The sequence below is a fragment of the Apteryx mantelli genome, chromosome Z (assembly GCF_036417845.1).
Source record: "Apteryx mantelli isolate bAptMan1 chromosome Z, bAptMan1.hap1, whole genome shotgun sequence".
NCBI lineage: Eukaryota > Metazoa > Chordata > Aves > Apterygiformes > Apterygidae > Apteryx > Apteryx mantelli.
The window spans coordinates 7,013,441-7,301,798 of record NC_090020.1 but is presented as its reverse complement, the minus strand read 5'-3'; the positions used below and the strand labels follow the sequence as shown (position 1 = coordinate 7,301,798).

At 38.1% G+C, this 288,358-nt stretch overlaps 4 protein-coding genes across 6 annotated transcripts; 1 reads left to right on the top strand and 3 right to left on the bottom strand.

Moving 5' to 3' along the window:
• The first annotated feature begins 14,793 nt into the window (after positions 1-14,793).
• Positions 14,794-20,615, top strand: KCNV2 (potassium voltage-gated channel modifier subfamily V member 2). The gene is made up of 2 exons (XM_013945587.2): positions 14,794-16,230; positions 20,322-20,615. The coding sequence occupies exons 1-2, from the start codon at positions 14,794-14,796 to the stop codon at positions 20,613-20,615; spliced, it is 1,731 nt and encodes a 576-aa protein (XP_013801041.2).
• A 15,532-nt stretch (positions 20,616-36,147) lies between these two features.
• PUM3 (pumilio RNA binding family member 3) lies at positions 36,148-64,775 on the bottom strand. Of its 2 annotated transcripts, XM_067315867.1 has the most exons (18): positions 64,731-64,775; positions 64,149-64,255; positions 63,275-63,457; positions 60,925-61,060; positions 60,062-60,137; positions 59,467-59,560; positions 59,168-59,234; positions 57,954-58,128; positions 56,982-57,085; positions 56,367-56,445; positions 54,650-54,748; positions 53,462-53,515; positions 51,882-51,962; positions 45,619-45,761; positions 44,450-44,672; positions 43,048-43,135; positions 41,020-41,110; positions 36,148-36,401 (listed from the first exon to the last, which is right to left on the bottom strand). In XM_067315867.1, exons 2-18 carry the CDS (start codon positions 64,243-64,245, stop codon positions 36,272-36,274), a joined length of 1,920 nt encoding a protein of 639 aa, XP_067171968.1. In that variant the 5' UTR covers positions 64,246-64,255; positions 64,731-64,775; the 3' UTR covers positions 36,148-36,271. The 2 variants fall into 2 exon arrangements, with proteins under 2 accessions (XP_067171968.1, XP_067171969.1); XM_067315868.1 differs by lacking the exon at positions 43,048-43,135 and having other exon boundaries at positions 36,317-36,401.
• Positions 64,776-75,556: 10,781 nt separating this feature from the next.
• On the bottom strand, positions 75,557-151,893 carry LOC106486914 (histone-arginine methyltransferase CARM1-like). Of its 2 annotated transcripts, XM_067315603.1 has the most exons (13): positions 151,686-151,893; positions 125,414-125,539; positions 111,801-111,907; positions 111,506-111,610; positions 102,855-102,965; positions 92,969-93,146; positions 90,619-90,709; positions 86,124-86,205; positions 84,403-84,488; positions 82,845-82,934; positions 81,301-81,438; positions 78,212-78,301; positions 75,557-75,736 (listed from the first exon to the last, which is right to left on the bottom strand). In XM_067315603.1, exons 1-13 carry the CDS (start codon positions 151,855-151,857, stop codon positions 75,727-75,729), a joined length of 1,386 nt encoding a protein of 461 aa, XP_067171704.1. In that variant the 5' UTR covers positions 151,858-151,893; the 3' UTR covers positions 75,557-75,726. The 2 variants fall into 2 exon arrangements, with proteins under 2 accessions (XP_067171704.1, XP_067171705.1); XM_067315604.1 differs by lacking the exon at positions 81,301-81,438.
• An 11,529-nt stretch (positions 151,894-163,422) lies between these two features.
• Positions 163,423-288,111, bottom strand: RFX3 (regulatory factor X3). Its single transcript, XM_067315223.1, has 17 exons — positions 288,037-288,111; positions 223,011-223,135; positions 214,351-214,448; positions 201,119-201,377; positions 190,377-190,451; positions 185,620-185,801; positions 184,954-185,073; positions 177,663-177,784; positions 176,283-176,395; positions 175,382-175,497; positions 174,744-174,898; positions 170,287-170,384; positions 169,832-169,981; positions 168,256-168,464; positions 167,130-167,283; positions 164,612-164,654; positions 163,423-163,693 (listed from the first exon to the last, which is right to left on the bottom strand). The coding sequence occupies exons 2-17, from the start codon at positions 223,125-223,127 to the stop codon at positions 163,455-163,457; spliced, it is 2,250 nt and encodes a 749-aa protein (XP_067171324.1). The 5' UTR covers positions 223,128-223,135; positions 288,037-288,111; the 3' UTR covers positions 163,423-163,454.
• Positions 288,112-288,358: the final 247 nt, after the last annotated feature.

Sequence of the window (288,358 nt, the reverse complement as noted above, 5' to 3'; positions counted from 1 at the left end):
CTGTCAACAAATCCCTAAACCTTGCAGCTCCAAGCTACTCTGAGGGAGATTTTCATTTCCAGGTCTCTTTTTCGGAGCAACTTCCCACCTGAAATACATTGGAATTCTGTCATCGTGGATTTGTCCCTGGAAATGCTCTGAAAACCCCAAGGTATGTCTCCTTGTCAGGAGACTAAGTCTACTTTATTAAAAATAGAACTTTGATCTAGCAGGTGGATAAATGTGCTGTGCAAGCAGTATACTGAAGGGTAGGGAATTCTTTAGCTGAACTGACATTTTATGCCATAAAGAGCCAGTGTTTCTATCCGTCTAACCAATCTATTTATTAATGCATCCTCTCACCATGGCATCCAGTCACAACAACAGAAAAAAAAAATCCTCATGGTTTGTCAGTCATCATTATCAGCAGGTATGAGCCATCAGATCCTATTTATACTGCTCATGCAAGTAGTTGCCGTAGCTCTCAGGGTGCTGCATCTGCAGCCTAAATGTATAGTATTTGCTTCAAACTAGTGACTGCATGCAATTCTGAATCCTTAAATCCTTTCTCCTTTGGGTGTTTTTGTTGTTGCCATTGTTTTTTAAGGTAGAAACCTCTAGGGAGTTTGCATAGACAAAAGCCTAAAAAAAGGGATTTGTCTCACAATGACATATTAGTATCTATTAATATCTATTAATATCTTTTACTGTCTGAGCATCAAGGCATCAATTCAGCTTAAATAAATTAAAAATATATCAGTCCAGATCCTCCATCAGTATGAGTTGTTACAGCTACAAAAAAGGCTGCATTTCCTTCTAGTAAGCACAATGTCACGCTGATTTACACTATTTTATTTGGACAGAGGACCAAGCCTGCAAAAGATTTGTACTGCTATCACAGGTGAGTAGGGGTAGGCTTTAGCTTGACTAAGTCCAATCCAAGCCAGGCTCTACCCACTTAAAATTCACCCAAGTCTCAGAGAGCACTCTAACCCAACTGTTTTCCATTACCACCTAAAAAAGCACCTAAATCCATTGGGACGTTCCTCATGCATTGAACTGGCAAGTGTAGCTCATCCTCCCCTTGTGCCCTGGAGCTCTGGGACAGATCTACTTGGGGTTAAATGGGCAGCTGCCCAGACTGCCTTGGTCTCCCAGAGACACCTGAGGGCCTGAGCAGCATTGGCCTTGGCCTTAGCATTGGCCTTGGTGTTGGCCTTGGCATTGGTGTTGGCTTTGGTGTTGGCCTTGACATTGGCCTTGGCATTGGCGTTGGCCTTGGTATTGGCATTGGCGTTGGCTTTGGCTTTGGCCTTGGTGTTGACATTGATGCAATAACGGTTCCCCCGCCTCTTCTTTCTTTCCCCTGTTACTGTAGCACTGGCAGTCAGGTTCTCAGGAGACAATATTGTGGGTGCTCTTCCCTGGGACATGAAGCAGGGCAGGGGCCTCCCCAGCCTGAGACAGCCCTGCTGCAAGGGAGCGATGAAGGCTGGAGGACCCCAAAATCACCAGCAGTTTTCTTGGCTCTTGAAGGAGGAGGCAAGGCTACTGCAGAGTTGGCAAAACTCCTCCCACAGCCACGAAGGAGAGGGGACTGCTCAAGTGAGAGCAGATCTCCCTCCTTCCACTGAGAATTTGGCCTATCATTTCAAACTCCTTCCCCAAGAAGCAGTGCCTGATAACTTGGATACTTAAATTAAGTGTACTGATTTTGCTATCTGTTGTTAAATACACTCTGAGTGTGTGCGTGCACGCGTGCATATGTGTGTGTGTGTGTGTGTGTGTGTGTGTGTGTGTGTGTTGCTCTCCTTTATAAATTAGATTGCAGACAAGTAAATGGTATTCATTGTATACTGCTTCAGTTACCAAATTGGCTATAATGTCTCTTTAGCAATCACAGCAATTTAGTCTCTCTGAATTTATGCTAGTCTAGGATGGATATTCATTAGCATATTTGCTCACACTTGAGCAGAAAAGGCCAGAGAAAAGAACAAAAAAAGAAAGTGAAAGCAAACCCTGAGCTAAGTGGGTATTGCAGGGTTAAGTTAAGATCAAGATTCAGCTTAAAGCATAGTTCATAACAAAACAAACTACAATTCATGGCTCTGTAAGTACAAGGAAAACGGCAAGCCAGGGCACTCTCGCCAGGGCTCAGCTCCCCTCCCATTCTCCAGCATAAGCAAGGGGTGATGTGTGTCTCCACTCAAGCTATGCAGATTTGTGTGTGTAAGTCATATCACAGGCTTTGGGGGAGGTCGTGACCACCAGTGACAGGGCAGGACACGAAGGCCTGTTCAGCATGCAGCAGAGATGAGGGAGCATCTGAACTGCAAGAGCCCCGAGGGACAGTGCCAGACAGTGACTGAATTCTAAGAAAAATACTTTATTTGAAGTCATGTATGTCCCTCCAGTGCGTGTGTGACAAGTTTAGAGCTGCCTTGTGATTTTTCATACATTGGGCTGCCTCCAGTGCACACTCTGTGTGAACACGTTGGTTTAGCTCAATGGGAAGATATGGAGAAAATGCCAGGACAGAGAGGAAAACCACTCTGAAAACCACTTCTGAGGAGCCGTTCAGGAACTTTTAAAAGAAAATACCAGAAATGCCAGCTGTGACGAGATTTCCTTTGCCTCCAGCCCAATGATGAAATTAGGAAGACTAGGAAAAAAGCAGAGTGTTCAGAGAGCAACCCTCTCCTTAAACATCACCGTTTCTCCTTAAAATAAAACTCTCTTCCTGAGGCCCACAAAACCACCACAGTCCCAGTAGAAGGGAGATGACTCGTGAGCTGTGGCTCCTGTTTATCTCAGTCACGTGCTTTAGCATGCGTTTCACCATCACTGTAAGCTTTCTCACAGGTGTGTAGCACTTACATCATCTCTTGCCATAATCACTGATCTTAATTCATTTTGGATGAACTACACTGCTTTTTGTACCTCCTGTTGTTCTTTGTCAAGGATGGATTTTGGTGCATCTTCATCACCTTCCCTTATTCGTCAGTTTTCAGTCCGTCGGTACCTCTTTCCTGCAATCTATCATTTGTGCGCTGTAATTTTGCCCTCCATAATTGCACCACCAGTAACACAGAGTCTGGGTAGCCTGTTGTCACCAGGTCTAGGCTTTCTTACTTTTTTTAACCAGAAAAGAGAGCAATCCAGAAAGATTTCTTCTCCTGCTTTTTTTTTCTACTTCAGAGATAATAAAGCTGTCACTTCTGGTGATGTGTTTGCATTAGTGGTGATATGTTTGCTCGCGCTACCCATGGCAATAGCTAAAATCCTGTGTGCAGCACATTACCTTTATACTATAGGGTGGTAAATAATCAGAAAATGGATCATTTCTTCTTGCAGTGAGCAAGGACATTTATTAGTATAAGGGAAAGAGTGTTGTGCTTAAACATGCTCTTTGTCACTCTCCTGTGTCTCAGACCAATTCAGTATAATCTGTCCCTGTTGCCTGGCCTGCCTTGCTCCCGACTGGGCAATTAAAGGTGGGTGCACATGTGTGACAGCACGTGCTGGCTCACCACAGGTCTCCTTCTTCCCCTGCTTCCTCCAGTCCTTCCAATCTGCAGCCAAGGCTCCCTATCATTTCTCCTTCACGTCTGGTTCCCTCTGCAATTGCCTAAAGCATGCCATCCCACACCTTTCACAGTTATAGTAGGCCTGGCGGATTAGTGAATGTCTTGACCCCACGGTGCCACGTTTTGTGGTGATGAGCCATGTGCACACACAGGAACAACCCTGACGAGCCAGTGGAGAACAAAATAAGCTGGTAACAAAATACAATGTGGTAAAGAAAGAGGACCATTAATGAAGTAAGACATAACAGGTAGAGAAGCAGAATGGTGACAGAGAACTGTCCTTCAGGACCCTCCGGTCCTAGCAGGGGATTTTAGCTAGCTACTGAGAAAGCTGTTTTGTATGTATGTGTTATGGAAATTACAGAGAGAAGGGACATGAAAATGTATATTGGACCTTTTGGTCTTTGAGGCCATATTGAAAATTATAGCATGCAAAGAGACTTTTTCTTTTTTTTCCAGCTCCTTAAGTAGTTTTCAAGCATGGGTGCTGACAGCTTAGGCAAATCACTCTGCTATTCTGTCAAGAACCCACAGTAGTTATTATCAGTTAGTTATGTTTGGCTTGTTTCTCCCAAATCCCTCTCATTTTTGAGTATGATGTATTTCCAGCTGCATTTCTCATCCTCTTTTTTGCTGCTTCTGAACAACTCCACCCCTGCTCCATCTTCCTACAGGCCACCCCGTGCCAGCCTGTTCTGCGAAGCTTCTCCCTTCCTCCCAGCCCAGTTTTGAGCCTTCTTAACACATTTGCAGCTTGAACCCTGGCTGAGCACCTGCCTGAGGGCAGACCATCCGATCCAGACAACCATGCCTCACTGCTCAGCGCGGGAAGCACCGCTCCCCACGCTGTCTGCACCCAAACCGCTGGCTCCCCTACGTTGCCTATGCACTTGCACTGGCACCAGGGAAAAGCTCACCAGTGCTTGTATTATCTTCGCTTTTCTTGCATCTTCCTGAAGTCACCCTCTGATCATACAGATTTTATATTGGATTGTCTTTCTTTGGTATCTTTTCCTTTTCTAAGGCTACTTACGGAGGCAAAATTTAGGTCTGCTGGTTGATACTCTTTAGGCTATCTAGATCCTTGATTTTTGCAAACCCACATCTCTGTGTAGCAGTACATATTAGGCTATTGTGGTACCTCTGAAGAACTCTCACAGGACTCTACTTTCGCTGGTAACAGCTGTAGCTCTAGGATATTATGCCATCCTGATTTCAGTACAAACAAATAGTGCTTAGCAAAAACAAACGAGGAGTAAAATCGTAGTGAAGGATAAAAAATCCTGAGGATCTCTTCGGTCTCCTTTGCATGAGCCCTGACGTTAACATCTTGTTTGGGTTAGTTCACTGCCTTGTGGGAGAGAGAGAAGAGACTTCAGTGCTTCAAAAGCGCTAGGCACGTTCCTTGGCTGATGTAAACTGTTGAGTGCCATTGCAACACCATCGCCTCACCTGACATACACGGTCCTCAGGGGTATATAGGAAACCGAGCAGGGACAAGGTGGAGAAGTCAGGCCCACCGTTTCGGTACAACGAGGCACTACGTGGACATTCGTATGCGGCTGTTGGAGGAGTCCTTCGGGGACTCTGCCCATGGGAGCAGCAGGGAAACCACGGCAGCACAGGTCTAATAGAGGCTTCTGCCTCTAAATGGGGGGTGAAGAACCGGGAGGGCAAACATCAGTCTTTGGTGAAAAAGGCTCGGGAACTCTGCTTGGAGAGCTGCACCAAATTTTCTTTCCCCTCCACCTGTGAAATCGCTGCTCTAGCCCACAATTATCCGTGACAGCAGCAACGGCTTGTTCCTACAGAGCAGCTGCTAAATACTGTCTTCCAGGCAAATCTGACAATAGCTATCTTGTGGTACAGAGGTCTTTCTTAGATGATGTGGCAACTCCAGGTTGACATAAAGCATCATGCAATTAACCTGTCATTATGTCTCCATCCAAAATTAGCATTCATAGCTGCTAAATGGGGATTCGTGACCTGTTTTTAAAACAGAAGAGCAGAGTGTATTTTCTAAAAGAACCAATTTGCAGTATGATTTTCTAAACAGTATTTGACAAAAGCAGTAATTAGGTTAAACAGGAATTTGATACTCTGACCCATTCAAAAACCTTCTGCAGTCATTCAGCTCTACCTGTTTTTTTCTCTCGCTAACCTTCGGGGAGCAGAAGGGAGGCACTGCTTTCTTCCCAAAAGTGAAAACCAAATGAAGATTTTCAAAGGTATATTCATCATTTCTTCAGAGACAATATCAGCAAAAGATCGTTTTCCTGTCTCTTTAACCCTACAAACAGTGGAGGGAATGACAATTTCTGACAACAACAGAGGAAAAAGAAGTTTGGGGCGATTGCACTGCCCTGAGAATTCAGAGAAGTACAGAATTCTTCTCCTATAGAAAAAGTTTAGCCTGTAAATCAAATCAGCTCTATGCAGTGCGTGGGGAGAGCGCAAGAATAAAAGATAATGCAAATAACCTGTTAAAACCACTCATCTCTAACTTCACGAAATGCCTGACAAGCTCACCCTATTAAAGTGATTTACAAATGACACATGGTTGCGATAAGGATAGCAGTTCTGCAGACAGATTTTTACACATATGCATACATGTGTGTGTGTACAAACACACAAAAAAATCTGGCTAAAATCCAGGCTGCAAAAGCTTTCTCTGCCCTTACACTGATGAGTGCTCTGGTAGGCAATAGCGTAGACTGAGCGCTTTATTACAAAGTTCTGTTTGTGTTAGGAAAAATTGCTCCTGGAATTTAAAAATCGCAGGTCAGTACTGCCTGAAGTCGCTGTTTCTGTGGAAAGGGCTGCTGCAGCAGAGCAGAGGACTGAGGGAGCTCAACTCAGGCACGATGGGGGCAGAGGAGGGAGCAGGGACAGCTTTCGAAGGAGGTGACAGAAAAGCAGAGGGAGTGCAGCTGCGCCCCCAAAGCGGCAGGCAGGGGTGTGACGTGCATATGGATGGAGCAAACAAAACTCCGCGGCAGTACGGCCTGAGAAAATCCACTATGGATTGGAAAATTGGCTATTTTGGGAAACTGGAAAATTGGGAAATCCACTATTGGCTTGGAAATGTGGGCTTAGAAAATCCACTTCAAGGAGGGCGGCACTGCCCCCCCCACACACACACAGAGGTCATGCTCAGGCTGTGGCATGGGGCTGGATGCGACCACGAGTATGCTGAGGAAGAGGAAGAGGTGCATCTTCATCCTGTTTGGACCTGGCAGCTGCCAGTCAGTTATTTGAGATTTGGGCTGTAGCATTGCACAAGACCTGCACATGAGGGTAGTTCAGCTGCAAAGCAGCCAGCCAAGGTTCATAAGGCAGGTGACTCATGGTAATTCACTGTCGCTTGGAGCGCTGGGAGAGGAAAGGCTCAGGAGGGGCAAAGAAGAAAATGCCAAGCCCGAGGAAATGAGAACGGACTACGCAGAACGTTACCAGGATGCACGTGCTTGCCAAAGGAAGAAACTTGGAGAGGTCTGTCAGCGGGCTTGCAAAATGTTCCTGGATCCAAGCCTTGCACTGGGCCCTCTCCAAGCCTGCAGGGTGCTCTTGCATGCAACGTGCAAGAGTGAGCTGTCTTTCTTCCTCTTGCCAGCCAATCTATTTCAGTAAATTCTCACATGCAGCATCAGCAGTTCTCACCATACTGTCTGAGGGCATGCATAAATCTTGGGGAACGGCTATCCAGGGGCTGTGACACGTGTATCTATAACATCAGCCTGTAATTGAGTCCAGCATAACTCACTGTTATCCCACCACAAGGAATCTAAGGTGGGCTGTAACTGTTTACTTTGTCATTATTATTTTTTTGCAGGATCATGGCAAGATGGATCGTCATAAACTGTGTCAGGCTGGGATTTATGACTGCAGCCTGGGTGACTGGTTCTTACTAGGGGACGGGAGGCAAACAAGAAAAAGTGAGGAAGCAGGGCGGTTGACTGAAATAGCACCAGGATAATACAACTTACAAATTCAGGGGATCCTTTGTGTTTCACGGGACAGGTGACTGTCCAGCCCAACGCAGCATCCTGAAGTCTTAAACAGGAATGCGTGCCATGCTGCTAGACAGGCCAGGAATGGCTGTGTGAGCTGATGCACCGCTATTTCTCATTACGTACTTTCATCTATAATTTCTGTTCTGTGACTCTGTCACTGATGAGGTTTAGATGGCTTTCAATAGCAGTACTATTGATTGTGCAAATTATTTCCACATAAAAAAAGGAGCAGTGGATGCTGCCAGTCAGAAGTGTCTTTTTCATATATCAGGAAAACAGCAAAACGTGAAAAATTTGATATAAATTTCTGGGAAAGAGAGAGAAAAAGAAGGAGTGCAAAAACTTTGTATATGCATGCCCGCACTTTCTCCCTTTTGGCAATCTGAACAAAATTCTCAGTGCAAAACTAGCAGCTGAACTCTGTCAGCAAGGAAAATGCTTATTTCTGTAAAGGTGCAAAGCTCAGAAAACATAAAGCTTGTCACCTGCACAGGCCACCCTTCCCATACCCATTTAGTGGTCTGTTGGTGTCACGGTTTGGTCGCTACTGTTTGCTTCCAGCTTCCCTACCTGCTGTTGATAATCATTCCCACTCATTAACTCAGATCTGTTCTGGCTGCTGCTGTTGTGTGCTTTTTAATGTATGTTTGTGTTCACTGCAGGGCTGGGACCAGCTGCCTGGGTCTGAAGTGCTGTTAATGTTTATGAATGAGCCACTGCATACGATCAGCAAGGCTTGGCGGAAAGTACAGCAATAGGCAATACGGAAGATATTGGTTCATTCCTCTGTGCTGCTCTTTTACTGGTTAATTCATTTTTCTCCTGAGCTTCCCAGCTGTAAAAATTGGCTGTGAACTCTTTAAGCTAGAGGAACATGGTGGTGTTCATTTTTTTAAAATTTTTTTCACTTTTTATGTGCATGTTTACTGCTGTGATGCATCGACTTGCCGCAGTGTGTGCTACATAGATATTTCCCTACTGTTTTTCTGCTCACATGGGCTACCTGACATGCAGCTGTTTCTGGATATGTGGCCTGCTGAACATCACAGGTATCACTGCTGAGCACGTTAGGGCTCAGTCTCACGGGCAGATCCTCCCATCTTAGAAAGTCACTCCACATAAGCAGAGCTGTGGTGTCTTTGTGCATGCCCTTAGCCTGCAGCAAATGCCAGGCATTCAATTTATCTCAGCTCACAACGGAAGAGGGCTAAGTGAAAGTTGCATTATTTTGCATTTCCCATGGGCTCAGCTCTTGCATACAAACTGCCTCCGTGGCTCAGCTGGTGCATATTGATCTGTTATTGCTCTACCTTGGTAACTTCGGCTGTGCCTGCATCCTCAGACCCAGGTGCGTTCAGATCATAAAAAGTGCACCCAGGGCTATTTGGGGAGTCTTTCTGCAGTACAGTTTCATCCTGATTAATAGGCATGCTATCCTGTTTTCTGTAGTAGCTCTGTCCTGCTCACTGTGAGGCTAGCTAGCTCTCATGTAGCTTCAGAGATATGTAGTACGTAGGGATATGACTTATGTTTTCTTTTCTTCATGGTAAGAGTGTTTTATGCCCATATGCCCTGTCCCTGGCAGTCTCTGATTTGCTGTGATATATGTCCCCAATCATGTGGGTGTCTGCAGGTGTGTGTAAGATGTCCCACTGCCTGCATAGATGGTAGTGCAGCTCCCTCCCGGCTGTCCACATCCGTGCAAAGGCTGGCTTGCATCTTGCTGGGCTGCCAGGGAAGTGCTAGTGTGCGGGTGCCTATTTCCTTCTGAAGACCCGTCTCTTTTACCTTTCGTGTAGCTGCTGCTGTACAGCAGCTCCCTGAAGAAGACCTAGACTAGGATACAGCAATCCAGCTTGGAACTGGGTCTTGGTATTTGCTTCATCTCTGAGGACAGAGTTGGCCCTTCGCCTCCCAGCATGAGCAGAGCTCCTTGTATTGCAGGTTTAGCCAAAACGCAGGGAAAGCTCCCCCCCTCAGAGTTCACTGCAAGACCTTAGCCAGACTATATCCCTCAAACAAGACACGGTTTGGCTCACGGTTCAGCAGCACAAGCACCAATCCATCATAATATCATCCGCTCTTCCTGCCCAGAGATTTGGGCTCTTCCTGCCCCCTGCTAGTTACGGTCCTCTCATATTTCCTGAAAGAACTGTTTTATTCTGTCATTCTTTAATACCATCTGCTTAACAATACTCCTTGTAGTACTCCTTGTAGCCTTCTGACACTTTCAACATCCTGTTCTGGGCAGAGTTCAGACAATTGTCGGCTTTGTAGCCAGAGTCATATGTCGAATATGCCTGGGGCCTAACAAGAAGAAATAGCACACAGATGCTGAGGTACCTCACGTTATCCAGGCTTAAGAGCTGGGATAAGTTGTTCCTGGCTTTGGCCAACTAGCTCACGCTTTGTTTCTTGCGGAAAACTTTCTGCTTGTGTTTTCCGGGGATATCACAGCAGTCTCCCCCTCACCCTTCCTCTCCGCCGGCTCAATCTGCCCTTCCCAAGCCCCCGCCGGGAGGCTGCGGCGCCGGGGCTGGCAGGCGGGAAAGCACGGGGGGCGGAAAAGGCGTCGAGCAGGGAAGCACGCGTCCCTCGGCAGGAGGGCTGGGAAGGTCTGCCGGGGCGGCGAGGCGCGAGGACAGCCGGAATCACGGAGCGGCGAGGGCGCCCCAGCTCACTGCAGCTTGCATCGGATCCCGGCAGAGCCGCGCGGAGAGCAAGGGCAGAGCGAAGCTCGTTTCACCTCTGAGCAGAGCTGTTATCTCGGCAATGCCCTAGCTCAGCTGGTTTTTTCTTTCTTTTCTTTTTTTTTCCCCGACAATCACTCTTTATGACGAACCGGCGCGCAGAGGAGCAGAAGGGAAGAGCAGAATCCTAATCCTCCTCCTCCCGGAGTCACCCCTCACGGTTTTAACAGCCAGCCAGCCTGCCTTCAGCCCTGCTACGCTTTATGAGTGCCCTGATATTATTAGTAGGACAGGGGTAATTATTAAGACATTAATAGTCTCCCTTAGCAGCATTTTCCTCATTGTCAACATAGCTTGAGAAGTCACCGGAGGTTAATGAAAAAGCCCGGCTGGACCCTTTGAAATAACCCCCCCCCCCCCAAGTAACTTTTCAGTGTGTTCCCTCGGGATAGCTGAGCATGTCCTTTAAGTCTCCAAGTTGCTAAACTTAATCTGAACCACGCGTTTTAGCGCAATGACAGAATTACTGAGCGAGCTCTAGGGTCACTGTTCAAGTGGGTCAGAACAGATGATCTTAAAGGCCCTTCCTGGCCTTAAAACCTATTAATCTACAAACAGTGCCTCCAGCGAGGCAGGAACTAATCCATTTAGGCCTTACAGAGCTATATGAGCTCTTTAAGGTAATTTTAATTAAAAATTGCTCTTTTTTTTAACCATGACAAAGCAAGCATATTCGACTCTGACCTGATTTGCTCAGTGAAAAAGCATTGTAGCTGTACCATGCCCATCCTGCGAAAAGTCAGTGTTCCCTAAGATGAAGACTTAAAAAGACCCACCTTCTTGTGACCCTCTTGAATTTCAATTGTAGTTTTCTGTTGTGAAAATGGTGTTCTCAGGAAGCCTTTTTGCAGCACAGTCTGGGTCATTAGACAGCATTTGCCTCTGTTAGTGATTGCCTAACCTTCGCTTTTCTTCTTCAATCCATAAAAGAAAAGGTTATGCAATTCTTATTACTGACACTTAACTTTTCACTCGATCCATGAATGAATTATTGCAAAAGTTTATAATGAAGATAAGCAGCATGTTGAATAAGGTTGCTAAGGAAAAAATTGAGAGAACTTATCTGTTCATTTCATTATTCCATCTAGGTTAAAAGTCTTTAGCGTCTGAGAATCAGATCGCCCTCTAGAAGCTCCTGCTGCTGCTGTGTGGCTTGAGAAATGATCGCACGGGTAGTGAGCAGCAAGTCTTACTGGGCCCTCCTCAGAAGGGAGAGCAGGGAGTCCGACAAAAAGCACACAAAATGCTACCATCAAGGCCAGCAAGAGCAATGTGGCTATACTCTAAACTGAACCTGGATTAAGAATCATTCAAGAGTTTTAAAAAGTAAAATGGTGATATTGCAGACTCATTTTATCTGCTGAGTTAGTTTGCTTAAGAAGAAGAAACAGCCTTGAAACTGGACATTAATTTGTATTGTTAAGGTTGCTCACAAAGTAGTCACCGCAGCATGCTTTAAAGTTCAAAGCAGGCTTGTATCATAAAAAAAGGCACTGATAATCCCTAATAATAGGGACCTCACCTTTTGCATCAAGAAAGAGAATGGGCAGTGGAGAAGAATTTGCACAGCAAAACATTTTCAAACACATCTAAATATGAGTTGCTAATAATCCAGGACTTTTACAGCATGACCTGAAGAAATCTTAAACTATCCAGTGTGATGCATCCATTAGGATGTAGACTGACAACAGAAATATTGTATAATGGTCTGCTCTAATATTTACCTGTTTGGTGGTATCGTCTCCAACAGAGCCAAGCTATGCTTGAACAATGAAGGAGAGCTGACCGTTGTGTTGCACAAAGGATATTGGGACAAGCTCACATGCAAAAACCTTTATTCACAGGGTCCATCACTGAAGGAATACATTGAATCTAAGGGTAGAAGCTATTTGGGGGGGAAAAGGGGAAAAAAGGAGGTGGAGAGAAAAGAAAAAGCTCTCCCCCATGGTCACTCCCCCATAAAACTTTTCCCACAGTAACTACACAGTTTTTCCGTCCAGACCTTCTTGAACCCCCCCAGGCTGTTCCTGTGTATGAAGCCGCTGGTGCTGTCAGGAGCACGTCTTGACCTGGCAGGAGCTGCGAGGGACGGCAGGCTGCAGGACCACGGGGACGGCCCTTAGCAATACAAAAGGTTAAGGCTCTTTGCAACACTTGTTTTTTTCACAGAGGCTGTGCTATGTGCAGACTGTGTTTCCCAGGAGTAGACTTTCATGGCTACAATACCACTAAAGGATATTAGTAAGGCAAGGTATGAAGGCAGAAGTAATATTTTCTATTAGATCAACTGACAGAAATCAGACCCTGAAGAAGCACTTGTCCAACAAAAGCACATCTATCTTTTTCCTAGTTATGTCAGCCAATCTAATAAACCCCCAAATTTTCCTTCTCTTACATAGCTTATTTCACAGCATCACTTGGCACTGCACACAAGGACCCAGACTTGGGCAGAACTCAGACCCATCAATCTAAGACAGCTTCTCAGAGCACCTACTATCCAGGTCTGAGAGGCCTCTGAATCATTGCAGCTGGCCCATTTCCAGGTCACAGACTTCTCCCAGGGCCTGAGGATCCAAATTTGGTCAGATTATGCCCTGCTCCCTAGGCACATGGGCTCTGCCTTGCTCAGAGCCAGGCTGAAGGGCCAGGCTGTTGACCATGGTCCGACCACAGCCAGCACTGAGGCCACACCAAGACACTCCTGGTGGTGCAATCCAGGCCCACATATTTGGTAAAAGTCCACTAATGCAGGAAGCCTGATTTGTAGGCCTGTCTCTGGCTGAAGAAATGAAATTAATCATTCACAGGCCACTAGTTGACAGGCAAGTCCAGGGCAAGTCTCCTTGTCTGCAGGTTGAAATTGGGTCACTGAGCAGAAAGGAAAGCAAAGGTAACGCTGCCAAAGATGGGAGGAGGGGGGAAAACAAAACAAAACAAAAAAAAACCAGAAAGCTTGGCTGCTCCTCAAGGCCGGGAGAGGTCTGTGTTTTAGGGACTGGTTATGCATTGAGTTACTCGATAAAAGACATTAACGTTTGAGGAACAAGGGCAAGAACCAGAACACCTTCCCTCATCCTCCATGCTTCAGGGTGCTTCGCAATTTATGTCAACGCTTTAATAAAATTGCTGTTGCAAGACTGCTAGGATGGCTAATGCAGTCACACTGATAGCTCCAGGCTCCAGGTCTCCAACTGGAATTTCTTCTGACTGGGAAACAGCAAAAAAACAAAACAGGGTTGCAACTGCCCCCAGGTGTTCCAGCTGGGCGAGGGTGCCCCCACCACTAGCAGGTTCCCCGTGCCTTGCCCGTTCCTACCCCAGCCTGGATATACCTGGAATAAGGAGCTGGTGTTAAGCACCTGTCACGCGGGGGCTAGGAGCATGTCTAGGAATCTGTGCCTTGGCTGTGCACAGCCTCTGCTTTGCAAGCTGAGGTGCTCCCAGGGTCAAGGAGAAGCAACCTGGCTCTCAGGACGTTCAGCGTCACTGGAGGTGCTTGAGCCGGCTCAGTCAAGGCCAGGGTGAAACCTCGATGGAGACAGACAGGATCTTTCCTGTCCTGCTCGGTAACACGCGTGGCTTGGTGCTACTCAAGGTGTCCAGCAAGAGAAACAGGAGAGGCGTTGCCCCCTGTTCGGTTTCTCGGCAGCTCATGAAGAGTCTGAAATTAAGCAGCGTGTTAGAAACCCCTTCGCCCCCTCCCCTTCCCTTTAGCTACTCCAGACTGGTGGTCCCACCGCCCGGCAGGTGATTCGGGCAGAGCCTGCTGGTCTCCCCAGCCCTCAGCCTGATGGAGTGCTGATATATTTCCTCCAGCCGGGGGGAAAAGGGGATGAATTATATTTGCTCACCTTTGTAAAGTGTTTTAAGTGCTACTGTCTTGAATGAATAAATCCCTACTCAATATCTGCATATTAATTATTCATTATTTTTATTAGGGAAAACTGAGGCATATTAAGGCTGTGTAGATGAAAGAAATCAGTACTGTTCAGTCACTCCCCCCCTTCCTCACACCTTTTCATTTTGAGCTTGCTCTAAATGTATATACACTTGAATTAGAGAAATGTCTGGGTTTTATTAGCAATAAAACTTTACATTTTTTTCCTACTGATTATTCATAGATTTATGGATCCATAATCATTCACGTCACAGACGGAGGGAGCTGAGGCTGGAACAGGATAATAGCCTCTAAATCCCCTTCTCTAAGCACTCAGATCTTCCCTGTCAGCAAGATTAAAACAGTCAACAGCAGTCTTTGTGTGTCTCTATCTCACACCGAGCTTTCACAACTGGAGTGGTGGCTGGCGGGGAGAAAAATGCGGAACTGCTGTTGTGCTTGATGCTACTGAGATAGAGGGAGAGAGAAGAAAGCAGAACTGTCGGCCGTTGTGGTTTTACAAAGGGTTGGTGCTAATTTCTCAGTCAGGTGAATGCAAAGAAAGGAGAAGAGTAAGGAAAAATATTATGTTGCAGTTTAACCAGAGGGGGCAGTTTCTATTCCCAAAACATGAAGTAAGAGAGAGAGAAGCGTCAAATGTTCTCCCACCATCCGAAAAGGGGAAGGAAAATGAAAGCATGCATTTAGACAAGCAGAGTGGCTTTTCTGTTGCTACTCCGTTGAGCTCCCAGCCCCTACTGCTCCTGGGACCTGAGGAGAATTACAACTATTATGTGGATGACGAAGACGAGGAAGAAGAAGAAGAAGAAGGAAAGTGGCCAAATGGAGATTCATTTGAGGGAGAAAATAAGCTCTCTTCTTCCATTCCTTGCTCCCCTTCCCTTTCCGCTGGAGCCACGGCCACGGCTTCCGCCTCATCAGTGCTGAACATCAATGTTGGCGGCCAAAGCTACCGCCTCACCTACCAGGCGGTGGCCATCTACCCCAAGACCCGCCTGGGCCGTCTGGTGACTTCCACCGACCGTCGCTGCCAGCTGGGCCTGTGCGATGACTACGCCGCGCACGTAGATGAGTATTTCTTTGACCGGGACCCGGCTGTCTTCCAGCTGGTGTACAACTTCTACGCCTCGGGGGTGCTGCGTGTGCGGGATGAGCTGTGCCCCTGCAACTTCCTGGAGGAGCTGAGCTACTGGGGCGTACGGCTCAAATACACACCGCGCTGCTGCCGCATCTGCTTTGAGGAGCGCCGCGACGAGCTTAACGAGCAGCTCAAGGTGCAGCGCGAGCTGCGCTCCCAGGCTGAGGCCCAGGAGAACGAGCAGCTCTTCCACCACATGCGCTACTATGGTCCCCAGCGCTGGCGCCTCTGGAACCTCATGGAGAAGCCCTTCTCCTCCGTCACCGCCAAGGTGATAGCCGTGGCCTCCAGCTTCTTCGTGCTCATCTCCGTGGTGGCCCTGGCGCTCAACACCGTGGAGGAGATGCAGCAGGTGGACAGGAAGAGTGGGGAGAGACGGCCTGTCCTGGAGTATGTCGAGACGCTGTGCATCGCCTTCTTCACGCTGGAGTATTTGCTGCGCCTGGTGTCTACCCCCGACCTGCGCCGCTTTGCCAGCAGCGCGCTCAATGCCGTAGACCTCATCGCCATCCTGCCCCTCTACCTCCAGATGCTGCTGGAGTGCTTCGCTGATGATGACCAGCCCCGAGGCCGGGGGTCTCAGCACGAGCACGACATCGAGAAGGTGGGACGGGTGGGCAAGGTGGGACAGGTGCTTCGCATCATGCGCCTCATGCGCATCTTCCGCATCCTCAAGCTGGCCCGGCACTCCACGGGGCTGCGTGCCTTCGGCTTTACCTTGCGCCAGTGCTACCAGCAGGTGGGCTGCCTTTTTCTCTTCATTGCCATGGGCATCTTCGCCTTCTCCGCCATGGTCTACACAGTGGAGCACGACGTCTCCAGCACCAACTTCACCAGCATCCCCCATTCATGGTGGTGGGCTGCCGTAAGTAAAAATATCTCACCTTGCTGGGTAGCCAGAGGCAGCTCCCTCCCCTCTCCTTCATTGCTAGAGTTGCTGTCAGTCTCAAAAACAGCAGGCTCAGATCAGTGAACATCTGTTCTGAATTCTGAGTTTACGGGACATATGCACTCACTCATGCATGCACATGCACTCACTCACCTCTGCCGTGAGCTTAAATCAAGGCTTAATCAGGCAGACAGTGTTGAAATTCCCATCCCACCACAAGCAGACGGTGCTTGCCCTTTAAAGAAGAAGTGGGCAAACAGACAACAAAGCAAAGCATTTCCTCATTTAATCAAATTGTCAGCATTAAAAAAAAAAAAAAATGCATCATGCTAGCTGGTTGCAGAAGGACATGGAGTTTTCATTTCTGCTGGTATTTTTGAATACCTACTCTGACCCATCAAACAACTACAAGATGCTAACACATGGTTTAGGTACTGTTCAGTAGGCTCTAGACAGTCAAACTTGCAAATCCAAATCTGTCCCAGAGCTCTGGCCATTAAAAATGCATATAGGGCCAACAATTGTTCTACATAAGGAACTGTATATCCTGTTCTTTAGGTGGCACCCCTAAGACACGTGCACATAAATGAAACATCAGTGGTATTTGTACTGTGCCAGACTTGCACAGAAGTACATCGGAAAAGGAGCAGAATGGCTCAAGGGGCAGATAATGGGATGAACTGCCTGCCTCATCTAGGTCACTGGTTTGAATCCCACACCAGTCAGTAGCGACGGCAGGATAGTGTCACCTTGCATCTTTTTTTTGCAGCATCTGCAGGGAATAGTGTGATTTTAGTCCTGTCCCAAGCAGGGAAAATCTCACACTGCAAAAATGGCAATTGGAGTGAGGGCAACTGGCTGAATTTCAGCTGATGTGCCTCAGAAATGGAGACAGGATGACCTCATTTTTAGAGGCTGCCGAGGAGGGCAGTGCTCCAGGGCGTGTGGGCACATCTCCTTGGGAGGTCTGAACTGTCACTGACCCATGCTGTACTGTGTGATGTGGAGGCATGTGTGAGGCAGCATTTTCCAAGCTGTTGGTTTCACACCTTTCCAGGGCACGAAGATTTAGCCAGGGACATTGAGCTACGGCCGTTCTGATTTCTCCACCTGCTCTGGCAGAACAGCTTTAGCAGCCCAAACTCAAGAGGCGCTTTTGCAGTGTTTGGGAACCAGTTCCACCCCAGACACATCAGCAGCCAAGGACATCCATGCACTCACTTCCAAAAGGCTAACACGTCTTTCCTCAGACTATTGTAGTGTATCAGCGTGGTGGTGATGCCCTTCAAGGCGAGCTGTGAAGACGAAAGAAACACCACTGATTTTACCGGGACTTGCAGACACTGGGGAGAGGGAGCCACAAGAATTTGCCCAGGACTGGAAGTCCCCAGGTTATCATCCATAAGCCCACGCTTTGGCGGGGAGAGGGGGGTCGTTTGGCCATGGGCATCGATGCAGAAGGTGCTGCAGAAGGTGGGAGCAGGAAAACGGGGCAGAGGCCACGGAGGCCACCACACGTTGCAGCCGTCTGGCTTGGCCTGGGTGACAACACGCCGCAGGCTCCGAGCAGGCACCATTGCACCCACCTCGGTGCCGCTTGCACCCCTCAGGCTTATCCGAGCCTGCCATCACCCTGCAGACGTGTATGTGCACACGCTTGCACAAATGTGCTGAGTATCCCCCAAACTGGGGTGTGGGAAGGAGGGAAAATCAGTGTATGTGGGAAAGGCTCCTGTAATACGGCCTTTACGTGTCGTCTTTAAGAGATATGCAAAGGATATAGAAAAAAAAAATCACACCTCACACATAACTGGAATAAGGCCGTTGCCTTATGTTTTGTTTTCTGAACATGCAGGATACATGTAAAATCTTTAGGGCTCGCTCCTGCAAGCTGACGGGCCCATCGTTATTCTGATATTCCTATGAAACCCATGCAGTTATGTACATGATAAAGGCCTATTTACCTCAGCAAGGGGCTCCAGAAGAGGTTGCACATTGCAATTCTATGGCATAACCCTTTTTTAAGCCTATTTATTCTTTAAGGATAAAAATTAAGATATTCAGATCACTGAAATTTCAGTAAAATCCAACAATGTGCACAGGCTCACACACTAAAAACAAGTTATCGCTCCCACACTGCCACAGGTGATGTAGAAGAGGATGGCAGTGGAACAGGACCTTATCACAGGATAATGATATTGTCCTGGCTGGTAGAGATAAACATCTTGCCTTCATCTCAGTATTTATTTTTGGAGATATTTATCCTGTATTATCATTCAAATCCAGTGACTTAATTTCCATTAAACCAAATGACTAATCCCTTTTATTCCACAGGAAGCACCAGGTGCGTCCTACAAATATGCTTATCCCGTGCTGTCTCATGCACCCTAATGCTTTCTTCATTTGAAACAACATTTTATTTAGCATGTTAGAGGATGGCAGGCTGCACACTGTGACCTTCCAAAGACTTATTTTGGTGCTAAAGCTGCAAGGGCATTGCAATGAAACTCTTACTGCCTGCACTTTAGCTATTTCTGAAAGAGTTTCACATTACCTCTTCACAGATGCGTACAGTGTCTTCAGATACTGCGAAAAATATTAAATAAGATTCCTTGGCTGAAAAATATTCCTTGCTTAGGAGTCAGATTAGGAAGTGCCGAATTGCAGAAGCCTGAAAGTCATGCTTAACAGAGGAAAAATAAGTTATATTTGCTAAATGTAAAGATTATAAACAATCAAGACGTGTGCATTGGAAGAATATAATTTAGGAGTTATTTATGCCAGTTGTTTGGGAGTACATCATCCATGTGCAATGTCCCCATAAGCAAACACCTAGTGGACGTGAGTTCAGCCCAAACCCAATTTTACAAAGACAGTGTCACAGAACTCAGTGCAGCACCCAGCTTGTAAAACACAGCTCCTTTATACATCATGCATAGACTCAAAGGAGAAAATAATGATGGCTAAAAAAAAAAAAGTCTATGAAGCCATACAGTTAATGTGATGGCAAAATTTGCAGGCTCATTTAACATGGAGATACTAAATACCATCACTCCCACAAAAAAACCCAACATTTTCAGCAATCCCTGAACCCTTCTTCAAGGCAGAATTCAGCCAAGGTTTCCGTGTACCTGTCAGCTAAAACAAACAGGAATGTTCCCGTTTGAAGGCACACATAAAACATGCTTCTGTAACCTCTGACATATAGCTGAGCAGGAAGAACAAACAATTTGTCGCTGTAAATACATATTGCAAGCATACACCGCAAGCAAAGAGTCCTGGGCACCTGAATAAGATCTTTGTTTATACCACAGCTTTTTACGGTGATGTAACCATTAAAGGGAACCTTATTTAGAAACTTCAAACAAAAGAGCTCTGCTGGGCCTCTTCTTCCTATAGTGCAAACATTATCGAAATAATACATTTTGCATTTAGCTGAATCTTTTCATGTGCTTTTCATTACTAGCTGTATGATATATATATGTGTATGTGTGTGTGTGTATACATATATATATATGTGGCATATATGGTATATATAGAATATATATAATATATGACAAACAAAGTTGACACTCAAAACGTAACCCATACCTCCATAAATTCCCAAATGCTAGCTTTTACCAGTGCATTTGATTCAGACGCGGAGGGGGTCTGTTCCCACTGAGGGGCTGCAGAAGCAGGGCGGCAGCAGCTGCTGGATTTGTGCTGTCAGGAAGCACCTCGAGCCGCTCGCCGTGGCCAGGAAAACCCCCCTGCTGGGCAGGATGGCTGGGAATTTGTATGGAAACTTCCTCTGCAGGACAAAGCTTTCAAAAACCTTCCTTATTGCCCAGCCACACTGTTTTTGCTCATTATTGTAAGAGAGGGTGATTTTCTTTTTAATTGGGGAAGATGGACAGTGCAGAAGAAAACCGTTAGACGGTGTTTCAGGTTCACGATAAAAAGTACAACAGCGTTAACTTTAAAATTTTCCCTGTTCCTTAAATATGTCTAGGCAGGTGGCAAGGAGGTGTGTCTGCTTGTGTTGCTCTTCTCGGTTAATGAGCCAAACGCTGGTTTGCTTGCAGGTCAGCATCTCCACGGTGGGATATGGCGACATGTGCCCAGAAACTCACCTCGGCCGCCTGTTCGCTTTCCTCTGCATCGCTTTCGGCATAATCCTGAACGGGATGCCCATCTCCATCCTCTACAACAAGTTCTCGGACTACTACAGCAAGCTGAAGGCCTACGAGTACACGGCCCTCCAGAAGGAAAGGGGGAAGGTGCACTTCACCCGGAGAGCGGCGAAGAAGATATCCGAGTGCTGCGGGGACGGCGCGACCCAGCGCTCGCCGCGGCGCTGGGACCCGCGGCCCGTGTGACGCGCAGCCCCCCGCTGCCGCTGGGACCCGCGGCGGGCGCCGCGCGCTCGGTCCCCAAGAGCAAGCGGGCGTGGAGCACCCCGTGTGCTGGCCGCGCGGCTGAAACTGGCTTTCCACCAGCTTCCGAGCCCGGGAACGCGGCATTCGCCTGCATGTTAGCGGCGTCCGCGCTCCTTGAGCTTTCTGCCCCTATTGCCGCTGCCGCAGAGCTATGGCTCCGCGTGCCGATTTCACTCGTCAAGGGCAGCGTTGCAAATTGTCGTACTTAGGTGAGTAACACGTTGGTTTGGCTATTTCCACCCCAACCCACACCCCCCCCAATGACCTTTCATAAAGGTGAGAACTAATGAAGAAATCGGGAGTCTGAGCTGATAAACCGCATTGATCAATTTCCAAAGCATTTCCAGACCGCAAGCTCTTTCGGATTTAGGATTAAGTGACAAAATAAATTTATGTTACAATGTTTAGCGCATCTTCTTATCGAGTTGTTAGAATAATAATGGGTCTGTCATGGGGCATAAATGTTAGAGCAACGTTCTGAAAAAAATATTGGAATTAAACATGTAACGGATAATAGCTCATAAAGATTTTTTCCTAAAAAGGATCTTATTAGTATTTATTTGTAACAGTTTTTAAATACAATTTTAACACAAGTTACTTTGAACTTATTTCAGTTACTGGTAAAATTGTAATGAACAGGAAGTGGGTATCCGTTTTTCTGGTACAAACAGTCATTAAGGACACATTTCTGACACCTTGGCTCGCATCCAGTAGTAGCTTATTCCCTGAGATTACTCAGCCTTCTTGCGCAGCTGCATGTGGCTTCCCACATGTAAGAACTTCAGAAACTCACCCCCAAAAGTATGCAACAAATGACAACAACAACAAAAAAAGAAATAAGCTCAAAATTCAATTTATTAGTTTGTAGCAGACTAGAAACTTTTTTTTTTTTTTACACAAAAGGAGTTCTGGCAGTCTAGAAATAGGAACATGAACAACCAGTCTGAAAGATGAGCCTTTTTATTGATACTCAGACCCAAGCGGTGTGAAAAACAGGGTAACGAAAAGAAGCAATGATAATAGTGACCGATATGACCCATGGCTGTTTTTGAGCATTACTCCCCCTGCAAAACAGCCTGACGGCAGAGAAGCATTTTTAAATCACCGAACTCGCCCCGTGCCTGCGCTGTCCTGCTGAGTGCAAGTGGCCGCGTTCAGATCTGAGCCACGGTGGAGACCACGCTGCGAAGCTCGCTCTTGGGACCGCTGAGGGTGAAAAAGTGCATTAATTTCACCACGTCCATGCAAATTGTGTCAAGCAGGGGGGCGTTTTCCCTATGAATGGTGAGAAGGTAATTAGCAACCGAGTTGCTCCTCTCATTCCCTACCTCCAGGCAGACCCATCATCAGCCCATCTGTCATTTTGCTCTTTAGGAACGACGGTCAGCACACTGGGTGCTGATCGGCTCTGTTAAAAGCCAACCCGGGTCTTCAAGGCGCAGCTGAGCCCCGGGCCCCGGATGTGATGGATGTTTGAGGTTTGGGGCTGCACACAACGCAGCAGGAGCGACCCTGGTGCTCGCTGAGAAGGACAGCGACTTTGGTGGCAGGGCCACGCAAAGTTGCATGGCCCCGCTGCAGAGCGGCAACGGGAGCAGGAGCTCCCTGGCGCCGCAGCCCGGCCAAGGTCTTCGACCGCCGCCGCAAATCCAGAAGTGAGGTGGCGGGTGAAATGCATGAGAGAACTCAACATTTACGTTGGGATTACCCAAAGATATGGGACACCCTGATTTAATGTCCTTGCTTGACGGAGTCAGCAGCTGTGCGTACCATGCAGATGGGAGGCAGGGGTTCAGCCTTGCACGGCCAAGCTCGTCAGCGTCTGGCCACCTAGAGCAATCCAGAGCCTGAGCACTGACCCTGCTGAGGCTGGTCTCCCTGGTGGCCCCAGGCCTGAGACAGAGACCACCAGCCTTATTTTCCCCCACTTGCCTCTCATGCAGGACCCTTTCCTGCAGATGTTCTTCAAGACACCTACAGGAACAGGCTTCCCATATAAAACATGAGCAGGAGAAAACAATTATTCTCTCCCTTTTAATCAGGAGTCACAACCGGATGCTCTCAGCAGGTGCTCTCTTACTTGACCAAAGGGATTTTTATGTGCAGGTCCCATATCGCTGCTCTGACTGCTCAAATATAACTTGGAGTGGGTTTCTCTGAACCTCTAGCAGAAGCTGTTCCCTTTGTGTTGAGTAAATAATGACTCATCAGGCGGCAGTAAAAGAAAGACTGTGAAGTTTCATGTTTATGGCACTCAACTGGGTGGAAAGCTCTGGGTCACAGGCCATTGAGGAGACCTTTAACTATCCTGGCCAAGCAGCAAACCCCCTCCCAAAGCCGTGCTCTCCCCTGGCCCAAGGGGTCTTTGGCCCTTGGGTGGTTCAACTCACCTCGCACTCACCACAAAATACAAAATGTAAGTGAACAGGCATGGGCCAAGATACTCACTCCAGATGTGCAGGAGACTAATTTCAGCCCCCATGGGGAGAGGAAGAAATTCCCCTCTCCTTTCTCTGCACGCTTTCCTCACTCCTCTCTCTGCCATTCAACCCCACCGCCTCACTGATGGCAGCTCTGCTACCTTTTCGATACCTCTGTGAGCTGACTGAACACACAAATGCGACAATTTTGGGGTGCAGGGTTAGATTCTTGACTGTTCATGACCTAAATCCATTTAGAGAGACCTGAGCAATGTTAGAGGTGATGCAAGGTACACGGTAGAAGTGTGCAGTCGGGAGAACAGACCTCTGGCAACAGTTAAATGACATATGAAGCAGAAGGTAGTCATTTTTCTATCATCTTGTGAGTGATAACTGGCTCAATTTCCTTGCTCCATGCAGCAGGGGAGCAGGTTCCCAGCAGAGTAAAGCAGCAGACCAGAATTTAGTGTTCATTTTTTTATCAAAGACCTGACATTTTTCTCCTCTGGATTATCTCATATAGCTTTCTGTCCAGAGCATTTTGCTTTCTGTGACTTAACCGATGTTATTTTGAGGGTGACCAGCGTAAACTGGTGGATTTCAATAGGGAAGAGCACAGCTCAAAATCAGGTATCACAATACCAACCGGCTGTTGCCCTGAATGCCTAAGTCCTGTCCAGAGCAAACTCCTGCTCACCTGCAGCAGGCTGTGCACTCCCTGCCAGCTGGGTTTGAAGCAGGACCCGGCATTTTTGCCAGCATTAGCTAATGCAATCATTCCTTTCAAGAAGGACCCGCACTTCATTTACTCTGCCACATCCACTAAGACTTTCAACAGCATCTTCGGTGTCCCGAGATTATTTGGATGAAATAGCCAAGTGCTTTGCATGATGACATTAAAAAGTAATGCAGGATAGCCTTGATTATCTTGATTACTTGAATGCCACAGGGCTTAGACAACCAAAAAAATTCAAAGCAGCAAACAACATCAAAGGAAATCATGCGTACATACAACAAAGACGGGCAATGCCGTTCAAGCTAAAGTAGAAAGGCCCTGTTTTATGAGGTGGCAATTTCATATAGTTAAGGTCTGGGTGAAACGGGGCATGGGGGCAGTTCTCAAACCAGTGAGAAATTAGACTATTTTCTGAATGCGACCATGTTCAAGTCTTTCACTTTAACTAATTGCAGATATTAACGAGCCCCAGAGGGAGAAGGAATATATATCCTATCCTTATGTTTCAGTACAGACTTAGCAAACTTCTTCTCTCTAGTAGACAAAGAAACAGTCCCTTTATCTGGATGGCCTAGCTTTATTTTTGCATAACTAAGTATTACTTGTCCTACTCATTTTAGGCCTGGCAATTACCTAAAAAGAAAGTGAGTGTGTGTTTGGGGGGGATCCTTAAAGATTTTGTCCCTATATTAGGTAGGAAGTAGTAATTCCAGTTAGAATATGCTTTTTCACAGATCCTCACCTTAGAGCATCATTTTTTCAATACAATTAAGCAGCTGTTTGCTTTTCCCATTCAGAAAGATAGTGCTTAAAGGGGTAGCTACCATACAACCCTAGTTTAAAGGGCATCTGTTGCTGTTCCCAGGCCTCTAAGGCAAATAGTTATATTCAGTCTTTAAATATGTACAGTTTTAAAAACTATAAAGTAGCCATGCTTTAAAGTTTTTGGAGAAAATAATAACCGTCAATAAACCTAGGAGAGAAAAAATGTTGCTTACTTATTTGCTTAAAAATAGCTTTAACTGTTTAGAATGCTCTGGTTTTATGTCATGTAAAAATATTTGATTCATGCTTATCTGCTGTTTACAAAACCTTCATTAACCTATTTAAGTAGTAGAGAAATTGCATGGCAATCTACTGCAATCCAGCTCTTTATCTTGGATTAAAAAAAAGGAAAGGTCAGAGGCACTAGCTTTTTATGTACTTGGGTAATTTAATGGAATTATGCTGAGAAAAATTAAAGCATTCCGCAGGTAGTTCCTGAGATAGAGATTATCAAAAAAAAATTTTTTTTTTAAATAAAGCACGTCAGAGTTCAATTCTGCTCTCTAAAATGACTCTGTATTTCTGAATCGGATTTGCTCCATTTATAAGCAAAAGCATATTTCCCCCCTGTTAATAACCAGGCAAACTAGTGCATCGTGCCTAGAAGTCCCTCCATCAGCACCACCGATAGCACCACCTGGGCTGCCACCCAGCCAAGGCAATGCAGAACCTGCATCCACGGCAGCGCTGATGTAACCGGCCATGGCTGGAAAGAGCCAGCACGGTCACCAAAAGCTTGTACGCGGATGAACTTCTCAACGCCCGGGTAGGAACTGCTGTGCTCTGCGGGGAAGTTGCACTGTTTGTCTCACCACGTGTCCAGGGAAAGGTGTGGACCAGGAAGGGGATGAAACCCAGCCCACCCCTCACCAAAGATTGGGCTCCGATGTGAAATCTCCATAATTTTAACCCTGTGATAAGCTGGAGCCGCAGTGAAATCGAAGGGACTTCCCACACCTCAGTCTATGCCAGTCAGACCTTCAAGGTCAGATTCTGGTATTTAAGCCATCACATCCAAATATGTCATTTTGAGTAAAAAATAATGATAAGGGGGGGAAAAAAAAGTTCTAGAAATTCAGGAAATTTTCCTGAGCCCACACATGCTGCGCTAGTCTGTTTTACAGTGATGGGGGCAGCTGGGTTTCCTTGCGGGAAGCACAGTCTCTGCGTGGAAAATTGTTCGCTGCTGACACCCAGAGGCAGCAGCGCCACCAGTGCCGCCGCAGGGCCACCGCGGGGGTGACCCCGTCTGCCAGGCCCCCCCTTTCCTCGGAAATGCCGCCTAATGCGCCGTACTCGTAACGCAAGCGTGCTCTGCTGTACCTTCAGGCGCTGAGCGCGCGAAAAGCCGGGCAGCAACGTCTCAATCGGCAGCAACGTCTTCAAGAAAGAGGAAGTTTCCCATCTGTCCTACGAAATCCACGCTACCATCGTATGGGACTAAAGGAATCTTCAGCCTAACGTCCCATCAGTTACGGGGGAGGAGAATTTCCTCACCCTTTTCACCTCTAAAAGGCAATCCCTATGCCTACAGTTTTCCCCCCAAAGTCACCACGCACCAAGTTAACTGATTGCACGCAGACATCCGGAGGATGGCAGAAATGCATTTAATACTCGGTCTGCATATTTCTAAAACAGCATGACAAAACAAAAATACCATTACTTACACCAGAAAATTAGTCAGGGAATATAAAAGTTCAATCTAAAGCTACCTTAACCGTAGATTGAGTGGATTTTTCTAGATGACAGTGAACATCCCCAGTGTTTTATGGACAGGATAAAATGGAAGCAATCAAAACACGGCCTCAAATAAGCGTCGCTCCACTTCAAGCACGGTGCACTTGAAACAGTGGTAATTTTCTGGGTGCATTTTTCCATGCAGCACGATGCACATCTCTGTGTATGTCCATGCACAGAAGAGAGAGAGCTGTGCCATTTTATAAACACATTTCTTGCAGCTGAGCTAACCCAGAAGGCCAGTCAGCCTCGCCGTAGAGGGAAAGCGGCTGCCGTTGCCACCGCACCTCTTGCTCCCTTCCCTTCTTTATTCAAGTTCCACCACAAAATCCATCTTCTAAACAACATCCACCCACTCCAGCCTTATCCACTAGCTGTGGTAATGGTCACTGTTAAAGATCCAAATTCACTATGTGAGCACCGTATCCTAGGACACTTCACATTCTTGTGTGAAAAAGAACGATCGTATATAAATACGGTTTCCAGTTATAGTTAACCATAGTGAATCTACAGTAAAACAGTGGCCAGTCCAGTGTTTTCTAACACAACTCTTTTCCTTTGAAAGACAAAACGCTTGGGCTTCATTCATACCCTTTCATCTCTACTCACAGCCTCTTCTTCAGAGTAAGGGTGCTTGGTTACACAAATGAGCAACAAACTTAACAATATAATCAGAAAATAAACTTAATTTAATGAGACATTTAATTGCTAATCTCCTCTCATTTTCATTAGACATGTTTAAAAAGGAAACCAGTAAAAAAAAAGAAGTTACTATGACCCAATGCAAGTTACTAGCCAGACAGCAGTGGCCTGCACCTGGCAGCAAGAGCTGCCTGAGCAGCACCACGCTGCCCGGGAGCAGATTACATGCACAGATATCCTAATTTCGTGCACTGCACAAAGGCTTAAAGCACAGTTCAGGATGAATGGCAAATAACTACCCTACATGCATTGGAAGCAGACGAAAACAAGTAATTTGAGATGCTGCTGCGCATATTCCTTTTACACTGTGAGTAACTTTTTGTCCATCTCAAGTGCTTGTACCAACATCTGCTTTGTCAGTGATCCCCGAGCAGCAAACTGAAGAGGCAAATGCTCAGACAGTATGAAACTAAATCTTCATCCATCAAAGCAAAGGTCCTTCAAATAGGGCATGACACTGCGTAAAATATGAAACTTATCATTATGCTTGGCACCTGTCATCAGTGAGGATGTTTTCAAATGGAAACCACTGGAGCGGCATGGATCCCGGTGGGCAGGCTCTGCTAATTCCCCTGTGCCTGTGCCTTGGCTAATTAAACATCAAGCAATTTGACATGTAAAATTGCAAGTTCAAAAATTCTGTTTTTTTGAAGTGACAAATCATTCAGACATTTCTCAAAGATGTCTTTATATTGGAACTGCTTGATCTTTTCACCACCCACTGCTGAAAGACTTTGAATTTGAAACAGGTTCCAAATATTTTATCTCTTCAGGTGGAACATAACCAAGAAAAACTGGAAATTAACACCTAAGCAGAGGTAGCAGTGGCAACAGTTTGTAAAACAGTCTCTGAAAGGACTTCAACCATAGGAAAAATGACTTTGACAGGCATGAAAACTGATGCTATCACCACTCAGTGAAAATGACTAAACAGCAGGTACTGTGGCACCCACACACAGAATCACAGAATCGCTGAGGTTGGAAGGGACCTCTGGAGATCATCTAGTCCAACCCCCCTGCTCAAGCAGGGTCACCTAGAGCACATTGCACAGGACCACGTCCAGGCGGGTTTTGAATATCTCCAGAGAAGGAGACTCCACCACCTCTCTGGGCAACCTGTTCCAGTGCGCTGTCACCCTCACAGTGAAGACGTTTTTCCTCATGTTCAGATGGAATTGTCTGTGTTTCAGTTTGTGCCCGTTGCCTCGTGTCCTGTCACTGGGCACCACTGAAAAGAGTCTGGTCCCATCCTCTTGACACCCTCCCTTAAGATACTTGTACACGTTGATAAGATCTCCTCTCAGCCTTCTCTTCTCCAAGCTAAACAGGCCAAGCTCTCTGAGTCTTTCCTCATGGGAGAGATGCTCCAGTCCCCTGATCATCTTGGTAGCCCTCTGCTGCACTCACTCCATGTCTCTCTTGTACTGGGGAGCCCAGAACTGGACACAGTACTCCAGACATGGCCTCACCAGGGCTGGGTAGAGGGGGGGGATCATCTCCCTCCACTTGCTGGCAAAGCTCTTCCTGATGCAACCCAGGATGTCATTGGTCTTCTTGGCCACAAGGGCACATTACTGCCTCATGGTCAGCCTGTAGTCCCCTCAGGTCCTTCTCTGCAGAGCTGCTTTCCAGCAGGTCAACCCCCAACCTGTACTGGTGCAGGGGGTTATTCCTCCCTAGGTGCAGGACCCTGCACTTGCCTTTGTTGAACTTCATGAGGTTCCTCTCTGCCCATCTCTCCAGCCTGTTGATGTCCCTCTGAATGGCAGCACAGCCCTCTGGTGCATCGGCCACTCCTCCCAGTTTTGTATCATCAGCAAACTTGCTGAGGGTGGACTCTGTGCCTTCATCCAGGTCATGGATGAAGAAGTTGAACAAGACTGGACCCAGGACTGACCCCGGGGGGACACCGCTAGCTACAGGCCTCCAACTAGACTCTGCACTGCTGATCACAACCCTCTGAGCTCTGCCATTCAGCCAGTTCTCAATCCACCTCACTGTCCACTCATCTAGCCCACACTTCCTGAGCTTGTCTATGAGGATGTTCTGGGAGACAGTGTTGAAAGCCTCACTGAAGTCTAGGTAGACAACATCCACTGCTCTCCCCTCATCTACCCAGCTAGTCATCCCATCATAGAAGGTGAGCAGGTTGGTTAGGCATGATTTCCCCTTGGTGAAGCCATGCTGACTGCTCCTCATCACCTTCTTATCCTCCACATGCTTGGAGATGGCCTCCAGGATGAGCTGCTCCATCACCTTTCCAGGGATGCAGGTGAGGCTGACTGGCCTGGAGTTCCCTGGGTCCTCCTTCTTGCCCTTTTGGAAGACTGGGGTAACATTGGCTTTCTTCCAGTCTTCAGGCACCTCTCCTGGTCTCCATGACCTTTCAAAGATGATGGAGAGTGGCCTAGCAATGATGTCCGCCAGCTCCCTCAGCATTCGTGGGTGCATCCCATCAGGGTCCATGGACTTGTGGGTGACAAATTTGCCTAAATGATCTCTAATCCAATCCTCCTTGACCAAGGGAAAGTCTTCCTTTCTCCAGTCTTTCTCTCTTGCCTCCAGGATCTGGGGTTCCTGAGGGCTGGTCTGAGCAGTAGAGACTGAAGCAAAGGCGGCATTCAGTAACTCTGCCTTCTCTGCATCCTTCGTCACCAGGGCACCCACCCCATTCAGCAGGGGGCCCACATTCCTCCTAGCCTTCCTTTTGTTACTAATGCATTTAAAGCCCTCCTTGCTGTCCTTCACATCCCTTGCCAGATTCAACTCCAAAAGGGTTTTGGCCTTCCTAGTCACATCCCTGCATACTCCGACAACTTTCCTATCATGCTCCCAAGTGGTCTGTCCCTGCTTCCATCTTCTGTACACTTCCTTCTGAGTTTTTCCAGGAGCTCCTTGTTCATCCATGCAGGTTTCCTGCCCCATTTGCTTGAATTCCTGCTCATTGGGATGTATCGCTCTTGAGCTTGGAGGAAGCGATCCTTGAAGATTAACCAGCTCTCTTGGATCCCTCTTCCCTCTAGAGCCCTATCCCATGGGATTCTTCCAAGAACGTCCCTGAAGAGGCCAAAGTTTGCTCTCGTGGAGTCCAGGGTTGTGATAATACTTTTTGCCCTGCTTCCTCCTTGCAGGATCCTGAACTCCACCATCTCATAGTCACTACAGCCAAGGCTGCCCCCAACCTTCACATCTCCAACCAGTCCTTGTTTGTTTGTTAGTACAAGGTCCAACGGCTCATCTCTCCTTGTTGGCTCCTCCACCAGCTGTCAGGAAGTTATCACCAAAGCTCTCCAGGAACCTCCCGGATTGTTTGTGCCTTGCTGTGTTGTTCCTCCAGCAGATATCAGGGTGGTTAAAGTCCCCCATGAGAACCAGGGCCTGTGATCGTGAGGCTGCTATCTGTAGAAGGCCTCACTGACTTCCTCTTCCTGATCAGGTGGCCAGTAGCAAACACCCACAACAGTGTCACCCATGCTAGTCTGTCCTTTAATCCCTACCCATAAGCACTCAACCTGCTCATCACCCACCCCTAGGCAGAACTCCATACATTTCACCTGAACTTCATCTAACCACTCATTAGGGGCAGAAACTTTAACCAATACAATATATTGCACAATTACCATATTGCGTCATTATTTTTTTCTACAAATAAGTTTTTTTTTTCTTTCTTTTTTTAAATCAGGGAGATGCTTATACACCAGTAAATCTTTAAAGTGAAATCCCTAGGGTTTTTTTTGCTATAAAAGTATGTCATCTCCTTTGCATCTGTTCTTCAAACACAGAAACTGCTTCTGATGACTTCTTAATTCAGTGCCTCTAGCACCAATATACCCAGTAGACCCAGGGCTCCTGTTGGTTCCCTCTGTTATGCTTTTTATGACTATTCCACTGTTGCAATAAAAGGTCCAATCCATATGGGCACACTTTAGCTACTGTAGCTGACAAGCTACAGCAATGAAAGGTAAAGGGAGATGTGGGGAAGATGGTGCAAATTAGAGAAGCAGTAAAATATCACATTTTGCAAGTCATCAGCATACTTGTAAGACACATTTTTATCAAATGCAGCATAGATATTCAGGACTTAAAAATATCTTCCATGACAGCAGATGATAAGATAACCAAATCTACTTCAATACTACGACCTTTGACAAAGCTTTAAGTACACAACTGACACAAGAGGAAAATCATACAGATTTATAATGTTAAATCAGGCACATCTCAGGAATTATGGCTAATAACTAAGTATTCCTTGCATATTTTCCAGTTTTCCTGCTGTCAGTGTTTTTTCCTCTCTTTAGTCCTTCCCTCTAGTAGCACTGCTTGTAAATGACACTATACTTGCTATTTTGGATGCGACAGCAAAGTGGGTTAGGGCCTGTGCATACACTTAAAGGAAGAAAATTCATGTCAAGGAAAGCTTGCACTACACAAGTTTGCTGTACAGGCATTGGAGAAGAGGTGGAGAACACACTACAGTATGTGTATTTCTCAAATAACAATCCTTCCCAGTAATCCCTGTTGCTGCTTATTAGATAGTTAGTATTATGGTATATACCATTAACAGGTCTTGTAACAGGTTATGTACCCTGAAAGCCTAGGGTCTCAAAGCATTTTAGAAACAGAAAATAAAAATAGGGTGCTTTAAACAAAACAATTGCAACAGTGAAAGGGAGCACCACTCACAGAATGGAAGCATGTAAGGGAGCAGCTCAGTACTTTAAACCTCAAGGAGAAAAAGAGGAAAAATGCTGGAAGAACGATATGCCCAAAATGACCTTTTGTATTTCCGCAAAGCAGATGGGGAATGCTGTGCACAGTAATGAGGCTAAAGGGACTTTTTTTGACAATGATCTCAAAGCTGATAATGCAAACTGTCTAACGCACACCATGGATTTCCTGCAAGAAGTGGCGAGTGTGTCCTGATTAGTGCAATTAATGAAAAGTCTGCATTAAACATGTAACAAGCCTCGGCAGAAAAATGTCTCTGTTAATGTTTGATTAGCAGTACTTTTTTTCCAGACACACCATAGGAACTGTCAGAAGTACTTTATGCAGAAAAGGTGCCCGGTGCTAAGTGGTGTGCACACACTCGGAGGTCTCTACATCCACGCTAAGGAGTCTACAACCCAACCAGACAGAAGTTTACCCACAAGACATATATTGTCCCAAATCATTCCCCCTTCTTTCCAGCTACTCCAGCTATTCTGCAGTCTCTGCTGATCCCAATTTGTCCTCAGTTCTGCACTCAAATACAGAGTAACTGTGCACATTTTCTACTTTTAAATAAAAGGTAAATTGCTGGAAAGCCATTGGAAATATGAAAAACTTTTTTCTTGGTAGCTCCTGCTGCCAGCAAGAAAGGGGAAAGCTGGTCCTTTTGTACCTTATACCAGCAGGTATAGTACCTATCTGTATACACCTCTTTCCAAAGAATAGACACCCAGAGTCTGTTACCAAGGTTATGGGTCCTCTGTCTCCTAGGAACCAAAATAATAGAAATCATCATCTTTTCTGTTCTAAACTAATCATGTAACGAGTTTAGCATTCACAATGTTTTAGCACTGGCTGTTCACTCTCCAACTTCTGTCACATAAAGTGAAAGTTACAAAAGATGCTGGCTCTGGAGTACAGACAGGGGAGTCACTTCATCTCCTATAATTCCTGAAATATTCTTACTTCTCAGGGAGTACAAGAGACGCAGTCACTTCCCTGCTGCATGTGCACTTTCACTTTCTTCTTGGCAATAAAAAAATAATAATACTGCTACCTGTATGAAGATGCTCACAACAATTTTAGGAATTTAAATAACTAAGGTATGCAGAGGTCCTTGCTAAGTCCATTTCAGACACAGAAGAACAAAGAAACACTGAAAATTATTTTGTTTCAGAGTCTTTCAAACACAGATTCTGCCCTCAGTCTTCACACTGCAGTAGAGACACCCACACCACACCGGGAAAGAAATGGTACTGTACCCAATAAAGTTCACAGTGGGAAAAACAAGTCCACTGTGTCAAGTAACTCAAGCCAATAACATAGTCTTTAGTCCTCCATCCTCCCCCCCCCCCCTTATGTTAGCCTATCCCAGAATTTGATTCAACTAACTTTAAAGATGTACCGTGACAGTAGAATTTATTTAAGCTCTATCCCTGCTGGGAAAATAATGGCATCTTTAGCATAACCTTAACTAATGTCCATTTAAAGTGGTACTTCTTTAACTGTGGTCCATAGGAGAAAAATGCTGCTCAGCTACTCCAAGTTATAAGTAATTTAAAAGAAGTCATATACACATTCTCAAAAATGCAAATAAACTATTGGAAGACATTCAGTTAAAGCAACTGGAATATGGAATTAAAGCACATAGTTAAAACATCAAATCAGATTCACATAGGCACACTTTCTTATACAGCTTTTTGATAGTGAGTTTACTGAGGACTGACTGTCCTTAGCTATGACTTACTTTTTCTGCTGCCTTTAACTTCCTGGATTGGAAACACCTGTCTGTGCCTGATTTAAACCACTAGTTTAATCCCCTCAATAACCTCAAAATTATAAAGGACTATATCAGGTTTTTCACCTTTTATTTTACTCTGCCATTAAGTATTCAGTTACAAATGCTGTTACATATTTCTATCACGTTGTTATTTTAGGCAGTAACTAAGACTTTAGAAACAGTACACTAGCGTTTAAATTCATTATCTGATGCTAATTAAAATTATCTGTTTCACTGTCACATGAGAAAATCCTGTTAAAGAAGCTAACGAGCTGCAACCTTCAGTAACTGATCCTAGAGAGGATATGCATTTACAAGCATGATCATTTCATATCAGTGCCAATCAGGTCTAATTATTATTAATAATTATTAACCTTTAAGTATTTACTAGTATTCATAAGCTTAGGTGGAATTAGAATGAAGCACAGTCAGCAAAGTATCAGCAAATCAACAGATACAGACAGAAACAAGCAATGCTGGAATCACTTGTAACTGTAATGTTCATGTACTGCTTAAATTAACCTAACAGAATATCTTATATTAAAAAGTGTTTCCTCTAGACAGGACAGGTGAGATGCAAGACATTACTTCTTATGAAGGTGAAACAGTATATTTCATTGTTTTGGATAACAATAAACATTTAATCATATGCACCTAGAAAATATACTTATCAATTCCAGCACCTGTAAATAGCATCTGCAACTTCAATTTTTGCTCCCAAGGGAAGTAGGATATTTTACCCTGCATGCTAAGCAGGCAAGTCTGTTTCAGCATCTAAGTAATCTGATTTTCAGGGGCGCTGAGCACTGCAGTTCCTGAAGGACTGTAGAATTAGTTGTGGATCATCACTACCTCTGATAACAGAGCCACTGATATAGGAGACAGATGTGAAGTATACAAAATAAGAAATTCATGCCAGAACTACAGGTAATACGTAATATAGTCTTGAATGTCTCCAGGAATGTTCTTCATAAAATACAACATTACAAACACTGCAATGTTCCACTACCATCTACAAGCAAGATTTGGAGTCCAGGACACATTAAATTGCTGTTAAACTGTACGGATACATAAGTCTTTCAAGTACAAGAACATGTAACATGATTAAATTTATACTGATTATTATCTGTGCATTTTAGCTGAGCAGTGTGTTCTTAAATATCAAGAGTGAGTTTTGTCCAAGAGTAAAAATGCTTGGAATCTTTCAAGTCCTTAGTCATAAAAACACCCAGTACTTTAAACTTGTGATATTACATTTTCCCCCATTTTTCTGATGCTGTTTTTGGTATCAAGGAAATAATCTTAAATCCAATATGTTTGTAAATAGAGTCAGTGCAATAACCACCTAGAAACTTACAATTAGTTGAACTGTATCTCATATTAAGGATGCTGTATCTCACCAGAAATAATGGCTAACTATCCACTATTAAAAATAAAACATTGTCCATGAAGGTACATCTTTTGTCAGGGAAAAAAACAGCAGAGAGTAGCTCCTATAATCAAGGATTTAATTAATTTGGTCCTTTGTCTGGATCAGTTTTCCAGCATGGCAGTAGATAACAGGAGAGCATTACATGAAAGTCTTACCAAGAAAAAGTTTTTCTCATTGTTTAAGACTTCAAACAGTGCCAGAATCACCCTATTTAAACAAAAGTTTCTGAAAAATGCATACTTTCAACTTCTAATGGGCATGGGCACATGTCATCCCTCATAACCTATGTAAGAAAAGAATATATTGCAAATAGAGCAGGCAAACAGTTCTCACACAAATATTGATTCAAATTCCTTTTTTCAATAGGTTCATACCAAAAGCAGGACTATATTAGATCAGGGCCTGATTCTGGTGTTAACTCATTTGTAAGAGGAAAAAAAGTAGGGCTGCTCATGCTCTCAAATAGTAGTAATGGTAAAAGACTATTTGATGAGATAATAAAATATCAATTTGCTTCTTCTGGATCAAAATAAGACACCAACAGAAATCAACAGGACACGTAATTTTTATCATGGGAAAGTAAATTTGTCTCTCCCCCCTGCTACAAGGAAGATACCAAAAACCCCATAAACCCTCAGGTTTGTTAAGTCTTATTAAAAGTCTGTACTCTCTGGAAGACTGAAGGAAAAAAAAAAAAAGTGATCCATCGAAACAGTCAGCCTCTCCTTCTGGACCTAGTTTGAAAAAAGTCAGAGACTTTTCTTCATTCTATTCTCATTAGTTCTTAAAAGATGAGAATCTCCATCAGTCCTTCACGGATGTGAATAGGGCTTCAGTTGTTTCTCCGCTTTCTTTTTGAGGAAACCAGGGGGAAAGGGGATTAAGAAAAGGCATATTTACCCAGTAAATAGGAATTTCTTCAGAACAGACATCTTGATTTCTACAGCAACTATGACATAACTTTAAAATGCCCCCACAGTTACTTTTGTACAAGTTATCAGGAAAGATTTAAATTTTTGATTGTATGTTCAGAAGTTTCAACAAGCTCTTAAATCTCCTTGAAATTTCAGTCTCTGAGAGCACCCATTTAGAATGGCACTGCAGGCCACAGAATGAGTACAACAGACAAATCATTTTAGAAATGGTTTATTTTACAAATGCTTATACTGCTTCTTAAAATATAGCACTGTGCAAAATCTTACCAACTCTCAGTTGGTTGCACTGATGTAATTGGTCTCTTCAGCTTCATTTACACTAGGAAGTCAGTTTCTCTAGTAACGCTTCTATGCCTTTTGCGTTTTTATTTTGCTTCAACTTTGGGACAAGACTTTTCAGTCCTTTTCTGACTGTATTTGCCACTTTTTGGTCAATGCTCCGGAGAAGGCTACAAGAAAGGGAAACAGGAAAAAACACAAAGACATCAAAGATCAGCATATAGGTCGTACGGAAAGAAGACGTCCATATAAAGGAAAACAGTAACTATTGAGGAAGAAATTGGTCTTCTGGAAGAATTGTCTTCTTTAAGCAAAGGATGTAAAACTTTCCATAAAGCAGGAGACATCAAGGGAGGATACAACCAACATAATGTATTTCCAGTTGGAAGGAACCTCAGGAGGTCTCTAGTGCAGCCTCCTCCTCTAGAGAGGCATCAGCCATGGGGCAGATGGGGTTGCTCAGGGCTCTGCCCCATCGGCTGTGTCTCCCCGACCCCCTCCCCATCGGTGCTGGGGCTGCTGCGAGGTGCCCCGAGGTCACCACTGCTCCCGGTGAGCCGGCCCACACCCTGCAGCCTCTCCTCGCAGCGCCGGGCTCCCACCCCAGCTGCCTTGGTCACCCTCCACTGAACTTGCTCCAGTTTGTTGGTATCTTTCTTTCAATCCAGGGCCTAAAACTGGATGCAGTAAAATACATCTGATACACATCAAGTACCTCTGATATTCTACTTCTGTGCTACCTTTCTTGCAAGGCTACCAGTGCAACCAGTGCCAGTGCACCTTACTAGTGCTGTGGTATTTTAGGTATTACTTTTGGTAGACAATCTGTCTTTCCCAGGTAAATCTCCCTCCTCCCCCCCCCCCCCCCCCCCCCAATAACAAGGAAACTCATTGTAAGCTAAGAACGCTATCAGGAAAGAAAAAGCTTCTCCACCATCCAGATCAACCTAGAAAACAATTGTTCTTCTCCCCTTCTTTTAGGAAAGTACAAATGAAATGTTCTTGTATTACAACACAAAGACAGTAAAGGTAATGGTATGCCTAATTTGCTAATTCAAAATGATGAATGAATTCTGCCTAAAAAGCTAAATGTCTTTTCCATCAAGCATGTGCAATCCCGTACAGAACTACATGTTGCAATGGCATCCAGATTAAGTTTGGGAACATAAACTATAATGCACACGTACTGGTAACAAGTGGGCCAAATGATACCACAGCTCCTTATAATCCCCAGGGATCTCCAACCTAACTCCCAATTTGCAGCTATCTAAAAGCTTGGTTCTCTGTCTACTTTTATAGTAAGGATTTAGCCATGGCAAGTTGAACTGAGTAAGACAGGAGAGGAATTAACGTAGTTTGAGATGCTATTTAAATTTTGTACCCTTATGAGTTCAGATCCTGTGCAGGATGACAATACTAGAGGCAGGAAAACATGTGATATCCATCTGACAACAGTACTTTTTTCAGCTACTTCTTTCCTAGATTTAATTCTGTAATTATAACCAACAATTTCTAGTGGCAATTTCTCTTATACTTTTAGCTGTAACAGCTGTTTAAATGAAGAGGCCTTCTTTAAGATTGTATTCAGCACAGGTGAGGGTCATAATTTTTCAGCTTTTCTATAAGCCATGCAGAAAAGGACAAGGAAGTCAGGAGTACTGAGAGAGAATGTGCTAAATACATTTGTAGGTAACATGGAAACTCATACAGTTTACCACCTGGAACAAAAATCATAGACACTAGGAAACTACTGTAGACAACTTTTATAGAAGTTTCTAATTAGGAATTTTGTCAAATGTTAGAAGTGTAAAGCTGCTTTCAAATTGTTGGCATCCATATATATATATTCTGAGACACCGTATTTTTAACGGACAAAATCTATATGTCTGATAATGCAGCCAGAAGATCAACAGTAATCTGTTCACCAGAACTAACAAGAAATTTCAAAAGAATAAAAAAACCTATAAAAAAACATATTTTCTGGACATAAAATACAACACCTATTGGTTACAAAAATGACATGTGAGAATAAATAAATCATTTGAAAATGTATGTTTTTGGCCAGCTTCTACATTGATAAAAGCACATCATTTGATGAACTCAAAACCACTGAGGAGAGGTCAGATGTAGAAATCTATACAGAACAGCATCTGTGACATCCAAGCTCTTAGAAGACTTTATTTACAGTAAACTGGACTGTAACATCTGCAAAGAGCTCTCTCTTAGGGCTTTGGACTCTTGCAATATTTCAGGCCTCAGATTCTTTTATAAAAGTCATATTAAAAGTATGAAGGGCAATAGAAGGAGAAGGTCCACAGGATACCAGAACATTAAGCACTCAAGTGCACACATGAACTGCAAATAACTGATATATGAGCTTAAACAACTAGAAAGCCACAATGTTCAAGTGGACTAGCTGGGTAATTCTGAGTTTCAGATCTGCACGTAAGTGACAGATGGCTTCCAAGAGCCAACAGCAAAACAAAACAATTAATCATAGCTTCAGGGAGAACCAGCAGTGTCTGAAAGTTACCTCTGTAAGAGGGATCTGAGTTCCTTTATGACAAAAGAGCAGCCTGAATATATTTTTTAATGAGAAGGTTTTTGAAAAACTCAACAATTATTTTACATTAAAAAAAATTGCAGTTATTATCCATACCCAATTAAAATAAATTTAAATTTTGCATTGCTGTGTAATCTATGTAACCTCAAATGCATGCAGTTAAGCAAGGATGAGATTATTTCCTATGTGTTACTGAGTTAAACAAGGGTCACATGAAAAACAGCTGGTTAAATTTTGTCTTCCCAGCTGCCTAAACAAATAAGCATCATGACCAAAGAGAGCTTCAAACTATAAAAGATTTAGATTTAATTAAAATAAATCCCCCAAATTCCAGCACAAAAATGAAACACTCTTCTTCAAATACTTTAATCTTTGTTTCCACTTAGGTGAATTCCAGTATTGGTGAAAAATTTTCGACTAATGTTCTGAGAAATAAGCTCTCCTACTTTGTAACAATGCAAATTTATCAAAATCACCACCCTGTAGTGTCCTGAATAGCAGCATTTATATACAAAGATTCACATTCTTTACAGACGTTTCTGCAAACTGCAAAGCTTTTTAAGTGATTCAATGCCTGGCTGATATCCAAGTTAACTGAGACAAACTATTAGACAACTGTTGGTCACCACTTGTTAGACAAGCATATTTTAGTAATTATTTTAGTAATTAGTCTGCACTGGTAATCCAAAAACTAACAGGCCTCCAATTCAAAAAAGATACCATTACTGTGCTAGTTTTTTCTAATATGTGATTATTATCTTACTGTTTTTTCTAGAAGTCTTCAAAAGATTAGAGAGACTGCAGTCACAATGACAGCTGAACAGCTATTAAAATGTTATGCATGAATAAAATTCCACTTATTTACTTTACAAATTTTGAAGGATCAAAATAATTTAGTTCATAAAGCAAACCAGTAACACCAAGTAAAAAATGAATCTCTTCAGTCAAGTTAGGGGGAAAAAAATCCAAATGCATTAGTATACTGTCGTGCACTGGCCTTTGAAAATAAATCTCTACAGAACATCTGTGTGCAGGCTTAGATAATTTCAAGGCATTAGATGCATTTATTGAACTTCAGAGGCCTGTTACAAAAGGCAAAGAAAAAGTGTTACCATTTTGTAAGTCAAACAATCTTAACAGCCAGATCTATATGACTATTACTATGTTATATCTCACTGGCGATCTGAATGAAAAGACTAATCAAAAATACAACTAAACTCATATTTTAGTAAAATTTCAGTACTTAAACATCTCATAATTCACTTTGAAAAAGAGGATGAACATCAGAGTAGACACAGACAGAAAAAACAGCAGGGAGCCTAAAGTAATTTTATTGGGGAAGGGATTGCGGGGGGGGAGAGAGTGACAGAGGGTGAAAAGGGAGAGGCTGTTCTTATTTTACAGAAATATGTTTTCTGTTTGAACCGTTTGCTTATGTTGGCTCAGTGCAAGTCTTTATGAAGAAGCAGTAAGGCGATGCTGACCCAGCAGTTTGGAACACAGGCTACTAGGGCTTAAGATACAACCTTCAGTTTCCACGACCTGACACTGACGTTTACGGTTATAGAATGAAAATGGCAATGATTAATACAGCTGTTGGCATTCGATAAAACAAAATGTGATTGTTAGATTGAATATTAGTCTGATTCCTATGGACTCCCTTTGATCTCATTAGTTACACGGTTCACTACTTCCAAATTGTGAGCAAGCTGGCACATCCTAAACCTTTTCATGGTCCACTCCAAACACACTTCTACTTCAGTATGAGACATACCCAGGCTCCATAATTAAGGCATCAAGACAAAATAACAAGTTACAGAAAAAAATCTGCATTCCTATATGCTGCCCACAGTCACAGGTACTTCAGAGTTAATTATTTTAATGCAATTATTAGTTGAGTGTTCTTTTAGGAATTTTGCACTTGTAGAACAAGATAGGGTAGGCACAATTTTATAAATGAATTTGGTATTTAACCTTTTAAGATTTTCAAAGATACAGCTACCTCTTAGTGCTACATAAGCCTGAGCTCAAAGAACACCCTGTGGAAATTCAGGTTTGTATTTTTCCAGTACCATGTTGCATTGCAGACTTACAGCAGCATGAAAGAGAGTGCACAGTAAGTAAAAAATGGCATTTTGCGAGTAGAAATTACAACTGATGTTCTCTTAGGTGTTCAGGAAATTAACAATCAAACCCAGTTATGAACAGTCATGTGTGTTACATACCAACAAAGAACAATGGCACCTCGATTCACTTCAGCCCATGATTTCATATTCTCAATACCAACACGTTCCACCAATGTTCTTCCAAAACAAACTATATGATGACATAAGGAGGTAGAGCAAGAAAAAGAACAAATAAAACAGCAGCATTAAACACAAAACCCTGTTAAAAATTCTCTGCAATAGTGATTTAATCAAATAATTTTTAGCCACTCAGTACTTACAAAGTTTTGCTCACTCAAAATAATTGACTATTCAATGCACTGAATACTTTTGTAGATGTGAGAGTAATTTCAAGCATTGCTTAAAATTAATTAGACAATAGCAGCATTGAGTAGTGTGAAAACTTACTAGTATAAAACAGACATATTTGCTGCTTCTTTTTTAAAAGGGTGTCAAAGGTATTTATGTCTTAAAGAAAGCATTCATAGCAAAGAAAGAACTTGGTAAAAATGACACAAAGTGAAAAGATAATTATATGCAATTAACCAATACACACACACACCTCTGCATAAGTGTTAAATTTTTAAGCATTTGACTCTACCACTGAAGAAACAGAATTCATGACTGAATAGATGAAACTGTATTTAAAACTTCAGAGCTAATCCTTTGTTTATGTATGAAAACCACTAGGTACCTTATTTCGTTCAGCTGTACTGATACTACAGGGCTCTATTTCTTCAGTAACTCTGAAGATTAACTGGACTTGCAGAACCATTGAACTAATGGCGTACGTGAAAGAAAGGACCTAGGCAGACTGCAAGTCCCCAGATGGATTTGAAGAACTGACCTTCTGGAAGACAGCCTTAACAACTTGTATATAGAGCAAACTTATCTGGAAGCAAACAAACAAACAAAAAAAACCCCAAACACCCAATCAAACACTGAAACTACTTTTCACTGTAACTTTAGCATACAACTCCATCTGAAGAACAGGTCAACTTTTACTGAACTTGTTCCTAATGTGATACTGATTTGTTCCTTTCCTATTGCCAATGCTATAAACTCATGTTGACAATTCTGAAAGCATACTTAGGAGAAAAATGAAGAAACTAAAAAGGGAATTACATACTGTTAGCAGAAATAAATCCAGATAACCATCCTCTTAATTAAGCTAGTCTGTGAAAGACACACAGATAAAACTTCACCCTTTGACAACTTTTTATTACCCATTTTTAAAGAGAAGTAGGAAAAGTCTCCTTTCAGAACCATTAAGTAAATCTACATTAACTCTCATCTTTAAAAGGAGGAGTGGATATCTGAACATAGCAAGAAAGAAAAAAAGTGCTTAACAACATAATTCTATAAAGAAAGTATTCCCCTCTGCAAGAAGTTCCCTCTGGACTATACTATGCTGCCCCTCTTTTTCTCCCCACTTTATTCTTTTCAAACAAAACCCTCAAAAAATAATCTCCATTAGGATATGGCAAAAAAAAAGCCCAGAGATTTAAGAGTCTTCACACAAGATTTTACAGTTACATAACAAAGTAAAAGTTAAAAAAGCTAAATTAATATGAGAACATCTGTGCCCAATCTCTGCCTTCTGGGATATAAAATAACAAAGATGTCCTATTTTTGTGACTGAATTTTTATAACAAGTTATAAAGCAGTAACCCAGCAGCACTAATGAACATGCTTCCATAATTAAAATTCTGCCTATAAGCAGTAATGAAACAAGTCTTCCTATTAGAAAGTCTTTACCTTTGCTATTACTATAAATTGCTGTATAGCTTTTTGAGGCTATTAAGACATTTTAAGCACAGAAACAACACTGTCCTAAATACATGGAAAACCCCTGCAAAAAACATACCAATATTTACCATGTAGAAAAAGCAACTTATTTTCAGCATTCTGTTCATGTAACAGTTCACAACAGCAAAAAGATAAAAGCATTCATCTTAGAGACTCTCTTACATCTTCCATATATTAGTATGTTTAAAAAAACCCCAACACATCAATCTTATTTTAGACCAGATATCTAATTATTCTGAAGTCATAATTTGATCAAATAAAGCTGAATTTCAAACATACCTTCTTTTCCACTCTCTCTCATTTTTTCATCTTGCTCTATTAACCATTTCAAAACTAGATGGCCTGCTGGATGCTCTGCAATGTGAAGCTTTAAGCCAAAAACACCCCCAAACAAAACAAAAACCGAAATTATTAAATGACAGTGTTTCAAAATGCATTTTCTTCTCTGCTCATAAATATTACTGCTTGCTTTATCCACCTTTCCCTCTGCCCTCAGCCCCAACACCACACTGATCCATTTAGTCATTACCTATGACCATACAGCAACAAGTCAGAATGTAATATACTTATTCAAAATAACCAGTTTATTTTTTTACTACCTTCCCTGTAGTATCTGACATTCAGTACTATAAGCTGTGGCCGCCACTCTGTATTATCTAACGTTCTATCCACCCCAACTCTTCATACTGAGTAGAATCTCCAGGTCTAGCTGCCTGCGTGCAAACCTCCAGACTTCTCACATTTTCACAAATTCCAATATTCAGTGCAGTATGGCTGTCACAGAACTTCACAGAAAATATGAGTGGTTCATGTAAAATTACCCTAAATGCTTATCATAGAAAAGCAGGGATAAGCTTCAGAAACAATGACTAGAAATAGTATGTCACTGGAATGCCTGGTGGAAGCATGCCTTTCATGGGGTGGCAGAGAACCATGAACTCCAGTTCTTTTTTTAGGAATAGAAGATATTTTCAACATTCTTCCTCCATCTGTAAACTTCTTCTATCTATAAACTGGCTTGTTTTCATCTGAATTATGTTTGTTGTCACATTCCACAAGCACTCCAGAAGGAGAGGCACTGAAGAACTGAGGAAGATAGAGCCAATTCAGCAAAACTATGAAAACCTGGAGGACATTAAATTTAGTCTATGCAGCATTTTTCATTTTCTAGTCTACAAAGACAAATCTGACTGAAGCGTAACTCAACAAAATAGGGGAGGGTTTTCCAAGCACATTTTGAAGAAGGTCATATTATAAAGACACACAGCTAATACCTAAGATCTTTCCTTGTGTGGAGACACGCTTACTGAAAACTATGGGAATCTATCATTCTCAGTGTAAACAGTTAAGTGATACTATAAAAAGTTTGTTTGATTTGTTAGTGATAATACTAAAACAGAGATTGCAATATGATTGCCAGCTACCTTCCCACAAAACACTTAAGTTAGTTTTGGAAGATTCAAGATCATGAAGTATTGCTGGCTTCAAGCCCTCATTACTCCAGATGCAATACTAACAAACTATGAAAGGAAAATGTCAGAAAACACAAGAGACTGCTTTTAATGTACAAGTACAGTCAGGGAAGTACATTAACCTCCTAAGGGAAAAGCAGACCTCATTTCACTAATATAATATATGCAAATTTACTGCAAGATCTCAACATCTTGTCCTGTTACATTACCTGCCCATCACAGCCACCTGGAACCAGCTCTTCTGCTGCCAAATTTGCAATTGCATCTAGTGCGGGCTGTATGTCTCCAAGAGCCGCTCCTAAGATGTCAGCAACTAAGACAAAGGTACTTTTGTCCATCACTACTTCTTGAGTGTGTTCTTGCAAATACTCTAGCAAAGGTGAGGAAATGGCTTCCAGGAGTTCATGGCGGCGAAGTTCTACATTTTTCTTACTGATGAAAAAAGACAGCACATTACTGCAGAGAACTTACTTTGTACGCCCATCAAATAAGAATTTGAGACAGCTATATGTAACTGAAAGGTCAAAATGAATCATCAACCATCCTCTTCTCTATTTTGCATACAATCAGGTACATGCTGCACACACAACGTCCTTTAAGAACAATTGGAACGAGAAATTATAATGCCTGCAGTACTATGTCTTTTGTTTAAAGCTGACTGCCAGTAAACCTAACATAGTTAGTTTTTTGTTAACAATGGTAATTTAGCCTGTTTATTTTCTATTTATTCTATTATCTCAAGTACTGGGAGATATTGCTTAAACTGTTCATTACTTCCCTAACTTGCTGCATCTTCAGAAGCTGGTAAGCATCACTGTCAGTATCAGGAACTGAATTAAAATTAACATTTTCCATTTTTATTGCTAGATTTTGAACACACTTCTATGCAACTCAGAACACCAATAATGTATGTTAAAAATTTCTTCCTATGTCAAAATTGATATACTGGTTTAAACAAATAATACATCACAGTTTGTCCTTTACAACCTAGAAATATTATCACAATTTAAATGAACAAAAACCATAATATGCACAGATAGTATTTGCTGAAGTCACATAAACACTGTTTATCATTTCTATTTGATAACTTACATCTACTTGTTTCACGTTTTTGTTTTTTTAAAGGAGTATTCTAATTTATATGCACATACAAGAACACTTACAGAAATTACTAGACTGATCACTCATCAACTTCAAACCAAAGTACAAATACGGTCTACAGATTAATATAGCTAATAACACTTATGTATTATTTAGCTATCTTATTTACATAGGTTTACTATGAAGAAAAGTTGAAATTAAATCACCCATGAGAGAAAGCTGCATTAGCTGTTCTGGAAGGCTAACTCTAACAACTTAACCTTCATATCTCAGTTACCTATACGCATTTCCATCTCCTTGTTGCAGAAGTGTGATGATTTCTGGCACAAAATGTGCAGGGTCTCTAGGACTTAGCAAGTACAACAAGACCTTCTTTCCATGTTTGTTGTTTATTATACTAGGCAAGGAAGCATTTATTTCCTGTAAAAGCAAACAAACAACAACAAAACATTAATGAAAGAATAGTTCTGAGCCACTGATAGTGACTGATTACCTTTCAAACTCAAAACTTAAGAAAGTAAAGCTACAAACTATGAGTAAGATTCGTGATTTGCTTGTGGAATAAAATCCAAAACTCTAAACAGAATGAAAGTTGGCAGAAGTGAAATTAATGAAAAAGAAAGTATTAATGTTAAAAATGTGTTTACGAGATGCATCAATATCATTGATTAGAAGCTACTGTAAAAGTATCACAGAATCACAGAATGGTTGAGGTTGGAAGGGACCTCTGGAGATCGTCTAGTCCAACCCCCCTGCTCAAGCAGGGTCACCTAGAGCACATTGCACAGGATCGCATCCAGGCGCATTTTGAATATCTCCAGAGAAGGAGACTCCACCACCTCTCGGGGCAACCTGTTCCAGTGCTCTGTCACCCTCACAGTGAAGACGTTTTTCCTCATGTTCAGATGGAATTGTCTGTGTTTCAGTTTGTGCCCGTTGCCTCGTGTCCTGTCACTGGGCACCACTGAAAAGAGTCTGGTCCCATCCTCTCGACACCCTCCCTTCAGATACTTGTACACATTGATAAGATCTCCTCTCAGCCTTCTCTTCTCCAAGCTAAACAGGCCCAGCTCTCTCAGCCTTTCCTCATAAGAGAGATGCTCCAGTCCCCTAATCATCTTTGTAGCCCTTCGCTGGACTTGCTCCAGTAGTGCCACATCCCTCTTGTACTGGGGAGCCCAGAACTGGACGCAGTACTCCAGATGTGGCCTCACCAGGGCTGAGGAGAGGGGGAGAATCACCTCCCTCGACCTGCTGGCAACACTCTTCCTGATGCAGCCCAGGATACCATTGGCCTTCTTGGCCACAAGGGCACATTGCTGCCTCATGCTTAACTTGGTGTCCACCAGCACTCCCAGGTCCTTCTCCACGGAGCTGCTTTCCAGCACGTCAACCCCCAACCTGTACTGGTGCATGGGACAGGACTTGTTTTCCCTGATATATGAAAGTACTAAGAACAGCAACATATATCCTGGTATGTTAGGTTCTGTGCAACCAAACTCCGTAAAAGTCATAAATTCAATGGACATACAAAGGATCATCTACTACAATGCCAAAGAGTAATCACCAATACAGTGCTGACTCTCAAATAACCATATGTAAGTAAAAAGGCAGTGACAATGGTCCAGAGGAAGGAAAGTCTTATCTTAAATTGATCACTGAAAATCCAACAGTAATCACTAAGTTTCACTAACAGAGTAAAATTGACTTCTGCTGGGAGGACAATCAGCACTACTTCCAGTTTATTTGCACATTAGCAGAAACACTGGGCATTTCCCAGAGATTAGGAGCTGGCTAGAAATAATCACTTTGTAAACTACAGAGTTTACAGAGGGCACCTCATACCCTGATGCATTAACACAGCTAAGGCAGAAAGTCATTAATGTGCAAAAGTTATCTTGTTTATAAAAGCATGCCTTTACATTCAGAAGGAAGCATCTGTAAGACCTCACGTTCTTCCAAACTTCTACATACAGGTTCCATTTCATACAGCAACATGTATTTAACTACCAAGCACCACTGGAGAACCCTGAATACCATCCAGATATTATTGACTATTATGACAATCCATTTCTGATAATTTCTAATATACATGTAAATTTTGATTTTTAAATCAAAGGAGGGCTGTACTCTGGGCACTTTTAACACATTTTACAGGCCACAGCCCTTGAAAACCCTTTTTTCAACCATGAACGTCCTTCCAGCAACAGCTAGTAAAAGATAAAGGGAACAATTTACATCATGTCACCCTTCATTAACATGCAGTTAGGTTGGCTGGTTTTGAGGGAAAGAGAAATATAAAGAGGGGGCTGGAAGTCGGCGGGAAATGGTAAGTCACCTTTCTTATTTCAAAAAGGTTGCTTAAACCTAGATGAAAATGGGTTTTAGTGGACTGAGACAAACATTGGTTTAATACATATCATAACCCAGTGCATCTATGAATTAAGAAGATATTACTGTAACCTTCACACTCCAGGCATAAAAAAATCTGTTCTGATGAAGAAAAACAAGACAAAAGACACATTGTCTCTTGTTTTTGGGATGTACATTCAGATTCTGCGGTTATGTGAAGTTCATTTATCACTTAAATGGCTGAACACAGTGCTGAAATATTTCTGAACTGGTAACAATTAAAGGAAACTTTTAATTTAGTATAATTAAATACAATAATCATCTGCACTTTGAAATCAACCTATGAAGCAGACATTTTGCATAACAGATAATGCATTTTTGTTTAAATCCTCCAAACGTGTTACCTCCACTCACCCCTTTCCAAAATACTGAATCTGAACTACAGAATTTAGTCACGTTCAATGTCCCAACTATGAGAAAATATCAGTGGAAGCTTAATAATACAACTATGCTCTCTCTCTCTCATTGGTAACATCCTTCTAGCACTGTGTGTACTTAGAATTATCATGAAAGAGGTTTTTCACTCAAATCTTCCTAAACCCCAATAGATGCTTAAGCAACCAATGTGCAGTTGCAACCAAATATGAAGGTTTAAAGCAACACACGTACTCTTTGGTCCAGGATTAAGTCTCTGTGGAGCTCAGAGATGAGAAGACTTTCCTCTGAGGCTTTTAAGACCTCACAATCACAAGACCTGCAAATTCCCAACCTTTCTGCCAAGCCATATAAGCAGTTAGTTTTAAAATACTACAAAAAAGGAAAGTCTTGCCCAAATACTGTAAGCTTTCTGTGCCTACAAAGATCTTTATTACTTTTTTTCCATTGCGTAAACTTTTAGTACAAACAGACTGATAATCTGAATGAGGTCTTTTAGAATTTGAGCTATTCTTTATAGAACTTTAAGTTTTTGATCCTTCTATAGAGCATGCTTCAAAACCTGCTTTCACAGAATCACAGAATTGTTGAGGCTGGCAGGCACTTTTGGAGGTCATCTAGTTGTGTCCCTTTGCTCTTTCCAGTCAGGGTCAACCAGAACTAGGAGAATGTCTAGTCAGGTTTTGAGCAACTCCAAGGATATAGACTCTGGGCAACCTGTTTCAGTTTTTGGCCACCCTCACAGTAAAGTTTTTTCCTATGTTCAGATGGATTTTCCTATGTTTCAAATTCTGCTTATTGCCTCTTGTCCTGTCACTGGGCACCACTGAAAAAAAAGTCTTGCTCCATCTTCTTTATACTCTCCCATCAGATATTTATAAGCACTGATAGATCCTCCCTGAGCCTTCTTTTCCCCAGGCTGAACAGTTCCAGCTCTCTCAGCCTCTCCTTCTATGACACATGCTCCAGTCCCTACATTGTCTTCATGGCCCAGTGCTGAAGCCACTCCAGTAGCTCCATGCCTCTCTTGCACTGGGGAGCCCAGAACTGGACACAGTACTCCAGATGGGTCTCACCAGTGTAGAGTAAAGGGGAAGGATCACCTTCCTCCACCTGCTGGCAATGCTTTATCTAATGCGGCCCAGGACACCACTGGCCTTCTTTGTCACTAGGGCACTCTGCTAGCTCATGGTCAACTTGGTGTTCACCAGGAACCCAAGGCCTTCTCTGCAAAGCTGTTTTCCAGCTGGTCAGCCTCCAGCGTGTACTGGTGCATGTGATCATTCTCTCTCAGGTGCAGGACTTGACATTTTCCCTCTGTTGAACTTCATGAGGTTCATGTTGGTCCATTTCTTCAGCCTGTCAAGGTCCTTCTGAATGGCAGCACAACCAGCTGGTGTATCAACATCTCCTCCCAGGTTTGTATCATCTGCAAACTTGCTGAGGGTGCCCAGGTCATGAAAATGTTAAACAGTACTGTACCAAGTATTGACCCTTGGGGTACACCACTAGTGGCTGGCCTTCAGTTGGACGTTATGCTGCTGATCACAACCCTCTGAACCTGGCAGTTGAGCCAGTTTTCAGTCCAACTCACTGTCCACTGATCTAAGCCTTCAGGTTGTTGGATGTTATAGGAGATAGTGTCAAAAGCTTTGCTAAAGTAAATACAACATCTATTGCTCTCCCCTCATCCACCAAACCAGTCATCTTATTTCCCCTTCATAAATCCATGCAGACTACTCCCAAACACCTTCTTGTCCTTGATGTGTCTGGAAATGGTTTCCAGGATTATTTGGCTCCATCACCTTCCCAGGGATCAAGGACATGCTTCCATCTCATCCTCGGCTACTAGTTTTCATTCTGCATTTGAAGTGCTGGCTTTTGATCTCATATGATAATTCTCCTTTTCTCTGACATTCTTTCCCTATTCCTGGACTCATATAAACCCAGATGGCCTAATGCTGTATGTGTGAAGGCCATTCCTTCTTATTCTCATTTTCTCCTCTGTATAGATTAATGCAGTAGCGTGGCCAAATAGTAAACACTCCATTATCTGGAACATCAGGAGTTCTCAGATGGTGGAAAAATACCAATGATTCAGATATCATATGTCATGCTGGAAGCCCCAACTAAAATCAAGCATTGTATCTCAACTCCAGAAAGCAAAGGGCTTGTAAAAGAGTACAGAAATGCATCATTTGTGTTGTACCAAGATAGCCCAGACCTGCCAGGGCCTGTTTGCTTGAAACTTGCCCAAAAGTTGTTACATTGCTCAGTAGATTCTGGAAACAAAAAAAAGCTATGATCACAGCTAATACACCCAAGAAACATAAACTAACTCCACACGGGGATGCTTTCATCTCTCCAAACCCACCAGAGAAGGAAAAGACTTGACTGAATTTCCAGGCTGGGCTAGGCAAACCCAACTCCCCCTACACAAAGTTGCTCAAAGAGCAACTGCTCATATTTTTGAGAGCAAACCTCACTGTGACTACTTTCTCTTCATATTTTCTCCACTTGCAAACTATTGCCTTGTCTTTACCTCCCTGCTACTGCCTCTCAACTCAGTGATACAAGTTATAAGCACTTTACAACATGTATGTCAATACATTAATTATCCTGTTCGCATGAAAATAAATTGTGCCATACAAAGTCTCTTGTATCAGTGTGAAAACATTACAGTAATCTACAGATCAAAGCAGTTTAAAAATTATAAAATTTGTGTTAAAACAAGACCCAAGTGTAAACACTTTATGAAACCCTGTTAAATCATATTTGGATGAAGGTGGGGAAATGGATCATTCCAAAAGGGAGCAGATGCAGACTGGCTCATAATATCCACCTTACTGTTCATTCTCCAATTCCATCTAGGTCCAGCAAAATGACTAGACTGCTTTCATGTTTCAGACATCTATCTGTACCCATTTTGAAGTCAGATTAAAAATATTGCATGGATTTTATTCATACTGTCAGCTGCCAACATACTAAGTAAAAAATTCAAGCTTTGAGAATTAGAGCTAATGGCTTCAGCATACTCAGAGACTTTTGATTGGATTTGTTTCCGTTTCAAATCATGCTGTTCAGATATGCTTTATTAAATCATGCTATATTCAGGTAAGTTGCCCTGTTCCTCTAAGTCTGCCACAGTTTATCTTAAAGTGTTACTTTGATGACTTCCTGCTACTTCTTCAAAGAAAAACAGCTAAATGTAATAAATAGCTTTCTCTAGAACATTAAGTTTGCAGAATAAGGACACTCTAGGTTTGTCAGTAAAATGGGTAAGATGACATCATCATTCTGAAGTTTTCCACAGTTTTAGTCTCCTGAAAAACTAGCAGAGCTCAAACTTTTAGGACAAAGACATTTTACTTTATGGAGATTCCAGTCATTCACTAGTGAGACTATAGAAAGACATGTACAGAAAGGGTAAGTTTCAGCAAGCGCTGAATCTAGTTTAAAAATTAAATAAATAAGAGAATAGACAAAAGTGCTAAGGTCACCTGTAAGTCAGCAGGACTCTTATATAAAAGCGAGGCTAGACCTAAGTAGCTCTTCTGTACCAAGAAAAAGATACATAATCATAAGACACAATCATTTGTATCACAAGGTACAAATATAATGAAATAGAAAAGGCGGAAAGGACTTAATTTGGGGGGAAAAAAAAAGATGGATTCCAATTTTCACCCTTCTACACACTGTCAAACACACTGACAGTATTTAGCATAATATTTTAAGAAAAATTCAATTACTTACAGATACAATTAACTGTTTCACAAGTTTAGTATCATCGATGCAATCAAATGCTGCCAGCAAGACCAAATGAGAGAATTCACCCTGCAAAGGTGGGACAGCAGAAAGGCTCAAAGACATGCAGGCAAGTTTTACATATATACTAACTAATTCATTTAGAATCAGCATTTGTAACAGTTTGTCTCAAACATGACACAACCCTTAACCAAATTCTGTCTATTGTCTGCTTTCTCTCATTCTGTTCTTCTCTCTAAAAGCAGTTTGTTATGAGAAGCATGTTGTTAAAATAGAGGTAGATCAAATTAATCCGCTATTATAAACTCATGAATTGCTTTGTCATATGCAAGCTATTAATATAATCCCATTTTGTAATCACCATTTCAAATCACAGATTTGCTTTACAGGAATAATATATAGAGATTTTTATTTCTATGGTGGATTTGCCTACAGCTGAGATGAATTACATACTGTATTTTCAGAGAGCATGTCTCTAGCATGTTCAGATCTACAGATCAAGGGTATAATCCAATTCACCTTTAAATCACTGAAACTCTACATGAAAGTTAGGTCAGACCTTAACTAGCTCCAATATTGTTTTAGTTATTCAGCCACTGCCTCATATGAAAGCAGTGTATGTGTTCTAGATTTTTATTATTTAAAAGTATAAGAGATTTTATACTAAAAAAAGAAAAAGAGCAGCAAGTCATTCATTCTGGTATTATAAAATTATGAAGGGAAATGTTATTTCGATCATGTCAACTACTAATAAATAGAGCAAAACAACAACAGTGAAGAAGTTCAAAAAGTATGTCTTCATGGTTCCAATTTTGCCTAGCACCATGAAATGTGGTTGCAACTGTTACTCTATTGGTACCGCAGTCTCCACTCATCTTATTCAGAAAAGTAACAGATTCAGATTTTGTCCATTGCCTGTTTTAATATCAATTTTTTTTTAACATTTTGAGGCTTCCTGACTTAAAACTTCATTGAGCATTTTCCTAATCTTTTATAAGAAATACAGATATTCAGATGAACTGTCCAACAACATCTCTACTACTTCATTTTTGTTCCTTTTCTGTATGCAAGTTATTTTACTCCTAACAAGTTAACCAAGGAGTAAGATGAAGACACAATATGAAGAGGTACTCTAAGCTATCATACTGCTCTCTTTCTGCCTCAACTGGCAAATAACTTTCCCATTCATTAGCTGAAGAAAAAATTAGAATTGAAAAAAATAATTAGGACATATAATTAATTACTATAGCAACAACAAGTTAGAAATCAAGCGTAAATATAAAGCAGAAATTAAACAAAGCAATTTCTTCCACCCAAACATTTCAGCTATTTTACTTCATGATATTACTGCATATAGTGCTTACAATGAAGCTTCTCATTATGACCCTGTAAATATTCCAAAAATTTTATATATTTCATATGATCTGTTACACTATCACTAGTTTAAACTTAGTTTTATTAAGATCTCACAGTTGTTTCTAGCATCAGAATACATACAAATTAGTCTCTTAACTACCAAATCAGTGCCGTTTCACAGACTACAAAATAAATGGCTACTGAACACTCACCGTTGCTATTTTTTCAATATATGTCTTCATGGTTTTCACAATGACTTTTCTGTCCTATGGAAAAGGAAAGGAGAAACTCCAGTGAGCCTTTAACACTGATTTTGAAAAACTAAACTGTTACAGCTTCAAAAATATGACCTTCTGTCTGTTTCCTAAAGCACACACTATGACTAAAGTTTAAAATCTATAATATTAGTGAAGACTTTAGAAACAATGTGGTGTTAGGAACACCTAAATTGTGAGAAAAGCCTCAATTCCAGGGAGGTTCTGTGAGGTGTCCACAAGTCCAGTCCAGCACTGGCAGACCCTCTAAAATGGCAAATTAACCCCCCCACCCCCACCCACATAGATATTCACCTATATCCTGACCATTACTCACAAAAGAATGCAATTCAGCTCTTCATTTGGAAAGAAACCTACCCAACAGTATAAGGAGCAAGGACTCCAGTGTCTTGCAAAATCCTTTACTAGCAAAATTTTTTGCAGACAATTTCTTCAGTGCTTGTACTTTTGGCTCCTACAAGCACTGCTCAGCCTCCTTGTGACCCATTACTAATCCACAGTCTTTAGTAACTTTTTTTTTTTAAATACTCTTTAAAAAGGACACTATTTTTATAGGTCTTTATTTTCAAAAGAATGTTTTTCTTTTTGCTTACACAAAAAGATGAGGCATTATTTTACTTCCAAAAGAGCTGATGGCATCCCTTACACCTAAGGTATTTCACGAGACAGCATCAGCAGTTCTTGAAGAAGAAACTCTAAAACACAGTTCTTATAAAATTTTATAAAGTCTTGGAATTTCAAAGCCAAATGTAAATCCACATTATGACTTCTACAGCTGCCCTCTCCCTACTGCCAATTTGACCTACATTAAGAAATCTATAGAAAGAACAAATGACCCATAATCTTAAAACGTAAAAGCTTTATGTGTTAACCCCAAGAACTCTGCTAAAAGCAAAATGAGATGCTTCCACTATAAAAGATCTCATGTAAGCATTGATCCACAAAAATCTACAACCTACATTTGCCAATAGGTAAAGTGGGTCCACTTTTTAAGCTTGCTCTGAAAAAGCGTAATGGCATCAGATATCTGCACTGACAGAAGGACCCTTGTGAGCAATCAGATTCATGTAGTCTCAGATGTGACTATCATTAAACAGGGCTAAGTAGACAGAAACTGAACAATACCTTGGGAGTACCATGCCATAAACAGTGCATAGCTACTCGGGCTCCATCATGAGTGTGTGCCAGGTAGATGACAGCTTCCCTGATAGCTTCTATCATTTCCTGAGGAAGAAAAGACTACATAATCTGAGGAATTTCTTGGGGGGGGGGGGGGGGTAGGAAGAAGCATGAAAGGAATTTATTCCACTCATATCACTGGGTCTACAGTACCACTCTCATTCACCTTGACCTATGAAAACTGGCCTCAAAAGAGTGCAAAAGGCTGTAAATGACATAGGCTTTCCCCCTTCAGAACTACACTATACATTGTCTTGCGGCAAATCAGAACTGTACTGAAGCCTGTCAGTTGTCCTAGTGCAGAAAATTCAACAAAAGGTGTTTAGAATCATCATATAAATTAAAGGAGACAAAGAAAACCCGTATACTTAGGAAGAAAAACTGTGAAGGGATACAACTTACCTATAAACACATACACGTGTCAGCCAGAGAGAAAGGAGAACTTAAGCACCAGAAAAAACAGGTTATAAATCAGCTATAACAAGATCCAGTCAAAAGTTAGGTGTCTTATCAGAGGAGTAAGGGTCTAAAATCATCTGACAAGTAACACCAACCAATATAAAAACTGATTTCTAGATACAATTTCTTTTCTGACATGGGGCTTCCATCCATCTCCTTTTCTAACCCTAGTTTCTTTCAGGTCCCCAATCAAAGGTTCCAAGCATTTTACCATTTATTCTGGAACTGCTCAATCACAACATGATGCTACCATGCGTGCACAAAAAGCCTAGCAAGAAGTAAGAGATATGCCCTTACTCCCCTTGTCTTGGAGCGGAAGAACACTGTGAATTCAGGGGCATTCTTTAACAAAGTAGTACAGCAAACCATGCACAAGAACCCTGAAATAAGATAAAATCTGGATTCAGAATAGGACATGAATAGGCCACTTGTTAACAGCAACAAAGAAGAGCTGGAGTTCAAACTAGCAGAAATAGGAAAGACACAGCAAGTCCAGAAGGGACTACCTGACTGCCTTTAGGTCTGGAGTGTATAGGATGGTGTATAGTCAGGATCAGAATGAGGCTGACAGACAGGGCTTTACAACAGATGAAACCAATGGGATACCAGCTTACACGGACATCACTTTACTTGGATAAATTTAGGTCTAGTTTTTGCAAGAGTGAATGGAGAAAGCTTATAACTGGAATTTAATATACAAGTGATGAGACAAGCTGTATGCTTGTTTTAGGAGGAGACAGAAAACAAAGCTTAAGGATGCTGAGGAAAGGGGCCAAATTGATTATCCTTTGGTCAAAGGGTTTTTGGGCAATGGGTAGAAGACACTGAGAAATTATATATTGGAAAGTTAAATTGCTGGAAGCAATGCCTGTAGCTTTACATACACCTTATTTTCCAGCTATTGAGAAGGACCATTTATCAAATACAGAGAAAACACTGAAGTCAATGCATTAGAAGTTAAAAAAAAAAAAAAAAGCAAGAAAAAACAACCCCACTCACCACAATCACTATTGTTTTAGTGTGAAAGTTCACTGTAACTCTAGATCTCCATATAACACCATGTCTCAGTCATCTATCTGGAGTCACCAGTTGTATAAAACTCCTAAGCATTCCAGTATACTATTTTTTCTTTTATTTATCTTACAACACTTGCACGACAGAATTCAAAACATTCCATTGAAATGCAAAAACAAAGCACACTTACAGATCTTTGCTTTGGAAGAGCATGAGTGAAAAAGTCCAAAAACACTTTATGTACCAGTGAGTGTTTTATCACAGCCTCTCTGTATTTTGGGAAGAAGAAAAAAAGGAAAAAATACTAACATAAACAATGATTTTAACATAAGTTGACACTACTTCATATTAAAAAAAATCTGTCACAGTCTTAATGTGGTATGCAGTTATTCCTCTAACAAACCTGAAAAAAAAAAAAATACACCTTCTTCCCTGAAAGTCAAGTCAGCATAGAAATTCCACACAACTTATTGAGAAGAACACAAAGTCATTCTGAATGAGATGTTTAGCATTTACAATATGTGGAAAATTCTACCAGAAGTGATAAATTATAAAGCCTGGCACAGTATTTTCTCCCAAAAGACCACTGGGGAAGCTTATCTAATCATGCATTACAAAAAAATACCACACTGTTGGAGTTCTAGAAAAAAACTTTAGTTTATAAAACCGGAGTTCAAAACAGTGTAAAATATTCACGATGTTTTGGAAAGAATCATAGTTAGTCACTATATAATCCAGCAATTTTACAGCTGAAAAGAAATAACAGTATCACTGTCATACCACAGGCTCAGAAACGCACACTTACTTTTGTGCCATTGGTGTAAGAATTTGTTTCATTTCATCCAGAATGGCCTCTCTCTTTTCAGGCTGAGCTTCTAACACTTTATCCAGTGTTGGGTCAACTGGTGTCTGAAATGAGTGTCCAGCCAGAAGTTTAATGATTTCCAGTGGGTATCAGATTTCACAGAAAATGGTTTTCTTTAGTTCACAGATTTTGACTGAAAAGGGACAGTACCTCAAACACTTTATATCTTGTACAGAAAGAACTTTCTGCAAAAAGAACATTTTTTACAACTTAAAAAATAAACTGTTTATCTACTGTGAATATGTCAGAAGCTATATACCTAAAACAAGTTTCTACAAACTGTATTAATGATTAGCAAACAAAAGCTACTTTTAGGCTCTGAACTGGTTTCTGTCAAAACATAGTTAGCTCTTCATGACACTATCATATACAAGGCAAAATGGACTAAAATGGCAGTGCAGTAAGGGACTTCTGAGCTAAGGCAGAAATCTTGCAGGACAGCATAAATGTCAGGGGTAGGACTCACACCACCTCAATGAACTGGGAAGCTAGCGGAGGCCCAGGAAATTCCAGTCCAAGGATGGCAGAGAGGAAAAAGACTATATATTTTAAATATAGAAGTATCTTCTGGTATCTAGTCTAAACATTTACAATGGTAACTCTTCTAAGAGAATCTGCTCTTAGCAGAGCTGTCTGAGCAGACACAAAGTGAGAAGAAAAATATCTGTTAAATACAGGGGCTAGGGGGGGAACAGATGACAGAAACCTGTAAAGAAACAGTAACAGTATGGTTCAATAAAGCCTGAACCTTATCTCAGAAAGGATGACAACTTCAGACTAAGCACTAGGATAACTGCAACTACATGAAAAGGAATTTTATCAGAAGAAATAGTAGGTAAGACAGGCAAGATATTGTTAACATAATACTTTAGATACTAAAATACCTTAGACTAGAAAGTGTTAAAACATCACCTTATAAACCTGGAAAGTGTTTCCATACAGTTCTTCTGTTAGCATATTCCTTTGCTCCAAAATGGCTTTGTCATTATATGCATATTCCACTACAGCAGATGCTTCAGCATGACGGAGCATTTTTCTTACATGGCCTTTAAAACTTTTTATTATTTCTGCAACTTGAGGTTTTGTCCTGTTTCACAGGAAAGATTGATAGCAGAAGTTAAAACATCAAGAGCGAGCTGACCTATTAATAGTTATACTTCTGGAAGCATATTTAGGTGATCAAATATTAGTATAATAACACAGGAAATACATGCACTTAGATCAGCTTTATGGCATTTATCAAAAGATGGTGAAAAAGCTAGCATTCTGGAGAAGTCAGGAGGGATGACAAAGCGGACATTTTCAGGGAAAGAAAAGAAACCTCCAGAAAAATCACAATAAAGCCTGTATCTAGTTTTATGACACTAAGGATAACACTGCTATTAGCTCAATCCCAGCAGATTCCCATAGGAAGATTATCAGTCAACATTACTTCAAGATGAGTAACTGCAGGGTAAGTCACTGTCAGCAAAAAACATGCACAGGACAGGCTTGCAAAAGGTATAACAGTTAGATCCCTCTGTACTTAGAAGAGTCTAAAGACTAGCTCATTTGGGCATAATGCTGTCATGTTACAAAGATGGCTGAAGAAGCAAAGAAGAAAGATTATGGTGGCGAGCCTGGGTAGCTAACTTCCATAAATCCAGCAAATATAGGTGTAGGAAGATGAAAAAGGAGAAACATCAAGCAGCTAGAGGGTAGACCAGGCAAGAACAAAAGTCTGCTTCTGCACTACAAAGTACAGAAACCAATTTTAGAAAGCAGAGGGTAAATTCTGCAGAACAAAGGATGCTTTTCTGAACACTACAGCTTCAAAAGTGATTGAGCAGAGAAAGTCTTTACAAACCAATTTCTATTTTTCAGGCAAAGACTGACTTTGAGCATGCTTTTGTGCATTTTCAGTGTATTTTCCTCAATGCTGTGCACAGCTTTAGCATTACTTTTTGCAATAGGAAAACTGCTGCCAGCAGTATCAGCTAGTCTCCTGCCTCATTACTACTATAGAGACATATCCAGAAACTTATTTTTTCATTAATAATCAATGCATTATAGATTAAGAGGAACATTCACACCAGAAATGAAACAATGCAAGTGAGACCTAAGCAAATTCACTTTTTCATACTCACCCATACATAAGAAACTTCTTCACAATATTTCTGGAATATTTTGACTTGCTCAACTCTACAAGGCTATCTAGAAGAAGGGAAAAAGTGTTCAGCTGGCTTTTATTTTTCTTTAAATTATCTCTACAAAAACAAGATGACATTATTCAAATAAGTTTTCATAGCTAGCTAGGAATGACATGTAATTTCAATAGAAAATTGAAAATATTCAAAAGAAAACAACTGTGGAATCATCACTTCTCTTAATGCATACTGACAACAGTAAAGAAGGTTGCAAGTACAACGTTAATGGGAAAAAGTACCTTTTAGTTCTTCAAACGTCTCTTGCCTTTGCTTGTCGTTACCATACTGAATAAAGCACTGGATCACTCTAGTTGAATCATGGGCAAACGCCAGCTGCAGGACACAAATATTTTATTTATCCTAGGCCTTTCATATGGCATTATGATCCAAATTTGTTTTAATGCATTTGATCTCTGATACAGTTTTATGCCACATACAGCATGTAATACTAACTATAAAATAGTCAACTGCTTACAACAAATTCATTTCTAAGTATTTTTACTGTCGTAAGAGTACTCTACCAACATAATACAAATAGTACTTGTAGTTGCTGGCAATGAAGGGCAACTGTAATATGCCTCAGATATTTAATACTGACAAAGTGAGAATGAGTAGGAGTGATCGTATGTTCCACTTTGGCATAGGACAGCAAGAATCACTTTAGAATCCGGTGACATATATCTCACTGCAAACTTACACATTTCAAGAGTTAAGCAGAAACAGAAAGACTACTTAGCATAGCAAGTATCAGGACATTTCAACATTCTTAAAAGGAGCTTTTGTGAACTTGAGTAGTCTAATTTCATTTGTTACAGTGGCATTTCTTTTTCTTACACTTTTAATTTTTCCATGAAGTAGCTTTTGTAGCTCATTCATTAGCTTTTCTCGCTTCTCCTTATCACATTTCTTCCTAAAAGCAAACAAGTAAAAGAATTTTAACTGAGGAAGTGGCTTTTTGATAGTATGATTCAGTTATATCTATAAATTAAAAAGTGAGACCATAAAAACTAAAATGAAATTAGCTCCTGCTAATTCATTAAAGCTGTGGCTAGATATAATTAAACATGTTTCAGTTTCTAGGAACTAAACCAGTTTTTCACATTTTAAAATGATCTTCTAAAGTAACAATAGCACTAAAAAAAAATTTTTAGCTCAAATCTACAGTCACAGTTACTAATGTCAGCAAGACACTGAAGATCTGTATGTATCTTATAGCCAAAACTGGGCAGTAGAGACACTTGGAACATCACAAAATAACTCCTCCTTCTGATGTGGGGCCCCAGTCCTAGAATTACACCAGCCCAGACTGAATACGTAAACCCTCACAAAAAAAGAAAACATGTCGTGATCAGACTGTCAATCAATTGTATTGCTCACACTTCATGATTCAAAGAATAAGACAACTTGAGACCCAAAAGAACTCCTGTTTTTATATCAGTTTGCACTTACTTAAACATTTCTGCATAAAATAAAAGTGATATCAATACTGACATTATAGAAAAAGTGATTTCTAGCATTATGGGTCATCATACTTTACTTCAGTGCTCTACAGAAATGCATCTAATGTAATCACTCACCCATGGAGTTCCACTATAGATATATGCTTTCATAAGATTATAAGAGAAAAAAGTATCTCTTTGCTACCACAAGACTTATGACTAGAAGCCAACTGAATGAAAGAAAGAAACCATTATTACCTTCTCACAGTTTCCCATATTTGCTTTGATTTTACAATTATGTCATAATTGCTTTTGTCATTGAGTTGTCTGCTTTGCTTTAATTCCTTCCTTTTCTTTTTGAATTCATTCCATTTAGGCTTCTTAGAATCTGGCCCTGAAGATAAAAATAAATACATTTTTATAATAGGAGAGATACAAGGGAATCCTCTATTGGTGTCAATTGTAGTAGCTCTGTGACTTAAATTGCTACCAATTTAGGATCTTTGCCTATAGCTACCCAGCTAGCTAATATGAGTGTGCAAATACGTAATAGGTACGCTAAGCTAGCAATTTCCACTTCCAGAATACTGGAAGCACAAGGCAAACACACAATTTTTCTCAACGCTCTATCAAAGGATGCATCTCAATTAAACATCGTAATGGCCTAAACATTGACCCAGGATGCACCTGCTACTCAATGACTGTGCAGCCCCAGGTGATTCTCCCTTTTTTCTTCATTCTGTTCACCTATGTAATTTTCCTCTCTCAAAAGCACCCTGATTTAGAGATATATAGCTGAAATCTCAAAGAAAGGAAAGATTATAAACTAAAACCTATTGTAGTTCCTCCTTTTGAGGTCTCTGATAACATCAAGACAAGTATTAAAAAGTAATGCTAGTAAGAGTTTAAACACACAGGCCACAAATATTCCATGTCTCTGATCTCACTATTACCATCCATCTTTTAAGATAACATAACAGAAAAAGCCCCAAAATACTTAACAGGATGAAAATAATGAAAATAAAGGCCACAGTTTACAATCCATTGCCCTGCAATGACAGACTATACACACAATTTACAGTTTTATCCAATACCTTTCTCAACAACGCATTCATGAAGTTTGCCAAGATTATCATATTAGTTCATTCACAGGTTTGAATACAACCTCATAATACAAATATGCTGCTAACAATCATCCCATACTCCTTTCTTATGTAAAGCCTTATATGTTAGTCCTTGCACACCTATCTTTTCAGTCAATTTGATACATTAAGTAGTAGATTTTATTATACAATAGTTAGCTATACAGTGCTACACAAGCTTAAGTAACTTTATACAAAATGTCACAAATGAGTTAAAAAAAAACTTCAGACATTTGATTTTAGTTTTATTCATACCTTGACAAAAATTATCACCTTATATTACATGATTTCACAGAAGCAAGTCATGCTACCTAGTACTTCTAGATAGAACAACATTAAGCTCCATAAATTCAAGACAGGATCTTTAAAGCACTGTTTGCTGGTATTCAACAGCACGTATTTATTTCCCTTGCCCATTCAAAAACCACGCTCTCTTTTAACAAAGTGTATTTTAGAACTTCTCTATCACTTGTCCTACAGAAATAGTGACAAGTGAAAAACAGTAACATCTTGTTTTGAGAGCAACACCATTGTACAATACATGGCAGCTTTCACTTATACATAACTGTTTACTTTTTTTTTTTTTAAAAAACAGATTAATATAAATTTCCAGACAACTAGCAAATTCCATACATAAAGCCATTCTTAAAAAACCCCACAGATACACTAAAATAAACAATTTCTTTCCCTCTCTTCCCAAACAACTAACATGTCTGTACAAAACTTCAGAATCCCACACACAACAATCTAGTTTTCATTTTATGCTGTTTATGGTCAAGCCTCCTCATAGGACTTGGTTTCACAGCAGAGAATGAACAACATAGAAGTGATAAAAACAGATATTTAACTTTTAAGTGCTTTGTTTTTTTAATTTAGCCTCTCCACATAAACACAAAAGTAAAATGTAAAAGCCAGTTATAACATCGATGATGCTTTTTTTTCTTCTTTTATACACACGACTAAGTAGCTTGGACTGGAGAGAAATACTATAAAGAAGGATAACAACTTTGTTTCACAGATTTGTATTTATGTTCCAGGTAATTTCATTAGACAGTTCTTTTAGACTAGAGAATTTCTGCTCTAAGACAATCCCTCATCAACTTTGTATTTTCCAGATTTGTGTAAAAACAGTCAGGTTCAAGTTAGCCACTCAATACTACCATTAAAATAACCAGAGCTTTATGATAGCATACCAACAATTTAAATTTGCCACTGCATCTTTACTTTTGACTTCCAAGAATATTCATAAATGTGACTTATGGATTCTCATGACTTTGGCCTCAAGCTTAATTAGATTAAGTACAACTTTCCACAGGAAAAGATTAAATGAGTAAAAACTAAACTTGGAGCCATTCAGCCGAATTGAAAGGCAAGACCAAGGTAAGAAGAGAGAGGAAGTTCTAGATGAACAGTGTGTTTACCAGAATCTAGTGTCCATGGGTATCCAGGCTTAAAAATCCACTCACCTTTCTCTTCACCATCCTGGAGTTTTCTCTTCTTCGCAAATTTTTCTGATTGCTGTTTATTCTTGAATTGTTTGACACTAGCTTTTCCAGGTCTTAAGTTTCCTTTCACGAATTTCTTGGAAATGGATTTAGGCTTTCCCTCCTCATCTCCTTTGTTATGAAATTTCTTTGGAGGACCAGAATCTAGTCACCGACAAACAGAGTATGTTATCCTAGAGCTAATGTGGTTTCAAAGCAATACACTGTTATTATCACAACAACTATGACAGACTACTATGCAATATATAGCAAGAATGTTAAATCCCATGTTTGCGGACAACATGCCATAAGCACTCTTATGTGCTTCTCAAAACCAGTCTTTTTCATCACAATCCCTGTGTCTTCCAGTTTTCCAAATAATTCTTCGAGGCAGAAGTATAATGGCATACAATAATAATTCTAAACTAAGAATTTCACTATTCTCGGCATATCTTTGAAGTAAGCAAACCTGCAAACACCTATTAATAGCTTATGATCACAGCTGTTTTGAAATCTCCAGCTTAAAACAGAACAGAACAAGTACTAAATGACATTTCCTCATTCCTAATCCACAGCACTTTTTCCATCCTAGCTTCAAATCTCAAACAAACTTTTAGGAATGCAAAAACTAGAAACAAGAAATTATGAATTTCCAATTTTGATCTAAACCAGTACTTTATGTCAACCAAATGGAGTTGAAGGGTTGCAAACCAATCTATTTCAGCTGTTTATTTTCAGGTTGATTCTTCTTAGTCAGCATAGCTTTAAATACAAGACAGAAAACACAAATGTTTGCTATGCACTACATTAATCATTCAGCCAGCTCACTTCCATAAAGAAATCTTTGTCTTCTTACCATTATCTTTCTTAAATTTTCTTTTTCCATGCAGTGCTTTCCCACGAGGCACTTTTCCACCTTTCCCTACAAATTTCTTTTTATTTTTGGCTTCCATTGTGACAACACTGCAAAAATGGAATAAAAACCAGCATCACTGAAACACCCATTCTTCATCGCTGATAACGTGAAGAAAAAACAACCCACCACTCCCTGAAGATCAGTTAACAGAGTTAATGGAGTTGAACTCTCCTTCCTGGTGGTCAGTGATGGAACGCGGGGCAGCAACCACGAACTGCGGCTTGGGAGGCTCAGACTCAGGGCACCCAGCGGCTGCGGGATCTCACCCTCGGCCGCTTTCAGAGCTCATCGAGACAAGGACAAGGGAGCCCGAGCCGGTGGCGGTGACAGCCCTGCTTTCAAAGGCTGGTTGTTTTATTCTACCGGCTGACGGCCGCTTCCTGCTTTTTACTTTCCCGGTATTTCGGCGAGCGCCGCGGGCCCCCGGGCCGGGCGCCCGCCGCGGAGAGCCGCCCGGCCGACCGTTGCCCGTAACGGCCGCCCCCGCCCGTTCCCCCCTCGCCCGGTGCCGCCGCCACTCACCCCACACGTGCCCGCCCCGCCGCCGCCGCCGCTCGTCCGCGCTTTGCGGCGCCTCCCGTGGGGGACGCGGGCGCCGCTCCCATTGGCTAGCCGTCGGCTCCCGCGCGACGTTGCCGAAACACACTGCCGTAAAACGCCGCGCGGAACCGCCGGGTCGCGCCGAGGGAGCCGAGTGACGCGCGCTCGCCCCCACCAATCGGCGGCCGCCGCGGGAGGGGGCGGGCGCGCCCGTTGCCAGGAGACGCCGCAGCCCAACGGCCGTGTCCGGCAGCGGCCGGTGTAACGGCTGCGCGTGAGGTGCTTGCAGGGACCGAGAATTTGAACGATTTGGCCGTGACGGTCTTTGAGTTTAGAGAGAGAAACGAAGATTTTTTCCTTGCTGACGTAATTACGGTTATTATTTGGGTAATGCCAAGCTGAATATTCTGTGACTAAATCGTGCGGGCTCCCTCAGCAGAGCCTTAGCGCATATACACCTCATGGTCTTTAATCCAGGGCTTCGCCCCACTGCTGCAACGTTTATTTCTGGGCTTGGCAAGTACATTTCTCTCTGCTATATCCAGGGCGTGAACCCGCTGTTCTGAAGTCGTCGCACCACTTTTTGGAGCACATTGATCACTTAGTCTATGTGCTCTGTCACTGAAACTCCTTAGTGTCACACTCAAGGAGCTGTGTGGCCCTTTCCTTCCTTGCCGGTTCTTACCAGCTGCCAGGATGGCAGTTCCTGCTCCCCACTCAGCTGGTCTGAGTCGTCAGATTACGATAGTGCCCTCCAGCACCTTCCAGCCATCCATCATCCTACCCTTCAGGCTCAACAGAAGTTCTGGGAGGCATGAGACAGCTACCTCATTATCATACCTCAAACTCTTCCTTAAAAAAGCCCTTTTTTGTAGCACTTCGAAGAAGCCTCGGAAAGAGTAGGAAATTGGTAGGAAGCAGTCCTGTCTTCTGACTGGTACTGCCTCATTCTTCATATTTCTGTCTGCATCTTTTGCTTTCTCATCCACTGACTCTTTTCTCATAGCTAGGCCAGTAGACCTGTAACCGTCTTTTTGATTTGAGTTTGCTCAATGCGCAGCATAAATAAGATCCTGGCTTAAAAATAAGGTAACGAACTGCAATACAAATTAAGTAACAGTACTGCTGCAGAACACCAGATGGAGTCATTACTTCAAAATGATGCAAATATGTTTGGTTGTGTGAAATGTCAGTGTCACCTGTTTTCTCATATTCAGCTGTTCAATGAAGTCGTCACTTCCAAATGGAAAGGGAATCCCTGTTCATAAATGTGTCTATTATTACACTTGTGCCATTACAGTAGCTATGAAAGGAAGTCAGACCTTAACAAATACTTCTGTAGTACTGCCTATAATATATTTGGCTAAAGAAGTGATGCAGAGAGAAATTACTTGATGGAGTAAAGCTTTTTTTTTCAGTACAGTTGGTGATAGTATTATTTTTCTTTTATTCCTCTTCTGGGAAACACTCAGTAGTAACTTGCAAAATAGAAAAGAACGGTCACAGGCAGAATTAGGGTATTAAGTTTTCCCACTCCTTGAAACATTAACATAGCATCTATCATAATTACATCAAAATTGTGGGTTTAAAAGAATGAGAGAAAGAGTAGTTTGAAGCTTGGTTTAAACCAAGGGTGTAATTTCACAGGGTTCCATACTCCCAGTCCAAATGCTTTGCATCATTTTTTGAAACAATTTCTTTAGGTATTTTAGATGTCTTTTCTCCACCTATAGTTATTTTCCCTTTTTTTTTTTTGTTGGTTTATTTTCAAGAAGAAAGACAATTGGAAAATATATTGCTATCTTCAGCTTATTTGCTATAATACTCAGTAAAAGAATATCTCCCACAGAAGAAATTGGTGAAAATTTTGAATGTCAGCCAGAGATTTCAAGTGAATCATCTTACAAGTTTTATCATTTATCTTTTAAAAAAGTAATTACAGATATTTTAAAAATAGATAAAACAGGCTATAGTTGTAGAAGATAGCTCTTGACCTGCTCAGGTCTCCAGGGTATTCCTATATGTGTTGAAAGTCCTTTTATAGCACAGATGTTTTTATGTGTGTTTTTATGTCTATTTTCATCTTTTTCTGGATACTGTTTTAATTCCATGGAGATAAAAATAATTGAAATCAAGAGATTAAAATTCAGAAAAGTGAATTTGTAATTTGCTTACAAGATATGTAATGGTGAAATTCATTTTCATCAGTTTGTCTCTCTACTAAGAGTCTGATCTCAAGATGCAGATTTATATCCAGATTCTTCTAAAATTGTGCCTTTCTTGCATAACTATGTATCACTGCTCAAACACATGATTTTCAACTTTGTATTACAAACATGTTTTGGACTCCTTTAAGAATGTGGTCCTGTCGCTAGATTTTTTAAAACCAAAAGAAGGAACCAGCTCTTCATCAGCAAAAATAAGCAGTATGAATCCCAAGAGCACGAACATGTTTCACAGAATAGTCACAGTCTGGACAAGATCATCACAAAATGTCTAAAACATTTCACACAGTGCATCCACATCCATACAGATTTGTCAGTGCAATAAAATTGCTGTGGCAGTAGCATAAACAGTACTAGCATACTTACAATTGGAGCTACTCCCTGGCATGACACTATACTATTCTGTCATTGGCTTCCAGTTCAGAGAGATCTATGGTAACTTCAGTTGTGCTGAAGTTCATACCACTTTCTTTCTTAGCAGACTGTGAAGAAATAAGAACTGTGATAAAGATAACAAGAAGTTTTAAAATAGCATATACCTCATGTTACATAAGGATTCACAGAATTACAGTATTTCTGCTATCTAGTTCTAGCCAAAGCAGAATTCTGTATTGTCTGTAGTAAAGATATCAAGAAAACAGTAACAGAGAGATGTTTATTCATGCATTTGTTAACATGACATTTATCTGAATGTTTTCACCATCTATAAATATTCTGGTGCCATGACACAATGGATTTAGCCTTCCTATTAAGGCAGCTGCAGTGAAGAGTGCAACAGTGGTGTGCTCTCTGGTGCCTTGTGTCAGGTCTGCTCTCTTCAGTGAGTCTCCTTGGACAAGGCCTCTCAAGGTGACCTGAAAAGCTGTAAGGGAAATGGAGTGAAACCACATCCATAACCTGACTTTCCCTACTGCCAAAGCAGCACGAGAATAACTACCATAGAAGACAGCTAAAACTGCCTCATTTCATTTTTATTTTTAAATGGTACTGATGGTACTCAGTTTCTGAAGACAGCTAAGTGCACCTTGACTAAGTTTATATATTATAATTTACATTATTTCTGAGGAAACAGACTGTTCTGCTGTCCTCCTGAATGGATTAATTACCATGGCTTTCAGCTGCTCCTTTCCTGTCATTCTTCAGGATCCTTTCTGGAGGGAGCATCACACTAGCTCAGCCTTTCAAATCATCTCCCTCTTTCCAGAGAACGTGACACAGACCTCTGAGCTACAGACACAGCCAAAGCCATTTGTGCCTGTGCTGATCCAGCTGCATTGTGCCAAGGACTTCTTCTCAGTATCACTTTTTAGGGACTGTAGGAGAGATGATCATTAAGCAAGTCAGCCACACTGGGCACATACTGCTCTGCCTAATTAAATCCATCCCTTTCCCTATGCAAAAACCTCCTGTTCTGTACTGCCTGTTGATGTATAACTGAATTCTGCTGCCCCAAAGGATCCCTAAGGATGGGGAGCTAGAGATAATCTGGAACTGGTATCTCCTGAGTGAGGTGCACTGGAGAGGCCACTTATTCCTGCTGCCAAACAGCAGTAGGAAACGGTGGTGACAGCACATAATTTTTTTATCAGTGACCATTCCTTCCCCTGACAACAGGAGTTGCCAGCTTCCACATTTGAATTCTTTTCCCTGATGGTGAAAAGGGCAAGCCTGGCTTTTCAAGACTACACCATAAACAAGCAGGCAATGGGGTCATGGATATTTCACTGCTCCCCAGCTGTCTACACCCTATTTTGCTTTTGCCCATAGGTGACCCCAGCTTTTGTTCATCATAAGCATCCTGTGATGTCCTAGCAATGCATGCATGCTCGGATTTTTAACTTCTCAACTCACTTAGAATTCAGTGCAAGGATTTTGTAAGTCATCTGTGCTCAAAAAGATAATGAGAAGCATTTTTAAAGGAATGGTAAATTCTCAGTAGCAATTAGTGCTTCTTACCCTGGGATATCTGGTTACCTTGAGTACCACAAACTAATTTGCATTCATGGTGTTTGATTTCCTTACTTAGTGTGTGTTAGTGAGGGAGGATTCAGTTTCTGATAATTTTCTGTAGTATAAACACTTGGTAGAAGTAGTAAAACTAATGCATCAGTCACCTCTGAAGAAAAATAACAGGAGGGCTTCCCAGGCATCTTGATACTGCTCATTTGCCATTGTTTCTGGTTAAATGAACTGACAAAGTGTTTCTTCTACATGACAAACTTCAGTGAATTATATTTCTCTTTTTCTGAAGTAGACCCAAAACACTCAACTGCAGTCATTCATTCTTGTTTCTGAAGCCACTGTTTTGAGGGTGGATGGAGTGTGCCAAAGAACAAGACTCTTATGGTGTATGTCCTACCATTAGTGTTCCTGGGAGAACTTCTGAGAATTTCTGAAGTCCAGCATTATAGATGAATATTGTGAGTGAAGGCTAGCACATTTTGCTGCCTTTTCTTCTTGTACTATTTTCCATTAAAAGATTATGACTGCTCCCTGATCTACAGGTTCGCCATGCCAGAGCCTACTTTACTACTATATATTGGGAAAGCACTGTTCACTTCAAATTCTTTGAAAATTCCACCTAAATTGTGGCAAAACCAGATCCTTCTTCCTGCTCTCAACAGGCACATACCAGTTATCTGATATATTAGCAAAGGAAGACCCTTGTTCTGTTTCGGTGTTTTTTCAAAGAATGTACCAGGTTGAGTACTGTGCTGTTTCCTGAACTCAAGCTTGTTTTATAAGCTATGGTACTATCATCTTTTATTACTGCTTATATCAGTGTTACTGTATTAACATATGAGGATCTGTGTCATGTTAGCTCTGGCAGCTAAGTCTAGCAACCAGCCATAAAACTAAAAAGTTTGTTTCCCCTTCCACCACCAAAAAAATGTTAGTAAAAAAACTAAGATTGCTTGTGATTTCTTCATAAATACTCACAAGAGGTAGTGGTATCTATGCTGTTCATCATAAATCTGACTACATAAAACATAGTGATTTGGAGTGAAAACTGTGAACGCTGGCTGTTGTTCAAACAGAGAGTCTATTAAAGAGAAGTTTTACTATCATAAGGTCCAGTGCTGTTGATCAGTGCTTTTGCTCACAGCAGTTATCCTGATCCACCACAGATCTAGCTACTGCCTGTCTAGCTAAGGGATGCACATTTAAATCTTCTTGCAAATTAACATCCCAGCATCCTATTCTATGCTGCAATATGACATACCTGGCAAAGGGCTAGCCATCCAAGGGGGATACAGTCACTAGAAAAAAACCTGGTATCTTTACACTTTCCGCTCCTTTGTATTTGAAGTTTTGTTTTCTTCACTTTAATACATTATTTTTTTTTCCCTGTAACTATTTCTGTGCATCTGAATGTGGGCAACTACAATCACTGCGGGTCAGACCTGGGGAATTGAAACTAAATAGCTTATGTCAGCTATTTGGGTAACATTTAGGTCCTCAAGCAACAAATTATTTTTTCTAGCCAAAGACTCTTACAGAATTGTTGTCCTCCATTGGACTGACTGTTTTCTTCTTCAGCTCCTTCTCTTCTTCACAGTTTATCCTTCCTCAGTTTTAACTCTGGACTTGCATCAGTGCAGAGCTGTAAAAATATATTATCTAATCAAGAAGAAGAAAAAGGGCCACAAACGGCCTAAGGAAGACTAAAATACTTGCTGTCCCCCCCCCCCCCCCCCGAAGGCATGCAACTTGAGAATAAAGTGCAACTCTTAGAAACTTAGCTAAGGAAATTAACACCAATTCCATTGTGTGTTTCACTGCAGTTATTTCCAGATGCATCAAGATTGCTTTTGGGTGTCACAGTTGTCTTGAGTATTATAAAGAAGGTATCACAAAGATTTCTATGGGTTTAGTGCACACAAAATACAGCAAATCATTATTTCTCTCAGCAGCCACTACAGTAATATTAATCACGTTGAATTCCTTAACTATTCCTATGGATAGAATATTCTCATCATCAGTTCAGATGGGAGAACTGATATAAATATATATATATACACACACATATAGATAGATAATGAAAGCCATTACTATTGAAAATGCAATTTATCATGAATCACTATGCATTTATGAATGCTTTCCAAACTTTAAATGTGTCTCTCTGTCTAGGCTGAAGAGAAAAATAAAATAATCAAATGCAATTGTTGATTAATAAGCTGTTAAAAGTATTTTTTTCCTCCTGTAATTTCTTAAAGATGGAACTTCAAAATGATCCGGGATCCAATGAAGTGTGAAATTCACAGCTCCTTAATATGATACTCAGTGTCTTCCCAGTGTAGCTTATTGAGTCTACGGGATGCATGACAATCTGTCACTTTTTAAAGACCTTGAAAATAACCTGTTTAAGTGTAAATGAGGAAACACTGTATTTCATAGTGCAGTCAAATCTGTTCAAGCTCGATGTTGCTACATCACATAATCACTCTTTTCTCCAGAGTCCCCAGACATCTGTTTTAGTTTCCCTACATCCTCTTGAACTGAGTGCCACTGATCAATTAATTTCTTTAGCATTCATTAATGTTGCTTTTAAAAAAAATCAAAACAAAACACCAGCATTTATTATCAATGAAATGTTTTGTGATGTTGTTTCAAAAATACTTTACAAATATATTCTCATGTTCATCCTCAAAAAAGTCCTCTATGCTTAAAATAGTACATTGTACTACTTAGAAGTTAGGCACCTGAATACTTCAATAACACCAAAGCATCAAAGCAGGAAAGAAGAAAACTTCAAATTATGAAAAAATGAAGACAGTCACAGGACTGCATTTCTGACTGTGAATGTAGTTAGATGGATGGATTGGATTGGATGCTGTGGTGCAACATCCAATGTCAGTCTTCTCTTCAGTTTCAGCATATCTGAAAACTCCTGAAGTAAAGAGAAATACAAATAACAGTTGTGCAGAATAAACCAAATAATTTCAAAGTGGCAACCACTGTGAAAATTTTTTTACACTAGCTAGTGTGTAATGAAGCAATCTTTTCTACAAAGGTGGAATTAAATAAGCATACACAACCTGACATTCTTGTCTGTTAACATCACAATTGTTTTTCCTCCTCTTTTAGTTACTTTCTTCTTTTAAAAAGATTGTGCAGAACAAAGCAACTCAGATAACTACATGAAATTCACAATGTAAGGTTTTTGCCTACAGAAGATATAAGTCTTCAATATATAGATGAATTTTAGAAGAGGTTTGAGACTGAAATACAAGATCCAGAGAGACATGCAGGTCAGTGGGAGACATTACAAATCTATAAGCTAAATTTAGGTTCAAATTTCATATAAAAACCTGCCAAATTGTGGCAAACTGACTAACAGTTGTCTGGTATGTGGATTAGTATATTCTCAAGTTTGTGGCTTTCTCCCATCTAACTGTACAGAATAAATGTCACAGGTGGAGATATCCAATCATCAGACATTGCCTCAGAAATGTCATTACACTGCTTTCACAGGTTAGAACAATTTATGTTGTCATTTCTAGGCAGCAACCAACATTAAATACTATTCATATGGGCTAGTTTGTGTAACAAAACATTCTTTTATTGTACAAACTACATTTTTATGCCAGCAGTCTCAGACCTGCTGTGTTAAATGCTACTGGAAATATCCTGTTAAGACAGACAAGGCCATCATTCTAATGAGTACAGCCACACTAACTTCAATGGTTTCATGGTCTCAGCCGTAAAGAAGTTCATGTTAGATTAACAGGTTTCAGAGTTTTAGGGACTACTTTCCATAATTTTAGGAACTATCTTTAAATAGCTGTGGACTTGGAGAAAACCTCTGAAACCACAGCTGTGTCTTAATTGCTCCCAGTAGGGGCCCAAAGCTAACAAGGTCTTCTGATCAAATCCTGCATGCTGCTTCATGGGGGAGGGGTCAGTTTTGGTTGGCCTTTTCATTCAAACCAGCCTTCCAACAGCGCAGGGAAGGCTAAAGACTGATTATATCTTGCTAGAGGTATAATTGCTATTACATTTCTGGTCGCCCCTACCTTTTTGTTTTGACTACAGCTTATTAATTCAGCCTTTTGAAGGTTTCACTTTGAGAAATAGAAGCACAGTCTATAAAATCACTTTGTGTTCTTTACGGGTAAGACTGTCTGGAGAGAGACCTCATTAGAATCTGCACTATGAGGCTATAGTCTCCTCCCCTCTCTAGCTACACAAGCCAAAAATATGTATTTTGGAGTATCAGGAGTTCTCACAGAGCTACAGAAAAAGCAAAAGTCTTACTTAAATCCTGTCATTACATTTTTATTTCACACTGTGCTGGAAGTAATTTACAGATGTGCCCTGTTACACTTTGATATGCACAGGGCAATCTTAGAACATTTAAAGGTATATGCAAGATGACTTTAGGTTCATGTCTCAAAGTGAACCAAATTAATTTGTCCATGGAGAGAAAATGAAATTATTTAACACACTACCCTGGTGAGCCAGAAGATTAACACCAAGTATATTGAAATATCAGGAAATGTGTGCTGAAAGTTGAAAGCATGAACAATGCATATTGCCAAAGATCTTTTAATGCATCATACATATAAAGACGAGGTAGGTTTTTTTTGCTAATCTAGAATACTAGTAACAGTAATCTCACCCCCCCCACCCCAAATCTGAACCAATGTCAGTTTATTGTAAAACAGAAGAAAAAAGAAATAAATTCTTCTTGATCCATATCAAATGAGCTTTCTGGAATAAAGTTAAGTCTGTTGCAATTTAGGTTTGTACAGGCATACCTCGGAGATATTGCAGGTTCGGTTCCAGACCACCACAATAAAGCAAATATTGCAATAAAGCGAGTCACACAAATTTTTTGGTTTCCCAGTGCATATAAAAGTTATCTTTACACTATACTGTAGTCTATTAAGTGTGAAATAGCATTATGTCTAAAAAAACAATGTACATACCTTAATTAAAAAATACTTTATTGCTAAAAAACACTAACCATCACCTGAGCCTTCAGCGAGTTGTAATCTTTTTGCCTTGATGTTGATGGCTGCTGACTGATCAGGGTGGTGGTTGCTGAAGGCTGGAGTGACTGTGGCAGTTTCTTAAAATAAGAGAGCAATGAAGTTTGCCGCATCGATTGACTCTTCCATTCACGAAGGATTTCTCTGTAGCATGCGATGCTGTTTGATAGCATTTTAGCCACAATAGAACTTCTTTCAAAATTGGAGTCAATCCTCTCCAATCCTGCTGCTACTTTATCAACTCAGTTTATAAAATTCTAAATCCTTTGCCGTCATTTCAACAATGTTCACAGCATCTTCACCAGGAGTCGATTCCATCTCAAGAAACCACTTTCTTTCCTCATCCATATGAAGCAACTCCTCATCCGTTCAAGTTTGATCATGAGATAGCAGCAATTCAGTCACACCTTCAGGCTCCACTTCTAATTCTAGTTCCCTTGCTGTCAGCCTGTCCTTTGAAGCTTTGAAGCCAGGCATTGACTTCTCTCTAGCTATGAAAGTGCTAGATGGCATCTTCTTCCAATACAAGGTTGTTTCATCTACCTTGAAAATCTGTTGTTTAGTGCAGCCACCTTCATCAATTATCTTAGCTAGATCATCTGGATAACTTGCTGCAGCTTCTGCCTCAGCACTTGCTGCTTCACCTGGCACTTCTATGTTATGGAGACAGCTTCTTTCCTTAAAACTCATGAACCAACCTCTGCTAGCTTCAAACTTTTCTTCTGCCGCTTCCTCACCTCTCTCAGCCTTCATAGAGTTGAAGAGAGTTCGGGCCTTGCTCTGGACTAGACTTTGGCTTAAGGGAATGTTGTGGCTGGTTTGATCTTCTGTCCAGACCACTCAAACTTTCTCCCTATCAGCAAGAAGGCTGTTTCGCTTTCTTGTCATTCGTGTGTTCCCTGGAGCAGCACTTTGAATTTCCTTCAAGACCTTTTCCTTTGCATTCACAACTTGGCTACCTGCTTGGCGCAAGAGGCCTCGCTTTCGGCCTGTCTTGGCTTTCGACATGCCTTCCTCACTAAGCTTCATCATTTCTAGCTTTTGATTTAAAATGCAAGATGTGTGACTCTTCCTTTCCCTTGAACCCTTAGAGGCCATTTTAAGGTTATTAATTGCCCTAATTTCAATATTGCTGTGTCTTGGGGAATAGGGAGGCCCGAGGAGAGGGAGAGAGAGATGGGGGAATGGCCGGTCGGTGGAGCAGTCAGGGCACACACAACACTTATTAAGTTCGCCACCTTATACGGGCATGGTTCGTGACACCCCAAAACAATGACAAGAGTAACCTCAAAGATCACTGATCACAGACCACCATAACAGATATAATAATAATGAAAAAGTTTGAAATATTGTGAGAATTACCAAAATGTGACATAGAGACACGAAGTGAGCACATGCTGTTGGAAAAATGGTGCCGACAGACTTGCTCCATGCAAGGTTGCCACAAACCTTCAGTTTGTAAAAAAGGCAGTATCTGCGAAGTGCAATAAAGCAAAGCGCAATAAAACGAGGTATGCCTGTAAATGTGAGCCCCGGCTAAATTTCAGTTAAAAAAAGGGTGGGGGGAGGATAGAACCACAGTATCCCCTTATTTTGCTACTTGCATAAAATCTTTTATTACAGATATGTACAGTTACAAATAGATTTTACACAAGAACCAGTAGGCCTACTAGGAACTGAATTGATTTCAGTCTCATTGGTTATTCAGCTTGGTGAGAATCTCATTTCTGCTTTTCAGGTGCTGTATTACAGTAAATTCTAGGCATACCTAAAAATGGATGAAAGAATAGAACAGTTACAGTACAACAAACAGTTCTTCACAGTTTACAGCATTAGCTGAATTAAGCATAGTAAATACATTTTTTAATGTAGCTTTTCTCATCTTACTCTGGAGTAAAACTGCTGGCAGCTTTTTTATATTTAATAAGGACTTTCATGAAATGTAACATATTGTAGCACAACAGCCAATGTATGTCAGATAAGCCTCAGTGGAATAAGGCTAAGGAGTTAGTCCCATATACTGTTACAGGATTTACTAAAATGCAGAGTGGTTTCAAATTCATACTGCAAGTCTTTTCATCTAGATTTGCAGCTGTGCAAGGAAGTGTAAAATGCTACCAAATCTCATGTAGCCTATTTTACAAAGGCAAAGCTTTCTTCTGCTCACATGTATAGCAGCTCAGGCCATGGTCTCTGCAGAAATGAGAGGCTGGTCTTTTTTTTACCTTATACTATAGAAGTAGTACAGAGCTGTTCTAAGGGAGCCAAAAATGTCCAGAATTGCTGTTTCCCTCTTTCATCCATGTGGTACAGAAGAAAGCTCTGCGCTGGGGACACTGTGAATCAGTGAGGTAGAACAGAATTGGGCCGTATGTGTTGGCGTAAAGCCCCACTAAATTCTCCACACACACTACAGCACTTGTGGAATCTTATGCCAGATATCTAAATCAGGTCTCCCCCCCCCATGCACAGTAATTTGCATGTCCTAGTTTGAAACCTGGGTTACGTTTTAATTTTAAAAACCCTTATGAATGCTTACACTACAGAGAACATTTTTCTTAGGGGAGTTTTTCTTTGCCTTTCTTTTTTCAAATCTTCCAGAATTCTAGGAGCTATTATGGGAGGGTAGGGACAGCATGGAGCAGGATAAATAAAAACCAAAACAGCAGTGCTCTGCAACCTCGCAGGGGAAGGCTGTGAAATCAGGCTACAGTGTTGTGACACAGGATTTCAGGACCAAGCACTCTAAGAATTAATACGTAAAGAACAGCAGTCTAAATTAATGAACTAAACATGGTTAATTAATTGGCAAGCAACCATGAAATCACACAGTGATTTTTCAATTCAATTTTCAAACTACAATCCCACTTTATACAACCTAAATTTCTCCTATATGCACCATACAATTTGACCATTTTTCCCCGTGCTTTCTTTCAAATGAGTAAGGGCATATGTTTACCAAGGAATGATTTCTATGGTTTAACTAAACTTAAAAACTCTTAAGAAAAGCTTCTTTTGCTCCTATGAGCAGACAGTTGTAATTTTTGAAAAGTCACTCACACTCATGCAGTGGATACTGAGAGCAAGTACAGGCTATAGAAGACCAATAAATTTATTTCTAATCATCCTCATGAAAAACTTCTCCATTTTAAATGTGTATCAACCAAACCAAAAACATAACCAAGCTAGACATTGTCCATGTCACAGGGCAAATCTGAGGAAATTCAGTTTTTCCACTGCATGGTTTTGTTTATAATTATTGCATGTCTTCCACAAACAGTCTTATTGTAACAACATATTATTTTATTTAGTCAAAAGGGCCCCACTTGAAAACAAAAATGTCTAATGTGCTACACATTTAATGTACTGGTGACAATTACTTACTTTTCACCAGACACAAAGGGTATTCTGCTTTATAAAGATTATTGTGGAATTGTCATACAGGTCTGAGTCAAAAAGTGAGATAAAATGGGAAACATAATGAACTAAAGAAACACTACTTCCCATGTGTACCTCTGGAAAAATCAATTTCACCAGTTTTATTAGTCTGTCTACTTTTATGCCAAATACAGCATAAGAACAAGAAAGAAACACAGTCAGCCAGTTTTTCTCACAAATCTTTTTTGCTTTGCAAGAATTGATGATTCCTTCCTCTTTGCTGTCTGGATCTGTTATTTTCCCAAAAGGAGTTAGGACCGTGCTGTAGCAACACTTAACAACGCTCCCTGCTCTGTTGGGAAGGATTGCAGCAGTCAAGGGTTTTTCCTCCTCACATGTTTTTATAAAGAAAGTATGGGTCCTTCATGTCTAATAGTAATATCAAAGTATGCACCCAGCACTGTGCAGCTTAGCATATCGCTGATTCCTCAAGAATCACAAGGTCTTCCACACATGACAGAAAATAGCAGCGATCTTAAAAGAAATCTTAAAAGTTAAAAGAAATGCATATCCATGTTCTGTCCAAGATGCATTCTACTATTTTTGTCATAGTGCTAAGTCAATACAGATCTTAAAAAACCATTTCCTTTTGCTCTTTGTCATACAACCTTAATGAAATAATGCATTATATAAGAAATCACTGATGATATGAAACAATAGTGCCCTGACACCTGTCAAACTAAACTAAACCATGAGAGGTCAGAAACTTATTTAAGCATAGTAGGTATGCTTTCTGACATACAAGACTTTACCACTATACTTTGAGCCATTAAATATAATGCTTTTAGTCAAAAGCATTTCTTACCTAAAAAATGGATTCTTTAAATCGAGAATGTTACCAGATTTAAATCCTGTCTGGTCCACCACAGCCACAATCTGAATATCATAACTTTGTCTGCATCAGAAATAAAAGTATAAAAAGACATAATAGAACTAAACTGTAGTTGCATTTGTAAACTCTTGTGTTAAAAAGATAGCTACTGTTTGAACAAGAACCATTTAGCATAACAAGCGAAGGAAATTAATTTTCAGTGCTATCAGTGCTACAGCCTGATTATTTAAAGAAATAAAGAAGCAAAATTTACTAAGACACTTAAGTAATCTTAAGAATTTCTATCTGAGAAACATCATCATTTTGCATTGATAAAAGATAACAGTGAAAGGTCTTTTGCCTTTCCAACAAAAATACTATAAATTTCAACATTAACATACACAATCAGAGTATTACCTCACAATCAAAAACATCTAACTGGCCAAAAAGCATTAGGTTCATTCTTTCTGTAACCCAGGACTTCACTGGAAAGGCTAATTTTTCACAGGACTTTTTGCAAGAAACTGAGTTTACACAGAAAAGTAAAGAGAAACAACTGGGCCACTGAGAACATCCCTGCTGTAGTTACAGCACCTTCAGTGTGTGCCTGTATTCTATAATGCTGTTTTATGACATGCCTCTAATTAGCAACTGACTTAGGCTGTCACTGAGAATCAAGAACTCATCAATAGTATTTTAATGCTTTTTTACCCTTCCTTTGGCTGTTTGCTACTTTTAGCATCTCAATACTCAGACTACAGACTCTTTAGGGCAGGAATTTGGGCAGGGGTAATGTAGTACTGAAGACAAAAGCTTTTCTGCACAGTAAAAACAGAGTATACTCACTTTTGGAAAAATGTGAATATGCAGTATAACAACAACATATAATACACTTAATGCAGCATATGTGTTTTAAACTCAAGTTGACCTCAAAAGGCAAAAGATGTCTCCCTGATTTTATGTATAATGCAGAAAGACAAAAAAAGCTAAAGCTGACCCAAGTTAGTCCTCCCGCACAGAACAGCACAGTACAGAGTTATGCAGAGATGCTATCTTGATCTCGAAAGCAGATTAGCTTTGCAGCAGGACTTCCAACCTCAGTGGTAACGTGGTCAAACTGCTTCTCATTTTAGCTCTAGCAAAGTCTTCAGCTCAGGTGTCTCTGAGCCATGCTCCATTGTAATTATTCCTTATATGTTGATACATTTACAGCAGTGTCTGTGTGATCACTTTGTGGAGTACAGTGTTTCTCTTATATGTTAAAATAGTAATGCATTTTACTTTGAAAGAGATGTAGGGAGACATGTGAAGAGCTCCTAACCAGAAGATCTGGCAATTTGACAAGTCCCACATGTTGCAGAATGAGTGAAAGCATCGCTGACAAGTTTGATCTCACTAGACTCCCCTGATTGGTGAGTACGTTTCCAAAAAAAAAAGTGATTCACCTTTCTACACAGAAGAGACTTTGCTTTCAGTTACAACCACAAATACACATGAGCAAATCAGGCTACAACTTGTGTGAACCAGTCTCTTCAGGATTGTTTTCAAAACAAAATATAGGAGTGGAGTTTCCAGACCTCTGATTGACAGCAAGAGCAGCACAGAAGTCTGCTGAAGAAAGACGCCCTTCTGAAAGCATTCCTTTCCATTAACCTCAGTGGGAGGACAAACAATGTGTGAAAGCACTATTCTTAAACAGGGAGAGCACTTCCATAAGAAATTTTTTTTTCAGAATTAGTAGTGTAGAATGGATTCCAGATCAACCCCACTTCTTGTCTCTGCATATGACTTATTGAGAGGCAAGGGATGTTAGTGCTGCTGGCAAACGACCAGGCTGTTGACTAGGCCTCTGCCCTGAAGTTAAGCTTACTGAATAAGGTTTGGAAAATATTTGAACATGACTTAAGAAATTGTTGCATGTGATAGATATCAGCATGAAAAGCTGACACCTACAAGTAACATTGTGAAGGATGGCTGGATTTCACAAGTGGTTAAGGAGGAATTATGTGAGAAACAACTTCACGGATAATTGGCATGGAGCACTGGGGACCTTTTGGGGAGCAGAATCTTGCAAGGCCAACAGTGCCTAGGTAACTGTATCAGTGAGATCATATAAATCCAAAATTATCTATGTAACAGTATCAGAAATAACAAATCTGGGTACAAATGTACCCCAAACTAATTGGGGGCAGGCAGTTTATCTGCGCAGAAACAGGGCAGAGAAAGGGAGGTACAAGGGCAGAAAAGAGAGTCAAGAAATAGGAAAAGAGATGGTAAGGTGTGCAAATGCCTTGATAAAGGCTGTGTGGGCCCTGTACTTTATCACTGCAGTTGGTGCTGGAAAATAAACCACATCCATTGCTCTGACCATGCCATACGAATCAAACCTGCCTCTGCAGCCAGAAGGACATGGGGAGCCTGGTGCTTTCTCTGGCTAACAGGAGAATGCCTGTGACAGATGGATCAAACTATCCTCGCATCACTGTGTCGGTGCCCACCCCAGGCCTGATGGCACTGGCAATTAACACCACTTCATAGTAGAAAAATTAGTAACTCATATTTTGCAGAGGAAAAAAATATTGTATTCAATGGAAGATAATCACAGCTATTAATCCGTATTAAGATGAATCTAAAAAGCATTAACAAAGACTAAACCTGATTCCTCCACTACTATCCCCTCCATGAAAACCAATTTTACTGTGCTAAATTTAGGGATCTGTGGCTATTCAGAAGCAACAAGCAACACAAGCTGATCTGACCTTCAAAGCCATTAATAAATCATGTTACTGGATGATGTGTTTTGATTTAGTCATTCTTCTAAAGAAATACTCTTTCTGCATTTTGCCACTTCACATTTTCTCTGTGATCCACAATCAGCAAGCAAATGCCTGGTTTGCAGGCTTACAAGCGGATATAAAAGTGCTAAAACAGACACATGCTGCAAGAGCATGTGCAGTTATTAATCACCACTCACCCATCAGTACAGATTCTGTAGTAATTATCCAGATAGCTGGTGTCTTTTGAGTACTTCTAACAAGAATAGCCACACTACAAAACCTCCTTTATGAGGCTTTTATACGTACCTCTTATTGGCAACAAACAAGACTTTCCCTGAGAGAGTTTCCCCCTCTTTGGCAAAGAGGGGAGTCTGAAGAAGGCAGCGTACTTGATACCAGTGAGTGAGAGGTTCCGTTGGTGCAGTTGACAACCAAACAGTTACCCTAAAACAAACAAGAAAAACTATCTAGACTTGATCTCTCACCTTCTCCTTTCAGAAACAACTTAAAGTAAACTAGGCCAGTGATTATATCCAATGTTCTTTTCTTTCTTAATCTATACCATGCTTGTCACTACCAGAGCTGAGTGCCTAACACGATTATGGAAATTCAGAAAAGAGGCTCTCCAGACTCCTGTTCTCTCTTCTGTCCACACCTCCAGGACAGAGAATATTAATTCCTGCCCCATCTTCCCACTCAGATAATTAAAAGAAATTACAGGAAATACAGGTTTGTCTTGAACGTCGTAATGTGATTCTTCACAATGGTAGTTTCATCCTAAAACACCACTCCTGAAGAAGTTCCTACAACAGTTTTCAAATATTTCCACTTCCAAGAGGTATTTCAGTAATTTTGCTGAAAGGGGCTGTAGGTGTTAAGAAAGCAATAACATATGAAATATCCTGAATTCAATCCACTGAAATTTCAAGTGCTAAGACAGAGAACTTTAGAAGTCTATAAACATGAAAGATCTGCTGATTATGCGATCTTCTACTCCAAAATAGAGACCTTCTCAGCTGATAATTTCAGCCCTCAAAGTAACTACAAATACACAGATCTCCTTTTCCTTTTAATGGATGTACTATTCTGAATTCCTCACAATCCTCATTTCAAAGGTTAATAAATAGTATTTATCAACAGAAAGAAATAGAAATGTGTTTTACAGTATCTTGCAAAAAACCTCATCTAAAACTGGATAAATTTCATGGGGAAATCAACAAATCTTATATAAAGCTAAACACAGACAACTGAAATCTATTTTTTGACTTCCCAGGTAACTTTATCTAATTTTCACCTGCTTACTACACCAGATGAATGTCCTCATTTTGAAATGACTAGGTGGTGTTAGAATGAAAACATTTTCTTAAACTTGGAGAAGTTTACTCCATTTCCATTTTGTAGGTGGCTACTTGCAATCTCCTCTCCATTTTGCCCATAAACAAGATCAGGTCCAAATGAGAAGATCCAGCCCATATTCATATGCTGCTTCCTTACTTACAGTGTAAAGCATAAAGGTATATAATATTATGAAGAATTAGTATGGTGTGGAAAGATAAAAGGATAGGCATCGTGACCATTAACAATTCCTGGATGAGGTATATGTTAGATAATACACATACCAATTAATGGAAAGCAAGATCACCACCATTTGAGTCATGCTGCTAGCACTGAGTTACCACTCTTGTTACCTCTAGAAAGCTTCATTTCCTTAATAAAAAAGGCATTGGTAATGACGTTACAAACAGGCTGAGCACCAGATGAAGATCTAATTCTGGCACACCTTATATGAAAGATGGGATTTTCTTTCCCAGTAGTTAGTATTTCATAGGAAGGAGGAAAAAAGTACTTACAGTGATCCTACAAATGCCACATCAAACCAGAAGGCCAGGCCATGGATTAGTCCAGACTGCATCATTTGGAAAACAAAAGGGATTTCCACTCTGTAGAGAGAGGAAAAAAAAAAAAAAGTTCCCAAAGTAATTTGCAAAAAGTACTGGAAACAAAAATCCATCATCTCCATTCATTTACTGAAACCTATCCTGTACTAATTTCTACATTTCCATTCTTATTCATCAGTTTGTGTCTCAATTTTCCATATTTTTAAAGAATATGCTCCTCTTTTCAGTGTCAGTAGAATTAGCCAAAGGTTAGTAGAATTAGCCAACTAATTTAGGTATTAGTTCTTTGTGTGCCTTATTCAGCAATAGAACCAAACATCCCACTTCCAAAGAGTTACTACATTGTTGGTGACAATACTGCAGACTCTTACAAATATCCAGGTTCAATTTTCCTAAAGGAAAATTTCTCATTCCCAGTAAAAAGATATGGATTTACATTAAATACCATTCTAACAGGAAAAAGCTCCACTAGAAATATGACAAACAGAATTACTCTTGGAACCAGAAGCAAAAATTGAGCAAGAGGCAGCTGGATTATTTTCACTTTAAAAAGGGGTATTAGTGGCTATGCTGTTGCAGCCAAATCTCACTGTCTCTTGCAGAGACAAGTCATGTAACTAGCATTTACATAGACAGAAGCAAATGGTATTTGGTTGTGGTTTAGAGAGACAGCACACATAAATTCTCTCCTGAGAACTACTGAAACAAGCCAACACTAGCCAGTTGAAACTTGAAAGTAATTCTACAGATGTTTTCTTCTCTCAGAGTAATTCCTCTCTCTCACTAGACCATGTCACACATACAGTTAGTTGTGAGTCATGCTGAAACAATAAGGGTTCTGAGTTTCAAAGACAGCCTGTGATATGTCAATGTCTTGCAGAGATTGTTGATGTAGTCCCTCAAGTTTCCTCACGAGGTATATTTTATTTCAATAATGTACTCAGAAGGAGGTTTCTCTGCTCTAATCCTGGGACAAAGGGGCATGCAGTCTGGTTTATATGTAAGACTTTCTAACTAATAATTTGTAGGGAAGTAAAGAGGTGCAGCTGACCCCTCTTAGACTGGAAAACTTTAAAAAAGATATATTCTAGCACAGAGTCCAGCAACACAGCTTGTAATGACACCACCTTATCAACAGGGTTTGAGGTCTTTCAGGATGCTGAAGCAGAACAACAAAAATTGCTTTGTCACCAGAACTAAACGTATCCCAACAGATAATGCTAGGGAGCAAACGCTCTTCTCCAGGGGCCAGTTTATCTCTTTCCATAGGAAACTTCTTTGAACCAATCTCTACTGTTTCACAGGCTCATCAACAGGCTTCCTCACTAAGAGTAGACAAACCATCCTGCAGATGAACACGGTGGTGCACTACTAGAGGTGTACCAAGCATCTTGGCATGCCACCTTCCCCCTTCTGTGTTCAACACTGGCCAAAACCACCAGCCTCTCCTACCTCTGAGCACCAACAAGCAATCACAAAAATGAAGAGCAGGATACTGGTGTCTGCTAACCTTTGCAAATCTTCCTCTGCAGCTTCTGTAAAGTTAACGGTGTACTTTACCGTCCGAGCCATCAGAATTCTCATGTCAAAAGTGTCCTATGGGGAAAAGAGTCGCAATGTTACCGTTTTGTCTTGTCAGAATATAAATGTGCTATCTGTGAGACAAAATGGGGAAAACAAATCAACTTTCATCCCCATCAACTTATTTTAAATAGTTGCATTTTTTTTAACAGCTCTGAAAAAATTTTGCGCTATTACCAGGACTGAATATATTTGATAGCTTACATATGTATTAAAGACTGTTTTATTCAACCCAGAAAAAATAAAACCTGTACCAAAATTGTTCATCACTTCTAAAAAAATTTTGCTTTTTTTTTTTAAGCTCACATTTTAATACACTATTCTGCAATGCACAGTTGGGCAAACTCTACTAAGAGTCTGGAAAGAGCTGAAAATTAAATTATGATGTGTAAGAAGCAAAATTACGTAATGCAGATTGCCCCATAGAAACAAGTTAGGAGTAGTCAGTCCCTCCAGCAAATGAAAACAACTTTCTCCTCTTCATTTTTCCTTCTTCAATCACATGTACTAATCCTAATCCATTAGTGTTCACAAGCTCACAGATAAGTAAAGCAAAGTCTTAGTGTAAATTCTCTTATCACATCCTCACCAGTGAATCCCTTTAAAAACTGAAATCTATCTATAGAATAAGGGGAAGCCAAGGAGATGTGTGATTTTTAAAAAAACAATTTTACATGGCTTTTATTGGGCACTGCATTTCTAATCTTCAAAGGAAGAAGAATCTCAGCTGAGAAAACAAAGCCAAACATGTACTTCATACTGAATGCAAAAATGGGCTTCAGTCCTAACTGAAAGCCAAAGAACCAACACTGGGCATGGATCCTGCTATAGTCAAAGATATAGCTGAAACTTATGAGGACAAATGAGAGTTGTAATATATCCATTTCATGTACTGAAAGCAGTACAGTGCTAAAAGTCACAGCAGCTCTCTGATGATCTTTCCAGGTTCCTGGGCAGGTTGTACAGCCTCCATTCAACAGCAGCTATACAGCAATTGCTACTTAAACTAACTAGCTTAAAGCTAGCCCAGAGTTGCTGCAGTCAGACTTTTTCATTGAAGTATTAAGTCGGGGGTGGGGAGAGGGTCGTTTTGTTTTTTCTCCAGAGCTGAACAAGGAGTACTCCCTATTCTTTCCAACTAGGTACAAACTAGACTTCTCCTAAAAAGAACGAACAAGAACTGCAGATGCTCAATCCAAGGTACCAATAAAATAAGAATACTTATATGCTAAAAAAAAGTTTGTTCTATAATACAGAAACCTGTTTGTTTGGCTGGTTTCTCTTTTTGCTTTAATTTGTGTATCAGAGAAGAGAAGGGAAAACCCAAGATCCAAGCACTTTTTTAAGAGGTTGCAGTGAGGGAAAGTGGTTGCATGTTGGGAAGACAGATGTTCACATGCTGTGGCTTCCTAATGTGTGTATATCTCTAGACATCTGCTACTTATAGCAAACCTGGGAATATTACACATAGTTGTTAACCTTTGACAGCAGCTCTGTTCACAGTTTTCACAGAGTCAGTCTTTGGCTTTCTATACAACAGCCACAGAGCTTTGTTAAACAAGGATGCCACTGTACCTGCAAGATTTTGTGAAAGGGATAACACACGGAGAAGGGAAAACACACAAAAAAACCCCAGACATACAAACCTACCACAATAGGTTGTCTGAAATACTCATCCACAGCTGCATTGCGAAGACTGGACAGATTGACACCATAAAAGCACTCTTGGTACCTAGAAACATCAATACATTGTAAAAGGTTTAGGTAAAAAAAAAAAAACAAAAAAACACCTGGATTCCACTGCACACCAAAAAGACCAAGGCACAATAGCTGTCAACAAAAGGGGAAATGTGGCTGAGTGTCTTTTTCCCTTCCTGCAATTTGCCAAGAGTCCAAATTCCAGCCATGCTCAGCTCCCCTCATCAGCTTCCCTTCCCTCCAGACATCTTTTACAGCACTGAGGTGACCCGATTCCCTCAAAAGGACACGGAGGTTTTTCACACTAGAGCTCTGAAAGAATCCACAAAGAAAGCAGAGAATAGGGAGAAAGGCTGAGGCAGTCATAAACTAGTTTTGTAAGCCTTTTATCCTGGGCTGGTCCAGAAATGGGAGTGGACCTGGCACAAATTAAAAAGGTGCTGAAGACCCCTGTATTATAGGTCTGGTCCTTTTTATTGACACAGAAGAGGAAAGCAAAGGTTCGTCTTATACCGACTGAAAAGCAATGAACAACATCAACAAAAAACCAACAATATTTTTATCTTACCAATTTATGCAAACGTTCATTTAATGCAAATCCAGCCTACTTTCAACATCAATTTTGAATCTGAAATATGCATGCCTACAGCAGTTTCCCAGATCCTGGGCATGACCCTCTTATCAACTCCATGAAGTTAACAGGTACCTTTATTTTCAGACGACATACAGAGAATGGGATGGAGAAGGAAAACAGCAACGGAGCTCAATTCCTTGTGATGAAAGTGTCATCTAAATGTAAAACCATGATCTGAAGCCTTCTGAGTCTTCAGAAGCACTTAAAATGGGAAATCTTAAATGTTTGTTTCCATTGTTACAACATCATACAGCTCTTTGACTATCATTACTTTTTTCAAAACTAGATGACTCGGTCTGAACAAGTTTAATGACACCCCTTTAAGACTGACTAAGTCTGCATTATTGTTTCAATGCTAATTGCATAAGGGGAAGACGTCTGCATGACTAAATCTGAGAGGATATCTTCAAGGAAAGAACTAAAAAAGCACAACAGAGGAAGTCTGCTGATACCACTAACTGCAAGTGATCTTTTATCCTTTTCTAAATGTTTGCTGTAATGTTCAACTGAATCACCTACTTGTCACTGATGAAAAACACAGACAAAATACACACTATTTTTAACAACTTGCTGCATATTTATGCTTCATGTCTTCCTATCTTTGCAAGACTTTTGACAACAAAAAGAGCAGTCTGCTCTTCTATGATAGGCTACACATTATCACACTTCTAGGAATGATTCCTGATAAATTAATGTGCCTCTTTGTAGCGCAACAGTAAACCAACCTATAGGCCTGAAGAGAAACATGGCCAATGTATACAGCCTCATAATTATTATTATTGTACAGATCCAAGACAATAATCCTAAGTGTATGAGAAATATGTAACCTTTCCTTTGTACAGTAAACAGTCTTGACTAACTGCTGCACCTAATGCTAAGACACTCACCAAGATTCTTGGATAGGATTTTGGAGGCTTTTCAGTGTCCTGGTGCCTTTACCATAGGCAAGTTTAAATTACAAATCCAGATACTTCTTTAACTCTTTTGTTCAAGTATTATCATGCAAAGTAGCAGTTCCAAAAAATGTCAGATCTTTCTGTTAAGTCACAGGGCATTATCTTCTTTGAAAACAGTTTGTTAAATAGGAAAGGGTTTATTATACACAAAATACATCTCATGTTCTGAGTAACAAACCTGGACAATACAGGAAAGCTGTTTTTTGAGGCCTGGAATTTGATGTTTATAGAAGTACTGGTTGTCACCAATTAGCTCCTGATGGTACCTTTCAAATGCCTCCCCCCCCCCCAAAAAAAAAAAAAAACACAAGAAAAAAAGAAAAAAAGAAAGTGCCCTGCTTGAAGTAGGCCTGGACATTGACCTCCATCCTTTTATAGTTATGGATCTATCAGGATAACCAGTCCTTTTAGTATTAATAATCTGAATGTCTTAGAGTGGTGCAGAGGCAGTACCACTACACTCTTACTCAAAAGATTTTGATCCCACTTTCGGCTGAAGACATAAGAAGCACTAATTTGTTGGTCTTTAGAGCACGCTGTAACTCCAGGAGTATTTAATCGTCTTGCACAATCAATGTTTTGGGCATATATCTACACAAAAGTACAACGATGTGAAATAGGAGGACTGATGATACAGTCCTCTGCTCAGGGGGCATCTCAAGACAGCCATAAACTATGTTGTGATGGCAAAAACTATTTTGTCTAGGAGTAAGTCAAACAAAACCTGATAAAAGAGGAATCTCATCCAGGGTAATTGTCTTACATTTCTGTGGTTAGTTTGGTTGAAACATTCTCATCAAAAATAAAAAGGCTATAAAAAAATTTGTGAAAAATGGGAGACATCCTTTTGCAATGAAGGGGAGAGAAGAGACTGCAGCACTTTGGGGCTTAGATACCAACCTGATCATTATTATAATTACAAAGATTAACTACAATTTGTGATAATAACAACGACAAAAATATTCTTGGTGCAGAGAGCAATTAGTTACTACTGCAGACTTGAAAGATTTATTTGTCTCTGTTATACAGTTCTTTGAAAGCCTTGTAGTGGTTGACAGACAATTTAGCCGATACAATGTATAAGCGTAGAATGTCTGTAATCATCTAGATCTAACAGACGTGGTTTGAAGTTCTGTATTTTTTTTAAATGCAGATGGCATATTTGTGCTAACAAACTATAAGGAACTAATGTAGCTGAATTCTGCCATTCCCACTGTGCAATTCTTAACTGACAAGAGGCAGCAGATTTTCTTCTGCCACCACCTCTATTACCATATACTTCAGTGTTTATGAGGATATACACATGTACAGTGTACCTATTCCACAGGTATTCCACTTATCACACAGAAATCTTACTTTGTTACAAATGGAGACGAAGCATCCCAAGCAGCCTGAAACGGAATGCTTTCATATTGGCAGTAACATCCAGTCCTGTACAGACCTGGGAAAAAAAGCTACATTTCTGCGTCGACTACTAACTAGGCATATATTTTCTTCATTAAATGATGAGGAAGCTGCCTCTTGGCATGACATAACGCTCCAGTCTTTTAACTTATCACTGATAAGTTAAACAACATAATAAGTTAATAAACATAATAAACAACAAAATAAGCTAAGACAACATCGTTGATATGTCACATACAACCAAAAAGAGCAGGAGATCAGGGGAGAGGGATCAGAATGACACTTGAGATATGAACATCTACCAGAAGTTACTTCTACTTTTTTTTTTCAGTCTCTTGGCACAGAAGAACACTGCTGCATTTTCCCCAGTTCTGTTCAGAGTATATGCCTGCACTATCTCTTAGCTCACGCAGGTGAGACAAAAGAGCACCTGCCAGCTGAATAGGATAACATGGCCAGTAAAGCATTCAACATGTAAGGCCAATTTCTCTCATTCATTTCATCTCTATAGGATAAGTAAGATTTTGTCATAGGTGTTCTTCAGAGGCAGCCAGAAGACACCTTCGGCATAAAAGAAAACTTCTTCCTTAATCTAAGAAAACAATGAATAGCTTGGACGAAATCAACTTAATGTTTACATTCCACACTGCAAGCTGAAAGAACATAATAATAAGTATAATCTTCCAGAAGATTTAAGAAGAATTAATCCTGAAGTTTCACAGCACTTTTTACCCAAGAACTTCAAATAATAATCTATAAATGATTAATTTATAAATTAATTGATCTGTATCCTATGAAGGAGATATTTAGAAACCATCTTGCCCTTTGCTCTAATGAAAGTATCTCCATTTTTTCTTATTAAAGTATTGCTGTTAATGTTTCCTCCTATATAAAGGACTGCAACAGCTCAATAGTGGATATTAGCATTAGGACACTTCACGGCAAAAAGAGTGCAGCTTCTGGTTGAAGCTGCATGAAAAATTTAGGCGGTAGAAAGTAACTACCAAACTGGAAATTGTTCAAGACATGGGGAGTTAACACCCACTCCCTGAGAAACGTGCCAAGGAATCTTTGCTGTGCACACACGCACCCGGGACTTCATGCAGTACAATGCTCACCATTCACAGCACACTATGCTTTGGTGTAGCAAAAGAAGCGCTACCAACTGATTCAGATTCAACTATTCCTGACTCTGGATGCTCCGTGGAGACAATTTCTTCTTCAACAAGAGACCCAGCCAGCTCCAGCACTTCCTGAGAGATTTATCACACTCACACAATAAACACTATAGCCACAGCCCAGAGCTGTAGAAGTGAACATGGAAAACATCAAAGAATTCTCTTCCAATATTGACAGACACTAAGTTACACTTTATTCTGAATCAAATAACCAATTTAATTTTTAACTATTATCTCCAGACAATAAAAAATAAAATAAAATAAAATATCATTACCAAAAATTGGTTCTGGAGTAGTGTTCCATGTACAGCTGCTCATCGGAAAAAGGAGCGAAATGAATGTCACTAAATGTTGGAAACATCATTCCTAGTAAACAAAAGATAATATACAATAGCAACACAGAGTCCCACAGACATTTCTATAGGAATGTCTTCTCTAGCAAGAGATCATCAGTTCAGAAGCAGTAGTTGCCAAACATTTCAATAGGTTAACATTTATTTTCATTAATATATGGATTACTGAAATCTGAATACATTAAAGCAGTCAATAACTAAAACAACCCACAACAACTGAATTGGACAGACCAAGAAACTTCATAAAGCCCTATTACGGTCTTGTATCAAGTATTTGAATAAATTTAGCTCTCTTCAAATGAAGTGAAGTGCTCCCTTCTCAGTGTTCTCCAATGGAACATCTTGTTTGCTTAGACTTTGCTCAATAACATAACATTTGTGTAAAGAATTTTCATTAAAGCTCAGATCTGATCCCAAGTTAAACTGCAGGCTATGGTTTTGGTCAAATTCAGAAGAACTACTGTTAAGGATTTGAAGCAGTTATACATGCTTCACTCTGTTAGACCTTTTATCTAGGAATCTTACAGGACTTCAGAAAAAATACCAAAAATTTTACTCGCACAAAATATATGTTACAAACCTGCTTACAGGTGCTGAAATTGTGGCACGAAGAATTTTACGTGCATTAAGTGGCAAATTAGCGACAGAGCAGGGGATGAAATCCTGATCTATTAGCTTTCAAGTATGTACTTTAAGTAGGAACTCACACCCTCATGTCTGAGGAAACCAGAGGAATTTTTTCCAATTTTTTATAGTGGGCACTGCATCAGACTGCCTAGCAGCATGAAGGGAAGCCCTTGTATTCTATCGTGTACATGTCAGTGAGAAGCAGGGAACAAAGCCTCATCACATATCTCTTGAGACTCTTTTCTACCTGATACGTAACATGCTGCATAACTGGAGGGAAGAAGGAGGGGAGGGAAAAGGAAACTCTTTTTTGCAGGTACTTTATGTAGGAGAAGTCTACAGGAATTTAAGAAGAGAACAACACCCACTCACAAAATAGACATGCTTTTTAAACCTGGCTGTAGGGACAATATTAACATGTTTGCAGAGAAGAACTTCATATAGAAGGTTTCTAAACTTAATCGATTATATTTCTGCTACTAAATACTAGCAACTTACACTAAATTTCACGATTTTGGTACACTCTGTAGAGAATCATTAAGTTTAATAATTGCTGCATAAGGTGATTCAGGTAAGTTAATCACCCCTACTGTACAGTAGGGAATCAGAAATTGAGGCACATACCTTCAAAACTATCCACTCATCTTTAGTCCCCCCAAGAATAAGCTGCCTGAAGATCAGTTTTCAGAAGCCCTCCTCTGAAACTAGGCCCTGAGAGTCTAAACTGGAGACTTAAGATCAGTGGATGACTTTTGAAAAACACTACCCAAACATATTTTGGAGGTTTGTAAGAATTCAACAGCAAAGCCAGAATTAAAACTGATTAGCTCCCGACCTTGAGGCACAGATTCAGTCTATGCTTTACAAAACTTCCACCCTGCAGTAATTTCACATGAGAAAGGCTGCTTTTAAAGAAGCCTTTAAAGAGAGACTTTATAGTTCATTTTCAGCATTCATGTAGGAGAATTTAACATACAGCAATCAGATGCTCAGATTTGCCTCACAAAGAACATTCCCACAAGGCTTTGGATCTTACAGATTCCCTTCAAAACTCCTCCAAAGAGAAGAGGAATGAAATACAGAGTACTAAATGCTAGGAATCTTGACATGCCACTAAAGAGGAGAGATCCAAGTATTAGAAAAAGGTATTTGGGAGAAGCCCAATGAAAGGACGTCAAAACAGTTTGAAATTCATAGTTTTTCCAAATAAAAGAGTTTGCAGTTTTTCCACAGAAAGGTCATCATATTTGGCCATCCTGCTCTCATCTACATTGCACTGCCTGGCATTTGAGGTTAGTGTGCCATCTTGTTTTGTGATACACTGCAAGAGAGATGCAATCATAGTGTACAGAGCAGCACACTAAGATCAAAACACGAACAGAAATCAGCAGTCAAACCGACATATTCAAGAGCCACCTCCAGCATGAAATAGCAGGTAGTCACATCATGGAGCAATGGCAATGGAGGCTGCGTGATTATATTTGTTCCACTGGGCCCTCTAGATGTTGGTGGTGGAGCCAGAAACAGATAATAAATAAATAAAACCAGACAATCCTGGACTATCAGTGCAAGTCTTTCTTCTTCTTTGGGAAGCTTTTTATCTCCCTTTCCCTATACAGAGGGGTGACAGTGGTGACACACTCACCATTTGATTTCAGCCATTTTTTGGAATGGAGGTAACTTTCCAACATCCTTTCATTGAATAGCATATAACCCATTGGTTCAGAAATTACCACATCAACACTCTCAGGCAGGGAGACCTCCTCAATTTTTCCTGACAGAACCATGATCTTGTCAGAAAGGTTGTTACTTCTCACCAACAGCTGGAGAAAGAACAAAAAACACACAGAAAGTGTTGGCTTCTTTGATTAGCAAAATTCTATCAGAGACCTTGATTAGGATTAAGTCTTGTACAGTGTAAAACAACTACTAACTGAATTACAACTGCCTTTCCCATAGTGTAAGCAATAATTCAGTTTCTCTTTTTCTAGCCAGATGTCCATTTCACAAAAAACTGTAGGAACTTAAATGGTATGTGAGACCACAACCTGTCAAATTTCAGTAAAACTGTCTAAAGGTGATTGAAAAGGATGGTTAGACTAGTAGACAGAAAAAAAGTTGTATTTCCTTAGGAATTTATTCTAAAGTATGGGTTTTTAATGTTTATGATAAGGAATTAATTAGTGTTTTGTGATTTCTGAAGATAAATTCTGAGAAGGTTCCTTTTCACCTCTTTATATATTCAAGAATTTTATATCTATTTGATCAATCAGATATACATTCCATGCCAAAATACTAGTATTCCCTCACAGGGAATCAAATTAACAATTTAAAATCTCTTCTTCCTCCTACAAGAGTTTTAGAGAACCTTAGATTTACCTAGCTTTTTTTTTCCCCATTAGCAACTCTTTATTATCTATATCCCAAACAGGGAAATCACTTTTGCTCACTATTATGAATTTAAAAACTCTTTAACAGTACAGAGCAAACTGCATACCATTTTGGAGAAAAATATTATATTCAGGCAAAGCTATAGACAAAAACCCTCAAGGAAAAGGTAGTTATGAAAGCAGATGCTTAGCTAACCCTCACTCAGAAGAAAAAAACCAGACACCCAAGCATAGACCTCTGGCAGTGACTGCTGTCATTTGATCTTTATTCTCCTGCAATGGTGTGAAAGAAGCTCAGCTCTGCATTTCATTGCCAAAGAGGAACAGCCTCTCTATCGGTAAGTTAATATCCTGAAACCCAGGCCTTCAACTGTGAGATACCTGCGATTTTGGTCAACTTGTTAGTATCTGAAATATGCCACAGTTTCAAAGTGACTTCAGAATATTTTGAACAAAATAAATTACATCATTGAAGAATATGGTCTACCCCGAAGATGCTTTAGCAGCTGCAGACTTTTTCTCTTCCTACTGCCCTGACAACCCCTGTACAGGGTGGAGGAAGAAGAAACCACTTGCATGGGAAGTGGATGGATGGAAAAACAAGGAACCACAAGGGAAAAGTGTACCCGGCAGAGGATGGAGGTAGCCAAGTGGAAGTGAATGGAAAAGAGAGGTTGAATTCTTTACAAGTACTAAAAAGCACTTCCTCCCAGAAGATGCGCTTGCACTGGCATACTTATAACATCAACAGAAATGCATTAATTACTTCAGCAAACTTTTTCCAGTACAGACTGGGCCACAGATAACATCTTAGAAATGTACGCAGTGTGTGACTCATTCTAATTACAACGTTGTTATTACTTAATTCTAGCACCTTTACAAACAGCACAGTTAATGATTTTCAGCAATAACCTGCTACTATACACCATAAGCAAATACAGTAATAGAACTATTTAATGAAACAAAAACCTTACTAAATAAATACACTTTTAATTAACTAAATAGCATTGGTTATACTTCTACTCACAAGTGTTTGTATCCATTCTAAAAACAGGTTGACAAATTTTTTTTTTTAAGTTCATTAGACCAGAGACTATGCCAGCAAATACAGTATGTGATTTCATTCTGGAAACAAAATTACCATTTTGCTCACAGGTGAGTTCTTTACCTAAAAATAGCTTTAACTATGAAGTAAAAGCACAAAAGCAGCATGGATATACAAGGGCAAGAAGCCTAAATCATTTTCAGATACTCACAGACTGTGATAGATAGCTCATATAGTTGGCTAGAGGGCAGCAGAATATTATGTTCTCCACTATGTGTGGAGAAGATACTCACATTGAGAAAATATTTACTTTTACTGGAGATAATGACAGGGAGACAAACTGAACAGAAAAAAGATTTTTCATTACTATTCCACATTATTATTACTATACAACTTTAAAAAATCATCAATGTTTATTTGCTTTCCTACTTTTAGATACAGCCAAAAAAACCCCCAAACATAAGTCAGTACTAATCCTCTCCTTCAGAATAGAGTTATGACTCAGTAAAACTAAAACGTCTTGTGTTTTCAGTCTTTCAAAGTTTAGCAGAGATAAAAACTGCATTTTTAAAAGGGAGTTAAGGTCATGTCAGAAGGTTTGGGCCATAGAGTCCCAGGGAACAGAAACTTCTGGTTATTCACATAACATTCTTCTCAATTTCCTACCAGTATGTTCTGATTGTAATCTGAAGAACCAAGGCAATCCTACATCTGCCAGAATCTCAGTCTGCATGCCAAGATTGTCAGGAAGCCAATGAATGGCAGTTTACAAAAGCATTTTTACATAAATAATTGAGAGAAACTAGATTAAGACCTGTTGATTTATTTCAGACAGGAGATCACCTGTCTTACGGCAGTTATCTGTCAAAGAGCTGCAGACACTCTTGCCTGCAGGTCTGACACTACTTTTCTGCGATTTTCAGAGCAGTTTAATTAGCATTAATTAAGAGTTCATATCTAGCCAGGTTGGCGGCAGTAAAAAGCTAGTTTTTGAACTTAAAAAAAGAGAATGTAAAGTGTCAGATGATATTTCTGAAACTGGAATTTACCATGCATTTATGAAACTCTGATTAGTGGCTCATTATCACAGGAACAGAAGCAAAAAATCAATCAATTTGCATTAAATATTTCAGAGCTCTGGTCTCCCCCAAATACCATGTATCTTTTTTCCAGAAAAGGAAGAAACTACAGAGATAACAGAAATAATTTATAACAGATACAGAACACAAGTGTATTATACCAAAAGTGTACAAAATACTGCTCGCTTCTACTCCCAGGCAGTATTAATCCAAAACTGAAAAAAAAAAAAAATCGTACTTTGAGGAGACTATAAATACCAGCTATGAAATAAGTCTTTGTTGCAGCCACCTCCATCTCCTTTGGCCTGACCTTACTTCAGCAGGATTACTAACACTGAGTTAAATCAGTCTTCATGACTTGAGGTTTTTAAGCGTAAAAAGTTATTTCTGCCTTCACCAATGTGGCTCTGCTTCTCAGGCAGCAATATTGGCCATGCCATTTAAAAGATATATCTTACACAAGCTATTACCTCCATCTCTTAATTGAATCTTCCAAACTGTATCTTTATATTGACATCCCGTTGTTTTTACTAATCTCACTAAATTAAAGTTTTTTTTAAATATTAGCAAATTTTGTCCTTTGATTTTTTTAAGACTCTTATTGACAAATGAAGAACAAGCAGCTAAGGGTGATGGCAGCAGAGCTTTTGTATTTAGTGCTTCAGGGAATCATCAACAAATCCGTGGCAAAAGGAGAGGAGGTATGTGTGAGTGGGTGTGTTGACAATGTTTTCACTTCCCACACAGTATTTCATAAATTCCTGCAATCACCAAGTCATGGTCAGCACAATGTGTTTGAACAAAAGAAGTAAAGCTGTTTCAATATTTCATAGCTTTTGTGAAGGGGAAAAAAAATCTTGAAAAGAAAATAAAAATTTTCATTCCACCCTATATCTTCTGGGTTTGTCAGTCGCTGGGAGGAAAGTGTTGTTTTCAATAGCTGCAATGTCTGGTGAGTCTCCTGGATTTCAGGAACTTTTGAAAGCAGGGAGAGATCACACTGATGGAGGATAAAATTCATTTCTTAAAACAAAATACAAATGGTTAGATTTGTATCCGGTATATGAATTCACTTCAAAGGAATTGCATCAACCTGCCACCAAATGTGGCCATGTTAGTGTTCTGGTTATTTTTTTTTTCATGCAGCATTCATGAAAATTAAACATTCAAGAGTCTTAGACAAAGTAAGGAAGGTCTGTTTGACAAAATCCAGATTAAAATTCATCTCTGCAGTACATATAGGTAAACAGAAGCCTCTCACACATCTCTTCTCATGAAAGGTCCAGCTCCACATCAAGGCACAGCAGATCTCCCACCCAACTAAACAGAGACACAAAAAGAAGCCCAGCTGTTGTATAAGTCTGATAGTCAATGTCATGGATTCTATGAAGCTATGAATAATTCAAGTATCTTACATGTGACTTCCCCCAGAAAGACCATGCCAGCTGTTTTACATTTTGAAACCAGGATCCATCCCTAATGATATGTGAGAATCTGTTTTGCTTTGGCACTGAACAAAATTCTGCAAAATTCTTCATTAAAAAAACAGCAAATCCCAGAAACAAAAAAAAGTTTGACTCCCAAAGATGGCAGATAGAATAACTCTACCAAAACAGAAAATAACATGGCAGCATCCTTAATAATTAAAATAGAAATAGCCAAGTGTCTTTTAATCTAACTGCGCAGCTACATACTTTTTAAGAGCTACTTAAGAACTGTATGTCTATAACAAGTACTACTGCAGTTAAACTTATCAACACATTTAATGCTGAGAGATGCAGAGAAAACAGAGTAACTTCTTCAGCCTCTTTAGAAGACTCAGAGAAGGGCTCAAGTTGGTGAAACCACACCCATTAACAACATGTCTTTGCGAAACACTTCAAAAAACCCAAACAGAAATACATACTTAATTTGGCACACCTGTTCTCTGTGGATTTTTTTAGGTAAATAGCAAGGCTGACAGATGGCCCTGAGCCAATCCTGAGCAAAAATGTGACGGAGCTTTTTACAGTTGTCAGGAGGTGGGAATACAGTTGGGCAGGTGCAAAAAGAAAGTCAAAGTAAGAGAGTCTACCAGCAAGCTCTACACAACTCTACCTGCTCAGATATTGCACCTTTGGGGTAGCTGTATTTATCCAACTGTTTAAGTCACTTTTTTGGCCTCTCTTAACAGGAGCTGTCAGGAGTAATTGCACCTAGATCAGAACTTAAAATATAAGGCTTGGTCCACACTTCAGTGCTCACCTAAACTACCAAGCCTCTTCAATCCAGAGAAAGACTAACAGTGCCTAAATGCTTATTCTACACTAGTTCCAAAGAATACAAAGTTTTCTTTTTGTGCTGGAGATATCCAGCTGCATCCAGCTGGAGAAATCCAGTGATTTAGCTGAATACAGCTGTATTAATTATATAGCTGTATTCAGCTAAATAGCTGAAATCCACAATCCTGAGAGGGAAACTGCTATGTTGTCAAGTCTTTACCCAGCTGCCCTTTGCAATGAAATGTCCTGCCAATCTTTTTTTATTTTAAGTGTGCATTATCACCATACCATATAAACCCCACAATAACACATGTGGTATACCAGATGAGATGGCAAACAACTTAACACATCATTATATACAGTTAAAATCTTTTAATCTAAATAACAGAAAACAAACAGATGCAGTTTGTTTACTGCGCAGAAGACAATATGGTGCACACCGCTATTACCTAAATAGTACATTGCAAATAGGTGCAAACATTGTGGTGGCTGAGAAAGAATTTTTGCAAAAGTATCTGCCCCCAACTCATGTTAAATGCCTTTCTGAATTCCTGAAGGTGTGCTGGAGGGAGAGTGAGTCTATAAGCACCCTCACAGGAGCAATCACGGAGCCTACTCAAGGCTGATTTTATTTTATTTTTTCCTAATGTTGAGCTAGGGTAACAGAGAAAATAGCAGTCTTAAATATAGCTTCTTAATACTATGACAGACAGCAAAGCCTTTCACCAGGGGTAATTTCGTATTTTAATGATACCATCACTAGCTGACATCCTCAGCACAATCATATTTTCCTCATGCACAGTAGCTCTTTATTCAAGTGCTATACATACATATTTTTTCCAGTCTGGTAATGTTCCTTGGTCCTACATAAGTTGCTTAGAAGCACATTTAATGTTTAGAGAAAACCACCAGCACCAGCTAGTTACTTGCAACCTTATATCTTCTGTCCCCCCCATCCCCTTTTTTCTGGCAGTAGATTTACTGTAACAGTGAAATTAGCAGATTGAGATTGCTTTCATCTCACATCCCATGCATGCACCACTAACAGCACTCACTCTGAAGAACTTCCTCCCTACTACAAACTGTTTTGTTAGGCCAGGCCTACTTCAAATTTCTTCCTCTGTCACAGACTGCACGTGGCAGGAGCCAGCTGTCAGCAGTTGCACATCTAAGGCATGGAGTCGCGGGACAGAAGAAAAGCTGGTGCACATTCACAATAACCATCTCCAGAGGTACCTGGGGCTTCTCTCTCCTCTGCTGAAATCTTCAAAGCAGGAGAAAAGACAGCAGGTAAATCTGGGATAGATAAGTGCCAAGCTGAAACTATTATTTCTGTGTGATGTTAGGGAATAAACAATTTCCAGTATGTTGACAAGACTGACATAAAAGTGAACAATAATACTGAGCACTCCCTAAAATGCTATTCCTTTCTGTGTAGAGAAATGTCAAAAGTACTGGAGGGAGAAAACTAAATTCCTTGGACTGTAATAATGAGTTGCACTTTTAAATTATATAATTATAAATTATCTCTCTGTTGACGTTTTTAGCTCAAATGAAAACATAATTTGTCTAATGTGTATCTGTATGAGCTTCACTGGAATTACGTCACACATATATACCACCATAACAAAGAGACTAAGGTCTCTCTAGCTTTTCTGAACAGTTTAATGAGGCCATAAAAGAAAATGGAAACAAGCAAATTAAATTGCTAACCAGGAAAAAGCCACCCAACTACTGCACAGAACTCAGTGACATAGACTTGAAATATTCTTCAGCAAATATCTAAAACAAATGAGTGACTGCGGCAGTATGTTCCCTACTACAGCAGCTGCTATGAATTTTCCCTCTAACAACCTTTTCTGATATTCTACTGTTGTACATCTGTACACAATACACAATCTTCAACACTGTCATATAGACATCTGATTTCTGGTATTTGCACTACTGAGTTTTTTTTTTTTGTATATCATTCTTTCTATATAAACTTGTAACCATAAAAAGGAATCCACTTTAAAACCAACATATCACTCAGTGAAATACTACAGCATTAATGTGCACAGCTTAAATGTGCACAGTTCATAATTTCTCTTCAGTCAGTAGACTGTTATACTAGATTCAGATACTTTATATTAAAATGGAAAAAATAAAAAAGGGAACACGACTTGTTAATCCCACCTTCAACAGGATATATTACACATAGCTGAAACAGATGGCAAATACAACAAATTCATGCAAAAATGAGAGAAGAAATGGATAGAAAGTAATGCTCTTCTCATAATCCAGCTACTGGATAGATGATGCTAATTTACAACGAAATCCCATACTAGAATATACTATACATATACTATATATAATACATATATATATATGTGTGTGTGTGTGTGTGTGTGTGTGTATACACTATAATATACTATACAAGAATTCTGTAATTAGTGTCTACAGTATGCAATAAAAGCATTGAACTAACTTATCCAACTAAGCATGTTTTCATTAAATAAACCTAAACTCTTAAAACATATTATGTGCTAATAGATCAGCTGACTTGCCATACAGTTTATGAGGGTGGAAAGGTTTTCATAAGAAATTATGACTACATGATTCTGTGATTTTTCTTCTGAAAACTGAGTCTCATCTTGGGGAAGAGAGGAGAGGGAAGTGATCACATATCTACGAATTATCAAACGGAGAGTCTGGGTAATTGCTTTTACATCAGCTAGTATTCCCCACTACCTATAGCTGTATAATGTTCTTTATTTCTTTTCTTAAATTGTCATTTTAAGCAGTTTAGCATTTCATTCACCCCAGGGGAAGAGCAATTCAATTTCTAAAACCAATGGATTCATGCTGTTTCTCTACTAGTAAGTTGCCAGGTATTCTACTCACATTTATATATTCTCATAAATACATACAGTATTTGATAGACTACAGATGCAGCATATACCTTTTCACAACTAGTGACTTTGCTTACTTCTGACTTCAAATCACATTCAAGACTGCGACCAAAAGGTTAAAACATATGTACATTATGCTCACCTACTTGCTAGGACAAGCAATTTCTCTTTTGCTCTTTTTATTACTTTTTCATAAATAAAACTTCCCTTTTTCATGAAACAAGGACATTTGACAAATTGTAGCTATCCACAAGATCCTTAGTAAAAAAAAGAACCACCCTCTACTCTTCCCTCGGACAGTCAGACAGACAGCTGCCCTTCCATATGTTTACCTTTTTTAATGCTTTGGATGGGTCTGACAAAATGACAGACATCTGGAAAAGTTTTCCCTTTAATTAGGAAGATTTTTTTCTAACTATCCAAATTATCATAAAAAGATAGAAATGTTCTTGCAGTATGATCTCCTGAGTCAGGTTAGTACTTTCTAGCTGGCTGTAAAAGTACACATACATCATTATCAACCATTCATCAATAGCAACATAAATGAGGTGGGAAGAGAAACTGACTATGAAATTCATCAGTTGAAATTTATATAATAATTATTTATACACATATCTTAGCAATATCTAAGAGATTTCAGTGTTAAAATATTTTTATTCAATATATAAATGAATATAAAATATATATGGGGAGATTATAGAAAATCCTATATTACAGCTGGAATGAAAAAGACTTGCAAAATGCAAAAAAGAATGCAAAGACTTATATATTAGTAAGTATTTCTACCCGGAGAGAAATAAAAATGTCTAATATCCACATTTGCTTCTTTAAGATCCAAACACATTCCCTTAATTTCCAGCAGTAACACATCCACTTCACACTGTTATAACTGATAACTGGTGTTCACCAGCTTTCATCTAGGGCAAGGCTGGATTGCTGTATTAGGACATACAGGAGGAGTTTTCACTGATCTGCTGCATGCTCTTTTTTAAGCTTAGAGGAATTATTGACTCCCAATGCTGTCCATCAACATTAATGTTCTAAATTAGTAAAGCAAAAAGAGAAAATAACATTCCATAAGAAACCTCCACTTTGCCACTTTTTACTCTCTTCCACATTTTAAAAACTCAGATGGAGGTGGTCAGTGCTGGCAAAATTAAAGTAATATGTTCACACCGTTTCCCACACATTTAGATGCTCATCTAAATAAGCAGACACTGCTGACTGCGAGAAAAGACAGAGATTTTTACTGTTGCTATTACTTGGGATTAGCACTTTTTAGGAAGTCGACTTTTCCTAAGACACTTCATTATTAAGGTCACTTTAAGTGCTTAAAATGCTTTGAATCATATTAGAATATCTCATTAAAAAAATGTTCCAAAAATATCTTTTAAAACTAAGAGCATTCTTCAGATGCATTTTTTAGACCCCCAAATACATTGTTTCCTACAAAGGTTGAAAGAGCTGACTAGTCACACTTAGCAGGAAACTCAATCAACTGGCTGATCACACAGATCTCAGAGAGACTTATGAAAAAAACACCTAAGTATTTTTGCACAGAACCTGTGAAAACAACATCTGGTTTAAAAATATATATTTTTTTGCTTCTAAAGATAAAAAGTCTAATCACAGTTATGTATGTTCACAGCTTTTTACAGAAACAACCATCATATGGTTTATTTGGTACATTCTAAGATTTAGAACACCTTCAAAAATTACCTTCTAAAAAGTGCTGGCATTTAGACCTGACTTCTTAGGCAAGTCAAACTGAAATCTTCAGCATTAACCTATTAAACGCAGAGTTCTAGATCTCTCATGCTTTCACACTACATCATTTTGATACTTCATACAAATAAAACACTTACCTCTGCATATTTTGCCACTGAACTGGCTTCAACTGCATAGACTTTTCTAGCTCCAGCCTGCACTGCAAAAAATGAAAGGATTCCTGATCCGCAGCCAACATCTAGGACCACCTTGAAAACAAAAGGCAGACCAAAAGAAACAAAATTATGAGAAGTCACTTCCTGACACCTATTTTGAGTAAGAAAATTTTCACAGCTGAACCTCAAGTTTAATAAGTATGATATTATGCCTAAGTTTTACAAATTACACTATGACACCAGAAAAAGCTTCTTACTGAAGAGTGTTAATGTCCTTAATCTTTATTCTAGCAGGAAAAGCATATTTTTAAAAGACTGTTGATTTGCAGATATATGTAAATAGCATGGAGGAAATAGGTTTTTATACGGAAGTTTCTTTAGGAGAAAAATGTAAACACTGACCTTAGTCTGAATACCCTGGGGAGGGAGGGAAGCCAAGACTATAATAATTCTTTGAAGGAGTACAGAACCATGTCTTTTTAAATGAAAAATCACTCCTTGATGTGGAAGTATCTTCAATAAAACTGAACTACATCTTTGTTCGAATATTGTTTCTGTTTGCTGACATCAATACCATACCTTTAATGCTTTGTTGGATGCAGTATCTGTCGTAGTCCCTCAATCAAATATAAATCCCAAGGCCTCACTTTCCCTGTCAGCCAGGATGTTCACCTGTTGCAAGCCAAAATGTTGGCTAAAATGTCTCAAAGGGTCAAAATTTTTGTTTCAGTGTGTTGAAACTCTGCAGTTCCAGTATGTAGCTCTGCTGTCAGCTATTCTAGCAAAGCCAGCGCCCACTTCAACTGTCCAAGCCTCTAGCACCAGCTTTGTTCTGCAGCAGCCACCACTGTACACATTGCTCAACACACCACTGTAGAGGCCATAAGTACACAGAAAGAGGCTAACTGCTGGAAAAATGGTTAAGATGAGAAGCCTAATCAATTTGATGCAAAGAACATTCTTCGCCCTGCACAACAGATCTGATCTAGTCTCAGTACCTTGCTCCCTCAAATTTCACTACCTGCTGTGAGAAAAGTCTCACAGAACAAGCTCTCCACCTATGGTTATGTGCATGACTGAAAACAAGGAGTCAAAATTCTGCAATTCCTGTGGCTGAAACTCTCATGAGATTTCAAACCAAGATGTGAAATTCAGAAGCAAATGTTAGACAATTTATGTCACCTGGAACTGGAACCTCATAAGATTTCAAAGCACTTCAGCTGTGAAACTGAACTACAGCCCTGATCCAATCTGAGTCAAACCCAGATCTTAAATATAATATGGATTCAGAGGGAATACCACAGCAAAGTATATTATCAGCTTCCCCTGCTCTCTGTCCCCTCCATGTCCCAATTTCCCATATGGTGCACACTGCTTACCAGCCTTTAAAAGCAGAGAGAAAAAAACTGTGTATTCAAACAAAATAATTTTGGCAGCAAAATCATCTCTCAGAACTAAGAGTATGTTCTACTCCCAAAAACTCACTCTACATGACACGTAGGTTACACACTACAGAATGCAGTCCAACACACATGGTTTGAATCTGTTGTAGATGCTATAGATCTGTGTTACAGAACAACTCCAATGCAAAATAAATTAACATTGCTTCTGTTATTACACATAGTTTCAAGCTGGGCGTAGGAGCCAGAACCTTTCCTTTATTCATATTTTCTTTCCTAGTGAAAGACTTTATTAAGCTCATTTTTTATATCACAAATGACAGGCTGTCACAGATCCAGTTTCCTTCTCTGTGCTTTGGCAGGTATTAGAATATGCTTCCATGCCCAGAGGAACTAACTCTTCAGAACAGCAAGTGACAGCAAATGCTGTGTAAGAAAGTAGGGAGGAAGAAAATAAGCCCAGGCCAATTTCACTGAACCACAGATTGACAGAAGGTCTGATAGGCTATTTCTCAATGTTCAAGGTGAACCAAACCACAAATATTATAAGGCTTTCTCTCTGCATATGTGGAAGTTAGAAGGAAAAGCCAACTGTTCAAGTTCACCATTACAAATCTAATGGAGAAGTATTTTTTTTTTGCATTGGATCTGCTTCTGATGCCATTTCTTACACTATACCTTCGTCTACGTCAGCAGGTGGTACAACTGAATTGGAATATGTCTTTTCAGGATGAAATGGGCTCCTGCTGAGGGGACCCGCCAGGGGAAGAAGCTGTGCAACGACAGAAGCAGACTGCAAAACACCAGGGAGGCTGAACAGGAGATGGACTGGATCTTCGCAGGGACTTTTCAGAGGAAAAAGCCCAAGCCACACAGTGCAAGGAAGGAGAAACAACCAGAGGGTATGCTCAAATAAGTGGAGGACAGAGACTCCCAAGATGGAATGAAAGCCAGCCGAGACTGAAGCAAGTGTCCACACCAAAAGGAGGAGGGGGCAATGGTCACTAGAAACTCCTTCCTGCAGGGCACAGAGGCACTCATCTGCTGATCTGACATGACATCTTGGGAGGCTTCTTGCACACCAAGGGCCCAGATCTAGGATGTTAGAAAGGGAATGCTTAAGCCCCTCTGGCCCTTGGACTACTTATTACCAATTGTCCCCCATCCATGTAGACACCAATAACACTCTCTTGAGTGTATCAAGGGTGATTGTAGAGTCTCTGGGGTTGAGGGTGAAGCACATGGGACCCAGGTGGTGTCTCCTCAATCCTGTCAGTGAGAAGGAAAGTAAGAGTAATCTAGCCTCTCCTGGACATCAGTACCTGGCTGCGCAGGACTATGGCTTTTATGATGACAGGACCCTCTTGAGGAATGAGGATTGCTGGGACAGATGTGATCCATCTGAAAAATGGGGCAAGAGCATCTTTGCCATCAGGTTTTCAACACAGTGAAGGGGGCTGAAAAACTAGGTCCATGCTGTGGGAAATTATGATAGCTAGAAGAGAGGAGAAGGCCTGAAAAGCATGAGGAAGTGTCCAGGAGACAACAGAACAGGAGAGGGTCCCATGCTCCTTTTGTGAAAGCAGCATGACAGAGGAGCCATCTGAGATGCATGTACACAAAAACACGCAGCATGGGAAATAAACAGGAGGAATCAGAAGTCCATGAAGAGATGCACAGCTATGATTTCACTGAGATTACAGAGACATGGTGGGATAGCTTGCACAGCTCGTGCTGTCATGGATGGCTACAGGCTGTTCAGAAAAAACAGGCTGGCAAGTTCAGGAGGGGGGTTGTGCTCCATGCAAAGGAATGATTCAAGTGCAAGAAGCTTTGCTTTTGAATGGACAATGAGCCAGTTAAGAGCTTACGGGTAGGGATAAGAGGACACAGGTCAGGGATACAGGTGATACTGTGGTAGGCATCTGCTACAGATGTCAAGAAACTGACTGACAGGAACCTTGCAAGGATCAAAAATGGCCAGCCTTGCATCTTCGCTTGAACACCATGCAATAGTACAGGCTGGGGCTGACTAGCTAGAAAGCAGCTTTCCAAAAAAAAAACCCAAAACCTTAGAGGTCCTGCTGGACAACAAGTTGAATATGCATCATCCCTTGCAACCAAGAAGGCCAACCACAAGACTGTAGCCAGCAGAAGCTGGGAAAGTGAACACATCCACTTGTGAGATAACATCTGGAGATCTCTGTCTAGTTTTGGGGTCCCCAGGTCAAAAAAAAATATTGACATCTGAAGAGAAGTTTGAGAGAAGTGTTTGTCTAGTTTAAGAAAAGGCAGGCTAGGGGGAGAGCTTACTTCTGCCTTCATCTGCCTAGTTGGAGGGTACAGGGAAAACAGAACCAGACACACAGTGTTATGACACACAGTGAAGGTGACATCCAGTGTCCTGCAGGACAGGAGGTAACAGATGTAAATTGTAATACTAGAAATTCCAACAGATACACAGGGAAGCTTTTTCACCATAATGGTGGTTAAGCAAGGTTAGCCAATAGAGACTGTGGAATCTCCATCCTTGGATACATTCAAAATGCAAGGTTTGGACTAGAGATCTCCAGAGGTCCTTTCCAACCTAAATTATTCTGTGGTTCAATAAGCTCTCAACAGCACAGCTTGCTCCCCAAATGGCATTGCTGTAATCACTGGCACCTCCTACAGAATAAGTTGCTTCCTCTCACCTCCCTCTTAACACTAGTAAGAGCATTTTAATAGAACTGTAAGAGCATTCACTATGACAAAGTGCTGAGAAATATCAATACATAGAACTAGCATGCTTATTTCTAAAGAGAAAAGTAGAATTTTAAGATAAACTAATAGACAGACGGTTGGGTAATGATGGTATTATTCATATTGATAGCAAAGGTGGTAAGCTGTATGTGCTTCACCATTTACTTTGAAACAGGAATTCAGGTACTTGAGTAATTATCAAAAATCAGAGAGTTGGGAAGAAACAGTGTCATATCCCTCTGATCACAGCTCCTGCTTTCACCTACACAGATGAGTAACTTTCCAAAGGTGAGTTTAATGGAAGCTACTCACATGCAGAAATACGCTTGCATGCCTGAGTGCTTGCAAAATCAGAGTCCTGAAAAGGACTTTTGAATAAGAGGGATGGGGGGAACGGACCAAAACAGCAACAGAGCAAAGCCATAAAACTAAAAGCAGAAAGGCTGAAATACCAAAAACCTATGATTACATTTATCATCCAGAATTACTATATATTAGCAAGAATACAGAGAGAAAACACTATACTATTCTTTTTTAACATGTGCCTTTGACTGCTCAGTGTGAATGGTTAATTTCCATGACCCTTCAATTCAGAATCACTGGAGCAATTCTGATGCTAGTTGCTTTGCTTTTAAGTAAACTATTTATAAATAGATTACAAAAGAGAAAAACAAACAAACAAACAAACAAAAAAACACAAAAGGTTCAGGAACCTCAGGCTTATTTTCAAAGAACTAGAAATGTATCACTGCCTGTACTCAGTTTGAAATTGCATTATACACTGCTACTGTAAAATTTATTTTGAGGCCTTTTCGTGAATATAACTAATTAAAACACTTTGAACTCGCCCTATTGGCTCTATAAGAGCCCAAAATCTAAGACAAAGTTTTACTAAGAAAAATTAGTTAAAGCTCTAAGGAAACTTCTTCTAAGTAATCAATATAGAGGAGAATATGACAGTAAGGATTAGCATACCAATGTGAAGAATCCAACCTCAGACACATTACACTCTAAATGGGTTCTCCTTACTCTTTTAAGCTTCCACAGACATAAATGGTCAATCCCAGCAGATGGTCCTGAAGTATCTTACCTTTGATAGACAGAATGTGTTTGAATACATCACTAAGAACCCTCTCAAGGGGTCCAGAATTAATTTTGTTCAGATTAACTCAGATCACCTGCTGCACTTTCTCATAAAGACTTTTTTGAAAAAAAAAAAGCCTAGAATAAGAAAAAAATATTTTTTATACCATAAATCCATTTACTACAGGAAATTAAACTTCCTTTTAACAAATTATTCAGGAATTTAGGGAAGGAGACAGCAAAGGTAATGAAGTAAGCCAAAGAAAGGCAGCGTAGGCAGGAAACGATCAGTCAAATATCAATTGAATGAAACCTCTTCCCATGAACAGAAGTATAAGAATAATTATGTCCCTTTTGTCTTTTTTGTCTCCTCATTGCCACCATTAGACATCTGTCTACCTTACATGTTCTGAATGCAAGATAAATACAGTTGCAGTATTTTTAAAGACAGCCAGCTAAAGTCTCAACAGAATGGGATTCTGAGGTTCTCATGGGAAACCATTTTGCCACAAGGTAGCTAGCTCAATATTTTCAGTCACATTTGTTCTGAAAATTGCCATTTTGAAAAGGAATCAGGAAACAGAGAGATCATTTTCTAGGTGGGTGGCCAGCAACACCCAGACTGTAATAGTCTTACTATTAGGTACACTGAAGAGAAGCCAAGGCAGCTCCAACAGTTGGGAAAATAAATAAACCAAGAGCAAAAGCAAGCAGCTGTGCTGCTATTCAGCAGCAAGATTGCCTAAAGAGGGAAAGAATGTGCAAAGCCTGAACTCCTTACAGCAGGTACAAAAATGAAACAGATATATGTCACTTACAGACATAAATCCACATTTTGCATTATAACATGTGAGCATCCTAACTGGCAAGATGCTAATGGCAAACAAAGTCTTTTTTTCTTTGCTGCTTCTTTCATCATAAATTTACTGTTACATATTCTAATACAAAATTTAATCCATTAATGATACAATAGTTCCACTTACCCATCTGGTATCATCCAATACCATATGATTTTGGATCTGATTCTGATCCCTAATGCAAACTGGAGCAGCCCTGTGCACATCACTAGTTTACTAACCTTACTGAATTAAATAGGAGAGGAAGATTGTCTCAGGCCTGAAACAAATTACAGAGACTGAAGCCCCTTTGTTTTAGTGCTACAAAGGTAAGTATTTAAGGATAGCTTGTAAAGAAGCATAGTTTGCCTACATCACAGGGCAGAGAAACATCAGTTACATTTGAATTTATTACTTAACATAATGAATAGTTAAAATATAAGAATCTTAAAACAATTCAGATAAATTTCATATTTACAACTCTCCTCATTTTGGCTGTAAACATGTTATGCATTAAAGGGAATGTTTCATTCAATATTTGCTTACACGAATTTAAAGTCCTTTTTCTGGTGTGATGTAGTGAAACCATTTGTGCAGGTGTGAGTTGAAGTCAGAAGCTCCCTTTAAAAGAGTAAGTGCACACAGAAAAATGGGAGAAGGGAAGAGAAAAAGAAGAGAGGGCAGAGAAAAAGGAGAGAGGACAAGAAATGACAAAAAGGAAAAAAACAAAACCCTGCTGCATCGCTCCAGATTTTTTGTTTGCTGTTACCTGCCTGGACATCACAAGCACAGGTCTGACTGTCTCAGCTGCCATTTCAAGACCTTGCAAACATTCCTGCTGGGCTGCCAGGCTACTGCTTATAAACTATGTGTTTACAGAAGGTCCCATGTCCCTAATATTTTTTATTTTAAAGTATTTTCATTAAAAAATTTTATTTTTAAAAGGAGTGAGTGTTTTAGGAGTGTCATAGCAAGACCTGCTGATGACACAAAGTTAGGTTACTCAAGAGCAGAGGGACCTAAAAAAGCTAGGTGACTGGACAATACTAAGATAAGTTTAATTCTATGCTGATTAATACACTTTTAGGAAACCTGAACTATTCACATACTATCCAAGTTCTAAATGTTCTTAATAGACAGATGCAGTCAGAGAAAAAAAAAGTCCAGATTTTTAAGAAATAGAGAAAAGAATAACTAAGACATCAGAATTCTATAATACAAATCAGTTGTATTGGTTTGCCTGCGCCACCATGTATAACTGCTGTCAATCTTTCTCAAAACAGGTGCAGCAGAATTAACGGTGGCTCTGAAAAAAACCCAGTAAGAATGGTAAGAGGACACGGGCAATTTCTTCTTACAGAAAAAGACTGAGAGGACTGGGAATGCTGACCCCAGAAGAAGAGATGAGAAGAGAGGACAAGTAAGAAGAGATGACAAAAATTAACACAATGGAGGAATAATATAAAGAAAGTCAATTGGGAACATGAATCCTCCTTCGCCTCATAACATAAAAGCAAAATGACAGAATTAGAAAGTTGACAAATTCAGAATCTTATTAAAGAAGATTAATTTCCACATAATGTACCATTATATTACAGAATTGTATTACAGAATTTGTTGCTATAAATATCATTAAGGGTGGGAAGAGACAGGAGTGCACAGGGGGATGGGTCCTGGATATGGTCAGAAAAGTCACTAGAGTTAGTGCAACTAATTTCAAATGAAGAAAAACAGAAAGTAAAAACTTTGCAAAAGATATCAAGCCCTATGCTTTGGATTTCAAGAAGCCTAACAAACTACAACTGGCAAATGACTGGGAGAGAGGTTATCCTACATCTTCTCAGTGTAAGTTTTCTTGTGTCTTTCTCTGAAGTGTCTGGTCTGGAGAAAGTAAGAGGCAAAGTACTAAAGCAACAAAAATGGTCATTATATTCATTATAGTAGTTTTCAAGATCTATACACCTATACTGGAAATGAGTCTATGCATCTGAAGTCATAAGCAAAAGTTTCTGCATTCTTTCCAACTCATTGCCACATATAAATGGAGTCACAGCAGTCAACTATGTGCTTCCTTAGTCTATAACAACTGCAAGGCGGCAAAACACTCAGTGTAGACCTCAAAGAAAGACATGTAAACTAGAATACTTTTGCAGGTATTTGCAAGAGGCTATGAGACACAACAGCAATTACAAAGTTGACAGTCAAGATAAAGAAACTCACTTTGCATATAAGCCCTGAGATGCCAAATGGGAATGTTAACAGTTATAAAGTCAAGAAATATGCCTATCCAGGTTCCCTAATTGTACACAGAGGACAGCAGAGGAATTTGTAACTCATGTTTGGATCCACGTTCTGGACCATTCATCCTAGGATGTATACTGTACCATCACCATCATACATTGTCATCCGTGTGTTTGACAATGACATTACAAATATGAAACACACACAAGTTAGTATACTCACGCACAAAATCTCAGATGAGAAAAAGCTGTAGTCTGACCAGTGTTGTTCAATGTGAAGTTTAAAGCCTAATCAGGACCCTGGAATATTTAAAATTGTTAATAGAGCTTACCTTGTCTTTAAAATCTATGTGGTTCTGTAGGATAGCACTGTGATACGTGGCCGTCCTCACAAAATCCTGCAACATATTCTGTTGTTGAGACAGACAGCCATAAAACTAAAAGGAGAGGAGAAAGGGAAAAATAGAGAAAAGATAAAGCCCATCAATCTTTCCTGTTCTTAAATTACCAAGGGTCTGACCGCTCACTGAACAAAATTGAGTTATCTTTCTAAATGACCTGATGACGAAGGTCAGGAAAACAACTGTAACTTAGATTCCACAAACTGGCACTGAACAGTTTCATTACCTGAAAATACTGAGCAGCAGATGCTTCATCTGTTCGCTGACTGAACACAGAGTCTTCCTTCTTTTGGTTACAGCATCTCTTCAATGCATTTGAAAATGTGCTGTATTCTGAAAAACAGAAAAAAACACAAATGTAGCAAAGCAACACTAGCAGAGTAGAATAAAATAAATGTTATGCAGTGACAGGGTTGGAACACATTCAGTAAGACTTCAGATAAATGTTTCATTTAGCTTACAGTGTTCATAAATATGCAGTAAACAGTTTCAAATTTCATTAAACAAAGAAAAGCTGATGCAAAGACCTGAACAGCACCTGAAGTTGTTTTCGCAGAGAACCTGGATACATGCACAGCTTTTGCCAAGGATTCTCCATCACGGTCAGCAAAATAAAGCAGATATCTGTGATGGTGAACTCTAACAGAGGAATGGCTGAACATAAGCCTCAACATACTGCGTTGGGTTAATCTCTGCTAACTCATGCTCAACACAGAGAACTATCTAGAAGTATTATGAGATGCCTGTATTTGAGCTAGGAGATTTAAAACCTAGAATTAACCCAAGTTAATTGGCCTAAAAAGTCAGGCTGAGGACCATTTATCTCTCTTTAGAAGCAGTCTAGCTAAAAAGTTCAGAGTAACAATATTTTGGCTTCTGTAGACATAATCATTTTTGATATTAGACAAGTAACAGGAAAATTCAGGTGGGCCTAAAAAGCAGTGAGTCAGTGGAGACTGTATCTAGAACAAGAAGTAGGACAAAAAAGCGTCTATGAGGGGAAAATAGTATGAATGACAACAATAAAATAAAGGATGAAAGTCTTGTATCTTCTGCTCATATGAAGACAAGAGAAGACAAAGAAGTCAAATTACACAATGCTAATAACCAGAGAGACAGGAAACTCCTACACAGTTGAGAGTTTCAAATGAAAATAGCAAGTGCCTGAAGCATAAAAGTATGTGCATTGGGAAGTACCCATTAAGTATTCTAATCATTTGGAAATAATTCAGACCCCTTTTGAAACAAGGAGTGCCTTTGAAAAGCACAACTAATTAGTAAAACTAACATATTAATACAGGAATCAGGGAAAAGAACTTCCTTCATCATGTCAGGAAATTCTGATATCCTGAAAACAGAGATTTGGTTGTTCTGATCCTTTTCCACTGCAGAAAGCTGACTTTTGCAAAAGGAAGAGAGGTAAAAGATGGCCATTCCTTCCAAAGATGGCTTTCTTTTTAGCTTTGGAAATCAGGGCAACCTCAATGTCAAGCTGCCTGAGAATGAAAACAAAGATCCATGTTCACACAAATGTACATAAGCATACTTGCTGGCAGTTCAAGAATAAAATAATTTTGAGTTCAATGCTTTACTCTTTATTCAGTCAAAAAAGTTTGAGTAGGGAGTTGAGAGAGATCCACAGCAGAAAATATTAAATCCTTCGTAAAAGTGTATGATAAATAAGATTCTAAATCTAAAAGATTTAGAATTCAGTAAAAGCTTCAGAAACTGCTGCTGTTGTTATCCAAAACTTCTAGTCTTTGCTCAGCTAGAAATCATTACAACCTGAAAACTGGATGGAAAAAGCTCTACCTTTCAGGCAGTCATGCATTGTTTCACTGTAAGAATTTAGCACTGGAAAAGTGACAAACAGCCATAGTTCCTCAGAGAAGTTTAAATCAGTTGAGGACACAGTCCCTTCAATGTCTGGGCAACCACAAGCTAGACTAAACATAACAAAATCCACTCTTAAGCCTCCTGGAATAAGTAATGTCTCTCAGTTGAAATTATGAATAGTCTAATGGATGCAACAAAATCAGCATGTTGAAAGCCTGGAGCAGTAGCTCTGAGAAGCACTAGCTTACTGTGAATGAACAAGTCACTTTAACCTTACACCAACAGAAGACTGTATGTGTGGCAGAAGTTGTAAAACACAGCTCACCCATTTATTCATACAAGCTTCAGCTGCTGATGAAATCTGCTACAGAACTGATCTGTTGCCACTGAAGATTCTCCTGCCACTTCTAGGTGAGAGAAGGTCCCACTCTGTTACTTCTGGCCTTTCAACTCCAGTGGGAAGAAGATGTCATATTAAGCATCTCAGTTTGGGGTGATCTGGGGATTTGAAATTGCTTCTGAATTGCTATTGCTTCTGAATTGCAGAAATAATAGTAAAATGTCATGAAAATGTGCAAATGCCATCAGCATGCCCTTTTCACTCCAACACAGTAAGGATGATGTGCAGAATGTTACAGTAAGTGACTGGCTCATGATAAGGGATGAAGAGAGGCCCAAACAGTGCCAGTTTTCTGACAGTAAAGGCAGAAAACAGCCTAAACAGACAAGTCCCTCTGTTCCTTCATTGCACGGAGACACAACAGCAGAAAGAACACTGGATACTGGAGATCTTTTCCAGACAATCACCCATTATCTTAGGCTTCTCCCATATTTTTCCTATCTGAAGGTTAGAGATGATGTAACAGGTTCAGTGACACGCTTGTCTCCTTTCTTTTCTATAGCTGCTCTTCACGCACAGTATTATTTTCACACTTCTGCAGAGACTTTTCGGCAGTTTTGATTAACACTCAGAAGAACATCTTTGGGGTCCAGGAATGAGAATGGATTTCAAAACACAGTTTAAGAAAAATTGAAGACATTACCCAGCAAGGTTGTGCAGTCTCCATCCTTGGAGATTTTCAAGACCTTTCAAGGCACAGCCCCGAGCAACCTGGGGCTGACCCTGCTGTAAGGGGCCAGACCAGATGACCATCACAGAACCCTTCCAACCAAATTATTCTATGATTTTATGACAAAAGTATGATTTACTTATGATATGATACTTCTCTACACACAAATAAGATGTTTGCAGATGGAGCTCTCCACAATGCTGGTAAATCACAACAGTAATACTCATTGAGTCGGGGAGTATATCAATATAGAAAGAAATAATGGGAGGTCCTCAAAGTTTCTTCACAATCTTTCAGAATAGATCTCAGATGCCCTTAAAATTTTCTTAACAGAGTACATGCAAGATGATAACAATTTCTGAATGCATGCCTTTTAGAAGTCAAAAATTCTAAAGGGAAATCTCTTAGGCTATGCAAATTGCCCAGAACTATTCATAACAGTTTCCGCCAGTTTCAAATACTATCTGAGAATTCAGATACATATTCATTTGTGACTGTTAGGGTAAACAGCCAAATAATGAATTTTTAGTTTTTAATGTAGAAAAATGGAATAAGCTATTGTGAACACTCTGCACACAACATGGGCATATGAAATAAACTGAAAAATGATACACTGTGAAGCTTTCGTAAATTCTCCCATATAAAACCAATCTACTATAGAAAAGAGACATAGTTCTGGTTTCTTTAGCAGAGACAAGGAACACAGTGCTTCTTTCTTTAGTCGATTGTCTCAGGAGAAAGTAAGGCATTCCTCTCCAGCCTATCTTCTATATCCAACAAGTATTTACAATAACCCGTCTTCTCTCCATTTGCTTGTGCAAACGAACACACTAAGCTTGTATCCTCTTATATTCTCTATAAAGGAACTTCTTTTGTTAATTCATACTTCCTGCCTGTGATACGAAATATAGCTTCAGCTGCATATTGACCAAGGTGCTTAAAAGAAAATTCAATTTTGACCTTCCTAAGAAGCTGGGAATTCAATCTGTCATACATAGAAGTATATCCAGAAATGGTCCTAGCCTTTATGAAAACGGATTTCATTCTTTATTTAAAAGTAGAAGGGGACAGGAAAAAAATCCACACCAAAAGCAGTTAGGCTCACAGATAGACTGGAATACTGGTAGATCACCTACTTGGAAACTCCTTATTTTGCAGCCAAGAGTCAAGCATACAGAACTAAAAATCAGCAAAGCATTTTCCAGGAACAGCCAAAGAATATTTCTCATTAATCCTCAGCCCTATATCCTTCTTCAAGGTTCTAGCACTCTCTGCATCTGTTCCTTTGAGTCTGTAAGGAATTGATTTTCTCTTCCCAAGGAACTATCAGGTAGCCTCTTCAGATCTTCTATCGCCTTCTGCAAAGTAAATCCCTGTATAATGGGTTTTTACTGAAGGGTGTTGAATACTAATCTGAATGTAGTACTTATAATGCCACAATTTTAAGAGTCTGCTAATCTAGTCCTGTCAGAGATTCCTTCTATTATCTTCTCGATGCCATGCAAAGCCTTCTTTTTTCCACCCTCAAAACTACCTTTCGCTTTATTCTCTGGAAAACCAGCAGATTGGGAAGATGACACTGAATCCTCTTGCATGGTCTTGGTTAACTTCAAGGAAATATCTTACAATTTTCACTGACGGAAAAACAAATTTCTGTTCTCCCCTCTCCCCAATCACTTAGATCAATCTAAAGTTTTCCACTAACAGATAGAAAAAACTCTCAAAACTCTGTAAGTGCTATAGCCACGTTCTAATAGTGATGACTTAATGAGTCAAGGCTTTCAAATGCAATGCATTTACTCCTTCCCACACATTGTAAGACTTAAAATAACCACTCCAACAAGAATAACAATGTTCTTGAGAAGAAAGCTATGCAGACATATTTATTGTCTTTTCAGTATCGCAAAAAAAAAAAAAAAAAAAAAAACACCAGCAGCAAAGGAAAACACAAATGTTTCTCTTTCAAGGAGCCTTATCTGGATGTTATTCAGAAAGTAATGGAAAAGAATACTGGGAATGAAGAACACTACAGACATGCAGCCTAATCTAGTTTATATTACCCCATCTGGACATCAGTTTATTTCCAAAAGGGTGGAAGAGACTGCAAGTGCTGAGTGCATATTTGAGCTGTTTAGCCTGTGCTGGACCATGTGCTGTATAGGCTGGACTCCTAGAAATCTTCCTGCTAGCTACTGTAAAGCTTGTTTGGGTGCACCTACATGAGCTGCAGTCACTGGAGTAAGCACAATACAGCAGTTAAACCTGTGCATTTTACCTGCTGAAATAAACTGTTTTTAAACCAACTGCAGTTTAACTGGATCAAAAGTCCACCATACAACCCTTTAAAAGAACTCAAGCTTGTGTTCTATGGTCCATAAAACGGAAAAAAAATTAAACGCAGCAAGTCAAACTATCCCAATTTTTAAAAGTCATGAATAACAAACAATCTTGAAAACTGATTCAGCTCATTAAGTACGCTCAGTAACTACCTGTGTGCAAGCTCTTATCCCACAATAACTACATCTCCTTCCAATGAGAGGTAAGCTTCCTCACATTTATTATACATCATGTGATAAAAACATTCACGCAGGCAGTTACCAAGGAACAGCAAAAAATTCCTGGTTTGTATTCTGGCTTATCCTATAATAAATGTTCCTCTGGAGCAAAACACATCTTACAGAATCCATTATTAGCTTTCAGAACAAAAGCGTCAGTTTCTCCTTTTCTTAGCCATTGAGAAGGCCATGAAAAAGACTCTCATGCTTGTATGCTGAAGTGCTTTTTCAGGGATCTACTTAAGGAAAAAAAAGACCTTTCTCCTGCAAACAACTTCACAGAACATTAAAAAAATGTAACTTTCAAACATTTTCTTCGAAAGTCAGGTTTGTTAGCATTTTGATTTGTTTCTTATTCTCCCACTTTTTTTTTCAATTAACATCTGAAAATACATTTTTCTGTGACCACTTTTGCCTTGAGAGAAAAGCCATATCTTGCCGAAAAATAGAGGCATTTGACCTTAAAGATTTGACCAGCTATGTACCTCAACTAACTAACATTTATTGTTGGACATTAAACCCATGCTATACAGTTTGATAACTTCTCAGGGACTTATTACAAAGACTATTGTACTGACGGCCTTGAACTCAGCTGGGAACTGAATAAAGACCACCCAGAACTGACTCCTGTGAGCAAAGCCGACAGGAATATTCCTCCAGAGACTTCTGCTTCTTGCGTGTCCCGTGCACCTGTAGCCCCAGAACTCCGTAGCGCTTCCTGCAGGCACTTTTCATACATACCCCAGTCCTCGTATAACGTCACTCAAACAGATGCACTCTGCACGTGCAGACTGCTGATTGCTCTTTGCGAGATGCTTATCCTCACAGCAGCGGACACACACACAAACACAAGATATTACCATAGCGCACTTCACCCATCTGCTTTAAACAAATGGAATTGCTCACTATTCTGAAGGGGAAGAGGGTGGGGAAGGAAGAAATAGAAGGCTCCAGTATTAAACCTGGAAGGGTGCTAGGGGAGAAAAGGGGGAAAAATATATAGTATCTGACCAAGGGTTATTAACATAACAGCAGTGTAGAAGTGCTATTTTCACACCCTTTTGTATTATCATTCGCAGGCTACCATTAAAATGCAGTACTTACATTAAGCAATAAGTTTGCTCTAGGATTTATGAAAGGTGTACAGTCATAACTTTGATCCATGTTTGGAAAAAAGGAAAGCAAAGAAGCCCGTAATTTCTCACAAGACTGTATCAAGCGATCAGGCCAGTCAGGCTGTCTTTTGTTAATACTTGAGGGGGACACGTCCACTTGGAACAACAGAGCTGCCCAATATCCAAACGAAAAAATCTCCACTTTGCAAAACAGTAGAAATCTGCAGTAAAAATACAGTGAGTTTATCTAGGCTTGATTACTTTCCAAGATGTCTGAGGTAAGAGTAATATTTCCAAATGAGGAAAAAAGCCTTTTGTTTTTATTCAGCAATATGTATTAGGCTTCAGAAATTCACAGTGATGTCTATTGCAAGTAATCTAGTAAAATTCCAGAGCATTCACCACACAGACTCAAAAGAAAAAGCTCCCAGATATCCTTGGGTTTACTCCAGTTTGACTGCATTTAACCTAGAGATTTTTCTCTCTACAGTATACAATTACCTTTCAAATGGATATAGAGCTTTTCATAGCCATAAACACAGCAGATTAGACTAACAGGATTCAGATGTTCATTTCAACACTTAATTTACTAATATTTCAAAGAGCATTAGATCATTTTGTTGTGACTGACTGAATATTAAACCACAATTTGCAAACTAGGTCATTTATAGCAATGCTACTTCATGAGTCAGTTTCTCCAGTGTTCTTCTAAACCTTTTTATTATTCTGGATTTCTGCTATGGAAATGGTTTTGTCCCAAACACACTAGTGGGTGAATCATTTCCAGCATCAGCACAGGAGGACCTGATGCTTAGAAATTTAATCAGAAAACATTAACACACAGGGGACTTAATCAACTGTGTGTTTTTACATGAAACATGACTGACAGCATTCTGTCAATCAGCATCAGTAACCGGATGACATTTTCCAAATCTCGTTATTAGTTTTCTAAATCATACTTTTCCCAAGGCAAAAATCTTTTATATTGTTTTTAATATCAGTAATGCTTTCTTTGGTAAACAGAAAGCAAAATACTTCACCATCTCCAAACTAACATCTTGTACATTCTAACTGAAATCTATTTTATTCTAATATAACTTTCCATCCATTAGTGAGTGACTCTCATTCAAAGTAAAACAATGAAGCCAAATTCATAAAGCAGTGAGTTATCATCAAGAAGGATATTAAACAAGTACCTTTAATTTCAAGCTGCAACCACACTCCAAAGTAATGTCAACTAGCAGATGCGAAAGCTTCCCCCATTGTGTCAATCTCACACTAAAAAATGTTACCAAAGAGTAAGTCATGATTTGAAAAGTGGCATTGTAAAGTATTTGAATTTAAACACCTCACTATCCTTGCAACAACCATAAAAATTGGATTTGACAACAGAGAGAGAGAAATGGGTATTAAAGTTGTGGCCAAATTTGCACAAAGATTGTATGAACTATTGTCATATTTCAAACAAGACTTTTTAAATTATACTATAATTTTGGAACTTTTAAACTAGGAAATATTAGATCTTTTATTTATTTTATTCTTCCTCAAAAGAATGGATGATTTTTACGTAAACACGCTTCCTCAGAACACAAATTAGGCTTTAGTGAAGGAAGACTATTAGACTCAACACAGTATGATTGGATGAAATGGATATATTGAGACAGATATAGTTGATTTAGGTAGTCTGCTTGTCTCTTCTGGTTGTAAATGGCCACAATGCTGAAAGTCTCTGTACATTAAGGGTCTCTTTTGCTCAGGGTTTAGCAAAGCTTAGGGAGAATCACTTCTGAACTGGTGGGCACGGAGGTGCCTCACACACAAGCACCTTTGAATATTTGTTTTCAAGGTAGTGACAGTATTTTTTGACACACACCTTGCCTTACTGGAATGAAATACTGTTTATTCTAAACCAGAAATTATCCCCCCCCCCCCGCAAAATCTCCTCCATTCTTACCAGAACACAAGACATTAGAATTTAAATGAATATTTAAACATTCAGAATGACTGGACATACTCCTGATACAAACATGCTGCCACCTCCAACACAGAACTAGCACCCCTGTATTGAAATTCGTAGGCAGGCAGACCTAGCAGTGAAAACAGAGGTTGTGAGTTGAAGAAAGATTAAGTATCTTATTAATGACACTGAATCTGAGTAGAATATCTAGAAATCTAAAATCTAATATATAATTATTTTTTTCTAAAGCTGTGGGAAAATTATGCTGAATTACTTGCCTACATAAGGAAAGAAAATAAAATTACCAGATCACGCTTGAAAAGCCAAACACTAATATTACCTAGCAAGGAAATAGCCCAGAATAATTCCAACAAAAACAACAGAATGTTACAAGTTAATTAGAAAGTGGGGGAAAGAGACTGACCTTTTCCCAGCTATCTTAATTTCTCCTTCCAGCAATCAGCATCAAATAGTACTTTAAAATGCTAACGTTAAAAACATTCCTATCGAAATGTTCAAGGAAAGTCTGGAGAAACAAAAGATACTGAAAACAGTGCCAGAAGTGATTAGGTCCTGAGCTTCTCTTTAGACCTCACTGCCTTGAAAACAGTCAGTGAGTCAGCCCAAAACACTGCAAAACAGCTCTGAATGACAGCCTCTACTTGCATCAAAACTGGATCGCCTGTGATGATCTGCCGCTGCAACGGCGGAGAACATCATACAGGGACAGTGGCAAACCCGGAGGTCTGAACAGCAAGACCAGCAGATGCGGATATGGTGCTGTCAGTGGCAGTCTTCACTCTTCAGATTTGCAAACAGAACAGCCGTCTTCAAGACCGAAACACAGAAACTTGTTCCTGCACACCATAGCTCCCAATTCCAAACACAGCCTGGGAAACTATTACCAGACACCCAATTCTTCGAAAGCTGAACAGGTCGAACTGATAGCTGTTCACTCCCAAAGCCCATCCAGTTTTGGGGACATGCACACAAATGAGTTAACTTAGGGAAAGCATCTGCAAATCTTAGAGTAATTTTGTGACTGTGCATCAATGCAGAAGCTGGAGTACAACACAGAGCCAAAGTCTCTGTCCCAGAAGTTAAGAAGTTAGGGATGACAGCTGCATGTAGTGTGGCTTAAAATAAAGCCCTTCTCGATTTTTGAAAATGTCATATCAGCAGTAGAACTTTCTGCTGCTCTTTTGAGACAAGACGCTGGAATGCTAGATTTCAAGACTACTGTTAATTGCAGAGTTGCAATTACAGTCACATGTTGTTTATGTTCTCTTCTCAAAACATTGCACCTTTTTCTTCATTCAATAAAACCCTTCAAAAGTTTCAAGATACAACATTAAAGATATTTGTGAATTTAACTGCATTCTAAATCAACTAAAATAAAAGCAGCTGTAGGTCAGCCAGACTCTTCTTTTTTAGCATGGCTGAAAAACAAAATCACTACTTTCAACAGAGACTAGCAAGCAACTGCAGAGTAACACTGGACTGCTACTTCATGGATCTCATTATTTGATATGGATTCTTAGGTTAAAACTGCTGAATAGTTTAACTGCAACCAGTGGGTCCACTTCCAGCCTTAAAAAAGTATTTATGTATTGATTTAATGGGGAGCTGAGGCCCTTAGAAAGCATCTAGAATATGAAAAGCAAACATTTGAAAAATGTACATTTAAAATATATTTCAACTTTTTATTTTTCTTAGAACAACTCAAAAATCTAAACAACCAAAACTGGATCCTGAAATAGCAACATTCTAAAACATAACCAGTCTTATAACTGTATAACTGTAGGAACTTTTTCCAGGTGAGCCATGTGTAAGCTACACGCAAGTTTCAAAACCCAGTGTGAATATTACAATGGGGTAAGCCTATGTAGCTGTACTTCACCAGCAGACTTTTGAATTTTTCTAGGGTGCATCTGTATCAGTCTCTTAGGTTAGATCAAGAATACACTTTTGAAGCGTATCAACTAGCTGTCCCCACCTCCTGTGCTCTGGTTTGCATGACAGAGCGGTCTCAGTGTACGCTAACTGGACTCCTTCCAGACAAAATTAAACCAGAACATGCACTCCAGAAGCAAACCTAACGCACTCCAACAGCAAATGAGCACTAAATCTCTGTGACCCAACTAGACGCAGACCAAAGTGAACATGCCCTCTATTCCTGCCCCCTTCCCCAAATGAGGACAGATTGTACATCAGACCCCCGGCATCGACTGCTCTGCTCTGCATATTTGCTCCTTGTGGACTGCACTACCTGCTAGTGAAATCACAGCCCAATAGATCATATGCTATTACACTGAAATGATACTTGGGTAAAAAAAAAAATCACCATAAGCTATACCGTGTACCTTTGCTTTAATTATACTGCAGCAACACGTACAGTTTACATATATGAAATGACAATATATATGTATGATGTATTTCATATATATACGTGTATATATACACACACACATACACACACACTTGTATGTCTCCATCTCAATTTTATACATGGAGATCCACAAATAATATAGACTTAAAAGAAGTAAAACATAAATAGCGCACTTTTATTTTTCCTGTACTGTGCTTCTGTGTAGGTGGCACAAACTATTAGAACTGGCCAAAAACTTTTAAGGAGAGTTGTGCTAGTAAAATGCCACCTAGAGACAACAACTACTGGCATGTCCAGCACCTAGACTCACTGTGCAAGTGGCTGGAGACCAAGGTTAAGTTTGTAAGACAAGAAAGGAATCTGCATCCTACCACAATCCTGAAAGAACAACTCATCCTATGCTCATCAATTAATTCTCTGCTAAATTAAGCAGGGCATTTCTACCCCGGAGCAGAGAGCTACATACCACGTCTGCCACAGATGAGTTACAGACTGGTTGCTTGATCTGTTCCAGATAAATGATCTTTGTTTCCGAAAGAGAAGCCTGTAGGCTACTAACTTTCATTTTTATGGCCTGCTTGATCTTACTCAGATGTTTAACATATGTTTAGCAGGAAATGGAAGATACAGTCTATGATTTATGAGCGTCTAAACGCTGGAGGCAGAGCAGCAATTCTCTGCATGGGCACAAGCAGGGCATGAATTTCCCTCTCCTCCATCCTTACTACTCATCTCCCCCTACCTTCCTAAAAGACAAAGAAGCCTTTAAAAAACTAAAGCTTTTACAGCACGTTTTCATAATTAACACTTTCAACAAATCAAAAAGGAGAACGTTTTCTCTGCAACTTTTTGAATCACAGCCTATTTTTATGTATTTTTATACACATACATCTATGCTTACACACACGCACACGCATTTGCATGTACATAAAACTGAGACCAGCGTTTACACTCACACATAGCAAACAACAGAAGCTGACTTATGCTCCACAGCCTTGCCTTCTTTGTAGAACGGGTGAGTTCCTCAAGACGAGGCACTATTTGGTATAACACAGTATAATAAACACGTAGAAGAAGGTACCAGCAAGCACTCCTCACGGCACTGGGGAAAATATGTCCCACCAATAACTTCCAGCTGAAAGCAGCAGCCAACCTGTTACATCTGACACCAACAGATTCATCATCTAATCTGACCAGGCTTTACTTGGACCTATCAGTTATATTCCTGCAGTTTTGTCAATGAGCTGTTGCGTGGACTGACAGACCTTTTCACTTTATTTTTCCCTGAGGGAAAAAAATATGGAAAACATTCTATTTTGTCATGTTACAACTAATCAGAACTGATAAATTAAGAGATTGTTATCTTATTTTTTATCTATTTCATAATACGTGGCTATAAAAACAAATCACCAAAGATTAGGGCTAAAGAGGGGACTGAAGATACCAAATAATATTCAATCTGCTCTTAGGAAAAATACAAACTGGGCTGAAATTATCTGAATTTTTCAAACATTTATTTGCAAAGGCAGGGAAGAGAACTAAGAGAAACTTTTCTTGCTTTGGGATCCCAAACTAACAGTGCCTTTAGGAATTAGGACCTTCCTAGTTAATAAGACATGGTAGAGAATGCAAAACAAAGATTAAAGAAAAACTTGCCTAGCTGACTCTGTAATTATTAGTTATTAATTATCTAAGCAATGAGCTAATAAATCTCTAAATAATCTAATCTCAATCATCTCCTTAATTTCGATGTGAGAGTCTGTTAAAGACAATACTGAATTGTAGCCTCAAAAGAAATAACTTGATGGAATACAATATTGAACTATACACTACTCAGATAAACGAATTTTTAAAACCCACCAACAGTCATTTCTAGGTCACATTGATACTGTTTTAGCAAAGTAAGAGATTAAAAATGTGAATAATTTTTCCTGATGGATACAGATGAAACACTGTAATGAGGCAGGATTTTAAAGGTTCCCAAGATTTGGTACACAACTGAAAAATGAGATGAGTCTAAAAACTGTGTTTTCTACTGGAGTGCAATTTGGAATGAACGTACGCGTGTGTGCAACACTGTGAGACATTCAGATATAGTAGCAACCAACCCATATACATCCAGCTTGTCATCTCCTGGTATTTTGCAACATGTGTATGTCTTTAAATAGGCTACCAAAAATTAAATCTAATTGCTCTGTGCCTCGGGAATAATTACACTGGCCTCCTCTGGAAATCACCAGGCCTAGTGATACAGGCTGCTACGTAAGAACGGGTTGTTATTCTCACATAGGAAGCAAGTATATTGCTGATAGTTACACAATTTCAAAACGATTTGTGCCCACAATGAAGGCTACTCAGAATAAATGCGTAGTTACAAAAAATGGCATTGGGAGAGCTGTAAAAATAGGTATCTCCACATTCTGCTAAAATGTTGTTACGTTTCTACAACAGAATGAGTTTTTTTCAGCATGCCGACACACAAAGTATTTATCCCATGAACTCCAGGTGTATGTTACACTATTCCACGAACTATGTAGATTAACAAATCTGTAAGACAATTTCTGACTGAGGAGCAGTAACTGGCAGATTGCCCACACGAATCATTACATTTACCAAGTATTACAGGTTATGTGGTTAAGTCGTACTTATTATCTGCAGTCGCTTTCTTCAAAAAACAAATCTGCAGCTGTCTTGTAAAAAAACTTACGTCTACTATGTGAAAAGTTTGCGCTGCAAAAAAGATGGCTGGAATGGGACAGAGGCAAATGAAGCTGCACAAATTATGACCATCATAACAAAATGTAATATTCAAATAGCCAACAACAGAGGTAGAAGACAGCATATTTAAAAGTCAATTTTACCAATATAGCAGCATGGCAGGAAAGAGAAGATACTCACAGGTGCAAAATGTACTTACCAGCTTGTGACTTGAATTGAAGCAAGGCACTGTTGTATCCCAGCGTAATTAACACAGACTCTTTTCCCAAACGACAGTATTCAGTGTCTCTGTTAACCAAGCATTTAAACACACAGACTCCATCAGCTGAAGGGAAAAAAATACTTTAGTAGCAGTTAAAAACAAAACCACAAATAGAACTAGATGTCTCTCTTGATTAACAATAAATAGCCTGAGCTTGTATCTGAAGTGCACAAATGAGGGGAAATACATCTTCTCTGTCATGTTGTTTCTTAAGCTGATTTTCCACAGTGACCCACAGTTTTGCAAAAATCCATCCCGCTTATCATCCACACACCACAGTTCTCTTCATGTTGTCCTGTCCTCAGAGGGTGGACAACCTGGATCCTAATAAGGTCTTAAATACACAATTTTTCTACTTCTTTTGCTGGTGCAATACTATGTGCACATGTCCCGACAACCTCTAGAGATGCTGCTCTGGCAAATGGAATGTCATGGAGAACAGCCAGGAATCAATTCTATTAACGAAAACAGCTTTTTTCACTGAAGCACACAGTACGTACCTGCCACGTATGACAACCATCAGTAAATCTACCACGTGAGACATAGCGACACAATTTTTTGGACGACGAAGAAGACGCAAGTACTTTAGAGCTAGGAACAGGAGCAGCAGAGGGTAAGCCTGCATGCTGTGCTCCTTGTGGAAGGGATCCAGTATCAGAGCCTTAAGCAGTGCAATAAATCAGTATGCACCGTCTCATTACCAGCCTTGCAGCTGTCAGGAGGCAACTGCATGAGCAAACCAAACAGAATCCACATTCTCACTTCCAGAAACCTGAAATAGATCAGGGAACTTTATGCTTATGGCTGCTATGGACATGGGCTACAAAAGGCAAAGACTTCAAATAATGTCATATTTGCATTATATATATCTTGACCACCGAAACAGCAAAGCTCCAGGATTCCATTTCCTTGGACCATCCTTTCATTCGTTTAGTCCACTGTACTAGCAAGAAGTGCTTAGTACTGCTTTTCCCATGCACATTTTATCTTTGTGAATAGAAGTGAAGAAAAGAAAAACAAAACAGAAAAAAGCACAATGCTTAAGGAAAAACAGAGACAAAAAGATAACTAACTGCAAAAGTGCAAAAATTGACAGTATCACAGAAAAAGGATATACTGCAATATGCTACAGAACATGAAAGAGAAAAGCTGAAGGGAACCCAGAATGAAGGGAAAGAAAAGAGGCAGGCTGAAAAGCAAGAGGCAGTAAATAAATTATTAATATAAAATTTCAGTGTAAAAGTTCAGTAGAAAGCTAACTATACACTGCTGAGCCATGTTACTTTGCTAACTGTTCAAAGGAGCACAGAGAGAAAAGAGAGGGCATACACAGACACATATATAGCTAGTCAGTGCATTTTTTAAGTCTTACACTTCACAGCATCTGCTGTGATGAGAAGTGAGCAGAACAGAGAAAAAGCCACTGCAAGGTATTATCTCAAGCAAGGCTTAAGCATGCAAAGAAAGTTTGTCAAGAAAGGAGATGTGTCCCATCTGAGCTAACTCACTCTTACATCTGCGCATTCACTTGTACTCGTAGCCTCCTCTGTAATTTATGCTTGTAAACTAATTAAAGGCACACTAGCTTTACAATTCCCCGAGGGCAGGTCTAATGTAGCTACACAGCCAGCTAGTTTTCCACGGCTTGAGGATTCCTCCCATAGTATTAACAATAACTTCTAGGGTTTGATCCACATATCTCTGCAATGTTTGCACCCACGGTTCGTGGTTCACAGGCCTGAGACCTGGGAAATGACAGTTTCTCTGTCAAGGAAGAATTTCATATTCATGCATTTAAGAGTTAAATTTATACTTCAGTTGACCCATTATACAACTCTCTTCTCAGTGTTAAAACTTCCTTCCTGTTGTGAGTTTAACACAGTAACCAAAAGCAGGACTAAGCAAAAAGCAGGGGGAAGGAGGACTTGAATTAACCTCCACCGCTTTCCAAAGCACAGTAACGAATACACCAGTGCACCTGCTACTCTCAACTGCTCTCCGTCTTCCGGGGTTCCAAGACTCAACACTCTCACTGGCACGCTTTTTTAATCCCGAGTTAGGGTTCCCCCTGCTACAACCTGGGACCATTACCTCTTTAACGGACGGCAATTTGACCCCCCCCGCGCTTTTCCTTCTGCTCCCTCAGCCTCTTCGTGAGCACCCTACGCTGCAGTCCCACAGCCGCGTGGGCTTGCTAGGACTTGCCCAAGCGTTTTATAGATCTGCAAAGGGGTCAGCACGTGACTTCTTGTGTTTCAGCTCAGGCCCGTGCCTTTTCACATTTCCCACAACGCAGTGTTTCCTTCCACCAAAAGCCACGCGAACTTTTAAAGAGGTACATGTGCTGCACCAGCTATTTAAAATGACTAGTACCGAGTGAACACTAAATCTAAGCGTGAAAGGGAAATGCCCTCTATGCGAGCAACACAGGAGCGAATCAACCCAGTCGCAGTTCACACGGTCGTCATACGCACACACAAACATTGCCTTTTTACCTGCACATGTCTCTTTTCATTCATACTGCTCTGCGTGACAGTGGGCAATTTGTAAATAAGCTTAACCAGTGGAACTTCTAAAAACTTACCAGCTATCCGAAAATTATTTTTCCACCTGCCCAGCTACAAGAAAATCATCCTTACAAAAGCTTCAGATGGACCCTCGGGACTATTCACAGAATCACAGAATAATTCAGGCTGGAGGCGATTTTGGCAGGGCTCTAGTCTTACCTTATGCTCAAAGCAGGGTCAGCTATCAAATCAGACCAGGTTGCTCAGGGTTTTATCCAGCTGGGTCTTGAAAACTTCTAGGGATGGAGACAGCACAACTTCTCTGGGCAGCCCATCTCAGTGCTTAATTATGAAATTTCATAATTTCGTGCAAGCATTTCAGTCCTTGTAGTGAAAAAGTTCTCTTATATCCTGTCAGAACCTGCCCTATTTTCAGAACGCCCCATCCCCACACCCTTATTTTCAAGGCCTCCAGGAGGAATACTACCCATTAACCACTAATCTTTAAGCCTGATAAAGCTGCCAGGATTTCACATACCTATCAACCAAGGTAACCATAACATCCCAACCTGGATACAAGGATGCTGTGGAAAACTGTCAAAAGCCTTGTTGAATTTGGGGAAGACAATATTTCCTGCTCTCTCCTCATACATATCTAGTCATTTCATTATAGAAAGCAAACAGGTGGGCCAAGGATAATTTACCCTGGTACAATCGTGCCAGCTATTCCCACCTTCTTAACCTATTTACTTGGAAATGGTTTCCAGGAAAATTTGTTTCCTTATTTTCCCAAAGCGGGGCTGACCTGCCTGAAGCTCTCCAGATGATCTTCCTCGCCCTTTTCAAAGACAGATGCAACATTTGCCTCTCTCCATTCGTCAGGGATCTCCCTCGATCTCAACGACCTTTCAAAGACGAGAGACAGCTATTCCACAGTGACACCAGACAGCTCTCTCAGCACTCTCAGATGCATCACATTGGGTCCTCTGTGGGGTGAAATTTATCAAGAGACCTCTATCTTCTTCAAGGTGGTTCCTCTCGTCCCTGTACCATTCCCAGGCTCCGAGGCCCGGCAAGCCTTGTTGATGAAGACTGAGGCAAAGCAGGCATTAAGTACCATATCTGTGCCTGCTATCACTAAATCACCACCCCATTGAGAAGCAGGCTGAAACCTTCCTTTTCTTCATTTTTCTTACTGTTAATGTAGTAGCAGAGGCTTTTCTTGTTGCCCTTGACAACGCTTGTTATTTTCAAGTCTAGCTGAGCTTTGGCTACTACCAACCCTTCAGGCCGGGGCAATGCTTCTGAACTTCTCCTTTGTACCCTGTCCCTGCTGCTCCTGCATAGGTTGGTTTTGCACTGGAGCTCAGACGTGAGTTCCCTATTTAGTCAAACTGGTCTCCTGGTTCTTCCTCATTCTCTTGAGCATCAGTGCGTGGCAGATGCAGTCCTTAGGGACCTGTCAGCTCTCTTGAACCTCTTCACGCTCCAGAGTTGCCTCCCGTGTGATCCTACCTACCAGTTCTCCGATCAGGTGGAAGTCTGCTCTCCTGAAGTCCACGATTTAAACCCTGCTACTCTCCTTCCTCTCTCCCCTCAAGATCCTGAACTTCATCATTTCACGACTGCTGCAGACAAAGCTGCCACTGATTATATTATTCTTTCAAAACCTGAAAACGTGGGCTTGATCTAGTACTGCTGTTACATTGGTATCACCAGGCTTTGATCAGTTCTTAATACACACACCTAGACATCTAAGAGAACTCGGATCTGGACTTTCACTAATAAAATGCCCTGATTTACCTGGGAATGATTTTTACATGTTTGACACTTTGTACGAAGAATAAGGATAAACCATTACCTTATTTCATGTGCAAGTTCCAAACACAGGAAAAGACTGCTGTTTTGAAAACTGCACAGGGAATTGTGTTGGACTGAGTTGTGCCTGATAACATTCCACACAGACATAATAAAAGATTCAACCAAAATGTCTGTACGCTTATCTTCAGAGAATATTTTACGTTCAGGCTACATACTAACTGCAACTTTATTATGGAAGAAGTCTGCGCACAGCAGGACAGAAACATCTCTCTTTTTTTTTTTCTATTCAAGTGTTAATTTGGAGTGTTTTTAAATTTTATGTTAAACAGTTCAACCATTTCATCAGATTACACACTCATTAGAACAACTGCTCACAGAACCTAAATAAATGCTCATTATAAGGGTGTTCATGAAAAAAAGTTTTAGAAGTTTGCTGCATTAGAATAATGAAGAAGAATCTCCTTTGAATTGAAAATAAATATACATTATCTTTATGGTGATTATTTCAGACTAAACAACTCCTTAAATAGCTGTCGCAGTGTTGCTCAACAGCTGTGTTAACAGCCAGCCATTCCAAAGCAACCCGATAATCCCCATGTTTTGGGAACAGAATTAATTCATTAATCCTATTCATATGTTATACAACGTGTAATCCCAAATTAACACATGTAAATACAAAATTCAAGTTCCAATAGTGAAAACTGACCACCATCCTGTGAAGCATGAAAAACATTTTATCTGGCAATGGATATTAATTTGTTCCCAGGACAGTCAGGCTGTGGGGTTGCCACTCTCAGGTGCTGCCTACTTCAGGGCAAAGGTGGTGACACCCAGCCAAGCCCAGGGAAAGCACCATTTCCAAAGAGGTGGAAGGTGGTCAGAAGTCTGGCAAGTGCCTTACGGCTGCTGCTTGCTTATGTCAGAGATCAGCAATCCTTGGAGGTGAGCACGATCTGAAGTTAAACAGAACGCTAAAGATGGATGCCTGTATAAAAGAAAACACACAGTCTGGGCTGGAACCCTATACTGGCAAAGTAAACCTAGGAATATAGCACGTGCTGGCCCCCCAGATGTGTCACTGGGAAGTCTGCTGCCAAGTCAATAACTGGGAAATACCTTAAGAGGAAGAAAAAAAAAAATCAAAACTTTCGGGAGTTGATCTAAACATGCAGCTAGATATACTGAAATGATTTTATGTTTATTTCCATTTATCTGCTTCTAAAAATAGCTATCTATTTATATATATTTCCGCTGCCTTTATGGGTTGTAACTATCCATTTATTCTACTTTAATTTGCCAAGGTACAGTTACAGTGATCGCATTACAATCATACCAAACTGCTCGTAATGGGAGTATGAAGTACCTCAACTTTTGCTGGTTGCCTGACAGCCTGAAGCCATGCCATAACATACAGTTCAGAATCCCTACATGCACTGATTTCACGCAGAATTCATATTTATTGCCAAAAAAGGCAAAAATATGAACAATGAATCAATCTATTTTCTAAGAAAGCTGAGGGCATGCCAGAGATTGCAGTTCGCAGACATGGAAAAAATACATAAGACTACAACATGCCCAGGACATGGGCTTTACTCAAAAGATTTTTGAGACTTGGTTTCTCCCTGTCTTTCTCATGGGAAGATTCTGCTAGTTATTATTTGCTTCACAGAACTAAACAGTGAATTATGACATTTGGGGCCCACAATAATGTCCTCAATCACCAGGCAGAAACACTCTATCCTTCAATACAGCTCCTTGGAATAAGATTCCAGACCAGAAATTCAACTTCCCAATGTATATTTCACTTTATTTGTAATACAAATGGGCTACTGCAGGAGGATCCCAAGGATTTCTCATTTATCTCTGTCCCAAAAGCATAAAAAAAACCATTCTTTATTAAGCCTGTGTGACAGGTCATACAGCAGCTTTTCTGTTGTTGGGAGACACAAATTACTTGCTGTAACTCTTTATGTTTACTAAATATGTGAAACAGATTTTCTTGAAGTTGACTACAAAAAATAAGGACTCTCCTTGTTTGTTTTCCCCATCACCTGTCTTGCATGTAGATGCAACCCTCACACATCCCAAGCTTCATACATCTACTTAACTTGCAAAATTTCACTAGGTTCCTACTACTTAACTGTTTTCACACCACCATTAGGTTCAATTTGCTCCTAACATATACTGTATAGATCAAAAACACCTACTGAAATGGATTTGTAAGAAATGTGTCATGACTATATGTCATGTGGAACCCTACAAGTTAGCAGCATTTATTACAGTTTTGTTGGACTGTGAAAGAACTTAAGAAAATTGTAAAAAAAAAAAACCAACAAAAAAACCCAAAGAAGACTATTCAGAAACAAAAAAGGGTACTTATTTTCTCTTTTACAAAAAAAGTTCCCATAACAACAAATATTCAAACAACAGAAAAAAAAACCTTCACCACTTTGCTGCTTTGCATGCCCACTGTTCAAGGACACAAATGTTTCTGCACAATTCCTCTGTTAAGGAAAATCAAAGTTTCCAAATATAAAGATCAAGCAGGCACACATTCTTGTAACTTTATCACCGTCCACTGCGTAAAGCAACTTTCACACAGAACTTTACAAAAATCAAGTGTAGCAGCTCATAAAAAAGCAAAGTTTATGACTAACATTTCATTTGGTAGATACTAATGTCAAAAGAAAATTTGTAAGGTTTTTTTTGTCCAAGTAAAACAAACTTAATGGACATAGCATGAAGCAACTTCATCAAAATTTAAATGCACAATGAACCTATATGACTGGAAGTCTCCAAGAACTCCATTCACAAATAGGAATACAAGAAATGGAAAGGTCAGTTATACCTTGAAAAAAAAAATTTAAATGTCTTATTTGACTTAAATTTACTATCAACAGACTCTCTGTTTAACCAATATTCAAGAAAAAGGTTTTAAAACTCATCAAACTCAGTTGGTACCATGTGGCATCTCTTAAAGAATACAATCTCAAATAGATCTTGGAAATTCTGGGAATACTGAAATAGATTTGGATATTTTGGAGATATTCAAACGGAATTCACACCTGGCCTTGTTAGATAGCCCCCATTCCTGCGGAAGTTCAGTTTATGCTACTGTGCTGACTGGCAATCCTATCTTCCCATGTAATTTTTGAACTCTTTGGCTGATTTAAGCCGAATCTGGCTGACACATCAAAACTGGTGTCCTGCAAGTTGTAAAAAAAGGGTGGTTGAGTAAATATGAGAGGCCCACCGTGCCATTCTTGTTCACGGAAAGGCTGAGACAAGCTAAATAGATACGTTTCTCCTCGGTTTGTTTTACAGAGTCAACTCCAGAGTCAACCATGGCTGGGGTATGTGAGCGGGAGACACAGGAGTCTTACTTGTACCTAACATTTACTAATTCTGTACCTTAACCACAAAACCCTCTCATGGTCAAACACAAATGACATAACTTTTATGATAAAAGGAAGGTATTTACACTGTATGTACTTTATCTTGTTTTAGGCACTCCTGCTTTTTTGCTTATGAGTCTGTTTGCTGAAGATCCTAAACCTTCCTCGGAAATGGGAAAAGACAGTCTTCTGCAGAGAGTCTCAAAGGTGCCTAATGAGTCCTGCACACAGTGAGAACTCCTTACACACTCTCCTTTTCCACTCCCAAAACACTTCTGGAAAACCAATCGAGCGACCCTACGTTACTTAAAAGTAGATGGTTAAGAAATAAACTCAAAAACGAACAGAAAAAATACTAGTTTCCTCAGGATCTAATACCAGAAACACAACAGATGCAGCATTTGCCCATATCATGTATTGTATTAGGGATTAGGAAAACACATTTTGAATAATCTGTTTAAGAACTACAGCCTAGCCTCTTCTAGAGAAAAACACCCGCCTGCAGAACATCTCGTTACTGTCACCGAAGCAGGCAGTCATCATACTGCATGCCAGCACGGTTTAACTCCAAATATTGTTGACATTTCTGAACTAATCCTGTTTGAGACAGACTGGAGGAAAAGGTACTTCACCTCTTATAAATTCTACAGAGGAATTAGTAATCATTAGTGATTACTGAAGTAAGACCCAAACTTATGGCTATAAAAGAATCAGTTTGACAAGCAAGTTGAACTAAAGGACAGTCAAAGATTCAACAGACTCAACACAGGCAAATGATCTGTTAAAGTTCCTAGTAAACAGAGTCTTCAGAGCATGAATACAAATGAAACCAGACTGGAGTCTCACAGATGGCCATACACTAATTAAATAGAGGACTACAACCCTTCGGAAAAAAAAAAAACAAATTACAGTGCTTTAGATTTGTCCAAAAGAGAATTTTGGTGCTGACCAAAAACATTAATTATATCACCCCATGGTTAAAATTCACTTATGAGAAATTCATCAGAGTAATCACAAACTAAAGCAAGTATGAATGTGCTCATAAATTCCTGTCTGGAGCCAACTGGAAACTGAAGAATACAGCTGGATATCATACTGATAACCAGAAAACCTCCTGAACCCAATCACCCTGAAGATTGATCAGTTCTTTTCTGCAGTCTTTTTGGTATCTTGTCCTTCCATCTAGTAAAAGTCACTAGCAAATTCTGATGCCAGGATACAGTTAAGGAAAAAAAAAAAGTTATTTGCCAAAAGAAATATTAAATCTCAGTATTAAAGATGCAGCAAAATTGCTGCTTTCAGCCTAAAGTACACAGCTGCCCCATACAGAAATGGAGCCTTTTCTGTTCATTACAAAAAGAGAAAATAATATTATTACTTTCCATAGTCTCTCTACTCACCTATACACAAATACACACATGGAGCAGCAATGGTCCCATGATGTTTACAAAAAAAAAAAAAACCCTCCTGGCTTTTCCCAACCTTTAGCTGCTTTTAGAAAAGCTGCAGTAGCAAAAGAAAGGAAGAGGCGAAGAGAAAGTACAATGACAAAAGCAAAACTGTATAGAACAGAAAGACTGGAGACAGCGACATGTTCTCAGTACAAAAACTCTTTTTGCATGTTATTTGCATTTTAGAAAAATGCTACATTCCACTATCCTGCAGTTCAAGTGGGACTCACAGGTACTAACACAGCTAAGAAAATACTGCAAATTTATAGAGTATCATACACTTGATATCAGGTCATTTTCATCAACCAAAGTGGTCATGTGCAATAGAAGAAAACTCCAGTGAAAGGCAATTACACTAAGCACTAGACAAATAAATAGCAAAGACAAGAGCTCCTGTCTCAGTACTATTTCAGAGTAAGTGCCAAGCAGCATTAGACAGCTGGACAAAAGAGACTTTGCATGCAAAAGGGTAACAAAATTAACACAGTCTTGCAGAAAGAAGAAAACAAAAGGAAGTCAAGGCTTGCCTAAGCAAACTTTAAAAAATAAAATAAAAGCAGTATACAGTCCCATTCTGACTGTACCTATTTCTTCTAAATAGTCAAAATAGTCTAAATTGCTCTAACAGTCAGCTAGAACTGTTATTTACACAAAGACATAAGGTGACTTTTTTTTCTTTTACTTTAGGCCTTCTGTTTACAACACAATTTTAATCTAGCTTATAAACAGCTCCCACTGTAACCATTTTTAGACACAGATGATCACTGAGTTCACAGAGAGGATGATTCACATACAGCAAGTGCAGAAACTTATGATGACATACAATTGCCTTCCTATAATCCATTCTTACTTCCATTTTACTTGCAGAGTGAAGTAAAACTGTTTTTTTTTTTTTAATCAGGAGCCATAATTTGCCAACCATTATTTAGCAAACATTTTGTCAAAAAAATGCTTAAAATGTTACTTTTCCAGCTGAAATTATGCAATAAATGTTAAAAAGGGGTATGCATATCTTAAAGTAAATATAAAAACATGCCTGTTCTTTAACATTTATTAATCTTGAAGTGCTATTCATAACAGTACTAGGTAAACAATTTATGCATTAATAGAATTTTAAGAGTTTGTTAAAAGAATGGAATATGGCTCACAGACACTTTCACTTCAAGTTCTCACTTAAATCTTCCCATAATCTTCATTTTACACTGACTATGAGCTCAGAGCCATTTTGGAGTGAATTCAATGAATGATTCACCCCAAGTTCTCTCACTCGTTGTCTTCTGTCACGTATCAGTTTCCAACTGCAATTAATATATTATGGTTATGTCCTAAATCTAGAGAAATCAATTGCCTCCTAGCTTGGAATATTCCACGCTTTCACTGGAGCTCCTGTGGACATTGCTCACACATTTTTTGATCTGTAGGGAACAGAGGGCAAGCACCCAGAAGCTGGGATCTTGCCTCCTGCTAGCCCATAAACTGTATTGTACAACTTGGGCATCAGTGAAAATATATTTACCATATACAGATCTGAAGAGAACCTTCTCCACCTTGACAGACAGGCAGCATAATGTTCCATCAAAACAACAATGAATGATAGAAAAGCATCAGACTTTGTATTTTGGTATCAAAGCAACAAAGAAGGCCAATGTCATGCCCTGCAGAAGCATTTGACTGGTGAGGGAAAAGCTGGTGTTCTGTTTTGGTTAAAATGGAAAAAGAAAATAGAGCACTTCAAACTCAGTACATAGAATCAATATGATTATTTCAATTTGCTGCTTTTGTATCACACTGAATACCACAGCTCACTGTAAACAACTACCATAGTCAGCAACTACAGAAAATTTTTATAAGCCTGGTAGCTATCGTTGCACCAGGGGGGTCGGGGACGTTGCTGATAAGCATTGATTTCTGCTCTTGCAGAGGCCAGAGATTCTCTGAGACACACTCAACGTTCTCGTCCTCACATCTGAAATAGTTTCATACCCATCCGGTGTGCAGAAGGGCCCCAAGGTCTACCCACCACTGAAAAAATTAGGCCTGCTTCCCAGACAGGTCCTATGCTAGCTCACATATTAGGATACACATCAGGAGCCATATACAAAGCCAGTATGTAAAAGGGTTCACATTTTTATTGCAAACAGCAGAGAGAAAGCCATTGGAGAAAACCTCTCACTGTGGAAAAAGGGGTCTTTAAGGCTAGAAATGAGAATTAAAAACAAAAATACACTGCTTAAAATTCTAAAAAGAGATAGGGCCTTAAAAATGAAGTGAGTATTATGCTACTGGGTGACATATCTGAAGACATGTTATTTGCACTTCTGAGAAAGTTACAAGTTTGAAAGCATGCCTTTAAAATTGATTAGAAGTCAATGGATGGACTTCTAAGTATGCTTGTAATGCTGAGATGTTTTAGTTCAAGTGGAGCTTGGTTCAATAACAGCTTTACCTATTAAAAAGGAACCCCCCCCCCCCCACTAGCTTTGCTATTTACTATTTTCACAGTATACTTCTCTTACCTTTTTCTCAAACAATAAATAAGCCAAATCATTAGGGTAATAAGCTGACCTTAAATTCAAATATAGACCAGTGCCTCTAATCAATATTTGCTAAATGACTTCTATGCAGAAAAACACAACAAATGATTAATTTCTTCAAAATCTTTTCCTTATGCAGCATATTACTAATAAAAAAAGCTTGAAGTACCAGTTTTCCTCCATCACTCCTCTTTAAAAGAGATCCTGGTGAAGCGTTCCTTGGCAGCAAACCCTGCAAATGATCGTCTGAGTAGAAGAAACATGATAAAGCCTGGGAAAGGGACAGGGAAGGGGGCAAAAAACTAGATAAAAAGAAACCAAAGGAACAAGTTCTGCATAATTCCACTTTCACAGTGCTGTGCTCAATGATACTTGAAATGAAAACCCCTTATCCTCTTGTTGGAAATAAGTCTAGACAGTGTTATTTACTTGGGAAATAGATCTATCTTGCAGATAGCTGTACCTGCACATAGATTCCTGCTACATAACTGAGCAACAAATATTTGCTTTTGGACTGCTCTTCCTCTGATTAAGGTGTTAGGTAAGATATTGAGATTTGTTATCTCAAAATGGTTTTAAATACTTTCCAGGTACACACTTCTTGAAACTAAGTTATTTAGCTAAAACATTTAATCAACTGAAAAGGCATTAATCTCACAGTGACTTTCCCTAAGTGGCAGAACTCTCTCAGGGAAACTAACATTTAGCATTTGCTGTTATTTCGCTCCCCCTTCTGCTTGTCCTGACCCCCATGCCAGATTATTTTTACTTTAAGATTTTTTTTGTGTTTGTGGATTAAAAGGAGGAAGACACATACATTAATTCAATAATTACCACAAATCAGCCTTAGAGCAAAGATGTTCTAAGGCAGGTTATCTACTCCTGTAAGCTTTTTGCTTTCATTTTCTTTGTTCCCTATACTTGTATCCCCTTTCAAAAATAGGTTTGCACCTACCGCGTGCAGATGACTATTGACAGAAGCCGATTTTCACACAGATCGCATTCTTCCACAGTGTCTTCACCATCACCTTTTGCAACTGACAGAAATAAAAAGTGATGGAAATGAAGCACCATAGTGGGCTCTAACTGAGCCTATTCACCTGTACCACATGGGACATGGCTTTGGCTGATTCTTGAGGCCTTTCAATACACCAAACGCAATATTTATGCCACGCATCAGAGCACAATGCAAAGATCCCTCAGTAACAGTTAACCTAAGGTGGTATACCTGCACAGCAAAACCACATCATCTTCCAAAGATACTGAACCAAGTCTGGAAGTTATCTACAGGCAACACACTCGAAGTTAATATATAAGCTGACCTTTGAAGGCATAGCTGGCTCTTACCATGCACCTGTTAGAGTGCTGGTCTGTCAACCTGAAAACAGCGCTCTGCTTTTATCTCCAGCCAGGCAGCTTAACCAATAAAACATGTAATCACAAGCAGATCGAGCGTTGCTGATTGCAAGCTGTGAAAGAATACTGTGGCACTGAACAATTTGTGCTGATTTTATGAGTATTGCTATTTATTCTGTGAGCATCAAGAAGATAAAAGTATCACGTTGCAATAACAACTGAGGCTGAACAAGTTACCTATTCTCACTGCTAATGTAAATGACGCATGCAATTTTTAAAAGCACAACTCAGTTTATTAAATGAAAAGCTAGAGACAAGTGGGCAGCTTGATATTTAGAATCAACAATTCTAATATTCTTCTGATATTCAAGTCACTTTACCCAAATAACTACCTCTGTCTGTAATCTCGCTAGTGATGCCTCCTCTAAATATTAGGTGCACCATTTAAAGCCTAGCACGTGACTAAAACAGGCACCCAGGATGTGTAAAGAATCCGTGCGACATGGATTCACCATGATGATGATTTAAGACAACTGCTCCTTTGGAATCCTGTCTCAGAAATAGGCTGTGAGACAGCCAGAGCTCAAGCAAATACTCTGAAATAACCACAACTGGAATGTGATTTGAGGCACAGAATAGGAGATCTGTTTTAATTATACTGCAGCAATCTTTAGAGAAATTAGGTATGTTTTTTAGATGAACATTTATTTAGATATGTATTAAACTGTAAGTGTTTCCATCCTGAGAAATGTATTAACGAGTTGTACACAAATATCTCTAAAAGAATATTCAGAGTTTATTTCCTGTTATAAACTGGCCTGGTTTCATTAACTTCAAATTTAAAAAATATTAACTGGAAACTATTGTGGCAAGTCACTGCAGGTTGGAGACACTGCAGCAATATAGCACTGGGTTTTCAAGTAGGATGGATACAAAGAATACAACGGCAGTGTAAAAGCTACTTTTACATACTTTTTAGGGACTCAGAGGAAAATCAAGAGAAAAATCAAGAATACCATTCCATAATGCCTCATTCTGCTAGCAGTAAACTGATTTCACACTATTAGTGTCTACCCAGCTTGACATTTAATGAGTCTGTACATCTCCTTCTTCATACAAAAACATCTTAGAGAGGAAGGGACTAGTATAAAGTTACCGGATTTGCAGAAAGAGGAGACAGAGTTGTTTCCTCACTTTTGCAACCACTTTTCTAATTTCAATCAAATGCTCACTTTTATCTTGGTTTTGGCAATTTTATGTCCACACATTTTTGAGTGACTCAGCACCTTACAGCTATACATATACATAGATAAAACTTAAGAAGAATAAGCTGCCATAAAAATATCAAGAAAAAGTTATGATACATGGCTTTTGTACCATTTACATTTAAATTATAATAAAAATGATTGAAAAGCAAAATATTCTCAGCAGCATTATTTTCTGAAGTACTAATGAATGCAGCATAGCAATAAATGGCAGCAGCAAATGATTTTTATCACTTTGAGATACCAGCTTCTTCCACGTTACACTGAGGACTAAACTAAAATGTACAATCTAATGCCTAAATATTTCTTACTGGCCAATAAAACGCATAATCAAATATGAGTTTAAAAAACAGATTTTTTTTTCTAAAATCTTCATCCTTTAATAATGAAAAATAAAAGGAGAGCAGTAAATAAGTAACCTCTTATCTGTGACTATCTAAAGAAACTAGTCTTCTCTTTATGACTGATCTATCTCTCTTTTCCTAAAATTAGGAAATTGCAGTCACTGCCCAAGACGTAAGGACTTGTTGGGCCCAATAATAAGTTTTGATGAATTTTATTAACAGAGACAGATACATCTTATCTTTTTAATCAGTGGTAAGAGGGAATAAGGAAGTGAGAAAGAAAAGACCCAAACAAACCTTCAGGACATCAATATTCTGTGTTGCCCTACCTCAGTATCCTATAGTTAGACATGTAGCCTACAATTTTCAGTCTTTCCCTTTTGCTTCTTCCAAAACAGCAAGTATATCTGAATTTATTACCTTATCATACTGTAATTATTCCTGATATATTTGAAGCACTTTTCCAACTTCAGGAATATTTTAATTGCTTCACAGAAGAGTACTTTAGAGTGCCAAAGTACTATATACAAAACATAGTAATTAATAACAAAGATTCAAGAATTCTAGATTTGATACTAAGTCCAGCCAAAAAATTGGAACTTCTTCCCACGGAATTTCCCCTATGTATGTCTGAATCTATTATTACTCTCTCTACGCACCAACAGCACCTCATGCACATTTTATATCCTGCTTATTTGGAAATCAAATAACCATGCCTGTATTTAGAAAAACTAAGATGTCCATAAAGCATTTCTGCTACAGTTTTAGAAACCCTTTTAGGGTTCACATTGAAATTCCATTTCGTATTTGGAACATCCCGCACATTTGACAGCGCGAAATGAGCAGAAAACCTCTCCCTAGTAGTCACTCCTTGGCTGCCAGAAGAACCTGGCATACAAGCGACTGGCACTACTGCGATCAGCCCATCATGACCTCAGTGTGGATGGTTTGCTTTCCAGATGTCTATTATTAAACAGTTGCGATTTGTTTTCTGGGTACAAAGAACCCGATCCCACAAGCGCATGCAGAAGTAATGCCACCCATGTTACTCCCATGTGTACTGCCAACTGAAGTCAATGTCAATAAATCACAGAGACAAAATTACTAGTATGCATTTTTGCAGGATCAGGATTTATGACTAAGTGACTCTCTACTGACTATATAAACAAACATAAAAGGATACCAGCAGTTTTCAAGCGTGCTTGCGGATGCAGATACTTCAATGAATTTATAGATAGCATGCAAAATTATTGAAAGTTTGAAAGACGGAGAAAATAACTTACTTTTAGATTTATTTACCTCAGGATCTAAATACATTTGTACATAGCTTCAGTTTTTCTGCAAGCAAGAACAGGAAAATATTACTATAAAACCACCACAACTAGTAAAAGGACTGTTATTATGCTAACAGAAACATATGCTGGTGCCCTGTGAGATCAGGATTATAGCACCGCTACTACAAAAAAACCTTACGTGTATTAAAAAATTACTTCACTCATCAGCAGTACACAAAACAGCAGAGGCTCTTGATGTACAAAAGTACAGGTCAACAAAATGTATGGCTGAGTACACTACACCGCTGAGTACAACAAATAAGAAAACATGTCTCTGATCCAAATTTTCAGTTGCCGTTTTGTTGCCTGTGCAATACACTGATTCCTTTAAATGGCTTCAGCTGGAAAAAACAGATAAGGCAGGCGTTGATCCAGGATCCCTTTAAGACAGTGAGGATCTTTTCACTAATATCAGAGGGGTCTGAATCAGACCACCTTGGCATCTACCTATTCATTTTTTCTGTGCAAGTAATTTAGGTAATTCTGTGAAATATACCTATGCTCTTAAAATCCCAGATAACCTCCCTTCTCTCTCTCCAATAAACCCAGAAAAGTAAACCTATTTCAGAGGTAGTAATTTCTCCTCCTTCAATTAAAAAATATCCTAAACTCATTCTAAACATTTACTTTGACACTTTCTAGCTAACATTAAAAAAAAAAAAAAGTCAAGTTTCCTTATTCCTTAGCTTTGTGAAATACAAAACAAGGATACCACATTTTTCTTTCTTCTGTCATTCATCTGTATTCTCTAATTAGGCTGTGAATTCTTCAGGAAAGAACCATTTTTTACTAAAATATGTAGGCAGTACTGCACAACAATTTAAAGCAAACACACACAAGATTGGCCAGGTATTTTCATTGAGGTATGCTGTCTACCTACAACATAAGACAAAAAAGAAAGAAAAATGCATTGTCATGGAAAATATGCATAGCTCTTCATGGTACCTAATTCCATACTATCTCTTCTTGACATGAGTATTGGATGTTCAGAGTCATAATTTAATTTGCTAAATTAAGACTGAGCTGCAGCAAAGTAACAATATATAGAAGCATCTTTATTCAGTGAGACATTAAATTTCTTCCAGTTCATTTAGGATTATTTACTTATTACTGTGAAAAGATATTTCCAACTGTTTCAAGTTATCAGTATATATTTAGGCTTGAGGATTTTAACCCTATTTCCTCAAGGATCTTTTTCAGAGGTTTAGGTCAAAAAGGGCAGGCCATCTCACATACTTGTTCAAGATAAGCCTTCAAAACCTTGCAAGTCAGTCCAAGTCTGATGTTTTTCCTAAAAAGCTATATAATCAGTAATAGCATGAGGGTCATCAAACAATACCATAAGTTGCAAGTTAATCTGCAGAAGAGAAGGAACTGGTTCAGAAGACAAAACACTGGGAAAGGATGATTAGATATGCCCAGGCAATTGCAAGGTCTTCCCTGCACAAGTAATGATATGTCAGGCTATTTACTCTTAACTGACCTCTAATGCTTCCATTCCTCTTACCAGAGTTTCCAAGCACCTCACGGTTTTAAAAACATTAATTTTAAAACATTTATCTTTACCACATGGCCAAGAAGTGATATTATCTCTTTTTAAAGAAAAAAAGGATTAGCTATATCATCGATGCAGACAGTTTATGGAAGAACACAGAAATGAAACCAGGTCTCTCAAATTTCATACTCGCATCCCCAGCCAGAGCACCACATTTGTTACATGACAGTCACAAGCAATGTGGTGGTGTAATATACAAGCATACGGAGAGATAAATAGATTACAACAAAGCTGTAGCAAAAAAATAAAAATCCCCAAGCAATCCAGAATCCAGTCTAGTCTCTTTCAGGCTAATTATGGATGCAACCTATGAACTCTCATGTGAGTAGAGGCTTTGAATTTCTTGATTCATACATTTATATATCTCTCTGTATATTAATCACTTCCTATATATACATACACACATATATGTACATATACATGTGCACATATATATTCAATAGATATAAAAATACAAAAAGTAATGCTAATCAAATAAAAAAGATAAGGCATGCCCTAAATGCAAAACTGACACTGATATTTGCTTTCCTTGCTTACCCTTTCAGAATAAAAGAACCATTACTGGCCTGAAAGCTACTTATTTATTGTAAAATGTTTTAAGTTCTGCATGGAAGAGAGAACCTAGCACATGAGAATATGAGAACCTTTGTGAAACATAACTTTAGGAATTTACCAACTCAACTAACCATTGAAGTACTTGGTATGATGACATAAAACAGTTAACAAAAATGTCAGTTTAACTGTTTCTAATCATATATTATTCAAACACATTACAATTCCTTCATACAAACTAATCTGTTCCCTTTGAAGAACTGGCTGGTGAAAAGACCTGCAGTTTCCCTTTGAAAAAGTAAAATAAACAAAAAAGGCCTTAAAATAGGCATGATAATTTAAAGAAATTTAAGTATATTGTTTAATCCCCTGAAATCCTTTAGGCTGCACTGAAATGTTGAAATAAGTGGATAAGGATGATTAAAAGTCTTCATGTCACCACCATGTCAGGAGACACTTGAATTATACCTATAAAATGTTATCCATGTGGTCTGCCTAAACTTCCTGAAGCAACTTTTTTTTTCTCCACTAGGAAAAGGAAGATTTTCACGAAAAGAAAAAGGAAAAGGCAAGAAGAAAGGAAAAAGGAAATGTCAAACCACAGCAGTTCTGCTGCTTAGGAATATTTGCAGCGATTGCCCTCTACCATCACACTGGGGCTGTTGATAGTACTACTATCTGTGCGATGCACATGAATGAATAGCATTAGAACATAAACAAGCATTCACAGTTCACGTTATTAATAAATTTTCCAAGATATTTAAACTTGATACTTCTGAACTTCAGCTCATAACTGAATTATTTTATTTTCGTCTCCTAATGTTTTAAAATTAAAAAATGGTCTCAGTATAAGATTAAAAAATGGCCTCAGTATGGGATAGGAAAAAAAAAAAAGCAGTATATCCAGCTACAAGGTTCTGCATGTGGGCAACCAAGCAGGGGCCAAATAAAAATATATGGAGTTTATGTCTTGTGGTGAATGGTTCGTATCCAGTCCAGCCCAATGATGTTTGAACCTCACTACCATCACTGCTCTGCTACCACTGAGTTGGTAGAACTGGACTAGGCTGCAGTGATGAATTTTACAAGCTATGAAGTTTTAATTAGCATCCTTATTTTGGAACACAAATAGAACATATTTTCCTCGAGTCCAACAAGGTTATATAATTTCTCCCTTGTAATTTTACTCCAGATAAAGATGTGGACTCTAATACCAGTACTTATTAAGACAAAAAGGAGCAGAGCTTCTCTGCAGCTACAGTATCCTGTAAGATAGTCAATACACCCTACTTCCCATCCAGCTTGCCCGCATCTGAGACGTGATCAGCTCATTTGATCTTCTGCTTCATCAGGCACAGGATTACCTGTAAGTGTAATTGACTTAGCTGAAGTGACAACTTTAAACAAAGAATATAATATTAACAACTTGATCAAAAATTGGATGTCATTCCTCCTAGAGCTTGAAAGTTGGAACTCAGTAGACCATATAGGCAACTCTTTAGGAAGATATGATTAAGGATCTTAAAAAAATTTAAATACCTATGCAAAGTGTGGTAAAATCCAATATACTTTCATTGGGAGAGTCACTTAAATTATTGTACTGGTTCTTCCAAAATTCAAGGCTACTGATAGAAGCTCATCCTTTCTGATCAGCAACAATTAGAGTATTAAAAAAAATTTATTCTCACATGTAAAGAAACTATAGCAAGTCTAAAGGAGAGTATTTACCCCACAGCCTTTCTTATGTATGTAAGACTCAAATTTCTCTTTTTTTTGACCTCACCTAACTTACACAAAGAACAAAATACAAATTTATTATAGACTTCCAAATCTTCTTTCAACTATAAACAAATTTGAGAGAAAAGAAATCGACCAGTTTCACAATTTTTATGTCTGTCTTCAGACACAACAAACAAGTTTACTGCAGGTCCTGGCAGACGGAAGGTGAAAAACAGCAGAATTTCAAAAAAAGATTTTTTGCTGATTTGCCAAAACGAAGACCTACCCTCCCAGTTTCACTTAGCTCCTACACAGGTGTTCAGAACAAAAACTGTCTGCAGAAGCAGGTACCACTGAAGCACCTGCAGTGAGAACACCTGTGGAAGACGTGGCGAGGAGTCAGTGACTGGCAGCGTGCGCGGTAGCAGCCCCAGCGTGTGAGACTACACCCTGACCGAATTCCCATCAGGGTCAGGAGTGCATATTCCCTTTTGTCAACAACGTCTAGCTGCTTCCCGGGCAGTAGCTACTCAAGGTTAGTGCAGCTGAGCTCAGGAAACAGCTCTAGTAGGTTTAAGGGGCCCTTGGGAACGACGAGTCGAGTCCTGCCCGTGCGTCCAGTCCATGTGTTCAAACCGTGCGTCCAGCAGCCTCCCATCGGCCACCCCTCAGCGCGGTTCCTGGGGCTCCCCATGCAGTCTGCAGCGCGAGTCCTTCACTAAATCTGTCCTGTTCAACCCCTTATGAACCCTGAGTGTCTCTCTCCGCTGGGATCTGACCCTCTCCTGCCCACTGTGCGGTCGCATTTGGCGCAGCCCGCAGGATACCGGTGCGGAGATGCCTCTTTGGGGCGAGAGGACCAGGGGGAGGTGGGGAGCCGCGTTCCCGGGTGGCCGCTGCAGGTCGGTGGGCACCCACGGCTCGCAAGCCGGTGGGGTGCATCGCCCCCGCAGCACGGCCGGAGCTGGAGAGTGAGCCGGGGGATCCCCAGAGCGGCTCGTGGAGCTGGTCTCCAAGCTCCAGCTGGAAAAGCAGGGCCGGCGGCGCGAAAGGCAGTGAAATGGGCAGCTGGGAAGCGATCTCGCAGCCGCTAAGGAGGCTCGCCAACTGACCCAGGAGGTTGCAACTGCAACTGCGGGTCGAGCCGAGAAGCTCTAGCACCGGTGCAAAAAGCGGACTGGGATCCAGAAACTCAGGACAGCAACGTCCAGGACCCTGACGAGCCCCCCAGCTCGGAGTCGGACACCGAGCACGAGGGGGCGGCAGCCGCCCGGCCGGTGGCAGAGCAGCGGCTCACCGGGCCGAACGCAGCCCATCTGCGAGGGGCCGCAACTACTCGCGATTTTAAAGCATCGGAGCTGCAGCAGGATGGGCAGGGGCGCTACCCGCAGCAGCCCCGTGAAGGGTTGTTAGTTAGAGCGGCTGTTGAGGCTGTGGGACGATGGGGCAGAGGCGGTTTATTTTCCTAGAGGGGAACTCGATGGGATGGGGGCTCTGCCCCAGGACCCCAGGCTGCACGCCACCCTCCGCACCCTGCAGCAGCAAAGCCGAAATGTTTTCCCTCCTTAATGGAGTGGCTGATGAATGCGGCATGTTTAACCTGGCCGACTCCCGCGGACATCAGTGACGGGCTCACTGAGTGGGCTACTATCGCAGCAGGGATAAGCCGGCTGCGGCAACCAGGGATGGTGCCCGGAATTTACTCCCCCGACTTTACCGGACCGGATCAGATCCCCATGAGCAAAACCATACGGGTTAAGATGCTGCGAACTGCCCCCTCCATCTTAAAGCGATGGTGTTACCTGCGACTGGGGGGGAGTCGCAGCGCTGCTGTCTCGGGTAGCAGAGGCGTCCTCTCTTAGCAGGGATGGGAAGTCGGGAAACAGGCGGGTAAATATGAATAAGAAAAAAAGAGTGAGTCGCGGCACTGTGTCCTGAGAACTGCTGCGAGCCGGCACACCAAGGCAGGAGGTGGCCGGCAAACCCAGCGCAGAGCTGCTCGAGCGGTGGCTGCAGCTGCAGCCGGAGCAGCGCGTACAGCCCCCGGGGGCAGGGGAGCGTGTCCGACCCGTGCGCCCAGCATCCTCCCATCGGCGACCCCTCGGCGCGGTTCCCGGGGCTCCCCGCACAGTCTGCAGTGCGAGTCCTTCATTAAACCTACCCCACTTAACCCCTCGCGAGCCTTGAGTGTCTGTCCGCCGCTATCCGGCCCCCTCCTGCCCACCGTGCGGTCACAGGATCACTCTGTGTTTATTCTGAATACAATTAGACAGAAAATTACATATTTATTAGGCTGATGTTTAATTTTTCTTAAGTAACCTTTGAATCAGGAAAAAAAAAATACTGTGACAACTTCTCTGGTTCTCTTTCTCCCTCCTTCAACACAAACTATCAGGGACAGCAATGAAGCCTGTCCTAAAAAGTTATCAGAGATTTGATTAGTCTTAGTAATCTCAGGAAAAACAAACCAATGAGTGAACAGGTGGTATAATATACATGTCTACAAAGCCTGTGCTTTAATGCAGAAATACATGGATGCTGCAACTATTAGCTATTAGCTATTCCTATTCTAAGCTTCAATAGCTCTGAGCAGGAGCTGTTTTGCTCTTTGAAAGCCTAAATCCTGTCTGTGTTTGTATCACTGGTATTTTTAAGGGACAAAAAAAGGACACCAATACATCAACAGTAGGAACCAAAATCAGTACAAGCTTCCAAGGAGTTTACACCATGTTTCTAATAGTATATGTAAGGAAGCTTACTCTAATTGCCTACCGAGCTGTCAAAGGAACTGAGGAAAACGTACTTCAGAGAAACAGTGGCTAATGGTCATTCAAAGCAGCTAAACAAGAATAAGATGAAATTAAAGTAGAGGTGCTGTTGCTAGGAAAAGTCTCCAGACTCATTACAAATTTTGGTTTAAAGCCCCCAGTCAGACCTTTGCTAGCCTCAGTTTAAGATCACTGCTTGTTTACATGCCAAATATCACCACATGAAAGGGAATCCAAAAGGTATCACAGTCCTGGAAAAGCCACCGGACTGCTATGTTTGCATCCTATTTGCATGCTGCACTACCCTGGGCCATCTGCTCTTAAGCTTCCCTTGATCCAAGTAGTTTGCAGCCCTGGCTTTTCTCTTGGTCTCACTGGAAAACTTCTTGAACACCAATTTCCTACTTCCATCCCAGGAGTGCTAAATGTTCCTACCAGGATTACTGCATTTCTATTATCATCATTCCGTAAGACAGGTATAAATTATATTTTTTAATATCCATCCTCCAAAAGCAATGCATAATGTCACTGCTAACAGCAATTCTCCTGCTTCTGTTCAACACCTCTGAAAATATTTTCAACTAAGATCAAATTCCTCTCAGGAGTGGTTGGCAACCTTTCTAAAGTGGTTTTGCAGACTGCGTTTTCATTCCCAAATCAGAGGTTAAGAACAATCATGGAAAGTCAGCAGGACCGGGTGATCATCCGTCTTATCGACAACACTCTTCCTCCACAAGAGGCAGGAGTTTCCAGCTCTCCTTGGGTTCACAGCTCACCAGGAACCACTGCCCCGATGGATACTTCTCCCAAAGGGCTGTAGCACCCGCTCAGTATTGGTCCCACTACACAGCATTCAGAAGTGTACTCACTTGCTGCCTTCAGCACCTGTACTCTGCAAAGTCTCATGTTTTTCCCCATTCTACATATAGTTATACTGCATTGTGGAATCTCTTTTTTTCTCCTGTCCCACAGCTGAAATAGATCTGTCTCCCACTAAAGCATAAACCTTCATTCTTTTTCCCTTCTTGAACATCCTGCACCTATTCGCAAGTTTCTGCATCTCTTAGGCCTATGACCAGTTGTTCCACTTCTGGAGAAATTCCACTCCTTTCTGGGGAATAAAGTCCTTGGATTGGTTTCCCTAGACTTCAGGCACTATATTATCCCAGTGCACACCTACACGAATAGGAAACATTAAGGATTAACGACGACATTCCCTGATCAGGCCCAAAGAGTAAGCACATGATGGACTTCTCACTGCCACTGCCACTGAGGAGAGCAAAAATCTGGCAGTTTATCAACCACAACAGAATCCAGCCTCACGTTACCTTTAAACTCATGATGATTACTAGCCATAGACAGCACAGTCTATGTTTGTATTTAGCTCTGTATTCAAGTACCATTACATTACAGACATTAATAGTACAGGACTAAATACAGCAGTGATAGGTGAAGCACAAAACCTCTCGATTGTCAATTTAACCATAGACCTACAGTTAAAGAATTTCTCTATAGTCAGGATAATTTTTAAGTGATCTGCAAGTTAAAGGCAGTTTGATCAGGGGTTATTTTATCACTTTAAAATATATAATAAGAAGTACACACTTCATTCTCCACTAAAATCTTTCCAGACAAGTATTTCCTTATCAGTAAAGAAAGCAGGTGGAAGGCCAGACAAGAGCTCTGTTTCTTTATCATCAGAAAAGAAACAATCCTCCTACAACATGAGTTTAGAGAATCACCATTACTAAATTGTTTTTTTCCAAACATAGCCAGCACATAGCTTTGGGAGACTTGTTCATCTAAAAAGTCTCAAGAGAAAGTAATTTTCAACACTTCTGTGTGAGTACAGAAGAAAAAAAAAAAGCTAGCACTTCAAATTATGCCAGTTTCTTTTATTGCTTATATAACCTATGTCTTACCAACAACAACATGCTGTGGTGATTTTTCTGTTGATCACTCCTAACCAAGCTTTATAAGAAAACAATCTTGTCCTTTTAGAGTAAAACTGTCAATTCTAGGTGAGCCTAAATAAATAATAGTAAGATCACTCTAATGAGCAAACATTAAGGCTAGACAAACACATTACACTGTCAGAATTTAGAAGAGATTATACCATCTCGCTGTTTGCAAACTTTATCATCCATTTAATACAAAAAATAGCCAAGCATTACTCAACTTCCAGTTACCACTAAAACGATTCCTGTCATGCATCTGGTGTGACAAGGCACAGCTAGAAGCATGAACATCTTCATATAAAAAGCAAAAGATAAGACAGTTTGCACAAGTAAAATATCTGATAACTTTCAATTTCCCACAGATCTTTCATTCACACGTGTGGAAGAAGAACTGAGCATACGCAAGGAGAAAGACCAATACAACAACAGTGACTACAGGCCCGTCTTCAAATTAACGCAATCCAAGATCCAAGTGCATCCTGTCTGGGATAATGATCAAATTTTGTCATTCATGCTCTACAAAACAATACCTTAAATGACTGTTTGCTTTGACAGGCAAATAACCGTATCAGCTGGTGTAAGAATGGGTTTGTTTACATTGCTGACCTGGAACCATACATGATTGTAATCCATCTTTTCCGGCGATCCTTTCAGAAGTTACTCGGATGGCTTTTGAGAAATCGAAGCCACAACAAGAGTTGGGTTCCTAGATCTGCTTAGGATGTGGTGCTGATATTCATTCACCCGTTTCCCCCACTTCCTATAATTACAGCAATTTCAGTTTTTCCTCCGTTCTCCCTCACTCTGCCCAGAATCAAGCGGTGTTTATTTGCAGCACGACAGCTGTACTACCAGCACGCATCTGGGCACAGTCAGTGAAGCGTGGGCACGCAGGCTTCACCTGCGCTTTGCCAGCCTCGCGCACCTCAGAAGAGCGTGTCCACACGGGACCAGGCCAGGGCGCGCTGCCCGTGGGCAGGCGGGTGAAGGCCGGCCGTGCCAGTGGCCCAGGGGACGCGGCGTCCCCGGGCAGCGCGCCCCTCCGCTGCCCAGCCGGCAGCGGGGCAGGCGAGGACGAAGACATGCAGCTCCGCACACGCAGCTGCCCCCTGCCCTTCTTTGCAGCTCTGCTGTTCGGCCTCCTCCGTGTGACTCGCCAGGAAGAAGCCGAGACCTTGCGCTTCAGGTGAGGCGGCACAGACCTCCCATGTCTGCCTCCCAAGTTAAAGACTGAACGGCGCTCAGGAACACACGGGGAAACATGACCCTGCCGCTCTGGTTTACGTTTTCCCCGCGCAAGGCAAATTCGTGTTACTAAAGGGCTGCCCGCTTGCTGGTCGCCAGCCCGCGGCCGCGGGGCACAGGGGAGCAGAGCTGCGCGCAACGCGGTGCCCTGCAGGGCCGCGCGGGGCTCTACGCGACCGGCGGCTCCAGCCTGAAACTCTCGGGGCAGCAAGCGCCGAGGGGCTGCGCGCCCTCCCGGCACCGGGGAGCCGGCGGGGCAGAGCGCCGCGCCGCCTCAGCTGCCGCCGGCCGTTAACGGCCCGCCGCCGGCCGTTAGCGGCCGCGCGCCGCGCCGCGCCCGCCCCGACCACCCGCTCCCCCCACGTCGGAGGCCGCGGGGCAGCCGGCAGCGCCGCGGTACTTAACCGTCTGTCACCGTCACGTCCGCGTCCTCCTCCCCCGGCTGCACCTCCAGCTGCAGCGCGCTCTGCCCGGGGCCGGCGAGCTGCAGCCCCGCCGGCAGCTGCTCCTCGCTGACCAGCAGCAGCTTCACGCTGTAGCGCAGCGGCGGCTGCGTGCCCGGCGCCGCGGCCGCCATGATCTCCGCCGGCAGCGAGCCGCGCTGAGGCGGCCGGCGGCGCTGCTGCCTCTGCCGCCTCCCCCAGCCAGCGGCGGGCAGCCCCGGTGCGGGGCGCCGCCGCCGGCGCGGAGACGCCTCCCGGCGCGGCGCGGAAGGGGCGGCGCAGGCCCCGGCCCCGGCCTCGGCCTCGGCCCCGGCCCCGGCCCCGGCCCGCAGCGACACCTCCCGGCCGCTGCGCTGCGCTGCGCCGCGGGGCGGCCCCGGCCCCGGCCCCGGCCCCGGCCCCGGCCCCGGCCAGCGCAGCCCCCACGGCGGTGCCGAGGGGCCGGGGCCGAGGCGCCGCTGCCGCCGCCGGCCGCAGGGGCTGCGCTGCGCCAGGAGCTTCGCTGAAACCCGCGCGGTTCGGCGTTTTTCCTTGGTGTTTCCCCCACTTTCTCCGCCTGGTTTGTCAGAGCATCATCGTGCCGCTGTAGCGGCCAGCGGCAGGTGTCGCTGTTTTGCTGGGAAACGTTTCCCTTGCCCTCTCCCCTCCCCCTTTCCTTTTTTTTAACCTCCCAGGTTAATTTTGTTTGTTTGCCTCTGTGTCAGAGAGACACTGTGAGGTTTACTTAATGAATATTTGAAAAGCGACCTGGGATAGAAAGTGCTGTTTAAAGTTAAAATGGGCCTCAGTTCTTTGAGTTCCCAGACTTTATTGCAACATGCGTGTCAGCACCGTTCTCTGCAATTAAATTATTAAATTAAATTAAATGGTGACCTGGTCTATCTTGTGTCTAGTTGTCTGGAAAGCAAGGGAGTGCAGCTACCACGACTGTATTTAACAGGATTATTGTCCAAAAAGAGATTCTTTCCCAGCTACACAGAGACGCCTTGCTCTGGGCCTCGTAAGCCACCAGAGTACAGGCACACTCACTGCTGAGCATTTATTTGCACTAATGCTCTGGATACGTTTGCCTATAGGCAGTTCTGTCACCGCAGTAGCGCAGCCCTCTGCCTTCCCTTCGGAAGGAAGGAAAGTTATCCCCTATTCATTATTCTGTGAAAAAAACTGATGCTACTTACCCCTGTATGAAGCAGGAAGACAGCTTGCATATGCAGTCAAGTAACAGTTTGTGCGTAGATCCCTGCAAACGGTAAGTTAATGCTTTGGACAGTGAGCTGGATTGCTTTTGCCCAAGGCCAGCTCTACCCCTGCCGAACTAACCCCTAGGCAAATAATGGGGACTTCTGGACCATCAAATTCATCTGTGCAGTGACATTTTGAATAAATACAAGTAAGGCAAGATTGCATTTATTCATCTCTGGAGAAAATATCTGTAGATAACTGAAATATGGGACAGGAGCCAGAATAGGAGTTGTAGCAGTGCAACAAATATGCAGGAAAGTGTTATGCGGATAGCTTCTGCCTCTAGATGTGAAAGCCTGAAGGACACTGAGCCGATGGCACACCAGTAACCAAGCACAGCAATAGGTAGGAAGCTGGTATTGTGCTCTGAAAAAGACAGTGGCAAGGACAGTTGGAGGGATAAATTGTTTAAATATGTACAAGGAGACCAAAGTATCTTTTCCACAGAAGGATCCTCACTGGATGACTACCTCACCTCAGTGGGGGTTGTGCCACTGACTGCTTGGTCTTCAACAGCATTACTACCTCTCACCCCTATAAGGGGACACCACCCCACAGAGAAGGCCTGTTCACTTAAGGCAATAGTTTTTGCTGCTTTTTCCACTTCAATTTCAACTTGCAGCCCTGTTTCCTCTTTAGCATCATGCTCCACCTGTAAGAAGACCCTACAAACACCTGCACGGTTGTGACTCCAGTAAGAGCAGTTCTTGGCTGCAGCAGCGAGTGTGATGGAGCAAGGTTGCTGCCTGCACCGAATATGTGTACCTCTTTTTCCATTTGCAGGGAAGAGGTCTGAGGTAATTCCTGCTTTACAATCCCTTGTCAAAGATGTGCAGGGCAAGAATGTCTTCTGAAGGTATAAATCAATTTTAGTGACCAAGCCCTTCAACACGACAACACATCTGAAGAAACAGTATTCCTTAGAGTTTCAGTGATTTCAGCTAGTGTGAGTCGGACTATAGAAGAGAGGGAATTCTGACAATTCCTTTTAGGCTTTCACATAAACCTCAAGTCAGCAAGCAAAAAAGCCTTCAACTGACTATCCATTTTAATTATGTTTTGCCTCTGTAATTTCTGATCATTTTCCTATACAGATTTGCATCAGTCTCTGTAAACTGTGGGATTATTCTAGAATCTGATGTGCTAACTTCATGGCTTGTGGCTCAGACCACGTAGTATTATGTCCTTCATATGATGAATTCCAGCAAAATTTGGCTGGAACCACTATTCAAGCCATTTTGCTGAAATAATGCTTTAGTGTATAGAATGCAACATTTTTGTTTCAAAATTGATTTATTTATTTAATAGGAAAACCATCTTCACTCCAGTTTTGTGTTTCATTGGCTATCAACCAAAGCAGCAATATCTGTAGGTATGAAATTAATGCTATGAAAGAATTTTCACTAATAGTATAAATGCTAACTTTTTGAATACCTATTGCTAAAGTATGTATTTTATACCTAGAAATCTTTAAAATTTATAAAATATTACATATATTTACAATATATTCTATTCAATGTGGTTATTATTGAGCCTCTCCTTTGACTTCGAAGCCTAGAACAGATCAAGTAGCATTCATTCCACAGACATTCCCTGACCACAGGCCAGCTACAGCTGAACTGCTCTTTATAAAAATCACCTGAGAATATGACAAGTTCTGCAGCACAGAACTAGGTCTGTATTTCACAGTCTTTTCCAGTCAGACCACTGTGTCTGCAGAGCCCCATTGCTTTTATTGTAAAGAGCAACTACAGCTATGATCCTGCTCAGTAGGTTTGAACATACAGAATCTGGTGTTAAATGTGAAAAGTTCCTTCTGCTTCAGACATCACAGTAAGCCTTGCCTATAATGGCTTCACTACTTCACCACATACTTTCTTTAGTCCGTTCAAATTTTCAGAAACTTTATATTAATAAAATTAATTTTAATAGGAAAAGCATAAGAAAGCTGAAACTGGTATATTACTCAGCATAGATGGTAGATGTTGTGGCAGGATTTTCGTTCTTTGTAAAACAGTTCTGCTTACAAAATTGCTTAGAAGAAACTCTCAGCAGCACCACACTGTAATTAAGGAGGCTTTTTGTTTTGTGAATAGAAAAGCCATACTGGTGTGGGTAATGCAGCTATTATGGAAGAATGCATACAATGGGATTTAGCAAAATTTGGAATGAGATCAGGAACAGCAGCATCACCTCAGCATAGCAACTGTTTCTGGCATGCTGTTAATGGTGCCAAAAATGGATCAAGGTTTCTTGCCCGCCTTAGTCAAGTCAAATGCCTTTGTGGAACAACAACTGGCTTTATATTTCAAATGGCTTTTGGCACAGACCTTGATATGCAACAAAACAACTGATGTAAATTGGATAGCTGTAATCTGTATGACATTTTGCATAACAGCAGTGAAAGTCGTAGATAAGACAAATTAAATACACTTAAAATCATTTGGTATAGTGTTTGATTTATTTTTTTGATATTATTAACACTGTGCAGAAAATCGCCTGTAGAAGTAATAGAACCAGCTTCATTTGTAACCCTTCTTACTCTCATGTCTTATAGTACCCAGTATTCATGAATTTCTAGTGCATTTCTGCCATGTTTCATGCTTCAGGATCTGTATTGTGCTTTGGGAGGCTGAACTAAACTACCATTACCTAGCTAATTAAGCCACTTTAATTAATATTAACAACAACAGAGACTGAATACTGCAGGCTCTTCCCGGTAACGCTGTCACTGGAAAAGAACTGAATAATGCAGCCAGACACTGTTAGCTGGGGTGGGGGATGTCCCTCTACAGATCGCTTGTTTTTGTGTGTGCGCGCGCGTGTGTGTGATTGTTCATTCACTCTCACCAGCTAGGATAGGAAGTTTCAGTCTTCATTGACAAACCAATTAAAGGTATTCTGTAAACACAGGTCTGACCGGTGGTCACCGGGGTAGAAAATTTATAGTCTTGTTTGGTAGAATGCATTGCAAGAGCCAATACTGTCATCTGCTATGCGTTTGGACCTTATTTGAACTGGAAGGATAAGCAACGACTGGATCATAACTCTTACAGCTGAACTTCTTGAGCAAAATAAATCTGAGCATTAGGATGCAGCTTTTCTAGCTTTACTCTAGTTTGTGTGAAATATCTGTTTTAATCTTGGTATTCAATGGTAATTTTTTATATTTTAGCACATGTTACTTGTTGGATCTTCTCCATCCTACATTTTTTGATATAAAAAACAGTGCCTGGTAGTTAGAGACCCATGACAGACATGGCCTGATAAGATTAAGCCTTTATTCTGTGTTGATTTTTTTTTTTTTTGTGAAACTGTGAAAACATCCGATGCATTAGCTTATTGCAGAATACTTCTAGCAAAACTTGCAGAAGTAGGCTTAATACTTATGCCAAAACTTGCAGAAGGAGGCTTTGGTGGCAATGAATTCACACAAATAATCCCTGGAGGCCAAAGTCTGCATGCCCTTCACTGACAGCTGTTAACTAGCTAAATAGGAAATTATTGTTGATATTCAAATTAGTAAGTATACTACAATCTGTATCTATTGGAAACATAGATGGCTACTTAACTGAGTTGACACCTCAAAATAATAGTTTCTTCTGCAATCTGAAACACACTCACTGTTATTTACTTCTGTGACTGCTAAAAAATATTTGCAGTCTTATTTAAAAGGCAGAAATTTAAACATTTTTTCTTTCAAAATCAATAATATCACAATCCAAAATATCTGGCTATATAAAAACTGAAGCAATTCAAATATGTTTGTAACAAGAAAACAAATTTATTGATTTTAAAAGACAAGACACAATTTTGTTTTGAAAAACACAAGAAAGCTAGCCTGAGTTCAAGTCTGAAATATTCAGAAAAATCCTACTGTCTTTAGTATGTTCCAGTCATTTTTTTAAACAACACACTAAAAGTTAATATATATTTTTATAATTATAAAAGTTCCCCAGTTATTGTACAGTACACAATACAAATTGCCCACAAACTATTATTTAGCTCCTGCCAATTTTGAGAGGACATGATATACTAAAAGATTTAGCATTTCTCACAAAAATCACATCAGGAAATACGTATTTACAAAATCAAATACATTATACAAAAAAACCATCACGTTATTCTGTAAAGATGTCTTCTTTAAATAATTAAAAAGTATATTCAACTGTAGTCCAAAAACTGGAAAAGAACATTACATTATCTCACACATACAATCTACAAAAAGTTGCTTACCTCATTTACATAATATATTCAGTCAACAGGAAAATAAAAGTTTGAATATTTCCTAGTGTTATTATGTTTCTGTGCTGCGGGACTGAATAATCTGCCACTTACTAAGTGAAATTTAAATGATGGCACTTAAACAAAATACAGTATAAAATAAATGCAACAAGGAAGTTTCCTAGAAGGTAAGAAAGCCCTGAGCGATGATAAAATTACTGATTGGTAGCTCTAGAATTAACCTAATTAAAGTTTACCATCTCAGGCACAATTTTCCAAGTTTTTGAAAGGCACTCAAAGTTTCTTTAACAGCCTCATTGGTTATTAACTGTAAATCCAAATTGCCAGTGAAGATGAGTGGAGATGGGCAACTTGCTTTGGTACAAAATGGTATTTTTCTGGCCTATTTTAAATTGTTTTACTGGGTTACTTTAAGATGGATAATTAATGTTTAAATACAAGGCAATCACTTTAATATTGTATTGAAGGAAACTTTACGTGGGCAACCCTTTAAAATTCTTCATGTAAAAACATCTTGCTGATATTAGTGAGTCAAAAAGTATTGAACTGAATTCCTGGTAAATACCAATCAATGTATGGTTGTTCCTCCAAAGTCAAAATTCCTCTAACAAAGACATTTATCATTTCAGAGTAAAATTCATCCAGTACTGAAAATTCTTGTTAAGATATTCGCACCCTGAATCAAGGAAGTGCTTAAGAATATACAAAGAACATTATCCTGATTCAGATTTAAGTGAGGCTCATTTGATGCTCATAGTCTTGTTCCGGATCATCTTTTCTACAGTGAATTTCACCCTTAATGATCAATCTACAAGAACAATTCTTACCAAATATTTAACTACTCAGGGCTTCCAATCCCAACATGTTGATTTATTTTTTTCAAAAGGAAAAGGAAAAACATCAGAATAAAACAAGAGAGTTAAAATGATCATTTTCAAACTAAGGCATATTTTACTTCAAACAAACACTAGGCAGTCACTTTGTAAGTGGCTTTTACTATTTCTTAAGTTAAACTGGTAAATTAAACTCAGGTCTACTGGCACATAAAATCACTAGCAGCAATGATCAAGGCATGCAAACTCAGAAGCATTTACAGTAAATTATGAATAAAAAAAGTTGTTAAATTAAAACCCTTTGAGTATTGCATTTATGTTAATTATTTATGCATGAATTTGCATTGCTAACTGACTAAAAATGTTTACAACTTACTTGCACTATACTACTGACATAATTTCACTAAACAAAATTAGACTTTTTTGTCCTCAGCTAGACTTAAATAAGTACAGCTGCACTTAAGTGTTTGCTGACTGATTGATACTGCAAGAAACCAGTAGAAAATGTACAGTACTCTCACTTAGTAAGATGGAATTTCTACCTGTATTTTCAAAGAGTCTCCTCTTGCTTCTACTCTTGTTCCCTTGTTCTTGTGAGCACTACTTTAAGAACAAAGGGGCTTTCTAACATGGCAAAAGGCTGGTACAATTTCTAGGCTGCTTTTAAAATTCTGACATTCAATAAGGGCCATCCAAACCACCCCTGTAGATGAAGCTGAATAAAATACCTTCATATTGTTGTTAGTCGTTATTGCAGTGACTGAATGTTAAAAGTAATATGAATATAACTGTGTACATTTTGGACGTGTTTATCGAAAAGACTGCAGAAAATTTCAATGCAAACATACCAAATATTCTGTAAAATTTATTCTGGTTCACTAAGCCTTTTTTTATTCCTAAAGATTCTCATTTATAGTACTGCATATTCCAATACTAACCTATCTAAGGAGATTTTCAAAATAGTCTAAATATATTTTCTAAACCTTCATCTTCTAAAGGCATCTTAAAGCAGACAATGTAATGTCTGTCGAAACACACATTTGATTTTCTTTATATATTTATGCAATTATGAAAACAAAGGAGCTGAAGTACTGTTTTACATCAGACAGTACACATCACTGGCAGTGAATATTTTGCCTAAATCTATAGAGCCTCCTATTACAAAATCATTCCTGTATAGTATGCAAGTATTTAATTTAGAAATTAAAAAAACATTCTCTACAACACTATCAGCTATTTCAAAGTACTAATGTTCAATGGACTAATTAAATTATCTAAAACGCTTTGTTCCCATTATGTTACTTACAATGCTCAAAGGGTTAATGCAAGGCATTACATTAAATTAATTTTCTAATACTAGAACTAAGCACTGTGTGTTTATGCTTCTATTCCAGTTTTTTGTTTGTTTGTCTTAAATCACCAAACAAATTAGCAGAGATACTAGAATTCCATTCATTGATTTGTTTTAAACCATATACACAGAGGATGTCCTGTTAGAGACAAGGGCCCAATTTTCAGAAATTCATACTGCGCTCTCAAATTAATGTTTGTACTCTGAAATTACTGTCATATTTAAGTACCAAAATTTACTTATATTATTAATACATCTAATATTTTTCACCAAGTTTTTATGGCTATAAGTGGTTGCTTTAATTTTGTAAATCCACTTTGAATTAAATTGGATTGCAGTGCATCTCTAATAGAAAAGTTTTTCTTAACAGTGCAGATGTCACTTAGTGAGAACAACAAAGATATCAGATCAGGTCTCCTAGGGAGAACAAGATGAACAAAAGCAGTCTTTCAGATATTTAAAAATACCTCGCTCTAAATTAAATTTGTATATAGACTTATACATTCCTGAATGACAGTACACCAGAACATTATCTGTTCACCTATTTTTGAACTAAAGGCAATAATGCTGTAAATTGCCATTTTTAGGTAAATAATTAAAATCTATTTTCCAAATTTTTATGGAACTTTTTTAAAAGAAGGTGCTTATAGCGTGCTACAGTACAGGAGTAAAACACAGAAATAATGAATAATTGAAACAAAAAAAAAAGTTTTAAAACTGATTTACAATGAGAAAGATTAAAATGTACCAACAATTTTTCATATAAAACTTTTGAAAATTGGGCCCTGTGTTTTGAAAAGGTAGTTCAACAATACCCATTCCCCCACACTGTTCACTGTGCTATTTGTGCTAATGGGGGAAAGGCCTCTAACATAATTATTTCGGATTCCATGTCAAGATCACATAAAATCCATAAACCACACGAACCATCCTAATGCCTGCCCTGTGGATACATGCTAGACACTCTCCAGAGCACTAGGAGTAGACTTCGGAGCTGGTGTGGCAATGCAACCACATGCTACACATTATAGAATCTGGACTGAGGTATTCATATCTCTGCACTTTAATCATTACTAATACCAGACTATTAACAATAGCAAGAGTGTGCAAAATGTTTTGCCCAAGTGTGTTTGATTAAAATTCCAGTAAATGTTTTGTTTTCACAAAACAGAAATCCCCTCAAACCTGTAAGTACACAAAGCAGCTTACAGTAACGTAATTTTTCTAAAAAATCTGGTTAAAAAGTATGAGAAAATAGTGTTTAAAAATTTTTAAGATTTTAAAGAACTTAAAATAATCAATTGATAAGCATAGGAATACAAACTCTATTCAGTTTTCTGAACCTGGGATAGTTCCAATTTCTTTCGATAACTCTGCTTTTAGAAGCCATAAAATACATTCCATCTTTGTATTCATTTTGTTTTGTTTTGCTTTGCACTTTGTGAACAGTGAACAACTGGGTGGGAGTGGGGAGCTGAATAATGAAAGATATTCAGGTCCCACCTCTTCTAGCAGTCCAGTTTTACATATTACAATCGTACTCTTCTCTCAGCAACAACAAATTCAACAAAGAAACCAATAAAAGACAATAATAAAACATTTAAGGTTTGTCGAACAAAAATTGAAGCCAGTACTACAGCGTAAAAAAGTTGAAGATGAAAAACATTGAATTATTTCATTTTATTTTACTTGTAAACATCTTATAATGCACAATGAAGGGGAGTAAATATTTATCACAGCTTAGTTTTAGGATTTTTGGTGAAGGATGCAGATGTACTGATTTCTAAGCAAAAATCAGGACACACTGAGTGATATAGGTGAGAACAAAATCTATTATGAGAGTCAGTGCATATATGAGTTTAGAAATAACGAATATAAACCTCATTTTCACTTTTTGTTGAGGCAAAAACCATCTACTGACTTTAGTTAGAAATATGCCTACATAGAATGAGCAGGATGGGTTGGCCTCCAAATTCTGCAAAGTAATTTAAAATTAATCTTGTACAGCAATAATGTTAGTACATTTTAGTTGATCTGTAGCTGTATTTGGAGCATATGTAACTCTAGCAATGAACTTGTTTGCTAAAAATACACTGTTCATTTCACATGTTCTTCACCCATTTGGTATATATGACCTTTAAAGATCATTTTACAGACACAATAGATGAACCAAAATATAAGAATCCCTAATTTTTTTATACAGTCTTCTCTATAAAGTTGATTTTTTTGTGCTCTCCTTCCCTTTTTGGCTTTTTTGCTTATCTATTTCCACTATTTTCATGTAGCAAATACTTGTGTCTGCTTTAAGCATAATGAAATGTTCAATAGGAAAAATCTGAGTTGTTTAATGTCAATTAATACAGACTATACAAACTGTCATTATGAGATTTAACCATTAAAATGTAATATCTGGCTGATACCCCACAAAATATACAAATTGAAAACATGCGCTGCATTATGTACCTGCTCATTTATTTCTTTTTACTTTTTAAAATTAAAACTAGACAAGGGTTTAGAAAATATATAATCATGCTTGGGACTAGGGTCAATTGATTTGACATTTGAAGTTGCTATTAAAGCTAGTTTTGCTTTCCAAATTCCCAAGCAAATTTTATCTGTAATAAAGTGAAATCCAGCTAGAAACAAGAAAAAATAGGTTTATTGTCATTCTAGGAGGGATATTAAAATCATTTAATAATAAAAAAATCCTTTTTTTTTTTTTGAAGACTATGTAACCTGTCCTTACTTCTTAGGGAATTTGAGAATGACAGGCACACCTTGTTGAATTAATTTAAGAGTTAAGAATAACAAAAAGTACTAAGTCTTAGCTTCAGTTCTCTTTAAGGCACCATGTAATAGCCGAGGTACAATGATCCCTGATGTACATTCTTAAATGGCAATGGTCCATCTAGCCACCTATTCAAATTCTACGCAATTGGGAATAAGTATAAGTGAGGTGTGCCAGTTACACTGCCTTATCTAATTTTTGTAAAAATTTAAATCCACTTTAAGAACAAGGAAATATTTTTGAAAGGAAAATGATGCAGGTTGCTACATTCCTTGCATTCTATAAATCATCTTTTATAAGAGCAGCAGACTGAACCACTAGTAGGAAAAGACCTGGAATAGAAGAAAGTCATCCAAAAGGAATGTTTTCCTTTATGTCCAGTTCAGCATAAGTAGCACGTACACTTAAAAATTAATAATAATAATCAAGTCACTTCTCTTTCAGCTTCAGTTTCTAACAACTACATTACCACTCAACAGCCAAAAGCACCTGTTTAGTGGTCCCAAATATAGAATCAGTAGTCTTCAAAACAGAGGAACTGGTATGCAAATACTATCTGGAACTGTTGATTTTAAAGGAAGCTTGCATTGTTTTCGTGATGATCAGATAATTAGGTACGTTCATTACGTATGCATTATCACATTCTGTTACAATTCTGCCATTTAAACTCACTTCTTTCTCACAGAAAGAAAACAGTAGATCTTCCCAACCCTCCAGCATTATTACAAAAATTCCCCCTGAACACTCACAATTTTATCAAAATAGTGTCTTCTAGTTCTGTCCAATGAAAAGCACCTTTTATAACAGATTTGATACATCTGCTGTCAAATAAGTATGCCTCCAGTGTAAATCAAACATTTTTTTGATATATCACAGAAGTGCATCTAATTAAAAACCTGTGTATATGAAATCATCATAACTAGTAATTAACATTAAAATGTTTTTTTAACTATGAAAAAATTAAATTATAATAAGAGGACAAAAACATCAACATTAAGCATTGCAAAAATCTTCCTTGACATTTGAAACTAAGAAAACTCTTCATATTGAATGGCCAAGGTAAAATGATTTTGTTTACAAAAAAAACTTTTTAAAAACATATCTGGCAAAATACATACACCCATTCCGTTTCACAACTCCAATAAAATAATGTTCAGCACAGCGAAAATTTGACAACAGTCGACTTTCGGACTTATTCTTTTTCCTTTTCTCATATTAAGCCCAAATGGCTAAGGTAATCTGGGGGGGGAGAAGGGGAGGGAAGCTTTCACATTAGACTGCAGTATACGTATTTCCAGTGGCACTGCATTGTCTGATAGTCTGAGTACTTGCGACAATGTGCTCGTTATGAAGCGGGTTCAGGAGGCTCTGCTGCACTCCACTCTCAAGTACTGGCTGCATGCAGTCCACCTGAAATGCCGGGTTTAGCTCTGTTTTCTCCCTCTTGGCTTGTGGCTCTCCATTTTCATCCAGCTCTTCATCTATTTCGCTTTCAACTTCACTGCCCTCATCTGCACAAACAAACCACCATGAAACTAGCACAAAGGCAAAAAAATCCAGTACAAGGGCCTTTACTTTGCAAATAATACACGAAATACAAAAATACAGGGAAGTCTAGCAATTTGATAAAACCTAAACTGAAAATTTTAAACTTTAGCAGAAAAAGTCAATGACTCCTACAAATAGTTTAACAAACTTGCTCAGCTTTGATCACAGTAGTTACACGCTGTTGACAACAGCATATTGAAAAAGCAATTGCAATTTCAAACATAAGGCTAACAAAAAACATTAAGTTCATACTTGTAAAATGCCTCTCATCTCCAAGACTCAATAAACAAGAACTGTTACTCTTATTTTTAGAAAGGGAAATTGAGTTGAAGAGAGTTTGTGACTTAGCCCCAAATCACACAACTAGTCCATATAAGAAAGTAGAGTAAAATAGGGCTAGAGTTTACAAAGAGGTCATAATGAACTTCTTTCTGCACTCTTCACTGACAAGTTACTCGGCAACTGCTTGCACCTAGTTCTGCCATCTTCACTTATCAAAACATTGTCATTTGCTATAGATTTATGAGCACGCTCTTATCTTTCTTTCTATAGCTGTTCCCTTCCACTCTCCTACCAGGATATAAAACTAATTCTGGGTAAAAAACTGAATATTCTTGTGTAAATAATAAACACTTTTAAAAAAAACTCTTATTAGAAACTTTATCTAGTTTTCTAGTCATTATTATATACTGCATATCATATATAGCATATTGTACCCATATATATTATATTAATGTATCCACATAAGATACACATGCATTTTATACTGTGATGTAGCTCTAAATACTGCTTTACTATATTTCAAAACATAAGGACTTATTTTGCTCAGAGATATATTAGTTCTATTCAGAATCATACACTGGAGAAATTAAAATGCTTACCTTTATCCATATTTCCAGGGGACACAGCATTTAAATCACCAAACTGCAAAATAAACAATAAAAAGTGTTTGCACAGTCTTATGAAAATGTGAACTTAGAGTATCTGTGAAAGAGTGGGTCTGTGCTCCCATGGCTTGAGGCTAGCAGGCAAGCACATGATCTTCACTGCAGCCACATCCATACTGTACTAGTTCATTTTCCATTCCATCTTAGTCTTGTTGTTATTAAGGCAATTAAAACTAAAATAAACCCTCAACAATTGAAATAGTAAAATTTAAATCTGATGATACAAGTTTTCTTTTAAGATGACTTCTTTGTCAGGGCATTTGTTACTTTAAATGAGCTTTTTCTGTGTTGTATAAATCCAGAAAATGAGACTCGTGTCCATTTTGAACTGCCAATATTTTAGCCAGAAGCTCTTTTTAAAATTACCCTGAGAAGACTTTCATTGTGCTGGAACAAAAATGAAGGTGTGTCACTAAAGGCAGTTACAGTTCTGCACATCTACCTGTATGGTAGATGAAAGGCACTGCTGAAAAAAGGTTACAATCGGGTAATGAATGTTATACAAAAACAAATATTCAAAAACAGTTACTCACAAGTCAGAACTATAACCTTCCTCCCTTTCCTTCCCTGAATCCTCCAACCTTCTCTTAAATGAGAATCAGCAAAGCAAAATTTGATCAATTAATCTCAAATGAAAGGAATACATTATTTAAGTAAGTACATTTCTAACCATTCCTGATGATACCAGTTTTTTTCAGATGTAAGGTAAGATGGTAATTAAAGGAACACTAAACTAGTGTAAGCAGCAGCAGTCCCACCCTTTCAAGTCCACTTACACCTGTTCTTGTGCTATTTTGGCTTTGCGCATTAAGTGTTCATGGAACCTCATAAAAGAAGCACATGAAAAAACTGACCCAAGAGAAAAATAACCAGTTTTAAATATTAGGTCATTTTTCACTGGATAAATATGATCCAGTTAACTGCAGCACTCCTAAGCACTTTTGCCAATACCTGTGTCCAAAGCTAGAGGAAGAGGATGGGAGGAAACTGAGAATACTATTCTCAGCTGCAACACCAGTTTATACTGTCTTACAGTGCTTGTCAGACCATAGGCTTGGACCTCCTCATTTTATTTCACTTACAGTCACTTAATGCAGAGAAACATAAAAAGGCATGCATATAATGAGTACTACAACTTCTAACCTGTCCCTCACACCTCCAAAAGTTTTGGGTTACTTACTTCCTAAGAATATATCCATCTTCAGTTTACAGAAACTTTTTAGAAGGCCCTCACTGCACCAAAAATTTATGTTTAACATATACAATGTCTGTTAAGAAGACAAGAATGTAGTAACTCTACACTTCTGTAGTACTTTACTGTGAAAGTAATGGCAGAATTTAACCAAATATACTGTCAGTGGGTCACTAAGCAGAAATGTCATAATTTAGTTTTTCTAAAAAATATCATGCCACATGATTTGAAGCCATGTGAAAAATAAAGCTGAGACATTTCAAATTTCTTTCAAAAGTGCATCTATTTGTAACATTTAATGATAGTATTTAATATCTAGTGAGGGAAGAATGATATCTGATCTTAAATCAAGTTGCAAAGTGTCCTAAAACTTACCAGCAACATAAAACATGATACGATGACTCCCAAGTATTAAAGTGTTACACATTTGTCCCATTAACTATCTAGCATATTTTCAAATATATCCGTTTTCCGAAACTTTAAAAGTATAGTTCCTGGATGAAAATTCCTCACATAGTGTGCATTCTTAAGCAACTCACTCAATATAAAAAAGTTAGCTGAAGTATGGGAGTTAAGAGGCCTGAGGTAAACCTCACCTTCCACATGCTACAGGCAAGTATAAATCATGCTGCTTCTGAATTAAGACTTTTGTTCTGTTTTTTTAACCAATAATCTTTAAATGTATGTACAAAAATCAACTATGTCTCAATCCTCCAGCTACGTCTGCACTAGTTTTATTACATGCATGTGAACAGTATCATACAGGCCAAACTTTGCATGTGAGCCACCTTTCTGAAGCTGATGGTGCTGCTCTGCTCACTTGTGTAAATATTTGTCTCGGAATTTTAAGTGTGTGTAAATTCATGTAAATAGATTCCTGTAAGCAACTTACTCTGTTCTTTTATTATTTTCACATAAATTATTTAGTTCTCAAGAACTAAAAAAAGTGTAGGGGGTTTCTGTGTATTATGTTGATCAACATTTTTCAAACTGCACCCAACTTAGGTATGTGAATCTGTATGAAGATTCCTAAAGGAGTGAGCTTGTTTGCAAGGAATTGCTTGTTAGAATTCAGTGTGATTTCCATACTCTGAGAATCAACCAATGAAACAAGTTTAAAAATGATGTATTTGTGACCTAATATGCAATTGTTGTGTTACAAAACGTCCTCCAGCTCCACATAAATGTGAAAAAATTTGCAAAGATACATACCCATATTCATTACTAAACCTATCAGTCTAGCTTCTTACATATTCTTACCTCTCCCATAACTGCAATAGGTGTCTCTCCTGTTGCCTGAGCAACACGATGTTCTACTAAGTAAAACATGTACTCATCGTAGAGCAAGCGAATCAGATGAAAAGAGCCAAAGCTAGCAGCGCTGCGCAAGGTTAAATCTCGAATCACCATTGAGCTATTTAGAAATAGAAAAATACACATTTTTTGAATTAAGTATCAGTCATTTAAACACTTATCCATACAGAAGATTCACCGCAAAAGCGATATGCTTAAAAGCAACATTACCCGCAAATATCTGATTTATGGTGTCTTCAGAAAGAAATGTCCAAGACAGGGAATGATTTGCTTCTCCCTTTCTCTGAAGTTGGACAGCACATTACATAGGTAATAATCAGATTTTCAGAAACAGAGGGGTTGAGTTTTGTTTTGTTTTGATTTTTTTTTTAATATATGCACAACTATGAATACTTGAGCATGTGTAAAATCTAAGCTTCTGGAATAAATTGTTAAAAACGTCACAAAACTGTGTTAAAATTATTTGATTTTAACTAAAATAATGCTGAAAAATATAGCACATATTGTGCCCACATACTCAGTACAAAGGTTTTAATTGCCATGATTTTTAAACTTTCAAACTTAAAATTACAAAAAATAGGTTTGTGTTATATTGACAAACACAAATTACAGATGGAAACATATATATGATAGCCTCAGAAAGTAGTTGATATAGCCTACCATTTTGAAAGAATAACTGTTTCAGTAAGCAGCTACCATGGCATGCTTGTCTTACTTTTTTTTACACTTTAAAAAAAGTTTTGTCTTCCTTACCTAATAGGTACTGTAGTGTTTTAATAAATAATATTAAAATAGTGGCTTAACAATCATATAGTTATTCAAGCCAAAGACGTGTTTCTAACTCAGGACAAGATTCTACCCTCACTGCATTTACACATGGCCTTTAAAATAATATACAAAGATCAGTTAATTTCCTGTTGAGCTGTAAGCAGCCCTGAGTTTTTTTGAAAAACATGACTTTTCATTCCTTAGATAACGACTATCTGATAGTAAATTTGTTAGCTTTACTACAATGAACAGTTCCGCAAATAACAGAATAGTCAAAACATTTTAGAAACCTATTAAATCCTACCTGTAGAAAGACCATTTTAACAGAAATTGCCGTGCTGCTTTAGGAAAGCTAGGTCTTCCTTCATACGGTTTCAGTGCTTGCATCATTACATTATCAAGCCAGGCAGCCCACTGCTCCAGAGTGCTCTGCTGCTGAAGAGTCATCTTGAAATCTGTTTCTAGTCTCTGAACCATGTTGTCATCACACTGGCACACCCAGGAAGCCTGCTCCTGTTACACAACATGGAACTCTTCAATTAACAATATTTAAACCAAAGCACAGAATGTAATTCATTCTTAAAGATTATGCCAGTGACCTATGTTGTAGTTTTCTGTATTCATTAAAAAAAAAAAAAACTTCTTTAGCTTTCCTCATTCAAAATTTTCTACTAAAACATTCAGGAATTTTCAGATTTTCCTGGGACTAAAGGCACAGCAAGCAGAAAGGACAGTCAAAGAGGGGTAATAGAGTAATAAAGGAGGTAGCAAGATTTCAAATGCAAGGTTCCATTTGCTCTGAAAAAATTAAGTCCAAAGACATTTTCTATTCTATATTTTATCATCTAACTTACAAAAGAAAGCTTTGTATGTAAACAAGAGTTGTTCTGTTTGCTGCCAATAGGCAGTAACAGGTTACACATTGCTTAATGTACAACATAAACTGTACGCACATGGAGGATCACACTCTGCATACAGTAATGAGCAATTTAGTCAGTGTTACCAAGTTTAAGTAAAGCTAACAGGACACTCCTGAAACTTAGAGTAAGTGAGTTTGTAAGTATACTTAGAGTATATCTTGGCCAAGTACTCAGCCTTTAATAGTTAACATGTTGTTACATAACTATCTGTGTTAAATGTTATTTATTCCAAGTCCTATGTGAAACGCAAAAAGAATAAAACTGTCACTAGTAAACTACCAAATTTTTGTTCAGGTGAAATAAGTTAAAAAGTTTGTTCACAAGAAAAGAGACAAATATATCCAGTGATCTGGAACATTTCAATTTGCTGAGCAAAAGGAAAAAAAAAAATCCTCAAAGGAGGAGAAAGACATGGAAAACCTTTTTTTTAAGCCTAATGAAAATATAAACTTACATTCTATAGCTAACCTGGAAACCAGTTCTAATCTAATCAGTTACGCAGGAGATCTTGGAAATTTAAATATAGACACTTAGAGAAAGTATATGAACCATATTGTCTTTGAAATAAACTTAATGAAGCAGTCTCTACTAAAGATAATGTTGTGCAGTTAATAGCGTTCAGAGACATTCAGAAGCTATACTATTACCTGAGATCTTATCATAAGATATCATTCATGCTATTACTAAGACATCATATCCATTCTAAGAACATGTGCTCTACATTCCATAAGCACATTCCATGTGCACTTGAAGACAGCAAATGGAAATAGATAATAGTTCTGAGCTCTTGCTTTCCTGAAGTGTAAGCTGACGAGTTTGGACTGAGCCACTATGTACATAAATCAGTAAAATGTTCTCTATCTCTTTCTTGACAGAATAATGACACCTAACCATACAGTTCAAAGTCATGGAGGAAATAACACTTTAAAAAAAAGGCTGTTATTTAAAGCTATATTTTACCTGGACATTGGCAAAATCAACACGGTTGAGATCATTGAGCATCTGGTTGATCTGAGAAGTGTTTTGAAGCACAGCACGAGCTGCCTGAGCCAGGTGATTAAGAGATGTGTATCTTCGCAGAGTCTGGGCAAAGGCACTTACAGCGGCAACCTATGAAGAAGTCCATTTCTCTTTAAATATTGTGCTCTTTATCTGAAGATCAATTTGCCTTTGCTTCTTTAGCTTCATTTTAATATTCTATATTAATAAGCCCTCATATGTGAATTATGTCTATAAAGTAGTTCAAATAATGTTTTCCATTTAATTTTTTTACAGAATTAGATTATTTCCTATGCTGTTACTTATGCTGGAGTTCACCCTAAACATTTAGCAAAGAAGTTAAAATTTTACTGCTTTTAGATCTTAATGTTCAGTCAGTATGCTATTGCAAAAGGAATACTCTGAAGTTTGGTTACCTTGGTTTGTATCATCCTCTGTGGAATATTGTTCATGGCATTTGAAAGCCAACCTTCAAGGCTTTTTGCAAAATTGCGAATGGCTTGGGTCAAGGCACCTGCAAATTAAAGAATAAAAACAGAATGAAAAGAAAGCAAAGTGACTATCCTGAAATCTCTTGCATCCTCAGTACTTACATATTCCACATTGAGATCTTTTGTGTATACTGACTAGAAGACTTATCTAGTCTAGGTTTAAAATACCTCATTCAGCTATAGATTATGTAATAATGATTTTACTTTTGATTTAAGAAGCAGAACTGACTTCCTAATTATCTTTCAAGACCTGTATGATCAGCAGTAACTATTGTTTTGGGCATCTCTATAGAAGAATATCAGTAACTGCAGTAGTTGTTTCCCCTCTGCTGAAAATTTCTGTTGTGATTTTCAGCCTTCCGTTTCATCTTAGTACTTCTTTTAAAAAACAAAACTGAAGAAAATTGCAATTATTGCAATACTGTAGTTTTCTCAAGTAAGCCCAAAGTAGCCCAAAGCATTGCCATGATGCTGCTTATTCCAATTTTAAAGAACAAAATCCAATGTGTAGTGCTTAAGCAAAATATAAGAATGTGTTTCACTGACAGAAAGTGGGATTGCTCAAATTGCTGTGAAATCTCTCTGTGTTTTTTTCTTCACTACAGCAGCCACAGAACTACTATGTAAACTATTTCTGTGCATTTACTAATTAACTATTTATTCACCCACATTAATTTTTTACCTGTAGAACAAGAAAATACAAGTGCAAGGAATAATGTAAATAAGGTATGAAAGATATTTAGTCATTTAAGAAAAGTATTACTGTTTCCCCTTCTAATTCACTTAATACTCTTTTCACCAAACTATATATTACAAAACTATTTCCATCACCGTAATGCTAATCTGCTTTAGAAATAAATCTTAAATAAAGCAGCTCAGTGACACCTTGATTAAGAAAGGCATTTGACTAGCAAGAAAGAGGAACAAAAGAAAGGAATTCCAAGTCAGAAGAAATAAGTTTCCTTTTTTCTAGCTAAACAGGAATCAGTGTTGTATAGAATGACCATGAATTTCTGTGGGGACTTCCTATTAAATACATATTTTTTCTCATACTCCATCCTTAAGTATGCATTCAGCCATTACCAAAAGCCTAGGTAAGTATTTCCTCCAAACTCTTCAAGTTTATCTGGATAAATAAATAAATAAATAAAAACAAGTAAACTTTTTGAAAGAATGACATGATGAGTTTGGTGCCTGAGTTAATTCTGATAGTCTCTAAAATGTTACTAGACACAAACTAAATGATGCTGACATAGCAGTTACTGATAAAAAATTTGATTTGAATAAGCACCCCAAAAGCTCTAGTTTGTAGCTGAAAACTCTCTGACATGTAAATTTTATAAAAATAACGTTTTGTAATCTTCCCAGTACTTGAAATTGTTTGCCTGGATGGGGTAATACAATGTGAGTATACATTCAGTGTAAATTCTCTGCCTAGGAGAGAAATTCTGAGGCAAGTTTGTTGCTGTCCATTCAGTCACTTGTGAAAGGATAAAAAGGCCATTCTAAAGGAAAAAGATCTCTTGCCAGTATAATATTTGGTCTGTTCCTAAATTATTATTAAATAATAATCCAGTTTATTCCTGACTTAAACGGACAGCATTAAATTTTTTTTAAAGAAAGGAATTTGGCCTTTTTAGACACAGAAATTTTTCATTCATTCTGTGGATGCTAAACATTTCAGCTGACAAATTTAACTTAGTGGTTAGCAACAAAGCTATAAAAGTTTTTTCTTCAATTATCATTTCTTTTCCATTCTGGTAATGTTCAATAAGCAACTGAGTAGCACAGTAGGACTTCTGCAAAAGAAAAACATTGAAAATATGAACAAGAAAAAATAAAAAGCTTTAAAAATAGTATACTTACTTCATGTACTGTCCAAATTAATACTTTTTCCTATGTTGAGTAGCTGCTTTTGATACCTTCCCATATCCAGGAAAAAAAAAAACAAAAAGCCCCCCTGCCTTTGACGGGGCATTTACAGTCACCTTCTCTCTAGAGTCCAAGCTTTCCTCTGAACTGAAATTTTCCCACAGAAGATAATGAATTTGTCTACTTCACCCAGCTCCACTCTTGGCATAGTCAACCATCAAACAGAACCTTAAACCTTACTTTAGACTTCTTGTAATGGGTGGAGATACTCTAATTCAAAAGCAGGAGTTAAAATACTAATAATAAATATTTGACAGGAATGAGAGAAAATTTGTATGTAATATCATTACAAGATGGTACAGAAAGCAGCCAACAGATGGCAAGAAAGCAAGCTGGATAGAAAAAACAGGTTAGTAGCTGGGCCTAAAGATAAAAAGAAGCAAATACATTAGCTGTCTTCCAAAGATAGCTCAATAGAAGGACCTGTAAGCAGAAAACCATCAGCACGTTCACTAAATAGAGGAAGAAGTCTGTTGAGAAGAATTTGTCCTTGGATCAGAAGATACTTTTTCATCAAGAAATCTGATTAACATCCCCAAGAACAGGAATGTCAAGTTCAGTATATATTAATTATTCAAATATGACTGGTTATTTGTTACACTATTACTAAATATTTTGTCAATTCTAGCAAGAAAGAAATAGCATGAAAAGGACCCAGTGTAGGCAGACACTGATATTAAATGACATGGCACTCTTTTTTAGAACCTTGCATTAGCACTGTTCAATGCATCTTATAAAATAAAGGCAGGAAGATGCCGCAAGCTAAAGAGCTACCATATAAAAATTTCTTCAGAGACCACTAGGCTGAGCAAAAAAAGCAAGTGAAAGGCAAAGGGAAAAGCAAGTTTGATGAAAAATCATTATACCAATATAAACATTTAATAAACATATAAACATTTAATTTAATTTAATGGCTGTTCCACCTTTTTAATCAGAAAATATGGTGTAGTTGGAAGACAGAATCTCAATTCAACATATTAAATGTTGCAATTAAATTTGTGGGGTTTGTTATTTTTATTTGTCTGAGATAGACTACATTCATCTAAAACTACTATTCGACCTATTTGAATTTCATTAGATAGAAAAGTAAACAATGAAACATAAACATAAACATAATGCCAAATTAATGCATACAGGTTGTCAATTACTACAGGTATTTGAGAAAATATTTTTTCCTTTGTTCTGCTACATAGATAAAAAGATAAATTATGTCTATCTCTACTAAGATCTTACTCTTTTTCTCCAAAAAAAGGTAAAACTGCTTTTGTAAATGGCTGACACTGGAATTTTCCATACTTCCAGTTCCAACATTTATTTGTATTATGCATAATCTACTGTATATATGTAACCTAATTTTGTTTCACTGACAAGGGAAGATCAGTAAAACTTTTCTACAAGGCAACACCTGCAAATATTCTTTGAACTCCTTATGACAGTTGGAGTGTGTATAGCAGAAGGTGTGTTCACACCATGAAAAAATAACAAGGCTACAGGAGGTCCTATCTTTTAAAAATATTAGTTCAGTTTTATAATGTGACTAATATTTGGTTCACGGAAAGGATATAATACTTAAGAGTTACAAAGAATATACTGGATTGCTAATAGACAATCTCTTTGCAACATTTAGCACAATATATGTGACACAATAAGTGCTTTATAACAGAGTTCAACTTCCCTTATGTAAACTCATTTCCTCCCAAAACCAGTCATAAGAATACACTGCTTGACCAACAAAGGATTCTAATCAACACTGAAAAGAGAGCTGTACTCCTGATAATGGCTGAATGGCCATAATACTAAAGCCAGTTGCTGACTCTTTCTTGCAAGATATATGTTAAAAAGAACAGTAGATCAGAAAAATAAACTGGACTAAAAATGTTTGAGTTAATTCTACATTGGTTTAATAAGCATTAAAATTGATTTCAACAGCCACTAATAAGGAACAAAACACTATCCGTCCAGAAAATTAAATCACAAAGCACATACACACTTTTTTCTGACTGATCAGAGATTACTATATAATGTTTAAAATACAAACCAGTGAAGTTAGTGGAAAGACTGACTGGCATCTGTGCACCTTGGCTCAGATCCCTAATGTGTTTATCAGATATCCTAGAACCAGCATAAAAGAAGCATAGTTTTATCTTAAAAATAATAAAAACATGTAACATGCAGAGACAGAAACACCTTTCAAAAGAAAATATATCCTGAAAATTGCTGAAGGTCTTTGTAATGCAATAAAATCCTCATTTTTTTTTCTTAAAATACAAGGCGTATGTCAACTCTCAGTACAACTTCCTACCCAATAGAATTAAGGAGAGATGATGCATAACACTTCCATATCCTTCAAAATCATTCCTAAAACTTTCCTGTAAGGCCCAAGTCCACCATCACCATCACCACATACAAACTCACACAAACTTACAAAATATTTTCTGTGTTCAACTTACTAGGAATAGGTCTAAGGACGTCAGGAATGAGAATCTCCACCAAAGCCTGGTACATCACATGGTCACAGTTACACATCCACTTCAGAATAGACTCATTTTTGCACAGAGTAATCAGCTTTGCTTTCGGAAGTCGACTTTCTATTTCACTCAGATTGCTGGTGTGAACAAATGAAGCAAATCAATAAATGAAAATACATTTATATTCGGATAAAAAAGAACAATGGGCATTGAAGATCATTATTTAATAAAAAAATTATAGATGTCTCAACTACATCCAACAGAATTTCTTTACACCTTGGTCACATGAAACTGTATTAAGAAAAAAGCCTCTATAGTTCTTCTACAGCCCATAAATTATGCAAAGGTATGATAAGAACAATCCTTTGGGCTTAAAAGAACTGGGTAGAATACCATGATTTCAGTTGTCCAAACAAAGGAAAAAAATGGAAGACATGTACACTGCAAGACTGTAGTTAGACACCCAGCCTATACAATAATACCAGACAACATGAATTTAACTTGAAAAACCAGCATATGAAAAAAAGTTATTACTCTGAAGGGAAAGTTAAGATTATCTTTTATTTGACACCTCTTACATTATCATGATAAGCAGTAAATGAAGAGAAACATTTACTGACCTTGGTTCAGTAATCGTAGTGCCATCAGTTGGAGTAGAGGGAGAATAGCGCCAGAAAGTTTGCCACAATTTTTCTATCAGGCTGAATTGAAGATTTACTACCACATCCAATATTGCCTGAAAAAATAAAAAGCAAGCACAGACAGTCTTCTATCCAGTTACCTTCAACTCCAAATCGAACTACAGCTATAACTTCTTTTTTTTCTTCATCATTTAGTGGAATAAAGGCAGCTACATTTCTGAAGTGAATAAAAACCATTTTAATAGCCTTGTTATCAATGAATTATCCAGAAGTATAAACTAGTGTGCACACGGACTCTAATAAAGCCAAATTCAAATGCACAGAAGCCCCCAGAAATGAACAAGACCCTACATAAATTTATCAAGGGAATTCACCCATATAAAACATTTACCACTATTGCAAACATAAGGAAAACCTGCCATTTTATTTATTTTGATACTTCAGTACAGGTTTGAAAGCATCTTTAAAATTTAATATGAAATGTGACTTAAACACCTTAAACAATCTGTTTCTTTAACAGAAAAAAAAATTTACTCTTTTTAATGTAAACAAAGAAATGATAATTTAATCTGACCCACATTTCCTACTAACAAACCAAAGATCTGCATATATGATCTGCAATCTATTTTCTCTAATGTTCTGAAAACATATACATAACTACATTTCACTCTCAGATGTGTTACATACTATCTTCTTGTCCTGTAAAGTGATCCTCCAGAAAAAATCTTTTTGCTAATGTCATTCCAGTGAAATAAGCTAAGTGTCTTGGGGGAAGGACACATATGACTGACGTGCCTGCAGTATGCTTTGTATTACTGCGTTGTACTGATCCTCACTAGATGTCATGAATTTTCAAAAATAAATGGCTTGTAGGAAATACCTCACAGTGCTCTCGATAAAGACTCTGCAGGGATTTGATGTCCTCAAAGGTAGTACCATCTGGCAAAGAAGATATTTCAACTTCTCCAAACTCTGGAAGTACGCGAGATGCATCTGTTTCCATGACAACATAATGGCAAAAAGCTATTTTGAATGGTGCCAAGTACAGTTTAATTCAGAAAACATTTAAGGGCAATACAAAGAAAGGAATTCCAAAAGGTCATAATGTTTAAAGAGAAAAGTCTTATACATGTTATATTTTAAAACTGTAAATAAATCGGCCAGCACTTTTCAAGCAAAAGCAAATGTTAAATTATTCTTGACAGGTAACATTAAAAAGATGTCATATACATACTACATCTATATAAAAAAAGTTAACACAAATATTTTCAGAATATTACAGAATGATGCAAAATATTTATGTCAATATATAAAAGATTAACATAATTTAATAGTTTTCATTTTGCTCGACTGAAGAATTTCTATGTAGTCAAATATGCTAGAGTTTAGTACACTCAACAATATATTTTTATTTGAAATCTATTAAATTTTCAACTGAAGCCAAGGTGTGCTTTTGGTATTTATCACAAATGTTTCCAAGAGACAGGCTGGTTTGAAGGAAAAATGCATCATCAGCTGGAGGGGAGGTTGGCACATGCAAAGGAAGATTCAAAACATTTTAACTCTACCTCTCCGTTACCAGTGATTTCAATAATAGCTGAGTTAGGCCAAAGGATCTTGAAAATCCCAAAATACAAACTCAAAAATAAGCCTATTGCAAAAGGCTTACTACTGCAATAACACAGCCAATCAGCCTTTTTACATAAACAAATTGCTAATTACTTTTTCTTTCCACTACAGAGAAATTTACATGCTTAGCTAGATCTATGAATACACAAATTGGACATTTTTAAACATGAACCTTGGAGATCTAGTTTTAACTATTTGGCTCTTTTCATTTCTAACACATTCAAAACAGACCACAACAGTGGTTAGCCTCCAAGTGCAATGCAAAAAACCCCCAACACTTTGTTTATTTTTATTTAAAAAATATAAAAATGCTGTAAAGCACATGGAGGGAACCCATTAGAAATTAGTAGAACTTTGCATGGCAACTTCATTACAATTTATACAGTATTACAAATACCATGTAAATACAGAATCTGCATTTTTTTTGTTCTTATATGATACACATTAAATATTGCATGAGGCTCACAACACAGAACATGTAGTTTAACTATCTTTTTGTTCTGTTATTAGCAAAAATTTTAAAAAGGCCTTGATGACTTTATAAGCAATTATTTTACTTGTGTGAGTTGATATTGATAGTAATAATGGATTTTTGTTTATTTTTACAGCTGTATAAAACGGACTTTCATACCTAAAAACTGCTGATGGTGTTGACTTTGGGCAATTACAGTTTGTTCAACAGATGTGCCTGTCTGTTGACCACTTCCTGTGAAGCCATCTGCAACTCCATCCACTTTCTGCATAGGCTTATACCTAGAAAAATATCAAATACATAATTACCCTTTCTGTTCATTTCTTCATAAATGACATATTGCAATTTATGTTATGTCTGATTTCTCAATCCCAAAATAAAGTTTTCCCAGGTCATATAGAGGAAAAATAACAGAAGAATTTACAATTTTTTTATTTATTTTGCACATAAGAGAAGAAACAATGACTAAAGGAAAGCTAGAACATTAATAATGCATTACACAACTCATAAGGTGGTATTACAGCACCACTACCAGCTTCTTCTGTAATTTAGCTTAGGAACAGCATACCCCTACGAACAGTTGATTTACACCAAAAGGAATCACATCTTTCCCTTTCCAAATGACCTGTCTTCCCAGGAATTAAGTAACTGAAAAATAAGTGTGCATTACCTTAAGAACACCACCACCGCTATCTGAAGACAAGGAAACTGAAAGAATTTTGAAATGTAAGAAACTCCTCTTGAAAGCTTAGAAGGCCTGAGAAAGCCACTCAGAGACCTAAAATCTTCATTGCTCAAGTCTCAAAATATTTTATAAAGGATAAAAATGTTTCTATATAAATAGAAATGTTGGTTTTGATGAGCAAGTGTTCTAAGAAAGTCTGACAGACTGAAGTTCCTGCCTGTCACTTCCAATGCAACTGAGAATTAACTCTGTCCCAGCTCTTAATGGCAACATATTGGAAGCTTTGCCCTTTTGAAATAAGAAAAGAAAGTAAGAGAAACTCCAAAGCAGAATACAGTGTGTGTTAACTATCACTCACATTGGAATTGTTATGCAGACTGTAAAACTCTATGCTAATTGCAGAAATGTGACAAGAAACTCCACTCTGGTGAGAAGCAGTTGAATCAGTTGTGAACACTTTCTCATTCTGTTCCCAATAAACATAAAGCAGCAATGTCTTGTTTATTTACTGACATTTTACTTTAAAAGAAAATTTCCACAAAAAATTCCCACTCAATATCCTGGGCATTCCTGACATGCATTTAAATATACAATAACATAATGTATACAAAGGTACACTTTTCAAGAGAAGGATTCCTAGACTGATTAACATGAAGTTTTATAACTTTAGGAATGTTAATGCTTGGGAACAAAGATGACGCCTACCAAAATCTCTAGGACATGAGGTTGTTGCTTTCTTTAACAACCCAGTGTAAAATCCTATGCCTGATGAAGTCAATAGCGAAAGTCTAATTGACTTTAATAAGACTAAAATTTCAACTCTGGTAAAATGGTAGCACTGAACTCTTCTGGATGGGCTTCTTGCTACTTCATAAACCTATCTGTAATCCAAGCATTTAATTTGGGAAGAGGAGCAATTTCTATGAATATTTGTAAATCTAAACCAAAACTTTTAGACAGTTCATTACTTTTTACAAAATACGTAATTTCACAAACTTTTCAGCTCTTGAAATACAATCCAAAATACTTTGGAGGCATAAAAATTGCACTCTAAGAGTTTCTGGAATATGGAAAAAAACCTTTAATTAAAAGCATAAAGGCCAACTTAATCCTTTAGTGCTGGGAACCAGGATTATCCAGCTACTTGCTTTCTTGCAATTCACTGTGCTTTATTCAAAATATGCTGGGAAAAAATCTTAATTCTGGCACTGTGACAGGTGACTTGTCACAGGAGTTAACCAGTTTCAACAGCATTAGAAAATCGGCAGCAAAATGCAACCAAGGAATGATAAATTCTTTTTCAGGAGCTTCAAATGAAACATATGCAGGCATATATGAACAATTTTAGATCTGCTGTCTTTTATGGATAGTACAAAGTGGAGCTTTGGCAGTGTAGATGACAAAAGACTCTCCAGAGTTTTTTTGATAAATTCCAACTATTTTTGGTGCATGGAATATTACTACAATTTCCTAACTGGTAAAATTTACATTTTCTAGAATTTTCCAGCCTTTTTACTCTATTTCACTGTTTTATCCTCTACTAACATATACCCTATTCCATTTTTCACTCTTTTGTCTAGAAAAAAATTGTTTTTAATTACTGAGAGACTAGGTACTGAAAATAATAACTGACCTTACAAGAATATTACAACTTTCAAAAGATACTTCACTCAAGGATATCACTTGAATTTTATATAGCTTAATATAAACACAGTAAAAGTTTGTGAAGATTTTATTTAACAACAGACATTTTCTGAATTTGTGAAAAGCTTTGAAAATCCAGCAAAACGAAACTATTGATATCTGAACACAGAATGAGGTAATTCAAAATGATGCAGAATCATATGCTTCCTTGACTATCCAGTTAGTTTAGAATACAACTTCATTGACTCCCATACTCTAATTGAGACATAACATAATTAACAAACAGAAATTTTCTCTCTCACAAAAGAACAGATTGAGAACTTCTGATTAAAATTCATGAAAAGCAAATAATCCAAATTCATTAATAAGATAAAGCAGAAAAAGGATGAGTGATAAAATGTCTGTTTGATGTTAAAAGCACATATAAAAGTGGTAAGACAAAGGAACAAGCTGAGAACTATCAAAACTATGAGAAATCAAAATGGGGTAAGTCAGAAGACAGACAAAAAACAGATGGCAAGCTTTTTCAGTTAAATTTTTTGCAGGTTTTGGTATGTGCTTATACTATTGCCATACTGCTAATATTTCAGATTTTTCTCCAAAAAATGATACATTGCACTCTATCTTCATAAAAAAAGAGACCAACACTATAAAAATGCATAATTTCTCTGTTTTCCATAAATGTAAGCTTCTTTTTAAAAGATCTATAAATACTAAGAACCGATGCTTTGGCCTCGAAATGGCTTGGTATAAAGTGAATGTTAGACTAGACTATATCCAGGAAGCATGAGAATATGGGCAGGAGAACAGTAAAAAATACAAGTTATTTTCTACGTAAAATAAACATGTAGGGTAAGCAAAATGCTTAGAAAGTAGTGATTAGTGATTTCTGATTAAAACAATAATATATACCTTTGCTGAATGCTAAACTGTACAGTGGATAGCAATATTTTTGTTGTACTTATTAAAATGTTAGTTGAACGTTCATCTCCCATAAATGAAAGCAAAAGGCATAATTGGTATGTGCAAGAATTGACAGATGTATTTGAAATTACCTAGAAAGATGGAAGTTTACTTCTGCAAATAAAATTGAAAACATACATGTGAAGAATGTTCTAAGAAAAAGACAGGTGTGCTTATACTAATTTCCCTAGTATAAGCCATAAAGGTAACTCAGCTTCTAAGCCACAAGGTTCTGCTCATGAAGAACTAAACCAAATGGGCTAAAAATGAATCTTGACTTTAGGGATTGCATCTCTGCTACATTTCCCTGAAATGGTCTGACAAGGACAGCTTATGGGAAAGAAATTTCACAATGAGATTGTACTTTAAAATGGCAAGAGTTTAGTGCCAGACTTGAAACTGTGCAAAAATATTTGGCATAATATTAGGTTTTGATACTACTTTATTTCTTCCTAATAATCTTTGTGAGAGCTCCATTCACTGTTAGTCAGCTCCTACCCTGGAAAACATCTAGGAGCAGGATGTCAAAGGCAAGCCAGGTTTTCACTTGCAAGTTTGACTCATACAGCAGGTCCAGCTGAAAAACAGGGTGTTAGCTATTATCTTCCAGCCAAGACTAGTTGTTAACTGTGCATTTCTTCACTCCATTTCAAAGGTACTTCAAGACTCTTAACCTGTGGTTGCTGTCTGCATACCACTGTCTCAGCTGGAAGATAGGACTGTTAGCATCTGTGATCTGTAGTTACTCTGTTTTTTCTTCTTACTGGAACAGAGAAAGAGCACTCCCACAGCTCACGCTGATCACAACTGAAACTAAACAACTAACAGCAACACCTTCCACTGATGGCTCTTTCATCTGAAATTTATGTCTGAGAAATCTCAGACCCTGAATTCAAGCCGAAACCAAACTCTGAACATGGACGTGTCTGTAGAAGCATTTTGAAATATTTAAATTACACAAACAGAAAAGGTGCATGACCCTCAGATTAAGAGAAGGAAGGAAGAAAAATTATCTGTAGCATGAATTCAGTCTGCAGTCTTTGCCAGAAAGTCAAGGACTAGAAGTGTATATCCAGTTAGATGTTTCTGAGGGAGGTGGTAGAATTGGTACAACTAAACAGAAAATGTAGACTGACTGCAATTTACTGCTGATTTAAAGGATAAAAGAAGCATTAGAAACATCAATAAAACTGGAAATAGAAGCATTATTACTCCTAACCATGCAAATTATAACATTCAGCCCTTTAATTATCTCACAATACAACAATTTTGATAAAAATATATAGATATACATCAAACTTCTAAATTAGATACTAAGCGTATTCTACAAATGTAGAAGAAATCTTAGTTCGGAAGCATACCTAGGCTTTTTAAACTGTGCACTGAAATTTTTAAGTCAAGTCATTTTTATATGCAGCACTTCTTTTTCCTCAAAATATGCTAACCTCTGTGGGCTACTGAATACAAGCATATCTCAGTTTCCATTAAAAATAATCAAGGAAAATATATGGACTTTTTCATGAATATAGAATAAAGTTTGACACTGTATCACCAAATAAGGCTATAAAGAGGGAATAAAAGACTAAATCTCATGATTACTGTATGCTAGAGAGTGATAATAACGAAGTGAACATGCTGGACTGTGAAATACTGGTGTTTTACATATTTGTTAATCCTTGTTTAAAATAACTATTTTAATAAATACATTCTAATGAGATAAAAATGTTCTGTAATCATCTAACTTTGCTTTAAAAAAGTCTGTTTTTATCAGAAAATTTGACATTTTCAGGTTCAGACAAAACATTTTGTATAAGTAAGAGTGGTTCACAAGTTTCCACTTGAATGAAAATTTCTAACCTTCTGGATAAACATCTTTCTGAAAACTTCTATATTCAGTTCAGTATTGCCAGCATATTCATTGCTGTACAGAACAGAGACAACAAACATTTTTTCACAGTGTAAATGTCAAAGTCTTTGATCTCTTCATTTTATTTATTTAGGATGCCAGGATTTAGTCCAGCAGAAATAGAGAGATCTGTGCACACTTGAACTAACTTAAGGGATGAACAAATATCCTCAGAACTACTGTATATGGATAATACACCAGCAGGACTCTGTAAACACCACTTCCATTTCTAAGATATCTGAGCGCACATCACAAGCTTTCAAGAGCATAAACAGAGAACAACTTAAAAGACAAAAAGGTAAGTACTGCCACTTCTAGAGCAAAGAGATAAAACTTCATCTAAGAAGATATATTGGGTTGGCTGATTTTAAGGATTTAATACCAAAATGATCAACAGTCGTGTTTTCTGCAGACAATACTGGAGACAGCTGATAGAGGCTTTCACTTCTCTCCATTCCTAATCTGTTCTTCCTCACCTCTAGAATCTATTAAAAACAAAGCATAACCAATGGCCCTACTACAACACAGTATTTTTCATGTAACTGCTACCTCTTCAGCACAATTTCCCAGTGCGTTGTATTTCCCTCCCTTCATCAAAATCTTTATAGATTTTTGAAACAAATATTATGACTGGTATGAATTAAGTATGAATGGAAATGTGTGTGTGTGTGTGTGTGTGTGTGTGTGTGTGTTTGTGTGTGTGCGCGCACACGCACATGCACGCATGCAAAACAGGTTAAAGGAAAGGTATGCACTAACTGCTGTAAAATACCACATGTGTGATTTCATTCAAGTAAAGATGGGGAACAAACTGACTTAAGATAATGTTGAGAAGATGAAGAACAAGTCTAGAGCCAAAAAATATATGCAGATAGGAAAATAAGAGAACTATGAAATTCAGGCATTTTTGCCTAAGACCTGTGGCAAGGTTAAATAAAATAATAAAATAATAAGGCAACAGATCCAAAGTAGCATCCACTCCTAAAAGTTTCAAAAGGCAAGTCCAAAATCAGTTTGCTATCACAAATCAAAAAGAACACAAGAGATATGACATTAAGGGATGTTGCATACAAACAATTCTGGCCAGACCACTGCGGCATATATCTTTGTTCATGTATATGATTTTGTGTGAGAGTGAATGAAATTTGTAAGAGAGCAAGCTTGAGTGGGTAAAATCAGTTTGCTTACAGATTTTGTGAATATCTATCACTTTTCCTTACCATAAGATCTTGGACTGAGTCATACTAGAAGACATTTCATACTTCCCTATTATGCCTAGCACAGGATGGTTAAGACCATACATGTTATCATGAATATACTCATATATATATGAGTTTAGTGCTGTACCTAATTCTGAAAGTTAATAGTAAAATCATTTCAGATTAAAGTGATTTCTGCATTTGATGTTAAAGGTGGTTTGCATGTCACAGCTGTGTCTGGGGCCACAAAATACACTCAGTAGTCTGCATCAAATAGCTCATTTAACTGGAATTTTTCTGTAATAGCTCTAAAGATGTCTTTCTTGAGATGCTGTCATTTCACGTATGTTTCATGAAAATCAAACATATTAGATATTTCCCTTTAGGGTGATATAGGTTGCTACTGACTTCATTCTAATAAAAATTAGCCCCAAAGAAATCTGCCTATTTCAATTTTTTTTCTAACATCACCTGTCCAGGATAGTGTTTTTTTTCTATAAGCATATCCACACAGTCTTTCTCCACCAGCTTAGCTCTTTGTGGTCATTCACTTCTGATTAAAACAATTTTTTTCTCAAGAATTCCGAGAAAGCGCAACTGCTTTCAGATACTTCTGAATGTTCATGAGAACCCCAGCAACGACAGATGCTGAGGGAAAATTCTTAAAAGATCTTACGGAGAAACTATTCTGGTCACTTTAGTTACTGTCAAGAGAAGGAAATCAACACCAAGCTGAACTTAATCATGAACTTTCTTATAAACAGCTCAAACATGAAATGATAAAGTAAGGAAATCAAACAAAATTCGAAATTCAAGCTCTAACTACTTGTCTTCAGCTTGTGGGAAAAGAACTCAGGACTTTTTGCAAATTTATGACAATTTCTAGGTCCATATTCTCTCATGTTGACTGATATCTGACTTAGGGATATCAACTGCAGATCTGCAAACTTTTATTCTTCACAAAAGGGAAGTTGAAGAGAATTTGCATTAGAAGTTCAACTTTTCCAAGTAAGGAGAAGTAAGCCTTCAACAACCAGAAATTTCACACTGTACCTCTGTTTCTGCTGCATGGGCTGTTGTCTCATAGCCATATATTGCATGTCCTCTTGTAGTCGATTAAGAGGAGAGTCTGGCTTGACACGAATCCCATAATAATGATATTTGGAATTCCCCCTTTATGAAAAAAATAAGAGGAAAACAAAGAACAAAAACATTAGTTTTATGCAGATATATCACGTTTACTTTACAGTTTACCTTGACTGTAAAGCAACAGTTGAAAATTAGGTCTGACCCTCGTTTCAAACCTGTTGTAATTCTACCAGTTTTGGCAAATTAATTCACTCCCTTAAACAAGTATTTCCCAACATTTTACACTTGGAATCCACTTGAATAAGAAAAATAAAATACACATAAATATAACTTATCTAGTCATGGGGAAAAACACAATTCTTAAATTTTCCAAACAGCAAGCTGTATTTTATTTGCACCTGCAGTGTATATATTAAATTTAAACACACAAACACAAAAGATCAGGAAAAATAAAAATATTATAACTTATGGAAAAATGTAAGTGTTTTATATTAACACACAGAATTGACAGAAAAAGAATTGTAATGTTTAAACACTAATTTTATTTGTTTACAGAATAGCATACAAGTTTCTTGTTCACTGTTATTATTCTTATTTTCTAATATAATTTGGGATTTCATTAACACAAACCTAGTTCCAAGTCTTCTGGTCCGTAATCCCATGAAGATTGACCGTATGAGTTTTCCAAAGGAGGCAGCATTGACTGGATCCAACTTGTGTTCCTGACAGTGTCGTAAGTAATGGTTGTAAAGGGTACTTCTTGGGAGACTCACTCCTTCTGCAGTTTCATAGTTGTCTAAAAGCCATTGGAGCTAAATCAAATACAAAACAGCAAAAAAGTAAATTCAGTATTACTTTATTAAAAAAATCTTAACCATACACTACTAATTTACAACATTTTTGAGATCACTTTTCAGGTCTGTTAAACAATAACTTTGTTCTTCAAACAAACAGAGATTCTTTAAATGCTAGCTACAAGAGAGTGTTTGGGGATCTTCAGAATTAGCAAGAAATAGCAGAACTCATTGCACTTGTGACCTCAAGTTAAATTACACTTCTTAAAATATTTTTGATTCAGTACCACAAACCAACACTCGATAAAATTATACTTTGGAGACAAAAGAAAGCTGTAAAGAAATAAAATAATCATGAATAGAATTCATATAAATTGAAAATAACAAATTCCTTGAATTAACAAAAGTTACCTAATGCATTTGTAAACCTGGAATATTACACTCTTTCTCTCTTTGTCACGTGTCAAAAAACATTATAGCATTTAACTTAATAGGATTTTTTATTTCCAGATACAAAAAGTAAGAAACTATTGTATATAAACCAAAGAGAACCTAGATAATATTGAAAATAACTAGTACATCTATGAAGTACTATGGGTGCAATCCCTTTCAGTTGTAGCCTGTTTGGCTTTCAGGAGGAGCAGAACAAGATTCTTAGACAAGTATTAATCTTTGCATGTAATTATGACAGGCAATTTTGGAAACATGCAAGAAAACACTTTTTATATAACATCATTGGACCTTACAGATAGTGTACATGCATGAAACATATACAACAATCACTAACATATACAAAAATTAAAAAGGACACTTCAGTAATGCCAGCTTTAACACAATAGGAGAATGACAGAATAAATCAGAAACAGGTTGAGGTCATATTTAAATTCCACTGTTTCAGGTTTTTTGGCACACTAAGTTTTTCCTTAGCTTTTTCCAGTACTCACCATGGTTTTGGTTTCCTGGATTTCTCCTTTAATTTCAGTTTGAATGATCCACAAATTTTATTTTCTGTTTGAATTTTTTTGCCAATTTTCCTCAGTGTTTACATCAAAATGATGCTGCATGAATATTTAAGCTTGCTAGACTCAGAGTTCTTACCAAAATTCTGGATTTAGTTTGAGCATCCAGTGAAAACCCAAGCCAAGGACATTGCATCTTCAAGCCTTGCAACTACATTTTATTCTGATGAGCTAGATACTCACACAAATTTATAATAACTTTCAATTTAGTTCAGTAAAGCAGTAACTCGTGGGACTAAAATATGAATTATTAAGCTACACTAAGCTACACTTGTATATCTATAGAAGGTCTATGTGTTATTTAGTATACTGGTCTGCAGGATTATTTCCTGGTAGCACACTACACAAATTCTGTTCCATCAATGTTTCAAGTAATTTGTCATTTAAAGAACATGTATATCAATATTTTAGTTTGCATTATTCATGAAATGTTTCAGTTCTAGCCTTTTCATTACTGCAAAACTATTACATATTAAAATATAGATTATAACAAATGCAGTGGACTTACAGCTTTGTTTTAATCACAATATGCCATTTACAATACAAATTTACTTTAGACCTTTCAAACACCATTTCCATTCTTTCTTTTTATAGGAAACATGACCATAACTTTTCTTTGTTTCTGAACATAGGCTCTAGACAAATACACAGAAGTAAGCTCTAACTGGTTTCAATATGGAAAATTTTAGCTCAGTTTGTAGGTAATTTTACATTTCAGACAGACAAAATGGAAAAGCGCAGTTCATCATCTTTGTTTAATCTTTCATGTCATTACTTTAAAAGTCTTAACATTCACAAATGTCTTTCAAATTGACCATTTCTCATGTTGAAATAAAGCTGAAGAAAAAATATAACCATAAACATTAACCTTTACCTGAATGTATTAAACTGCTAATTTCACTAATGACCAGACACAAGCATCTCTGCACTTAGAAACAAAGGTGCTTATAACTCTCAACTGTTGCATTTTATCTCCACTAAACAGAACAGATAAGTAACATGAAATATTCCTATCTTTTTCCTAAAGGGAAAAATTTGATTGACAAACAAAAACAATTATTTCCCAATTAACTTCTATATGTAGCATTAAAGATGCTTTCTTCCAGGTGGCTTATAAGCTATTAGAACACTTTAAGTGCACTTTATTAATGATCTGAATTTCTAACAGATGTTATTTTAACCATAACTTGCATAATCCAACACTTGGAAAGCAAAACCAGAGATAAGCAGAAAATAGGGATTTTTGCTCTAGGGTGAAGTTAGTTCAGTAGCAAAGGCTTGAAGTCATTACTTGCTAGATTACAGCCTAGGAGGAAGAGTGCAGCTAATACAGAATTTTAAAAGGAAAATGATCTGCAAACATTACAAATCCATTCTAAATAATCTTTAAAAAACATATTTTATCCAAGAAGAGATACAATTCTAAACCTGAGCTGTTCAGGTTTGAATCTTGGCTTGTTGGTTTACCATATTAACCAGATTTAAAAATGGTAAGTATGAAACGTTTACAGACTCGCACTTCCTAAAGTGACTCTGACGCCAATAAAGCTGCAATGTTTATAAAACGTTAGATTATCAATTGATTAAATACATCAATTTCATGCAGAAAGAAATCAGTAAAGCAAAGAAAACAGAAGAGAAATGACAAATTCCTTAAAATGCATAGACTTTAACTTAGGCAACATAATTCCAGAAAACTTTATAGAGTTATAATAGTGTAGAAATCCTAAGTGTTAAACTAATAATATTTGAATGGCCTAAAGATTTTCCCACAAATTCATATATCATTTGTAAAGTAAACGGTAATAGTAATTAAACACACAGGAATACTATTCTAAAACCCCCAAAACATTGCTTTAAAAATAGGCAAAACATCTGGTAAGTTTGACCTTGGTTGTATTAACTTCTTCCAAAATGACTGAGGCTAGGAAAAACTGATTGACACAAAAAAGATGCACAGGACTCTTTTTTCATAAAATCAGAGATATATCCCTATCTGAATAATTTTGAAAATCCCTACAAAACAGTCAGGAAAGAAATATCATAATAAGACTAGCATAATAAGTAGATGCACATCTCACTATTAGGAACACATTTTAAAGAGTCTGTAACAAAGAGAACGAAAGGACTACAGCTTTCTGGGGTAGAAGAGCTTATTTTATAATTTGCATTGGCTTTAGTACCAAATTTCTGGATTTTATAATATGATTAAACACAAACTTATTATCACTTCAAGTGTTCAAGTCTCAATTCGGATTTCTGTCTCTTTGCCAAAAAAGTTATGGTCTCTTTAACCATGACATTTAAATATTTTTGATATTATTAGGTTGTTTTATCATTAAAAGAATTCTTTTGTAAACATGAAATGTGGATTCTAGAAGTCCTTCTGTATACTTTATATAATTTGACTTCCCTCTTCCAACTTCAGCATTTTCTAAAAAATAAATTTTCACTTCCAATAAATGTTACTAACTCCTGCTGTCTTTGTCTATCACAATGTAAAACTTTCACAAAATAGTTCTAGTTTTAACCTCCAGATTACCAGACTCATATAGGAAAAAAATCAACACCCAAACCAAAAACCTACTAAAACATACATTTTTTATTTGATTTCTGAGTGACAGCTTCTGTTACCATACTCTTACATTAAAACAACAGGCCAAATATAAATTTCTACTGTAAAATAATACAGGAATTTGAAAGTATATACATTAGTTAGCAAAGCTGAGAAGCAAAAAGGAGGCAATACGAACACAAACTAAACAAGGAAAAAATACAATGCTAGTTATACTAACAGAAGAAAAAACATTTCAGGAAAGACTAGCAACTTACATAAAATTATTATTTATGTAACAAATTTAAAATTAACTTTTGGGCTTTTTCCTTTACCTCAAAATTACATTTAATGGTTTTATTACCATATTTGAAAATCATCTTTTTACACAAACATCTTCTACCTTCTTATAAGGAAAATTCTTAAGTGTAGGATTTGCAAAATAAGAATAAAGCAGAAGGCAGTAGAAAAGACATATATGTGTAATTCAGGCTATCTGTTAAGATTGTTTTCATTTTTTTTCCAGGTCACCACATGGATCTTCAGCATTCTTAAGTCATTTCAGAATAAACTCTCTATTCTGAATAAACAAAGAAACACCACAAAATAACCCAGAGATAAGACTTTCTCTACTTATTTGATTCTTCTCTTTCCCTTCACATGCCCCTAAATTAGTCTGGGTACACAGACTCTTCTTTGTAGACAACTTTACTTAAAATGTCAAAACCTAGATAATTAAGAATTATTTGAACATTATTTTGACATTTACACTATAATCTGCAAAGCAGAAAATGTGTTAACTTTTGTTAACACAGGTACAGAACCTAGGAAACAGACACACTCTGCAGAATAAGGACATTTAACCTTACAAAATAAAGCTATGGGAGATGTAGTATAAGATTACAAGCAACTAAGACATAAAGAGCAAAAAGTAATAATAAAATAAAACAAAACATTAAAGGCAGGCTAAGCATGCAGAACAAGCAAGAGATAGTGTAACGTGAAGAAGAGACAACTTACATGGCTGTTGAGAAGAGAGCTTCTGTGAGTGGAAAGACCATCAGACTTTTGCAGTGTCTCAATCGCCATTTCAATCTGATAATAGATGTCATTAAAAAAAGGACTCAAGACAAGATAGTAAAAAAGGCTGGTCAGAGAAATTTTGACAGATTGCTTAAAGATCAACAGAAATGTCAACTTTATTCCTGACTAGGGGATATGGGGTACTAAAAGGTTTCATTCCAAAGTCCCAATGAAGGCAAATCACCCCAGTGAGGCCAGAAAGGTATTTTGCTTGCATATATGCTGCATGATTACATCCTCAGAGTCCATTATGACTTTCTCCCTGCTCAGGAAATTAAAAAAGTAGATGCACTGAAACTTAAAAAAAAAAAAAAAGCAACTGAGCAAAATTATTATTAATAAAAGAAAAGCAATCCCTAAATGCAATTCTAAGGCCTCCATATATTTTTCCTCCTGTTGTGTCAGAAAGACGTGTGCACAGCTCAAAATCAGAATTGAATTAGAAACAAAATTTCTGCTCTCTGCAATCACAGAATGAAATCTCAATCCCAAACAATTCTGTAGGTTTTCTGACATCATCTTCAATGGGACAAGATACCACTGACCGAGCGCTCTTTGAATGTCCCCAGCTCTCAAACTAAATGGAAATTCGGGGTTTATACAGACAGCAGGATCCAGCCTTTAAGAAAAACAATTCAGATTTGTTCACAATAATTTTGTCTTGTAAAAGGATACAAACAGTACCAACAATTATATATATAGTAGTATCACTCCTAATGAAAATGTATAAAGAGAACACACTCACACCCATTCTTTTCTCTCTGAATTTTAATGCATCTTTTGATCAGTTCCTTGATGACAGTGTTAAAGAACAGAATTAGAACCTAACTGTAGTTTAACTAGGGAGCTAGACTAGCAAAAACAACATTGAAAATGATAGAGACAAGGGGCTGTGCAGTAAAAAAAGGCACATAATTAATTAGCTACATTAAATGATAAAAACAAAAGCAATGGAAAAAGCCAACTGAACTTTTAAAACAACTTATCATTCTCCCTGTAGACAGTTTTTAATGAACTCTCCATATCCTACTTTAGATATCCCAGTATTATCCAAAGATTTTAGTAGCATAATTTATCAGTATGAGCTGAATTCACTCTAAATACAGGAGAAACTGAAAAATACTTCAGTTTATATTTGAATTTACTGCACGTATAAAATTAGCTTCTCCCTTTTTACAAGGTAACTGACCAGTATTTTTATTGTAGTAACTGCCAACAAAAAAGGAATTTTTTCTCATTTCTGTCTTAAAGTTGTTTAATATCAGCTATGCAAGCCTTTTTATAAAAAATATTTATTGAAAATATATTATTACTATGTAAGAAAACCTGCACTGACATGGCAAAAATATATATTTTTTAATATCCTGATTTCTTCTTGCTTCAGAGGAAAATAAAATACAGCATTCAACTATACAGAAAAGATCAAATTCTAAAATCATGCACTATGATAAAAATTACAAGCTTAAAATTTCATCACAGTAAGATCAATTCACCATATACTGCAGCCATCTTAACATGATACTACAATCAAACAACAAAGAACATATACGCATTTCAATCCTAATTCTGAATCTTAGTCACTGCTTCACAATACTTTGTTTACAGCAGTACTACGAGACTAAAGTTACACCTCCTGCTGCTCATTCCTGCTATTGCACTACCCTCTCATTTTGCTGCAATAACTTATGCAGCCTTGTTCAGAGAACCAATCCATTAAAAATAGTAATATTTTGACTTAGATGACATGCATTTCTTGCTGCCATATTCCTTCAGTGCCTTGTGGTGTTATGTTACAGGCCAAATGAAAAAAGTTTCTTTTTTGTTGTTTGGGGGATTTTTGTTGGTGGTTTTTTTAAGTACATTTTGCCAGAATTGCCACTGAAAACAATGAATCTGTGCCCACAAATCCCTAGATATTAAAACAAGATTTTTCAAGATTTTAAAAGCATTATGACCATCTAGTCTGCTCTTGCTCATAACACAGGCTAAGTAGTATTCATTGCCACTAAAAGAAGTTAATTACTTCATAAAGCTCATAAAGTTTCACTCAGTTAGAAAGGCACTTCTGCAGAGATATCCGATCTATACTTAAAACGATCTTTTTCCATAGTGTAGGGCAAGCATTTCAATAAAAATTATTTTCACTGTTATTTTGCTCATTATTTCTAGTCTAAATTTTGATAGGGTGAACTTTCAGCTTTACCTGACAGACATGTAAGATTACTCTTTATTAACAGAAACCTTCTTCCTACGCAGGTTCATAAATTCATCTTTCAGCTATCTTAGAGCATAAATAAATAGTCTCAATTTGGAGGGAGATTTTCCAAACAATGAATCATTCATCTTGCCCCATTCACCCCTGCCCTTCCAGCTACTTCTTGGTTTTCTCTCATCCCAATGTACTTTATTTTAAAATCTCAGACTTTCAGTAGATTTGAGTCCTCAGGTTTTCAAGATGTTCTACATGAAATGAGTTACTGTGTATATGAAATACCAGCTACTTGAATTGAAAGTTGTTCATGTGAAACTTCTGTTCCTTCAAGCTTTTCAGTTCAAAGTTAGCGCCAGGAACTTTCATTTAGCTTCTGGAAAAAACTGAACATGAACTTAAGTCCATCTCTATTCAGAACACCATTTAAGCACATACATAAACTAATTACATAGGCATGAAATGTTTTGTAAATTACAGCCTTGAAATTTTGTGCCAAAAATATGAAAATAATTTAACATTTGAAATCATGTACTGCACAAATACAAAGGTAAGACCGATATTCCTTACTTTTCTAAGAACATGCAATGAGAGATTGCAGTCTAACAACTAACTATATTTACATCTGAGATGCCAAATGAGAAAAAAATTACACATTCATTCATTTGACTGTATGATCAGTCCATATATTTCTCCTATTCTTCTTTTAAAAATGCTTAATTAACACAGAAGAACATTATTTATTAAAGTCTTCACACTGATGGTTGAAATGTACACTATCAATGTGTGGCAGGACATTGCCACAGCAACCCCTACTAAACCATGTTAAAAACTGCACTACTAATAGGAATGATAATCAGTGTACATAGTAATATAAATACAGGACAGACTAAATTAGAACATGATAGCTGTGAGAAAAATGAGATTTTAGATTTTTCTCTCAGTTTACTTGTTTAGCCAACTAAAGTACCGATTAATACTCTGACATAGGTTAATGATTAAGGGTATTTCTCTGGGGTTAAAGAATCAAACATTCTGATCACTGTATATGCTACTTGTATCCTACAAAGTTCAGTGTTTATGTGATCTACAGATCTGAAAGTTATTAACTGCTGCTGTTAGTTAATGTTTACTGTTCATTAACATGTTACTAGATAAACATACTATAGAGTCTCAGATGCCTATAGCATAGATGAAGCAAATAACAGTCCCAAAATCATTTTGAAAAACTGCCTGCCTAAGGCTTAGTGGCAAAAGAAATATTACTTTCTTCATGATTCAATTAATTAACACAAAATATTTATATTAAGTTGTTCTGAGGAGGTCAGGACATCAGAAAAAACATCATCAGAAATTTAGTCTCTGAGGTTTTGCAATTAATCTGGATACGCTACAGTTTATTTTCTTCATCTGTTGCATCTGAAAACCACTATCTACTGGCAGTAAAACAGGTAGTTTTACGTAGTATCTTAAAATTCAGTTCATCTGTTGCATTATGTTCAAAAAGATCCTGCCTGTCTCCACAGGCACCCACTATTCACAATGCCTTTTATTCACTTTGAAAGGTTTGCCCTTTTAGGCTTTAAACCAAGTGAAATTCTAAAGGAACTTTAATCACACGGTCCATTATGAAGGAATTACTAATTCATCATATGTGTACTAGAAAGGTTAATTTGGTACAGCCAGCTAAGCTGGGTACCTGTGACAACTGTGTTTACCTAAATAAGGTGTACAGGCATCACAACATTAACCATACTTTACACGATAAATGAACTCTGCTTTTGAAAACATGAGGCTTTCACTCTTTAGGGTGCCACTGAGACGCATTAATTGTAGTGGCTTTCAATTCTGTTTCAGGACAGAGTATTCATGTATGTCATACCATTCTCTGAAACTCGTGCCAGAGGGCTGAGCTGGTTAGATAAGCCTGCCAAGGAACAAAGAGGCTCGAAAATGAACAGTAGTGACCATGATAAGAAAACTCAGGTCCAGCTTTTATAGTCAGGAGAATTAAATTTGAAAGATTTACATTCTTCATAATAGGCAAAGCTGTAGAAGAACCTTTAATAGGTTCTATGAAACGTTGCTGAAGAGAATGAAACAGCAATAGAAAGGCAGAATGAAAATTACTATTTTAAGTCTGTTGAAACAAAAAAAAAATTGAATAAACAGAAAGAGAAGAAGATAAAAATATGTAAAATAAACCTGGTATTTTACATATGCCATCTTCAAAAGAATACTGACAAACCTTAAAAGCTTAGAATTTTTCCCTACCTTGATTCATTTGTAAATACAATATCACAGTTAAATATACGTAACAGCTACTGGTCAATATATATGGATGTATATAACATATGCATATTGGCTAGTGAATATAATATGTTCTCTTGTGATTATAGGAGAATATAAGGGGTTAACATAGGGAGCAAAAGCACGTGTGTGTATGCCCAGGGCCCGTAATAGGGAGCAAAAGCACACATAATGCCCATAGGTCAGTACAAATCCAAAATGTTTGGAGTTTAGGTCAGATAACTTTTCCCTCACAAAATTTTCAAATGACAATTTGTTGCCCATTTTTATCTTTTATCTTTTTATCTGGAGGTTTCTAAAAGATGGTCAAAATGTCCAATTCCACCCTCTTTCCCTTGTTTATTTAGGCGTCAACCACCCAATTATATGTTGTCTCTATTATTTTTCAAACAGATTCTAAACTAATCACTGGATTTTTTTGTGGTTGTTTCTCCCACATTTGCTGCAAATCCTTAAGAGAAAAACAACATAAATCTCTTGTCAAGCTTATGAAAGGACTTCAAGAACATGCACATTCCATCTAACTCTGAAAACATATGGGAAAAGTCATGTATTTCCTCAGGTGTTTGTCCCATTAGAAAATCAGAAGTTAGAAACTAAAAGGAAAGTTGAGCTCAGATGATTATTAAAATCAATTCTGATAAATTTAGGGCAAGATAAAGCCAGAAAGAGATAGGCTGGCAATTTTAGAAAACATCGATATTTCAGCAGAAAGAGAAAAATCCACTCCTTTAGAAAGGTGGGAGCTCCATGTCATTGAGAATTGGACTTTTACGAGAACATCAGTGGAAGGTCAGCTGGCATCCAGCTTATGCATTTTCAAATGAAAGAAATGGAGATAAGAAGACAGAATGGAAGAAGAACGTAAAAGGAAGGGATAGAAATTTCTCTCAGAGATTTAAAGCTACCTATTTTTGAGTGTCTCAGGTTCAAAATAAGTCATTGCATTTCCTAGGACACTTTTTATCAATAATTGAAATGGGAATAAATCTTGTTTCCAACAACATTCCATCTTGATTTCTGATATATAAACATAAGAATAAATTTTTAAGTGCCAAAACTGGAAAGAAACTATTAGGTGCTATACAGTGTTTTATGCAGAACCACACCAAAAGCCAATGACTGAAAGCTGAAGCCAGACTAAACCAGAAGAGAAACAAGTAGCATATGAAGGAAGATAGGGTAGCTGTAGCTGATCTCAGTCGCTCACCAGGTCATTCTCCCTTTTTCCCATATTCCTTGCCTTGTGAAGAGGGTGCAGTCCCAACTCAAAACAAAATGGAGCAACAAGGGGCTCACAGGGGCAGAGAAAGACATAAACATATTTTGGCTATACTGCAACACCAAAACTTCTGTCATGGTCTGGAGAAGGTAGGAGAAGCCATGATGCTCCATGACTATGAAACAAAAACTGAAGCAGGAGGAAAAGTCTTGGGAGACAGAGGTTCATAAAGGCAAAAGATCCCCAAATCCTCTAATCTTCCCATCCCTCTAGTTAATTCATACCTGACCCATGTTTTTAGCAGTGGTAGTGATTAACCCTTGCTAAAACTTAGTTAAAAGAAGAAAGAAAAAAAGATTATCTACCTTCTGGTATCTGGAAAACAAGACTGGATGCCTTTTTTCAGAAAACACGTTACTGTTCTCAGTGGAAGAAGACTTGAGTAAAAATGTCTTGCCAGCCAGTGTACGAGGTCAGACTAGATGATCTAACAGTAGTTTGTAGCATAAAAATCTATGTATCTCTGATTTGATCTCAGACAGTTCATTTTATGCTAAATAAAAATTGTGTTGCAAATTACCAGAAGAGTTCGGGAATGAAGAAAGAAAAAGTTCCTCTACTGGGAAAGAGATTAATAAATAGAATCTCATCTCAAACTATTTTCCAAAGGATAACCACTCCAGTTTAGAATCTGACAATGGATTTTTAAACATTTTTATATCATTTTTTGTTCCAAAAATAATTACAATACTTCTACCAAAATCATATTATCAGGAAATGATATCTGTACTTGATGTTGTCAGCCTTTTTCCTCCTCTATTAATTACATGACTTATTTCGGGCAGGTATGCTTTCTTCAGAATTAAGAGGATGTTTTGTGCACTGTGCTGACTATCAGAAATAATAATTCATGGTGATACAAAATATCATGTTCACTTTGCTTTTATATTCATTCACCTTTAGATCTGCACAAGCCGCACTGAAATAGGATAAATTTCTGCAGCAGTGTGAGTGGAGAGCTCATATGGCTGACAATGACTGACAAATGATAACAGTAATTGTAGATCAATTCTAAAGCTTGTTAGAAAAAACAGGACTAATAGATGGGAGCCTCTCACTGGCTGAAGAGCATAAGAACATATTTATTACTAAATAACTATTTTTTAAAGTTATGATATTATGAAATATGTTCATTAGATCATTCTACTTTGGAGAGCAGTCCTTAGATATTTACTTACGGAAAATAAATGGAAGGTGATTTAGATTTCACTATTAGTATGGCAATAAAACTCCATAGTTATTCTTTTCACTGTAGCTGCCTCTTCTGTAGTGGTAACTGTCAATAAACCATCCAGACTCACCCTTCACATAGGAATCAACACGTACATTAATTTCAAATAGACCACCAGCTAGGGTAAGTCATTTCTTGTACAGTGCAGTCACAATCTATCCTTGACCCATCCACACATACTCAGACCATAATTGTCATATCTGATATAGAAGGTCTTCTAATCTGAATGCATTTCTGTTTTAGTGAAAAAAAAAAAAGTTATGGAAGTGATTTAACTGGCCAGCAAAGGACGTCATGACAGGAAGCAATGAAAGCAATGGAAATGGAATGACTAGAGAAAATGCTAACAAATTTTCTTCATGCATACTAGCATAAACTACTAGTGTATGTATACTAGAACAGTTCTGAATGTGCACAGTTCCTAATATTTTGTGCAAAAAAACACTGCTAGTGTCTGCTGTAGCTTGAAAAGAGTAGCCTTCTTTTATAAATGTTTTCCAGAAAATAGTATCAATGGAATATTACAAACAAAAATATTAGTTCTTTATTAAACCCCAAGCAGAACTAAAATTATATTAAAGCATAAGGAAAATAAAGTGAAGATAGATTTAAAGGGGAAAAGTCCCTGAGTCTGTTTTATTGAAGTCTGCAAAAAACATGTTACATAACTTGTGAAAAATAAATAAGATTTTTAAGTTTCATTATCTAAGATACAATTAGTAACACGGAATTATTTTATACATTTAACACTTACCCTGAAACTTTTTTTGAACCTAAGTTAAAAATGTCAGAAATAGTTAATGTCAATGATACAACTAATTTGCTTGTTACAGAAAGGTAATGATTTGATCAGTGAGGTGAATAACAACAAAGCAAATGAAGTTATATGTTGGAAACGATAAACTGAACCTCTGTGGCAAAAGTAACAGAGCTTGTGATGAGCATATGTGTCAGTAACTTTTCATTCATTTCTACTTCCTTCATCTCCATGTCAAAATTACCCAAACTAATTCAAAATTTGGAAACATTTGCTGAGTATTGTAATAGCAATCCAGTCTGGATACATCTTATCTTGATGTCTCCAAAAAATTCTCTAAGCAAGAATGGAAAGTATTATGATGGTGTAGGCAGAACAAGGATCACAAGTGAAATGAGCTCTAGCTATCTGAGGTGCAATCAAAACAAAATATTACATTGCTCTAGTTTGCATAGTTTAATTATACCTTCTGGTAAAATTAAAACAGTTGGTCTTTGACATTACAGTTTAAGCTGAACCTTTTATGTTTCAATTGACTCCTGAATATATCAGCTGAACCCTACATATCAATAGCCTAAAATGGTAAGATCTAAAATCATGTTGTGTCTCTCTTAATTAGCAAGAAATGAACTTCTACTATATACTAATGTCTCATACTTACAGAACTATACAACTACACAGAATATAAAATATCTCAAAAAAAGAAGAAACTATTTAAGGCTAAAAATGCAATTTTATAGTTTTAATTCAGTTAGCAACATTTGTTTTTTCTATTCCTAAAAGCAAGTTGGTACGTAAGTATAAAGTTACTTAGAGCAACTTAACTGAAACAGCTTGTTTTTTCTGACACATGAAGTAAGAGAAGGATATGTTGAAGACATGAACCTTAGATTTTGTTAAATTTTGGCAAATTTGACTTCTAATTTTGGCAAAAAAAATTAACAGCTTTTCATCTGCAAAATATAGCATGGAATTTTGCTATCATTCAAATGATTCTAGGATATCCCACTTCAAACTAAGTCTACTACTATTCATTTGTGTTTACTAGATGCATTTAATCCTCACTTGATTTCACACTCAATTCATCATTTCCACTTATTGAATTCTGTTGTCAGTGCATAATACCAAACTTATAGCGTGATATGCAAAACATAAAACACATTTGCACTGATTTGATTAAGGTGAAAGTTAGCACAAGTTCTAAAAGAGGCAATATTTGTATTCAAACACAGAACAATTTAAAACAACTAAGAAAACATTGGAATATATTTGCATTTAAGTAATTAAAAAAACATAACTTTTCAAATTTACCTCAGTCTAGAAAACTCATTCCTTACTTGTGCCTAGAGAAAACTACTCCTGTTCTGCCTGCACTTTGTAATCATGAAGCAATGTGAAAAATTCCATGAAATATTTTTAAAATAAGTAAAATACATGAATATTTTTAAAGAAAGAAAATCAGGTTAAAGTGTTGGTTTTAATTAAATGAATCTGAAAGAGGAAGGCTGCTCTTCACAGAAATACCATGTTTTTATTAAAGTCTTGCAAAATACAGGCAAATGTTAATATACACCCTCTTTTCTTTAGTAACAAAAAAAATATACATAAAACTCTTTACTACTAGCTGAAGGGTCCCTCTATGTTATTGATCTATACTACTCATTAAGTGAATTATGTCTCTTCAAATTTTTTTTTCCAGAGAAAACAATATAACACAGTCAAGGAAGTCTTAAAGTTTAAAGGAAATAATACTTCTTTACATTGTACAAAAATTTTTTATTTATCTGTACTAGCCACCTGTAATCCTTTGAAGAATCAAAATTAAGAGATTTTATAGGATCATCTAAATTATCTGATATCATAGTAAAGGTTCATCATCATTCCAAATAAAACTTAAAAGAGTATTAGTTTTTTACTCATTACAGTGGTTCCTAAAAATAAAATCCTTTAACTTCATATCCCCTTTGACTACTGATGAATCAAAATTACTAATCATGCTTTATCACCTTTAGTACATTGTTCAACTCTTCTTACTCTGTATCTCACAATTCTCTTCCACATAATTTCCAGATCTCTATAACCAGATCAAAATACCCAGAAGAATTAGGTAAAAGTGTTCATTAATGTTATGCAGCAAAGCTAGATGAGGTAAAAACTTATTGTATTAATTGGAATAAGGGCTGATTGAGTAAGCTCCCATGGGAGAAGTCTGTCTTCAGGTTTAAGTTTCCACAATATGATCTATCACAGATGTAACAGAACACATCTTCCGATATCACTATAAGACACCTCCCTTATGAGCTTTTGATCCTGAATAGACTTTTGAGAACTACCATAAATAAGTAAATACAAAGTATTAAAAGGCAATACATCAGTGTTCTAAACAAATGTAAATATTTTGAAATAAGCTACCAAACCAACACTAATATGTAGTTGAAATACAGAACAAATGCAGGGAAGTTAAACATATCTGTAAGTTATATTATTTAAAGTTTGCATCTAATAACATAATTATTCTCAGTAACACTTTCTTTTTCATAAAAAGTATAAAACATTAAAGGAGGCTATTTTAGGCCCAACTCTACAAATTTTCAAGCTTAAACTTATTCTTACATTAGCATCACCAATGCATTCACTGACATTATTTGCATGCATAAATCTAACCTACAGAATGTAAATATTTTCAAGCTCTCAAGGGAAAGGTCTGTCTTCAAAGTTCTCACAACATATTTATTTCTTACTCGTATATACTACTTATTTCACAGTAAGTAATTCTGCCAACATAATAGTGCTACACATTCTGTCACCAAAAGCATATGTCAGTGCACAAGAACATCATAGTGACTAAGAAACCAGCCCCCAAAATTTCACGTAGGTCTGAAATACTTACTGTAGCTGGGGAGGCCCGCGTTGTATGAGTCACTGAATGACCAGAATTTTCCATTGAATTGCCAATCAGATAGGTCCCTCCTGAGCTGCTAATGAGCTGTCCTCCTGTGACACCCATCTGAATCCCTCCAGTGCCCACCATACTATGAGAGGAGACCACTGTCGTCACCTGGGCAGAACTTCCTTGAGTATCGAAATAATTTCCCCCAGTGTTTTGGCTGTACATCTGGGTTTCTGTGTAAGGATAAGTTGTTGATCGGCTTCAGGAAAAGAAAATAAAAGGAAAATAAGTTATTTGTATTGTTTATTTAGGTGAGGGAAAATATTATAACTCCAGAAACAAGTGTACAATAGCTATAAACAAATTAAACAAGATTGGCAAACAACCAATGCCTCCATAAAGATTAATATTTCATCATGTCAAAGCACTGAGTAATTAATTTACTAACTCAATGTTAAAGGAAGTATCTGCTAAACGTTACAGAAAAATTTTTCAGTCCTACTTGAAGAGAAGCAGAGAACCAAAATGTGACATATTATGAAATATTGATTTTTAGTCAAATATCATATATTTTGCATAGTGTGTACTGCAAAATTGCAAATGACATACAAATGTCAGCCAAGAGAGTCCAACGTACAAAAATCCTATAAATTTTATATATTGATTTTAAATTCATTGAAGCTCTTTGGATGAAGCTTGAAATTCTGAGCTCATTGGTATTTTAGGACATGCAGTTATTTTTACAAGGTGAGTATAAAATTGGACATGAATCCATGTCATGATGAGAAACTGCATTAAAGAAACAAAACTAAACAGAATTATGACTTGTAAAAAGGTCACAAAGATAAAAATGGTTAAATGTACACAACAGTATCAATTTAATTAAATTCCTTCCAACTATGAGACATTTGTGCTTCATAACCAGTTTACTTTAACTATTCACCTCGTGAAATCTTATATCATTCTCTGCTTTGTGGTTGCAGTTATTCGTCTTGGACCATTAGCCTTCACGGGTTATACTCTGTTTATAGTTAATGAATGTGCATTTGCTCCTGTGGACTGACTTTGATTTTTAAATTAATATATCTCAGAATTGACAAGTAAATAGTATTCATTACTTTAAAATCCAGGTTCCTCACTTTAGAAAAGCCTATTTGAAAAATTTATCCTGTTTCATGACTGCTAAGCTTTGTGTCATGGCAAGCATGACAACAGAAAAGACAAAAGATAAAAAACAGTCAGTTTACCTGTTACTTTTCTCATTTAAACATAGAATGCTATAGTGTTGCCTGCAGTCAACTGTCACCAGCATTTTGAACTTCAAAGTTCCCCATTCACTTGGGCTTGTGTATGCTGAGATGCACTTAGTCCATGAAAGTACACTTTAACAGTATCATGATTCACAGAAAACAGAAATTCCCAAACCTCAGCATAAGTCCCTACTTGTTTAGTATGATCATAACAAACACAAAATCATGCAAACCCATGCAGCTAAAGAAATTCCATGAAAAAAAAGAAGAAAAAATCAGCCACTTTTATCCAAAAACACAACAAGAGGAGGAAGAAGCATCCAACTTTTTACACAGTAGGTTGGTGATTAATATACTTATCCAGGAATTAAGAGTCAGTTTTTGTTTCCTTCATCTAGACAGGGATCAGTTACTTATCAATATACAGAAAAGGTCATAGCAATTTACTGTTTGTTGTTCTGTTTTTTAATTATGAAGGCTTAAGCAAGTTTAATTATTAGTCAACAACGGACTCAGAGATAATAATTCCTTCTTTAGCTTAATGAAAACATTATTTTTAATACAACTGAAGAATATATGGCATCATAAGAACAACCAAAGCCAGAACTTCTATGATATTAATTATGGCCATAATGGATTCTCCCTTGCTCTTCAGAGACACTTCAGAAACTCCAAAACTTCATTTGTAATATCCTAAAAGTTTTTTAATCCTTGTGCCACGTTTGCTTTCACCCTTTCTTAAGGTACTTAAATGTATTCTTTTTTGAGTACTTCACAAGCTTTAAAATCACCTGCAAGATACTTGCAGTTAAACTAAAAGGACTGCATTGCAGTCTAATGAAAACTAAGTAAAGTTGTTCTTTTAGGGACAACGCTCAAGAAGATGGTTCATCTAGTAACACCTCTTTCGGAGAGCTAAAATCAGTTCATCCTTACATTGCAATAACCTGTGCATGTGGTTAGGGAAATCTGTTTAGGTATTCCTGATTAATCTGCTTTACCAAGCCAAGGTATCATTGAATGCTTTAATGGATGATAAGCCAGGTATCTGCTACCAGAGCTGGTGTTGCATCTGGTTTAGAATGACACAATTTACAGCATGTGAACAATCCTACACAATGGGGGGCACTTTAGGAGAATGTAGTGATGGAAGCTCAGGGAAAACAATTCATCCAAGCATTTATCAAGAGACTGAACACTCTAATTTACCCCAAAAGAAAAATGAGCAAGATAAGGAAATAAACACAAGGACAAGGTCATTGCTGACCGTAAAAATAGACATGACTACAGGAAATGGACTGTCCAAATGATGTCAGGAAGACAAACTTCACTTGAAGAAGTGGAATCCAAGAGGTGGTTCTTTGAAGCCAGAAGGATTTTGATGCAAATCCTAGAGAATGCCCCAAATTCACAACAATATTAAGTCATGGACTTGGTGTGGAATAGGGAAAGAGAAGGGAAGGCTTGTCTGTTTTTAATGATTTGTATATCATTTACAGTCTCTAAATAAGGACTGATCGTATCTGAACACTTGTATCTGTATCTGTATAATTATCTGTATCTGTTTATAACAGTACTCCTTACCACTGGCTCAACAGCAGTCACTGGGGTACACCAGTGGGTCAGACTCCAACATAAACACACACTTCCCTTTGTTCCAACTACCATGTTTACAGCTTACTTCTTCAAGGCCACCTGATTACTGGAGATGCTTAAAACAAACCTTCAGCAACACAGACTGACCAGGTAATAAAAAGTGAGATACATAAGTTATTATAACATGCAATAATAACTGCAACTCAGGAAAAAGTCTTAGAACTGACACAAAATTCAATCATTTTTGGAAACCAAAAATGAAGGCTATACTGACTGGATGGGATGTTTTGGAAAGAGGTGACGGAAAGGTTTTAAGGTGATTGTACATGATAACATGAGCTCTCAACACAAAACTGTAGCAAAGAGAAAAATATGATATTATATACTTTAGATGCACAAAGAAGAACTTGAAATAAGGAAATGATCTACTTCTCCATAGCACCTGCATCACAAACATACAATACTATCTGAAATAACCTGGTATCATAGTCAATTATTTCCCATTGCAAAGGTTATAACAGCACCCCAATGTCTTCTTTTGTTCAACAGTTGCATACAAAGATGCTCTGGGGACCAACCTCATTTAGTGTAACTAGAGTCTCCTGGCTCTTTATGAGAATTTCTTGGGTATATATTGTGGCTCATGATACAAGTTAGGCAACAGAATCTAATGGTTCCTCTTATGGAAACACTATGAAATTCAAGCGTTTACTAAAACGTAGCATTAGAAAGTCTGTCAGAGTTTCTAGTAAGTTTCAAGCCTAGGGAACTTGGTTACAAAGTCCCAGTTTTCAGAAGGTTGAGCAAAGTGGAGGAGATACACCCTGACAGCATGTCGCACAAAGTCAGAGACACTGTCTGAATTCCATTCAGATTAAGCAAGGCCAGAACACATGTCCAACGTTGAGCTCCCATATGGGAAATCAAGAGACCAGCATGAATTGGACAAGGACTGCAAGGTACTGCAGTTGAAGGCATCACTTATTATGCTTTATTGCTTAACTACCTTTTATAGTGATTTGCAAAATATAAAAATAGGGAATGGTGTTAATAAAATTCTATTTTTGGCATATGAAAAAAAGATGATCTCCAGAGGTCCCTTCCAACCTCAGCCATTCTGTGATTCTGTGAAAACAGAAAACAACTAATTTCTAAATTCAGTAAGCCTCAGCATTACTGTTTGAATTAATTGCAGTATCTTGTATGTGATTACAGACACTGACATAATGTTACTTAGCTTAAATTCTAGAGACACTTTTATCTCTTCAGACACCAGCACTTTGGAAAAAAGAGACGAATAAAAACAGTGGTACTGAAAGAGTGTATCTTCTTGTTGTTCTCCTTTAAGTTTTCAGTGTGCACATGCACACATGGCAAATGATTTATCCCAGCAGCTTCTATTTTTCAGTTCTATGTAAATGTCAAGATTCTGATCTATTGACTTCTTTAAATCAGTGCTCCTACCAACACATCATGCCTCTGTATTTACATGAGCTGATTGTGGCCTCAGATTTTCTTTGGGCAAGTAATTCATGGATAGACTCATCCTTCCCATATTTATATTTGCTTTGAAAACATCATCTATAGATTTATGCCAGTTTTACTCATGTTTTAGAAATGTCTGATTTGTTGAAGGATTTTTCTACCACTTCTTGTGATGGAACCAAACACCTTTATTTCCTTCCTCAGGAACTGTGAAACCCAAACTGTCTTTAATTAAAAATTCTCAAGTTGAGTTAGAATCTGAACTCAAACAAGTTAAGTGCCACTTGTGTTTTTTTTAAATTAGGTTTTAATTTGAAATTATATTCCGGTAACTTTCATGTGTTGCCAAATAAGGATTTAACTATTAAATTCTAATAATCAGATACAGGCACTGACTCGGAAAATACAAGCCATGGATAAAATGTATATATATATATATTTTTTTACGTGGAGATGTATACTTTTTTACTGTAATGTAAAAAATCAGCATCATCCCTTCACAATGGCTGTACAAGAATGGCATCTTAATTCAAATATGAAAACTGTTCAATGTCAAATGCTTTATTTTTCTGCAATTCTAATTCAAACAAACAAGTAGCATAATAATTATTATCTTATTAATGTAATAATAATTACAGAATTACTCATGAGGGCTTTGGTATGCACTACCCCATAAATCTTAGCAGGTAGGCATATAAGTATTTTTTTAATATCATATCTGTAATGAAAGTTAGCCTTTTATGGTACTTAATTAACTACAGTGATACTTACTGGGATATTAAATATGATACACAGTAGATAAAATTAACATATCAAATATTATACAAAATAAACATACTATTATTATTTATATACAGAGTAGCTAATGCTCATGATGAATGTTATGCTACCACAATATGGAAGAAAACTTCTGTGCACAAAAGCCAGGAAAATTTGTTTCCCACCACAACAATATTCTGAAGTTTTTTTTAAATTTTAGTAAAATTCTATGGCCCTATATCTGACAGAGAGCTTCATGGAAACTATAGAGAAGAGAATCCTTCCTCTGACATTTGGGGAAGGCTTTATTGCAGCCAATGGATTGCTAATGCCCCTAGAGGTGGTGTATCATAAGCATAAGGTGAGGTACTGTATAACCTAACACTGACACAAGAAAACATGATACAGCAGTCAACGGATAATGGAGAGAGATAAATCACCTAACTCACCCTGCCTCATACATCTTTCTGCCTCCCCACAAAAAAATCTGCTCCTATAACCAAATATTGATTCAGGTCTTCCTAATCCATTCCTGTTACCAGAATATTGATTCAGAGCTTCTTAATAACAGATGAAATCCCAAAGAAGGAATAACCTCCATCCACAAGAGTCTCCTGAATATGTGCGAAGAGAGCTAGAGAACTGATAGAACAATAAGTCATTGTTTCCTGTTACCAATTCTTCTTTAACAGAAGAAAATGCAAAAAATCAGAGTCCAAAACCCAGACTATGAAAGGGTAGTTAATGCATCTATAGCTGGAGAGCAAAAATTCAAATTAAGTAATTTTCTCCAAAATAATGAACAGCTGATCTGCTTTATGCATATATATTTTCTATATATGGACAACACAAAATATACCTGCCAGATACAGCTTTGTAAAATTCACTTAAAATAGAGATGCATTATTCAATATGGATAAATTCCAATTTGCTGTTATACTCATTGACTGTTTTGAACAGTCATTTTCAAAACACAAATTAAATACATATTTGACAGACATTCACTATCCATAAAAAAAGAATGAAGATCCTCAACACTCAGTCCAGGATTTTTTTCCACATGGAAATAAAACACCAAAAGCACACACAGTGCACGACTGTAGGAAAACCATGCAAACCAGGAAAATTAAGTAAATCAAAACTGAGGAGAATGCTTAGAAATTATTTTCTTATAACCTGTAAGTTGCTCTTCCTAGACAGGTAAGTAAAGTTAGCTACAGACCTCTAAAAATTTTGATGGTGAGGCACTGCAGACCTATAGTCCAAGAAATATCATGCTACTATTGTTAGTCCCAGGCTCTGTAATAAATCTGGCTGGCCTGAAGACTGGGGCTTGCCAGGCTTCTTTTGTTTGGACCTTTCTAGGCTTGCCTGGAGCTTTGTTTTAGCTTAGCTATAACAATAATTGCCTAATGATCAGGTAAATGTTACCTAATCTGTTTTAGTTCTAGCTTATCTTAGCTTAGTATGATTGTGTGATATAACACCTAGTGCTATAACAATGCTGATGTACTTCTCTAACTCATAAAGAGTAAGAGCAACCTGCTATTCTGTGTAAAATGGATGATCTATGAATAGATCCTAGAATCCTAGAATAAAAATGCAGGAAAGGTAGGGGTCTGGGAAGTATCCAACAAACGTGAAACACACCATATATAGTAAATTCAGATGTAACATGGAAATTCAAACCAATGAAGAATGAACAAGGTGTACAGCACGCTAGAAATCATATAAAAAATAGCCACAGTTGGACCTAGTGTCCATCATACTTCTCCAGGCAAGGGACTTGGGATGCTGGTAGCTTGCTGTAATCCTCTCTCAGATGGAAGTTATTGACTTTAGTATGCAGAGGAACAGTAGAAAGGTGAGCATAACAACAGAGAAAAAGGATTAGATACTTTGTGTGACTATTTTAACTCTATGGATAATAATTCTTTGACTAGACTTTTAAGGTTTAAATTAGAGTAACAGTAAATTCTTGTTTTTGCGTATAAAGTGTTTTTCATCCACATAAACTGCACAAACTGTAGTACAAAAATTGGTGAAGGATGCAGGGAATAAAGACTTCAGTTTGGATGCAACAAATTACAGCAGTTTATATAATAAATAAATAAAATTATTAAATAAAAGCAGTTTAAAATAATCTCTTTCCTTCACCAGGATTATCAGAAAAATGGCTAATTTTAGATTAATATTTTATAGTTTATGTAAGAAACAAATTCATGTTTACTACAGAGAACTCACCTGCCTTCTTAATCTAAGTGTATCCATAATATTTGTCCTTTATCCATTCAAAACTGCCACGTTAGCAGTAGTACATTGTAAGAACAATGCATTTTTATTTAAAGATAGTGTGACACGCTTGACAAGCAGAAGTGTTATTAACCAGACACAAATGTAGATAGCATTATTCAAATAGTCTTATATTTTATACAATATATATGACAAGTTGCAGGTTACACCCCTTGTATTATCATTATGCTTCCAATTATAACACAACCAAATCATCTTTAAGTATAGCTAAAGCATGATATGAAACCTGCGGGAAGAATTGTGCTATAAAAATACAGCTGTTACACCTAACAGACTGTGAAACCTGACAAACTGTTTACCACTAGAATCAAAAGAATGAGGTAACTGTTTCCTTCTAGGTATTGTGTGTACATCTTACGTTGCTAACCTGTACGGGCTTAAACCAATGCTAGCATGTTCTTTGTTTTGAAATAAAGAATAATTCTTCTGCCAGACATGCTATAATTTTTATTGTAGAGATCTCTGTACACCAAATTAATGTCTTCACCCTAATTATGGGTTGCAGACTTCTCATAGTTTATATTCCATTGCTAGAGTGGTATTGCCACTGGATAGATTATGCAAGAATTCTATAACTGATCTTGAGTTAGAAAGAATGGTTTGATTCAGGCATGGTCATCAAATAAACATACAATCATAGGAAAAAAAGTCAAAAGAAAAACCATTGATCACTCTGCCAATCACGTCATTTACAAACCTAATCCTATTTTCTGAGAGTGAAATAGAGAATTCCTGGAGAGGAAGTGGACAAAATGGCTGTAGCACAGTATCATGAACAGGTCAGGATCCACTCTTTCAAAGATTTCAGTACGATGGACAGAAAATGATGTTCTGTGGTCTGGATATTTGCCCAAATATTTCAGGACAAGGGAGGCTGGCCTCTATGTTTTCTATCACAGCAGAATGCAACACAGTCCATGCAGGTCTTGTTTAGGGAGATAGTAGACTTTTGATTCACTTCTGAAAATTCTAAAAAGTCAACCCCCTGCTGACCTAGCTCCAAACTTGCTAATCTAGTGACACAACAAAAAGAGGAGAAATGGATATAGTATTTTTTTTTAAATGTAACTTACGTAATGATAAAAACAGCAAATATGAAACTAATTCTTTATGCTCTGAAGCAAGCTAGCTGTCAGCAACCTAGAATTCCAGTCTTTTTCACCTGTCAAATAAATGTCATTCTAATATGAAGTCCATATATTCAATAACTTTTATTAACAGAAATGAGATTCTTCCATTCTTAAACTGAAGTATAAATGTATACAGGAAAAACGAACTTCACAATATACAGTCTTTAAAAATTCTGAGTACAAACACAGATCGGTCCCATTCCCCATGTTTAAAACCAAAGTCTCTAGAAAGGCTCATGTTCCTAAAAGTGGCATTTCTCTATATATACTTTTTCTGAACAACAAATTGTATCACTGGTAAACTCTTCTACAGAGGGGAAAGACAATCTGGATTAGGCTCACTGGCTAAAGAGAGTGTCTTTGACATCCCGTTGACCGATTCTGCAGAAACTAACAATGGGACTCAGGTATAGAGTGCAACAAAATTGCGAAAACTTAAAGGCTGGTACTAAGCAGTCAGTAACATTCATTTCTGTTTTCACCAGGACTAAGCAATCAGATAGTTTTGCATCTTGTGCACTGCCGAAAGTGCAGGTGCCAGCTGCTCACATGGGAACATAAAAGTGGTAAATGAAAGCGTCAGGTTCTGTGGTCAGGGCTCACCTCCCCAAGCACGCAGGAGCATAGAGGCACTATGACCGGTGGGCAGGGGAACTACCCGCTTGGAGGAACGGACACCCTGCCCAGCTCCTCCAGGACAACATCAGCCCCATGGTCCGGGGGTGAAACCCAGCAAGATGAGTCAATGGGGCTGGCTGTCCAGAGCACCCTCCTGACTGAGGGGGTCACAGCCGAGGCATATGGGACATGTTGTGGGAAGCAGGGGAACAGCATTTCGGGATTGCGCAAGACTTAATATGGGATGTTTAGGAGAGGAATCAAGGGCAGAGAAAGGGAGGGATCTAGCTGATTTGAGCAGGAACAAACATAGAAAACTAGAGGGATTTGGAGAATAAAAAGGGGCCAGTCATAGGTAAATGGGGCTAGTCAATAAGCCTGTCTGGTCATGCCCTATGCCTGATCAGCAGTTTGTCCTATCTTCTTATTAAATTCCTTTCTAACTGTTTTCCTGGGTGAGGGGCTTTCTCTGCGTTCATGTACATGTGCAGGTCTGAGTGGCAGCAACCATGGGTCTGAGGGCTGTGTCTCTGTAAGGTCAGCAACTGGAGAAATCAGGGTGAGTAGAAGTAAGTGCCAGTGACTGGAGTGAGACCATGGGTCGGAGGGCTCCTGTGTCTGGGTGCCAGCAGCTGGAGCAAATGAAGGTCCATGAGTGAGTGTGTGACCACTAGCAAACAACAAGCTGGACCAGTTGGCAAGTTGGTGAAGCGACCTAGGAGCCAGCTCTGTGTGTGTGTGTGTATCTCTAAGGGTGAGAGCACAGGGGAGATGGCTACCAGAAGGACCATGGGAGTCCCAGCTGACTGCTAGAGACACCATAGGGACTGGACAACAACTTAGACCCATTTGTGTAAGTGCGTCTGGTGTGTGTGTGTTTGTGTGTCTCTAAGCGAGCGGGTGAGACACATGGAAGATTGATATTCAGGATCAGGTACTGGATGGACTGTGTGTCTGAGGCCAGCAGATGGAGGGATCGACAGTGTGTGTGTGTGTGTGTGTATGTGTGTGTGTGTGTGCATGTGCGCGTGCGCGTAAGTTTGTGAGTGAGGGGGTCCGCATCAGCAACTGCAGTGGGGCTGCAGGCCACAGAAAATCATGTGTCCAAGGTGCCAGCAGCTGGGAAGACCAAAGATCCAGGGGCAACTACTGGCTGGACCAAGGATTTAAGCCCAGCTGCTGGAAGGGTCCACGTTATACAAGCATATGTATATATACATATGCATATATATATGTATATATGTCCCACTAATGGATCTTCCTCCTGCTCAGCCAGAAAGGGGAATAGGATGAGGCTGTTGGTGCTGTTTGTGTTTGAGCGAATGCTGAGAGTGTCTGCCTGTGTTGATCTCTGTGGCTAGCCATGTATATGTGTATGTGTATCTATCTATCTATCTTTCTGTCTGTCTGTCTGTCTATCTATCTATCTATCTACTTATCTGTTGTATATGTGCATTGATGTGGGTGCCCACTGGAATTCCATGCTCCTCAGCCTTGCTACTGGCTGTACCTAGGAACATGGAGCTGTGGATCCTTGCCCCATGGGGTGAACAGTTTCAGCCTCTCTTACCTAACAGAAAGGAGAGACTTGCATATACTAGCTGTAGAGGCAAAGATATAGACTGCACACACAGACTAATTAAACTGCTGACAATCTCTGTGTGATCCCAAAAAATCAGCTTCTGGGAGAACCAAGAGATCACGGGCTACTTCAAACCCAGCACCAGATATATTAGAACTCTTGAACTCTCCTTTTTCAGGAGGAACAACAATGTAGTGAATTTATTCTGTTTTTTAAATCTCATAAAAGGAGATTTATGTCATAAATCTCATAAATCCCTCTGTCCTCTGCGAGGTTATCACTCTCAGGAGGAAGATGCTTACGGAGGCAATTGCATTTAGCTGAGGAAATATATAATATAACAGAGCTCATCTTCTTATAAGATTGATAATTAGTTTTCAAATTATCCTTTGCCACCGAGGAAAGACAAACTGTTAGTATTCATTAAATTTTTTTTCGAAAACTTTCTCCACATGAAATCTCAACTAACTTAAACTTTATTTGTGTTGAAAATTAAATATCTTAATTCCAAGAAAGATAAATTGTAACGTATTCAGAAAGATATCAACCATCTCAAGATGTGATTTATTGATGAAAAGCACTATATGCTATGTTGTGCCAGCAAGCTTCTCCTTCCACCTATTTTTAAAGTATTGTCTACAAAACACATTGTTAGCAACTATATCAGCAAAGCTACAGAGGCATAAATATTTCTGTATAGCTTCCTGTACAGAGACAGTTATTCTGAGCTATTTATCCATTCTCAGAGTTTAACAGCTCTTTTTCACAGATGCCCGCACATCCTGGCTTTTTGTAAGATTTGTTTGGCACCATATTTTCTTCTTTCCACCCATTGGTATTCAGCTCCCACATTCTCAATCACTTCCACCAGCACTATCTAAGACTACCACCCACTGCCTAATTGATCACAGTCCCAATCTTCTTAGCAGTTATCCCAGATTTTTTCCTTTCACTTACTGCCCTTAGTTGCTATATTGCTTGACAGTTTGGTTACAGTATCCATCTACTTAACATTTAAATACAGTAAAACAAACAGTATCTTTTATTTTAAAAATGTGATCTAGAAAATCAGGCAAAATTTTATAGACTGCAATAAAACACAGAGTGCTAATGCCAGTGCTCAGATTTAAGTTCCCAGTTGGAAGAGTGAAAGTGCTAGAACTTTCTAAAGAAAAACCTATTAAAGTGTGGGAAAAGAAACATGTTTTCCTTTATATCAACAGCTGAATGTCTTTGGTTAAAATTTTTCAAAAACAATTTAGACAAACAACTTAGTTCAAAAGCAACTTTCTATACAGAAAACCTCAACCCAAATGATTATAGATAAACAATCTTATAAGTTACTTTCAGTTGCTACAGTATCTTAAACTAGATATTCATCAACGGTTATTCTTAATAATAGGGAAGTCCTATATCCATTTATGATAGATTGTTTAGGACTTACAAGTGAGAAGAAAACAGACAAGCCAATATGGGAGAAAAGTACATGAGAAATGAATTAAACAAAATGTCAGGAGAGATGACCAAAGCATGCTGCCAGTGTTAACATCAGAAGTCTCTGAACCAAACAATATTGCTGACTCTTTTGTATCATGTCTGGATTACTATTTACAAATAAATGCTTGCTGGCACCAAACAAGCTTTCTATATGATTTTTGTTCCTTCCCTAACTTCGTAACACATCAAAAATGGCAAGAGGCCATGAAAATGAAAAAGGGGAGAGAAGGTTCCTGAGCAACCTGATCCTACTTTGATGTTTGAGCCAACTTCAAAGTCGTCCCTGGTCTGAGCAAGGGATTGGACTAGATGACCTCCAGAGGTCCCATCAAACATAAATTATTCTACCTTTCTAAACTTGTGCATTGGTGAAAGGAACTCGATGGTGGAAAAGTGCGTTCAGAGAAGCAGGAGAAGCACAGTAATAAGCAAAGAAGAGGCAAAGAAGCAAAAGGAGACAATGTTACTTGTTTTTCTCTGCTTCTCCCCATTCCTTTGGCAGAAATAGCTCATTTCATTAAACACAGGAATTAAATCACATTACTACTTTCTGTAAATAGTAACTGCAGCTGCTGCAGCATTTTATGCATTTGCCAGTAGGACTGCAGACAAGACTGCATAAGGCCCACATGAAGACTTCTTTATTACAAAGATCATCACATTATGACAAAGTTAGATACTACTTCCTGTGGACTGAACTTACTGTAAAACTAAAAGACTTTTATTTTCGAACAACAGAATGCTGTACATATAATTTTGCTCTAAGTCTGACTATAACAATCACTTGAATTTATTTTAAACAAAAGTTCTTTTTCAATAAATATGATATGAATACAACTTTTTATCCAAAAAACTATTTCAAATGACAACAATAACAGAGTTTTGATTCAATCATTTTTTCCTTTCAACTTAAAATACAGTACCTGATAGGATGTCACTGAAAATACATATTTAACTTCACATTTTAGTGAACATTCACATTCTGATCATTTGCCAACTTACATAGCTCCATTAGTGTAGACTGTGTCACTTCCTTCCACGTACTGAACCTGGGCTGGGTACACATGCTGTACTTGTTGCACAGTCTGCACTTGCTGTACCTGTAAACAAAAACACCAGAAATGTGGGACACTGTAACAAAAGGAATGGCTGATGCTTCAGTGCATCGAATGGTTTCAAAGCTGTATGGGACACCTCTGTTCTCACGATTAATAAATAACTGAGAATGCTATGTCACAGCACAGCAATAGCACAGAAAGCTATTGTGCTTGCACAATACTTGTGTTGTAAGTCTGCAATATGGTAACTGGAGTCCTAACTTTGAAGATGCATGCTTGTGGAATGTAGGTACCTTAAGCGCCAAAGACAGAAACAATTGGAAAGCATAAAAAGGATGAAAAGAAGCATAACCGCATGCTTTACATCAAGCTTAAGAATTACATTTACTAAGGAAGAAAGTTTCCTTTGGCCATGTATAGGCTGGCTTCTGGTGATTTTTATCCCATTTTAGATCTGTACAATACAAGCCTTAAAATCACAGCTTAAGTGTGCTGCAATAAGTTTAAAAATAAAGGTTCACATCAATGTGGTTTAGCTCTAGTTTAATCAGAGTTAAATTACATTGTTATAAGGTTCTTTTTCCAGTAATGCTTTGACCCAAATGTACAATGTAGGATCAAGAACCCCAATTTGAGTAATCCCTTTCCCGGATTATCATTAGTTATGATATACTCCAAGAAAAGAAGTTTTCATGTCAATAAAAGAGTACGTTTCCTAAATGAAGCAGTAAGGGATGGATTATCTTCATGTATATTGCTGAGATGGCAAGTCTGTCTCATAAAAGCACATCACTAGCCATACTATTACTCCTTTGACTCAATTACTATGTAGGACAGCTCCAGGCTATGCAAATTTCCTCTCAAGTCTTAGCATAGAAGGCATGTGAAAACATTGCACTATAGAGTTTTTTGCCTTTTGCTACAGTAAAGATTGAGAATCCCATGCTTTATACCAGGCATCAATTAGAGAAGCCATATTTTGGCTCCATAACAGTCCAGAATCTAAAGGATATGCAAGGACTTAGAGACTTCACACACTTGCACAGTCTTACCTTAGGAATTGAATCAGGAAAGTAACAATGCACACATTTATTAAATAGATTTAATATAATTTATATTTCAGCGGCTACTATTTTTCCTAAATATTTTGTTGTGACGCAACTTCAGGCTGACAAAATTGGTGTTGAAAATGCAAACACCATAATCCCAGATGAATCTGGGCCTCATGTATTTGATGCATCATCTCCATAAGCTGTTTGAGAACATCTTAATTGTAATACCTTTACCCTCTTCACTATATTCTATGACGTTCTGTAAATAAGCATATTTTTTCCTACTCTTTCTTTTATAGTAGCAGCTCAGACTGTGAAGGAAACTCCAGACTTTCACAGAAACCATTTCTCAGGTTGACATTAAAATCTAATTCTGGAAAAAAAAAAAAAAAAAAAGATGAATGCAGCTATTCTAGCATGATAGAAAGCCAGATGTTTCTGTCAATCAACAATACTGAGGCACAATTTGATGGTTAGATCATATAGTAAAATCAACCATTTTCTCATTTTCATTGTGAAGCAATTGTGTATAAATTGACATACATACCAGAACTACAATTTCTCAGCTTCAAAAAATTTATTTTAAAGATGTTTCTAATTATTAAAGTAAGATACAATGGTATATATTTCCTCTCCAAACAAATAATATTTTGCTTTTTAACAGGAAGATTCAGTTTTCAAATTCTCAGTTTCAGTTCTCTACACAAAAGAATCTGATGCAAGTCATGATCATGGCTTTAGAACAATTTTCTGAATTAAAAAGATAATATAAATAGCTGTATTGCACAAAATCTTTTCAAAGAATTAAACTAATTTTATTTCCATCATCTTTGAACTCATAAATTATATTAAACAATATTTCCAATGAAGGGGCGTGATCCAAACCCACTACAAGAAAGTTATGCTAGTTAGCTTGTCAGGAATTAATACTTCTTAATATTCAAGTTTGCTGATCTGTGACAAAACCATCTACTTATGTAACAATTGGTGGAAATGTATATGCGCTTTATTGTGAAACATATAAGCAACAGATTATGATAATTTCAAGTCTGTCTCTGAAGGTATTTCTCCTTGGGTGACTCAAGTTCTATAACATGTAATCAATGGGAGAAAGGGAGTCATTCTCTGCTACAGAGCACCAAACTGATCTACTTAATTTATACATTGAGAAAACATCTTCAAAACAGGCTTTATTCTTAAAACCAGTAATTTGTCACCTGCTATGTAATGGGTATGTTCCATTTTCTGTCCCAGCAATACAGCTGGGGAAACACTGTGGATATGATGCCATCCTCAATATGATGCGGGTCTCCAGGAACTGCACATTGCTGTCCAACCTCTCACAAAATGCATTTCATTCTCTCTCCACATACACTGCATATAGCTTACTTCCTATTAAAAAGCACTCTATTTTCTATTAATAAGGGGAACAAGATTTTCTCTCTGCAGCCCACATATACTGATAAAATAGAATACCATTCTATGTACAGACACAATATTAATAATCTCCTGTCAGTAAATGCAGGTCACATTCCCATTCTGCACAAACTATTATGTTCTCCCATTCTTCTTGGACAACACAGGCTGCTACCATTTCAAAAACAAGGGATACAGCAAAGTGCAAGATCTTTACCACAGAACTGAGAGGGTACTGCCAAGAAGAAGTGGTTGCCACTATCAAAACTCAGTATCTATTATACAGAAATATCTGTTCTCTATTATAAAGAAAACTGAAAAATCCCCAAATGTGCTTATTTTCTGATTTGGAACAAAAAGATTTGTTCAATTTCCCATACAACTAAATATCAAAAACTGCAAAAACAAAAATTATCATTGATGAATTTCAAATTTTCACCAATTTTTACAAACATTCTTTATTAGCCTAATATGCAGTACTACTAGGAGTATCACAACTGTTTCATACTACGTAAATAAAATAACCATTTTTTTAAAATCTACGGCTTAAGAAAGGCTACAGTACAGTGCTAATTAAAACATCTTATCTTCTTTTGTAGATTAAATTGTAACAATTTAGTTCAACATAAAAGGGACACTGAATTATGTTAAGTTTCTAATACAATAATAAAAAAATGATGGTTTATAAAATAGCTGATTTCACTTCAGCTTCTCTGAAACTCAGTGAGGCTATGATTAAATTGATTCTGGTGCCCAAGGTAACTTACTGCCTCTACATCGTATTGCAGTGTAGATACTTCTTACCTCTAATGTAAGGTGGTTAGGTACTTTCTCCAGCCAGGTAGTTTACTAAGTGGCCTTTATGATGGCCCTGTATGTTAATTCTGCTATGCTGAAAATCTTTATTATATGGTTTCTTCAATAATAATTTTATTTGCCCTATTTTTCTTCATTCATGAGAAAACACCAGTTTTTCATCTAGGAAAAAATGTATTTACAAAAGAGTTAAATGTCATTTAAGGTTCTTTAGATTTTTTTTCTTTTTTTAATCTTCAGATATGGGAAGAAAAGAAGTGCATATACCTGCTTTGCATGAGGGGACAGTTATTTGAGAAGAATTTGCCTGTGACAAAACAAAAAGTCACAACAAAATCTGTATTTTTAGTGCAAATTTTAAAAAAATAAAAAGATTTTATCTTTCTTCTCTTCTGTTTATTTATCATTTTTCTGGCACCTTCTACTATAATTTAAGAAAATGCATTAGCCATCTCCCTTAGTTTTGGGGCAGAATAGAAACTGGAGTTCTTGGAGAGGACATTAACTGGAGATCTAATCCAAAATGGCCTCCTCGTACAAAAAGCAAGAATTGAAAGATTCAGGCTGAAAACAGAAAAGAAAATGGAATATATCTTACAAAGTGACAGTATGCAAGTTCAAAAATTGTATGTTATGGGGGTGGACTGGTGGGCTAGTCACAGGAATTGTTGTTGTCTGGATGAAGAACAGGAAATTAACTGACTGGCCTAGGAAATAATGAATTAAGCAGGGTCAAACAGAAGATCTTTCATTCTTCTTGTTTCAGTAATTCCAGCCTGGAATAACTGGAGTAGGATTAGAAGTTAGCAGCTGAAACGTTCCAGGAGAAAAGAGGAGAATGAAAACTGATTTCAATATACATGTTTGATTATTATTACCAGCTGAAGAAGAAAAGCAAAACAAATTTTATGCTCAAGTATACTACCTCAAAGGAACAAATGAAGAAGTAAATAATATTGTATCTATGAGAGTCTGTCAATAAAAATACAGTGAATAAAAACACTCATTTGAAATACAGAAATTAAAAAAAAAACAAAATTGAAGAGAGAATTTTCATTCCTGATAAAAAGCATTTATGTTAAAAATGTTAAGGAAAGAATAAGACAGCAGGGTAAAATATATAAGGATTTTTAATCTCTATTTAAAAGAGAACATATAGCCTGTAATGCCTATGCAAAAAGAATTGGATATGCATCGTTTTTCTGTTCTCAGAGATAAAAATCATTTTTGTACCTTAATTAGTCTGGATTACTTTTGGCAAGCAACATATAAATAGCACATGCTGTAATATTCTTAGCACATTCATATTGATATAATGACTAATGTCAGTTCATGATTATGTTTTTCATATGCTAAATATGATTTTACATTAAGCCCCAATTTTGATTAGCAGAAGTATGCATCTCCAGTTTAATGATATGATTTTTTCTGAACGCTATGGACATGGTCTATGGCGAATATGAAGATTTGTTTTTTTCAACTTCTGATGCACGGATATACCTTTTAAAATAGATTATACAATTATTTTTAATTTTACTCCTTCAATCCTTCTACATTGCATGGCATAAACTACAAAGTGAGGTTAATGTTGAATCCTTAAGCTTGCTGCTTTATGCTAAAGAGTGTGTGCAAAAAAAGGAAAAATATTTTAGTGAAAAATCCTCCTATCCGAGGAAACAGAAGCCTAGGAAAATTCCTCAGGCTGTTAAAATGGCATTTAATTATGCTCCTGACTTTTTGGCCTTATTCTTGTCACCTTTTACTTACACACGGACATGCCTCTCTCCTCACCGTTCCCCTCCTTCCCTGATGCTGTGCCGCACAAAACCGACTGTTATCAGTGCCACTGTTACCTAAAGGATATCCTAGGTTTTCATTAATGTTACTTTCTTTCTATTTTGGAGCATGATAGCAGACTTTTATGAGAGCCATATTTATACTAGCTATATGCAAATAAAGTATTTATTTTAGCTGAAAATATTTAGAGGTACTGTCTTGCTGTTTGCTCAAATGAAAGGATGCTTCAGTACAGACACAGCTGTAGTTAAAAAGGTCATCAGTGTACCCTTTCATTTATCAGGTTTGCTCTTCTTCAGGCCAAAAATGTTTCATTATGAAAAACAGAGCATACATTTTGTGAGCATAAATAAAACACTAATGCCATGAAAAGAAGCTCAGCTCAGTACTTGCATGAGTTATCATTTAAGTATGGCGCATATACCAGAATGGAAATTTGGGAAATGAAGACCTTCCTAGGAAAAATGGAATACCGTACACTTCATTAATATTAATTAAAAAACAAATTCATCAAAAAGAGCATAATTCACCAAAAAGTGTTAATAAATCAGTATAAATGTGAAAATACAGAAGTTTTGACTTATGATGAATTATTGTGTATTCAAAGACAAGTATGGGTATGATACTGTATCTTAGAATTTAACAAAAATCAAGGTGCCCTATTGTTTTAATAAATTATACTCATACTTTTGTATGTAGCTGACATTAAGTATATATTTTATAAGCCATAGAAAAAACAAGACCATGCCCTCTATATTGTTAATCTAAAACCTTTTCTTCCCTCTTTTAATATGGGTAACTTTGAGCATGCAGAAATAATAACCCCTCCCTCTCCCATCAAAAGAATGACTTTATACAAATAGTTTTTCTCTTCTCCCTTTTTTGTCCATCTTTAGGCAAAGTGGTCTGCTCCTAATGTATGTACATAAAGTCAAATTTTACTTTTAGGCAAACGTAACCTATGCACAGCTAAATCTTCAGGGTAGACCACACTCGCAATTTCCTCAGCACAGTGAGTGTTTCAGTGCCTGCTTATTCCCTTTTACTTCCCTGCTATCGAAAGCACCTGTCCCACCCACATTCCTCATCACATTTCCTGCTGGTGTACCACATTCACATCTTCACTCTCACTCTTCTCTTCCCTGCATGTTCAGATCTTCTAAAAGTCCTGTTGTTTTCCAGCACTTCTGTAATCTATCCTTTTCTCTCTAAGCATCTCTTTCCCTCGTAGTATGTTTCAGTCACTGCAATGCTGTCTGCATTGGCTTCTCCAACATTCTTGTTACTTTTTCAATCCATACAAAATATAGCAACAAACTCCTCTTCCTTGGCTGGGTGGATCCCTAGGTTTTTTTTCTGAAACAGTACGCTGATTTCTACTCTCAAAGTTAAACTCAACTGGAAAAATACAATCTAATATAACCACAGGGAAAAATAATCCAAAATACAGATGGAACATTCAATGAAGAGGAACACTCAGAAGCAGCAGCAGCACTAAGGGAGATGTAAAGTTGACCAGGGACTTTTTTTTTTTTTTTTTACAAAGTCTTATTCTATAATACAAAATTTTCAGCTTCCTGTTTTCATTAAGACCTAATGAAGCAAGGAAAAAATAGTCTATATATGGACTTCAGTGCTTTGGCATGAGCATTATATTAAAAAAGGACAACTGGAATAACTTGAAAAAAAGATATAGACAGTAGGTGACAGACAAACGCATTAGTTACACGGAAAACTAAAGAGTCAACTCCATGCTGTAAGTTCTCAGAAAATGAAAAACTTTGCACAGGCAAAGTTTATAAACACCAAAGCCCTATTGATTATTCATTTGTTATTTTAGAAATAGAACAGATATGCATAGAAGACCACACTAACCACTAATTTGTTAACAGTCTTCAATCCATTACACTGATCAGTACTCATATGGATCAAGTTCAACATGTAATACCAGACTGTTGTATGAATATCCTATCTGCTTAAAACAAGCATCTGCATAGCACTACCAAATCTCCATCTTTTATCTGAAAAGTAGAAATACAGGAATAACAAATTACAAATCACATAAACTACATCAAATAACCATCTGTCATCTTAACATAAATAGAAGACAAATTATCCAGATTATGTTTCATTAAAAAAAAAAAAAGAAAAAAAGTCTTGTACTTTGCAAAGGTTTAAAAAGAATTAACCAGATGAAATGTCATAAAAAGGTTAGCTGAGTTCAAGCATCATGGAAGCTTCACTTAAAATCTACCGTACTATTGAAAAGACTTTATCCTAATCAACATCTAAGTTATGAGAAAGAGCTATATAACAATCCGAAGTCAGCAGAAAATATTTGAGACAATTCTTGACTTAGTGGGAATTTTGAACAAATACATGAAGACAAGCATTTAAGAAAAAATTAGAAGACTGAATTCAATGATTTGCAGTCTTTTAAAAGCAAACATGCATCCTAAAATATACATGAAAATATAAGCGGAAGTCATAGTAATGAAATTATGAAACATTATAAACTCAGTCTGTACACTGGGAAAAAGTCATTAGTAAAATGTAAGAGGCTATGGAACAGCGTTACAAAGGACATGGATAAAAATTCACCACCTGGAATTTAAAAAATAAACTTGACAAAAAACCAGAAAATTTAATTTAGGGAACAGTGCTACACTGGCAGAGAAACAGATCACACAATTTAATAAATTATCTCCAGTTCTCATATTACAGATTTTGAAACCACAAGGTCAATTTTTGATGAAAAAACACATCAGACATCTCCCAGAGTACCTATTAGATGGACAGCTAAATTCTGTGTATTAAGGAAAAGTTTTAGACAGAGGTCATGGCATTCACATTCAGTCCCTGCTTCCACCTCCATATTTTTTCCTCCATTTTCTTTAGCCATCAGTCCTCCTAAAGGCTGTGGGTATTGCACAGGTGATTAACCATCTCATGTGACAGAGCTGTGCACTAAACTGGCACTTCAAAAGTCTCCTTAATTTCCTGGCAAATCCTCATAATGAATTACATATTGTCATAGCTCAAATGGTTCTCTGGCATTGTGCAAGAATCTGCAAGGAATCAAGCCTAGAGATGCAAATGACATTGCTTTCAGGTTTACATTTATATTGTACTTATTTGGAAGTGCAAATGAAAGGAGGAATGATGTAGTCAATAATATCAGATATATATTCATTATTCACATTTTAAAAAGAATAAATGTAAATATTCAGTAACATAAATTAATGTAAATTTCTAAGAGCTAATACATAGAATCCATAATAATCTGCTGTTAGAATTATGTATGGGTACTCCTGGTGCTTGCCAGATGCTCTAGTTCAAGGAACAGATCCTGAAAACAGTCTTCCTTTTTATGTAGGTATTTCAATTCCAGGAAAATAAAATTGATAAAAACAGAGCAAAAGAGTTCCTTTAGCAACCTTGTACAAAATTCATTCTTCATTACATTGTGAAAAACTATCCTTCCCATATTTTTTTTATTTTCTCCAAACTACCAGCCACCTACCTGCTGCTGAACTGGTACTTGCTGTACTACCTGTGTGGGCACTGCTGCCTGGCCAGCCACAGATGTCTGCAAAGTCACAGTTGAACCTGTATCCGAACCAGTCTCGGGTGTCTGCATCTTGGACTCTGAATAAAATTAAAATGTAAAAGTAAAAGGTTAGCACATAGAAAACTTAGTATCAGAAAGACAACTGAGGATGACGTGTGCCTTCATGGGAAGTGTATACTGGGAACCACAGGATTCCTTAGTTTTGTACAGCAGATATGTTAATATAATTGACTGGAGGGCAAATCAAAATTAATTCAAAATCAGGAAGTAGATTTTTTTATTTCTTTTAAGCAATTGATGATCAACCAGTGAAAATAATAACCATATGTGGCTGCAGGTTCTTCATCACCTTCTACCTTCAAAAAAGAAGACTATGCGTCTGTGAAGAACTAGTGTAAATAAATACAAATTAATGGTCTCCAAACCCAATGTTCTGTGATATAAAAATCTTACTGGCCTTAAACTCCATTAAACTACACAAGCTACAAAATACTTTGACAACCTGAGAACCAATATCACAAAAAATGAGTAATATTATCACCCACACTAGAAGAGATTTCCATCACAAATCTATAAAAACCTAGAATGTCTTAACGATGTAATTTGTTAGTTTAACTGAACAGACTTGGATGACTGACAGGGAACAAACTAGACTTTAAACTCAAAAAATGAAAAACAAAAAAAAACCAAACCCCTAAACTTCAGTATTTCCTGATTTCCTGAGACAAAACCACACTCAAAAATGTGTCTGTTTGGGGACACACTAATTTATAGTAGGAGTAATTCATGGTTGTGCCAAGATCCTTGGAATCCTCCTCAGAAAATTCTCTTTGCTTGACTACTGAATCAGCTCTAATAACTGACCTTCCTTCTAAGGCTGAGTTCCAAAAATTGAATTAAAGCTAGTCTCCTGCAATCCCTCCCTCCAGCTACCTCTGACTCACTGCGCATTCAAATGTAGTCAGTGCAGAGCAGGAAATAAGTATACAAATTTGGGAGGGGGACAGGAGCAGGACTTTGCCAGCTGGGACTTTGCCTTAAACTCCATGGAACCATGCCCTATGGCATGGACAGATTTAACTGCTTCTTCTGAAATACAGGATACTGAAATCATATGGAGTATCTCTCCACTTATTTATTTTGTTCTACAAAATGGGGAAATGAATAAGAAGTCTCAACCCCAACATGGCAGCATATTTTATTGGAACTCCAACTCCTGTCTCCTTTTTACAGTATTTCAGTCATTTAAGTCATTTTTTTTAATTCCCATCCTTCTAATACTAAAAGCAAGAAGTTAAATATATTATTAAGTAAGTTTAAAAAATATCATGCACATATCTGTTTGGTAACTATATACCACACACAACCAAGACTTACGAGACATTTTTTAAATAAAAATTATAATCAGATGAATAAAACATGAACTGTTTAAAATCATATCTTAAATTATGATGATACACAATAATTAACTTCCCCAAATCTTTCATTTTATTCTATGAAAGAAAGCTAGCAGAAAGCTACCCCTCAAAATGACAGGATATTTTCTGCAGACTCACAAACAGTGTCACATCACGCATTTACTGACTCGATTATCTACGGCACCAGGATTCTCAGTCAGTATATTGATATCAGAGAAGATATCCACTTATAGTGAAACTTCAGGACATTTCTTGGACTGCTTTTTAATTGTATACTTTCAAGACCATCTCACATATGCAGAAGCTTCTTCATTCTTCATTCCCAACTGCTTGCTTAACCATCACTATACAGATAAACTGGCAAAGTAAGACTGATAAATTGCTGATCAAACTTATTTCAGATTAATCAACACATTATCAGAATTATCATGATGACTATCATGATGACTGAACCCTTTACATCTTTTCAGTATGCCAGACAAAAATTGGGATAGAGTAGTAAAAGAAAAAAGGAACAAAATTTGACAGATGACTGTTGAAATGTAAAAAATCCAAACACTTACAAATGGATTGTCTGCAGGATAAACACATTTATTGTCAAATAGCTAAATTTCATATTCTTTTTGCCCACAGAAAATGTTAAATTTGTCCAGAATTTAATGATTTAACACTAAGAAAAATGACAAATTTCACATATCAGTCTATCCTAACTGACAACTATTTGTTTTTTCCTTAACTCAAATATTAACAAGAATATACAACATTCAATCATAAAGCCCAGAAAGAATATTTTCTTTGCTTTTCAGTATACAATCACCTTTAAATTTTCTGCAGATAAGCTAACAAGACACGTTATACAAGACCTCCTTAAGTGCATTAGACCAAACTTATGCATAAGATAAATATATTAGCTTAAACAAGCAGAATCAGAGATTTAGATAACTTTTCTGGGGCAGACAAAGGCATACAGCAAGCCTATTCTTTATATACATATGCCTAAATATATACATGGACATAATAATCATAACAGTGAGAATCTTATACATTTTGAAGACAGGTGCAGCCCAACAGAACAGGGTGCTAACATGACGAATGTTTTCTGGGGTCATCAAAACATAAGAACGACATAGACAATGGCAGTGTTCCTAATGCAATATTAATGTGTTGAATATTTTAGTTTTATACTTAAAAACCACAACCTTTTTTATAATTTGAGTAATTCAAGATTTACTCAGTCCTTGCTCAGCACTAAGTCACTGATAACAAAAAAGAACCTAAGTACTAACAAAATCTACTTACTTAAAGCAACAGAACTTGCTGTTAAGGGAAATTATAAACTTCAAACTACATTTAAGCAGTTTGTAAATGATCTGTCACTTACTGAAGTCTGAGGTTTTATGATAAATATTCTGACCATTTAGAAAGCAAAGCTGACCTCTATTTAACACAGCATAATTTCATGATATTGAAATTATTAGAAAACAATCAGTTTGTGTTATGAGTATTTTTCCTTCTCATACAGAAAAGTCTGTGCATCATGGATCATGCACAAATATTGAAAAACAAATAGGAAAATAGAAGTGTAGTGTAGCCACAATGTGGCCTGGTCAAAGCTACGGTTCTGACAATTAAGAATTTAAATTTTTTCAAAAAGCATCAGCATAATTCTATGGACATGTATACTCGGGAATGAATCTTAACTGTAAGTCATTAATCATCTGTTCTTTTATCCCAGCCTGTTACCTTTAGCTGTTGGGCAAAAACCCTTCAGAATCTAATGCCAAAGAAGAGCCAGTTCTTGCGAGCGAACCAGAGCTCACTCTTACATGACACAGATAAAAGCATGGCAAGCTCGCTGAATAGTGGAAATCAAAAGCTAAACACCGAGAAACTCTCTGCTATAACAGCACTTCCTGTCTGTCCCAGTGCAAAGTTAAACAGCTCTGCTTAAGACACCAGTTCCAATAAACAGTCATACAAGATACTGAATCTATATTGGGAAGCAAAAACGAGCAGTTGCAAGGAATTAAAAGGCATTCTTTCATACCACCTCTTAACTTTACTGGACTGCTCAGTACGCGCTGTTTTCCTCATTACAGTGTGCAAACATGTCTATCACTGGAAGGAAGGAGCAGCGCTACTTCAGTCAGGAACAATCTGACTGGTAAGAAACTGTTCCTTATTGCCACATATCTGCTAATTGCCACGTCGCAGCTGAGACACAGCGCTCAACTGTAACAGCAGCAGTTCAAGACACCCATGAAACCAGAGCCATGCGCTCAAATCTGAGCCAGGCACACAATATGTTCGTGTCCTTGGGGCAGCTGCCACGGGCTCTGCCTGGCCGACAACAGCGGTAGCATGTGAACTTTAGTTAACCCTATTGCAAAAGGGAACAGCTTCTTTGTAAGAACGGAGAATACCTTGGGTGTAAATAATCTGTCGGTCACTGCGGAAGGTAGGAACGGCGGAGAACCTTCGAGGTAGGGCAGACTGCGAGTACCAGCGACTGACAGGCACCGAGCGAAGCTGAAGCGAGCCAGTCAGTGCCCAAACGTGCGAGTGATGGTGTCCAGGGTCATAACAGGAGACAGACCCCAGAGAGAGACGCCAGGGCACAAGGGAGACAACCCTGAGAAAGAATGGGCGATTCCCAGGAAGATCCCACAGCCCAGCCCCAGGAAAACCTACTGCACAGCTGGCACCCCTGCACTGACCACACACTTCTTTCCCAAACTGCCCCCTCTCACTCATGCGTCCGGGAGGCTGTGTAATTTATAAACTGCACATATACCTGTGATTAAAGCGTTTTGGTGTCTGAGTCAATTTCATCCCCACGCTAACAGTTTGGTCTTAAACTGCAACAGTCCTGTATTTAAGCATACAATGCATCTGTACCTCAGAATTATAATACACTTTTATTAATAATCTGATATGACAGGATAATTGATTGCTCTATAGACTGATTTATCAGTAGGTGAACTAGGATAGCTAAAGCATGTCTGGGGAATATAAATCTTGCCAACAGTTCTCCCTAAGCATAAATGAATGTAATGACTTAATATCAATTTATTCAAAAGCGTTTAGGTTGCTTCTGCCCTAAGCCCTTATCCTAAATGCAATTCTTTATTATAAGTTCATTGCACATTATAGATTTTTCCCTAGTAGAAGCCATACAATATGCTTTAAAGTCAACTTTTATTATCTTCTTATTCACCAGGAGCTGTTGCAGCACCACGTTCATGAGGCAGTCAGCATAATTCTTTCACACTGCATCAAATAATACTGAGCAGTTACATGAACCCATTTTGATAACTTAAATAAAGTCTTTCGGCTTTTCACTGATGCTGCATACAGGTGGAAGAACTGCATATTACAGCAGAAAAAAACACGTCATCCTTGCCTAATGGGACTGTCAGGTGTATCACAAGCAACAGATGCGTGTTTGACAAAGAACCTTTTCATTCTGGCTAATTAAGCAGCTGGACACACCCGCCTGTTAATGGTTTTGCTTTGTATAGCCCATGCTAGTTGAATCATGCGAATGTAAAGCTAAATAGGCCACATTCTGAAAGACAGCTAATTAACCCCTCCGAGTAGAAAAAGAATATTGCCCAAAGCCAGCTGCTGAGAGTGACTAGGTTAGTGTTTCTTCAGTCTAATGGACAGAACTCAAGCAAAGCAACTTTGCTGAGAATTGCCCTTTTTCTGCATATCCTGTGCAATTTATTGTTGTCTGTTAAGCTTCCTAAAGATTATTTAATACACTCAAATTAGCAGTTGGGATCCTTCTGTTTTCTGAACTTGAAATACCACACTGAGTATTTTAAGAGTCCAACTCAATCACTTATCAAAAAACATCGTTAAAGTGTGTCAGATTAATGGTTACTGTTTGTTACCGGACTACTTCATCTGAACTCATTTACTTTTTCTAAGCTACTAGAGTTTGCACAGTTTTGTTCAACTATATATGCTTTATTGTCTACACCGAATAATGTAGCAGGTTTTAATTCAATGCAGAACATAAAAGCCTGTAATTTACTTTCAAGTGCAGCAGGAAATTTCTTTTTTCTCCTCAAGAATGCCTAATAAAACAGCCCAGAAGGTAAAGTGAACAAGATCTTGTAATCACATGCAGTAATGACATGCTTTTAATGGTCAGAATTAAAAGTTAATCTTAAGATCTTATCTATTTATAATGATAAATCACTAATATACTCATTAAGAATTTCTGGCAACATAATGGGTTTCACAAAAAAAAAAAGAAATAATTCATAGAACACAAAGTTTCAATAAATAACACAGAATGCTTGGTTCCTGAACAATAGTACAAATGGAAATAAGTCTTACTGATACTCTAGAGCTTTATCTGAGCATTCCTGATTGATTTTTGTGCAAGTAAATATTTTACGAATAAATGCTTTCAAACAAGAGAGGTTATGAATTACAAGGAATGATATATTTGTATTAGCAGTTAAACAGAAGGCAGATTATAGCTGCTATTCACAGCACACACACACACACACACACACACAAAAGGAATATTATAAATAGTTTTATGACACTCATGTATTTTCACATAAGAATACCAATTTCTTAATGCATACTATTTGATTGTCCTCTCACAAGTCACGGATACCAAAGTAGGCAGCTGGACACTGCTGAGGTAAGGAATGTCGCTGAATATTTTAGTTAGCAACATGGATTTCATTACTCTCTTCAGCTTTTCAGTGGCCTGTGGGAGGATAATAGTTAACTGAAGAACACAGAATCAAGCATGTAAGTTGATTCTCTGGCTTCACATATCATTTCCAGTAGCACAACTGTACAATGACAGAACACCAGAAAGGAGAAGCACAGAGAGATACAAATTGGAAGGGACCAATGTAACTGGTAACTGCTGGTTACTCCTTTAAAGAAAGCTAATGAAAACAAAAAGCAAGGTCTTGACAAGCAGATTATTGATTTAATACCTACAGGTACTAATCAACAATTATCACAGTGGAATTCCCTAGTTCAAGTAGATCACAGAGAAAACATAGATGCTTAGGGTGAATGACTACATTATCTACTGAGTGATGAAAACAAATAATATCCCCATTTTCATATCAGTTTTTCTGCTTTTGTTTCACCAGTATCAGGCTCACACTCACTCCTTCAACAAAAGACCTGCAGCATAATATTATATTAAAATAAAACAAAAACAGAATTCACTTTTAAAACAAAGTCTAAATCTACTTCAGTGCCAGATCGTCCTTGTAGAAGTGACAGAAACGACCCCGTATAGGCAGTGCTCCTGCTATCACATTCTTCCTCCTTGGTTTTTGAGATCACTATTAGGCATAGTGCTTTGAGTGCTGATTGCCAGTGCTTGAAGCTTTAGTCTTTTTCTCCCCCAAACAGTAGGACACAACAGATAAAAACCGAGATGAAATTTCATAAAACTACATTTTGTTATCAAGCATTTTGAAACTTAAAAGGAAGTAGCATTATATATATTAAATTTTATAAAGATTATTTCTGCCCATAGTACCGATGCAGCAGAATATGATCGTCTTGCGTCAAGCTGCAAATTCAATTTGATATTGTAATTGTTAATCTGGACAGAGATATTTCTGGGAGGTGTTGAACATGCTTAACCCAACCCATAAAAGTTGTGTAAATATATTAAAGATAGGTGCTTAATATAGGAAAAGTACCTGAATATTATTTCTGATAGATAGTACTTGAATAACTGTGACTGTAAAACCACCACAGACCTATGTAGAATAATCCACTTCTGTTTTTAACTTCCATTTCAGTTTCATGGAAATATTAATCTCTACAAAAACATCTGATAGGAACACAAAAAAAAAAGTACCAATAAAGAGTACCAATTTCCAGTCAATTTCCCCTCCTTCCAAAGTCTTACCACATTCCAAGGAAAACAGAAATTCCAATAGGAATTTTCAACATGCAGAGTCCTTTCCAAAGAAAATTTAATTGTGTATACTTAGCCTTCATTCCTGCAGTTGTTCTTCACATATTTCTTGATATGGTAGTGCTATTCAAACACATATTATGTACTGTATTAACAAATGTCGTATCTAGTCAGGAAACCACAATTCAAAGACACTTTGTAGAACTATGAGGAAAATTCCAGTTTGCCATTCTAATCTTTTTTTTAATAGGTTATGCCTTCTAAATGGTAAAGATGATGCTTATGCTGTAGCACAATGACTCTAACTTTCAAATATCTCAGTAATCTAGTAGTTTTGCTAGAACAGCTTAGACTTTGATTGAAAAAGGTATAGACAGTTAAGCAGGGTGCCTAGATTTCTTAATCCTACCTAATAAAATATGCTAACAATATTCTTTTAATATCTCACATCTCTGTTCTTAACTCATCTACCATCTTGGGAGAAAAAGAAAATAAATCACTAGTTACTGAATATTACATTTACCTATATTCAAGTTTATTATTCACTATGACGCTTAGCCATTCCTATTTTCTAGGTAACAGAAGAGAGGAGATTTTATCAGAAAATCTGGAATGTTGTAGTTCTGGATATTTTTACAGGCAGCTTTACTGACATTTAAGGGGTCTCTATAGGGAAAGTACAAAATCAGACTGATTGGCTACACCAGCTGACATGTTTGGTTAAGGGAGCAATGCAGGCAAAAATCAAACTGTAAGAGAAGTTATGAACAGTTTGGTTCTAGATTCTACTGGGCTTTAAAAGTGAATATAGGTTGTTTGCATTTGATGCAATATGGTTGTACACAAACGAATAGTGGGATACAAAATTGGAACGAAGAGACTGGAAATTTAAGTTTGCAACAGGATATTTAAAAAGGTGCAAGTTTTTGAAGGTCAGAAAAGAAAATTTCCAAATAATAAGTGGAAATGTCAGTTTGAATCTGTGCATCGTTTGCACAACGAAAAGATGAAAAGGAAGTTTTTAGATAAACACAGAAGGATGTCTCAAATTTCTCCATGAGCTGACAGGTGGGAATAATAAAAGCGAGGTCAAAAAAAGTTGGTAAGGTTTACGAAATAACTTACTCGGTATGCTTCACAGATCATGTAACTTTGCCTTGGTAATAATGAAGTTCACCACCCATTACACTGTCTATTCACTTTGCTTCACTGGATTATAGCAAAATAGCTTCCTGTCTCCAGCCAGCAGAGACAGAGAATTATTTGTTCTTTCACTGCTCAGAACCTTACAGCATTCCACTATTAGGCTCACTGCCATGATGAAAAGCAGTTGTTTGATTCCTGCTACATTTTTTCTCATAGCTTCTGGTCCATAAGAAGTCTTTACCCCTTATTTTGAGTCTTCTTTACATTCCAGAAATTACACTGATTCTACTACGCTGATTTCATTTATTCACCCCAGAGAGTGAACAGACTCATGCGAACACTTGGAACTTGCATTGTACAAAGGAATGAATATGGAGTTTCAATACAACAATGAAATTTTATTCTTAGATAAAATTTCAAGTCTCCAATTTCACCCATATTTCAGATAGCAAGTTAATTTAATCTCCTAGAGATAACAAATAGTTCATACTTTACTTACAACATGAATCAATAAGAATCATACTTACAACATGAATCAATTTTAGTGTGCAACTTTACAAGGACAATTGTCACAAAGAACTAAAAAGCCCTAACTGCTATTAACTATCCACTCATTTAGCATACAGAGATAAATCACAGAAACACAGAACAGTTGGAGTTGGAAGGGATCTCTCGAGATCATCTGGTCAACTCCTCCTGCTCAAGCAGGACAGGTACCAGAGGCAGTTCAACTCAGGCTCAACAAAACATGCAAAAACTCCCCGTTATATGGGGAAACTCCTTGATTGCAAAGAAAACCTCCTCTTGTTTTGAGTTTGTGGAACTTAAATGTCTATATTAGTTAAGTTTTCTCATATATTTGAGACCCCACATAATTACCTATGTGTTTTAAACAACCATGCTCAAGTATTACTGCTCAAGCACATAAGTCAGTGCAGCTATTACCTTTATATTTTAATAACTGAGCACAATCAACAGGTAGTATACACATTATATCACGCCTAAAAAAAGTCAGTCTTCATGTATCCATTATATATTTATAATGAATATGTTTACAAGTAAGCCAAGTCTATACGATTAATTCACAATTGAAATGTCAACACCGCTTATTAATCAAATAAACAGCCAGGCATATTTGTAAACTATTCCAGTATTGTGTTTAAGCACTGCAGGAAAAACAGAAGTTCCCTTGTGAAGTGCAAATTAGACAAATCTAGAATACCAGGATGAACTCATGCCTTATCAAACACTATAAGAAAATGTGCTATCAAAAAAACTTTTCTTCCTGACTTACAAATTATTCACAATGAGAGATACTGTACATACCCTGGAATAAGAAGAAACAAAAAGACCTGTATTCTAGTTCTGCCATATTTACCATAATCAATGTTTTTCTCTTCTTCACCTTCCTATTTCTCCCCACATCTTCCAAAGTTTCCAAAGTTCCTGAAGAAAAGTACTCTACTCTAGGGAAGACTGCTTTCACATAACTCCTCTCCAACTCAGACCTTTAAAAACATGATTGTTTTGTTCTTTGGAAAAAAAAAAATCCACTGTATACTTTCCCTTTTGGTTTCTGAAATGTGGCTAGCTCTGAACCGCATCTTTTATCAAAAAGGAAAATTCAGTACTTACCAGGTTTCCACTTACAGATGGTACATGCAAAAGAAATATTATGTAATTATCACCTAAACAGATCAAGTACGTTAAGGTAAAAAAGAGGTGCCTGAAGTCTTCATTCCAAGGTATATGTGGCAAAGCAAAGATATTTTTCTTAGACTTTGCTTGTAGGACCAAAATTTTGCTTTAAAATATACAACTGCATCTATTTATTTTTATATACCACTACCAACATCAGCTATTGCACAGACTGCTATAATATTAAAAAATAACTACTAGTTCTGTGCAGAAATAATAAAATATGTTCCTGAACTGCAGGGCTTAAAGCATAAACTGGAACAGTTATATACATATTAAGTGTTACAGTGTAACCTAAAACTAATTCATAAATAGTCATTTTATAAGTTGCCTCCTATTAACTAAGTCATAATTCAGATATTCTGAACAGAACCCCTTCCATCTATAAAATGCGGAACATTTAAACCTAAGATTTATATTCTAAATATTATCAAGTGAAAGGTCAAAAACATTATCAAGTAAAAAATCAGTCACAAAAAATGTTTCCAAATTATATTCAGCTTTCCAGTTTGAAGAATTCAAAAAGTGGCAAAATTGAAATCATCCATATATCACAAATTCTGATCTTTCAAGCACATGTACAATACAGGAAACATTAAATTTATGATTTTTCTTCACAGGTACAACTCGGTTTGCTTCTCAGCAATGCCAGGCAAGTGCTTCCATGATCAAATTACTGAAATGTGGGTGCATATGTACCACAGTTCCACCCTAAAGTTAAGAAATATTCCCAACGCAAGCTGTCTTGAAACAAAATGTACCTAGGAAAAAATGCAGTTTCAACAAGTTGGGCTTTTCGATCAGTAAGAAAAAATACATCAAAAGGAAAAAATATATGAGAAAATTTAACTAATATAGACATTTAAGTTCTACAATTTATAGCAATGGAGTTTTCTTCAGGATATTCTATTCAAACTTCTAAGTGTGAGCAACAATATGGTAAAACTTACTAGTAAAGCCATGGGCGGCAAACCTTAGAACACCAAAAAGACAATACTAAATAGACTGTTATTCTGCATTCCCTGAAAAGTTAATAATGATGTTTAAGCTGTTTCAATATTAGAACCACACACTTTCCAGTGTGCACACAGTAAGTGCTAGCTATTCTGAACTAACCGTGTGTGGACCTTCCCAATTACTTCATGAAAGGTAGTGTAACCCACTTAAAGCAGAGTAATCTGTCTCGCACTTCATAGCGTATGAATGAATACACTAAAGAGGATAGGGGGAGGACAGACAGTCGTAATTTTATCCCCTGCTTTAAACTCAAAAATTATATTTGCATTACATAAACTCTTATATAAAGGTTGTTGTTTACTATGCTGGGTGAGATTCACTTAAAAAAAATCACCGTATGCTATGTAACTCTGTACCTTTTAAAATGAGTCATAAAGAACAGAATCAACACATGTAACAGTGTTTACGCTTGTAACACAGCAACCTGTAGAGATCCAGTATCTCTGCAAACCCATTATATTCTATTACTTATTTTCCTCTCTTCTGAATGAGAAATACATGACAAACAAGATATGAACATTAAACCAGTTTCCAAATATACTCCTTTTATTAGTGAAATTAGTTATCGTAAAGACCCATGAAAGCCATGCCAGTCACAGTGCTGATGCATGCAATGAATCCATAAACACTGCACAGCCGTCAGCCTACGCTGCTGCGTGGTGATGAGGCTGCTCCGGTCGCCGCACGGACGCAAAGGCCAGTCTGTGCGCCAAATCCTCCCGCCAGGATGTCAGCGGCAGGCACAAAAATATCGATCCAGAAATGGCCTTGGCCCCCTGGCCCCAGGCTCCCACCCGCCGTGGGTTTGCTCCATCCTCCTCGGCCGGCCTGCAGTGCCGCCACGTACGAAGGCTCGCGCCCCACGGGCGCCCTTCCTGGAGGACGTCGGGGCAGGGAATCCCCTCCCGCTGCCCACCTGGGGCTGACACTCGCGTACCCACACCATCTCCCACACCTCCTGGCTTGCTGCTCCATTCCTTTCCACTGGGAAGCTCTCTTACATAAATATGCATGCTATATACTAACACAGATATCTCTTTCTACATTTTCTACATGTATTTCTCTGCAAATATGTACATAAAGGAGTACGAATACCTATTTGCACGTGGATACATTTTATATATTTTTTCATATATTTATGAAGCAGGAGCTAACTAAACAAATAATTAAGGTTTAAAAGGAATAGAAAGTGACTAAATAGAATCGTAAAATCAAAAGGCAGGTTCAGGGCCCCCCACTTGACAAGTGTGCTGGACGAGGAGTAAGATGTTTTGGGGTGGCTGACAGCTTAAGGGGGCAGGGGGTGCCAAAACGGTGGGGAGCACAGGCAACTGCGAACGTGCCCGAGGATTACGGACCCATCCCAGGAGGCCACCAAGGGCCCCCCTGTGCAAGCCCTGCCGCTTGCAAAGGAGAGACGGACCCTGTGATCAGACTGAGACGCCCTGGCACACGGCCCCAGGGCCACCACGCAGCATCACTGGGGCAGCCTTTGGGCTTTGCACGGTGCTGCGAGACGCAGGCAACGCTCTCTGCTACAGCGGAAAAGCAGAACAAAATGCCAGCTTCAGCAGAACATGTGCATGGGGATAGTAAAGAAAGCCCCAAAGGGATTCCCCGAAAAGACCATGCAAACCAGAAGAACCAAGCGGGAGGCAGAAACTGTATTTGGAGACAAGTTTGACACAGAGAGGGCAGGCGGTGCTGGGAGCTCCCTCTGCCCACTGCTTTGGACGATCTTACAGCTACTCGTAAGGCCGTTATCAGGTGAAACTTGTGCTACAAGTGTTTCCTTATCCTTGGGTACAAATAAGAGGCAGAAGATTGAAGATGTAATCAAGACCATCCTGTTAGACCAAGATTACTGTGGGAGCAGCAAGACCCAGGCTTTAAAATGGAGCCCTCATCCCCTTGCTCTTAGAGACTGCAGCTGCTGCAGAAAGAGCAGGGGAGCAGAAAGGGCAAATGGGGGTGTTGTATAGCTGAAAGACCATGACCACTACAGGCACAGATGACTGGCAGGCTAGAAGGAGATGTTAAAAGGTCTGGTGACGCGGATAATTCCGGGGCCTTGGTTCACAGGCTAGTAAAACAGAAAAAAGCCCTTACAACAACCTGTTTATTGGGAAAAGTGTCACTACAAGTGTGCTGTTGGTCAATGTCCTGATAAAACATTTTATAAAGCTCCAGCTGACTGACTGAAGAGTCAGAAGACAGAAGTGTTCCTGTTCAGGCCTACAGCAGTCAAATGAAAATGGGCATAGCAGCATTCAAGGAAAAAAAGAAAAAGGCTGGAGTAAGTTGACCAACAACTGACACCCCTCTTATGCTGTTAATAAAGTTGCTCTGTGCATGAATAAAATTGATGGTCAAATGTTTCATTTCTTACATGTGTGGAGCAAAGGTGTGTTGGTAGAGATATCTACACCACCACTTGTGTTAGAAGACATTTATTATGTTCCTTGGGAGGTAGGAAGCTTTGACAATATAAATACCTTGTGTGAAGCCGCTAAAAGGCAAACTGCTGCTCTGAGCAGAAGCCCAGTAGCAACCTGGCTTGCAAACCTGGACACTTACAGCTTATGTAAGCTCGCAAGAAAGTGCTTTAGAAGAACACCTTGCTGTGGCAGAGATGGATGTGCAATGTCAGGCAGATGTGGTGGATGTGCAACATTTTTCTGAACACAACAGTGGTGTTAAGTATGTCTTAATGGTCACCGACATATTATCCAAGCATGGCTGGGCCATCGGTCTAAAAGAGAACACAGCTTCTAATACAGTGGGGCTTTTAAAGCCATTTTTAGCAGGGGGCATGTGTCTCAGAAATTACAGACTGATCAGGCAAAAGAATTTTTAAACCAGCCTTTAAACAAGCTGCTAAAGCAGTATAATGTTGCCCATTTTGTTACTAATAATGAAAGACTCCATGATAGAGCATTTTAACAGGATGCTGAAAACTAAGATGTGGAAATACTTTACCGTACACAACACTGTTCATCGCATTGATGTGTTATAAGTCTATAAAGAGCTATAATCATAGCTTCCACAACAGTATCAGAGCCAGGCCTGTGGATGTGAATTCTTTAAACTCTGCAAGAGTTTGGAAAACCATATACTGGGATTGGTTTAAATTAAAGAATCTGCGACTCTGCTCAAACAGGGAGACCACGTCATGATGACTATAACAAAAGAGATTTCAGAACTGTTATGAGCAGACATTCATGGATGAAATTTTTGTAGTAGCTTAAACTGAGAAGGGGGCAGGTACCTGTGCACTGCTTAATAGACTATAGTCACAAAGCAATCAAGGGGGCATTTTAACCTTAAGAAGTTTAAAAAATAAATCCTGATGAAGACAGAATCTACAATACTGAGAAAAACATCACTGTGAGAGGGAAAGGAAAAAAGAAACAGTGGCTGGTGAAGAAGTATGACTGGCGCCAGAAAGTCAACAGTTGTTTGGAAGCGTCCCAAGACCAGAACATCTATCTAGTGATTGGGGTTGGAGTTGGGGAAGAAGGATGGTGGATGGAGGTTTCATCATGCTACCCAGCAATGCCATCACCAGGATTTTCCCACAAAACACCAGCTTCATCATACAGCTGGTGAAACCCTGGTGCTCTCTGCCATGTGGGAGGTGGGGCTGGCAGAAATACCATACCTGCATCCACTCTTAAAGAAAACAAAGTTCAAAATGGATGAAAATCCTTACACTTTTTTCTACAGCTGGGAGATCCAGCACACATTTGGGGGGTTTTTCCAGGGGTTGCTGCTAAGATAGATCTCTGTATGCTGGACATCATTGAAGAGTTTAACTCTTTTTACCTCTACACAGATCTTGCAGAGCACCAGCTTGTTGGGGACTCTTCAATTCCATTATTATGTTGTGTTCCCACCAGTGGTAGTAACAACGAGATCATTATGGTGGGTATGATAAGCTGCACTAAACTGCCAGCATATTGACACAGTCAGCACTGAAGTAAAGACGAGCTAGAACACACCTCACTTTGTTTTGGGAAAATGATTGTGAAATTGTGTCTTTGGCCCCAGAAGTCTCTGATATTTTAAGAAACCATGACAAAATGATATTGGTAAAGAACTACAAGGACCAGGCCTTGTATACGATTTACTACAGAGCCAGACTGGCAATGGTCTCACTGGTTTTCAAGGTGTTTCTGTGAGGTATGGGGTGGGCCTAGGAGGTATATTCTGCAGCCTATTTAGAAAGGCTGCACTGCTTTTGAAAAGGGGGGGGGGGAATTGTTAAGTCACATGTTAAAAGTGCTGTTCAAGAAATTGCAAAAAGTGTATTTGGACACATTTCGAAGGCTGTCTAGGCAAGTTGGAAACACTGGCAAACCCAGAGGGCTTGACACTTGTTTATATTCCAAGAAAAAGTCTTAAGAGAGACGTGTCACTCTCCCAGAGGAAATGCCTGCCCCAGTCATTTAAAGGTTGGGAGTGGGCATCAGACAGCAGCAGGACAAAAAGAGCAACAAGTTGGGCCAAATGGTGCAAAAGTATTTTTCATAGCTGTGAATGGGGAATATTACATCGATCTGAACAAAAGGTCTGCTGTACCTTTTGGGACAATTTTTCAGCTTTGGGGCAAGACGGTAAAATCTGAGGGGTCCAACCTTGGTGCCAGAGAAATTGTGTGCCTTGTGAATTACCTGTCTCACTGTTAATGGAGAAAGTGTGGGTGGCATTTGCTGTGCATTTGGGACACAACTGAAGGCCAATGCTAAATACAATATTGATTGGGTAGGATAAAAGTGTTCACCTTACTGTCTGGTAGCCATGTCAGCAACCAGGAAAACAAACAATGGGCAGCAATATGAAAGATCATTCTCTGCTAGTTGACAGGGAAAAGTTCACCTGTTTGCCTTTGACCTGTCTCTGGAACAAGAATATGTTGATCACTATTCCCTGATTAAAACAAGAAGCAGGGACTTTGACTATCACCATTAATATGATCATGTATAGTGTATCTGACAATGTGATAGATATAAACTGGAAGAGACACATGCTTTTTGACTACATGTGAAGATGGACACCAAACAAGTCTCCTGGCTTTTTTTCAGCAGATCCCTATACCAGAGAAACATTTATAGGCATTTCTCCTGAGTGTGTGTTTCTCCACGACAAATATGCAACTGCAAACCAGCCTGGAGAGCACTGGCTAGCAAGTTTCCTGGCAGATCAGAACCAAACTCAAAATGTGTTTCAAAAGATCCAGACCTTTATCTCTTGTAATGATTTTCATAAAGCAATCCAACTGAAAGGTTGTGTGTGTTCTTTAACTATCCCTGCTATTTTTTTTTTTTTCTACAGGGATGCTATAGACTGCAAAGTTGAAAGGATTTATGATCACTTATATTCAACAGTAAACTTCACAGGGTGAGGCACTGGGCTTTAGGTAGCTTTCTCTTCTTATGTGGTGGGTGTGGTGCTCCTCAGTTCTCCTCATTAACCTTTAGTTGTTCCAAGAGATCTTGATTCACTGTATTATCCATAAGAGAAGATGTGACATTCTCTACAACCATGGCTTTGATAAAAACATTCCAACCTTTAGGTGCTCTCACGCTAGAAGGGGCACATGTCTGAAGAATGCCTCAGACTAAATGGAGCAAGCTGGATACCCTGACGACATCTCCTTTTTATATAAAACATCCCTCGTTGTCCTAAGAAGAAATATGTTTGTGGTGCCCTAGTTTACCTAGGGGCACCAATGAATTCTTCCTATACCAGGGATACAGGTTACTCTTCAGACAGTGGGCCGTTATGCTCCCTAGCCTACCCCAACAGCAACAAGGGGTGTTGGTCTTGCCTGTCTCTTATTTTTTGCTGAGCTTCAGTCTTTCTCAATATGTAAACTGCTGGCAGGAAAAGTCTAGTTCTCAGCCTGAAAGTCTCTGGTGTATAAGCGTTTAAATCAAAAAACAAGTACCCATATGGTGCCTAAGTATCAACTTCTAACACCTCTGAAAAGAACCAGGCCTTGCCAGGATACATCTATTTGGCTAGGGATGCGACCTGGAGCTTATCTTGGGAATTCTTAAACAACAACAGGTATTTTGTGTTGAGGGTGATAGTGCAGCTCTTTTTACTCGGACAAAAAACATTCTGGACAATGTACAGGATGCTATGATTCCTGTGATGCACATCACCAGAAAAAGCTTTCTCAGTTTTGTTGGTTTCACAAGCAGAATTCTCAAATCATCGAATGTTTACTTCATTAGGGGAAATAAATGGTTATCACTAAGAGTTTCAGGAATCCCTCCACAAATTTGATAAAAGGATATTTACCAGGCAGTTCCTGATACAACAGTTGCTCACAACTATAATACCACATGACATTCTCAGGCATGACAGACAGTGAGCAGTCAGCATTCTCCAAAAGACTTTTTACAAAATAAGTTTTCCCATAGTTGTTAGGCACCGCCAGAATAGTAGAAAAGGCGTGCTTCCAGTGAATGTCCATGATCAAAAGGCACAGGGGAGGCTGCTAAAGTTTTTAGTGAGAACACTTTTGTCATAGACCACCTTCTGCATCTTCCAGAGGGATCTGGTTTTTATTGCTCGCTTGTCCTTGTCTGTGATGATAAAGCACTGCTCAGTCATGATCTTTTTAGGGCTACCACTCTCTGGATTTATACTGTAGTCCAATACGAGGTCCCTCAGTGCTTCAAAATTATCTTTACTGCATTTAGTGATGCCCTTAACTTTTAAACAACACTTTCCCCCATACTGCACATAGCCATAGAATTTGGGGCCTGAAATGCAGACTGGGTAACGCGCTCATCCGGTAGCAACTTGCTTGTCAGCTCGCCTAATTAGTCACCGAGCACGGGGTTCCTGGGGGTCCTGGACAACTCATCAATATCAAACAGTCTGTGTCGTGATGAAGGAAACAGTCTTGCAGGGCATCTAAGAGATCATAAAGCTCTAGGCATGTGTATGCAGCGGTGAAACAAGCTATGAGATGTTAGTGTCGCACTGCAGGGTCACACATCCTTTGGCTTCCATGACACAGTGGCTACATCCTCATCGACAAAATCACAGGAGGACATATCATAAACCAGAGAAAAGAGGTAACTGTACAACTCATCTGGTTCTCTTACAGTGGTGGTGTTGGGTGGTGTTACAAGCTTATCCCACAGAGAATCTAAAAGCAATCTGGTGATTTGGCACTTTGCACAGTTTTCCTTAATACATTCAGGCCACAAAACAGTGTTCCACCTGTAATCTTCAACATTTTTAGCTTTTTTTCAGCATTTGTGCACCAGTCTGGGTAGCCTGAAGCTTCCTGCTTGTGACAGAGGTGTGAGAGAAGGCTGATAGCCTGTGTTCAAAATGCTCAATATCCTCACAACTTTCATAGACCCTGTGGCCCCTCTCCAGAGCCTTGCTCAGTTCCAGGGTACACCAGGTGCCCACAAGGGCTCTTTCTTCTTTGCTGTCGGTTGCAGAGGGCCTGGCACATTTCAGCACAATTGCAGCACAAGAGAAAAAACAGCTTGCTGTTTACCCTCACAGGAAGCACAGGGGAAAAGAGACCCTGAGGTGGTACACCTTACTTTGACCAGTCCAAAGTAGGCTGTCAGGGTGTTAAAATTCTCAGAAATAACTATAGAATGTCCAAGAAGGTATTGATTTGTTGAAGAAGGAATAGAGTCCAGTAAAATCACAGTAATGTATCTTTCCATGGGGGCTGTTTTGTAATACAGAAAAATGGTCTTTGTCCTACTGCGAAAAGCACATCTCTAGGGATCAGCAGCATGGGCAGTTTGGTCCTGGCTAAAAACTCTGTTCGCCATACAATTTTGTCATAATGGCCCACCCATAAACCCATGGAGATCTGATTCTAAAGCCAGCTCTCTTTACGGAGTTGATCTTTGTTGCATCATGAAATACAAACACCCAAAGGCGACCCCAGCCAGAGAGTTCCAGTCATTTTTATGGTAGCATTTGACTCAGCTATGGAAAAAACACCCATTAAATTCAAAAATTGTCCACACCCTGTCATTGACTGCATGGCCATGCAAGAAGTAGGCTCCCACTTCATATTTACTGCCTTGTAACATGTGATGGATTTGAATATTTTCATTTTTGGCTGTGTATATAAGCCGTGGAATAGAGGGGTTCAAATATCTCTTTTTCTTCGAATGATAGCCATCTGGAGAGAGCACTGCTACTGCTTTACAAATAAGGAACAATTTTTTCTCATAGAATGTGCAATAGGTCTTCACCATATTCTCACTCCTGTATGATCTACAGACTTGCCTCAAAATTTTTACATTGACAATAGTAACTCAGTTCTTCTGCAAGTCAAAAATCCTCTTATGTGCTGTGTGCCATGTCACGAATTCTTTTTTCGCCTCAAGCATCATGCTGCCCACCCCATAGTATTCTGATTGTGGAACATAACTCTGATTTTAAGCAGTATTGAAAAAAAGGGGGAAATAACCTTTGCAGCCCCTGATTCCCAACACTTGGGGAAAGCTGCTTAGGTTTCAAGGGTAAAAAATTTAAAGAGTTTATGAAGCATATACTCAGGCTGGTTACTGCTATGCATATGAGTTTACCACCTTGGCTGATTAACTGCATGTCTATATATTTCTTCAAAAGCTGGCTAACAACGAAGTAACCATCACACCCTTTACCACTGTGCACTAGGAAAGTGTAGCCCCAAAACCTTATGTCCTTAAATGACCAAACAAAGGCCATGCAGAATGTGTTCCCTTCAATCTCCCATTCTCCTTCAGTTTGCCTTTCCACCCCTTCATCCCAATGTGCATCTGGTGCTAACTCCATGGTGAACATGTAGTCTGGGACATGTGTCCTGGCTTCCTGCGTACCTTCCATGTCATAGGTAATATAGCCCTGCCCTGCTTCTGGATCATGGGCACAAAGTGCAGATTTATGTTAAAGATCTGTTCACAGCATATTCCACACACCCAGCCTTTACATTTGTGATGCTTTTTCACATATACCTTGCACTTCCTACATAAAATCATAGCCAACCAGTCAATTATTTTTTAATAGCCAGACCCTTGTGCCTCAGTAAACATTCCCCAGACTTGCACAGCAGCCTGCAGCAAGGGCACATTATTCTTGTGCCTGTATTAACGGTACAATTGCATAACAGGGAGAACCAGCAATAATATTTACAGCTACAGATGTGATTGTACAATGTATGACAAAGCTCACAGAAGTTTCTTACCCCAAATACCTTTTTCATGTCCTTTACTCCAAAAGAATGTTCCTCATGTAAATTAGGAAACAGGTCTTCGGATAGCTAAGGCTGCTGTTTGGTTAAATATCCCCTAACCTTTTTTCTCTTCAGATATTGGATGATGCATATACTAACATGTAACGCATCCTCAGTAAAGAGGATCTCATTCAGTGTGACCCTCCTGTATACCAACGCCTGCAGTTTGTCTTGTAGCGCTTTTCACCATGTAACATTTCTGTATCTGTCAGATCCCTCACTGCTATAAGCGCTGTGAGACTCACAGCAAAACAGATTACTGTTGCCATTATTTAGATTATTATTTACATCATTTAAGTAGCACTGCTTTTTGTCTGTAATTTAGAATGTGGGATAGCCAGTAAGGTCCTGCATCCCCCACCCTCAGTGGCTTTTATAATTATGACAGCTAGGTAGAAAGCCTGATAAAACACAGCTCTATTATACTTTGTAGGAAAGTCCTGACACAGCCTAAAAATTTCTGTTTGCATTCATATTGCTTAAATTAGTAGTAGGAGAATATGAATACCTGTGCATGCTGACAACTTCAAGGAAGAGCCGAGCATAATCACCAAGTTCAAACAACTGGCATAAGTAGTCAAGAATTTGCTCTACACCCCAAATAAATGTTTCATAAACTTCATGTAGCAATACCTAACCTAAGTTAACAGATCTTAATCATTCTACATATTGCCTAGCACTGAACATCTGAACTGGCCATTCTCATTGCTGCACATGCTCCATGTAAGCCATGTGTTGGGCTGCAGCTCATTCCACCTGCCCTACTACATTGGAGGGTGGGAGTAAAGCTGGGCTTTCAAATGCCCCCTGGGGGCTTGGACGTGGTGCTGGGGGCCCCTCCTGTGAGACATCCTCACCCTGAATGTGTGGGGGAACAGCCTCTTGCTCTGCAGGGGACCGCAGTAACCAGCAAGTCCCTTTCAGGGCATCATTCTCTGCCCTAGCAGGAGACACGTTCACTGCTTCATCAAGTTCATAAGAGCAATTTGTATTTAAGGGACGTTGTGGTCCTTGTAACCTGCTGCCAACAACACACTTGTAGTGACACTTTTCCCAATAAACAGGTTGTTGTAAGGGCTTTTTTCTGTTTTACTAGCCTGTGAACCAAGGCCCCGGAATTATCCGCGTCACCAGACCTTTTAACATCTCCTTCTAGCCTGCCAGTCATCTGTGCCTGTAGTGGTCATGGTCTTTCAGCTATACAACACCCCCATTTGCCCTTTCTGCTCCCCTGCTCTTTCTGCAGCAGCTGCAGTCTCTAAGAGCAAGGGGATGAGGGCTCCATTTTAAAGCCTGGGTCTTGCTGCTCCCACAGTAATCTTGGTCTAACAGGATAGTCTTGATTACATCTTCAATCTTCTGCCTCTTATTTGTACCCAAGGATAAGGAAACACTTGTAGCACAAGTTTCACCTGATAACGGCCTTACGAGTAGCTGTAAGATCGTCCAAAGCAGTGGGCAGAGGGAGCTCCCAGCACCGCCTGCCCTCTCTGTGTCAAACTTGTCTCCAAATACAGTTTCTGCCTCCCGCTTGGTTCTTCTGGTTTGCATGGTCTTTTCGGGGAATCCCTTTGGGGCTTTCTTTACTATCCCCATGCACATGTTCTGCTGAAGCTGGCATTTTGTTCTGCTTTTCCGCTGTAGCAGAGAGCGTTGCCTGCGTCTCGCAGCACCGTGCAAAGCCCAAAGGCTGCCCCAGTGATGCTGCGTGGTGGCCCTGGGGCCGTGTGCCAGGGCGTCTCAGTCTGATCACAGGGTCCGTCTCTCCTTTGCAAGCGGCAGGGCTTGCACAGGGGGGCCCTTGGTGGCCTCCTGGGATGGGTCCGTAATCCTCGGGCACGTTCGCAGTTGCCTGTGCTCCCCACCGTTTTGGCACCCCCTGCCCCCTTAAGCTGTCAGCCACCCCAAAACATCTTACTCCTCGTCCAGCACACTTGTCAAGTGGGGGGCCCTGAACCTGCCTTTTGATTTTACGATTCTATTTAGTCACTTTCTATTCCTTTTAAACCTTAATTATTTGTTTAGTTAGCTCCTGCTTCATAAATATATGAAAAAATATATAAAATGTATCCACGTGCAAATAGGTATTCGTACTCCTTTATGTACATATTTGCAGAGAAATACATGTAGAAAATGTAGAAAGAGATATCTGTGTTAGTATATAGCATGCATATTTATGTAAGAGAGCTTCCCAGCGGAAAGGAATGGTTTCAAATATGATTAGTCAGTTATCTATTAAGAGCATTAGAGGTCTAAATTTTAATAGCTTTTTCTCTATTTTGCACAGTGTACATTGACATGTGCTGATGTTCATGTAGTCGCAAATCTCCACTACAGGATGAAAAGAAAGCCACACCTAACAATATTATGTATCAATATACGAACAGCTCAAGATCGGTTTTGTTGACCGACTGTGAGTGAGACAATCAAATTTACATAAGCCTCCCCCACTAATATGCAAAGTCAATACATTTTGCTTCTGCTCATGTACTCAAAAATATTAAAATTTATTGCCAAGTTTTCAGTGTAAAAGATACCCGATAAATAACATCAAAATATTTCTTAATTTTATTATTTTAAAATATTTTGCTGCCTATGTAAATATTGCATACCACCCAAACAGCAGCAGTAACATTTCCCAGTTTATATGCAGAATATCGCCTTTAAATAACGCAAAATGCTAGGCATGGACACAAAGCAAGCAAGCCCTGTTCTACTTTTTATTGTGGACTAAGTATTTTTAATTTGGTTGACCAAAAAGGAATCAGGTGCATGCAAACTGTACTGTTTTACACCACTGGAAGATAAAAGGATTTCATTAGCAGAATAAGATTAACATTGTATGAATTCAGCAAGGATGTCTGTCATATAATCTCTGTGAACTGGTCACCTAAACCACAGTATATATATGTTCAAGTATCTCCTACAAGTGACGGGCATTTTATTCAAGCACATAAGTGCAGTAGAAAGACCCAAGAGAGAACCCCGCACCAGTAACGACCTCCTCCAGCTATGAAGTGTGAATCTCCAATACTATAAAGTCCTGAAAAAATGCATATGGTGGAAAGATGCATAGGCATCTTTCAAATCAAGAGCTCTGGACGGATTTTAACAACAACAAATCAATGACTAAGGTCAATATAGAGAAATAAAACTTTCTGGGAAAGAACTGGATGTTCTCAGGTCATGGCAAGTTGCAGTCCACCATCCCTCTGTGACCAGAACACATCTAGAACAAAGCCCATTCTCCTAGAACCCCACAGACACTTCTTTCACAGTTCTAGTTTAAGAAAAAGGAGCAAATTGTAGTTCTAAGCAGGATCTTCTGAGAATGAAACAAGTGAGAGAGATGAACAGAAGAAAGATATTAAAATGACATGAACAATCTTTCTGTTCTGTTTCTGGAATCTACTTCTCTATGGTGATATAATTCCAGCTACTGAAAGCATCAAATAGTACCCCAAACTAGGAAAAAAAAAGTATTATAAGTTGAATACAGCACACTAAATCTAGACTGTAGTTGTAAAAGTCATGGTGTGAATCATCTGCTTTTAGAATGAGGTTTAAAATTTACTTTCTTACAGTGACCAACAATGATGATGATCACTCTTTGTGAAATAAATGGATAAGATTAAGATAGACACTGACACTGGAGTTCTAAAACACTTCTGGAGGCTGATCTATGCTAAACAATTTTAGCCCTCAGTTTAGCATCCTTCACTCTTTGTTGATCAGGATATTGTCAATTTAGTATCAACAGATTATTTTCCTCAGATGGAAGTTCCTCAATAAGATTGAAAAAAACCAATGAAATAAGTACTGAAGAAAGGAAAGATGTTGAGACTAGACTTATGTCTCTTAAATTGTGGTCATTTGCTTTTAAATTCACCAACGTATGTGACAGGCTGAACCAGAATGTGAAATTATGTCAAGTATTTTGACATATTAAGAAAACACATTTCTCAATAAAAAAAATTAAACCAAAAAGGTTAAACAAATGCTTAAAAACTGACTAAAGAGTAGCTAAAGAGGAATTAGGTTCCTAAATACTTTTGAATACCTGGGTCTAAATAATTTGTTCTTGACAACATAGAGAACCAGCAACATACAGGGACCTGACTGCAAGTATCTAGATTAATACCCTCCTTTCTGGACCTTCCTTTCTTTCCAACTGAAAGTGATACATACAAAAGATAAGCATACAGTTTATAAAACCATTAATGTACATAATAACCATCTCTCACAAAAAAATCATGTCTTGAATTATTCCATATCCAAATAATAGGCCTTTAATATATTAGTTTATGCCCCTTTTCTTTCCAGGAGTATGTATTTAGAGCAGCTTTGCTATGGTTATCTGGTTTCTTTCAATTAATTGGGAGCAAGACAAAAAATACTATTTTAGAATGTAAAATCCATGTTCTTTTCTCTGTAATTTCCATTACTGGTAGGGCTAACAAAATTGTAAAATATATGCAATTTAAAATAATATTTTTACCATTGTTGTTTCCATACCAAAAGCAACAAAGGTGGCAATCATTTTTCAAAACTTATTTATGAAATTTGCAGTGCTAAGTATCATACATCAGAACTTTTTTTTAGACTCTACAACATGGCTTTTTCTTGTAAAGAGGAACATAGCTGTCAATCATTCCCTCTCTTTCAACACAAGTATGCTTTGCAGTTTCTACTTGTCACTCCCATTAAATGTAATGTAGGCAGCTTAGCACAAAATCAATATAAGAAACTGCGAAAGTTCAACACATACATTATTATTATGATGACAGAAAAGGCAATGAATGTCCTGTGGCTCCATTTGCTTTCTTTGTTAGAGAAGAAAAAGTTAATTATCTGCAGCTGTCAACCATGAAGACCTGGACCTATTTAAGTCAACATTAGCCTTGAACAAGCTAAAACATTTTTCATATTTAAACTCAATTGTTTTCTTTCATTTTACTATTTCATTTTAGAACAGAAATTTATTATACAACATTACATATCTACAGAAGAGTGAATAAAGACACATCAGACATAAAAATTATAAAGATTTTATTTTTCAAAAACAATTCCCAGTACTATTTTAAAGATGTACCTGCCATATACAATGAGAATACTAATATTGTCATTATTCTATTCAGAATTTAGACGGATGTAAAGAATCTCTATGTATACAAACATATAATCTGAAGTCACATAAAGAGTTTTGGTTGCAAAATTACACTTTATGAATAGTTAGGAGGGGTGGCATTATTCAATTTTTAAATTAGAAAGGCTGTGAATCTCACCAAAAAGGCAAAAACTAAAATTTATATTTAAATTCAAGCTTAAAAAAAAAAAACTGAAGTCTTGTTAAGCTCTGAAATGTATGTAGAGTACTTCCTTTACAAAGGTTTAAGGACACTCACCCAAGGTTTAAGCTTTTAAAATGCAGTTCTTTTGCTGCCTTCTTTTATCTCAGTCTTTTCCCCAGCCTAGTACCCACAAAGAAAGAAAAAAAAAGGGACAAAAGTAAACTCTGTCTTACTCTTACTTTTCACTTCTACCTTCTTACTTTTCCAGCTAGTATAACTACACAAACTGCTGCACCTAGAACTTTCAGAAAACTTTTTTTTTTTTTTTTACTATCTATTAGTCAAAAACAAAGAACTACTAAATTTGGTAAAATCCATCTACACTACAGCAGTTCTCATATACTCCTTCCTCCACTCTTATCCTGAATATCTTGATCCTGTTCTCCATTTCTTCTTTTCTACTTTCATCTATGGTATGCAGTTATCCAAACATTACGTCTCAGTTCTCCATGCTGTATTCAAAGTCATCCCAGTGGTCCTCCCCTTACCTAATGTCTGCTTCCACAAATTGACAGTGATTCCCCTGTACAAAACTTACTCTTTCAACAATAATCTTTCCTTTTCAAACCTCCGCCATATTAGTCATTTACCAGCTGAGAAAGTTGCCTAAGTACAGGACAATGAACAAATGAACCAACTTGTCAGTATATCTTCTCAAAGTTCAAACATCTGGCCACTTTTAAATTGTCATTCTTATTTTAGCACTATTTGCTACAAAGTTAGCTGAAGAAAAAACATGTTGCTAGAATCCTTTGGAATTTCAGCCCTTGAAATCCCTTGAAATATTATTTGGCCGTGAAAGCCCTTTAAATATTATTTCAGATATATATACAATATATACAATGCACAGAAGAAACACACAGCCAAGTTCTTCAAGTCCACCTTTAAAATGATCCCTTCCAGCACCCACCCATGTGTCTTACCACAGTCAGGGGATGTTGACTAAAGGTCTTCTATTTGACATCTATCTACTAAAATATTCATCAGCTGCTTCTGTACTTTTCTGCAGTCAGCTCATCAGCAACACAATCTAGAATCATCACAGTGGAATTACAGTAAACTGTCCTTCCACTGGTACGCACATTTAGGTGTCAAATTCAAAGCTGTTTTAAATACAAAGTACATGAAGAGTTCTTAAGCTGCTGAATACTATAACAGAGAAAGTTAAATAAAATTTTGATGTATCCAAAGAGCAAGAAAATCACCATGAAGACCTAAAATTAACAACCAGATGATTACTAAATATATATATGTATGTATGTATGTATGTATGTATTATATACATATATGCTCTATATGTGTATTATACTGTGTCTACTTGAATATATAGAGAACAGGTTAATTTGCATCAAAAGGAAATGTAATAGAGATTGGAGTCTAATGAGAATGCTTTTGTGGGACATTATCTTGATTCCAGAATAGATAGCTGAAAATATACAGCTATGTTTTTTTCACTTTCTAAAGTTACATCCTATTTTAAACAGAATGGGTTAATTCCTGCTGGAACACTCAGTCTTCATTGAAGTAGAACATTAATACATACTAAAATGTTTAATTCTACAGTGGTGAAAGTTTTCTTTCTTATTCTAAGATTTTGTGAATGAAGAATATTTTCAGTTGTAAGTTGAAATTTATTCCTATATTATGTATATATTTTATTTTTGTAAAACTTGTATGCCTTATTCCAAGACTACTGCTTGGTTTGTTTCATAAGAAGAAGTTAATTATTTTAAAGGTTATTATTATAAACTAATTGAACTAGATTTTGCTATTTTGACATGTATATTGTAAGAACAGTAATTGTACCTTTTCCTCTTGCTGATCAGAATGTAAAAAATCAGAAACAAAAGGATAGAGATGAGGTTAATAATGGAAGCTAAATTGATCGGCTTTCCACTGAAGTTAACGCATGATTCAAAATACTAGCAGGAGTGTCATTACGCTTCAGATCTGAAAACAGGAGTGATTAGAAAGCAGTTGCAGAACATTCCATATAAGAAAAATGCAACAAGTCTTTTTCAGAAAACAGGGGAAGAATCCAGTCTAGAAATAAATCAGTCCACAGGGTGGCAGAAAAGAGACAGAAAAAAAGTCCAAGAAAAATTCCCAATTCATATTTGAAGAAAAATGTTTAGGTTTAGTAGCACTTCATTTAGCAGCCTGCCAAAAGATGATCAGGGGTAAAAATGAGGGAAGGTACTAATTCATCCACTATAGCTAGTAAGCACACAATTTTAAAATATTTCCTATGTACTTTCTACATAGAGTAGTAAACATGCAATTTAGTAAGTAAGTAAGTTCACAACAGTTCTTCAAAGTGTATTCTAATTTACCCTTACAATAAACACACTCATTTCTAGACTCCAGTGTTGCTGATAAAGCTTCATTACAAATAGTATAGTATAGAGCAAATCAAAAGTATTCCAATTCTGCCTAAAAACATAATTAGGACTGTGGTCTAACTGTTTTCAAGCAAAGTAAAGGAAACAAAAATTAAGACAAACCTTAACATTTCTTAACTAGAATGCCTAATCATCACTATCATTATAATATCTAAGGGATACAGCTACAGGAACAGCACATAGAAAAGCTGTCATTCAGACAAGCACCCCTAAACCATTTATGGAGTAAAAGCTCAAAAATAATTTTTTAAACTCCCTGAAACCACACACACTGAGTGCAGAAAAGAGATGTAATAAGCTAATGGAGAAAGATTTCACTCAAGTACAGGCTTCTATACTAATCCCTTAGTTCTAACACTACCATCTGTTAGGAATACTTCATACACCTAGCAGTTTGTGAGTTCAGATCCATGCCTGTATGAAAAGCATTGAAAATCTCATTCCTTTCCCACCTTCTCATAATTACTGATAGGGACAGAATGATTCCTACACAGAACCTTAAGCCATATGACAAATGCCTATTTAATATGGATTGCTTCTTTGATTTTTTTGTAGTAATATGCAAGAGGTTGTAGTAAAAGCACCAGAAATTACTTTTAAAAAAAGTATGAAACACCTGATATTAATGAAATATGCTTGAGGATGAATTTAAAAATCACTGTTTTCATACCTACATATGTACTCAAAAGCATTTAAAATGATACTTCACTTGAACTAGATCACAACTGTTAAATCAGTTATCTGGCCATCTAGAAAAATAACAGCATTGTCTGTCCTCCCACAGTGGCTGTTTGAGCATGTCTAACTTATTTCTTACAATGCAGTTAAGGAAGATATTAATGGGTCATCTCCAATAGTATCCTGTAAGACAAGGACTTTATGAACTGATTTAGCTCTTACTATAGTATGTCAGCATCATTATCAAAGACAAATTTCAAATATTTAATTAATAATTTATAAACATATGAACTACATAGACCTAAACAGACTGAGAATGTAGCTGAGCTGTAGCTAACCCTGGAAGTTCTAGTCCATGGAAACTGTATTTTGGCAGCTTAATGACTTAATTTTAGGACAAGTTCTGGTTGTTTACTCCCTTGTTCCAACAGATTTGCTGACTTAGACTACTGCGAGATCATTGCAGAAGGGGCACACTGTACATGATAAAAAACAGATACCTAAATTATTTATAAAGATTTAGATAATTTTAACCAATTCATTTAGAATGCAGTTACTAACCCTTGCTTTTCTCATCACTTCTTGTAATATATGTTCATCTCTTCCATATCACCTATTAGAGGGTTGAACTCTGAACTAACAGCAGAGGGGAGTTTCTTCTTCTCCCCTCTGATTTCCAGTATACACATATTAATAACCAATATTTATCTCCATAAATTATTTAATGTTTTACTTAATTTTATGAATTTCACTGGGCTAAGGGGAAAAGAAAAGGGAATTACAAATATATCCAGTAGACAAGCATTTCATTCCCTCGTTCTCCCCTGGGATAGAAAGAACAAACCCTTACCTTGCAGGGGAATGCTGGACCATTCAATAAAGACTCTCGCCTAAGAGCTGGGATCATTAAATTCAGTATTCTGTTTTCCCACATTCATTGTTTTTTGACCTTGAGTAGGTCATTTAGCCTGCCTGAGTTTCAGCCTTCCCATCTGTGGAGCAAGGACAACTGTATTTCTCTGACTCATAGACATGTCAGAAAGGGAAATACATTGAAGTCTCTGAGATCTGAGTCTACTGAGATTCTACAGTAAAAAAGGCGACAGTACACAGCACACAAAATAGATTAGTTCTCAGATTTCTAGACCTGACAATGCTGACTGAAACAATTAAGTCTTGACAGTTATTTCCTATCCAAATATGCTCTTGGTTAATGCTTAGGACTGATAAATCAATTCCCATGCAGCTTGTCTTTTAAAACCAAATAACCTCAGATGGATACACTAATAGCAGTTACAAAATCTGTAACACTTAGACATCCATTTCACAAGCAAATCATCAAGAGGCATAAGTTCATTGCTGAGCAATAGATCCCTTAGTTAGACATTTGGTGACACAGCCTCAAGTATGTTGACAAGTTCAGTGAATTTTATCAGAACAGTATCAATGAAAAAAAGGAATTGTCATGCACAGCTTACTTATAGGTAGTCAACCACTGTGCTCTGCTAAAGCTTTGACTCTGTATTTAGCCAAACTTAGCTCAATAGGTTTTAAAATTGATTAAAATTGATTTAATTGATTAAATTCATGCAACCCAACCCACTGTGGACACATTTTATTGCTGTGTTTCTTTAGCTTAGTCTTCTAAATTTATTAGCACTGAACGATCATAAGGAAGCTTTAAAAAACTGGAAAGAAAGTAGTAAAGCAGCTTTGAAAGCATTCTAACTAAATCACATCATGTTCTGTTCAGAACGAACCGAAGAAGGAGATGATTTTCTAAAACTGTGATAATTGAATCACTCAATTATCCAATGCTAAAATTGCACTGAATAAAATAAAACACTGCATCAGTCTAGATTACCAATACCTCTCTTTAGTCAGCACAGTACAAGAAAAGCAAATACTATTCTAACCAAAAGTGTATACTAGAGAGATAACTATTAATTGGAAAAAAGGTTAGTAAAATGTAACAAGACAGGTAGGGGAAGGTGTGGTCATTTTTAATGAGACTATACACAAAGCAATTATGCCTCTGTGATAAGTGTATACAAAGAATGGCATGCACCAAATGGGCAGTTTAAACACATACCTCCACACTGCATGTTGTATGAACAGATCCACCTGAAGGTGCAGATGAAACAGTAATTTAGTGTTTTTTCCTAACTGGAGCCAGTCTACATTACATGATTAACAGATTTTAATCAGTCTTTTAAGCAGGAGTCTAAGATTCATTAGAGAAAGTGCTCCAAAACTGTAGTTTTCATTTATAAAAATACATTTTAGTTTTCAACATTACAAAGGCAATTTTGAAATGTGGAAAACTGTAAATGATCCAAAGAGGTGACACTCTCAGTATTCAGACAACCTGAAATGGTAGTTTGGAGGTATGAAACACCTTTTATCTCAGTCAGGGATGCAAGGTCCTCCAGTATATGTCTATGGATTCCTTCCACTATTCCTCCCCCTCACAGATTTGAAATGTTATCACCCGGTTCAACAGTTCTCCCAGGAAAATTCATCATTTTGCTCTTCACTGAATGCTTGACTTTTCTTTTTTTTGGGGGGTGGAGGCGGTGGGGAGGAGATCTCCATGCCAAACCAAGATTTCTTCTAAATGCCTTTTACTTTCCAACTTTCCACTCAAGGGATGGTGATGGAACATGGTGTGCTGTTCAACTGCCCAAACATCAGCGACATCTGCAACCAAACCACTGGGTTCAAAGTGATTGTTAGGAAGCAGGTGAACAAAAGGTGTAGACTGATCATTCAAGAGTCAGGAAGAATAGACAATGAAACTAACTAGAAATTCTCATTTTCCCTAGTACACAAAAGGAAGAATATACTGAACAAGCTGCAACATCAGACCCATTATGGAACCCACCTGGAGAACCCTTAGAGAGGAAAGAGTATGCAAATATGACTACTGAAAATAATGAAAGATTAACATATTGTTACTACATATTTTCACCTGTTAGCCAGGACTGTCTGAAGATGTGTGGAAGTGGTAAAAAAAGGAGGAGCTACATTACACCTTCCTCTCAAAGATCTATCCTCCAAAATGTAGTGTTTGTTTATATGCAACTGATGCATAAATCATGCATTTGGGTTGCTAAAACTGCCATCAAGCACAACTCATCTATTTTATGGAACGAACAAACTGTTCCTCAGTCCTTTTGCCAAAAGTATTCAAGTATTTAAAGATTTTAATGGAGAATGATATGGAATGATATAGACAACACATCTCAAAGAACAAATTACTGTGAAATAAGCAGGTTTTTGCTTCAAATTACTGTATATATTTTATATATTTTGTTCTTGAACTCTGTTCTGAACTCATAGAACTTTGTTCTGTTTGTTCTTGAACTCTGACTATAGTATAGCATTCATGAACAAAAGTCTGCTGCATTTCCAAGAGGCCTCGAGGCTGCTCGAACCACAGCATTACAAGATTTAACCTGACCTTATGCTGTGTTATATTTTGTACAGCAGCGTCAAACACCTTCAGAAACCTGTATCAATAATATTTGAAAGGAGAATGTTTTTCCTTTAACTCTTTCCTTATACACTACAATTAATTTCAAAAATGGTCAGAAAGACTTAGCTCTGAAATAATAAAGGCTGCATTCTAACTGCATTTAGTGCACAGTGAAATTAATGCGAAATTTTGACATGGACTTCTAGGGAAGAGTAGAATGAGGACTAAGCAAAATTTTACTCCAAGAATATATATAATGGTATGACTCTGACATTAGCAAACAAAATTGTTTTCAAGGAAGAAGTTACAGCTACAAGCAAAAGATTTATTTCCAGAAAAATGCTAAACAGACTATAAGTAACTAATGTAAGAGAGTTTTCTGTCACACCAGCCAATAAAACACTGAAAACCCACAAACTAGTAAAAACACTTATCACACCGCTAAGATTCTGACAAGTTTGAAAATAGTAAAAGGCTCATACAAGATTACACTGCTGAAGAACATTCTGGTTTGGAATGAATTTAAGACACAAACTTTCTCTGTACTGAGTAACTCAGCACTGATTTTGCTGGTGCCAAGGGGCTCTGTATTGATGAAGACAAAAATTTCAATATGAATTCTGGAAAGCATACCACATTCTTGCTATTACAAAGTGTTTCTTCATCAGACTATTAAGATGCCTATATCTTCAGAGAACTATCACTCAGAATGATGATAGAAAATGTAAAGATGTATCATGGGAGCAAATACAAGCAGATTTTACTTTCAGTCTTCTTCAGGAGATAGGAAAGCAATGTCCTCTCTCTTCAAAAGAGCAATTCACAGAATCACAAACCTCTGGAGATGATCTGGTCCAACCTCCCTTGCTCAAGCAGAGTCACCTAGAGCCAGTTGCTTGAAACCATGTCCAGTCAGGTCTTCAATATATCCAAGGATGGAGACTCCACAACCCCTCCGGGCAAACTGTTCCAGTGTTCAACCACACACACAAGAAAAAGAAAAAAGTGTTCTCCTTTCTTCAGGTGGAGATCCCTGTGTTTCAGGCTGTGCCCACTGCCTCTTGTCCTGTCACTGGCAACCATGGAGAAGAGCCTGGCTCCACCTTCTTTACTTTACTTCCCCCCCATCAGCTATTTAAAAGCACTGATAAGATCCCTCCTGAGCCTCCTCTTCTCCAGCCTAAACAGACACAGCTCTCTCAGCTTCTCCTCCGATGACAGACGTTCCAGCACCTACATCATCTTCGTGGCCCGTTGCGGGACTTGCTCCAGTATGTCCACGACTCTCTTGTCCAGGCAAGCCCAGCACTCCAGATGGGTCTCACCAGTGCGGAGCGGAGGGGAAGGATCGCCTCCCTCCATCTGCCGGCCACGCTCTGCCTAATGCAGCCCAGCACACCGCTGGCCGCCTTTGCTGCAAGGGCACACTGCTGCCTCATGGTCAACTTGGTGTCCGCCAGGACTCCCACGGTCTTCTCCACCAAACTGGTTTCCAGCCAGTCGGCCCCCAGCCTGTACTGGTGCACGGGGTTATTCCTCCCCAAGCGCAGGACTTGGCACTTTCCTTTGGTGAACTTCAGAAGATTCCTGTTGGCCCATTTCACCTCTCAAGGTCCCTCCACAGGTGAATGGCAGCACAGCCACAGTTCTGTATCATCTGCAAACTTGCTGAGTAAGGGTGCACTCAGTCCCCTCATCCTGGTCATTAATGAAGAGGTTAAACAGTACTGGACCCAGCATCAACCCCTGGGGGACACTACGAGTCACTGGCCTCCAGCTGGACTTTGTGAGGCTGATCATAACCCTCTCAGTCCAGCAGTTCAGACAGTTTCCAGTCCACCTCACTGACCATTTCTCTAGCCCATACTTTCTCAGCTTATCTATGACGATGTTATGGGAGACAGTGCTGAAAGCCTTGCAAAAGTCAAGATTAATGACATCCCCCTCATCCACTCAGCCAGCCTTCTATGAAGAGATGATTATCAGGTTGATTAAGCATGATTTCTGACTACTCCCAATCACCTTCTTGTCCTTTACATAGTTTTGAAATGGTTTCCAGGATTATTTCATACATTATCTTCTCTGAGTTTGAGATGAGGATGACCAGCCTATAGCTCCCTGGATCCTCCACATTGAATACAGGAGTACACTTGCTCTCTTCTAGTCCTCAGGAACTTTTCCTCATCACCATGGCCTTTCAAAGACAACTGAGAGTGGTTTTGCAGTGGCACTGGCCAGCTCCCAAAGCACTTGCGGGTGCATCCCTCCAGGTCCCATGGACTTGTGTATGCTGTATTTGTTTAAGTGTTCCCTAACCTGATCCTCTTCCACTGGAGGTGGTTTGCATTGCACCAGACTTTCCCACTGCTCTCAGGGACCTGGGATTCCTCAGGGCAGGTCTTACCACTAAAGACCAAGGCAAAGAATATACCAAGTAACTTTGCCTTTTCCATGTCCTTTGTCACTGTATCTTCTGCCCCAAATTGCACTCACAATTGTACTCACAAAACTTACCATCAAATATTGACTGGCCATTTCATTCTCTCTTCTCCTCTCCACACATTTCAATATTTTAAAAGTCCCTGAAGATAATTTTTATGGCAACTTATTTCTTATAACACTTATCTGTTCCATTGTGATCAAACTCACCAAACAGTATGTAGGATTACAGCATCAGAAATTTTTCAGTCATGCAGCTGATGTCTCTAACTTGGGGCATTAGGATCCTATTGACTAAAACAGCTACTCTGATTTGCATTTATCAAGTCTACGACACTACACTGTATAACAAAAGAGCTACAATTGGAATGACACTTTGCTTATTCAATTCAAAGCCAAACAACTGACTTTGTGCATGACAAATGCAGCTTGCATACTAAAGAAGAAATAAAGAATGAAAGTTACACATCTAGGAAAAATCTGTAGTTTGGAGCCAAAAGTGATTAACAGAATAATTTGAGAGCCAAACACTAAATATTTAAAGTATTGTTGTCTGGTACAGAATCTTTTTTCAACACTACAACAGTTTCATCTGAGATATGAAAAACAGCAGTAACAAAGAAAGCTGAAATATTATTTGAACTTATTTGGAAAAAAACAAGCTCAAATCTATCCTGATGTGAATATATTTAATAATTTAGCCAAGTAATTTAGGAAGCAAAGATTGTTTACAAGGATTGACAGATGTTTGAACCTGCAACACTAATTTATTTCACTGAACATTACTACAGTTATTTTATATGTTTCTGTGTTGACACTACTTTTAAATAAAAACTGCAGATACTTTCTACATTCACCACCTTTTATTAGAGCACTGGCATGCTGACTTATCCAAAGGAACTACACTGATTTTAATGTCTCGTATTTGTTATATGAATGCTAGCTTCAAATTCAAAAGAAATCGTGTGTTCTACAGAAAGGAAAAAGGCATCACTAGCTAGTTGCATTTCAGTTAATTAGAAAATTGTTCCATCTAATGATTTCAGGTTTAAATTTGTTGTATTTCAACCATGTAAAGTACTGTAAGGTGTTATCATTGCTATTCACAAATGCATGTAAGAATTGTACAGTGTGCAAAACATGTATATTAGACAGTGTTTCGCAAAGCATGCATAACTTTGTGTTACCAAGAGCGTGATTTTGTCTTGGTAGTTACATTCAAAACTAACACAGAAACAGAACAGGCAATACATCTGTGCCTGAGCTGGCTGAATAACTCTCTCGACTAGAGAAGATGAGGCAAACTAGTGAATTTTAAGCGATCGGTGTTCACAGGGGAACCAATAGTACTGAACATTAGCTACTGAAATAGCTGGACTAATCAATTTATGATACCCTCATTTCAGTTACTTGTGATACAACTCAAAGAGCACTCTTAATCATTTATCATTTTTCCTGAATTGATATACAAAGGTTGTTTTGTGTTCTCAGGAACTCTGGGCTTGCACCTGCATAATAACCATTTACAACATTTATCAGAGATTTTATTTTATGTTTCCAAAAGAAAAAACATTGTTGTGCCCTCCTTTTAGATGGGATGGAACAAGCCATGACTTCAATTATTCTAAAAAAGTCCTTAGATAGCTTTTGATATTGCTGTTAACATTTAGCAGTAAGATCACACAAGTTTCTTCACAGAACAATCATAAGTGTGTCTTGCAGTTTCTCTTTAATTTTATGACCAACTGTTATACATGCTAGTTTTTCAAAACTAGTCAATGCAAAGACAAGAAAAACTTCTTTTACTTATTACAAGTTCAGATTATATTTCAACAAAATGTATATGTTGCATAGGAACCTTCACTTTTAAACTTTGCAATAAATACTTATTAGTTTGCAAATAAAGTTACAAAAGTATATGCTGATTTTGGAGTGGCACCTGAAACCACCCTAAATTGTATTCTTGCATTGTTTTTATTTTGTGTACTAATTAAATGACTTTAATATATATATCTGTTCTCCTCTCAAAGTAGTAGAATTTTATGGGTAGCCTACAAGTGTGACATTAACTAGGATCAGAAAATGTCTATACAGAGAATATGTTATGAAATGATACATCAGTCTCATTTTCACTTAAAAATAATTAGACTATTACTAAGAGTTTCAGGAGATCTTATTTATGCCCACTTCATTTTTAGAAATAACTCTTAAATGTAAATTTAGATTTTTATATAACACTGAAAAGGTTAAAATCCCAATCCATTTTTGTAAATACTATTGAAGCCAGAATCCATGTACACAATAAAGTAACCTGCCTTTCTGAAAAATGATGTGGTTGCTACAGGATTCTTTGTTTTGTTTTTGAGACAGATGATAAAGACTGAAAAACTAATAAATTTTCCACCCTCTAATAAACATCCTTTTCCTTCTTTCCTTTACTTTCTTCTTTCTTCTTCCTCCAACTTCCGCCTTTCCATCTTGTGATTTTTCCCCCATAATGCTCTTATAGTCAGTGAAACAGAAGAATGTAAGAAGCAACAAAGCTAGGGGTTTATCGTAGCAGCACCTGGTCAAGAATTGTAGAAAGCCACAATAACTGTTTCTTCTTTTTTGCTTTCTTATAAATGGATATAATATACAGGATACTATATCACCTTTCCAAATCAGCAAGCCCAACACACAAGAAAGAAAGAAAACAAGGTTAAGTCACTAAGAAAGGGGAAGAAAACCCCTTTGAAATAAAATACTTTAAGATCAGTTTCCTCTTTTAATTATTTTGGTATTTAAAAATACATACAACACTACAGAAAACAAGAGAAATAAAAATTTGCAGCCCAAGATTATGGACATCTCTTTAGGAAAAGCCCCTATTGATAAAGCATAGTGTTTGATAGGATATAACTTTACTCTCACAGTGAGTCATGTTCTAGTAACCTTTAGGCCTGGAAGATAATTAACTATATCTAGCCTACTGAATTAACCAAAATGTCTTGCACCTCTTCTTTTAGTTCTCAGAGCAAACCTGCTTGAGATTTCTTCCAATACAACAGATTTTCGATATTTTAACTACAGTTCATGTAGCAATATATCCATGTTATAAGACGATGCTTAAAATGGCAAGGAAATAGACACAATAACAGGAAGGACAGACCTTCTTCTAGAATTTTATCCAACAGTCGGTTCAAATAAGAGACTACAGTGGGGCAGGCAGAGGGGGACAATCCTATAAGCAAGGCTTTTACAAATGTTGAAGTTTCTAATTTCCTATTTTCACCCTATATGACTGCCAGAAAAAAACCCACTTTGGGGTCAAGAAAAATCTCCTCAAGTATCATAACAGATTTGATAACAATACAGAAAATGACATTACATAAATAATAACATATGTATACTTATATAACATGTAAAACAGATTTAAGGCTTCACTGTTCAGCAGTTCTCCTGACTGCAAGATCCTTCTAGAAAACATATATAATTACAATTCCAGATGGTAATATAACTATTATAATACAAATAGTGAATTCAAAATCTCACATAGAAAATCAGAATTTCATATCTAATTAGTAGACACTCCCATTAGTCATTAAATCCATGATAAGCCATAAAGCCTTGTTCAGCTTTTCAAATATAGAGCAATATCTGGGCTTCTAGTTCTGGATCAAAATTCATTCAATTCTGCAAAATATCTGATGAAATTAACTCAAGACACAGATATAACAGGAAACCTTTGTACTTCTAAGAAGATCTAGGATAGATACAAATTATCCAAGTTTTAAATACAGGCTTTATTGTTTTTGCATGCTTCAAAATCAAATCCTGAGGGACAGCAATACCTACACTGTATCAGAAGAATTCTTGAAAGAGAATTACCTAATGACAACTTCTCGTCAATCATTTAACTGATAAGAAATAGGTGGCAGCAGCAATTACTTTGCCCTTGGAGTTACATTTCTCCTCAAAGACTATATCATGATCAGCATCTTCAGAAAGGCCAAAAAATCTCTTAAAAAATCAGCAAAATAAAAAGTTAATGAATTAATACAACAAAGTACTAATGGGAAACTATGTAAAATATTAAGTGATAACACTTGTATATCCTTCTATTTACTACAGTGTTCTTTTCTGATTTTCTTTCTAAATTCTTTAATATTTTCCTTCTCTGAAGCCTCAAGAAACCTGAGAAAATCTCAGCTGCCAGAATTAGAGGAATATTTAAATATCAAAGACAATCTGAAAGTCAGAATTTTCCAGTATTGAAAAGCTTTGTAATAGAAGTAAAACATGCCCATTCTGAAGAAAAATTTCTGGAAACCCTAATTTGATGCCTTTCAAGCACAGGAATTGAAGAAGGGTGAAAAATCAAACAAGAAGAAATAAAAAAAGGACAGGAAACAATACTAGATTAGCTGTGATCACTGCCAGAAGTATCTGAATGATAAAAGCAGAATTGAAAGCAGGAGAGAGCAGGAGAAAGAGCACAAGCACTTACGCACACATAGGCACATAACCCTCTTCAGCACAAAAAGTCAAGGAAACAGTTGGATTAAGATGCCAATTACTACTTTATAGCAGCTGTTCTTGTTTACATTAGGCTTACACTGCCAAAGGCAAAAATACGAACTGTTCATGTGACAGAAGTCACAACTTCTCCCTGTAAGGGCAGTGCACATTGGGGAAATCAATATATCCAGTCAACCATGGCCAGTGGACCACAGAGTTTCTGGTGCCCAGAAGAAACTTGGTCAAGAATTAAATTAAGTTTTTGTTGGCTTCCAGTACAACATATATGCTTAACACTGTTTTGAGTTTAAGTACCTGAATAAATACCATTCATAATCTGACTTTAAGTCATGTTTCAAAAGTTGAACACAGGTTCCCCTGTTTCTTAAGATATTTTTGAAAATGCTATTCCATTCTTGTAAAGCTTAGAAGGTGATTTACAAAATCCTATAGGAAAGTCCAAGGAAAGTCCATGACATTTGGGTATGTATGAAGCTGCTCTTAGTGTCTTTGAACTCCTTTCCATCTCTACCCCCAATCTTGTAATGAAAGTTTATTTCATTAATTATAAATTTGTTTCATTAATTGATTTCATTATGTATGTCAGTAAGTCTTCTGTTCTTTTGACTGATCTGGATAAAGTAATCTCCAGTCTGCATTTGATTTTACGTTCTTCTCTACTTAATGTGGTAGAAGTTAGTTCACATAGACCGAGCATCCCTTACTGCATTTTAAACCTGCAGCTAATACTTCTCACCTCACATCCATCACACTCTACCCTCTCAAACAAAACAAAACAAAACAAAGAAATTGAAAAATAATTAGAACAGGGAAAATAAGAACTTTTTTTCTTCCCTGTTTTCTGCCCTAGATTTTATGAACTGCATTGACCCAAAGGAATTCAGCTGCCTTCATGGGATGAGTATCTCAGATGCATGGAAGTAAGAAAAGTATGGCTATTATGGGAAAACCATGTCAGAAGATTTAAAGTTTCTAACAAGATGAATATTTCTTCTAGAGATCCAGTTATTTTGGGCTAGCATGCAGTCAAAAAGACAAGTTTACAATACCTTATGAAAAGAATTTAGTACCACTATTAACTTACTCAACAAACATCATTACATGTGTTTGCCAATGATGAATAATGAACAGACCATCCTCTAGCTGCTTTTATCATGTACACGCAATTAAATCCTGTGAGGTCTCTGTTGTAATCACTCATTCTCCTTCGGATAATATCCAAGTAACATACAAAACTACTGCTTCCTCTTCCAAGTTCAGTATGATAAATACACCAAGCAACACACATCATACATCAAACTACTTTTTTTATGAATATCGTAACCCCACAGAACTTTTTGGCTCTGTTAGTCTTTGAAATATATGGTCATTTCTTAGCAATGAAGAGGCTCAGAGCTACACACATTAAGAAGATTGTTTCCCAGACAATTGGAAACCACACATACCCACACACTCTTATGCATTCTTGCAATTAAATACAAGTTACTTGAAAACGCAGTCCTGGACTTGTACCTAATAATGACCTGACTTCACCCAAAGTAGAGAAAATATATGTTCTAAAATCTCCTATTTCCTTAATCCTTGAAGTCAAGAGATATCCACCCACAGTCTTCTTTTTTTGTATTTTAAAAAAAGTAAAACTAAAATAATTTCAGAATAAGTTTTCAAATAGTTTAATTTCACAAAAGTCCAATGACATACTTAAAACTCTGTGTCCTTTTGGACATGTCAAAGGTTTACAAGGGATCTCATTTTGTTTTGCCCCTCTTTCTTCTAACATTATCTGTCATTTTTTAACAGACTTGAACTTATCAACTTGACAATGTCATCTATCTCTTAAAATGGTCATCAGCAAAGATTTTTTTTGTACTGTTTTGTCCTGCCTAAATAAAAGGAGGACTGAATCACAGGACTACTGCACTGTAGCATCTTATACCTACCTTTCTCAGAAAAGCCATTTTACTTTAAAACCTTCAAGGACACATCATGAAGAGAGATACTGGCATACACAAATAGCATTCTGCACCTACATGTGATTAAATGCTGTGTTTATGTGATGTAGGCACATTAAATTGGACCTTAAATACTTAATTAAGCAGAAAAACAGCTCATTTATGTTCTTCACTATTCTTGGCAGATAATTGTGCCATAAATACAGTATATGATCACACAGCAAATATTGTACACGGGTAAATGCATTCAAGGAGAATATCATACGTGCCCTAGTAGCACACAAATAGCAGCTGGGCCACGGAAAATTAATTGCTTGTTCTGTTCATTCACACAACAACTACACTAATGTCAATACAGATTTTTACTTGTAAACATTCAGTACCTAAAACTTTCTTTACAAAAAAATAAAAAGTTTTTAAGCATCTTGTAATTTGACATAGCCTTTCACTAATACCAGATAAACTGACTTCATTATTTCTATTTGTTATTTTTGTCATGGTAAGTATATGAAAAAAGGAAGATACCACTAAAAAATGAAACAGAAGGCAGATGAAAAGTTCTTTTCAGAGTATGTTTCTGGTTAATTATTTCATTCTATGCTTTTCAACATATGAACATTAAATAAAAACATACATAATGTTTTCAACTTCGGTGTAACTATTCTTATACAGAATCAATGAGAGAATGAAATGTTTACATAAAAGAGAAAATTCTGGAAATAAATTTGCATATCAACAGCAGTAGTTAAAAAAATCAGTAGCAGGTGAATCGTGTGATGCCATAACACATTAACCTGCATGGAAATTCAGTTGGATGGATGCATGCATATGCAGACAGACCACGCAGATTTTTTGTTGTACTTCTTATTTTCTATCATCCTTCAAATTTTAGTGTTTTATTTTCTGTGAGACTATTTTTCTACATTTCTAAACACTTAAATGAATTGTCTTACTTTACTTAAGTTTACTTAATGTTATCTCTCTCAAAAAAAATCAGGAATAAATATGCTCTATCTTCTCTTTGGATTATCTTCATTTTTGTTACTCAGTCCCCACATTTTTCTGCCATTAAATGCTGTAATACTCTACATGTAGTTAGATTTTTGATCTCTCAGGTTTTAGTCATTATCTTAAATCTCTACCTCATATAAAAACAAAATAAAAAATAAGGTTTTAAGAAATGTTAAGTATTTTTTCAGATGAAATTTCTTCTGGAATTCCACTGAAAACTTAGGAAGTAAGGAAACATACTCATTGCTATCATATTTGCCACAGTACATTATCAAAATTCTGTTCTTTGGTTTTGAATGGGAGGGTGCTATGAGTTTTAAAAAAATCATACAGCAAGCAGCACAGTAGGTTAGGTCTGCATGTAGGGGAAGCATTAACCTGCAAACCCAGTTATTCAGGTCTGTCCGATCGGAAGACTATTAAGGAGTGTCTATTCTATGTGACATCTTATGGTCTAGAAATATATGTAAGCACAAATACAAGATATATGGAAATTCAGCTATCCGGGAGAAGGGGAGGGGGGAGTCATTCAGTGATAATGAATACAGTCCTGGAAAGTAAATGACACCCTTACAGAAATTCTGGAAGTAATCTACATGATTTTGGAATACATTTTTGCCATAATACATACTGGCCATTGATTCTTACAATGGAAGATGTATTAAAATACTGCAGGCTCCTCTGAAAATGTCACTACTGTACTATATAAATAAAACAACTTTTAGTAAAATCACCTTCAGGTTATATCTATGAATATAAATACTGTAAAAGATATTTTCCTGTTTTTTCCAATTTCTGCTTTCTACATGCTTCCTATAATTTAATTATCGGATTTTAACCTCTTTCTACATTACAAATCCCCAATTTCTCTAAATCTTTCAAAGTCTTCTAGCTCACCAGCTGTAGCAGCAATAGTTGTTTTACCATACTAATATCTCTCTAATACAAAAAGTAAGTTTGTAGTCCACAGCTTTTGTTTTAAAATCCTAGAGTTTAAATCAATTGATATTCTAAATTAAGAACATCATACTAATTTGGAAGGTTGCTCAGACTGGTGCTTACTTCCACTTAAATTAACAGACCTCACATACTTGAAATTAAGCATCTACTGAGTAGTTTACCTAAAGATAGAGGGACCTAACTAGCTGTTTTAGATATATTTTTTAATTTGACATTTATATATGCCATATGTGGATATAATTTTCAGATACAATCATACAAAAATATCTTGTTTCATTGAATATATCCCAAAATATATCACTGTCACACTACTAATGTCCTTTGCAGTGAGAACTCCAGTGTTAGTGATGTCAAAGAAAAACATTCTGATGACCTATTTAAGACAGAGGGTACTATTTACACAGTCTGACCTAAGAAGTCCACTTAAATACACTTTTTTCAGAATGCAATCTGTCAAATTCCTGCGACAAAGGAAAAATACTATGGATCAGCATCTTAATCTACTGAAACTACCGAATCCAATGAAACATCCCAAATCAAGTCAGTAATATTAAGTTGTTTACATTTTATAATTTTCTTATTCTACATTATGTAGTTACTAGAATTGCCACTTTTATCAGTAACTGAAGATGTATGTTTCATATTCTTAGAACAGCTTTCAGGTATTCAAAAGAAATGGTGACATTTTAATTTTTAATATAATAGCTTACAAAATGACTAACTTGTTCTGTTAGAAATATTGGCCTTTGCCATAAAAATACTTAAGCCACCATTCCCAAAAGCAGACACAGGAACTGAACAAGGGTGTTAATCTAGTATAGATTTACATCTGACCTCAGCAATCAGTGTTTCAATTTTCAGCTCAGTCAGCAAGACCAAAAACATTTAAACTTAAATGTAGTTGTCCAGAATTACAAATTTTACTATTTTGTGAGAGAACTTATCTCATCTCATCTCAAATCACCTGCTTGCCCATATATTTCTATCTTTCATATGTACCAGGAAACACATACATAAAATACATAGAAGAAATACTGACAGACTGGTAGGACACAAACTTGACTGGCAGCTATCCATATTTTTATACATTACCTCTTCTTACAGCATCTTCAAATCACATTTCTAAACATTTCTGAATAATATGTTAGAATTCTAATGATTTAAAGTAAGCCATTTTATTGTGCACCTTAGGAAACAAGTTCTTTTTAATATAGATTTTTGTATCAGCGTGTCTCCAGAAAATTAGAACTGCTGCATTGTATCTGCTAGCTGAACCAAGAGAAGATAACAGCAAAAAATAACTTCATATAAGTCTGACTATGACTAGCAACCACTTTCCAGCCATAGCTGATACCACTTGCTCCAAAGACAGACACTAAGAATCCATATAGTAGGCAGTTACAGAATAACCTCCTTAGGGGAAGCCTCTTTTTAACTTCATTAAGTGACTCAATCTATTCCTTCCATAACATGTATGTACCTATACAGTCGCGGACTTTCACGAAGTTCCAGAACAGATCTATTTATAAGAGAAGTCGAGATTTAAAAACCATATAGAGTGGGCATTAAATGTCCTCCTTACTTGATAATCCATTTAATGTTTCTTTTTTTTCTGTTACGTTTCATACTACTACACTCATTCTAAGCTGCTTTGTGAGTGCTTTGGTATCAGAAATATTCAAAAGTCATTTTACAAAGAGGTTTACCACTTTGAGAAACAAAAATTCCCTAAATTCAGACTAGTTTATTATGAAAAGAAAACCATGAAAACTGTTTGCACTCTTGCTTTATTATTACATCCGGCCTGGTCACTATTGGAAATTCAATCTATTATTGTTGCTAGGAGTCTGTTGCTGTGCAACCTAAAAGGGTTATGCAGTGCTTTCAGGCTAAGAAGCGTTAAAAAAACTGCAGGCCTCCCCTATGGTTCTAAACAGTTTGTTTAAAGAGATTAAAACTCTTCTCAGTCAGTCAACCCACAACTCCAGACCTAACCTTAAGGAAAAAAAAATTACAGTGACAGATTCTAACAATGTAAACAAACATGAAAACAAAAACTACACAAAAGCAATATATATGATCTCCATTGCATTTAGTGGAAAGTAAACAATATTTCCTCTAATTCATCATTTAAGCAGGAAAATTAAAAACCACAAACATCAAAAAACTTCAAAGTTAAAGTTTCAACAGCTAAGATAATACTGTTGCACAACATGCTCTGCACAGGTATTTCATGATAGAAAATTCTGATAGAACTCTGACAGAAAATATATGAAGTTTTATATTTTGGGTCATAAGCTAGGAACTTTAAAAAAAAAACTAAGAATACATTTAAATGGCAACATGATGCTTAATATTTATTCCTTACATCAAAAGATGTCCAGCAGATCTGTAAGTTGATTCCAAAATGCTGATGTCAAAATGGTTTCTTCTGCCTTTGTACATCATTATCAATCATAAAGATTCTGCCAGCAAAATTGGACATCTACATATATTTCTGCAGATTCAGTGCTTTCAGTAATATTTTTGCAGATCTGTTGGAGAACTGCTAACAAGTGGTATGCAGAAGAACTGAATATTAGGACTTTTCTCTGCTCTTTCTAATAATCTTAAACTGTTTCAGCCCGCATCAAAGAACAAGTTGTTCTATAGTATCAGAATTAAGAAAGCCCAGTTTCTTCCAGATTCGTCCTTTAAGTATAACCGTACTACAACAGAGCAGTGCAGGGTGTGGATATTTGCCATCAGACCCAGCAGGCTGTTGTGAAATGAAGTGTAAACTGAGTACTAACTGCCTTTTCTTCAGTGGGAGTATACCTTTTAGTTTACCTTCCTGAACTAATTATTTTGATACCTATTTTTCTGAAACTTCTACCACTCTTTCCAATTAGGTGTAGAGCCATATCAGAAAAAAACTGTTTCCTTAAAAGTACAAGGCTAGAAGAAGCATAATGTCCAAAAGTTATTGGAAAGGCTAAGATTGTCTATACATTAGCCATAAAAACCACAGCTACAAAATGGATTTCAGAAGTCATACAAAGAAAGAGATCAGGTGTAAAAGAGATGTAGAGGAACAGCCACTGGCTGAAAAAAGAGGCAGAAAAAAAAAAAGCCGAAGCTAACAATGAAAAGTCACGAAGATAGTTTGGTCATTTTTAGTTTTCTGAAAAACTCACTTTTCTGCTTTAAATATAAACAGAAGTGAAAACGCTTTTAAAGACACTATCCATAAATCTTCAGAATGATTGCAAATTGGTGCATTCTGCATAAGACAAAAAGCAGGCATCTTGTGGACACAAGTTTGTTCATCTCCAATATATAGAATACAATGAACATAACATTGAACAAAAGCATAGCACAGAATTTACTGTAATAATATTACATTTCACATAAACATGGCTATGTCTCAGCAAATTGTTTACAGTTCTCACTGAAACTTAAGATGTTCTTAATATCTTCATTTATCAAAACTACATTATTGTGTTCAACCACATCACTTACCATTTGCAATAGGTATTAAGTTTTCATGACCATGAGAGCTAAAAACTTCAGATTCAGAAAAAAAACAGATTTATGATGACATATGGCAAAGTGCTACAAAAACAGTGACTGAAATAAAATAAAAAGTATGCCCTTTTCGCTTCATATGTATTTAGGAGAACACATCTCAACATATATGTGGCTGTAAAAATAATATATATGTATTTGGTACTAAATAATGTTTGTGGCAAAATTTAAATGACATAGGTTTTTCAATCATATAATGAATTATATGAAAGGAAATGGCATCCTTTTCACATCTTCTAACATAAAAGACCGGCCTGGAAAGAAGACTTGTATATTCTATAAAGGATCAACACCAAAGAAAGCTAAGTTTGCTTTGTTATAGTTCCACTGAAAAACTGAGTTCATCATTATGGTAGTCTAAATTATCAACACAACAGTCTTGTTACTAAAATTATATACTCTGACATGAAATAAATTAAAACTATGATGGTAAATTATCAAAAGATCTTTATATCTCTGTTGTCTGTACGTGAATAACATACTCAAATATGAAAACGTTCAAATTTGTCACATATAAAGGATATAAGGGATAATGAATGTATATATTAATATAAAGGATTGAAAGAATTCAGAAAGAGAACAAATTCTCTAAAAGAAGCATGGATCTCTCAACATACATAACTTCTTGACCTATTATGAAACGGTTCCAAATTTACTAGAACTACCCAGTCTGAACATTTCAAACCCTAAATCCCAGCTTTCTTGAAGTAAGCAACAGCAAACTAGAACCTTAATACTGATCAATATTGTTGAACTCGCTTAAAAGTTACTGAAGATGAATTGATGAAAACTGACCAAGAAACAACAGTGTGTAGAAACAGATGTAGAAAATTATGACTGTAAAAAATGTATTAAATGATGATGCCTTGGGATTACTTACATGGTAAGGATTACTTGCACAAGGTTTTTTAAGAGTTGGCTTCTAGCTGTCTCAAAGGATTGTACTTATTTTTAACAGGATGCATTCTGACAATCTCGCTGCCGCAAGCAGCAGCAGCCCCTAGGGTGTCAGGCCAGGCAAAGAAGCTTTGCATTGTGGTATAGCAAAAGGGGAGAGTCTTAACAGGTTCTGCAAAAATTTTAGCAGATGCCAATTGAGAACACTTTTATAAATAATTTATACCTTATCTTAAAAAGCTTAAAATTTTTAAGATATCCTCAGAGCCTCCCACTCCTCAATACGATTATTCCCCAAAGTTTGGAGAGGTTTACCTATTCTCAGGTTGCTGATGAAAAACAGTTCCTGAACCTCTGAATGTTCTTTTCAGTGATATAAAATTGACCAAGAGAATCTTCCTCAAAATATATTTTTAGTGTCAAATTTGTGTAGCTTGAGATGAAGCAGGCAAAAGCACCCCAAAGAAAGCCGGAGATTAGCAAAGAAGAAAGCAAAGTGGCTGCTGGCAAAGCATGCACCATGCAGTCCCTAGAAGTCAAGATTAGTAGCTTCAGGCTATCCCCCCAGCCCAGCTGTATCTATGTCAAAGATACCTCCTGTGTGATGCTTAGCGGCCTTGTCACACCCCACTATCTCAGGTAAGCTGTTAAACATTAAACCACATGGGAGCAAAGCATCCAACAAGGAACAGGCAAAAACAGTGGATACTGAACTGAGGAGGTTAATAAGGACTGAAAATGAGTACCAATAAATACTGAAAACAAAATAATAATTACAAAATACACATGAATAGACGTCACTATCAGCAATGATAATATAATAAGGCAGCAAAGCAGGATGAAATGATAAACTACAAAAAAAGTGAAAATACTGACATGAAGAAAGATTTAAAGATTGGTGTATGGTTTTATTTACTGCCTAGAAAAAAAAAAGAGACAAAATTAGCAATCAATGTTTAGGTATACATAGGAAGAAAATATCCCATTCATAATTTTTTCATGTGTTTTTCAAACACGTACTCACAAAGAATTTGTAAAATTTGGGTAACATTCTAAAAAGGCTACTCCAATTTTTCAATACTGCTTTACGTTCCAAAGATATCCTTTACCTTCCTTCATTATCTGAATTTCAAATATCTCTTTAAAAATCTATCATTTTATCTTGTACCCACATACTTAAAGTATAGTAACTGTAAAATTAAATTATGATTTTCCTAGTACTATATTAAAGTTAGCTCTAAAGCACTTCAAACAATCTCACTCTGAGTTAGGAAAAAAATATGAAAAAAACCTTGAAGACTGATGTTTCTGAAGATAAAAGTATCCATGCCACCTGTCATCTAAGTGCAAGAGGTAACTAACATTTCACCATGTTTATCATGTTCTTTCCTTTTTTATATACTCAAGAGCAAATCCAAGGAGAGCAATTCTACAGGCAATACACAAGAGATTTATTATGTTAGAAGCAGTGACAAAGAATTACTCTTACAGTAAGAATAATATTTTACCAAACATGCCTCAAATTCAGTAACACACTGGACAGCATTAAGATATTCATTTTAACCTTGTTTGCTTTCTTATATGTTTTTTTCCCAATACACCAGCTTTCAAAAGCACATATTTATTCACAAAGCACTATTATTCCTATAAATGTTTCAAAAATAATGATTGACTGTGGTGACTCAGTATTTTATGAAATAACTTGAATATACAAGTATATAAGAATTCATATACACAGAAATACGCCTACTCAGAAAAAACACCATACTGGCTTTTAGTCACCCTGCAGTAACAGACATTCCGTTCCTAAACCATGCACTCACCTGTTCTGCTTTTCCAACCTAACAGTACTCACACCTTAAAAGACAATGATTTGAAAAAGCCTCAGCTTGTATTTCTTGGACAGATGCCAATGTTTTTATTTTTGTTCCATGTATGCCTTAAAAAACAACCACTTCAACTTGTTTGTTTTTAGATTATAGACATATACTCATAAACAATATTCTAAAGTAATTAAATCCTCTGTATTCGTCACTGCCCTTCTCTCAGAGGAAGTTCTCTGCACTCTTAACTTAATTGACTCTACTAAACATGTAAAAATATAAAAGTGAAAATTGTGTAACTGTTCTTATAAGAAAAATATCACAAGTAAAAAATACTAAACAACAAATTCCATGGTTTGCTTTAAACAGAAATTTCTAGTTTACGTATTTTATACTAGAAATCATCTACCATCACTTTTTTTCCTAAAGCAGAACCACAGTCAGAGCTAATAGTAAGCACAGCCTAAAACCATGAAGTAATGAATAGTGAATAACATATCAAGACACAGAATTGAAAAAATTACTAAGGGAAATCCCATTAATTCCAAATAAGAAAAGAATGTGATGAATCAAGCTAGAACTGTTAGAATAGTGAACAACAGTAACAAATTTCTACGTTTACAATAATTGCATTTATAATACAAATGGAATATCCAGAAATACACAATAGATCCAAAATAAGATTTTGGGTTTTTTTTCTGGCTTATAAAGTTATGTTCTAAGCAAAAATTTTCATGTAATCGGACAAAAAACTTGAGCCTAATGTTTAGATAATTTAAATACTACTACTTTTAAAAGAAGGTTTAATAAAAGGTAATGTTAACTGATTTTTATAATTGTTTAATAAAATTTCTATTTTATTAGACTCTATCCTCATGCACATATAAGGAATCAGAAAACAATTCAAACATAACATTCTGTGAGGATATGCATTAAAAGTATAGGGGATGAACAGCAGAAAGTAAATTTAAATTTTAGACCTAAAACTCAATAAAGGACATAGAAAGGCTTAATAACTTAATATACTGCCAGTAACAAAAGCAACATTAAAAAATACATATATCCCATTGTTTCATTTGCTTTTCAGAATTGCCAAGTAACAGTAAAATAACAATATTAAATAGATAGCATTAGCTGTCCCATTTTTAGTATGGGACCATCAAAATCTAAACTATTACACACACAACATCAATGCTGAATATTATGAATATAATTTTCCAGGTTTGCTAAAGGTTATTAAAATAACTTTTCTTAATGAAGCTCTTTGTTTTGTTCAATAAGACTTCTACCACTTTAATTTTTTTGGTATACATTTTAATCAGGGCCTGGCTTGTAAAAGGAAGATATTTAGCATCACTTGGCAGGATACTCAAAGACAGAAGCACAGAATAGAGGCCCATGAAAAAATGCTCTGGCAATGTTACGCTGTTAGGTCCTTTAGGACATTTCAAGATTCCCTGTGCATTCAGTTATTTGGTTCAACTGGAAAAGCATCTTTTCCAAGCAGAAAATGTACCACAGGCAAGTTATGGAAATCTTATAACCCTTTCCACCGAACTTCTTGAATTTGAGGGAAGCAAGTTTAACAACTTATAAATACAACCAAAATGCAGGTTCTGAATAAGGTATTAACTTCTTTATGCCTTAATCATTTAATTAGATTCAACTAGGAATGAAACATCTTTATTTAAATAAAGGGATTAGTTCCTAATACTGCCTTGTTTATTATAACTATAGTTATCACAATTAGCAATATGTAGAATATGTCTTTGCTTATCCCTCAAGCAGTTTTGAACCTGAGAGGTACATTAATTTTGCTGTGGACTTCAGCATCTGAGTAAGACTTCCTCCACAACAGTCAAACCCCAGCCAAAATAATATATCAATAGAAACACTTCCATCCACAGAGGCAATGATTCAGAAAATATCTTTCTGATTTCACCATTAATAGAGTTACTGGCATACATACATCCTCAGACTACTATTTTCCACCTCCATCATTGCTACTCATTTTGTACTTGCACCTAGATAGTACAGCAAAAATTTTTTTCCTAAACAAACACCTCTTTACAAAACACTCAGCAATGATCACCTTTGTTTCCCACATCCTTTTTTGGACACATCCCAGTTATTACTGACGTTTACAGAAATACACCCAAATATAATTAAATGCATTAGGTGCCTTCATCACAGAAAAAACTCCAGATTTCTGGCCATTTCACTTGTTAAATATGACTTACAAATCACCCAGCAGTTAGCCAAATATAGATTATTTTATCAACAGCCCCTGATCCGGACTCAATAAACTAAGAAAGTTATACATTTTTTATATACTTTAAATAATTTCACTTAAAATTTATAACTTTGCTGTTTTTCTCCTATTGCAGTCCCCTTCCACTGCAACAAAAGGATTAAGAACTGCAAGTTAAGACCCTGAAAAATAAATACAAATAAAAGCCCATATAAATCAAAAATTGGGTTTTTATTTTGCAAGGTACTCATTCCAGGTCTTTCTTTTTTCTTTTTCTTTTTTTAATCCCTTTGTTAATGGCTAACTTCTCCTGAAGAGTCCTAACACATTTCTTCCCCTCCTGTTGCATAGTTTTCTCTGTTGCTGTTTTCACCTCTGCAGAGTTCAGGTGAAAATTCTTGAGAGGTTTCTTTATAAAATATTTTACAGTTAATAAATGCACAGAATCCAGTCTATGCCCGGACCTAAGCTTGTGAAGTTCAGAATATAAAATCTCTGAACCAAAATAACATAACCATAGTAATGTACTGCAGGAAGAAGGAACACAATAGGAAGATATTTTCTTGTGCATCCAGTCTATGTCAACCCAATCTGAAAACAATTACTTTCTGTTGTTAACTCTAGACACTATCCTTCCTCTTCTCCCTTAAGAGGTTAAGTTTCAGCTACAGTCCTAAGGAATGAAACTAGGCAACAAGAAAAAAACATGACAAACTGGATCACAGTCTAGGAAGTTCTGCTGTACAGCAAGAATCACAGGTAGGATCATAGTTCAGGCTAGCAGGGAGATCAGGTGATCTCTAGTCCAACCTTCTTCCCAAAGCAGGGTCAGCTGCGCAGTCCAACCAAATTGCTCAGGACTGTATACATTTGGGGCTCAAAAAGTTTCAAGGATGGAGACAGCATAATCTTTCTGGGCCCCTGATCAACTGCTAGACTGTTCCTGCAGGGAAAAGGTTTCTCGCTGAATCCAGTCTGAGCCTCCCTCATTTGAATTTATGGCTCTAGTCTGAGACTTTCTTGTTTGAATTTATGACCACCGTCTCTCATCCTCCCACCACCCACTGCTGTGAGGAGCCTGGCTCCATCTTCTTGAGGATCTCCTTGTACGTATTAGGGGGAGGGGGAGACTGCTGCTGTTCTCCAGACTGAACAAGCCCAAGTTCCTCAGCATCTCTTCACAGGAGTGTGTACTCCAGGCCACAACTGTCTTGGTGGCCCTCTGCTGAACTCATTCCAGTTTATCAGTCTTTCCTGTACTGACAGGAGAGGAGGATAACTGGAGCAATATCTAGGTGACTCCACGACCCCTCTAGGCAACCTGTTCCAGTGTTCAACCACACACACAAGAAAAAGAAAAAAAAAAGTTCTCCTTTCTTCAGGTGGAGATCCCTGTGTTTCAGGCTGTGCCCACTGCCTCTTGTCCTGTCACTGGCAACCATGGAGAAGAGCCTGGCTCCACCTTCTTTACTTTACTTCCCCCCCATCAGCTATTTAAAAGCACTGATAAGATCCCTCCTGAGCCTCCTCTTCTCCAGCCTAAACAGACACAGCTCTCTCAGCTTCTCCTCCGATGACAGACGTTCCAGCACCTACATCATCTTCGTGGCCCGTTGCTGGACTTGCTCCAGTATGTCCACGACTCTCTTGTCCAGGCAAGCCCAGCACTCCAGATGGGTCTCACCAGTGCGGAGCGGAGGGGAAGGATCGCCTCCCTCCATCTGCCGGCCACGCTCTGCCTAATGCAGCCCAGCACACCGCTGGCCGCCTTTGCTGCAAGGGCACACTGCTGCCTCATGGTCAACTTGGTGTCCGCCAGGACTCCCACGGTCTTCTCCACCAAACTGGTTTCCAGCCAGTCGGCCCCCAGCCTGTACTGGTGCACGGGGTTATTCCTCCCCAAGCGCAGGACTTGGCACTTTCCTTTGGTGAACTTCAGAAGATTCCTGTTGGCCCATTTCACCTCTCAAGGTCCCTCCACAGGTGAATGGCAGCACAGCCACAGTTCTGTATCATCTGCAAACTTGCTGAGTAAGGGTGCACTCAGTCCCCTCATCCTGGTCATTAATGAAGAGGTTAAACAGTACTGGACCCAGCATCAACCCCTGGGGGACACTACGAGTCACTGGCCTCCAGCTGGACTTTGTGAGGCTGATCATAACCCTCTCAGTCCAGCAGTTCAGACAGTTTCCAGTCCACCTCACTGACCATTTCTCTAGCCCATACTTTCTCAGCTTATCTATGACGATGTTATGGGAGACAGTGCTGAAAGCCTTGCAAAAGTCAAGATTAACGACATCCCCTTCATCCATCCAGCCAGTCATCTCTTCACAGAAGGCTATCAGTTTTTTTAAGCATGATTTCCCCTTCATAAATCCAGGCTGACTGTCCCCAATCATCTTCCTGTCCTTCACATGTGTGGAAAGGATTATTTCCTTCATCATCTTCCCAGAGACTGTGGTGAGGCTGACTGGCCTGTAATTCCCTGAATCCTCCTCCTTGCCCTTTTTGAGGAAAGAAGTGATATTTGCTTTTATCAAATCCTCTGGAATCTCTCCTAAACACTGTGGCCTTTCAAAGAGAATCAAGAGTGGCTTTGCAGTGACACTGGCCAGCTCTCTCAACACTTGTGGGTGCATCCCACCAGGGCCCATAGACTTGTGTATGTCCAGCTTGTTTAAGTGTTCCCTAACCTGATCCTCCTCCACCAAAGGTAAGTCTTCATCACTCCAGACTTCCCCTTTGGTCTCAGGGGCTCATAAGAGAAGTGTGGTGCACCTTCATTGTAAGAAGGAATGCACTTCCTAAGACCGTATGAAGTATGGTTAACAAACTGAGACTATCTGAGAACATCTTAGGATACAATACACTTCGTAAAGGAATGGAATTATAACAAGCCAATGATGTGAAAACTCTCAGTATTACAGCACTTGCATTATTTATGATGACGGGTAGCTCCAACTGGCAAGTCTGGACCACCCTGATTAAGAAAAAATGCCCTGCTACATGATTCTTATTCCAATGAAATTATTGCTGTAGATTTCTTTCACTCTTCAAGAAAGAAATGTATTTCCAAAAAAACCAGACAAGCAAACAGCATCTACAGTTCTTTTTGTTTCATGATAAACTTAACAGTTCCTGTCCTAGTCAGTTAACTGCTATAGCTGGAGTATAGAAAAAGTTTTTAAATAAGTACACAAAATATGAAATACACCAAGTATTTAATGTAGAAGAAATATGTTTTTAAAATGAAAATTCAAGCATTAGCAGACAAGAGCAGATTGTTGGGAAGTCAGAAGCACAGCAAAGATTAAATATATTATCAATCAACCTATCAACCTCCATTATTAACCACCAATCACATCTTCAAGCCATTTTTAAAGGATCTACGCCTTCCTATACAACATACTTCAGGACAAGTACTTCAGCACTTCTGATCAAAGCTTTTTTTGTATATACCTTCCTTCACTAAAGGCAAGCAAAAAGTAACTTTCAATTTCCTATCTGCCAGATTCATCCATTTTCCATCTTGGAAATTATGCCTTTCCCTCTATTATAAACTTTATTCTAAGCATCTGGTTATTTTCATTACAGAAAAAAAAATAAACTGCTGGTTCCAACTTGAACTCATTTGAGTACGTTACAGATGGCCAACCTGTAGATGTTTAGCTTCATTTGGCACTTGAGCAATTCAGCTGGGACTGGAGCAGTTACCATCCTTGGATCATAGCACGTAACCAGCAGCATGACTCTGCCGGGACTAGAACTTTTGTGTATCCCAAATCCATGACTGTGCTGAGGATAAAACCCATTAAGGGCTGCTGAGACTTACAGCACTGAGTTGTTCCAGGCCCCAACCATGTAAACCAATAAGCCATTCTGAAATCAAGCAGTGGGAGCCCTTAAGTGGCAGTTTTCCACATGCAAACTCATCCTGAAACTCCCCTTCATCTTAGTTGTCCGAAGTATGTTTGTGATATCACACAGACTGATACATGTGATATGTGGCCTTGTGACTCAGGCCACATAAACAATATATTTTCACAATCTTCATAAGGTCAAGAAGGTTGGTCACTGCACTGAAGTCACGATGCTATAGCTAGATCTCCCCTTAAGGCAAGAAATGTCATTTCCTTTGGATGTCAATAAGGATACAACAGAAATACATACTAAAAGGAGGAGAAAGCAGTGAAGATAATGAACACCATCAAGTCCTGTTAAAGACAGCAACCTCGACTCAGTGGTGCATATAAGGACCATGGAAGTTAAAAATGTTAATATCTGAAAGTTTAATCTTGATAAGAATACCCCCCCCACACACACACACACAAAAGTAATGATATAAGATGGTAATTGTAATCTGAGTATCCTAAACCACACAAACTCATAAAGTTGTATTGTGTAGCTACCTGACCACCTGGATGATTTGAAACAGTCTTGGCTACAGTATTGAAAAACACACTGAACAGGTGCAACTGAACCAGAAAAAAACAGAGCATTAAAAATACAAGGAGAAAGTCTGATCCATCAATCAGCATCAGTACTTGCTTGGTAAATTATGCTATTCATTGGTAGGACCAACTCTAATTCTCAGTCTACTGCAAATAAATGTTCTCTTGTTTTGACATAAGTTTGATAATGAAGGATACTTCAGTCACAGAATGTACTGAATTCCTTCTGCAAATGAGCCTGAGGTTTAGAAGACACTAAACATCTCTCATCTTCACAAAATACAGCAAAACTTGTATGGATTTACCTGCTCGTTATTGTTCCTGGAAATACCCTGTCAGGACTATTCTTACAGGAAAAAGAAATTTTAGAGAGATGGAGTAAAGTGGCATAACTGAAGATGACCTTCAACCAGAAGGCACCTGCAAAGCTGGAATGACACTACACCATGAAGAGTTGCTGTCCTCATCTTAGGTCATTGACACTTGCCTCACCTCAAAACCCAAAATGTGAGACGCAAGATTTCCTGGGACTGGATCAGGAACCGGATGCATATTTTCATGCTGCATCCCTCCATTCTAAAGCTGATGTTTTATTCCCTAAAACACCAGAAAGAATGGTCTAGTTCACAGAAGAATATGAAAGTTTTAGAAAAGACTTTTTCTAGAAGTCATAGGGAAATGTAATATTACAGAGTTATAGGGAAATGTATTACACAAGGTCTACTCTCAGGTGTTAAAAAGACTTCATATTTTTTTCATTTACTAAACCTGATAAAAAGCAATAAAATGAATATAAAATAATTATTTATAAGTTATTTTGCAACTTGCAATTCAACTGAAGTGGTTTAATAGAGAGTGGGCCAATTAAAATAGGACTGAGCCAATTACTAAAGAGAAACCTGCCTCCTGACATGACCTTAAGCTACCTCATGCTTAAGAAACTTAATGTGTCAATTTGACCGCCTGCCTAACAGCTAATTTGATAAGACAGCTGTTATGAAGATTGTTCAGCTGCCCCTCATTAGCCAAGGCTAATGTAACTTTGAAGACAACCAGGATTTTTGGCAGAAGTAATCCAAATGCTTTCCATAAATCATATTTTTACTTGATTTTATAAATGGGTGTAATATACTCTGTAGAGCTATAGATATTTAGTTAAACACAGATTAACATTCTACTACTTACCTGATACAAAAAATATGTATGATCAGATTAGTAGGTTTTTAATTGGAAAATTTGAGAAAATTTAATTTAAAAGTGGTGATGTAAAACAATTCTTTTTCCAAAGAAAACTCTTCTGAAAGCAGGCATGGGTTTTTAATCAAGGCTGGTAATTTCTCTTTTTTCTCTCTTTTTTTTTCCCCCTTTTTTTCCTGTATCTTCCCAAAATCTCCAAGAGACCCAATGCAAATAAGATTGAATCCCAGGAATAAATGTGGTATTTAAAAACTGTCATTAAAAAGATGAATGGCAATTATTTGTGTACAGCCACATGCATTTACTAATGAAGAATCACAATGTACATTTCAGCAACTGGGAACACTGAGTGGGAATCATTCTTCCTTCAGTAAGTTTGTAACTCAGCTGTCTCTCCTGCTTACGTCAAGTTACAGAACAATAAAGTAGAAAGACTCTAGTGAAGTTTTCTTCAGAAGACAGATCCTACTATAAAACAGCAGTTAGGGCTCTAGATGGAGACTGCCCAAAATTTTTTAAACGTGAACCTAAAATTTACATGACATTTTGACATAACATTTTAACATAAGATAGAAATCCTGATGTTCACCTGACATCATAAACAAGGTAATGGCAACAGAATTCAAATTTGTTACTTCTGCCCATCTATAAGGAATGGAGCTGGTCTTCCTTAGTAAATAGCAGTTACCTTTCTGTAGTCCTACTCATCTAAAATTTGCACTTGCAGATTGCACTCTCGGCTGTTAGCAGTGCAGAATGCTACCACAGGATGTGGAGGAAACAATTCAGATAATAGTATCGGTTGTAATAATAAAATAAATCTCATTTTCTTTAGATGATGGGACACAGACAAATAGTGGCTTTTGTAGATGCTATGTGAAAAATGTGCAACTACACCAAAAGGCATTAGCTCAAATTCACAATCATGGTCATCTAATCCACTAGCAAGTAAAACCTTCAGGTAGCCTATAAACATCCAACACTATTTTCAGAATAAGGGAGCTACTTAAGCAAGATTCCTCTCCCTTCTCCCCCCAAATTCAGGTACATTAGAAAGATAATCAGATCAAAGGTCTTTGGAAACAATATAGAATGCATCACCTGAAAAATCAACAGACATGAACCAGCTGATTTGAGCTTAAAAAAAATTTTTAAATTTTAGCTCCACAGAAACATAATGGTTATCTATAAACTTAATGACTACATTTTTAAGCAGTTCTGCCTCAGAATTTTATTACACTTTTTTCTTTATAAAGAAAGTATAGTTAATAACATATAAAAAGAAGAAATCAGATGAGGAAAAAAGCAGACCTTAGCTGAAGTAGAATAAACTGACTAAATGGCATGCAAAAGGTAACATAATGCACCTTTTTTAAGATCTGATTATTGCTATTTCTACTTTGCAATGTTTGCATCATTGACTTAAATGCACTGAGTTTCAGCATACAGAAAATGCCCTTGAAGTGGTACACAAGAGAAAATGCATGAGGTAATAAAACAGGCAAGGGAAGCTATTTGCTTGGTAAATAAACAGTGGCTTTCAGTTGTTCATTACTATTTGTAGTGTTAGTATCCAAATCTGAACAAAATCAAAGCCTTACAATGATGTCTATGGTGTATCCAAAGACATAGTTCTTGCCTTAAAGAGCTTACAAACTTATTTCAAATAAGACTCCAATAAGAAGGAAAAAAAAGAGCTAAAGAAACAGTACAATATCACTTGTACAGTCTACATGCATTATACAATGTCTACATGCATTACACATTTACTCAGAGAAGAACTAAAGAAGTATATTCAATGTACTAAGTCCATAGGTGGATGAATGACCTTTAAAAATACTGCCAGATTTTTTTCAGTTGTTAATAAATGAATAAAAGTCACAAAATGTTATAAGTACACTCCATCAAATTCTCTGATTAATATAGAATCTTTGATGTCCACACAGCATTGCTATAGGTATCATATAAGAATTTAAACAGGTAAGAAAGGTTATAAATAAGTTAGGAATTTATAAAGGAAGTCTGAATTGCTAGAATTTAAACTTCCAAGCCTCATTAAATTTTATATTACAACAGATTAAGCTCCTTTACTAAATGCAACTTACCATATACTACATCCATCATTTCTGGATTTTGGTTCACAAAATCTGAGGATGGCAAATCAAATACAAATAATTTACCACACTGTAGCAGGAAAAACAACTAACAGTAATGTGTAAAAACAAGCATTTTAAGATATACTATCCCTAGTCTTGCCTGCACCTTTTCATACTTTTCCAAAGGGAAATAACACTGAATGTTATCCAACCCCACACTAAAAAGCATTGCCTTATTAATCTTACAGTGTATAGAAAAATAACCGATATTATTAAACTACAGAAGTTCAGATGACAACATTTTAATCTGCCAGTATCATATACCACAGCGTAATTTTTGAAATGGAACCCAGGTGTCCTCATAAATATAGACAGGATACTGCTTCTTTACTGTTTCTTTTAGAACTAATGATTGATAGAGCAAGCTCTGCCTCCTTTGAAATTCAGAAGTAAAACTAGTAAACTTTAATCCCAATTTCATCCAGAAGGAGTTTCAGTGAGAAAGCAAAAACCCACATGTGGCAACACACTTTTAAAAAAGAATTTGACCATAAATAAAAAGGTGAATAAAACATGAATGTACATTTACCAATGAAAGTGTGTGTAACAGACAAGTGTGTAGTATTGTCTAACGCACAATTAAACCTCACTATAAAATGCATGAATTTCTTATGCAAATCCATCCAGTTTCTCAGAAGAGCAATAATTTACTTCAGTAAGTAAAACCTGTGTCAACTACATGCTGTACAGACACAGTTTATGGATAACTGTATGTTCAGTTTCAACGAACAGAGATTGTATATTGAGTGCATATATATAATGTAACAGTCAATTTACTGCATGTTTGTTTAGTATAATATTACCAATATAATAACATCTCGTTATATGGCAATGCATGAAAAAAAAGTAGAAAAAATGCAGCAAGATTTTTTCTAGACCTTATATACATTATCAGTGTATTTGAATGAAAGAATTTTTAGTATTTTTTCTTTTTCTATTTCAAATAGCACAGCACCCTCTGGTGCATCTACTAGAGGGAAAGTAACTGAGAATAAACTCCAGTTATTGTTATACAAAACATAAAGTGAAAAAAGGGAACCTCTAATAACAAAAGGGCACATGCCTAAGAAGCTTTAGAAATCAAATTTCAATTTCATTTTTTTCTTTGCCAATCTTTTATAGCTGAGCAAACTGTAACTGTTGAACAATAAAATGAAAAATAACAGGGATGTACTAATACAAAAGACAGAAGTCTGAAACTAATTCTGTGTTCTTAATAATAGGTCACTTTTATTAAAAAAAAATACTTAACATGTGATGTTTAGAAAAATGCAAAGGTCAATAATTAAGTGAAACAAAATGTTACATCCAGCTAACTTTTTGCTCTTGATCTTTCAAGCAGGAAAGTTATTAGGATTTCAGCTATTTACACATGCCATAAACTGCTAAGTTTCATGCCCAAATAGTTGTGGGTCCTTCTTTAAAAGTTTGATAAGAAAATAATATAAGAAGTAAAATATGAATATGTTTTATGGAGCATTTCAGGCTTTCATACAATATGTTAACTATTAAAACACATCTAGTCACAGAGAAAATTTCCTATAAAAGTACATTTTGCTAGTCACAAAAGCAGAGAAAGCCACCTGCTTTAGGCAGCTCTTTTGTAAACCTCTGGAAGTCTCAACACAATGAACATGAAATGAAAGTGACACCTGTTTAAATCAGCCATCTGTCCCTAACAAACTAGATTTAGTCAAATCAGACTATACACCATTCCTTAATTTTCCAAAACATGGGTATACATAGCACCTGTGAACAAGAGAAATATTGCCATCATTCATAACTATCCTTATTGGAAATATATTAAAAAAGTCAAACTTGTGACTAACAAAAAACCCACAACCTTAAATATTACCCTATACATTTTAAAAGCCTCATAAATTTTTCATTCCTCATTCTTAGTAAAAATAGTTTAATTAATAATTTAAAAATATACTTCTTTTGGTATTCTAGTATGGTCATTTGACAAAGAGTCTGATTTAAGAATGGAACTCCCATAACAAGAACATTACTGTACCACTAATAGTTTTTTTCTCCCTGTGTTTGAGGTACATTCATGATTTGTCATTTCAACTGAAAACAATCTTTCAAAAGAACATTAGAAGTCATATGTCTTAAATTTTTAAAAGTCTATTCCTTTTCTAAATATTCCACATGTCAATATCTGCAGCTAGTAAGGTTTTGGGCAAACTCCAGGTAAAAAAAACAAACAACAACTAATTTGGAATATTACAAGAGGGAAGCTTTTCATAAGGGGAAATAGAAGTAAAGCATGAAGACCAGAAACACTAACTAAAAAAACAAAAGAAACTACAATGATAAAAGATTAGCATCCTGGTTATATTTCAAGTAAGAAGAAAACAATAGCATCCTTCCCTTTCAACGTAAAGTTTAATAAATAGAAAGAAACAGTAAGATTTATTTCTGAAGACAGTACTGTGATTCACAAACTACCGTAGCTGTAGAAAACATGAAATTTGATAGTACTAACAAAGCCAGACATAATTGTCAGATAAAACACCTTGTTTTTAAACTCTGTAACAGCATTGTACCTTTGATTCCCAGTTCATTTATTTTCACTCCATCACTGAAAAGATCTCCCCACACTAGCACAACGTAAGTTAGCTGATTAAAAGCACAATGCAGCATACAATCCAGAAAGGATCATTAGGATATGTTGAAACATAGTTATTTAGCTACACAGTCCAAACCATGAAAACAACCAAATAAAAATCACAAAGCCACTTATTTTCAAGAGACTGGTCAGCATCACAAACATCTACTATTCTGATAGCTAAGGGCTTTAGGGAATCAGAATGCAAAAGGCAGATCTTGTCTATGATCAGTAAAATATTGCAGAGAATAAGTGTCAATAAACAGAGGTGATATGGCTATATCATTATTTTCCAAAATGTTGCCACTGCCTTAAGCAAATATAGCTAAATAATACTAAAAAGTCTTTGTTTTTTAAACAAGACTATGTACTTCTAATTAGAATTTTTAAGAAACATCCATACTCCTCCTCAAAGAGGCAAACAGAAGGTTTGTCTCACAGCCTGTGCAATTTTCTTTGCTCACAGGGGTCTGGATGCATGTTCTTCAAAGACAGATCTCAATACCCAGAAGGAATTCCATCCTGAATAGGACTCTGTCCTGCGGTAATAGGGCTGCTCAAGTAGGGCATGGCGCAGAACTGATATCTATCTTTCGAAGAACACAGATGTAAGGAATGATTTCACAACCAACGAATCACAAAATAAACTACCTGATAAAACTAGTATCAACTACATTAAGATTCAAATGTGCCATATAACTGATATAGTACTACAACCTACTGAATGCATACAGACATATCTGACTTCATACTCACACTGATAATTCTTAATGTCCTTAAAGCTTATTTGACAGCAGTGCCTAGAAAACTAGCATTCAATGTTTTCATCTTGAAAAAAATCACAAGATGAAAATGTAGAGACCTAGAGACCTCTGGTCAATGCCCAAAATGTATTCTCTGTTACATAGTTGACCAGTGAAACATACATTAAAAAAAAAAAAAAGAAAGAAAGAAATAGCAAGAGGGATAAATCCAATATGTCTTAGCTCAAGAAATATTAATATCAACAATGCACAAACTATTTAGCATATTTTGTACTTGAGAGGCACTTGGAAAAATTGACGCTGTTACATTCTTTGGCAGTTCCAAGGCAAGATAACCAATAAATTCTAGCTGACATTGCAATGAGAAGCCTTGTATTTGATACAGAGCATTAGCGATGTAAATATAGAAAAAGTATATGTACTGTTGTAGGTTTGGGGTTTAAAAACAACAAAAACATTATTTTGAATATATTTTTCCTTAATAATTTTATTAAAGCTATAAGGAAATAAATAAGTCATCACTTTAAAAGCAAAAAACTTTCAAATCACACTGACAGGTGATTTAACATGTCGAGGAGGACAGTGCAACTGGTATGAAGATGTTAAAAGAGAATTTCACTGCCATAATGATATATCAAAAATATATTTTGTCCAAAAGAATAATTAAGTATATAAAATATGATTTGCTTACTCAGGCAATACAAATCTTTAGATCTTAAGCAAACACAAAAAAGATGAAGAAAACAAGCATTTGGGATTCAAAAAATGAAAAAAAATTCTTTATGAGTAACATGATTTCTATTTCGAATTGAGAGGGGAAAAAAAATGCCTCTCCTTTTCCCTTCCTCCCCAAATATCTTCTTGAAATACAGTAGCAATAACAAAATCCCAAAGCAAATTTTTCTACTATTCTTTCTTTCCTCTGCTGTTTAGCACACAAACTTGCAATCACAATGAAATGTCTTGGATTTCATTCACTGTGAAGAGTTGAAGGCAACCGAGATGGGTACTCTCCCCAGCCATCTCCACATGAACTCTGTGTGTATAAACTACCAAGCACACATGCACTGTTCTGTACTACATTGACAGTACAGAAGCATCATTTAAAAGATAACCCCCAGCAGAAGGACAGTAAAAAGAAAAAAACTTGCTACTCTGTGTGCGAATAGGCAGGGGTATTATTGGATAAACGGGAAAGCACTTTACAATACAAAGAAAACACAGCTTGCCCTAAAATCGTCAGTGACATTAATTATGATGAAAAGAAAAAATAACTTAGCCACAAAAAGCACAGAAAAGTAATCGCTAGCACATGACTGCTGTTAAAAGATATAGAAAGTTTACGAACATCTGCACCTATAGCAGTCATGACAAATCAGAACAAGGCCCGATAAGTGAAAGAGGAACCTTTCCCTCTGCACCCCCCCGGCCCGGCTTCTCGGTGTGCTACAGAATCCATCCCTAGCTGTTTCTTTCCTCCCACCTCCACGCTTTTTTCCGGCTTTAAAGCAAGTAATCTTAGACTGTGGCCAGAGGCTGCTTCCCCCGAACCCCTCCATCCCCCCACTCGTGTAAACAAGAGGCCAAGGGAGACGCATACCCACCGCATCCACGCGATCGTCCTGGAGACCCCAGAAGCGCGCCGCTGCCCCTGCCATGGCCAAACCCGGCTCGCTCTCCGCTCCGCACGGCCGCAAGGCCCCCTCCCCGCCCAGCGGACACCCCCATCCCCGCTCTGCCGCCCAGCCGCAGAGTGCGCCCGCAGACAGCGCAGGCCGGCGAGGGGGGAGGCAGCAGAGCAGAGGAGGGAAGCAGAGGGGGGTGCAAGCAAGCAGCCGGCAGGGAGACCCGCGCTCCTCTCGCTACACCTCGATCAATGGTGCAGCCCAGTGGAGCAGCCCCAGCCCGGATGCTGCCAGGAGGGGGGGAGGCAGAGGTTGGGGGGGAGGGAGAGAGGAGGGAGGGCAGGCGGGCGCCCAACGAGCATATTCACCTGGGCTGTGGAGGACTGTGGTGGTGTTCCTGCTGTTGTTGTTGCTGCTGGTGGCTGTTGTTGTTGTTGTTGTTGTTGTGGGTGATGATGAGGAAGGGGGTGAGGATGGGGGTGAGGAGCAGCAGGAGGAGGAGGAGGAGCAGGAGAGGAGCGGTTGTTGTTGATGGGTAACAGTCGCCAGGACTACGGTGACTATGGCGCTTGATTCACAAGGCAACGGTTGCTATAACTCACAAAAGGGAGAGAGCGAGCGAGAGAGGAGGAGGCGGCGGCCCAGCCGGAAAGGCCCGGAAGAGGCGGCGCCTCCCTGACTGACGGCGCC

Excerpts from the sequence above, each read along its gene's own strand:
- KCNV2 (XM_013945587.2), top strand. The coding sequence starts at position 14,794 with ATGTTGCAGTTTAACCAGAGGGGGCAGTTTCTATTCCCAAAACATGAA. Across the intron at positions 16,231-20,321 it reads ATTCATGGTGGTGGGCTGCC|GTCAGCATCTCCACGGTGGG; the intron begins GTAAGTAAAAAT and ends GTTTGCTTGCAG.
- PUM3 (XM_067315867.1), bottom strand. The coding sequence starts at position 64,245 with ATGGAAGCCAAAAATAAAAAGAAATTTGTAGGGAAAGGTGGAAAAGTG. Across the intron at positions 61,061-63,274 it reads CCAGGATGGTGAAGAGAAAG|GGCCAGATTCTAAGAAGCCT; the intron begins GTGAGTGGATTT and ends TTTTATCTTCAG. Across the intron at positions 56,446-56,981 it reads CTTACACCAATGGCACAAAA|AGAGGCTGTGATAAAACACT; the intron begins GTAAGTGTGCGT and ends CCCAAAATACAG.
- LOC106486914 (XM_067315603.1), bottom strand. The coding sequence starts at position 151,857 with ATGGCGGCCGCGGCGCCGGGCACGCAGCCGCCGCTGCGCTACAGCGTG. Across the intron at positions 102,966-111,505 it reads ACATAGATTTTAAAGACAAG|GTGGTCCTAGATGTTGGCTG; the intron begins GTAAGCTCTATT and ends TTTGTTTTCAAG. Across the intron at positions 78,302-81,300 it reads TTGTTTGTTGCCAATAAGAG|ACAAAGTTATGATATTCAGA; the intron begins GTACGTATAAAA and ends TTTCTGATGCAG.
- RFX3 (XM_067315223.1), bottom strand. The coding sequence starts at position 223,127 with ATGCAGACACCCGAGACTGGTTCGGATACAGGTTCAACTGTGACTTTG. Across the intron at positions 185,074-185,619 it reads ACCAGAAGACTTGGAACTAG|GGGGAATTCCAAATATCATT; the intron begins GTTTGTGTTAAT and ends TTTTTCATAAAG. Across the intron at positions 163,694-164,611 it reads CCCTGGAAATATGGATAAAG|ATGAGGGCAGTGAAGTTGAA; the intron begins GTAAGCATTTTA and ends TTGTTTGTGCAG.